We start from the raw sequence: 288358 nt of genomic DNA on the forward strand, positions 1-288358 counted from the left end.
ACCACACCCTGGGGTCACAAAGAATACATGAACTCCTCCCAAAGCACTCAGCCTCCTGGGAGATAAGTAAACTAGCCTTGAGAGATATATCAGACAATAGAGGCAGATAAGACAAAGTTCCAAAGAAGAAGAACTTCTCACAGACTAAAAGGGAAATTCTGGAAGTCTTCATAGAAGTAGAAACATGAGAGGCAGCAAGCATCGTTCATGCAGAGGTAAACCTGTGGTGCGCATGGCTGCTCAGTGTATCTGTATGCTTGCTCTGCCCATCAGCAATGACCCGGACACTGGCGATGGGGTTGTCAATCAAGGGCAGAGCACTTGCATGAATATGCATGAGGGAAGGGGTGTGGCTTGATAGGGGGCATGTTCTGAGAAGTGCATAATTAGACACCTGCGTCACTGTGCAAACATCATAAAGCTTACGCAAACTGAGATGGTGCAGGCCAACCTCTTTACTCTTGCTGCACGTAGGAGATGTTTGAGGACGCTGCCAAGATAACACAGCAGACTGTTTTATAGTAAGCTATTTTTTTAAGTCGAAAGAGTATATTAAAATGATCATAAAATATATAGTATGATAAATATATAGACAGTAACGAAGTCATTTATTATTAGTGGAATTATATCCCACACATAATTCATACTATACTTTTATACCTTTGAAGCTCAGATTTGCTTACAACAGTGTCACCACAAACGTGTAACATGTTGATCATTACGAGGGCCACGTTCCATTCTAATATTCTGGGACCAGCATTATTAGCCAAAACAGCATTATATGGTGCCTGACTGCAAGTCTGATTCCCTAGGATGCCACACAATTCTTCATTCAGCTTCTGACATTCCCTTTACTCCAGAAATTACTCAGCCTGCCTATTTTCAATTAATCAATTTTTATGTGTATGGGTGTTTTGCTTGCATGTGTGTTCATGTACCACGTGTGTTCAGTGCCCAAGAAATTCTGAAGAGGGCATCAGATCCCCCAGGGACTGGAGTTAGTGAAACAGTTGTGAGCTACCATGTGAGTGATGAGACTTGAACCCAGGTCCTCTAGATGAGCAGCCAGTATCCTTCAGCCACTGCTCCATCTCTCTAGTCCCCTGTTCATCTCTCTTAAGTAACTTGTCAGGCTGTTTTACTGTCAACTAAGAAGTCTTTTCTGGAGCTTTGAGATAAAACCCAATGATGCCCTACCCAGGAGAATTACATAAAAGATCTTTCTGCATCGTTTGTAAGATGAAAAGTGGCAAGTGTAATAGAGCTGGCTTGCAACTCCAGAATTCAAGAGGCTGAGACAGGAGAACAACTTCTAGTTCACAACCACAATGTGAGTTCAAGACCAGCCTGACCTACAGGGTGAGACTCGAAACAAATAACATCAACAAAAAAAGATTGTTTTAATGACAGCCTTAAAAATTCATCAACAAGAGGGTAAAGAAGTCGTGGCATTTAAAAAAAATGTTATTGATTTAATTGAGTTGATTCTGCACTCAGGAGGCAGAGACGGGGGGGTGTCTGTGAGTTGGAAGCCACCTGGTCTACAGCCAGGGCTATACAAAGAATCCCTCTTTCGAAAAACAAAACAAACAAAAAAGATTCAGACTCAAACAATAAAATAAAGAATGTGCTCATCTTTGTAATACTTTTCCACGGTGTTAATAAGTCTAACAGTCAAATCGTTTGAGGCAAACAGCATGTATCATTTGCAGCCCTGCCCTCAAACGTCTCACATCTGAGGAAAACGAAGCTTACAGAGGCAACTTCCCCACTAGCCTTCAGTTCATCCTTCAAGACAAACGAAATGCCTTAGTACCATGGAGGTGAATCCCGATGTGAGTTAACTGCTCTTCGCTGGGTAAGTTCCCTCCTGAGAGACAAACTGAGGAACTGACAGCCCATTCAACAAATGTATTTGGGAGACCCTGTTCCTTCTCAAGTCCCCTCAGAATCTTAAAGAAATAGTAAGGTTCACACTTCAGCAAACTTTCCAACAAGAAAGAGAGTTGTGGGCTGTTAAAAGGCTCGGTGGGTTGAAGTGCTTGGAAATTAAGCCTGACAGCCTGCACTTGATCTCCACGTCCCGCAAGGTGGAAGGAGAGAACTGAATACCTTAAGTTGTCCTCTGGCCCCCACAGGCCATGTAGTATGCACACGCCCACACACATAGACAAAACAAATAGGTAAATAGATTAAAATAAAAAACGTTAACTATTTGCTAAGAGCTAAGTTATTGTTCCAGAAGCAAAATTAAAGCCTCAGATTGGCAAATAAAACCAGAGCCAAATCTCTGTTTAGTCCGTGGCATCATAAAAGGATAAGGGAGCTCTTACACTGTGTGTGTGTGTGTGTGTGTGTGTGTGTGTGTGTGTGTGTGTGTGTGTGTGTGTGTGTAGTAAAGAATCTGGTACAGGAGAAAGATCTATCTACTCCCAAGATGCCAAGACCGCCCCAAGCAACATCACAAAATCAAAAATGAAAAAGCTGAAGGTGTGGACGTGGAGACTGGCCATCACAAGGAAGGAACCCTGGGCTAGAGGGACAGAGACCTCCACTCATGATTTCAGGACATTCACTTAGCCTTCTTCTGGGCCTTGAGTCTCAAGGGCAAAATTGGTATTCCTAGACATCGCAGGTTGACAGACAGCTTCTGTAGAAACTGCAAAAGCTATCTAAAGGGGCTGAACATGTGCCCCAGAGCTCATATGTAAACTGAAAGGCCAACGTAACAGGCAAGAGGTGAAGCATTTAATAGGATAGTAATATTACTAAAGATAAGATATCACTTTTCCAAAGGGACTGGAGGGGGTGAATGACATCTGTGTTCATCTACCATGGAAGGACACAGAAAGGCCACCAGAGCTTTGATCTCAGACACCTGTCTTAGTTAGGGTTTTATTGCTATGAACAGACACCATTACCAAGAACATTTACTTGTTCAGAGGTTCAGTCCTTTATCATCAAGACGAAGCACGGCAGCATCACAGCATCCAGGCAGGCACGGTGCAGGAGGAGCTGAGAGTTCTACATCTTCACCCAAAGGAATCCAGGGACAGACTGAGCATCCCCAGGCAGCTAGGAGGAAGGTCTCCAAGCCCACCCCCACAGTGACACACTTCCTCCAACAAAGCCACACCTCCTAATAGTGCCACTCCCTAGGCCAAGCCTATGCAAACCATCACAGCACCCCAGCCTCTAAAACATGAGAACCTGTCATTATGTATACGCCACCCAGTCTGTTGTGTACAGTTACAGCACCTCACACCAACTATATGGACACACAAGGAGCATTAGAAAATGTGCTGATCAGCCCTTGGCAGGAGCCCCTCCCTGCTTTTGGGGTTGCTACTGGATTCTCAGGTCAGAGAAGGCCTTGTCCTTCCTCAAGGCAATTCCACAAAGCCTTCTCTACTCAAGCCTTCACACGCCAGAGATGAGCTTCCATGTAGGAGAGTGAACTGGGGTGGGGGTACACATGCATATATGTCTGCATACACAGGGTCTCTCATGGAGCAGCAGGACCCAGGGATCTACCTGTCTCTGCCCCCTGATAACAATATTGCCAGCACGCGCCGACAATGGGAATGCAAGCGTGTGGCACCATGTCTTGCTTTTACATGAATTCTAGGGATTGGGCTTGAGCTGCAAGCCCTTTAACCGCTAAGCCATCTCCTCAGCCTCAGTGATGGGTTTTCTAATCCAAATAAGGCCAGATGAACATAGAAGCTTGGCTTAAAATTATTTTCCAGCTTCAGAGGCTGGGCAGCCCCCAAGCCTTGGCATCGGGATTTCATGATTCAACATAATACACCAGATGAGATCTGACCGACCTGTCAAAGCCTATTTTGCTTCTGATCTGTTATTCTCAGCTCTAATCCTAATAGGAATCTGTGCCCATTTGCAGTGGATGCCTGTGCATCTCCGGGATCCTGCCAAGCTCCTCTCCTTTCCACCCTTTAGCTTTTGTGCATCTGGTACTTGCCTGGAATGTCCTTTCCTCCGCTCGTCCCACTGATAGCATCTCCGATTATAGCTTTCAGCTTAAAGCCTTCTCCCGCTCCTCTACCTAAAAATAGGGCTGGCAAGATGGCTCACTGGGGAAGGAGGCTGCTCACAAACCTGCTGGAGATCTGGGTTCCATCTCCAGAACCCATGTAAAGGTGGGAGGAGGGAGGTGAGTCCACAAGGTCATCACTGTGATCTTTATACGTGGACCTGAACACGGACATACAGACACACACACACACATACATGCACTCTCGTGTGCATACTCATGCACACACTCGTGAGCATGCTGTCCCTTTCTAGACTCCTATAAGAAGGATGGAAATTGATACAGTAAAGTATTGCCAGGTACAAAACAAACATGTCACAATGTCCAATGCTCCATTTAAAAGAAAAGCAAGAACCAAATAAACAGACACGGCTATGAACGGAGCGCGTACGTTCATTCCTCCCTACGGTCACATTCTAGGCCCAGCGGCACTGGCTCTGCTCCAGATGCAGCTCTCGATTTCCCACTCAGGTCTGCTGAGTCCGAACGCACCCACCTGGAGCCAAGCAAAGACGGTGGGGACACAGTGAGTGTGAGGCCGGTTCCCCCGGAGAGCGGAAGTCAACTCCTCCACCCTGTGTGTCCTTGGGAGTGAGCATCACAGAGAGTCTTCTCCGCTGAAGCCATAGATGGTGAGAGTCCCACCCTGATCCTGGAAGGGTCGCAGGCTTCGCATTCACCCCAAGGAAGAAACAAGTTCTCCCCTGCTGTATTTTCTTTGAAGATACGGAAGAAGTATCAGTGTAGCCTGACGAAGTATAGTACTCAGAAAAAAGCCTAACTCCACGGAGATTTAAAAGCTAATCCTCCTCCTCTCTCTATGGCTCCTAACCACATTTCAGTCGCCTTTTGTGTATTTGTTTGTTTCATCTTGTGGTGACCTCCTAAATGCCGGGGTTACAGGTATTCAATACTACCGCAGGCGTAGTCTACATTTAAGAAGATTATGTGTATGGTGCTTTGTCTGCACAATGTCTCTGTACCACGTGTGCCTGGCACCTTCAGATGCCAGAACAGGATGTTGGGTCCCCGAGAACTGCAGTTTTACAGGGTTGAGAGCCACCATGTGGGTGCTGTGAACCAAATCGAAGGCTTCCGGAAAGGCAGCCAGGGCTCTGATCTGTTGAGCTGTGGCTCTAGAAACCCAATTTACTCATGGGATTATTCAGAACATGGCAGTCCTTGAAGAAGAGGCAGCTCCTGGCTAGGATGGGAAGAGAAGATAGAGGTTTCAGATCAATAGAAACAGTTACCATATTTGTATATCACCTGGGCATCACAGGATCAATCCACTTGCTGCTTTTTGGAATGTCTTAGCTACCATGGCAACTCTTATAAAGCATTTAACTGAGGGCTTCCTAATGTTTCAGAGGAATAGTTCATGGCCACCATGGCAAACATGTGGCTAAGATCTTGTTACAATCTGATCCTGGGTAGGGGGAGGGATTGAGAGTCGGTCCTAGCATGGGCTTTTGGAAACTACAAGCCCACCCCCAGTGACACATCTCCAGCGAAGCCTCCTAATCCTTCCTAAACAGTTCCACTAACTGGGTACCAACATTCAAACATATGAACCTATAGAACACGTTCTCATTCAAGCCACCGCCAGAAGGAATTGAACGTTCACGATTCAGCATCTTTTCAATACACAAAAATACTTCTGACTTGTTCCTCACCCCCATCCCCACCCCAAGCTTCCTTATGACCAGACCAAGAAGCAAAGGTTTGGAGAGATAGACTAGTTACTGGTAGAGGGCTGCACTGTGGCTTAATGTTGGTTCAAAGGGGACAGCCTGAGTTTTCTCTCTTAGATCAGAGAAAAGCTGATCCAACTATTGCCATCTATATACCAATGATGGAAACTATTAAGACAGAAGGAGGTGAGCAACAGAGAATTACCAAGAGCGGAAATAACACACTTGGCCCCAGAGTCTTTGCTTATGTCATAAGGAGTCATCCATAAAAGCCGTGGGTAGCAAAGCTACTGTGTATTTGGGGCTATGACAAGGAAAAGTGAGGAAGGAGGAGGAGGAGAAGGAGGAGGGGGAAAGGGAAGAGGAAAAGGAGGAGAAGAAGGGAGGAGGAGGAAGAGGAAGAGGAGGAGGAGGGAGGGGGAGGAAGAGGAAGAGGAGGAGGAGGGAGGGGCAGGAGGAGGAAGAGGAAGGGGAGGGGAGGGGGAGGAGGAGGAAGAGGAAGGGGAGGATAAAGGAAAGAAGATGGAGAAGAGGAAGAGGAGGGGGAAGGGGAAGAAGAAGAGGAGGGGGAGGAGAAGAAAAATAAACTCTCATCAAGAAGGAAGTGAACAAGAGTAAAAGAATCAAACTCTGTAAAGGAAATCTGAGGAAACTCTGAACCCTTGAATCCTCTAGGGAAGGTGAGCTGTGAGTCTAGACTCTTCTTGGTTTTTCATTTATTGTGAAGAAACTTGGTGAAAGTTCACCCAGAACTACAGGGTTGTGGTTTTTAATTTATCAACAGAACATCAATTTGTCACTGAAAAAAAATGTCATGGGAACAAGACAAAGCTTATGTAAATGGAATATACTATTTCTTAATAATTTGATTTTTACAGCACCAAATGGAGGTTATTATCCACCTTGGGGTATAATTTAAATAATGACTGTGGATTCCCCAGAGTGAACTCAATTTATTGAGGGTTCCTTGGGTGGCTAATAAAAAATAAAAATCTAATGAATTTTCTACCTTTAGCAAATGAAATTTGTGCATATCAGGGAGACATTATTATAAGGATAACTGATTGTCCTAACTCATTCCTTGCTTTGCTTTTGTTTGCTTGAGACAGGAGCTCATGTAGCCCAGGCTGGCCTCAAACTCACTATGTAGCTGAGGATAGTTTTGGACTTCTGATCCTCTTGTACCTACCTCTAGAATGTAGTCATTTCTTTATCTCAAATTCCATCAGCCCTTCTGGGGTTTTTTGTTTTGTTTTGTTTTGGTTTGGGTTTTGTTTTCTTCTGGTATTAGAGACTTAACCTGGGACCTGCTAGCTTATGCTAGGCTAGTGTTCTACCACTGCCCTATACTCCCAGTTCTTAACCATTATTACAGACTTAATTATCAATACTGATTATTACTATTATTATTCAATAAGTAGGTTGGAACTTTACTAACTCCAAAAGGGAGGCACCACATGCCTGCCATCCTGGTCCTTACGGGATCTTGTTGTCGAATGTTGGCGCCCTTTCTAGGACACTGTGGCCTTAAAACTACATACCCATCTGTGCTTCTATCAGTTTATTCTTTATTCAACTAACCTTAATCCCTGAAGGCTTCAGATTTTTTTTTCCAACCTTAAAACCCTCCCTGGGGGCAGGAGAAAGATGGCTTGGGGTTTAAGAGCACTCGCTGTTCTTGCAGAGGATGCAGATTTGGTTCTCGACACCCGTGTGACCACTCACAGCTACCTGTAATTCCAGTTCCAGGGATCCAACAACGCCCTCTTCCGGCCTCCATGAACTCCTGTACACACGTGGTAGTGCACACAGACTCATGCTAGCAAACAACCCAGAAATAAATAAACACATCATTTAAAGATAACTTAAAAGCTTAAGCTTACCTCTACCAAACAACCTAATGTTTGAGAAAACGTCTTCCAGTCTTTGTGGTGAAAGCAATCTATTTGTATAGAGAGAAAGTGACCTGGCTTTAAAAAAAGGTAGAGGGGAGACTTTAGGGTTTTTTTGGGGTTTTTTTGTTTGTTTGTTTGTTTGTTTTTACATATGAGCTGGAAGTAAAATTCAGTTACACTCTGTAGGGTTTTTTCCCCCATTTTTGTTTTTGTTTTTTATTTACTTTACATCCTGCTCACTGCCCCCCTCTTGGTCACCCCCTCCCACAATTCTTCCCCCATCCCTTCCTCCCCTTCTCCTCTGAGCATATGGGGGCTCCCCTGGGTATCCGTTCATTCTTCCTTTAAGGAAAGTGGACTGTATCAGGATATTAGCAGCATTGAGATTGAAGTACTGAGTATCTCTAACTTCTCTAAGAGTGGGCTTTCGTTGACATTTTATATTTTTCGAAGCAAGAGTGCTGTCTCAGACTCCTTCCCCAGTCGCTGGCATTTGCCTTGTGACGCTGGAGCTGTGAGCATGACATTACAGTCATGAATCACTGCCGCTTCCCAGCAGGAAGCATCAACAGAAATGCAGAGAGACTGGGTTTTTTCCCCTGCTGCGAACTGAAGAGTGCACTTTTTTTTTTAAATTTAGGCATTTTCCTTCTGTATCAAAGATACAAACTGCAACTGCAATATAAAGGCTTATTACATAAACACAGGCTATGGAGCATATAATTGTATACACACAGGCATTTGTCTTCTGCGTGTATATGCGAATGTCTACAAATTTCTATAAAATTCTACCAGAGATATATATTTCTTTCAATTATGGTTTTAAGACTCCACATTTTGGTTTTAAGTCTTCTCACCTCAAAGAAATGTTAAGAATACCGGGTGAACTACCCAAAGACTATACATGGACTGACCCTGGGCTCCAACCTCATAGGTAGCGATTAATAGCCCAGTAAGAGCACCAGTGGAAGGGGAAGCCCTTGGTCCTGCTAAGAGTGAACCCCCTGTGAACGTGATTGTTGGGGGGAGGGTGGTAATGGGGGGAGGATGGGGAGGGACACCCATACAGAAGGGGAGGGGAGGAGTGAGGAAGATGTTGGCCTGGAAACCGGGAAAGGGAGTAACATTTGATATGTAAATAAGAAATACCCAATTTAATAAAGATGGAAGAAAAAAAAGAAAAAAATTAAAAAAAGACTACCAGGTGATAGTATGGCTTTAGTAGGCCATTCTGCATGCATACATATGTTAATATATCACACTGTGCCTTATAAATACAATTATTTTTCAACAAAAATAAAATAAATATTTAAAAATCAATTTTTTAAAAAAAATCTGCATTTCTATGCTGGAGAGATGGCTCAGCAGCTAAGAATGGTCGTAGCTGTTACGCAGAAGACGTAAATAGGTTTCCCAACACCTGAATCAGGTGCCCAGAAGCCTGAACTCATGTACATAATTCCCACACTTAGACAAACACATGCACATACACATAATCAAGAAGTAAAAATAGCCAGACAGTGGTGGTGCACGCCTTTAACGCCAACACTAGGAAGGCAGAGGCAGGCGGATCTCTGAGTTCAAGGTCATCCTGGTCTACAGAGTGAGTTCTAGGACAGCCAGGGCTACACAGAGAAACCCTGTCTCTTATTAATGATTGTTATTTTCAATGCACATTTAAAGATCAGCATACAATAATCATACATTATATAAAGTTGATATGTGATTCTTTGAATGTTTATTTTTTTCCTGCATCTGGTATGACTTTTCTTACTAAGATTTTCTTTTAACTTTAATACGTAATAAAAGTAAAGTCACCATATATATTTCTTTCACATGCTGCTATGCAAAGCTTCTCAGAAACAGAAAGAGTGAGAGAGAGAGAGAGAGAGAGGGAGAGAGAGAGAGAGAGAGAGAGAAAGAGAGAGAGAAACAATACAGAAACTGGTTCTCAAAAACTCTGCAACTGTAACAGCAACTCTTAAAGGAGACTGAGACCCTCTTAGGACTGGAGAGACAGCTCAGCAGCTAAGAGCACTTAGTGTTCTTTCAGGGGACCTAGTTCAGATCCCTGCATCCATGTGAGGTGGCTCTCGACTGCCTGTAATTCCAGTTCCAGAGGATCCCATGCCTCTTCTGACACTCAGGCAAATATGCACTGGCGTGCAAGGGGGCACACAGATGTGTGCACACACACACACACACACACACACACACACACACACACACACACACACACACACACACACACACCATACATAAATACACATTTTTATAAGAAAACTCTTCTCAAAAAAGAACCTCAGGGAACCACTGTGTCCCAGATCCTTCTGAATCAGGCTAGTTAGTGCAGTGATGTGTGATTTTGAGTCCTTCCTGTTGCTTACAATGAACTAGAAACTCATTTCTGCTTTGTTTACTTCAAATTTTGAAAATTAAGAAAATTCTAATAAGCTTTTCACTCTTCCCTAGTTCCGGTCACATCTACAGACACCTTATCCCCCAAGAACTGACGTGTCCTAACTCAGATCCTATGCCAAACATAAGAATGGACCTGCCAGTCCTATTCCTTTATTCCTTTTTTTACTTCAAAAGCAAATCTCAGGGCAGCCTCATGGGTGGCCAGTCCACTTAAGGCATGAAATCAACAAATTGCCTACCACAGTTTTGCCTCAGAGTTTATATGACTTCCCAGCGTCACCCAGCTCAGCGAACAGAAGGCTGTGGTCAGATGAACTCTGCTCCATTCCGAGGTCAGTAACCGTGTGTGTGTGTGTGTGTGTGTGTGTGTGTGTGTGTGTGTGTGTGTGTGTGTGTGTGTGTGTGTGTGTGTGTGTGTGTGTGTGTGTGTATGTGTGTGTGTGTGTGTGTGTGTGTGTGTGTGTGTGTGTGTGTGTGTGTGTGTGTGTGTGTCTATCTGTGTGTGTGTGTCTGTGTGTCTGTGTGTGTGTGTGTGTGTGTGTGCACAGATAATGATATGGTGCTCTTCCCTAAATGGGAAACGGAAGGGAGCTCTCAAATACCATCAAACACCGTTCAGCACCATGGGATCCATGCTTTCTCTGTGTGTATCTCGAGCGAACAAGAAACTGTAGCTCATACACCAAGCTATTTTTCGAATAAGGGGTAAGACCAACACCAGCAGCCCTGGGATTTGTGAGCTAAAAATAGAATGTGTGTCTGCTTATCTCAGAAATACTTCATATGCATTTTCCTAACTTGAGAAGTCAGGCTGAATTTGATTAAGCACATGTCTACACATCACACAAGCCCACCCTTACTACAGAAGAGCCTAGAAACTGAAAAAAAAAAAAAAAAAAAGTCACATACTTCATGGTGCGAATCAACTTCTTTCCAAATGACACTTCCTTTGAAATGGCATAAATCTGGAATTTGCTTTTTTGAATAATGCTTCTTCTTAATTTTCGATTTCGATTGTGATGTAATGGATCAAATCTACATTTCAAAGCTCCTAAGGCTGAGTTTGCCACCAGGACGAAGCATGACATCTCCTTTTATGGACCCAAATAAAGAACCGTGTGCTGGATTATTAGATAGGCTTTTGTTCTTTTCCTCAAATATTTGCATGAATTATTCAGCTTTTGTGTGGCTGGAGCTTTGAAATATTCAAATTCCTTGAACTACTTCATTATTTAAGATTTCTATTTTTTCCAGTGGAAGCGTAGACTCTGTTCGGTCATCGCTCCCCCGGTTAAGTGCCTATGCTGAGCTGAGCCTCCGTGATAGAGGAGACACCAAAATGAACAGAGCTTTGTCAGAGGTTTGCACCCAGCAGGGATGTGAAGCCCGTGAAACCACAAAGTGCTTCTAAACCACAAGTTACAGCTGCCGAGAGAGAGAGAAAGAGAGAGAGAGAGAGAGAGAGAGAGAGAGAGAGAGAGAGAGAGAGGTACCCTAAAGGACCTTGAGACATGAAATCACACAGCGCACGCTGGCCTTGAACTCACTATGTAGCCAAGGAGGATAGTACTGGGAATCCATGCTAGGCAAGCACTCTGCAAGCTCAGCTGTCTCCAGTCCCAGTAAGGAAAATCTTGAGAGGAGCTGGCATCTCAGGTGAACCCTGAAAGACCAACTGGAGTATCATGAGTAGGAGGATGGTGAAATAAGGAGATAAAATCTCAATTTCTTAAGCAGGGCAGTGGTGGGGCAGGCCTTTATTCCCAGTACTCCAGAGGCAGAGAGGCAGGCAGATCTCTTGAGTTCAAGGCCAACCCGGTCTACAGAGCAAGTTCCGGTACAGCCAGGGCTACCCAAAGACCTGTCTTAGAAAACAAACAAAAACAAAACAAACAAAAACCCTCAACTTCTTTATTCATGCTCATTTAATTCTCTAATGTTCCTGTCTGTATCTTTGTTTTTGTTTTTGTTTTTGTTTTCTTTTTTTCGGAGCTGGGGACCGAACCCAGGGCCTTGCGCTTCCTAGGCAAGCGCTCTACCACTGAGCTAAATCCCCAACCCCTGTCTGTATCTTTGAAATCCCATTAGGAGACTGTCCAGCTGAGACAGTTGGCTCCCTGGTCTTCACTTTGATTCTGCCTCCCCATCTGACAAACACATGGGACAGTTCCAGGAGCCTCCTTCTTAGAACTGCCCCTCACTGCAAGATGAGTAGGAATGCCCCAGGATGTCACGAGCAGCCCTCAGAAGCAGCCTCCCTCAGAGCCTTGAACCCACATCCATCCCTTATACTTATGTCCTACTTGATGAAAGAAACCATCTGATGGGGAGATGGGGAGGTGACTCAGAGGGAAGGTGCCTGATGCTGTTGCAGAAGACTGGATTGGATTGGCTCCCAGTACCACATTTCAGTTCCTGGTACCCACATCAGGAGACTCCACCATCCCTCTCTCTCTCTCTCTCTCTCTCTCTCTCTCTCTCTCTCTCTCTCTCTCTCTCTCTCTCTGTGTGTGTGTGTGTGTGTGTGTGTACGTGGGAGGAGGGGTCCCAAATCATAAACTACAAATGCTAGCATCGCAAAATGTCATATTTTAACATGTCCTGCTTCTCTGGGAGAACATTGAAATGGTCCAAAAGAAGAACAGTAAGAGATGGTGTGTGTGTGTGTGTGTGTGTGTGTGTGTGTGTGTAGGAGTGCAATGACAAAAGAAACAAAGAAAGGGGGTCAATAAACTGGGACATCACCTGACCCCGAGAAAGCAGGAGGCCCTGAGGAAGGCTATGGCTATGAAGGGAGGTTATGAGAGGAATGTACCACAAGCAGATCTGCTGCTTTTCGTCTCAGTAGGGAAAACATCCCAGGGAATGGGGATTTGCCTTCGAGATTACCGAAGATATGAAAATACTTAATTTGGTGAAAGAGAGGGTCAAGCCCTACAGCAAAGGATTTGGCATGCAAAAGGAAGGCCCGAAGAGGCAAAAGCAGAAGAGGTCGTGAACCCGGGTAGTGGAACAATGTGTCAGCCAAAGGACAAAGGTAAATGCAGGAGGAGTCTACACCACTGGGTTCTGTTGTGGCAGAAAGGGGGAAATGAGGACCCAAGCTGCTTGTGACAGCTGAGCCACCAAAATGACAACTTCAGAGAGAGTGGTGACCGGGGAAGAGCGGGAGGACAAAGACTGCAGAAGTAAATGCGAGTGGTCTGCCAGCCAACATGTGTTTCCAGGACCGCTGTCACCCGAAACAACAGTGACAACAGATGAAGTATAAAACTGGAGGCAAAGTCAGGCCTGTGCACACTCCAAAATATCTCAGAAGCAGCCCAGAAACAGAAAAGAAACAATATGGTAAGTAGGCTGAAGATATAGACCTGCCGGGTCCTGCCAGAAGTAAACAGAGGCTCACTAAGGTGGCAGGCTTTAATCTCAGCACTCATACTAGGAGGGCAGACAAAGGTAGGAGGAGCTCTTTGAATTTGAGGCAAGTCTGCTCTACATAGGGAATTCCAGGACAGCCACGGCTCTATAGAGAGGTCTGGTCTCAAAAACCAGCAAACAGTCAAAAAGGAGCCAAAATAGAAGCGGCAACATGGACAGTTCATACCAGGCTAAAAGGTAATGCTGGGCCGTTTGAAAGGCTCTCCATTAAAAAGAAATCTATTTAGGAGTTTCAAAGAGTGAGCTAGAAAGACGGCGTCAGGGAAGAGCACTGGCTGCTCTTACAGAGGCGTAATTCCCAGAACCTATATGGCAGCTCACAACGTTCTGCAGCTCCCCTTCCAGTGGATCAGATGCTCTCTTCTGGCTTCCAGGGCTTTTATACACACGTGGCACATGGGTATACATTCAGGCACACATGCACACACACATATAAATAAATAAATATTTCTCTAAAAACAGTTTCAAAGGTAAGCAGAAGAGTAACATCCACAACACATAAAGGGCAGTGCATGATACATGACTATAATCCTAGCACTCAGAAGGTAGAGGCAGGAGGATATCAAGTTCAAGACCTGCTGATATAGCAAGATCCTGCTATAATGTTTTAAGGGGAAATAATTAAAACTAATTTCAAAAAGTTAATTGAAGTCCAAAATTTTCAGAAACAAAACAACTAGTAATGACTATGTAAAAGAGCCAATTGAAAAACCAAGAAATTAAGAACACAGTCATTGACATTTTGGAAGGAAAAAAAAGACAAAGAGGGAACGGTCAAGGGAACAAAGGCTAAAGAGGATGAAGGGTATGCACGTACTTGTATGTGTGCTCACACAGACACGTTCATACAAATATAGATAAATAGGAACGATGAAGAGGAAAGAGGGGAGAACAAAGAAGAGGAAATAAAATGTAGAACAGCAATAAGTCAAAGAAAAAAATCTGATAATAGTTCCTGTCAATAGACACTAGGCCGGAGTGAATTTTATTAAAGTTTCTATCAGGAGATAACAGCAATCACATAGAGACTATTTGTAAAACATCATACGACTCATTAGTATTCTTACACAAACCCCATACCTAAAGTAAATGACAGTGAAAAATGAAATTATGGAACACACTCAGGGATAGAACTGAAAAGGTTCTAAATGAAATTACTAATAAATTAAGTTCAGAGCTGAATTTTAAAGTATCAAAACAAACCTTAACTCGACAGCGATTACCCTGAGAATTAAAGAAATATGATTTATCCCGGATGGTGGGGCATGTACCCCATTAATCCCAGCACTTAAGAGGCAGAAACAAGCAGATCTCCGTGAGTTTGAGGTAAGCCTACAGACTGAGATTCTGTCTCAAAATTTAAAGTTCTTTGATATGAAAAAGATCTGTAGATATTGCATACATATAGAAAAACAAAACCCACCTTCAATAAAATAAAAAAGGCATCCTATTAAAATGTGCATGTGTCTCATTCATCCTTTGCCTCCTCATGTCTATTCTTCAAAGGCTATAATAGACCTTCTCCTAGAAGCTGATTGCTCACTCATAGGAGAGTCTCAAGTACTGGACTTACCCAGAAGCATGTATAAATAGCAAAGATTGGTACAAATCCCAACTGTTCTCAGTAGTCTACAAGATCCTCTGGATTTCCACATCACTGCCAGCATCTTTTAGACTTTTTCCCCTCAAAGAAACAAAAATAAGGGCTGGAGAGATGGCTCAGTGGTTAAGAGCACTGACTGCTCTTCCAGAGGTCCTGAGTTCAATTCCCAGCAACCACATGGTGGCTCCAACCATCTGAAATAAAGTCTGATACCCTCTTCTGGTGTGTCTGAAGACAGCTACAGTGTATCCATATACATTAAAGAAACAAAAATAAATGTAGGCATGAACACATCCAATATTTACTGAGGCCCTGCGATGTGTCAAGCACAAAAGAAGTCAGAAACAATGGTGGAAGGGTGATGAGCCACAGTAAAACATTAATGTAAAATATGAAAGGCAAAGGAAACAAGGAAGTGCCATTTTTCATACACTAGACTGGCAATAAGTAAGAAAGATTGTTATCAAGTGTTGACAAGGTTTGGGACAACAGGTGACAGGTTTGGCTTTTACTAGAAGTGACTTAAAAGGTCACGGGAGGAGTTACTTGTTAGTTTGTTGTTTGTGTGGGCCTTTGTTTTAATTTTTGTAGTGGTAGGGATGGAACCCAAGACTTCATTCATACTAGGTAAGCATTCTATCACTGAGCTGTCTTCCTAGCCCTGATGGGAGGATTTCATTCAGACTGGTATGGTTTGACCAATGTTTAAAGATGATCCCTTCTAGATGCTGTGCTGAGAACAGACTGTAAAGTAGTGAGACCATGTTGGAGGCTACTGCAGTGATTACATAAAATACGATGGTGTCTTGGGCCACCATAAAAACATTTCATTTAAGTGCTTTACATTACCCAAAATTGCTGTTGGGTCAGGCTAGTGACTTTAAGGCTAGAAAGACTTGAAACAATACTTAAAATGTAAAATTTGTTTTCAAAAAAGTTTAATAAACTCCACTGCATTAAAACTTTGGGTCTAAGTCAACGAAAGAGACTGTGAGTTTCCATTTCCAGAGATAGAGTGGGTCAAAGCATTGTGATCTAAATAGCAAAGGACTTGCTCTAATACAGCCCCAAGAAAATGGCAAACTAAACAGAGAACTTAGCAGAGAACACAAATAAGCAATTCACAAAGGAGATATTTGATGGCAAGTCAGAATCGGAACAACTGGTCAACCTTGCCAAGCAATGTTGGGGGAAATGTGAACTAAACAAGGAGATACCATTTTTTATTGGTATTTACTGGATTGACAATAAATAAGAAAGATTGATATCAAGTGTTAACAGGGGTTTGGGACAAACAGGTGCTACCAGGAATATAAACTGGTTGAACTTCTTGAAAAGTAAATTGTACATAAGTTCCTTCCCTCTTTACATGTACCGATCTTTTGACTTCTCAGTCCTGCACCTTGGTATCCACATTAGAGAGACAGTCACTTAAAAAGCAAAAGGGAAATAGATACAAGATTGTTAACTCTAGTACCAACTGCAGTTAGAGAAATGGCAAAGCAACTTATACAGTCACCGAAAGAGGGAGAGATACATAATCAATGGTGCATCTAAGTTATGTAAAAATATTCAGTCGTTAAAAAGAATTAGAACATAATAACAGAAAAATCTCCAAGACGTGTGGGTAGATTTTTTTTCCCCTTTTTAAAAAGTAAGTCGAGAGCTAGAAATCTGGTTCAGTTGACAGAGTGTCAACTAGCCTACAGGAAACACTAGCCGCCCCACCCCTGCCCCTGCACCTCCATACATATACACACAACTCTAATGTGTGGTGGACACATTAGTAACTCCACCACTTAGAAGTTGAATGGAGGATCATAAATCCCAGGTCATTAGCTACAGAGTGAGCTTGAGGCCAGCCTGGGATACATGGGACCTCCCTCCCAAAACAAGCTGAAGAACAATCTACACTATGATACAACTTGTGTCAAAGCAAACATTGTTTACACACATGTAAACGCATATGCACGCAGCAAGATAAATACAGGTCACTAATGCAGATACATAGGTATATGAAAAGAAGAAAAAGACACCCTGGAGGTTGAAGTCAGCGGCCGCTCGTCAGGAAGATGCTGACTGGGAGGAAGGTAGAAAGAGAGAAAAGCAGCTTCTTTTTCAAGATCCCTTAGTGCCTCGGTGTAGACCTCACTACTTTAGGAAAGGCACTGGCCTTGCAAAGTTCCTGGTCTTTGTGAGATGTCTGCACCCCTGCTTTGCATTCCGGACAAGCTGCATTCCTGAGAAGGCTGTGACTCACTGAGCTAGGCCAGGCCAGGGTGCAGCGAGTCGGCGCTCTACTTCCGGCTGAACACCCACCCAGACTGACTGGGGACCGCTCGGTTTCAGTTCCTTCTTTACATCTCGTTTGGTTGCGGGGGCAGTTACATCCCAATGGAGCAGAAAGGAGAGTACAAGTGTATATAATTTGCCTCCTCCCGTCTGTGTAGGTGACTTTGGTAACCGGCCAAGCCAGTCTCGGCAGTTGGTAGGGGGAGATACCAAAGGAGATGTTCACTTCAAAAGGGTAAGCTGGGGATACCATTGCTGGACAACGTTTGGTACCGTGAAGCATTCCCTGTCTATCTGGTAGACCTCGCACAGTTCTTTCTTGCAGTCTGTGTAAACAAAGAGCGGGCAGAATGGTTCTTTACCATTAGTTAAAGCCCTGGAGAAATGAGCCACAGGCCACAGAGAAGCTGGGGAGACAGACCCAGATACCGTGAGCAACTTACAGCTCAGTGGCGTCCTAATAGGGTCAGCCAACAGCTGTGCAACAGCTGTATAATTATAAAGCCTGACGGTGGCTAGCCACATCACAGGACTTCCGAGACAATGCATTCCCTCGGTCCTTTCACCTATCCTACTCCAACACAATCCACGGCCATCCTGTAACCATTCTAAACTGGAGGGAAATGCTGGCAAAATAAAGAACAACAACAAAAACCCCGCACAGCTGTTTTAGTGATCTCTCTCAGATGTTGACAAAGAACAAGGGCTGTTTTAAGTTGTATTTCGTTTTCTTTTATTCTCGCCTGGTTTGACAGCCCCTTCAGAACCTCAGCTGGTTCCAAACAGAGCTCAATACAGATCGTTCCAGAGAAGTTTCATATTCCTAAGATTCCTTAAATTTCTCTCTCTCTAACTTAGGAAATGAGGTTGAAGGAGGAGGAAAAAAAAAAGAGCCCAGATTGTACCATTCTCTCTACAAGGTTCTCGCTTAGCAAGCTGTGCCTCCTTTCCCAGTGAGAACAGAAAGCCACGGTCGTGATGGGGAGGTGGGCGGCCAGTCCTAACAGACAGCAATAGGACTGTTTGTATTCTGAAGAAGCCCCAGCAGGTCCAAACGTTCCCTGAAAACTCTACAAGGGAGAGAGAGAAAGGAGAGAGAGTGAGATGTTTGCACACTACCCATCTAAACCGTGAGCAACTGTGGGCTGCATCCATTCACCAAATATTTACCTCACACCTGTACTACGCCAGGCTCTGTTGTAGATGCTGACGACAGAGATGCAGAGACAATGTGTGTGTGTGTGTGTGTGTGTGTGTGTGTGTGTGTGTGTGTGTGTGTGTGTGTGTGTGTGTCCCACAGCAAGCGACTGGACCAGGAACCTAACTTAGCACAAAGCTTGAGGAAGCCCCAGCCCCAGGCTGCTTGCTCCCAGCTGGGTTTGCATTTTTCTTCTCCCTTTTTAGGCTCCCAGGCTCTCCCTCTGTCCTTCCCTCTCCTGCGTCCGTCCTTGATTTATTACACGCTTCACCTTCCCCTGTGTACTCAGTCATATGCTCCTTTGTAAACATCAAAGGGAAAGAAGCAGGGCCCAGAAAGCCAATGGAAATGAGATCATGACTCATCAGAGGATGTCCTCCTCTTATACAGCTCTCTCCTCAGAAGAACCTAGGAGCCTTTGTCGGTCCCCTTCTATGGAGTCCTTGCTCTGCCTCTGAGGGTCCAACCTCTATTCTTAGCCTCCCTCAGAAACATACCTGCTCACAGAGGCTATCACTGGCAAACATTCTTTTTCCTTATACAGCATTTTGTTGTTGGATTTTTATTATTATTATTGTGTCCGTGTGTGTGTGTGTGTGTGTGTGTGTGTGTGTGTGTGTGTGTGTGATGTGTAGGCCAAGGGTCAGTGTTAGAGCTCTTCTGCTATCATTCTCCATATTAGTTTTTGAAAAAGTTTCTCCTTAAACCTGTCTGTCTGTCTAAGGCTAAAACTACCTAGCTAGAGAGATTCTGGGATCAGCCTGTCTCCAGCCCTCAGAACTGGGGTTACAGCATGCTCCACTGCACCCTGTTTTTAATGTGGATCCTAAGAAAGTGCACTCAGATCCTCATGCTTGTACAGCAAGCACCTTACCTGCTGAGCCATGTCCTCAGCCCAGATGTTTTTCAAATTACATCCTGTCCCAGCTACCACAGTCACTGTTCTGTCCCCCACAGGCAATCCTGTGCACCCTATCCACACTTCACAGGCAAAGAGAAGCCCTCAGAGAAGATCCGCTCCATTTCCAACCACCCCATCTCGAATTCATGCCCTTACTGCTTCAGCCTTCCCAGTACTAGAATTATATGCATGTGAAACTATGGGTGATAAATTATCCTCCACCGGTGAAACGAGCCAGTTCGAGCCGGATTAGAATATATAGACGCAGGTTCTTTGGGAGGCAGCTCTCAGGCAGGTTCCATGGTCTAAAGAACAAGGCCAGGAAAGTCACCATAGGGAGGGAGACAGAGGGGAGGAGGAAGAGAAAGAGAGAAAGAGCATGCATACATGGGGGAAAAGGAAAATGGAGGGAAGAGAGGAAAGACGGAAAGGGGGAGGGAGAGGGAGAGGGAGGAGGAGGAAAAGGAGAGAGGGAAGAGGAGAGGGAGAAGGAGAGGGAGAGGGAAAGGGAGGGGAAGAGGGAAAAGGAAAGGGAGGGGAAGAGGGAGAAGGAAAGGGAGGGGAAGAGGGAGAGGGAGAGAAGAAAGAAGAGGAGGAGGGAGGGAGGGAGGGAGGGGGACAGGGAGAGGGAGAGGCCCAAGATATCTGAATTATATAGTGAAGAGCAGCTTCTAGGGAAGGGGATACCCAGCTCCTTGCCTGGAAAGTTCAAGGCAGAAGGCAAGAAATGCCAGCCATGCCCTGGAACAGGTAGGGACTGAGGGACACTGGGAAGGCCTGCTTTGCTGTTAAATATGCACCTCAGCTGCTTGTCCCGGGTCTGAATACCAACAATGGGTACATCGTTCTCCCCCTTTCTCTTCTTCATCTTCTCCTCCTCCTCTTCTTATTTATTAATTTTATGGGTATGGTGTCTCATCTACCTGTACCTGTGTGTCTGGTGCCTGTGAGTCCAGAAAAGGCCATTAGAACCCCCTGGAACTGGAGTTAGGGATAGTTGTGAGCTGCCATGTGGGAGTTTGGAATCAAACCCAGGTCCACTGGAAGAACAACTCGTGCCCTTAACCACCGAGCCACCTGTCTAGCCAATCATAATTTTCCTTGCACTATTGATGATTTCTTTTCTACATCCTGGTTCTTGTCTATTTTCTGAACTCTCTCAAGCTAACAGAAGCCAATGCTGCTCTTGATAGACTCCTGTAATTCTTTCCCTATCAGCCTTGTGGGACCTGGACACTGCCCCTCAGTGGATACTGACCATAGCATGACAGTGCTCCAGGGCACACTCCCGAACACCTCATTTAACCTCAGGTCTGACTGCCTAGCGTACTGCAAACTAAACCCCTATTTCCCCCCAACCTTCCTGTTTCTTTCATCTCGGTAAGTGGCACTACCGTCCACTGAAATTACCCATGTCAGAGACTAGGCTTCACATGTGACTGTTTTCCTCATTTATAAGCAAACATATTAATCCCCAGTGATCCAGCTCCTTATTACCACTCATTGTTATCCAGATGTTTCCTGCTTTGACGAAGCAGCCCAGGTGCCATGAAAGCTGCCTGTTCTCCCTCTGTGTAAGCGCTCTATTTAAGGGACAGCACAGCAACTCCCGTTCCAAATTAGCTCATACTGAGGTCAAGGGGCTGGGATTTTCTGTTCCCTACTCTAATGAGTCATTGGATATTGGCATCACTGGGAAAGTGAGCACAATTTTGAGCTCCTGACAGCTAATAGCTGAGCATATCTGTTTGTAGCACTTCTGCAGCCAAGGGAATGAGTTATCTATGCTAGAAGCTTCACATGATATACGCTATCTTTTACCTCAGAGGCAACTGTCTTGGACTTGAGGTACAGAGCATTTCATTTGGCTTTCACACTAAACCCTCCAATGTACCTTTTTTTTTTTTTCAGTGACAGTGATGAACACTATATTTCAGAGTCCATCTGCCAAGTCCTTTGTATAGACCCAGGCTGGGACAAGGGATGCTTTTCAAACTCAGACATTTCTCAGTATCAGTCCTTACAAGATCAGAACACTCTTGCCCCTTTCCTATTTCCCACCTGGGAATCTCTCTCCAATATTACCTGTATTGTTCAGACTTTTCATCACTGTGACAAACTCTGCAAAGAAAGAGTCGAAAGGAGGAGACTTTATTTTGGTGTATGGTTTCAAAGGTTCCGATCTATGCTCAGTTCTGACGATGAATATCATGGCAAGCATGCGTGTTATACTAAAGCCATCCACCTCTTGCTGCCCGAGGAAGCAGAGACAGATAAAAGATAAAGCCATTCAACACATACCCCAGTGGCATACTTTAGCTGGATCCTGCTTCTCTAGCTTCCACTATTTCCCAAAACACTATCAAATTATTAACCCAACAACAAGGTAATAATGTCTTGATTAAGCCAGAGCCCTTATGATCCAATAACCTCTCAGTGATTGGATTTACTAAGTGAGGATCAAACCTTCAACACATAAGCCTTTTGAAGGACACTTCACATCCCAAATAAAGCATGACCATGGTGGTTTGAATATGCTTGGTCCATGGGAACATGGCACTATTAAGAGGCATGGCCTTGTTGGAATGGGTGTGGCCTTGGAGGAAGTGTGTCACTGTGTAGGTGGGCTTTGAGGTCTTCTAGTGCTTAAGCTCTGGCCAGTGCGAAACAGAGCTCCTCCTGGCTGCCTTAGATCAAAATGGAGAACTGCCTCCAGCATCAAGTCCGCCAGTACGCTGCCATACTTCCCACCATAATGAAAATGGACTGAACCTGTAACCTAGCTCCAGTTAAATGTTGTCCTTTATAAGAGTTGTGTCAGTCATGGTGCCTCTTCCCAGTAGTAAAACCCTTCCTAAATCCATGGCCCTCTGTAGTGCTTTCTGCCCACCACGTGTGAAGGGAGCTTTCCAAACCACAAGGATATTCATGTTTTGGTGAGTCATTTAAAACTCACCTTGGAATTCTATCATCCACAGACACTAGAATCCATTCTTCTTAACCTGTCTTAAGTATGTGAGTGGGATGTGACTTGGGCTTGCCTATCTAGTCTGATTCTCTCTTCTCTCCTGCACCTCTCTACTTGATTCATTAGCAAGAAAGAATTCTTGAAGTCTCCATTACCAACCCAACAGCCACTTGACTCTGAATTTTTAAGTATTTTCTCAGAGAGAATGTGTCGAACTTGTCTCAATAACTTGCTTCTGAGTACTTTCAGAGCGAGACACTTCCATATCCTTAAAACAAGCACTCAATGATATTAAATGAATGCACAAGTATTGCTAGAAAGAATTAACGCCCCATGGGATGCGCTTGCTCATAAGTGGTGGCCACCAAATGGGAAATTTCCCAATGTTATTATTAAAGGGAAACCAAAATAAGGTATTTTTTTTTAACCTGGAAATGGGCCGAGTTGCTAGTACTTAAGGGAGCAAGTGTCTGGAGCAAGGCAGAATAACGAACTGCAAGTCCCAGAGAGGGATTTTGGCAACGTGGGATTAAAAGTTCAGAATGCTTGGGGCTAGAGTAATGGCTCAGCAGCTAAAAGAACGTTATGCTCTTGCGTGACCTGAGTTGGGCTTAGCACCCACGTGAGACAGCTCACAACCACCTGCTTCTCCAGTTACAGGAGCTTCATATCTGGCATCTGTGATAAATGCACACACACACACACACACACACACACACACACACACTTTTATAAAATACTTTATTTTATTATTTAATCTTATGTGTGAAGGTGTTTTGGCTGCATGTGTGTCTGAGGACCATGTTGTGTGCTTGATGTTCAAGGCCAGAAGAGTGCATCAGACGCACTGGAACTGGAGTTACAGATGGTTGTAGGCTGCTGTATGGGCGCTGGGAATCAAATTCAGGACCTCTGGAAGTGCAGCCAGTGCACTTAACTGGTGAGACTCCTCTCCAGCTCCCCACATACAAATTCAATAATAATAATAATAATAATAATAATAATAATAATAATAATAATGTGCAGCAGCCATGTGCATCAATAACCATTGTGCACTTACAAATACTCTTATTCATAGCTTAGTTCTTTTTTTAACTGTCTATGCTTCTGAATCTTGACCCTGTTCTTCTTGAAGTGTATTTAATGTAAGAAAAAGGCTCGTCACATTCTGTTTATCAAAGTCGATATATTAAAATTACGTATGACTGTATGACAGGAACGTAGAAGTGAACCCGCCCAGAGAACTCGGAATTTAACAGTGGTGGGAACCGTGATGCCTGGTAGAGGAACAGGGAGAATATACTCAATGTATACATGTGCATGAACATTTTAATAAGATTAAAGAATTGGGGAAGCGCTGTCTGACTCATGGCACGGCCATCTTGTTCTGCTCAGCTTCTCCTTATCCTTTTGTTCACAGCACCCAGCCCCCTTCTCAACTCCCAATGCCTCTCCTCAACTCTTCTAGTAATTTGAATCTGGATTGGAGGCCCAAAGGAACAGGAGGCATTTAAAGCTGCTTACCAGGAAGAACAAGGGTAGAGATTCGGTTAAAGAACGTTTATTGCTAAGACCTCTGTCACCATCTTAGCTCCTCTTTTCCTCCTTAGTCCTGCTGTCTCTCCCTAAACTCGGCAAGCTATGACTGCCTGGCTCCATCAATGTCTTTTATTTAAGCAAGTGTCTGTTGCATGTGGGGGACGAGCTGGTTAATTCAAATCCTAATGAAAGGAAAAGAACGTCTGTCTGGGGAATAGAGGGTACCCCTGCTACCTGCCAAACCATGCATTTACCACTCAAGCACAACAACTATACATTTACTCATAGTACCTACTACTCCTCTTCATGTAGTTAGAATCTTGATATACGTACCCTCCTCCAGTCACTTTTTTCTACCTTACATTATATCTGGAAAACTGTTTAGTACTTTGACAGGGCCTTCTACGCAGCGCTGTAATGCATACCATTGTCTGGCATTGGTATATTGTAATTTATGAAATCTTAATTCAATGGACTGATCTTAGAGCTTTGTTAGCAGACACAATGTTCGGAATGAGTGTATTCACAAGAGCAGTGCGCTTTTACTGAGTTGTTCCTTTCCTTAGAATAAATTTACAAAGTTGAAAGTGCTATGACAGTACGCTTTCTCCTTTCATGAATGCGGCGTGCTGTACTGTAACCTGAGAGGCTCTTTTGTGCTATGAGAAGTTTTGTTTTGTATATTTGGGTTTCCATTTATGTGATATTAACAGATATGACAATTTTAGATTAATAGAATCTACTTGGTTATAAGCTGTGTCTTTGTGTTGTGACTGTTATATAATTATTAGCATGATTCCTTTTTTAAAAAAAATAAGTTTTTGTTTGACATAACAGAAAAAGATGGCACAAGTCTCAGTGGTGTATCAGTGAATTTTCACAAAGAAAATACTGTACTGTGATCACGGTGAAGCTCCTCCCAATTACTGCATTCTACTGGGTAACTGCAGTCCCAACATATCACTGTAATGTGATGGTTTGTGCTTTAAAATTTTAAACAAATGCATCAGCTGACGGAAGGTGACTCAGTGGGTAAAAGGCCCTTGCAGCAAAAGCCTAAGGGCCTGAGTTCAATCCCCAGAACCTACATAGAGGAGAAAAGACTCCACAAACATGTCCTCTGCTCTCTCCAATAATTAACTAATTAATAGGAATAAACGCATCCTTTGTGTGTGGCTTCATCATCCACAATATGGCTAAAAATTCCTGATGGAACAATAGCTCATCCATTCCTACTTCTGGAGAGAATTGCATGGAACAGCCTTCAGGTAACTATGTATCCATTCTACTATTGGTGGACACAGGGGCTCCCTCCCTCCCAGCCTTGGCTTCTATGAATATGCCTGTGGTGGCTCAGGGATCACTATAGACAGATCCAACTTTCCTAGTTATCACTTCCGCAAGGAGCGATTTCTTGTGGGTATGGTAGCACCCAGGCCAAGGAACGATGAGGTGTTTGTAAACTTGCTTTAATAAAACATCTCAAAGGTCCACTGGGGAACTTTCCAGGGACTAAACGGTGGTGATTAAAAACTTATTCATGAATTCATTGCTGTGTATATATAAAGTGTGTTTTCATGAGTGTGGGTATGGGCACGGGCTTGACATGCGCATGTGTAGAATTCAGAGAATAAAGTCTTTCTAAAAAAAATAGTTCAGTGGGGGCGGGGCACCCAGGGAGGCTAGAGGAGAGTGTTACATCCCCTGGAGCTGGGGTGACAGATAGCTGTGAGCCTCCTGACATGGGTCCTGGGAACTGAATTCAGATCCTCTGAAAAGAACAGCAAGTGTTCTTTTCTGTGACCCCAAGAGGACAACTTTCAAGAATCCGTAAGTTCTGGAGCCTAAACACAAGCTTGCATAGCACTGCACTCTGCGCCTTCTTGTTAGCCCAGGAGGGGCAGTTTTGACCTGGACCATAACAATCACTGATTTTGCTAAAAACAACTTACTTGTAAATTTATCTCCCTGTGTGGCCCACATTCAATTCTAAGGAAAGACAATATCCTTGAGACGCCTTGGGATTCCCTGTGCTCTTTGGCTCCTGTCTGAACTAGTAAAGACCTATTATTCTGAACCTGGTACCTGATACCAAGTGTCAGTTGAGCTAAAACCTATTTTTGGTCAGTTGCTTTGGGCCAACGTTCACATATTTGGTTCGGAAGACATGATGGAACAATAATAAGGCATGTTTATATATGGTTATGCAACATTTCCAAAGATCTCCTCCTGGGGCTGTGGAGAGGCTCAGTGAGTAACATGTTTGCTGCACAAGCGTGAGGACCTGAGTTCAGGTCCCAGCACCCACATGGCGGGTAGATCCCAAGGGCTCACTGGCCAGCTAACCAGCCTAAGTGGTGAGCTCCAAGGTCAACAAGAGACCTTGTCTCAAAATATGCAGTAGAGACCAATAGACAGAGACAATGGATGTCTCCTCTGGCTTCTACTCAGATGTATGTAAATAAGTGCACATACAAACAAATCGAGCACTCTGTTTTTCCCAAATACATTTATCCTAAGAGCATCCAAATGCTGGAAATTTGGTTAGCGTTGTGGTTCAGTGGTTTGAGCATTTGCCTAGTGTGTACAAGGGCCTGGGCTCAATCATAACACAGGAAACAAAGCGAATCTGCCATGCTAAAGAAAACATCCCCATAGTCACTAAATTAGTTCAGTTCTCCAACTTTATTTTAATTTACTTATTTTGTATGTGTCGGGGTTGTCATAACTACATGTGTGTGGAAGCTTGAAGACAATTTGTAGGAAGCGTCTCTCCATAAAGGCCCCCACGATCAAACTCAGGTTTCCACACACGGGAGCAAGGGCCTTTACCCTCTGTCATGGCTATTTTTCTACTGCCGTGGTGTGACATCGTGACCCAGGCAGCTTACAGAGCAGACTGTTTTGTGCTCACAGTTTTAGAGGGTTAGAGTCCACGGTGGCAGAGTGGAGGCGGCAGGTGGCCCAACTCAAACTGCAAGCCTGCTACGGAGAGAGCATGCTGGGATGGCAGGAGGCATTGGAGGGTGCCCGCCCACCACCATCTTTCTCTGAGAAGGTCACACCTCCTAATCCTTCCCAAATAGTCACACAAACCCCAGGACCAGTGTTCAAACATGTGAGTCTATGAGGCCGTTCTCCTTCAAACACCACACCCACCAAGCCATCTTGTTGGCTGCATAAAACTAGTTTTAAGATATCCTTGACTTCTTCACATTCAATGGTTCGAGAGCTGATTGTTCAGAATGTGCCCTGTGTGTGCCCGTTTTTCTTATTGTTGTTGTTTTGTTTTTCATTTCAATTCATTCTTTCTCTGGAAAAACAGAAGTAAAACATTCCAAAGTAATATTTTCAACTTCCTTCATAAAGATGCTGTAGGAGGGGGTTATTATATTGGTTAACATGCAGCCTTTCTTTAGAACTTGATCAGGTGCTACTGGGCACTGAGGAACCATTGAAGAAGTGGAAGGCATTGTCCTAGCTCCTAAGATTCTCACCCTAGAGCCAAGGGGGGAAGTGCACACAATGAAGCTAACTACTGCTGTAGAGAAGGCATCCTGAGAGAAGGGCAGCCATGTTGGAGTGCTGCACACGAGACCTTATGAACATACAGAGGCTTTTAAAGGGGAGAGTGCAGTGCACACTGGGCAAGCCACACAGAAATGCTCAACAAATATTGACGCTTGAGCCAATGATCGGAGAGTAAGTAGAATTTTAACATGGAAAGAAGAGAGGGGGGAAAGAAAAATGGAAGGAAGAAGAGGGACGGAAGTAGGGAGGCAGGGAGGCAGGCAGAGAGAAAAGAACATTCTGGGCAAGCAAGGCCTGGAGGCCTCCAGCTACTCAGGAGGCTGAGGCAGGAGGATGACAAGGTCAAAGCTTGTCAGGGCTACAGAATAAGTTTGAGGCCACTCTGTTCAACCTGGCAGACTCTGTCTCAAAATCAAAGAGGAATAAGAAACTGGCACACAGCTCAGTGGTGAAATGCTTGCCCAGTGCCTTCAATCCCCAGTTGCCTTTAGTTTAAAAAGAAGCAATGAAAATTCTACGCGGGCCTAGAATTCCAGAGCCTGGGGCTCATCTACACTCTTAAATGAAACGTTTCCAGCTTAAAAAGCATAGAGCATAATAAACTCTTTTGTTCTCTGCATATAGATCTGTGAAACATTAACTTACTGTTGCCGTATTTGCTTCAGGCCCGCTCGTTAAACAGAGAACCATTAGGGATGTGGTTTTGCCCTGCGCATGCTCTGTTGTGATCCTCAGCAGCGGTGCCTAGTACCTACACGCAGAGATTACTAGCGTGCCTCTTGAGAAATGCTTATCACATACAGGAATGTCTAATGCTACCTCACAGGCTAGCGTCTGCAGCATAACTTGCACGGCTCTCCTCTTCCTCTCAGCACTGAAGTTTTAGACGTATGCGTATCCAAACCTTGGTTCTCAGTCACTTATTTATTTGTAGCACTGGGAACTGAACCCGGGGACCTAGAACATGCTATCTGCTTGAACTGAACTGTGATCACACAGTTTCCTCATTCATTGTGTTGATGGAACTTTTGTTGTTTGGGGTAATTTTCTGTTGCAGATGAACATAACCGTGCCTTCTTTGCATCCAAGGGAGCGTTTCCTTGTAGGATCACGTGGAGTAGAATGGCTAGATTGTAAGATAAGAGAGTCTTAGCAGACCTTCCTAAATTGACTTTCAGCATGGTTGTATAAAATTTCAAGAGTTCCCCAGTAGTGCATAAAACTTCCCGGGTCATCTTTGGAATTCTGATGATTACATGAAAGGATTGGAGCTGTCGACATACCCTGCAACCTCTGAGAAATGGCTGTACATGGAGGTGATCTTCTGAGTTGGGTGCTACCGTGAACTATCCAGCTTGAGCTAATAGGAAAGAGACATCAACCTCTGGAAAGAATCGAAGAGCAAAGAAAGGATTGATGGTCAGAATGTGTGAGGAGTAGAACGCTTTACTCATTTTTGATCCCAAGTATGCAATATAACAAAACTCGGTAATCATGGATCGGTAAATGCTTAATTGACCAGGACTAATGATAATTATGATCTGCTTTTAGCTTTCACTTTTTGAAGCTTCAATTTCCCCACCTGTAAGTTGTGGATGGTAATAATTTATGAAGTTCATTCGAAAGCTAAAAAGAGATATAAATGTGCAAACATTCATAAATGTTAACAAGCTATGCAAAGTAAGCTGTAGGAGAGAGCTGCTTCCAGGCTGCGACTTCTGAAGCATAACTGGACAGCATTTTGGTGGCTCAGGAGAACTACATTGCTTCTCACTGCCATTCTTACTGTGACTTCAAGAAATTCTGGAATCCATCTTAATCTCAGGCTCTTAGTGTTAGTGTGCTTGTTTAAGTGAAAAATGTTCAACATAGACTTAGGTATTCGAACACTTGTCCCCAGTTGGTGGCATTTTTTGGAAAGGTTTAGGAGGCGGGGTCCTGCTTGTAAAAGTATGTCATTGGGGGTAGCCCCTCTGAACTTCCTGTCATTTTTCCCCCGTCACTTTCTCTGTGCCTGTGGTTAAGGATGTGAGCTCTCAGCCTCTATCCCTGCCACCATGCCTACCCCTTTCTGTCATGTTTCTCTGCCATAATGGATTCTTCTCCTTCTGAAGCTATTAAGTCAAAATAAGCTCTTTCTTCCATAAATTGCTTTTGGCCATGGCACTATATTATTATAGCAACAGGAAAGAGAAGTAACTAAAACATAAGGCAATACCAAAAAATGACCTTCCGTGGTAAAGAACCTGACTATGGTGCTTTTTGGAAGAATGTGGAAGACTGGAGCTTTGGACCAGAGAAGCGGTTGAATGTTGTAAATAGAGCTTCCGAGGCAGTCCTAGTATGAGCCTGAAAGATGCTACCACTGAGAGAAAAGCACACTGCAGAGGCCTGGCTCCATAGCTTCCAGAGGGAATTAAAGATTTTACTAGCAACTAAGCTAGAGGTCATCTGAGCTAGAGGTCAATTGTGTGATAGTTTGGTAAAGAATGTGGTTATCTTCTGCCCTTGTCCTGAACACTTGCCTGAGGCTAAGTTTCAAAGTAATGGATTCATTTATTTGGTGTAGGAAACTTCAAGACAGTATAATAGTGAATCAGTGACTTGGCTATGACTGAGTTCCATTATGCTGGTTTTCAGTTAAAAAAAAGAAAGAAAGAAAAATAAAGGAGCAAGTGGTCCGTCAGAAATAAATACAACCTATGGTTTGGAGAGAAAAACAACACTAGTAAACGCAATGTCAAGGCCAAAGCGAGTGCCGGAAGAACGGCTGTAAGCTTTATGAGAAGCCGGCTGACTGGAATAAGGAAAGAGTGCCCTCTGGGTAAGACCCCACCCGACTAAGTTTCCAACTAGTGAAAGGAAAAGATCTAAGGCATTTTCTGCTTCTGGAAAGTCACTGCGGAGGAAAGCTGGTGATAGTGTGACTCAGAGGGATGAGGTCTATCATCCCAAATTCAATGGAACTTGGCAGCGTCATCCATGTGGTTCTGATCAAGGCACAAAGGGTCAAAGAGTTAAGAGTCAGGAGTTTCTCCACAGCGATTCCAGAGAGCTGCTGAGTCAGGCACTATGTGGCAGGGGTGCCCCGGAGTGAAGGGCAAGCCTACCCCCTTACTACCATGCTCCCTGCCAGGATGGGCATTTATCCCCCTGGAACCATAAGTCAAAATAAACTCTTCCTTCCATAAGTTACTTTTGGTCATGATGTTTTATCACAACAGGAAAGAAAACCAATATGGTCGAATATAAAGGTTCAGTTGTTGAAAGATAGGTATTCTTAGCAAAACATGGAGGTGCGTGCCTGTAATCCCATCACTTGGGGAAGGCAGAGACAGGCAGGATTTCTGAGTTTGAGGCCAGTCTGGTCTACAGAGCAAGTTCCATGATAGCCAGGTCGGGGGGGGGGGGAGGGGGGGGGGAGGGAGGAAAGGAGGAGGAGGAGGGAGAAGAGGAGGAAGAGGGGGAGAAGGGGGAGAGGGAGAGGGAGAGGAAGAGAAGGGAGAGAAGGAGGAGGAGAGGAAAAGGGTAGTCTTATCCTTACCCTAAAATAATGTCACTTGTGGTTTATGGGCGTGGTGGTTTGAATAAGTAAGAATGGCCCCTATAGGCTCATAAATGTGAATACTTAGTCACCGGGTAGTGGAAATGTTTGAAAAGATGATAAGGATTAGGGGGTGTAGCCTCGTTGGAGCAGGTGTGGTCTTGTTGAAAGAAGTGTGTCACTGGGGTTGGGCTTTTTTTTTTTTGTTCTTTTTTTTTGAGTTGGGGACCGAACCCAGGGCCTTGCGCCCCTAGGCAAGCGCTCAACCACTGAGCTAAATCCCCAACCCTGGGCTTTGAGGTTTCAAACCCTCTGCTTCTCCAGTACCATGCCTGCCTGTGTGCCACCATGCTTCTCTCCATGATAGTGGACGAGCCTCTGAAGTATAAGCAAGCCCCACCTTAAGTGCTTTCCTCTGTAAGGGTGACCTTGGCTATGGCATCTCTTCACAACAGTAGAGCAGTGGCTACACCATGGGGCCATAGTGAATTCTGTTCTCATGTCTCCAGTCATGATTAGATTAGACCCAACTCTTCTACTTCCTTAATATTTTAAAGGTCACCTGGATTCCTACAAGGCCAGACACTCCCTTCTCCTCCTACTTCTCTGTTTAGAAATCCACTCTCCTTTCCTTAAATTTTCATATTAAAGAAATCCAGAAAACGTCTGCCTGAAGGGGGAGGCAGGGAGGTGAGATTTATCCTTTAACAAGATCATCCCACAGCACACATCTTGGTCACAGGTCGGAGTGACAATTACCTTTCTTTTGTGTTAACTTTTTTTTTTCTCCTTTTCTATATTGCTGCTGACTTAAGTCAGGGTTTCCCCTGTTTTCACCCTGAGCATCGGAAAGACCTCTCTATCCATCTCAATAACTCCTCACTCGAAAGCAAGTCTGCCCAGCAGTGTTCTCTGTGGCCAGACCTCATTCAGAGAACAAACCATCTTCATTTTTATCTCTTGGATTAGTCCTCTCATATATTACATGCAAAGCTGCTACTCTCCGAGCCCTCTCAGAAGGCCCTCTCGTTGCCTCAAACGTAACAGGCTTAATGACAGCTCACATCACTTCTCTACCTTCCTCAAAAGACTTCCATCATTTCCAATGGTCCAGAATGGTGGGGCCACATTCGTTGGCCAAGTGTGGTGTTCCCAAAAGAGGATGAGGATGGGTCCAGAGAGAATAATTAGGAAGCTTGCATCCTGACACAGAGGGCAGAATTCATACCTGCAGACATGGTATTTGGGGTCTCTGTGAACTAGTAACCTGTAATGCTTTCCTTAGGCAAGAGAATCTATGAACCCTTGATATTGACTTCAACGATGTAACAGCATTATATTTGAAGGCATTACTTTTTTATTATTAATCATTTTATTTGTTTACATTTCAAGTGTCATCCCTCTTCCAGTCTCCCCTCCATGAAGCCCCCACCCTATTCCTCTCCCCTTTGCCTCTAAGAGGGTGCTCCCCTACCTGCCAACCCACTCCCGCCTCACCCCTCTAGCATCCCCCTTCGCTGGGGCATCAAACCTCTACAGGACCAAACATCTCCCCTCTCACTGATGCCAGATGAGACCGTCCTCTACTACATATTTAGCAGGAGCCATGGACTGGCCAATGTATACTCTTTAGTTGGTGGTTTAGTCCACTTAAAGGCATTACGAATACACAGAAATGTTTTTAGATATGGAGACAGATATAGGCTCCCTATATACAGGATCATGCTGATAGCTAAGAAAGATTATTGACACAGTTCAAAGATGTATTTACATTTAATTAATTTTGAGCCAGGCTCTCACTATGGGTGCCCTGTCTGGCCTAGAACTTGCTGTATTATAGATCAGATTGGCTTGGAGCTCACAGAGATTTGCCTGTTTCTGTTTCCTGAATCCTGGGATTTCCTTGAGATTCTCTCTCTCTCTCTCTCTCTCTCTCTCTCTGTGTGTGTGTGTGTGTGTGTGTGTGTGTGTGTGTGTGTGTGTGTGTGTGTGTGTGTGTGTATGTGTGTGTGTGTGTGTGTGTGTGTGTGTGTGTGTATGTATGTGTATGTGTGTGTGTATATGTGTGTATGCGCACACATGTGCACCTTTGTGAGTTTATATGCAGCATTTATATGCAGGAGCCTGTGCAGATCAGAAAAGGCTACCAGATGCCCTGGAACTCCATTGACAGGGGTTTGTGAGCTGCCATGTGGGTTCTGGAAACAGAACCTAGGTCCTCGTTGAGACCGTGGAGCTCTCTCTCCAGCCTGGACTGACACAGGAGCTTATCCATTTGTAGACTAACACAAAGCAGCAGGTTTTGTTTTTTTAATCAGATTCCTCCCTTTCTCTCCTAATTACCATGAGAGCACTTACTATACCATCTCATGTTGAAACTATTCTGAACTGATCAGACCCTCAGCTGGGAACGTTCATAATACAGAGGAGTCCTAATTGAACACAGTGTGTCTTTAAGAAACCGGAGGATTAGAAACCGAACTGAAAGTCTGGCTCTCATGCCTTAGCCTGGATGGGCTTTGCTATGAGCTCAAGTCCAGCAAATTGGATGAGTTTCCTAAGACAGAGATCTGGGTCAGTTTGAGAAGTGGATTACCTTCTCATTCACCTTGCTCCAATAAGCAGGGAGCAGGGAGTAACAGAAAATGCCTGGGATGGCATTAGAATCACTTACCTGGCCATTCACAGAAACTCCAATCCCACTGTGAACCGAATGAATGGGCTTCTTTGCGATCTATGAAGAGCTTGCTTTGCTATGGGTGTGTGCATGTGTGAGTGTGTGTGCACACATGCAGTCTAAGGGATTAACAGCAGTAAGAACAGCTTCTGTGGTAAGCATAGCAGATGCTCATACTGGGGCACAAGGTGGAATTACCAACTCTGGAAACATCATTTGTAACTGTATTTGTTTGATCTCAGCTTGGTGTAGCCCAGCGGTTCTCAGCCCCTGGGTGGCGATCCTTTGGGTGTCAAAAGTTTTTCCAAAAAGATTCTCTTAGCCATCAACCTTCAGGCTCTCTCTTACCCAGTCTGTGGTACATCAACACTTTCCAATATTTTTTTAAAAAATAGCATCAACATATTGTTTAATACAAAACTCCCAATACACAAAGCAATGCATACACATTGAAATAGTATTTAATAATACATATTTGCAATTTTTCTTCCATTCTAACTTCCGCACTTACTCATTCCTACATGTGGAGCACTAAGACATTATAATCACCTGACATATGTGTTCACAGCTTGTGTCACACTGAGGAGTGCTCTGTCTTCCTGAATGAGCACTTGTCCTCTGTCTTCTTCATAATATATTTAGGACTGTGATGTTTGAATTTGGTGCTCAACGGTTTAACTGTTTAAAATGAATGACATAACTATTATAGGAATTTTATAAGTGCCCTTAATCTCAAAAAGCTGTCATATATATATGTGTGTGTGTGTGTGTGTGTGTGAGTGTGTGTATGAAAGAAAAGAATATAAAAAAAACCATAGTGAAACATGATAACATGAATTCTAATGCCATTTGTCAAGAGTTTATATTACTATACCAAGAATGATTAAATAAAATAATAATAAACACACTCATAAAACTCAATTATGCAGTTTAACAATACTTCCCAATATTTTGTCAATTTTCTACACAGCCTTCATCCTCAAGGCTGAGTTGCCTCCAAAAGAGTTACCAGTGACCCGCCATTTAGGCCAACAAGGATCCCTTGAAATCTTGGATTTTCAAGGAGACAGGTGGCTCTTGTCTAGTTAATGCTTCGGGCATGCTAGGCAGGCATTGTATCACTGAGATTTACCCCAGCCCTGGAGCTTCCTTCTTGATTGGGAACAGTGGCCAGGTTGGAGTTGAGAATAACATTAAGAATGGTTACTATTAGACACAATATTAATAGATACAATGTAATACGGTGTAATAATAATACAATAAATACTAACAGGTACAATGGATAACAATTAGTAGGGTACATTAATTGGGCACTATCGGGCTCAGTTTATGGAGGGTAGAAAACAAAAGGCATTAAACCCAAAGCTACAGTGTATGGGTTAGATAACAGGTAGTTAGGGTATGGAATGATAAGCATTGCCCAGAATGAATGTGCAACTCGGAGCTCAATTCTTAGTCCCAGAGTTTTACAGAGATATTAACTTACTAAATGTGTCTGGTTGGGGGTGTGCAGATGGGCTGCATAGACACCAGGAGGCAAGAGGGGGCTGAAAGGATCTCAGAGAAGACAGTTACGGAGAGAAGCAACCACAGATAAGGGAATCAGTGAGCATCAGTGAAGTCAGCACTGACCTCCAAAGATAAATGTTGGGCTTTGTTTCCACCTTCTTCTTCCTTGGACTTTCTTTGATATAGCATGCTTGCTTCATTGATCTGTTTGTGTTGGTGTTTGTTTTGTTTTTTTTTTTTTTTAAGAGACAATCTAAGGTAGCCCAGCCTGGGAGTCGCTCTATGGCTGCAGATGCTGGTGAATTCCTAATCCATCTACCTCCACCTCCCAAGCACAGGGTTTTAGGCGCGCACTACCACACCCATCCAGCACGCGGGTATCATCTGCACCAGTACAGAAGATGGTAAAATTGAATTAGCAGTGCAAGCTCTATACCAATGCTGAGGAAGGAGTGAGAACTGGGAAGAATCAGGCATGCTCACTCACTGGCTGGGAGCAGGGAGACCTGTGCATAGCTGCTATGATGGGTCCCCAAAACATGGTGGCTGGAGGCTGTGAGCTAGCCTACTCCTCAAAACAGGTGCTCCTCTAAAAGGAGCCCTGAACAGTGCCCAGCCATGGCCACCACACTACTTCAGGCCCACATCTACAGGAACGGAACTTCCTGGCCTTCTTCAGTGAATTCTCGAAGGTTCTCCAGGAGTTCATTTTCTGTCCATAGTGTCCATTTTCACTCTGAGAATTCATAATAACTCACTGTTTGAAAGGCTCCCATCGGGATATGTTGATGCACCACACATTAATTCAGCCATTGTTTTCTCGCACCTGGCCTGCCACTGTGATCTCCACATCATTCCCGTTTTTGTGTTCAGAAGACTGAACCCCGGGGCTTTGCAGCAGGCAAGCATTTTAACCAGCTTTCGGTATATTCCCGCCTTTGCCTTTTCACCCATTATTCCTGCTTTGCACTCGTACCTTATCTGCCACTCCAAACAGAACAACTTTGGACTCTTTCAATGTAGTCTTTCCATTAGTTTTCCAATACTATAACAAAATAGCCAAGCCAGGAAAATTTTATAAAGGAAATAGATTTATTGAGCTCAGAGTATGCGGTAGAAAATCCAAACAATACAGTGCTGGTTGTGGTGAGGGTCCCGTGGCAGACGGTGAGAACATGTGTAGGGAGAAGGGATCACAGTTCAAAATGTGAAGCCAGATAATAAAACATATGTGATTTGAAAGCAAAACAGGGGCCATCACTAAGGAGAAGAGGAACCAGTGGGAGTAGGGGAGGAATCAGGGGAGAAGGACCAATAAAAACAATATGAATGAAAACACCATAACAAAGCCATTACTTTGTATGCAGATTAAAAACAATGGGAAAGAAAGAAGGAAAAATGCATTTTTGTCACACACAGTGTTACCTGCCTGTAACCCCAACACGCAGGAAGCAGAAACAGGTGGATCCAGAAATTGATCCAGCCTGGCTTATCAATGACGAGTCCTTGTCATTCACAAACAGATAAAGAAAACTATTCTTTTAACATAGTGTTTATAATAAGCTACGTATCAAATATACTTGCTATAACAAAGAATGAATTAAAGTGTAACTATCTCCTCTGACTAAAACCCAAAAGCAGAGTGTAAGAGAGGCTAGTGTCCCTCCAGACTTTAATGGACTACACTTTAAATGTCCTAAGGACCTTGTTTTAGGTCCCAGATCTGTTACCACTCACGCCCCTTTCCTGGGGAACAAGTCTCTAATGCAAGGCTCTTTGTGGGAATACACCACACCCAAACTCTAGCACTCCAGTGGACTACTGTCTGCTAATTCTCGTCTTCTAAATACCAGCTTATATATTCCTCCCTCTCCGAAGACTTCTGTAACCCAAGAAGACTAGATCCATTGGTCTATGTGCCCCCCGGGAACCATGTGATAAAGGGCAAGTGAATCTTGGGTATAATTTACAGATACCACAGAAACATTACCTGGGTGGCAGACACTGGAAATACAATTAAGGGACAATACCTTACATATCACAACTTTCCCCCAGGGAATATACGATATAGGATAGAAAACTCTGCTTAGTGGTTTGGTGTGGGTGACAGTTCTCCCAAGAGAAGCAAGAGATAAGCACTCTCAATGCAGATACATCATTGCTCAGTCAAACCCTGGGCATTTGTTAATAGGTTTGCGTGTGATGTCAATATGCCTGAGCAACACTGTGGGATGCATAGAAACCATACTCGGGGACCATCCCACACAGGGAAACTGTCCCGCCCTAAACACTAACAAAACCTTCATTGACATCCACTGGGTTAGGAGATATGTAAATCTGGGAGCTGGGCTGCTTAAAATAACACGCCAAAGACTGAGAAACACCACCCAAAGGCTCCCAGCTCCACCCACTCTCAGGCAGAGGGCTGCCTTACTTGCAAATAAAGACTTTTAAATAATTTTTTGTTGTTTTTTGTTTTGCGATAAAGTCTCACTAAGTTTCCAGGGCCTGCCTAAAACTATACAAGTTGTCTTCAAACTTGTGGCTGACTTTTCTGCCTCAGTCTTCTGGAACATTGGGATTGCAAGAATGAGCCACCGTGCCCAGGCTAATAATTTTGTCAATGTCACCAACAAAACACAGAGCTGTGTGTGTACTAAGCAAGTGTTCTATCACTGAGCCACACTCTGGCCCCTGTAAATAAATGCTAAGCATGATACTTTAAGGAAACAAAGTTTAAAATATACTAGTTTGAAAAAGAACTATGTTCTTCCCAAGGAGCATCTGGTACCTCCTTCTGGCCCTGTTTCCCTGCAGGTGTGTCACTGCAAGGTGAAAATGTGTCCACATTCCCTACTTAAGTGCAGGGCCCATGTCCTGCCACCTCATCCAAATGTTATAGTTTGGAACTTTGCGTCTTTCTAATGTTCAGTAAGCCTTTCCAAATGACTCCTCATCTGTTTAGAGATCTTTTCTATGTATCAGACGCATATATTTCTCACACGTCATTTCCAGTTGAGCACCTGCAACTCAACAGACAGGGAGCACAACCGTCCACTTTGATATTAGAACCTTCTCCAACACCGGTTCCCCTTGTCGTGGCAAGTGTCGATCCGGATACCACACTTCCTCACTACCCAAGTCAGAAGCCTGCATTCTACCCAAGCTCTGCCACTCCTCTCCTCTCCCTGAGCCTGTGGATTCTAGCTTCAGCCTCAATACTCTAGGTCTAAACTCAGGGCCCCTGATATATGTGTCCTAAATCAGATCTCTAATCCTATCTTCATGGCTGCATCTTTCACCATCCATCCATCCACCCATCCATCCATCCACCATCCACCCACCCATCCATCCATCTGTCTATCCATCCATCCACCCATTCATCATCCATTCATCCATCCACCCATCCATCTGTCTATCCATCATCTATCCATCATCCACCCATCTACCCATCCTCCCTCCCCATCCATCATTTATCCACTCCACATCCATCCACCCATCCATCCATCTGTCTATCCATCCATCCATCCACCCATTCATCCATCCACCCACCCATCCACCCATCCATCCATCTGTCTATCCATCCATCCATCCACCCATTCATCCATCCATCCACCCATCCACCCATCCATCCATCCACCCATCCATCCATCCATCTATCCATCCATCCATCCATCCATCCATCCACCATCCATCCATCCATCCATCCATCCACCCATCCATCCATCCACCCATCCATCCACCCATCCATCCATCCATCCATCCATCCATCCATCCATCCATCCATCACTTTTGTGACTCGTCTTGTTGTCTAGCTCAGCCTTACCACACCCTGGAGACCTTTTTCTGCCTCCTAAGTACCAGAATTATGGCTCCTACACCTTCTATCGCTATTATTTTTTTCTAACAGTGTAAGCCAATTTAAGAAGTATTTTATGGAAAAGAGGATAGTTCAGCAGTTATGAGGACTGGCTAATCTTCCAAAGGACCCAGGTTCAATTCTAGGTGGCTTAGGAATAAAAACATTCTAAATTTTTTTGAGAAATTCCATACAAGCAGAGGTGTTATACTCACTTCCCACTCATTCCACAATACACTCCTTCCCCCTCCCAACTTTTGCTCCCGTTTTTTCCTTAGTAACTCATCCAGTCCACTTGTGCTGCACAAATATTCACGGGTGTGGGGCCATCCAACGGAGCAGAGTCGACCTACCACTGGGGTCCATACCCTTAAGAAAAACTGACTCTTCCAGAAGCATCAAACGCCAATAGCTCTTCAGCTGGGGATGGGGACTTGCGAGCTACACCACCACCACCACTTCCCTTCATGCTAAACCATCTTTTTTGCAGATTCTGTACAGATGGCCACAGATGCTATCATCTGAGGAGACTGGTGACCTTAGCGTGACATGTCTAGAAGACATTGTTTTGCTCCGGTACTCCCTAATGCCTGGCTTTTTTTTTTTTTTTTTTTTTTTTTTTTTAATAAACTCTTTCTCCTCTTTCTAGACTGTCCCTGAGCTTTGGAAAGGGAGAAGTGTTGAAGATGTCCCAGTTGTGTTCGGGAGCATGCCAAGACACTCATTCTCTGCACTCTGGACGGTTGCAAATGTCTGTTAACCACTGTCTGTCCCACAAAGAAACTGATGAGTCTGAGAGCTTCACCAATCTATGAGACAAGAGATAGGAATTAAAGGGCAAACTGATACTATTTCTATTAGCAAAAAAATAGTAGTAGGGTCACTCCCTATGGCCTATGAGCTTCTGTGGATAGTGGGCCATGTTTCCAGTGCTAGGCATATGTTTGTTGCGCTGGAGCAGGCTTTACATCCAATCAGAATGCAGGCTTTACATCCAATCAGAAGGCAGACTTTACATCCAATCAGAATGCAGGCTTTACCAATCAGAATCCAATCAGAATGCCTTTCACGCCATGGTTGCACCCTTGAGCGTGTCATGCCGTGTCATCAGTTGTACAGCTACAGAGTTCACAGCTGGGTAACACTGATGATTCCCCAACCCCACTCCTCGGCAGCCTGCACAGCACCTTCCTGTAGTATGATGGGATCAGCTTGATTTCCCCATATTCTGTGACCAAAGTGTATAGCGTCTTGAGCAATAGCGTTCTACCACCGAGTTCTGGTGGGCAGACATTCTTACATATGCCCCAAATAATGGTACTTAGTGCTTTGTGGACTTAGTGTGATATCAGTTTATGTTTATTTTCTCTTTGACCCACCCTAGCAGCCTTAGTTAGGCAACAGTTTCCTGCGGTCCTTCAGGAAAGGAGACAAAGTCGAGATGCAAAGGCAGGTGAGACCCTTTTCTTAAAACAAATACCCTTCCAGCTGGTCTGTGATAATCATTTCATATATATCACGTCACACACTGTAAGCATATTTATTGATAATTATACTCCAGGAAGACCTAAAAGAGAATAATTTGTTTTTGTTTTTGTTTTTAATTACAAAACATAAGCTGGGGATGCTACTCAGTTGGGTGTTTGCCTAGTGTGTCACAGCCCTGGCTTCGTTCCCAAGCACCACATGAAACTGGTTAATATGGTACCAGCAGTTTTAATGAAGGCAGGAGGATTAGGAGTTCAAGGTTATTCTCAGCCACAGAGTGGGCATGAGGCCAGCTTGGGCTACATGAGATCCTAGCTGAAAAATAAATTTCACAACAGCCATCAGACTTTTTAGACTCATTGCCCTTGGCTCTTCCTGTCCCCATCCTTGAAACATGCAGTTAGGCTGGACAGGTGGCTCGGTAGTTCAGAGAATTTACTGGGCTTCCAAAGGACCTAAGTTTGGTTCTCAGCACCCATATCAGGTGGATCACAATCACCTGTAACTCCAGCTACAGGAGATCTAGCACCCTCTTCGGGGCTCCCCAGGCAAACCCACATGCACCCACTCTTACTTGAGTCATATTATTTCACATACATGTCTGATTTTTCTCTCCAGTGTATGGCCTGGTGGTAGTCTCTGAAAATAATTTAAATATGCATATCTGTGTTTTTGTGTGTTCACATGAATGTATCAGGTCCTCTGGAGCCGGTGATGGAGGCATTCGTGAGCAACCGATATGAGTGCTGGGCGCTGAAGTAGAACCCCCTGGAAGACAGTATGCACTTTTTTTTAAAAAAAAGATTTTATGTTTGTGAGTACACTGTCGCTGTCTTCAGACACACCAGAAGAGGGCACCAGATCTCATTACAGATGGTTGTGAGCCACCATGTGGTTGCTGGGATTTGAACTCAGGACCTCTAAGAAGAGCAGTCAGTGCCCTTAACCACTGAGCCATCTCTCCAGCCCGAGCGTATGTATTCTTAATTCCCAAGGCATCTCTCCAGCCTTGGTGATCTAACCTTTGCTAGGTGTTCCCTTTGCAGAGCCTCTATCGTATCCAAGTGTGAGTGGCAGTTATGGTAAATCGGCAGCGCTGTCATCAGTAAGTCATGAAAATAGAGCAGTAAAAAAATGGGAACTAGTACTGTGATCAAGAAATTTCTAAGGCAGGACCCCAGGAGAGCCTGGTTACTGGTCTGGATATGCTGGCCACGAGGGAGGCAGCCCGGGGTAGCTTTTTCAGATAGCTCTGCTGGGCAGTGCTTACAAAGATGTCGACGTAAGAGCCCGAGGCTGATGAGCATTCCTGGAGAACACCATCTCCCCTTCTTTGCCTGACTACCCTCAATGAATTCAGACATCAATTTTAGCATCAGTCCCCGATCTTCCAGTGTGTAGTAATGTTGTTCCCCTGAGCTTCTATGCTTCTGGTTGTTCTTGTTTTGTTTTCCTATGGCTATATACTGTATGGTGAGCATATACTGCCTTGTTACTCCCACCTTCCCTTTTCTTGCTCCTCCCCTTCCTGCTAATCCTCTATTTTCCCCTGGACAATTTCACTTCCACTTTCATTTAATATATACCCACATGGTTTTCTGTGACTATATACGATGCAGGAACTACAAACCAGAGAAAATATGATGTCACCTGCCTGAGACTGGCTTTCTGTCTCTGGTTGCATCTATTTTCCCACAAATGATATAACTTCAGTCTTTGTTACGGCTGAAAACAATTCAATTGTGTATATATACCACATCTTCCTTATCTGTTTCTCTCTTGATGAACACCTACGTCGGTGCCATAACTTAGCTATTGTGAATTGCGCTGCAATAAACATCAGTGTGGAGCTATCTCCGTGAGAATGCTGATTTGGAGTCTTTGGGTAAATACCCACGAGGGGTATAGCTGGGCCTCATAGCAGATCCACTTCTAGACTCTTGAGAAACCTCATACCAATTTTCATAGAGGCTGGACTAAGTTTACATTCCCACCAGCACATGAGGGCTCCCTTTGGTCCACATTCGCTGTTTCTTTTCTTGCTGACTGACATTCTGACTGGAGTAAGATGGAATTTCTGTGTAGTTTGGGCTTGCATTGTTCTGACGACTGGTGAGGATGGCCATTTTTTTTTTCATAGGTTTACTGGCCATCTCTATTCCTTTGCGCCGTTCATTTCTGAAACCCATTTATTGACCGGGTTGTTTGTGACGTTACAAACTGGAGAGCAGGTGCTTCAGCTCCTTTTCTGTGTTCTTTTACCACTGGAACCGAATGCTCATCCCTTAAGCCCGTTGCAGATCAATTTAATTTAAAGAAAAGCATTACACAAACTATGTGTGGCTTATTGTAAGAAAAAAAAAGAAAATATGGTGGGATATGTTGTGTAAGCAGAACAGACTGGTGGCTAGGAATCTAGCCTTTGCTATTAAGCTGCCTCTGTAAAAACAAACAAACAAACCAAACCTGAGCTTTCTTATGTGACCTTGAGTAGCTTAATTAGCCTGTGATGCCATAAAGAGCTGTAATATGATCTAGGCTATCAGGTTGCTGTGTGAATTAAATGAGATAATATGCGGGCAGTAATTGGCTCCTTGTAAGCACCCAGTCCTGGAAGACACCACTGTTTCCTGCATGTTATTAAGAGCATTCACTCACCGTATTTATCTACTGATAAGGTGGATTCCTTCGCACAGCATTCAAGCAACAGTAAAGCTAAGGGTGAAACCCAGATGGTTTCTAAGAATGTTTCTAAACATAGAAGGGGGAAGCCCTTTCTCTTATTCAAAACTAGTGCCTGATCATTAGTGTTACTTGTAGCAAAGTAGAGGGGAATTAGATGGGGCTGGGGGTGGTAGAGAGTATTGTATTTAGCCGTATGGATAGATCCCCAAAGGAACAAAGTATTTTTACTCCTTGTGAGTAGTTAATTACAAAAAGACCTTTTTATTTATGGCCTAACCCATATGGCAAGTTGGGCCCCTACAAGAAAATCTGTCTCAGAAAAAAAGGAGTAGCTAAGCCCTGCCAAAATGGAACAAACAAAACTTGAAAGCCTGTTCCAACCCCATGAAATGTCTCTCCCTTTGAAAGAAGCCTATTAGTGATGCAAACACTCGGTTATCTGCAGAGATGATAATCCCAGCAAACAAAACAGTGAAACCATTAGAACTTTCTGGTGCAAGTGATTCAGTCCTGGAAACTTGGCTTTTTTTTTTTTTCTTTCTTTCTTTCTTTAGCAGGAAAAGGGCAGAAAGCAAGCAGAGCTGGTGTGGATTTGGGAGACTTAACATCTCCTTATCTGAATCCAGGACTAATTATCTGCCTGTTTAGCCTAAAGAAGACAAGCAGTTCTCCCTCCACCCACAGCACAGGCAGAAGGCAGGCCTGCTCCTCAGCCTCTGCTAGTGCCTTCACCCAGGAGAAAGAAGCTGGGAAAACCACGCATGTCCCCAGTAGCTCAGATAGCACGGCCTTAAGGTTTCTCCTGAATTAATCCTGTGACTTGCACTCCTGGGGCATCAATGTAAGCAACACTGTCACAATCTGATGCTTTAGGATACTTAAACACTGTACAATTGGAAGGCAGTTTATGTGGTACAGAGAGGGCCATTTCCCAACAGCTTTTAGTCAATTACTCCAGTAAACACACACGTCCTGACTCTGCAGTCAAGGTTGCTGCTGCCCTTACAGAGATGCCCCAGCTCGGCCTCCCAAGTGCTTGGATGGCAGGCATATGCCATCACATTTGGTGTGGAGTAAACAATTTGCAAATTTAGTCAATAGGTAATTTTACCGTAAGTAACATGATAGAAAAGTTTTAAAAAAAAATATGAGGTCGTTAACTTTAAGTAGTTCGTCCAACTATTCCTTAACAGGTGTGATGAGACCTAGTTTTTGAGAAGGAATTAGGCAGAAAGGCACATTAGTCCTTAGGTGTGGTTCCTAAAGAGATCAGAAGAGCATTTTTGAAGCAAAAAAAAATCCAACGGACCGCCGGAGTGGTCCTCGGTGACATGGCTACAGTTTTTGGAAATGCGTAGTAGTTAAGTTTACTTAGAACCCAACATGACCCTTCCATTACCTACATCCTTTCTGAGATAACTTTTAGCAGTCTGGACATAATGCTGGCTATCTGGATCTTATGCTGGGTGGAGCGCTGGGCAGGTAAGGTCGCAGCTACGTAGCCTCGGGATGGTCACGTGTTTGCATTTCAGGTGTGGGAATAGATCCTGTCCAGGCCACACCCTCTACAACCTCCCCAGTCTCAGGGTTGTCAGCTTGCTTAGTCCCCGCCCCCGGCTTTGACAACCCAGCCTTCTCCCTGGACAGAGGTCAATCACGGCTTTGGTTTTGCACTGCTTTCCGCCCACGCCCTCCATGGACTCCCCTCGCACCCTCATCTCCACCCCCGTTCTCTGTGCACCCCAGTCAAGAACCCAAGTGTCACTGCCCTCCAGGGTCTTGCTCACCTTCCTGGTGGGGACCTCCTCCCCCTAAACTTTGGAAAAAGGGTCGCGGCTCTCGTTGTAGCCCGCGTGTGACTACTCCTAAAAAGTTGGGGAATGCCATCTTGTGCATTGCAACTACTACCTGTTCAGGCGCTGGGGCCACAAGAAGCAAGGAGTCCAACTTTGTTACCCGGAGTCTGGCGCGTCCAGCGCGTACGGACAGATTCGCAAGCCGGGAGCGCGCAGGGCCCGCCGGGAGCGCGCGGCCTCCGGGATGGCGGCTGCGCAGTGGCGCGCGGGCCGGGAACGGGAGGGCGGGCGGAGCGGCGGGCGGAAGCCATGTTGGAGCTGCACCCCGAGCGAGGGGCTGCGGGCGCGCTCTCCCTGGTGGTGTGACCCGGCTCCGCGCGGCGGCGGGGGGGGGGACGCCGGGCGGCTCGTCGTGGTCGGCGGCGGCCGCGGCGTGCAGCCGGGCGATTGTGACCGGCGGCGGAGCTGGCAAGCCGGGGCGCTCCCTCCGTGCGGCCCCCCTGAGCGCCCCCCCTCCCGGGCCGGGAGGGGAGGCGGGGCACCTGGGCCCGCCATGAACCCGGGCTTCGACCTGTCCCGCCGGAACCCGCAGGAGGACTTCGAGCTGATCCAACGCATAGGCAGCGGCACCTACGGCGACGTCTACAAGGTGAGGGCAGGGGCCGCCGAGCCGGGGCCTGCGCCGCCCGGACGGAACAAAGAGGCAGGCGTGGGACCGCAGCCCTCAGCGTCCTCACCGGAGCGGTGTCCGGGACGCGCGGTCTCTGACCCCAGCCTCTACTGCGCCCAGTCCCGGGAAGGGCTGCCTCTGGAGCCGCGGCGCTCCTGGGAGTGCGGAGCGGGGCTGGGTGCTTGTTGCCTGGGCAGGGTCTGTGTGACGAACCGAGGTGCTGGGGCTTGGCGTTTGACAAACCTACGTGCCCCTCCGGGACCTGGGATCATTGGCCGGTGGCTAGGAGCTGCTGTCCGCCTGGGCCTGCTGGATCTGTCCTAACGCTGGGCAGCCTCCATCGACAGTCTTAGCCTTTAGCCTCTTAACATCTGCTTGTCAGTTTCTTATGCTTTTCCAAGTAGTCTTGTTGTTTTGTAGAGAGAGAGATGTTTTTGGAGGTAGGAAAGCAACTTCGTTTTTCTATTTCTCCAAGAAGAATTGGGTAGTGGTGTTTGGTTTTGTCAGTGTCACATAGGGATCAACATAGGAATCAGTTGTTTCTTTACTTTTTTTTTTTTTTTTTTTTTTTTTTTTTTTTGAATCGAGGATCTAGGAAGAGTATTGGTTTGACAGGGTTAGAATTCAAAGCTGTTTAGCAGTCCAGCGTTTCTGTTGCAAAGGGACCACTTCTAAATGTGGGAGGATAAATCATTCCTCTCTGGCCAGCTCAACTCTTGGCCTCACGAAGTCTGCCAAGAAGGGAGGTGGATGGTGCCAAAGGTGGCAGCAGTCTTGATTTAGTTGCCTATCTACTTACTTGGTAACTAAAGTTTTCCAGAACACCTGAGGATGCCCAGAGAAACTTAGTATTACGTTGGAAAGTTTAGTTTTCCCTTTGTTTTTTGTCCATGCTAAAGCAATGAGTTTTTATTCTTGCCCCAATGGAATGTGTAAGGTAAGGTAGCCAGTAACTCAGGTCCCTCACATAGCACACCACTTTCCTCTGTTGACAAAGGTGGGTTGAGCAAAACTACAGTGTATAACTTAGCAGCCACGTGTTGGCATGCTAAAGACAGCAATGGACCCAGATTTATTTGAAGTCTTTTTTTTTTTTTTTTTTTTTTGTCCTGGACAAGAACAACATTGAACAGCAGTTTCAGTCCCTTTATTCCAGTTGTATTTTTTTTGCCATAAAGAGGACGGCAAGGTTGCTAGCGCAGAACAAGAGGGCCTGATTTATCCTGCTCCGGTCTCTCAGCTTCTAGACAAGATCTGAAAGATGATAGGACCCTGCTCAGGGCAGTGATGAGAAGGGATGATACCACATTGGGGGATGGTGATTCAAAGGCCAGAGACACCAGTATGAACCTGAGGAAGACGGAGCCTGAGCAGCCACAGAGACCCTGGCCGTGGACCCTGGTTCCTGTAGACCTTTTAGCTGGGGGTCTTATGGGGAGTAAGCTTAAGATATGGACTTTTCCATTCTTTCTTAAAGTGTGTGCATGTGCGTGCGTGCGTGCGTGCGTGCATGTGTGTGTGTGTATGTGTGTGTGCGTGTGTGGGTGTGTGTGTCCATGGAGCCCAGAAGAGGGCATCAGATTGCTTGGAGCTGGAGTTCCAGGCGTTGCGAGCCATCTGACAAGGGTGCTGGGAACCAGGTTTGAGTCATGGAAGAACAGCCTGTGCTCTTAGCTGCTGAGCTGTCTTTCCAGGCCCCGTTTCTTCCCTTCCTTTTTGTTTTACTTTTCAGTATACAGGGTTTTGCTGTGTATCTCAGGCTGGCATGAAAGTCATAATCCTCTCCCCCTATGCCCCCTGAGCAGGAGAGGTGCGGCCATGCATACTATATCTGATTTAGACTCGGACTTCTAGGCTCAGGCTCAGGCTTGCTTAGGTAGATCCTCAGAACACATGAAAAGTGGAATGAGGGTACTACAGGAGTTACATGACATGTATCACATGCACGCATGTGCACACGCACACACACACACACACACACACACACACACACACACACACACACACACGAATACTTGGACTTTAAACATTCCCTGTCATGATGGCCAGAGTGCATTGTGGGGAACGAGCAGTTAAGAGGCTTGGGACAGTCCCGAGAGTAATAATGGTGTTTTAGAATTTGGTCTTGACTTAAGGTAGAAATATATCCAAATCCAAGATCTAGTAACTGTCTGGGGGAATCTTGATTATAGTAGATGAGAAGTTAAATTTTGTCTCAAGTAGCAATGTGTACAGAGAAATTTTGGCACACTTGCGTATGCCTCTGTGTGTGTGTGTGTGTGTGTGTGTGTGTGTGTGTGTGTGTTTCTAGTTCTTGAGGTCGTCTCGTGTTGCCCAGACTGACTTTGAAATTGTTATGTAGCCAAGAATGATGTTTACCAGGGTTATAGGTAGGTTCCTGATAGGAATAATTAGCTATGTGTCTACCATATTTAAAAACAAACCTAAAAAAATCAAGAAGAAGACAGCAACATCCTGTATACTGAAAAATATATGTGTTCCCAGCACATGCCTGTAATCTCAGCCCTTGGGAAGCTGAAGCAGGAGAATGCTGGCTACCAGTTCAGGGCCAGCCTGGCCTATGTGGTGAGTATGAGTAACAGAATAAGACTGTCTCAAAGCAAACTCATTTAATATAGATGGTAACTTGCTTGACTAAAAAGAAAAAAATTCGAGTCTGTAATTCTTCTCTCTAAATGTAACAGAAGTCTGGCAGGTCGATGAATCTTGTCAGCCATTCATGATGATGTAGCTAACTACGTCCGAAGTGCTTGCTATCTGGTATGTACTTACTGGAAGTTTCCTCCCTGTTCCTACAACTATGTTGTGAGGCAGATGCAGTTGAAGAAGCAGGCATAAGGAGGTTTAACTTTCTAAAGTTGGTTCATGGCAAAGGTAAAAGCTGACTAGTTTGTAGGCTGGATTCTCCATCAGTGGAAGGCACCGTCTCTGTAAACATGGACTCGGACAGATTACGTGATGCTGAATTTCCCAGGGAAGAAACTGAGGCCCACTAGCCCTGGGCATTTGGACTGTGGCACACTCTGAGTTTTGTGTGGCTCTTTTGGCAGCTCCTCACTCACTTGGTTTTGTAGCCTGCCAGTGCACATCAGAAAATCGAAGCTTGATTCCTGCCTGCCAGACTCTTTCAATCACCAGAGACCCTGGTGATGTCTCTGTCCCAGAGAATCACTATGTGGAGTCTGCCTCTCACCTCCTGCCACCTCAACAGCCCAGAGCCGAACCTACCTACCTTTTCACAACCAAGCCTCGCCGTGAAGATACAGCTTTTCCACATTTGTTTTGCTGTTAGGTGTTTCTGACACACACGCCGCTGATGAGCTGGAGAAAAGTGAGTCTTGTTTCTAAAAGCCGGTGTATGAGCGTTGTTGCTCCTTAAGCTGTCAGTGAGTAGGCGCTAAAAATGGAGTGGTGGGTCTATTAAGTAAGTAAGTTAGACCTAATTATAGTAATTCTTGGGAGGTTGGTGTTTCAAGGGATTTTTATTTTGAAAACTCTTCCACCCACTGCAGTAACAGTTACTGTATTTGTAGCTTGTTTATAGAGAGTGCTGACCTGGGATGTTGACGATTTGGGATCCGGCACCTATGCAGCTTATAAAACACACTTATCGTTACAGGGCTACTTCTGCTACTGTTCTTACCATCACAGGTCCTTCTAGTTGGTGCAAAGTGAACGACTTGACTTTTACCCCGAAAATAAGTTTTTTCCCCTTTCTTTTTTTCCCCTTTCCCTCCCTCTGTCCCGCCTTCCCTCGTCCCTTCCTTCGTTTCAGCCAATGTGGTCCATTTCATCTGCACTGTCTGAGAATACGTGAACACACACTTTTAAAGAGAGAAATTATATTACCTATGACTTGCCGTGTAACCGTGCACAGTCGTTATCAGCCATGAAGCATTTGTACAAGGGTTACCTAGGAGCCGTGAGGCAGACAGGTAGAGCTGCGGATGGCCCCAAGAGATCATGAAGTGCTCTGAAGAAACATTGTTATATGTGTTTGTTCTTCCTTTTTTCCTGTGAAATGGCCCAGCAAGCATGTCTAGCCACGGGCCCCATACGACTCAGGATAGCTATGAATGCAGCCCAAACACAAAATCATAAACTTACCTAATAGATTATAGAAAGGGGGGGACTAGCTTTTTTCTTTCAATTCCTTGGTTCGTTCTTTCTTTCATATGATTTTTTTTATGGATTTTTTATTTACATTTCAAATGTTATCCCCTTTCCCCTACCCAACCACCCACCCCTTTCTGCCTCCCCACCCTGACATTCCCCTACGCTGGGGGTCCAGCCTTGGGAGGATCAAGGGCTTCCTCCTCCCTTTGGTGCCCAACGAGGCCATCCTCTGCTACATATCAATTCCATGGTTCTCAAGTGTGAACCTTTTAGATGAATATGCTGTATTACTGTTAAAAGGTTGACATGGATGTAAGGATTCTTTATGTTCTCAATGAGAATGTAATGAGCATAGGTTTATCATTGGAGGAACTGTATTGGAGAAATTGGGACGTTTTGTATAGTTCATACTGTCTGCATGTAATATCTCTGTGTGTTGTACTGTCTTTCCATAGACATGGCACTTTTCCAGTTTAGTTCAAATTATTGCTGCCCCTACAGTCTTTGCTTTTCTAGGTTTATTTCAGGAATCCTACCGTGTAGCTCTACGCCAAGCCCTGTGTTCTCTTGAGCTCTGTCCCTTTGCCTTGCACTGATCTTATCGCCCATTAGGGAGGCCTCCGTTTTGACAGTGTGTTATAGCTTGAGTCGTTGGAGCGATCTCTGACTTCTGGATTAGATTTTCAGGCTTAGTCACAGTCCCTACACAGATGCTCCAGGGAATGCCACACCATGGGTACAGTAAAGACCCAAGAGGCAGTGAAAGGACTCAGCAGGTAAAGAGCTTTCCTTAAAGCCTTGCAGTCTGAGGCTGACTCTACATAAGGTGGTAGGAGAAAACCGACTCTGTAGAGTTGCCTTTGACCCCCACAAACATGCCTTACAACAATAACAACAATAGTAATAAAGTATTAATAGTAATAATAGTACTGTGTTAAGCCTGCCAAACTCTGCTCGACCCAGCAAACTTCAAGCCTAGCTTGGTTATTGGGTTCTTTTTCTCCATACCTGTTGCTTCTCCTTAGAACTAGTGTCCTGTAGGACATACTTTGGAAATGTTGACAGTATTTTCTTTTTTTTTTTTTTTTTTTTTTTTTTTTCAGAGCTGGGGACCGAACCCAGGGCCTTGTGCTTGCTAGGCAAGCGCTCTACCACTGAGCTAAATCCCCAGTCCCCAATATTTTCTTTTTAAGTCTACGTATGGCTGAAAGTCATTGCCTCAGAAGTAAAGGCTACAGTGTAGTTAAGCCCCAAAGCCCCACTTGTGTATCCATCTACATAAGATTTGAAGTAGGTGGGAAATTGGGCAGGAGAAAACATCGAGGCATAGGTAATAGAGCCAGAAAATCAATGTAGTGTTTAAAGAAATGTGCGTTAGCTTCCTTGTGACTGTGTCTTTCAAGGTCTCCAGATGTCAACAAAGATGGCTTTTCCATTATAGTTAGCATTCACAAAAGAAAACTTTGTAGAGCTCTCAGGGCCATGTTGGTAGTTTGTCCGTTGTTTGTTTCTGAGGCAGACAGTCTTGTAGCCTAAGCTGCCTGCTGTATCCTGAGATTGCAGGCTTCTGTCACCTTACCTGGTCAGACTGTTGTCCATCCTCCCATCAGATGAAGAACTTAAGAACAGCCGGCCATAGCTGGCAGGAGTCCTGCTCACTGTGCTTCTGTGGAGAGCGAAGTCTAGAGCAATAGTTCTCAACTTCCGGGTTGTGACCTCCTTTGTGGGGGGAAGTCGAGTGATCCTTTTATGAGGGTCACCTAAGGCCATCAGAAAACACGGGTATTTGCATTACAATTCCTAACAGTTTGCTTTCAGTCTTTGTGTGGTTCGTGTGTAGTCTTTGTAAATGTACATCGTTTACATGATTTGTATTGAGATGAATAATTGGGAAATTGTCTTGTGAGAAAGGATTGACCAGCAATCATACACTGACCAGCTCTAATAGAAAGCAGATGTATTGGGGACAGTGGGTGGTAGAAATGGCAGGGTTTGGTACACAGTATTTATAGGAATGTAAGATGTATGTCTACTTTTTGTTATCCAAGTTTGAGACCAAAACCTTCCTCATTCTCATACTCTCCACAGCTGAGCTGTCTGTGGTGTCATGGCAGTCTAAAGAGCACGTTCTGGAGACAGGCTCCCTGTTGTCACGACCTACTAGCTCCATGACCCCGTCCTCCTCTGTGTGCCGTAGGTCCTCCTGTTGTGATGGTGTTGTCTGGGAAAGTGTTAGAACTGTGTGGCCAATTGCTGCTAGTGTGACTATCTTTTTCCTGCTACCCCTCCCCCTCATCTTTGTTTCCTCACTTCCCATCTCTACTCAGAATGTCTGCCTCCCTTCCTGGCCTCTAGATGGCGTGTCTTTTCATTTCCATCGTGTCGAAGCTACACACTTAGTATCATAAAAAGGGTTATAGTTAGGATTTCAAGTTCTCATATCACTTTTAGTAAGTCTGTCCATTACCCTCCACCCAATATCTATCTTTCTGGAAAATATCCATATTTGGTAGAACTGGAATATTAGGAATACAAGTAAATTAGAATTAAACAATTTGCCACCGAAAGTGAAAAAATATTTAGAATGAGAAAAGATATCCCAACAAAGTACTATCAACTAACTTAGAGGAGGCCCTTTCTCCCGGAATTCAAGCATCCGATTAGAAGGAGTGTTCACATGAGATAGTTCCTGATAGCAACCTGGCAGTGTCCACACAGTCTACTCTGCCTGTGCCAGCAGCTCTTGGCATCCAGAGAAGTCATGCGAGCACCAGGCTCTCATTTAGTTACATTCATAGACAGTTCAGCTCTCCCCATTTTTCTGAGTTTCTCAGTATAGCCTGTGTCACTCACTACATGTCATGTTTTACCAGAGTGTAAATCCAGAACGATTTTGCTTGATTCAGCGCTGTATCTTGAGGGCCTAGAAGAGTGACCGATACATAGAGTCTCAGTGAGTATCTGGAAGGAAGAAGTATGAGACACAGGAGAATGGCAGCTCCGTGAGTGGCAGGACAGACCATTGTTTCCGACGGGCAGAGCTCACAGCACAGTGCTGCTGGGTCAGTCCTAAGGCTCTGGCATTAGTGAGCGCAGAACGCCAGACATTCCAGCATTGTCATGCACGAGAAGTCACTGTCGTTTATGCTGAAGATTTCATGGCCATAAATGGGTGTGATAGGCCCCTAATCCAACAGACTGAAATACAAAGTAGTCCGAAATCCAAAGCAGTGTAGCAGAGATTGATGTCACAGGTGGGAAGTTCAGTTCTGATCTCACTGATGCAGCCCGGATATAGGTATACTGAGAAGACGTTAGTAACACTTCCTCTAAGCAGTTTGAACAGGGGGCAAGAAACAGGTGAACTTCATCTTTAAACTTGGTCCTGAGCCCAAAATCCCACTATGCATATGTAATATTTCAGTGTTTGGGGGACTCAAAAACCATTTGGTTCAAAGTACTTTCTAAGGGAGTCTCAACTCTAAAAATTCACCACTAAGTTCTTCTTTATATGTTGCTGCTTGAAAACATGATTGAATTTTTAGGGAAAGAACTTTGTTCAGCAATAGGAAAAGAAACCTTAAATTCAAGAAATGGAATTGTGTTTTCTTTTGCTGTTGTTTGCTTTTACAGTTCTTTTTTATAGTCTGGAAGAGGCCGTTTCTGTCGCAGATCCTTCAACCTGCGATTCTAGATGAGGGTCCCAGTGCAGTGGTGCTGGCTGCCTTTGTCCTGTAACTATGTGACTGGTTTTCAGAAAGACATTTTTGTTGTTATTGTTGCTTAAACTCTTCTTAGGAATTTGAAGGACTGAGTTGTTTTGTTTTTATTTGTGTAAATCTTCCACCGTCTTTACCTGAACACTCTCTCTTTACTGCCTGTAGGTTAAAGGATACCCATTTAAGCCTAATATGTTAGGCTCAGTGGTCTCACTGAGGTAACTTGGAGGAGGCAGGGAAGAGAGTGGGCAGCCATCCAGGTGATATGTAATGATGGGTAAAGGATTGAGGAAGAAAAGAGGTTGACAAGCATGGAAGGCACTCGGAGTGGAACATGGAGAAAAAAGGTTGCTGGATAAGTAGGGCCAAACTTGTGGGACATGGGTTAATACAACAGCATGGGCTCTGGGGGCATAGAAGGCTTTCCTGTGGGAGTAGCAGTGCTAGACGTGTCCTGTAGTTCTGACAGTCATGACCACGGATCTGAGAGGAAGGGCAGAAATACTTGCTACAGAACCCTGACATTGTATATACTAGTGATACTCATTGCTGTTCACAGTAGCAAATATATCTGCGAAATAAAAAATATTGCTAGTAATAAACTGTTCATATTAGAATAAATCACATTTTAATGAAAAATAACTTTTTTAAACAAAAAATCGAATGAGGGTGGCCTTGGTGTGTTTTGAAGTGTGTTTCCTGTCTGGTTAACGAACACAGAATCTCAGTTCTACTTTTCTAGCCTGTGGCAATGTTTGGCTGAAATACATGAGAACGATCTGGTCTCACATAGGTGGAGTTGGAGAAGAGAGAGCACTCTTCTCTGCCCCTTGAGAAGGGGTGGCTTCTGTCCGGTTCCTTGCATGTGAAGCTGGAGTGGCGCTCAGTCTTGTCATCCTCGCATGGCTTTTGTCATCATGCTTTGGCCATTTGGGAAAATGCAGGTTTCCTATGTTGTCTGGGTCTTCTTCAAAAGCCCCAAACAGGCTTCCCAGGAGTCTGATTCTGCTTGACAGTGCTGGCTGGATGCGTGGCTGCCACAGACGCTATCTATCTATCAGTTGTTTGATTGGTGTGACATGCATTTAATTCATTTTCAAGAAAATGTCTGTCACGTACCCAGTCACGAGCAGCCCAGTTTCCCTGCGGTCGCTCTGAGTAAAGCTGGTGTACCATGGAGAAGTGGCTGGCTCGGCTTGCAGCTCCCAGTGGCAGAAGAGCTGGGCACTGCACAAGTGTCTGTGTGCACGTCTAGTTTCATCACATAGGGTATGAGATGGTATGGATTGCGGGGTCAAGATGTAATAAAACTAGTAATGTTGTACTCCAACAAAGACATTCTCTGGTAGAAACGGTGTGCCCTCTGAATCTGCGGCAGCGAGGAGCACACGAGTGCTAGTTACTGTGTCTACTTCCTCGGTTTGTGCTGAGGCTTAGTCATGGTGGAAAGTAGCATTTTTTGTACTGTTCTGAAAATAGTTTTGACTTCCTGGACCAAAAAGAATCTCAGGAAGTTTCAGGGATCCTGGGACTTTGCTCCAAGGTTATTTGAAGTAAGCTAAGGTGTTTGAGCTTTGTTGCTATAACAAAACGCCTGAGAAAAACGACTTAATGAAAAAGAAGGCTTAAGCTTGGCTCATAGCTTGAAAGGTTTCCAGGCCTAGACACTTGACCTCTGGGCCTGTGGAGGTGCAGTACCTCATGGCCGTGGTAGTGTGTGGTGGGAGGCGTGTTCTGCTCACAGCAGCTCAGCGGCAGAGTAACAGGAAGGGGCTGGGCCCCAATCCCTGCCAAGACTGCACAAGGACTGGTGAGATCAGCTCCTTTTGAGGACTGAGCATTATTAGGAAGACATGAAGAGCTCTGCCTTCAAAGTGCTACAGATTGAGGGCAGCTTCTGAAAGGATAGGTGGGCCAGCATATTTATCTTACAGACAGTAAACATAAGAAAAAATACTTTAAAATAAATACTTTTAATGTGATGATATATTTTCTTCCAGTTTTTAGACACAAATATTTTATAAATCTGTTTACTGTTGTATAATTTTAAAAAGTACATGGGTCTGGAGAAGTGGCTCATTGGGTAAGAGTAGGCACTGCTCTGGCGGACTCCCAGGACTACGTCAGGCCACAGGCTGTCATCTCCAGCCCTGCTTCTAGGTGATCTCACACTGGCACCCAGACACTAAATAAATAGATAACTCTTCTAAAACGTACAGTGAAGCACAGATTATATGCTTCAGTTATGTGGTTCTGACAATGTATACAGCTGTATACTGGACACAGTGTCTTAGTAAGATGGACCATTCCATACATTTCCAGGACATTACAGAGGCTCCCTGGTGTCCCCCACACTGAACCACGTTAGTGCTGCTCCACTTCATGCCACAGTTACTCCTGTGACGTCTGACACCACGAAGTGTCTTCTGAAGCTGAGTGTACGTGGATCACAGATGACTGCTGGCATCTAGGGGAAGCCACTTAGCAGTACATAGCCGGACCCTGTGCGGGGTCGCTCTCCTCTGCTGATGTGGGCTGTACTTTCACAGCTACTTCACTGTCCTGATCACTGTGATTTGAAAGTTGAAATCAGATAATGTGTATGTTCCAGCATTGCTATGTTTTTCACAATCGCCTTTTCTAGTTATAGCCTCAGCTTTTTATACATATTTCAGGATTAGTTTTCAATGTAAATATAAAAGCTTGTTGGAATTTTTGTAGGGTTTTTTTTTTTTTTAATTAACACAAATTCTAAACTTGGGGAGATGGCAGGAAGTGTAGTGCAGCCTCAGGTCCCGCGCTCAGCCGTCCTGTGGCTATAGCCTATGTGCACAGCCGTCCTGTGGCCATAGCCTATGTGCACAGCCGTCCTGTGGCCATAGCCTATCTGCTCAGCCGTCCTGTGGCCATAGCCTATCTGCTCAGCCGTCCTGTGGCCATAGCCTATCTGCTCAGCCGTCCTGTGGCCATAGCCTATCTGCTCAGCCGTCCTGTGGCAATAGCCTATCTGCACAGCCGTCCTGTGGCCATAGCCTATGTGCACAGCCGTCCTGTGGCCATAGCCTATCTGCTCAGCCGTCCTGTGGCCATAGCCTATGTGCTCAGCCGTCCTGTGGCCATAGCCTATCTGCTCAGCCGTCCTGTGGCCATACCCTATGTGCTCAGCCGTCCTGTGGCTATAGCCTATCTGCTCAGCCGTCCTGTGGCCATAGCCTATCTGCTCAGCCGTCCTGTGGCCATAGCCTATCTGCTCAGCCGTCCTGTGGCCATAGCCTATCTGCTCAGCCGTCCTGTGGCCATAGCCTATCTGCACAGCCGTCCTGTGGCCATAGCCTATCTGCTCAGCCGTCCTGTGGCCATAGCCTATCTGCTCAGCCGTCCTGTGGCCATAGCCTATCTGCACAGCCGTCCTGTGGCCATAGCCTATGTGCTCAGCCGTCCTGTGGCCATAGCCTATCTGCTCAGCCGTCCTGTGGCCATAGCCTATCTGCACAGCCGTCCTGTGGCCATAGCCTATCTGCACAGCCGTCCCGTGGCCATAGCCTATCTGCTCAGCCGTCCCGTGGCCATAGCCTATCTGCTCAGCCGTCCTGTGCTATAGCCTATCTGCTCAGCCGTCCTGGGGCCATACCCTGTCTGCTCAGCCGTCCTGTGGCCATAGCCTATCTGCACAGCTGATTGGCGCTCAGGCCGCTTTTACCAGCTTGTGCGTGCGCTCGTTTAAACACTCTTTGAATATCGTTATCGTTTTGCAATATTTTATCACATACATAGCCTGCTGGGATTTTGATTGGAGTTGTGTGAGATCTGCAGATTAATTTATGGAGAATTAAGGTCTTACCATCATTGCATCTTCTCATCTCTGGCTGTAATATATCTATATATTTAGATTTTATAAAAATCTCATCAATATTTTTGTTATTTTTTAAAAATTCATAAATTTTATCCCTAGCCTATTCTGATGATACTACAGCAAAAAGGTAATTATGGGATAGTCAAGACAGTACATTAGTCGTTTTGTGAGCCACGTTTTCATTTCTTATTAAAGTCCTCACTGTGCTAATGAGGTCTGACCTCCTTTGGCTTAACCTTGTTCATTTTTAGCCCTGAGCATATGGACTCCTCTTAACATTGGCAGCAAGGAAAAGACTAGAAAAGGGGCTTTAAACCCCACTTTTGTACCGTCAAAGATGAAAACAATGGCCTCACGCACTCAGCTTATTTTTATATGTGAGATATTATATTTATATGTGCATATTTTGTAGAATGCATCATCTTTGACTTTAGAAGGAGAAATGTACTTGAAGGTTGCTTTTTCACAGGAAAAACGAGCAGCAGAGCAGTGCTGGATTGTTGAGAAGAGCCTACCATGTTTCTTTCTGATCTCGACAGCTTGTGCCCTGGTGTCAGGATATGCTATGGATAGAGACACATCTAAGTAGCATTTCTAGGATAGAAGTTGAACATTTAAGGACAACAATGAGGCTTAGACTGTAGAAATTTAAGACTTCCTGGAAACACTGATCTTGATTTAGTGCTTAAAGAAAATTGGATCTCTGTATGTAAAGAACTACAAAGTCAGCAGAAGAATGTGTGGGCTGAGTAGAGCGTTGGCAAATTGCTTGCCAAGCAAGCATGAAAATCGGAGTTCAGATTCCTCCAGTCCCCACACAAAGGCCAACTGCAGTGGCACACGCCTCTGAGCCCAGCGTTGGGCAGATTGAGATAGAGGATCCCTGGAGCTGAGAAGCCAGTCGGTCTAACCTAGTCAGTGAGCTCTGGGTGTAGTGATAGACCTTGTCTCAAAGAAACCGAGAGTGAGAGTGACCGAGGGAGATGCACATGCTGTAGAAACATATGTATACATATGCCACACATAGTCACTCCCGAGGGATGGAAGTGGACAGAAATAATTGGTAACTTTTCTTAGTAAAAGGCATATGGGGAAATGAGATAGATAATGTTTCAGAAATTTAATATACAGGTGAGTGCCAGTTAAGAATTGGCAGGGCTTGTCAGATGGCTCAGCAGGTAAAGGCTTGTATCACCAAGCCTGATGACCTGACTTTGATCCCTGAAATCTCCGAGGTAGAGAGAACTGACTTCCTGCAAGACGTTCTCCACCGTTCGTAGTCATACCATGGTATGCACCCCCTTCCACAATAAATAGATAGATAAGTCTTTGAAAAGAAGTAGGAACACGATTTATTTTGTTGTGCATTCTAAATTCATTAGTACCAACCTTGTCTTTCTGATGTTGGGAAGCTGGTGGTTGGTATGTGGTGACATTTCTCACCAAATTCTCTCCCCCACACCCACTCAAAGGTCTAACTTTTATTTTTATAGTTTTGAGATTGCCCATAAAATGCCTGCATGCATGGTGACTCTGGTCACTCTGTCTGACCCTGCTTCTGTACTGTTCGTCAGCACTGCAGGTTGGTTGCTGTGAGACCTTCCTTGTCTACAGATGGCCATCTCAGATGGTGTCCTCATGTTGACACAGTCTCTTGGCTTGCTGACCCTCCTGGTGTCTTGACTGCTTTCTGTACTATTCAGTGCTGAAAGAATTAAAGTGAGGAACCATGTGAGATAAATGTAATTCCCCCAAGTATCCTTAGTTATCTTTGTTACCGTGTTGTAGTTTGCTGGGACAGAGGTTTGCTCTCAGTTCCTCTGCAGCTCCCAACGCATCTGTCTTTTCTCTGATTGACTTTGAAATTTCCCCATTCAGCTCTGGCGTCCTGAAGCTTCAAAATATTGTGTAGACCTGTAAGTAGAAGTATGTTTTTTTTCTCTAAGCTGACAAGTACCATGCTTTAGTAGCCTCAGAAAATTATGAAGTATTTCCCCCTCTTTCTGTTCCTGTACCTCACTTCTCTTTATTATTCTATATCCTTTATTTTTTTCTATCTTTTAATTTAACTTTATTTTATGTGTATGTGTGTTTGTCTGCATATTTGTCTGTGAGTCATGAGCTTTCTGTGCCTGGTTTGTGAGGATGCCAGAAGAGGCTGTTCAGAGTCCCTCCACAGTTACAGAAGCTTGGAGCTGCCATGGGTGTCTGGGAATCAAACCCAGGACCTGTGGAAGAGCAGCCAGTGCTCTTAATCATGAGCCACCTCTTCATTCTCATCTCCACATATTTTAAATCACTGCTTCATTATAGGATCCTGGAGGGACATGCTATATAGACCATTGCTTTTACATTGTAATGATTAGTGTTTCTAGAAGTTCCTTTATAAAAACTTTGTCAAGTCTATGTATACCTTTTGCATAATTTCTTCAGTTTTGACTTCTTTTATGTTTGTTTTTTTTTTTTTTTTTTTTTTGTTCTTTTTTTTTTTTTTTTTCGGAGCTGGGGACCAAACCCAGGGCCTTGTGCTTCCTAGGCAAGCGCTCTACCACTGAGCTAAATCCCCAACCCCTATGTTTGTTTTTTTAAAATTACTCTTTAACATTTTCTTTTGAAGTGTCATTCTATAATTTTAATCTTTGGTAGGTTTAATCTTTGTTGGTTTTGTTCTGTGTGCTGACTTTTAATCATGGTAGATTTTTATTTCCTTCCCCCATAAGGATCTGTGACTCGGGTTGGTGGAGCACACATTTTTCCCCCCATAAGGATCTGTGACTCGGGTTGGTGGAGCACACGTTTTCCCAGCCGCTCTGCTTTTGCTTTCTGCAGAGGTGTCTGTTCCTTTCACTCTGAGACACAGAGTGAAATGTTGACGTTGACTTTACAGTGTGGGACTTCCCAGACCTAGTGGTGTCAGAGTTTGAACTCCAGATCACAGTGAGCAGCAAGCGCATTATAGGACCTCACCTCCTGTGCAGCCTGGATTATATATGTATCACAGTCGGGCCTTAATCCTTGCTATTAACTTGCCTCAGGCTCTCAAGTGCTGGGATTATAGACATGTACTACAATGCCTGGCTTGATTTTAGTTCTAAAAAGCCCCTCCATCCCCCATGCTCTTAAAAACCCAAGCAGGTTACTACCTACCTGTGCTTCTGAGTAGCCTTTAAACAACCCTGTTTTTATTGCATTAAGGGTGTGGTTTCTTCCTGGCTTTATTTAAGGACTCTGTTCCCTAAATATGGCTTCTTTCACCAAGCTCCCAGACTTGGACTCACCCCTGTGTTTTGTGATGTGGTTTTGAGTGTTCACTTGAACGACTTTACCTTCCCTCAACCTTTCCATGCTCATTCTTAAAGCCTGTGCTCCAGCACCAGATGGTAGTCTTCCAGTTTCCACCCTGCATTAGTGTGATGCTTGTTAAAACAGATGAGCCAAGGTTGCAACATTGTTATTACCAAAGTCCACAGTTTACCTCGGAGGGAACTGTGTTACAGCTCAGTTCTGTTTCAGACTATCCTATCTTATAGAATAGTTTCACTGTCTGTGAAAATCACCAACTCATGTATTAATTTTGTCTTCCCTCCCCTCATAAGCCAGTTCCTGATATGTATACAGGTATACAGATATGTATATATTATATATTATACATTTTTGCATATGTATTTTTCCACTCCAAAATGTCATATAACTAGAATTATATGACATATGGCTTTCTAGACTGGCTTCTTTCACTTAGCTGTGTGACTTGGATTCATCCTTGTCTTTTTGTGACATGATAACTCATTTCTTATATTGATTAATAGTCCCATATTTGATTGAACTTTGGTGATTTACTCTTTTTTTTTTTTTTAAGATTTATTCATTATATGTAGCTGTCTTCAGAGACACCAGAAGAGGGCATCAGATCTCATTACAGATGGTTGTGAGCCACCATGTGGTTGCTGGGATTTGAACTCAGGACCTCTGGAAGAGCAGTCAGTGCTCTTAACCGCTGAGCCATCTCTCCAGCCCGGTGATTTACTCTTTCACCTATTGAAAACTATTTTAATGATCTCCAAGCTTTTGCATTGTAAAGTAGAAACTCAATAAATAATATACAGGTTCTTACATATACAAAACTTTTCATCACACTTGAGTACCTAGTAAGGAATACTCTTGCTGGATTGTGTGATGAGCTTGTTGTTATGTGAGGAGCGGCAGTATCTTCCGGAGGGCTGGATGCACTCCCACCAGCAGTGACTGAGAGCTCCAGTTGCTTCACGTCTTGGTCAGTAGTTGGTGTTTCCAGGGTTTTGGATTTTGGTCACTCTACTGCGCACATGCTGATACCCATTTTAATGCGCAAAACCTAACAACATGCAGTGTGGAACATAATTCCCACTGCAGATCTTGTTGTCTCTATGTATTTTTTGGTAAAATACCCTATGTAAAGTTTTTTAGAGATTTAATTGTGGACCAGGCATAGACTTACGAGTACATTTTAAGATATGTCATAATCTTAGCACTTAGTAGGTTGAAGCAGGAGGATTTCCACTTCAAGACCAGCTTGGGCTTGCATAGCAAAACCCTATTTCAAATAAACAATAAAAAGTTGGATTGCTTGTTTTTGCTTTGCTATTGTTAACTTTAACAGTTCTCTATACATTTCGGGTCCATGTCTGTTACTAAGCATGGATTTGCAAAGGTTTCCCTTTCTTGCCTTTTCATTCTCATAATGTCTGTGTCAGACCTGGATTTTCTCATATGTTACCTTCTAGAAGTTTTGTAGCTTTGCATTTTTATATCTGTGATCTACTTTGAATGGATTTTTGTAAGAGGTGTAGGATCTATGTGTGCATTGGTGGGGGACATGGCGTGGGAGTCTTGGTCTAGAACCATTTATGAAAAGCGTCTTTGTATTGTTCTCGCTCCTTTGTGAGACCAGCTGGCACTATTTGTGTGGATCTATTTCCGGGCACTTACATTGGTTTGCAACCGTGCAACAAATACCAGTGACAAAGTAGCCATACTTTGATTGAATTGATTGAATGGCATAAACTACAGAAAATTATTTCTGGTCAGAATTCCAGGTCAGAATTATTTCTGGTCAGAAATGACGGTCTTCATGGGGTGGTTTCTTCTGTGGAGTCTTTTGCAGGTGTACGGAGGGTGCTTCTGGTGTCTCTGTGTGGCAAGGGGGCAGCGATGTGGAGGGAGATACAGCAAAGACTGAGAAGTAATGACTGGGAGAAGCCACTGAGTTTAGTCAAGAATGTGTGGCTTCTGCTGCCTGTGGAGTTATTTTCTTGGACTGGTTAGCAACGAGCACGAACCCTGGAAACACCAACTGATGGTGAGAGGAGGAGGTGACACCTATAGTTGATTGCCAAGGAGTTTAGTCCTTCTATTTCCTTCCAGGTCCAAGTTGTTCTGTCCTTCTGTTGGTTGCACCCTTAAACTGAACCCTGGTTGACTCCAGCTAGATCCCAAGGAGGCTAGATAAAAATGGTTATAGTACTTACCCATTTAATCACAGCATCAGGTGATAGGGAGCACTTTCTGAACAAGTATTATATTATGTGACTCTCAGTAAACATAAAAAATTCTTGCAGTCCATGACTCAATAAGAAAGACTCTTTAGGGGAGAGAGGGTGGAGGTTGTTTCTTCAAGTGTGGTTTAGATTTAGAAGGTAAGCAGAACATTGAATTAGAGGTGAGTGTCGCAGATGAGGGCCTGTGAGCAGTGAGCAAGAAGGGCTTGTGCTGGTCGGAGGGTCTTGCAGGGAGTATGGGTCAAACTAAAGGAAATTATTTGTTTTAGAGAATGATGGCATAAACTGAGTATTAATAAGAAAAGTCATAGTGAATATATGTACTGAATCTGTGTGTTTTATAGTTGTTCTTGCTATAACGCACCTCATGGGTTGTGTACAAGACCCTTAAAGATATGGAAGGTGGAGTTGATGAATAGAGGTCAGTGTAGGTGTAAGGTCTCAAAGACAGAAGTTGAGCTCTGAGTGAACTTCAGGTCCCCTTTGCTGCAGACCTTGTGTTGCCCTGTATTGAGCTAGACCCGAATACAGTTTGCCATATAGTTTCCAGGGTATAAACTAGACATGATGAAGAAAGGAGGGACCACTGAAGATGTTTCAACAGAATCGAACAGAGAGAGCTACTGGTAGGCAGGGCCCGCTTACTTCTTAGCTCCTTGGAAGAATGAGTGGGTGTGGTATAGGTGGCCTCTAGTCTTTCAGAGCAGACTGAGTTAGATTCTGACAGAGCATTTCTGTCTGTCTGAGGCCCTGACGACCTAGATGGAGAGAGAAACTAAGTAAGTGTAGAGTTACGTTTCCTTTCCACAGATTGAGGTGTCTCCCTGGTAGAAAGCTGCCCTTTCTCAGGAAGTGCTGTGTGGATTGGAGGAGCAGTGAGATGACCACAGAGAAGACACGGTGAGGGGAGACGCATCTTTGGCCTGAGTTGTTAACCATCGGTCTTTTCTAACCTTTTTATTTTGAATGTCCAACGGAATTTGTGACTCTGGGTTCAGATGCCTGTTGCAGTATGTTGGGGAGCTGTAGCGCTATTACAGGTTACTGACTGCCTTCTGCTCAAATAAGAAGAGGGTGCTGCATAGACGGGGAAAACGAGTACCTCAGCGGTTATCAGAGCCTACCACCATTTCAGATTCTGCATGCATTTCAGTGCGGGCGGTCCATGCTTATGGTAGAAGGCTGTCCCTTGAACGTAGCGGCCATTAACTTCTGTCTCCATAGGAAGCAGCTAGGACTGCTTATGAGTAACCCTAGAGCTTGTGCCTGTTGACTTTCCCCCATGGAAGGAGTTGGGTGTACCTGGGACCTCAGCTACCCCACACTGCTCACCCCAGGCAGACATGTGTTTCTGCCTGAATTGCTCAGAGCCTAGAGCCTAGAGTCAGAAAGTGCTAGAGTACATAGAGGGGGTCTGAGGTGAGGCTCATCTGCTCGGCTGCTCCAGGCCATGCTTCGCTGAGGCTTTGGTGGTCACCCGCATTACTGTAAATAAATTAGCCCAGTAAACCCACCGATCCTCAGAGCTAGAGTGTTGTGGTGCTGAGTCTGGGCTTAGGTGCTTGTTTAGGTCTCCTTCTCCTGTGTGGAGGGCCTGTCCCTCTCTCCCTTTACTCCTGGGAGGCAGTGAAAATGGGTAGAAGACCATGTGGAACATCACAGTGTGGGAAGCACAGACCCCAGTATTACGATGTTCTTTCCCCTCTCTGCCCCTTGGGGTGTTGGTTCCTTTGCTTGTTTTTTGTCCCCTGTGTATCCCGCTGTCCTCAGGTCCTCCCACTGGTGAGAGCTGAGCAAGAGCAGAAGGCCTGCCACAGAGCTGCGTTTGCCTTTGAAGGCTGTCAGCGCTGTCATTTTGTTTCACTGTGCCGGCTCTGAGGTCTGTGGCTCTGGTTAGCGCTGGCACATTGCCAGCATGCCAGGAGTCTGGTAATCAAGGGAGATACTTTGATTTTGGATGCAGAGAATTTATTTTTCCTTCCAGCAAAACTGTGGCTATATGAGGTTTGACAAGCTCTCTTTTTCTCCCAAAACCCAAAATTGGATGTTTCTGTAAATTGCTGGGCAGGGCTGCTATTTTTGTTTTTCATTTTATTGTTTGTGTTGAGTTTCTTAAACGCTTTCTGTCATATTATGAGGCAATCTTTGAATCAAAACTTAGGAAATACTTCCATAACAATTTATATTGCTTCTATGAAGAGTGGTATAAAAGACACTTTTTAGGCAATGTTTTTTATGAGTAAAGTTTTGCCACTTGGCAGGCTTTGGGAAAACATCAGGAAAGTAACATTTCATTTTCTAGGGAGTAAAGATGTATATTTTTTGCAACATTTTCTGCAGAAGCCATGCATTTCAGGCACTGTACTTGACCCAAGAGTCTAGTGCTAAGGGAGCTAGGCCCCTGGTCTACCGAACTGTAGCCTGAGCCTCAGAACTCAAACTATTTGGAAAGAGGAATGCATTGGTATTTATCTGGCTCAGATTTAAAATATTAAAATTTTAAATAGTTTAATTATGATTAAAACATTTTTTTTTAATCTCTTTTGAGTTGTACAGATTGAGTGGCACATAGCGGATGATCACTTTATCCCACGCTCCCTGCGCCTGGATTCTTCTTGTCAGGTTCCCGTGTTCCTTACAACCAAGTCCCCACACTGCTCCGCTGCTACTCACGAATGCCACTTCAGTTTCACTGTTCCCTGCCCTCCGTCTTCTGTGCTAGGGTCCCATCTCAGGGACGGATTAAAGCTCACCAGTTTGGGTTACACAGCGTGCTTGGCTATAATAGTTTTGCAGACTCTCTGGGGTTTTTCTTGTTTTTTAATGACCTTGAAGGATTGCAGGTTAGCTTGAAGTTGGGGTGCCGTGCAGTTAGCTTGTCCCCAACAGTGTCTGCCTTTATCGCCTGGCACTCAGTGTTTGCCAGGCCTGTGCATGCTATAGCTCTCCATAGCTGTGTTGCCCAGGGTGTGCTCTCACACCCTTTGGAAGCAAGTCTCACACAGGGAATGGGCAGTTAGGCTTCATCCACCACTTTAGGACGCGGGCAACTATGTATGTCTGAGAGATGTCTGCTCTCCCAGAGGTCCTGAGTTCAATTCCCAGCACCCACATGGTGGCTCACAACCATCTGTAATGGGATCCGATGCCCTCTTCTGGTGTGTCTGAGGACAGCAGCAGTGTACTCATAGACATTAAATAACTAAATAAAATCTTAAAAAAACAAAAAGCCTATGTGCATTTGTGCCTCTGTCCCTATGAATTGTGCCTGTGGTGCTGCTGGCCTTTGCCTGAGATGTCACGAGTGCTGAGTCCACTCAGTTATTTTATCAGTGCGGATTGGTGGCCACAGTGCAGAGCTTCATTGGCGTTTACCTCGCCATTTGTTCTGTGTCTTTTCATAGGTCCACACCATATTGTTTTTAACACATTCTGGCATTTTATTTTTTAATATTTTCAGGCACGACAGCATGCTTAGTTTCATCTGTAAATTCTTTGCTGTGTCCCTGTATCAGGCATTTCTCAGTAAGCTGTGGTTCTTTTTACTGCTATCAGACACCCGAGATCCGTGAGCAAGGTTAGAGCACTTGCCTTCCATCCATGACCCCAGGCTTCTCTCTCCTCATTACCCCCCAAAAACAAACAAACCCAAAACCCTTGGAAGTTGTACTCTCGGTGTATTCCTTGCCATTGGACTGTCTTGCTTCTAGGTTCTCTTTCTCAGCTGATAAGCTTAGGGTGTGTGTGTGTGTGTGTGTGTGTGTGTGTGTGTGTGTGTGTGTGTGTGTGTGTGTGTATGTGGTTACTGAGCCATATAAATACAGGCACCTGTAAATTTTTTGGTTTTCTTAAGACAAGGTCTCACTATGTATACAAGACTGGCATCGAACCTACAGAGTTCTACCTGCCTCTGCCTCCTGAGTGCTGAAATCAAAGGTGTGCTCCACCATATCCAGCTATACAAAGAGTTCTGTATGTATCTCTGCGTTTTAGCCTAACTGAGTTCATAAGTCTCGTTACTCTAGTACCTCATGGCTCCAGCCAGCCTTCCCCTTGCCATCTGTCACCTCGTCTTCAGTAGGGAGAAACTGGCTCCCATATTTGTTCAGTTCTAGTATACACACTCTGTGTAATATACAGTTTCCATATAATAACCAAGGTTAGTCTTAATGCATTGCTGTGAAGTGGGAACTTCATTCTGATTTACAGATAGAGGGGTTTGCAGAGAGTGTGAGTGACTCCCCGAGGACCCACAGTTAGTAAGGAGCTGCACTAGACTTGCGCCCAGACAACCCCCTCCAGAGTCTCGCAGGCAGCCGGGCAGTCTCACAGAGGCAGTAGACCTCTGCAGTCTGCACTGTTGCTTCTTAGGTATATTTTTAAAGGTCTTTGTTTTCTCAGGAGTTGGGGGTTTGCAAATGATTTAGACAGTCCAAGATCACCCTGGGAAGTGAGGCAGAATGGCAGTTAGGACAGGTAGGCAGACAGAAAAAAAAGTTTGCTGAGCAAAGGAAAATCAAGATTGTACTTGCAAGAACAGGAGTTTATGCTTTTGAAAATGTTCTGGAATGAAAATATGGTCAATATTTCTTTTCTTCTCCCTGTGAACCATTCCATGATGATTACCAGATCACTGCTCCTTTCCGGTGGAAGCGTGTGGTCTACACCCTCTCCACATATGTCTTGCACAGAGGGGAAGGAGGGGGTCAGGATTGCAGTTGGCAAAGGCATGTATTGGCTGCTGATCAAAATCAAGTAGTTGAAACCTTCTTCTCTATATTCTGTATACTTATTTAGTATTTAGTTCTATTAGCTTTTAGAAGACCGTAGTCACTCTGGAGTTTGCTTTCAAACTCTGGAGTTTTGCCCCCTACCTTCACCCCTTGTAGCATCTGGCTTATATTTAACAGTTTTATTGAGGATGGCTCATAAAGCATGTAATTCAATGAGAATATATTTCAGTGTGAGTTTTAAAGACTAGTGTGTTGAGTGGAGTCTATTCTTCCAGGTGTTGTTCATCTGTAATTCTGTTTTTATGTTAACTCCTCTTAATGCACACCAACAGTGGCCATCTTGTCTGATAGTTATGTCTGGGTTGTGGCTCACTGGTAAGATGCTGGGTTGTGCAAATTCTAGGCCCTTGACTCTGAACAAAAACTTAAAAGGAAGGGAGAGAAGAGAGGGAGAGAGGAGAACGGAGGGCTGGAGGGAGGAAAAGGGAGGAGGAGAAGGAAGGAGGAGGGAATGAGTGACTAGACTGTGGCTCTTGTGGGTCCCCAGCAGAAAGAAGGATGCACACAGCGGAAGGGAGGACCCACTGTGTGGCAGTGAGGACGCACACGCGGTGGCAGTGAGGACGCACACGGTGGCAGTGAGGACGCACACGCGGTGGCAGTAAGGACGCACACGGCAGTAAGGACGCACACGGTGGCAGTAAGGATGCACACGGTGGCAGTAAGGACGCACACGCGGTGGCAGTGAGGACACACACGCGGTGGCAGTGAGGACGCACACGCGGTGGCAGTGAGGACGCACACGCGGTGGCAGTGAGGACGCACACGGTGGCAGTAAGGATGCACACGGTGGCAGTAAGGACGCACACGCGGTGGCAGTGAGGACACACACGGTGGCAGTGAGGACGCACACGCGGTGGCAGTGAGGACGCACACGCGGTGGCAGTGAGGACGCACACGGTGGCAGTGAGGACGCACACGCGGTGGCAGTGAGGACGCACACACGGTGGCAGGAAGGACGCACACGCGGTGGCAGGAAGGACGCACACGCGGTGGCAGGAAGGACGCACACGCGGTGGCAGTATGCACAGGGCTGTCTTGGTCTCACAACATTCCATTTTCCTTCCTCTTCTTGCCGCTGCTTTTCTTCCACACTTTGTAGCCCTCTGCTCCCATGGCCTTCACTAAGTCAGAATTAAATGGAAGCAATGTGATGCGTAGTAACTTGTCTACAAATAAATGAAAGATTTTTTTGTCTTTGCTGAGTGTGGAAGGGATTAGACTTCTTTTGCTTAAATCTTGAAGGAAACTGCCCATGTGTCCTGATTTTGTCCACTGCAAGCATCCTGTTCTTTGGAACTCTGAGGATCACAGCTTTCAATTTGCCTCTCACTCTGAGGTGCGTCATTCACAAAAAGTAAAATCTGGTTATCAACTGTATCTTAATTATGGTTGCATGTAGTTCACAGAATTATAGCTTCTTGAACTCAGAAAAAGAAGAAAAATGACATGATGGTGGTATATGAGATTACCTTTAGAGATGATGGTTTAATTTTTGATATATTACTACTTATATAGTGCATTAGAATTCCCACAGCACTCGTTTTCACTAGAAACTTCCAAGAGTCAGGTTGGTGCCCAGCTTGAGAGAACTGAGGTTCATTAGATGAGGCAAAAGAACGGGGTGGGGTGTGGGAGAGGGGTGTGGTGTGGGCATAGTTTCTAAGAAACGTTGTTGGGGGGCTGCAGGCATGCTGTGGCCTACTGATTGAGCACTCATTGTACAGTGGTGAAGACTCCAGTCAGATCCCAGCACCCAGAGAGCAAGCTACATGTCCCACAAACGCTGGTATCTCCAACTTCAGTGACAATGACAACCTCTTTTAGACTCTGGAGTGCACCCACACATACATGTCTACATGCCTACACACATGCATGCATGCAGAAATAATATCTTTAAAAGTTACTGGGGCATTTCTGAAGAAAATGTAATCTTAATCTTTCTGCCTAATATTTTACAAGCAAAGGTGTGTCTGAAATGTACATATATTTTCCCAGAGCAGCTTCTGCAAAGAGGATGATAGACTGCAGTCTCTAAGACAGTGGCTAGGATAGCAGGAAGGTGTTATTTAAAGTGGGCTGGGACGTTTTCTCCATCGTTTGCTGTACAGCGTTCAAAGAGTTTTGCTGCTTCTCTCTGCACGTCATCTTGTCTTTTGGTAGGGACGTCGAAGGTCTGTTTCTGTCGTTCAGACTTGCCTGTTTCTGTAGCGATTAGGATCATGTCCTGATGTAAAGAATCAAGACAAGGGCGCAAAGCTGTATTTAGCTCTGATGGTGGTGCTTTGTTCCTTAGTGAGTTTGCCTGGACCCACTTTTCTGTAGGGTTCCCCTTGGGAGAGGCAGGAGTCTGAGTTCTGTGTCTACGTTACCTAAGGAGTGGATGCTGACAGCAGGGGAAGGAATGATGCCACATGGGCCCATGTCTATCTTGTGCTTGGCCTCTGGGAAGCAAGCGATGGAGTGTCCTATGCACAGTGACCCACCCTGGGCACCTCCAGCAGCTGCTCTCACAACAAGGCGGGCTGATGATGCTTAGCTTCTCTAGGCAGCTCGAGAAGACAGTTTGTGCATCTCTGGTGGGCTGCTGCTCCCCTGATCTGCTTTTCCTGTGACGTCAGTGACTGACCTCACTTCTCACCTGATCCCATGCCTCAGCCACCGGCTGTGCACTGTTCTGTGAATAGCCAGGGGACCTGGGGCTCACCTTTATGGTCACTGGCCATCACCCATGTGGAGGGCAGAAGACAGCTCATGGAATCATATCCTCCAACACTTACGTGGGTTCTGGAGATAAAACCCAGGTCTCCAGGTTTGGTGTAAGCGCCCTTACCTGCTGAGCTCTCACACTGCCCTATGGGTATTTTCTCTGGTTTAGCTGTGGCTACACCACTTTCTAGATCTGGAGATTCCCTGTCCCTCCCACGTCCTCCTCAGCATCAGGGTTGGAGTTTGTGTAATCCTATCCTTTTCTTCTTGTCCAAGGACTTTAGTCCTTTGGAATTGTCTTTATGTGGAAGTGAGGTTATGCACACATACACACACTTGCACACTAATAATGGATCCAGGGAGGATGGGGAACAAGAGAGGCTGGTGGGGAAGAAAAAGAAATGTTGCATGCATTGTTATATATGAAGGTTTATATATATATATGTGTGTATATATATGATATATATAGATATATATATATATGAAGATTGTGGGAAGATAGGGGCTATGAGAAGGAGGGACAAATAAAGGAGGGTGAGAAAGGCAGACGAGCACATACCTTGGTGTGCACGTGTGAAAATGTCGTAAGAAGCCCAATCTCGAATGCCGTTACTGCACAGCATGTGTATGGAGATGAGAGAACACACTTGTGGGAGTTAGTTTTGTCTTCTGACCATGTAGGTTTCAGGCATGGACGTGGGTGGAAGCCCCCTGACCTGCTGAGCCTCACTGGCACAAGAAGACCGTTGTTTTACACACCAGCTAAAAACGTAACATCTTTCTTTTATTCTTTCTTTATTTACACATTGCTATTTGTTTTTTGAATTCTGGTGGAGTCTTGTACTTACAGAGATATTTGACAGAGCAGAATTGAGTGAAAGACAGAACGTTCATCAAATAAAAGCTTACTGGTGCCACCCAGTTCAGGTGGCCTTCGGAGCCGAGCTGCAGCGCTGCAGTCTCACCACAGGACAGGCATAAACAAACAAACAAACTACAGCTGTTTCCACATGATACCTGCTGACCGTTAGCTCCCGGTGAGCGCGTGACTAAGCAGGACGCTGCAGCCGTACGCTGCCCTCTTTCCTTACATCATGAAGCAGTCTCTGTTCAGAGAAAATGAAGTTACTGCACTCAGCTAGGAATGCGTACCACAAGTTTGCAGCGTAATTTAAGTATGGAAAACATCAGAACTTGTGTACAAAAGAGGAAGTGAATTTACTGGCCCTCTCTAGGCTTCCTTTGAATTGGATCTCAGATAACAGCTTTATCTAAAAATAGAGGCTCAGAAAGCACTCCTGATACAGATGTTCAATTCCTGCTCAGGGAATTCACCTAGACATAAGGAGTATATAAAATACAATTTGCTTTTAAAACTGACTCTTGGGACAGCAAGATACTCACACATGTGTACTTATGCACATGAACGAACCACATAAATAAATTTAAAAATAAAAGTTTGGTGAGATGGCTCAGCAGTAAAGACACTCGCCACCAAACCTGATGACCTGAGTTCTATCCTTGGGACCTCATGGTAGAAAAATAAAACCTGATTCCCACAAGTTGTCCTCTGATCTCCACCTAAGCTCTGTGTGTCACATACAGGAATAAATACATGTAATAGAGAGCCTTCTCTGAAAGGGGATGCATTACTTCAGCTCTGATATGTGAACAGCAAACTCACAAACGAAGCAACTGGTGAATTTATAAAAATTAAAACTGAAATAGACTACTCGGGGCTTTGGATCCCTGGCACCACAGAGGGTGTGGCTGAGGAGCTGGGATCTATAGCTCACTCCCACAGTTCCATTGTTGGGAGGCAGACATGCACATGTCTCCGTCTCTACATGCATTTATGTACATCCTCATCCCCACAGTACCACACATGTAAGTGTTCACTCACATACCACGTGCACAGGCTTACTCACACTGTACACACACACACACGCACACATGCACACACACGCACGCATGCACACACACATGCACATACACACACACACACACACACACACACGCACGCACGCACGCATCTGTTTTCACACAAACTGAACATTGGATCCTGTCGTTTACCACAGACTTAAAACAGCAGATAGAACATCAATGTCTTTGATTTTTCATAATACCTTGTAATTTTTCTAAAAATTCCATGTAAATTGTATGGGGTGGATGTGTTTCATGTGAATGAGAAAATTTTATATAGAAAGGCCTTTTTAGAGTTCTACAAACAGAAACTATGATAAATACATTTTCACGTGATGTCCTGCTACATAATGCTTTACACATTTTGATGAGAAAGTTTCATCTTTGAGAAACTAGCAAATTTTTCAAAATTTGAAAAAATGTCTTTATCCTTCATGTTTCTAAAGTAGTTTTAATCAACCATTCGGGCTCCTTAAAAATAAAACTTTAAGTACTGTTTTCATTATAAATAGTTTAACATTTCTCAACACAGTTTTTCTTCGTACACTTGCATATTTGTTCCAAAAGCATGTAACAAGATCTTTGGCTGTTACAACAAAGTGATTATAATGGTTTTCACTAGAGTTTGAAATTATTATGTGTGGGCAAAGAATCAAAATTTCCATAGATAGATAGCTTTGCAAAAAATTGGAGATCTTTGCTATATTCCCAGTTGTTTTGCTATTAGAATGATCTATTATGCCAAGCTTCTAGAACTCCGAATGCCTGCGTTATTTATTGGATTGATTGGTGCAGATTGCTGATGAATATGAGGAACTGTGAACTCTCAGTGCAGGCTGTTTGTGGGGTCTCCTGCCAATCTGTCAAGCGTTCAGCAGCCTGCTAGATTATAAGAGGCCTCTTCCTATTCCAGAGCCGGTCTGGACAGATGTGTAGCCCTCCTCCCTCCTCCTAGACCAGCACGCTTCTGTTCAGACTGTGTGTAATAGAAACCAAGAAGGTTCTGACCAAAGCCTTTCCTCGATGCAATCAGAAAAGCTTATGAATGCTGAAAAAACAAATGTTGGGCCTGTGCACGTGTTAGCTTCCGTGTTTGGTGCCCTGTGGAGAACAGAAGCTTTGCTCTGTGGTTCAGTCTGTTGCTGGAATCAGTGCTTAAAAACTATCCAAGTCAGTACCACGAGTCACAGCATCCCCAACCACGCTCCCTACCAGATTCTGTGAGCCCACCCGTCTCTGCGTTTTACTATGGTGATGAGCAGCCTGTATCTTTAGACTCTACTGTGGACGTGCTGGGCGTGGACTATGGATGGTTGGTTTTGGTCTGTCTGTTTCTACAGTTTTGAGTTGTCCTGGATGTTTGGTTGTTTAAGTTTCTGAGTTCATTTCAGGATCTACTCTACTCAGTTTCTTTCATTTCTTCTCTCTGCATACCAGTTGTCCTGAAGAAGCTTGTAGACTGGCTCAGGTTCACTCCTTGATTCCTTCATGATCCTCGTCAGCACTTACTCCAAACCTGGAAGTCACAGCTCTGTGCTGTTGGGTGGTTGTTTTCATCCTAGCATTACCATGTGACCTCACTACACGAGGAGGCGTAGATGGTCCTCTACTGACTCAGAGTAGCTCTCAGGACCCATACTGAGTAGCTCACAGACACCATTCTAAGTCCAGCTCCAGGGCATCTGCCGCCCTCCATGGCCTCCATGGCACCCCATACATGTGCTATACATAAGTAAATATTTTAAAAATTAAATATAAGTTCAGTGAATTGAACACATACTTTCTGTAAGCAGGACTCCATTTTCTGGGTCTCAGAATATAATAAGACAGTCTAGGACCTCACAGCTTTAACAAGCGTTTAGTAAGCACAGTACAAAGTGACTTCGATGCAGTGTAAATATGAATACTGAGGATCCTAAGAAAAGTTACAATGTGGAAATTCTTTGTAAGTTTGTTTGGTTTTGCTGAAAAGGTTTTTCTAAATTGCTTTTTTGACCTCCGGTAACCTATATGTAAATGATATGGTTTAACCAAATTTGGGGCTCATACCTTTGATCCCAGCACCCTGGAGGGTGAGGTTGGAGAATTATCACAATGTTTAAGCCAAACTTTTGGATACCAAAAATATAAATATATTGTATGACTTGCTAAGTGTGACACATGAACATAGCTATGAAACCATCAGAACAATAATAAATATATCCGCGATTCTCTTTTTTTTTGTAGACCTGTATAATTACCTTTTCATTCCTCCACTCACCTCTTCTTTCTTCTTGATTTTCTAATTTTCCTGCAGATATAGTACCTTAGGCGTATCCCTTCCTCCCCCCTCCTTTTCTTGCCCCTCTCATTTATTCCTTTTGTTTTCCTAGATACTTTGACTTTACTTTTGTGTTGTATGCACACACACACACACACACACACACACACACACACACACTCTTTTATGTACACAATTCTTTACCCATTCTTCTAGACACCTAATGGACTCCTGATGTGTTGACTTGGAGTTCTTTCACTAAATATCAGGAGCGGCATGTTTGGGTCACGTGATAGATGTATTTTATACACATGAATGTTTTGCCTGCATGAATCTCTATGCACTGTGTGTGCACAGAACCCTGGAGGACAAAGGGGGGTCCTCAGATCCCCTGGAACTGGAGTTACAGATGGTTATGAGCTCTGTGTGGTGCTGGAACGGAATGTGGGGCCTCTGGGAGAGCCAGGTGCTCCTCACCCTGCGCCCTGCGCCCCCCTCCAGTCCCGTACTCCAAGTCCTTTGATAAACTCCATACAGATTCCCATAGAGGCCGAGCTGGTGCACTCCTATTCTGCCCACACTGGATAAAGCCCCTCCCTGTAGTCCACAATCTGCCAGCATCTGATACCGCATTCTTCGTATCTGAGAGGCAGACTGTGGATGAAATCTCAGGGTTGTTCTGACTTGCATTCTCTGATGGCTCGTGAAGACAGACATTGTTCATGATTTTGGAAAGCTTTTTTGCCATTTGCAGTTCCTCTTTTGAGCACTGCCTCTTCATTTGTTTAGCCGGTTTATTATTGGGTTGTCCATTTCTTGTTTTTTACTTCTTGGTGTGTCCTAGGTCTATCTTCTGTCAGACACAGCTAACAGTTTTGTTCCATTCTGTAGGTCATCTCTTCCTCCATTGGTTTGTGCACAGAAGCCTTTTCAGTCCACGAGTCTCACTGTTGGTTATGCCCTTATTTTCTGAGCTAGAACCTATGCTCAGAAAACCCGTTTCTCTGCCTGCATCCTGAGGCGTTTCGGCTAATTTCCCCCACTGCTTCAGAGTTTTAGGGCTCTTGGGTCTTGGAATCTTTGGCGTTGTTTTTAGTGCAGGATGAGTGATATCTTCTACGTGTTGAAGGGTGTCTTTTTTACAATGTGTATTCTTTGCTTCTTTGTAGAGAGTCTTGTCACTCTTATGAGCTTATATCTGAGAGAGAGAAAGACATCAATAAAATCTAGACCAGCTATTTGAAAAGATACATAACAGAAAGACAGACCTCTGCCAAGATCAGTCATGAAATAAAAGACATAAGTAGTATTTATTGGTTAATATCGATAATGAAAAGAGGACATACTTGTCAATATAGCAGTTACTTAAAAACTCCCAAGGGAATATTATGAACAATTCATGCTAATAAAAGTGAAAGCATAAGAGATAGATGGCAGAGTCAAGACGTTGCAATATCCCAGAGAAGAGACAGTGGCTAGGACTCCAGTAGGCTAGGAGTCAATCCCAGAGAAGAGACAGTGGCTAGGACTCCGTAGGCTAGGAGTCAAAGCAGAAGGAAGGATTTAGCAGGCACCTGTAATTCCTCGGATGGAGGGGTGGGCGTGGACAGGCACGTCCAGCCTTCTGACATGGCTGCCAGTTGTCTTCTGTAAAGTTCATGCTGGAGAACCTTGCAGTCAACTGCAGAGTAAGCTAATGGCCTGCATTGGGCATCATCCTGTGCTGCAAGTCGGCGTGCCTGAGGGATTTAGGTTGGGAGATCCTGTGCAGCAGCTTTAGGTGAAGTGCAGCTGCAGGTGGGCGCTGCGGGTGGAGCCCTGGGCTGATGACGTAGTTGGTTATGCAAATCTGGAGCGAATAGGAGCAGCCTGGTTAACTGGTGTCTGCTTATGTTAGGACAGGCTTGAGTTCCTGTTTTTGAACTTACCAGCTTGGTTCTCTTTTTAAGAATGTGACTTTAAATGTTTCCAGAAACACAAAATACCGTTAAAAAATCAGATTACAGTCCCCTCGTATACTTATTAGTTACTAGATGGGTCTGAGGTGTGAACAAAGGCCCTACAGTGAGAAGTCCTTGTAACCCACTACAGTGTGTGCTTGTAACAGAAGTGCTCAAGTTCTTGGCATGGATTGCTTAGAGTAATGCAGCTGTAGCTTAGCCTCAGATCTCTCCAAGTCCTGTCAGGCTTGTCTGATTGCCCTTGGGCAGCAGGGCAGCCCTCTCTAGAATACGGCCCGGCCGGGTATCCCTCATTCATGGGTTGTTAGGTTCCTAAAGTACTTGAAAATGAGCGAGTGAGGTGCAAGGTGTAGACGCCTCTCCCCCTACCTGACTCAAGCAAGCCCCCAGTACTGAAGGAGGAAGTAAGTGGGCTCTTGTTCTTTCTAGCAGACAGCTGAGGGGCTGGAGAGATGGCTGAGAGGTGAAGAGCCTTGCTGCTCTCCCAGAGGACCTGCCACTGTTCCCAGAACCCACAGTGGGCAGCTCACAACAGCCTGTAACTCCAGCTCCACGGGACCCGATGACCTCTTTAGTCCTGTGCACACATAAACATAAACCAAACAGAAAGCCCTTTAGAAGCCAGCGCTGCCTAACTGAGACAGCGTTCCCTTATGGGCGCTTTCTGAGATAGCTCGGTGACACTGCCCACCTCCCAAGCCTGCACCTGACCAGACGGAGCTGTTACTGAAACTGGCGTCTACACCGTTTGCCACTTGTCAGGAATGCCTGTTCTTGTTGGCATATAAAATAGTTCTATCGTTTGTTTGTTTATTGTGTGAGACTAGGGATGGGACCCACGTCTTCTACCCCTTCAGTTCCAGCCAAACACAGCTGCATGCTGAGCAAAGCCAACACTGTGACTGTTATTCGTATACAGTCGACACCTCCAAAGCACAACACCTCCTCTAGCTTTAAGATGGTGTTTGTCGTGTAGACGGTTCACAGTGACTCGTGCAGTTTGGTTAGTTTAGTGAGGAGTAATTGAGGTCCCAGCCTATTCTTCCCTGCCGCCTTCAATTGTGTCTTTTCTAGGGTCCCGCACCAAGCACTCAGGACCTCTCGCGGTGTTATCCAGGGGCTGCTGTAATGCAGCGCTGTGGGTTGCTGATGCTGTGGGGCAGTTGTGTTGAATAAACCGTCACAGTGGGTCTTAGTAAGGAGAGTTGTACTGTGCCTCAGTAGCAAACAACAGTCTTTATATTTATTCCTCTGGTGACGGTTCCCAGGAATCCTACAGTCACCAGTGTCCAGGGATGTTCACAGTCTTTTATGTGAAACAGCATAGTCTTGGCACAGATGTCTTGAGTGATGCAGCTGTAGCTTACCTGTGCCGGTCCTCCTGAGCTTTGGCCTAGGTGACATAACACCAAGTTTAGCTTAGGTGTAAGTAGAGCCCCACGTTGCTTAGAAAATAAGGAGAGAGAAAGTATGTGCTCAGTGCAGCATTTCCCTCCTAATAGATTCCGCCTGAAGATAAAGAGTAGATACAGAGGGCCAACTGCAAATTTATTCTAAAGTAACAATAGTACTGGAAAGTGCTGTTCAGCACTGCCCAGCATGCACAGTCCTGGGGTCAGCAGAGGCCCTGGGGTTAGCACTGCACAGCATGCACAGGCTCTGGGATCAGCACAGGCCCTGGGGTCAGCACTGCACAGCATGCACAGTCCTGGGGTCAGCAGTTCCCAGCATGCACAGGCCCTGAGGTCAGCCTGGAACCATATGAAAACAAAGAGAAAGGCAGTAAGCTGGTACCCTATGCATCCTAGAGACCACATTCAACTCCTCTCATTTATACAGGCCTCACTTTTCGATCTGAGCTGTCTCTCGGTCCCATTGAGCCACTCTATATCATACTAGATTCATTCATAATATTAAAATTCTGCGAAGCTGAAGTCAGTAATGTGTCCACTTTAATCACTGTGATAGCATCCCTGAGATAGTCAAGTTAGTAGGTGAGGGCTCATTTTAAACCAGTGTCAGAGGTTTCTGTGCACTGTTACTTTGAACTGTGGTGGCACAGTAAATACGTCATGTGTAGTAGGGAAAATTCCCATCATAGTACCTCACGATAGCTGAGAAGCAAATAGAAAGTAGAAGGACCAGGGACCCCATGCTCTCTTTAAGGGCATCAGTTAGTGACCTCTCTTTCACCAGGCCCCAGCTCTTAAGGTTCCATCACCTTCAGAGGGTGCTGTGGGCTAGAGAGCAAACCTTTAATACCTGGGACTCCAAACTGAAGCCTGCTCTCCAAGTTGGTATCAGTGGCTTCGCATTTATTTTGCAGTGTCAGCATCAGATCATTTCTAACTCGCAAACAGTGTTGTGTTGTGACTCCTTCACATCCTGTTTAACCTTCACTTGTTGAAGAAGCTCGCATGATTCCCCCAGGAGAAGCAATGGCAATTGATCTCTGATGGCTTGTATTAAGCTGAACACTGGAAAGGTCCTGGATTTGCTAGTGAATATCTGAGCTACGAGCCTTACATAGACTCCTAGCTTTTAGTGTCACTGTGATAGCAATTAGACTCTCATCTGCATTCTGTGCTTTGTGCTGGGAAGTGAACCTAGAAGCTCATGTGAGGTGTACCAGTAATCAGGCTACTACTGCCTGTATCCCCAACCACTTTTCATTGTAAACTAGTCTTGAACTTACCCTATAGTCAAGACAGGCCTTAACTTGGAGTTGGTCCTGCCTCAGCCTCCTAGTACAGGCCTGACCCTGATTGTCCTCCCCAAGTGTGTTGCCCCTCATCCTGCATCTGCTGACCCCCACACTGAACAGCACCTTTCACAATGCCTGGCACTTCCTGCATGGGTATGGGGTGCCTGAGGAAGAGGCCCGCGTTCTGTTCCATGCTTGCTGCCCCGTGCTGTCAGCACCCCTGCCATCTGCATGCTACATGGTTCATATGCTGAGCCAGGGAAAACATTCTGGTGTTGGAGTATGTGAAGCCACGCTGAACTGGCACCCCGCAGTGTTAAGGTTAATGTCTCAGGGAAATGTGAGCGCTCCAATACTTAGACATTAACTCTAGGTGGTTTTTTGAGGCCTATATGGTATTTTGTAATTGTCAGATATATTTTTTTGAGCCCTATGATAACTGCACAAAGAGATTGCTGCTTTTCATCTGCCTCCTACATATATTCTTGCTGGAGTGAAAGCAAAGATCACGGAGAGGAGCCTACCCAGTGTCAGTGCTGTGAGGCTGACAGGGATGGACTGTAGCCTGAAAGCGCTGCTCTACAGTCATGTGACCCTCCTTCAGTAGCATGAGCATGTGCCTTAAACTACTTAGGCTTTGAATATGCTTGCTTCAAAGTGTCGGACCAGGAAAGATGGGAAAGATGGGATTTATCAAGTTGCACTTTTTCATATAAATATTGCAGTCTTTTAATTAGAAGTCTTAAGGACACTGCTATTTTCATGGAAAACCACAACACTGAAACTACTTTTACTTGGCCATACCAGTTGTAGCGTGCTTAAAGCTTCTAAAGATTTGGAACCTGCCTTCACTTAGAATAACATGATTTGAATTGTTGATAAAGTACATCATCAGTTTCTCTTGTTCACATGCACGCACATTGAATAAAGTCTAAAACAAAACCTTACAGGTTGTTAGAACAGTTTACACAGTTGCTCCCCCCTCTTCCAATAATGTTTTTAAAATTAAAATTTAAAATAAAAATTTAAAAGTGAGAGGCTGGAGAGGTGGTTAGCAGTTAACTGCACCTGTTGCTCTTTCAGACCTGAGTTTGGCTCACCAAACCCATGTCTACCAGCTCACCAAACCCATGTCTACCAGCTCACCATACCCATGTCTACCAGCACGCAGCACCTGTCACTCTAGCACAGAGGTATCAGGTGCCTTCCTCAGACTCACAGGCAGCCACACGCATGTGGCATGCATCCATACACACAGATGTAAATAATAATAAGCTTTAAAAAATTAGAAAGAGGAACTGAACCAAACCACAGCTCCCTGCACCCAAATCCTGTGGGGGAGAGAGCTGAACTCCTAGAAGTGCGGACAATCCTGAGACTGCAGAACTGACCACCACTTCTGCCCACTTCTGCTCACATCGCTGGCCCAAGAGGAAACTGCATAGTGCCTCTGGGTATAGGAATGTAGGAGCAGTGAGTGGCAGGAGCCTGTCTGCACCTGGAACTGAACTGAAACAGTCCCTCAGCTCCCTCCACCCAAATCCTGTGGGGAGGAGAGCCGGAACCTCAGAAGTATTATTTTTGTTTTCCTTTGCTGAATATAAAATGTTCAGAGAACTCAGAGGAGACAACTGCTTTCTTCCCACATTCCTGACCCAAGAGGAAATTGCCTAGTGCCATCTGTGCCCCCTGGGCACAGGAATCTAGAAGCAGTCATTGGCAGATCTGGCTAAAAGAAAACAAGTCTACAGGAGTGCTGACACACAGGCCTGCCTACAGGAGGTTGAAGCCACTGTCAGAGACAGCAAGACAAGCTAACACCAGAGACAACCTGATGGTGAGAGGCAAGCACAGGAATCCAAGCAGCAGAAACCAAGACTACTTGGCATCACCAGAGCCCAGTTCTCCCACCAAAGCAAATACTGGATATCCAAACACACCAGAAAAGCGAGATTTAGATTTAAAGTCCCCTTTTATGATGATGATGATGGAGGACTTTAAGAAGGACATAAATAACTCCCTTAAAGGATAATAGGTATAAAAGAGAGCAAAAACTCCCAACGTAAAGGGCCAGTAAATATATTCAACAAAACTATAGAAGAAAACTTCCCTGACCTAAAGAAAGAGATCCCCATAAATATACAAGAAGCCTATAGAACTCCAAATAGATTGGAACAGAAAAGAAATTCCTTCTTTCACATAATAGTCAAAATACCAAATGCGCAAAACAAAGAAAGAATATTAAAAGCAGTAAAGGAAAGAGGTCAAGTAACATATAAAGGCAGACCTATCAGAATTACACCAGACTTCTCACCAGAGACTATGAAAGCCAGAAGATCCTGGGAAGATGTCATACAGACCCTAAGGGAACACAAAAGCCAGCCCAGGCTACTATATCCAGTAAAACTCTCAATTAACATAGCTGGAGAAACCAAGATATTCTATGACAAAACGAAATTTAAACAATATCTTTCAACAAATTGAGCCCTACAAAGGATAATAGATGGGAAACTCCAACACAAGGAGGGAAACTAAACCCTAGAAAAATCAAGAAAGTAATCTCCTTGCAACGAAACCAAAAAGAGACACACACAATCATAATTCCACCTCTAACAACAAAAATAACAGGAAGCAACAGTCAACTATTCCTTAATATCTCTTAACATCAATGGACTGAATTCCCCAATAACTAATGGACTGGATATGTAAAGAGGACCCAGCGTTTTGCTGCATATGGGAAACACACCTCAAAGACAAAGACAGACACCGCCTCAGCATAAAAAGCTAGAAAAAAACTTTCCAAGCAAATGATCCAAAGAAGCAAGCTGGAGTAGCTGTTCTAATATTGAATAAAATCGACTTGCAACAAAAAGTCATCAAAAATGATAAGGAAGGACATTTCATATTCAGCAAAGGAAAAATCCACCAAGATGAACTCTCTGTCATAAATATCTATGCTCCAAAGCAAAGGCACCTATATTCATAAAAGAAACCTTACTAAAGCTCAAAGCACACATTGCACCTCAAACAATAATAGTAGGAAATTTCAACACCACACTCTCATCAGATCATAGAAACAGAAACTAAACAGAGACATAGAGAAACTAACAGAAGTCATGAACCAAATGGACTCAACAGATAATTATAGGACATTCTCTCCTAAAACAAAAGGATATACCTTCTTCTCAGGACTTCATGGAACCTTCTCCAAAACTGACCACATAATCGGCTACAAAACAGGCCTCAACAGATACAGGAAGATAGAAATAATTCCATGCATCCTATCAGATCACTGCAGACTAAGACTGGTCTTCAATAACAACAAAAACAACAGAAAGCCCACATATACATGGAAGTTGAACAACGCTTTACTCAATGACAACTTGGTCAAGAAGAAATAAAGAAAGACTTTTTTAGAATTTAATGAAAATGAAGGTACAACATACCCAAACTTATGGGACACAATGAAAGCTGTGCTAAGAGGAAAACTCATAGCCCTGAGTGCCTCCAAAAAGAAACAGGAGAGAGCATACTTTAGCAGCTTGACAGCACACCTAAAAGCTCTAGAACAAAAAGAAGCAAATACACCCAGGAGGAGTAGAAGGCAGGAAATAATCAAACTCAGGGCTGAAATCAACCAAGTAGAAATGAAAAGGACTATACAAAGAATCAACAAAACCAGGAGCTGGTTCTCTGAGAAAATCAACAAGATAGATTAAACCCTTAGCCAGACTAACCAGAGGTCACAGAGAGTGTGTCCAAGTTAACAAAATCAGAAATGAAGAGGGAGACATAACAACAGAACCTGAGAAAATTAAAAAAAAAAAAATCAGATCCTACTACAAAAGACTATATTCAACAAAACTGGAAAATCTGGAGGAAATGGACAATTTTCTAGACAAATACCAGGTACCGAAGTTAAATCAGGAACAAATAAACCATCTAAACAACCCCATAACTCCTAGAGAAATAGAAGCAGTTATTAAAAGTCTTCCAACCAAAAAGAGCCCAGGTCCAGATGGGTTCAGTGCAGAATTCTATCAGACCTTCATAGAAGACCTCATACCAATACTGTCTAAACTATTCCACAAATTAGAAACAGATAGAACACTACCCAATTCCTTCTATGAAGCCACAATTACTCTCATACCGAAACCACACAAAGACCCAACAAAGAAAGAGAACTTCAGACCAATTTCCCTAATGAATATTGACGCAAAAATACTCAATATAATTCTTGCAAACCGAATCCAGTAACACATCAAAATGATCATCCATCATGATCAAGTAGGCTTCATCCCAGGAATGCAGGGATGGTTTAATATATGGAAAACCATAAATGTAATCCACTATATAAACAAACTCAAAGAACCACATGGTCATTTCATTAGATGCTGAGAAAGCATTTGACAAAATTCAACACCCCTTCATGATAAAAGTCTTGGAAAGATCGGGATTTCAAGGCCCGTACCTAAACATAATAATATACAGCAAACCAGTAGCTAACATTAGAAACTTCAAGCAATCCCACTAAAATCAGGGACTAGATACGGCTGCCCTCTCTCTCCCTACTTATTCAGTATAGTACTTGAAGTCCTAGCCAGAGCAATCAGACAGCAAAAGGAGCTCAAAGGGATACAAATTGGAAAGGAAGACGTTAAAATATCACTATTTGCAGATGATACGATAGTATACTTAAGTGACCCCAAAAGTTCCACCAGAGAACTACTAAGCCTGATAAACAACTTCAGCAAAGTGTCAGGGTATAAATTTAACTCAAACAAATCAGTAGCCTTCCTGTACTCAAAAGATAAACGGGCTGAGAAACAAATTAGAGAAATGACATCCTTCACAATCATCACAAATAATAAAAAAATACCTGGGTGTGACTCTAATCAAGCAAGTGAAAGATCTGTATGACAACAACTTCACATCTCTGAAGAAAGAAATTGAAGAAGATCTCAGAAGATGGAAAGATTTCCCATGCTTGTGGATTGGCAGGATTAATATAGTAATGGCCATCTTGCCAAAAGCAATCTCCAGATTCAATGCAATCACCATCAAAATTCCAACTCAATTCTTCATAGAGTTAGACAGAACAATTTGCAAATCCATTTGGAGTAACAAAAAGCCCGGGATAAGGAAAACTATTCTCAACAATAAAAGAACTTCTGGGAAATCACCATCCCTGACCTCAAGCTGTATTACAGAGCAAGTGATTTAAAAAAAAAAAAAAAAAAAAAAAACAACCAAAAAACCTATATGGTATTGGTACAGAGACAGGCAGATAGATCAGTGCAATAGAATTGAAGGCCCAGAAATGAACCCACAACCTATGGTCACTTGATCTTTGACAAAGGAGCTAAAACCATCTTCTGGGAAAAAAGATAGCATTTTCAACTGTTGTTGTAAAAATATAAAAATAAAAAGTATTGTTGGTCTTTTACCCCGCTAGGTCTGTACCGCGGTGCCCCAAGATATCTGCTAGGTATCTTGGCGGAAACACATCCTAGCTGCACACTTTCTTACACTCAAACCCTCATATAAAAGAACACACAACACAACAATCTTTGACCCAATTGGTAAGATATAATTGTCTACTTAAACATACAAAGCCCGGTACCATCCATCCCTTGAGAACCTTAATAACAACCTGTAAATACACAGAGCAGAATCTTAACATCACCTGCCATGACTTCTCCCCTCTCTCCCTCCTGTCTCTTCCTCTCTCCTCTAGTCTCCTCCTCTTCCTTCAAACTTCTCTCCCGCCCATCCTTCCTTCTCCTCCAATGACAGGCCTCCTTCTATCCTGTACCTACCCCTCACCAGTACTTTACAAATTCAATGGAGAGGTGGTTCTGGTGAAGTCACCTGAGTTCTGAGTAGGTGACTAGGCAGCTGTCCTTGGGGCAGTGGAATTAGCATCAAAATACAGTAACTTCAGGGCAAACCACAACATTCAACAAATGGTGCTGGTTCAACTGGAGGTCAGCTTGTAGAAGAATGCAAATCAATCCATTCTTATAGTACTGTACAAAGCTTAAGTCCAAGTGGATCCAAGGACCTCCACATCAAATCATATACACTCAAACTTATAGAAGAGTCTCAAACACATGGGCACTGAAGAAAATTTCCTGAACAAAACACCAGTGGCTTAAGCTCTGTGATCAAGAATCGACAAATGGGACCTCAGAAAACTGCAAAGCTTCTGTAAGGCAAAGGACACTGTCATTAGGACAAAATGGCAACCAACTGATTGGGAAAAGATCTTTACCAATCCTACATCTGATAGATAAATACCTAGTACCTAAAATATACAAAGAACTCAAGATGTTAGACTCCTGGGAGCCAAATAACTCTATTAAAAAATGGGGTACAGAGCTAAACAAAGAATTCTCAGCTGAGGAATATCAAGTGGCTAAGAAGCACCTAAAGAAATGCTCAACATCCTTAGTCATCAGGGAAATGCAAATCAAAACAACCCTGAGATTTCACCTCACACCAGTGAGAATGGCTGAGATAAAAAACTCAGGTGACAACAGATGCTGGCAAGGATGTGGAAAAAGAGGAACACTCCTCCATTGTTGGTGGGATTGCAGACTGGTACAACCACCCTGGAAATCAGTCTGGAGGTTCCTCAGAAAATTGGACATTCCACTACCTGAGGACCCAGCTATACCTCTCCTGGGCATATACCCAAAAGATGCTACAACATATGAGAAGGATACATGCTCCACTATGTTCATAGCAGCCTTATCATAATAGCCAGAAGCTGAAAAGAACCCAGATGCCCTTCAACAGAGGAACGGATTCAGAAAATGTACATCTACACAATGGAATATTACTCAGCTATCAAAAACAATGACTTCGGGCTTGGGGATTTAGCTCAGTGGTAGAGCGCTTGCCTAGCAAGCACAAAGCCCTGGGTTCGGTCCCCAGCTCTGAGAAAAAGAAAAAAAAAACAATGACTTCATGAAATTCATAGGCAAACTAGAAAATATCATCCTGAGTGAGGCAACCCAATCAGAGTAAAACACACATGGTATGCACTCACTGATAAATGAATATTAGCCCAAAAGATTGGATTACCCAAGATACAATTCATAGACCACATGAAGCTGAAAGAAGGATGACCAAAATGCAGATGCTTCACTCCTTAAAAGGGGGAACAAAAATATCCATAGAAGGGGATATGGAGGCAAAGTTTGGAGCAGAGGCTGAAGGAACGGCCATTCGGAGCCTGCCCCACATGTGGCCCATATATATACAGTCACCAAAACTATTTAAGATTGATGTAGTTAAGAAAGTGCATGCCGATAGGAACCGGATATAGATCTCTCCTGAGAGACACAGTCAGAGCATGTCGAATACAGAGGTGAATGCCAGCAGCAAACCACTAAACTGAGAATGGGACACCTGTTGGAAGAATTTGAGAAAGGATTGAAAGAGCTAAAGGGATTTGCAACCCCATAAGATCAACAATGCCAACCAACCAGAGCTCCCAGGGACTAAACCAGTTATACATGGACTGACCCATGGCTCCAGCTGCATAGGTAGCAAAGGATGGCCTTGCTGGGCACCAATAGAAGGAGAAGCCCTTGGTCCTGCTAAGGTTGGACCCCCAGTGTAGGGGAATGTGGGGAGCGGGGAGGTGGATGTAGAGGGGAACACCCTTATAGAAGTAGAGGAGGGGGATGGGATAATGGGCTTATGTCCTAGAAACCAGGAAAGGGAATAACATTTGAAATGTAAATAAAAAAATATCCAATGAAAAAAAGATAAATGGTATTGGCACACGAACACACACACACACACACACACACACACACACAGCTTACAGTCTCTACTGGCTGTTATGATGCCAGTGACCCACTTATGAAAAAAAAAAATTAGTTAGAAAAGTGAAGCCCTTTCTTCTATACTACATTTTATCACGACCCATATTTAACCATTAGTTACTGGTATGTTTCTTAATTTATTTTATTTTTGTACTTCCGTGGTCTACATATTTGGATATGCATGTTTGAGTACATGTGGGAACACATGCAGGTATGCCTGGAGCCTGAAGTTGGCATTGTCTTGAGTGGTTGTTCTCTACTGAGGTAAAGCCACTGAACTGGGAACTTGATCTGGCTAGTCTGGCTAGCCGGCTTGCCCCAGGGGCCCTTTGCCTCCACCTCTTAGGCTCTGGGTTTCCAGGCAGCCACAAAGCTTTGCTTTTAGATGGGTGCTGGGGATCCAAACTCTGGTCTTGATGCTTCTGTGCAAGTGCCTCACCTGCTGCGTCCCCTCCCCAGCCCGGTGTGTACATACATGATCTCTTGTGTGGGGTGCTGAAGTGTGTGCTGCTTCTAGTTCTGTCAGCATGCAGCTTGCTCTTCTAGTTCAGTGCCATGTCAAGGGCATCTCGCTCTGTCAGCACGTGCGGCTCTGTCACTGCCTGAGTTTATCATAGTTTTATTATAAAAAATAGCAGTGATGTATATTTAATTGTGTTATCAATATCGCTGCACCAAACATTGATATTGCACATCTGTAAGTAGCTCCTGTGAATCAAACTAGTGAAACAAAAGGGAACAAACAAAACACCCCCTTTCCCTTGGTTGTGGATTACACTGGAATTGTTGAAGCTTAAAAACAATACATGGTATAACGTTTTTAATAAGAACGCCCCTTCCTAAGGAGAATGCTCTTCCTTCCATAATTGCCATGGCTGGGGTGTTGTACAACAGCAGCGGGAAGGTAGCTGATACATACAGTCAAGGTACGTCTTTTGTCCAGGCTGGCCTCGGATTCACGCGCATCCTCCTGATTCGATCTTTAAGTGCTGGGATGGCAGGAGCCATGTGACCTTGCAAAGGTTAAACAAGTTCTTATTGTAGAAATATTTTTCTTTTACTTATGAAATGCAGACCATTACACAAAACCACTAAATATCATCTCCCTCACTGTAAGTTTAAGGTGAAATTTCTTGTGTTCATGTGTGGTCATGACGAGTAGACTAATAGCTGAAACTAAGGGATTACTTAATCTCTCTGTGCTGTGCAGGGCTCTTTTATAAACCCTGAATAATTTGGTCCACAGCAGCCTTGTGATTCAGCTTACCCCATTCGTTATACCATATAGATAAGAAACCTAGCATGTGTATGTTAGGAAGCTTGCCCCAGGTCATACACCTAATAGTGTATTATGTGTATGTCTGTAATGAATGATGGAGCCAGTTCAGACAGTCCAAATCGTCACCATGCTACCCACCTTGGTGACACGGCAGCAGTGCATAGGAACCGTCACCGTGCTGCCCACCTTTGTAGTGCACAGCACATATCATCTGCTTATCGATTTTTCTAGATGTTATAAAATTTTCCAAAAGGATTCAGGGACAACCAACAGCAAAGGAAAGAAACCTCCTGCTTTTTAATGTATGTATAGCTGCTTCTCAGTATTTGAGGGGACTCAGTCCAGGCCTCCTTGTGGGACCAGGTACCAAGATCTGCATATGATCAAGAGCCTTACATAAAGTGCCGTACGTTTGCATGGAACCGGGCACATCCTTCTGTATACTCTAGTGAGCGTCTTTACTAAAAGTGCATACAGTAGTGTCGTTACACAGTGCAGTTTAGGGAATAATGGCAGGAATAAGCGCCTGCTCATTTCCAGTACAAATGCAGTAATTCTCCAAGTATTTCCACTACAGGTCTGTTGAATCCATGGGTGTGCAGCTGCAGATGTGGAGGACTGGTTTACATTCATGTTTTGTGAGCGGCTCACTGGTGTAGTTAGAATGGGGTTGGGGTGTTCAGAGACAAATTGTGCTCCCATCTGTGTCCAGTGAGCTTCTGTTTCTGGGGAAATGATGAACATTGTAGATCCAGCCCCGTGTGTCCACACAAGAAAAGCCCTTTCCCAGTCTGCTGCGCGAAGCTCTGGAGTGACGCTTGTTCCAGCTTGTTTGTGTCAGATGTTCAAGGCCTGGGCAGGATTTGCCAGGAGGAGCCATAGGCGTTGCATCAAACTGGGTGCTTACAGGAGTGTTTGTTGGCACTGTGGGTTCTACCTGCCATCGTTTCTCTTGTGTCTTTGGCTCCACGCTCTCACTCTGCTCATCCTCTGCTCAGAGTCAGTGCTCTTCTTTATAGTCAGTTCTTCCCACGCCATTCCTCTCCATGTGGCCAGGCTCTTTGACAGTGTCTGAAAATGTGCTGTGTGGGTACACAGCTCCCCAGTGTGCTGCTGGGGAGAGGGGCTGCACCATTCTGCTGCTGCTGGGGAGAGGGGCTGCACCATTCTGCTCCTCCTTTGAGGACTACTCTTGGAATAAAAGTTCAGCCAAACCCAACCCACAGGGATTTGTCGGGATTTGTCGGAAGTGCTGCTAGTGCATCACTGCTAACTTGCTCTGAAGACCTGCACCCTAGAAGACACAGAATCTCAACCTTTTCACCCATCTCCGTGAGGAGACATAGTGCCTGCTCTAGGCATGTGACTGTCAAACCTGCGCCACGCTGTCCTCCCTGCCATGTCCATGTCGTCCTGAGATCACAGTTTGAGGGAGAAGCCAGCAGAGACAGAGCAGATGGGATGCCACCGGAGGATGTTGGAAACAGGGACTTTGCGTGTGGGCTGTACCCTTGCTGGCCAGCCATCCTGGAAAAGGTGACAGGGAGGAGGGGTTGAAACCCTTTCGAGTGGATCAGGTCAGTGCTCATTTGGTTTGACTTTAAACTTTGCATCATGGAAACACCTATGTAGTCCATTGTTTGTAATAAAGGTAGGCATATATTCCACTGGTTTTTTATTTAAAAAGCCTTAGATCTAAGATAAGGAATTTAAAAATGAAGTTTGCTGTTATGTAAACTTTTATAAAAATAGAATTTTTAGTTACTGATAAAAACAGGATTCTAAAGTGTATGGGCGCTAAATTTTACAGAACACAGTTTACCCCTTTATTCGCTGAGTTGTGCTTCAAGACCCCCTCATGGGTGTCAGAACTAGTGTCAGACTGCTGTGTGTGAACGTCATGTGTATGTATAGGGAACACTCATTCATCCGTATAGCTGTGTTTTACTTTTCCTAGATATACATCCCCATAGTAAAGTTTCTTTGACACACTAATAATAACATGAAAACATAGAGTAATTTAGCAGTGCACTGTAATGAAGACTGCCTGATGCACCATTCACTGTTTCTGCACTGTTGTAGTTAATATTTTCTGACCATAGTTGACCAGTTGTAACTAAAGCTGCCTACATAAAGGCCGTGTCAGGGCTGCTGCTGTCCTTTCTGTATGCCTACAGTGCCTTACCAGAAGGCTGGTAAGGAGTCCAAGTTTTTATTGGCTAGAACATTATATGTTTTAGTAATAATGTAGTTAATCTGGACTAACAGTTATCCATGCACAAATGTATGAAGTTTAATTCACCTGTTTGCTCCACTTTTCACTTTCATTTTATTGTACATGTTGGTGAAGCCCTCTGAGGTACTGAACAGCTTTTTCCAACATATTTTCCAGTTTCTCTAGCTGGAGCAAGTGAGCAGGCAGGGGTGGCTTGAGAAAGTGATCCAATAGCCTAATGAGAGAGGACAGCCCGAAAGTTTAAATCAAGAAACAGAAAGCCCAGGCCTGTGTAGAGAAGTGGTTCTTGCACATACACTATTAATTTTTAAATTATGCGTCTGGGGGATACAAAAGGCCAGAAGTATTGGGTCTCCTGGAGCTAGAGTACAGGTGGTTTTGGGTCACTAGTCCTGTGTGTTGAACCATCTCTTCAGCCCACAGAGAAGTGGCTTTGTTTTATATTTGAGTGTTTGCCTGTGTGTGTGTGTGTGTGTGTGTGTGTGTGTGTGTGTGTGTGTGTGTGTGTGTGTGTGTGTGTATCACATGTATTCCTGGTGCCCAGGAAGCCAGAAGAGGGTGCTGAATCCCCTGGAACTGAAGTTACAGATAGACGGGCGTGAGCCACAACTAAAGCTGGCTCCTCTGGCAGAATAGCAGATACTGTTAATCACTGAGCCGTCTCTCCATCCTTCCTCATCCCATCCTTTAGAACCTTTTTTGTGTTGCTGTGTATAATCTATAGGAAGAAGAACCAGTGAACATGACTTGCAGTGTTTCTGGACCACAGAAAATCCTCCCTATACAGTTCTGTGACGGCTATATCCCAGGTGTCAGGGATTGGTGGAAAAAGACCATTGCTCAAAAGAAGGAGGTCAGAGCGTGACTGAGTTTCTGCCATAGTTGTGATTGATGTGGCTTTGGTTTGGATTGCCTTGTTAACGCAGGTGACAGAAAAGCACACTGCCTCTGTTCTAGCTGTTCATCTGGACATGCACTTTTCCTGCTCACCTTCTAGGTTCTGGTGGGAATGGTTGATAATGTTCTCACAGAAACTCTGTTTCCTGAGCCCTGAACATCTGTCCCCAGTGCCCTGCCCTTAGTGGGGTCTCTCGGACCCCATTCAGTGTCTGCCTGGTAAACTGTTGATCGAATCAGTCACCTGGTAACATTGGAATCAGGTTCTGGAACTCACTACCAGCTCAGGATCTGTGAATGTGTAATGGCGGTGAGAGCAGCAAGCCATGTTTACTGAGTTAATCTCTGTAATTGAGTTGTTTGCCTTCTGTTTGTTGGTAGGTGCACAGTATTTCCTACTGTAGGACTGGTATTAGCCCATTTTCTACTATCACAATGCAATACGTGAGACAGGTCAATATTATAGGAAAAAAGTTTATTTGATTTCACATTCAGAAGCTAAAATTCAAGACTGGAAGCCTAGGTAGCTGTGTTGGTTCTGGTGAGGGCCTGACAGTGTCATGGGAAAGACTCACAAACCAGAGTGGAAGCCAAAAAGTCTGGGCTTTCTTAATCCTCTGTGGACACACTCCAGTGATATAAGGGCCTGCCCAGGCCCCACCTCTTACAGGTTTCACACCACCTCCCATTGCTTACAACTGGGCATTGTGCCAACAACACATGAGATTGGGGTACACAGCCAAACATCCCAACAATGGTTTTTGCATGCTTTTGACATTTTGGCAAGGACTGTCATTGTGTGGCATTTGGTAGACTTAGCAGAATGTGTGACATCATTCCTTCTACCTTCTGAATGCCATCCTCTGCTCCAGTTATCAAGACAGCTGAAATGCTCCTGTCTACTCCATGGGGTGAGGTCCCTCCCAGTGAAGGACCACGAATACATTTGTTTTTGTAGTAGTTGTGTGTGTGAGTGTGTGTGTGTACACGTACATGGGTACCAATGCCTGTGTATGTTCATGTGGACGTCACAGAAGGAGGTAGGGTGTCCTGCTCCATCACTTTCCTCCTCCCTGTGCCACAGAGATGGCTCTTTCACTGAGCCTGGCAACCAGCAATCCCAGAGAGCCTCCTGATTGTAAGCACCTCACAGTTGTTGGGGCCCACGGGGGTAACAGAAATGACTGTGCCCAGTCTTCTAGTTACGTGCTCAGGATTTAGCCCAGACCTTCCTGCAACCAATGACTCCTCCTCACAGAACCATTTCTCAACCCAAGTTGTTGTCTTCACCATTCAGTAGCCATTACCACTGTTCAAGAAGCCAGCTTTGTCACTCTGCAGCTTCCCAAATAGTGTATGGTCCTTAAAATGACTTAACTTCAGTCCCCTACATTCCCTCATTTCCATGACATATTGCTCAATATTGTTAGTCAATCTTTTCTTTCCAGTAGCAAAAATTAGACATCATTAGTATTGTTTTCTGCAGTTATCAATATTGATTATATTACCAAAACTGCTCATTTTTATTGGAATTTCTTTCATTTTAAAATTTCTTTCTGAGTCTTTTTATGAGATATATATTCTAGAATTCATTTTGTAGATCATTTGGTGGTAAACTCAAGTTTTACCAGAAAATACTAGTTTTGTCCTATTTCATGAGTACGGTGTTTTACTGAGAATGTAATTCTAGGTAGATGTAATTTTTGTTAGAGCATAGTGACATTCAGCAGTCTGAGAGAGAGAGAGAGAGAGAGAGAGAGAGAGAGAGAGAATGTATGAGTGTGTTTGAGAGTGTGCATATATGAGCTTGTGAGTGTGTATATGAGTGTGTGCGTGTGAATGTATGTATGTGTATATGAGCATGTATGTATGAGTGTGTGCATGTGTATGAGAGTGTGTGTATATGAGTGTGTGCGTGTGAATGTATGTATGTGTATATGAGCATGTATTTATGAGTGTGTGCACGTGTGTGAGAGTGTGTGTATATGATTGTGTGTGTATGTGAGTGTGTATGTGTGTGTGTGTGTCTGTGTCTGTGTGTCTGTGTGTTGGCACATATGTGGAATCAGAGGGCCACTCTGGAAGTCATTCAGTCTTTCTACCTGTAGGAGGGTTCCAGGTTCAAGCTCAGATCCACATGCATCTTGGGCAGCAGGTACCTCTACCTGTTTAGCATCCCACCAGCCCCCCATTTAGGTATTTTAATGGCAGGACTTTTACATCTCGTCTGACATACTTCTAAGTACAAGTCTTCCGTGGTTCTTGTTGGTTGTTTGTTTTAAGTGACCCTGGAATTTGAATTTAGGGCCTCGTGCATGCCACACAAGAGTGCTGCTGAGCTACAGCCCCAGCCTGCGCATGTGGTTGTTACAGCCCCAGACCGCGTGTGTGGCTGAGCTCCAGCCCCAGCCTGCGTGGTTGTTACAGACACTGGGGCCTGAGCACCACTGCGCCACAGACACGTGTACTGTGGGTTCTGTATAGGAAGCTGGGATTTGGTAACTTGGTTCCTTAGCCTGTCCTAGCCTTGGTGCCACTTAAGTTCTATCCTCATTATTGGTTGACACTTACTGTCTGGGAGTTAGCATTTAAAAGTACTGTTGAGGGACTGGAGAGATGGCTGAGCAGTGAAGTGCACTTCCTGCTCTTCCAGAGGACCTGAGTTCGATTCCCAGCACCCACACCAGATGGCACACAACCACCTGTAACTCCAGTTCCAGGGGATCTGCAGGCAAAATACACTCACATGCACATAGCTATTCCTTGCCACATCCATAAAAATAAATTTAAAAAGCGAGATTCATAATTACAGAGTTATAATGGGTTGTTCAGATAGAAAACTTTTATTTTTTTAAGTGTTGTTGATATGGCTCAATTCCATTTTGAATCCCAGGATTCAGAATAAGTCTTTGAACTTGCTCATGCCTGCTGTTTTTTTCATCATCCACGGATGATTTTCCAGGACTACATCCAATCATTATCTGCTAGCTGCATTTTTTTTTAAAGTTACTGCGGTCATCTCTGTTTTCTCTCTTTTTTTGAAGATGATATGATCTTAGAAACTTTGATCTTTAATTACCTTGTTTCAAGAAGTGAAGAGCCATTGCGATCAATTCTTGAAAAGAGAGGCCGTGGAAGAAGCATGACACGGGCAGAAAGTCCTCAGAGATCAAGGCAGTTTGGAGATGTGTTCCTTATTGAAGTCTATTTCCTGTACACCTCTTCTCTGTTGTCTGGGACTGTTTCTTCAGAAACTTGCCCCACCCCCTCAGTTCTGCCAACTGTACTACTGGCCCAGTCTGATGGCATCACTCACAAGGAGTCGCCTAGGCTCCCTCCCAGTCTGATGGCATCACTCACATGGAGTCACCTAGGCTCTCATGGGGTCTGATGGCATCACTCACATGGAGTCACCTAGGCTCCCAGTCTGATGGCATCACTCACATGGAGTCATCTAGGCTCCCAGTCTGATGGCATCACTCACATGGAGTTGCCTAGGCTCCCAGTCTGATGGCATCATCAAATGGAGTCGCCTAGGCTGCTTGGGGTGCTTCTCAGCATTTCCAGTGTCACATTTACATGGAAAACAACCTTTATTAGCCTTATGTGGCTATTAAAATCCAAAGTGAAATAATGTAGCATCACTCTGCTGATGCTGTAGAACACCGATGAGAGCCCAGAGGAAACCTAAACAGATAATTATTCATGGATTAGAAGACAGCCTGTGAAAGACAGTTCACAAATTAATCAGATTAAATATTCTTTCCATTAAAAAAAGAAAAGCAGTTTTTTAAAAAAGCTGATTTAAAAATTGACATGAAAGCAAAACACTTAATATAAAGAATTCTGAAAAAGTTAGTGGAATCAAAGCAAGGCTTGTGACATTAGTAAGGGTCACAAAGAGTGAGGGGTCCCTATAGTGTGGAGTATAAGGTGGAGGATTCCTCTCTAGTAAGCAGCACTGGACAGTCCCATGTGGGCCCGAAAACAAACTAAACCCTTGACCTAAGCAGCTTCTTCAGCAAACGTGAGCTCAAACGTGTCAGAAGGTAATCTACACAGAGCTGCACAGCTCGGATCCAGCTGCAGAGCGAGGTGCAGGGGGGGTGAGGTGAAGGGGGAGTGAGGTGCAGGGGAGTGAGGTGCAGGGGAGTGAGATGCAGGGGTGAGATGCAGGGGAGTGAGATGCAGGGGGTGAGAGGAGGTGGGTGCAGGGGGTGAGGATGCAGGAGTGAGATGCAGGGGAGGTGAGATGCAGGGGGAGTGAGATGGGAGTGAGATGCAGGGGAATGAGGGTGCAGGAGTGAGATGCAGGGGGGGAGGAGGAGGGTGGGAGGAGGAGGGGTGCAGGGGGGAGGGATGCAGGGGAGTGGGGTGCAGGGGAGTGAGGTGGGGAGTGGGATGCAGGGGGAGTGGGAGGAGGGAGGTGCAGGGGGAGTGGGGGTGCAGGGGAGTGAGGTGCAGGGGTGAGGTGCAGGGGGTGGATGCAGGGGGGAGATGGAGGAGGAGGAGGTGCAGGGGAGGGATGCAGGGGAGTGGTGGGGGAGTGAGGAGGTGAGGTGCAGGGGAGTGAGATGCAGGGGGAGTGAGGTGCAGGGGGAGTGAGGTGCAGGGGGAGGAGGAGGAGTGGGGTGCAGGGGGAGATGCAGGGGAGTGAGGTGCAGGGGAGTGGGAGGAGGAGTGAGGTGCAGGGGAGTGAGGTGCAGGGGGGTGAGAGGAGGAGTGAGGTGCAGGGGGAGGAGGTGCAGGGGGTGGGGTGCAGGGGAGGAGGGGAGGAGGAGTGAGGTGCAGGGGGGGAGGTGCAGGGGGGGGAGGAGGAGGTGGGTGCAGGGGAGGAGATGCAGGGAGTGGGTGCAGGGGGGAGGTGCAGGGGGTGGGAGGAGGAGGTGCAGGGGAGTGAGGTGCAGGGGGAGTGAGGTGGGGGGGAGAGGGAGGGAGTGAGGTGCAGGGGGTGGGAGGAGGAGTGAGGTGCAGGGGAGTGAGGTGCAGGGGGAGTGAGGTGCAGGGGAGTGGGGATGCAGGAGTGAGATGCAGGGGGAGTGAGAGGGGAGTGAGAGGAGGAGTGAGGTGCAGGGGAGTGAGATGCAGGGGAGTGAGGTGCAGGGGGAGTGAGGTGCAGGAGGAGACCTTTGGATAGGCTCAAGCGATGATCTCGATGATCTCGGGATGAGATCAGAAGCGCAGTCCACTGAAGACCATGGGACAGAGTGGGCAGAGCCGAAAGGGGTGCTGCTCCTTAGCTGGGGCTGCCATAACAGTTAGCACAGGCCTGGGCACATGGAGTCTCTGCCAGAGGCTGTCAGGGTTGGTTCCTGAGTCTGCAGAGTGCTGGCTGCCCTCTCACTGTGTTTTCGTGGGCCTCAGACCTTAGTGTCCCTTCCTCTTTCTGAAAAGGTGTCAGCTATAGTGAATCAGAACTGACCCGTACAGTCTCATGTAACCTTGGTTATGTGTTTAAACTGCTTGTGTCCAGATATTGTACTGTGACTGAGGACTTAGATGTACGCATAGAATTAAGTGGGGTGCAGAAGTTAGTCCAGACATTCTGTTCACATGAATGATGAGCTATATCTAGAATATGTAGAGAATATTCAGAAGTCAGTAAGAAAACCTCGATTAAAACATGGGCAAGGACTAGAAGACAGACTTCACCAAAGGATGGCAGACGAGGACTCAAATAGGTGTTTGGTGTCCTAAGCAATTGTGGAAATGCAAACTCTGTGAGAGTCATCCTTGCCATCGACTGCAAGGACGAATGCAAAGAAAGGCATCTGAGCCCTCACGTCACTGAGATGAGCGAGGCCCATCACGCTAGAGTTAAACACGGACCTGACCTTCCATCAGAGCATCTAGTTCCACACCTTAATTTTCATGTAACCTGAACATGGTGTTTGTAGGAACTCTGTTCATATTTGCCCAAAATTGAAAACAGCCCCGGCAGCCTTCAGACTACGGGGAACTGAGGTTTGAGGTCCTGAGTTCAATCCTCAGGTCTGGAGGGATGTGTATGCATGTGCACACTCAAGTAAACAACGAAAACCAAATTTGTTCGTGTCAAGAAATGTTCTGACTGGGAAATGGGTAAGCGGACAGAATCTGAATTCCAGCAGAAAGGTGTGAACTAGTGTTGTGTGCAATAGCTCAGTACAAGAGGCGGCTTGAGAGACTGCGTCCTGAGTGATCACATGGCTTGAGAGACTGGGTCCTGAGTGATCACACGGCTTGCCAATGGATGGGCCTGTAGTGGCACCAAGAGAGGCGCCCACCTTCTCCAGAGGGTTTGTAACCATGGAGCTTTGCTGGCCTGGCGGTCATGGTGGCATCTGTGTATATTTTAAAGCTATCCTCTACCTACACAACCCATATTGTCAGATGTAAAACATTTAAAGGTTTATTGTATATGTGCATATGATTGGGAAGGCCAGGTTTTCACTTGATTAGCTTTCAATGGAACATGGGTACAGGTAGCACAGAGCTCTTACATCAGACCGTGAAGGTGCAGCACCAGCGCTGTGGTCAGCAGACTGAGCCCTGTCCCAGCCGTTCATTCGTCTGCCACTGTACTAAGAAAGCAGCCATTGACAGCACTTAAGGAAATGGGCGTTACTGCATACTAGGAAAACTTTATTTATAAAAGCAAGCATGCTTCCTTATCCTTAGAGAATCTGGCTGTTCTGAGTCATGTGTTCATGCTAATTCAAGGTTTTCAAGTAGAATAACCTTAAAATATATCATCAAAATTAAATAAAATTTTAGTTCTAAAAGTATGGAAGGACACTGTTAGTAATGATAGAAGCAGACATGCAGAAGAGTTATCCTGAGCAAGCTGGGGATTGTCGTCACCCTGTCACTCTCCTGTGAACTGGTGACCTTTGCAGTGGGCATGTACCTGGTGCAGTCAGCTGTGGAAAAGCAATCAAGAATACTTGTTCAGGGCTGGAGAGATGGCTCAGTGGTTAAGAGCACTGACTGCTCTTCCAGAGGTCCTGAGTTCAAATCCCAGCAACCACCTATAAATAAAGAATACTTGTTCAGGAGTGAGTGTGGATTATCCATTTCCGTCTGAAAGGGCGTGTGTGTGTGTGTGTGTGTGTGTGTGTGTGTGTGTGTGTGTGTGTGTGTGTGAGTGAGTGACACCCGGTGGTTATCCTCCCCTGGTGCTCAAAATAGCCTGGTGTTTGTTGTATTTTCCCTGTGGGCCTTCAAAACTCACTTTTCTCTCTGTGTCCTTTCTCGTCACCCCTTTCCTATGTTAGGCACTTCCTGTCTTTCGGTCTCAGCAGGAACGGTCGGATCATCATAAGGAGGCTGTCAGACCTAGAAGCACAAATGGAGTCTATGGTCACGTCCTCAGACCTGGCTGGGCATCAGAAGTAGCTTGGTCTTAGGGACAGGTTCCTGGGTCGCACTTGGAACCCCTTGGTTTAGGGCTAATGCCGATGTTTTTGTTTGCTTGTTTTCTATTTAAGGATACTGTTTGCATATACCCTGCCAGCTAGGTTACTATTTGGAAGCTGTTTAGAATGAATTTGTTGTGTCCGTAGTTTTAGAAGGAATCTTAGAAATAGTCTCGTCCACCTTGTTTCTGTAGAGTAGAGGGTCAGGCAAAGGCTGCAGTGGCTACTGCTAACTCAGACCCATCCTGCGGCCTACTGCGTTCTTGGCTGCCAATGCACAGCCCGTTTCCATGTCTACAGGGCACACCCGTTCCACAGAGTAAGTGTTGAAAGCTCTAATGCTCAGCACCAGCAAGGCTCAGGTTTTACCAAGGACACTTGTCTGACTCTCAGTGTGGTACCTGGCATGCCCTGGGTCAGCCATGACTCTTCTTGGTTGGGTGCTTGCTTACCTGTGTTTTGACGTGTGGAGGATGTCCCTCATACCTGAGTGTGCTCGGCAGTGTGATGTCAGCTCAGGAAAACAACTTTTCCATGCTAGTCTAATCTGAAAGCCTCCCATGGCATATTCAAACAAAATCTCAAGCAGATCTGAAATCAAGAGTTTTCAAGAGCGTTTGTAAACTGAGATTATTTCTAAATCTGCAGGATTCTCATCAGGCCCTCTCCAGTTTGAGAAAGATTACCTAGGGTCTGTGGGAGTGTGGTAGAGGGCCTGGGAAGTGCCTATGTAAAAATAAATGACAGAGTCAGGATAGCCCAAGCCTAGCTCTTAAGGCTAGGACCTAGGCTATGAGGTCTGGGACCTAGGCTGGAGTAGAAGTGTGGCTAGTACTGAGGAACCACAACTTGTTTGCTTTGGCCAGAGCGTAAAGTAAAGATCTGGGAGTGACTAGAAAGATAGGTGGGGGCCAGATAATAAAGGGTTTTGTTGAAGTTAAAAATACTGTATTTCACAACTTCATATTCACATGCACAAGAAGGAAATTGGAAACTCCCTATGGTGCAATGTCACACAGAAAGTTACTAAAAGTGGATCATTGACCTTAATATAAGGGTGGAAAGTAAAGACTGTTGGCAAAGAACTCTGTCATGCTAGCTTTCTCAACTGTCAAGAAACCCAGAGGGACAAAACAAGCCACATTGGACTTCATCAAAAATAAATGCATCGATGCACCAAGGAAATGAAGAGGGCACAGTGTAGCTCCATGGTGATGTGCTTGCCTGCTCGTTCAGTGAGACAGGAAGGGAAATGAAAAGAGCTCCTAATGTAAGAGAGAGCACGTGTGTAGTGTGCAGCTTAAGGTATAGGCATCCGATGGCATTTTAAATGGATATGCTAGGTATGGTGGTGCACACCTGTGATCCCCGAGAGCTAAAGGAAGAAACACACAGTAACAGATTTTCAAGGGTGTGGGGAAACTGGAGCATTCTATGTTGTATCAGTGTGGATCTGGAACTAATACAAGACACAAGAGGTGCTTTGGAAAACAATGGCAGCTCTTCAAAGTGATGGGCCTAGAATATTATACAGCCCAATATTTCTTAGTACACTTACCGTGTATATTAGAAAGAAATAGAATCAGGTTTACCCAGACATTTATATGGTTTCATATACAATAGTAAGTTGTACTGTATATACACATATATAACAAACATAAAAACAAGTATAACAAATATAAAAAGAACCCGTGTGTTATATGTATTTTTCTTGTCACTCTGATCAAGCACCTGACAAGAAGCAACATAAGGGAAAGAGGGAAGATTTATTTCAGCTCATGGTTAGACGGGCATGATCCACCATGCCTGGGCAGGTAGCTCCACGGTGTTGGCAGTGTGGATCTGGGACTACTCATGCCATGCCCCAGAACATCATGGAACGCTCATCTGGCTTCCTCCTCTCCCCGTGTCCAGTCTGGGGCCTCAGCTCATGGCATGGCACCTACAATCAGAGTGGCCTTCTTCCTTATTTAATAATCTCTGCAAACACAGATATGCCCAGAGTATGTCTCCTTGGGGATTCTAAGGCCAGTGGAGTTGACACTGAAGATTAACTGCCTCTCTAAATATCCTTCAGCCAATGAGTGGAAAAAGACAATGTACTTCTCTGCAGTGTAATATTATTTGTATTAATATGAAAACATACTGAGCAAAAGAAGCAGTTACCAGGGACCACATGTTGCTCAGTTCCATTTAGTGAAACATCCACAATAGTCAGGTCCACAGGGAAGGGAAGCTGAGTAGGCGTTGCCACGAGAGGAGGAGTGAGAGCTGCTGAGCTTAGGGTTTTGTCTTTGTTTTGGTGGTGTGGTGAAATGCTCTAAAATTCAGTGGCTATGGTGCTCCACTAACTCCAGTATGTGAAGTGCAGGGCAGTGAGGTCTGCAGTGAAAGGTAGACTGTAGTCTGTGGGTTCTCTCTGAGGCCTGGCACCGACAAGCTGTAGATAGATGCTCAGCGGTTTGCTCCAGGCTCTGCCTTTAAGAACTTTGAAAAATCTGTTGTATTACTGACTTTGTTTTTTTTTAATACCTTAGAATGTTAACCTTGCTCATTTCAAAACTAAATTGTTTGAGCTGAATCAAAACTGGTAAATCCAGAATAAATATTAGAGATAATATTGACTTATTCTGAAATAGTATTTTTTTAAGATAGTGTTTTGCTACATAGTCCAGATTGGCATTGTACTCTCCTACTGCCTCAGCATCCCAATTGCTGAAATCTCATGTCTGCAGCCACCATTGTGTGCCACACGATCATAATGCTTTAAAAACCCTTTGTGTATAACATGCTTTCTGATGAGGAAAGGCTCAGAAATGGAACTTTCCTGACTTGCTTTGGACCCCAACCCCACCCTCAGAGTGACTGCTTCAGTATTGCCAAGTACGATGCACTGAGGATGCATGAGTAGCACTTCAGAAAGCAGGAGGAGCAGCAGCCCGGAAGAGAACACCGTAAGCTAATTATTCACCCCAAAGAAACCAGAGTTTGCAACTGTTACCTTGTAGCAAGTTTTTGACAGACCTTCTGAATTATATTAAGTCAAAGAGTAGTGACAGACCCTCTGAAAGCGTAGTGAATAGTGGCTTGTTTCACCTGCTCACTAGCAGTTTACTGTCATGATTTCTCTGCTCAATATAGCTAGCTCATGAGAACTCTGAGTAAATCATCTCTTAGCCAAGTAATTTGAGTGCAGCAGCCATTTTAAAAGGACATTCTTGACCTTGTCAGTAAAGAGTGTGCCCCCTTGTGGCCTCCGGGAGCAAATTTTCAGCTCTTGTCAATCAGCTTCACTCTGTGACTTCATACTGTCTGCCGTTCCGTGGTAGAGCCACCATACTCTGAACTTCTTTTCAATAAACAAGTAAGACTTTTTGTAACAGGTCTGATTTTAAGATGCACTAAGTCAAGGAGTAGCATCTTGTTTTATTTGCAGATGCCCTGTGTATCCCCCTGTCCTTGTTCACAGATGTTCCCACAGTGATATTCTGGGCTCATTGTTATGTGATGTCTCATCCTGGAGAAAGGAAAAGAATTTATTCAGTGCTGTTGGGAGGTTTGTCACACGTAAAAGAAGGGAACTTTGGCTTGAAGTATTCAGATCTGTCTACTGCCTCCATATGAGCATCGTGGGCATTTGTTAGCTGTGGAGAGGAGATGTTGAAGAATTTTATATGTATTTTGCCTTCATGTATGTCTGTGTTGTGTGTGCCTGGTACCATGGGGCCAGGCGTGGCATTGCATCCTCTGCAATAGGAGCCGAAGGCGGTGGAAAGCCATTACAGAGGTGCTAGACACTGGACGCAGGTTAATGGAAAAGCATCCAGTGCTCTTAACCACTGCACCATCTCTTCAGCCCCTAAAGATATGATTTTTAAATGAGTTTTTCCTGTATTTTTTTAATTTTTAAATTTTTATAGGGAATATATTAGTTATTTGTCTATTGTTTTGATAAAACACCATGACTGAAGGAACTTAAAGAAGAAAGTATTTCATTGGATTGGCATTTTCAGAGGGTTAGAGTCCTTGAGGATGGAGTGAAGGCATGGGTTAGGAACAGCTGAGAGCTCACATCTCAGACCACAAGCAGGACGCACCAAGTGCACTGGAGATGGTCGGAGGCTTTGAAACCTCAACCGCCCCTACCCATAACAGACACACTCACCAACAAGATCACTCCTCATAATGCTTCCCAGACAACCAACTGGGGACCAAGTTTTCAAACAACTGAGGCTTACAAGGGGTCAGGAATCACACACAAATACCAACCAAAGAATCTTTTGGATTTTTAAAAATGTTTTATTAGATATATTTCTTTACTTATACATTTCAAACGTTATTCCCCTTCCCGGTTTCCTGTCCATAAGCCCCCATTCCCTCCCCTCTCTCTCCCCAATACGGGTATTCCCCCTATACATGCCCCTTATTGCCCCCCCATATTTCCTTGCACTGGGGGTCCAACCTTGGCAAGACCAAGGGCTTCCCCTTCCCCTGGTGCCCCAACAAGGCTATTCTCTGCTACATATTCATGCTACATATGCAGTTGGAGCCCTGGGCCAGTCTATGTATAGTCCTTTGGTAGTGGTTTAGTCCCTGGACTCTCTGGTTGGTTGGCATTGTTGTTCTTATGGGATTGCAAGTTCCTTCAACTCTTTCAATCCTTCTTCTAATTCCCGTCAAGGGGGTCCTGTTCTCAGTTCGGTGGTTTGCTGCTAGCATTGACCTCTGTATTGAACATGCTCTGGATGTGTCTCTCAGGAGAGATCTATATCCGGTCCCTTTCAGCATGCATTTTCTAGCTTCATCAATATTACCTAGTTTTGGTGGCTGTATATATATGGGCCACATGTGTGTGAGGCTCTGAATGGCCATTCCTTGAGTCGCTTAAGCTTTGCTTCCATATCCCCTCCTATGGATACTTTTCCACCTTTTAAGAAGGAGTGGGAGCATCTGCATTTTGGTCATCCTTCTTCTTGAGCTTCCTGTGGTCTGTGGATTGCATCTTGTGTAATTTGAGCTTTTTGGTTAATATTCACTTATCAATGAGTGTATACCAAGTGTGTTTTTCTGTGATTGAGTCACCTCACTCAGGATGATATTTTCTAGTTCATTCCACTTGCCTATGAATTTCATGAAGTCATTGTTTTTGATAGCTGAGTAGTACTTCATTGTGTAGATGTACCACAGTTTTTGAATCCATTCCTCTATTGAAGGGCATCTGGGTTCTTTCCAGGTTCTGGCTATTATAAATAAGGCTGCTATGAACATAGTGGAGCACGTGTCTTTGTTATATGTTGGGGCGTCTTTTGGGTATATGCCCAGGAGTGGTATAGCAGGGTCCTCAGGTAGTATTATGTCCAATTTTCTGAGGAACCTCCAGACTGATTTCCAGAATGTTTGTACCAGTTTGCAATCCCACCAGCAATGGAGGAGTGTTCCTCTTTCTCCACATCCTTGCCAGCATCTGCTGTCACCTGAGTTTTTTATCTTAGCCATTCTGACTGGTGTGAGGTGGAATCTCAGGGTTGTTTTGATTTGCATTTCCCTGATGACTAAGGATGTTGAACATTTCTTTAGGTGTTTCTTGGCCATTCAATAATCCTCAGCTGAGAATGTTTTGTTTAGCTCTGTACCCCATTTCTTAATAGGGTTATTTGGCTCTCTGGAGAACTTCTTGAGTTCTTTGTATATTTTGCCCCTCTATCAGATGTAGGATTGATAAAGATCTTTTCCCAATCTGTTGGTTGCTGTTTTGTCCTAATGACAGTGTCTTTTGCTTTGCAAAAGCTTTGCAGTTTTATGAGATACCATTTGTCGATTCTTGATCTTAGAGCATGAGCCATTGGTGTTTTGTTCAGGAAATTTTCCCCAGTGCCCATGTGTTTGAGACTCTTCCCAACTTTTTCTTCTGTTAGTTTGAGTGTATCTGGTTTGATGTGGAGGTCCTTGATCCACTTGGACTTAAGCTTTGTGCATGGTGATAAGAATGGATTGATTTGCATTCTTCTACATGCTGACCTCCAGTTGAACCAGCACCATTTGTTGAAAAAGCTTCTTTCTTCCATTGGGTGGTTTTAACTCCTCTGTTAAAAATCAAGTGACCATAGGTGTGTAGGTTCATTTCTGGGTCTTCAATTCTGTTCCACTGATCTATCTGCCTGTCTCTGTACCAGTACCATACAGTTTTTATGATTATTGTTCTGTAATACTGCTTGAAGTCAGGAATGGTGATTTCCCCCAGAAGTTCTTTTATTGTTGAGTATAATTTTTGCTATCCTGGGTTTTTTTGTTATTTCAAATGAATTTGCAAATTGCTCTTTCTAACTCTATGAAGAATTGAGTTGGAATTTTGATGGGGATTGCATTGAATCTGTAGATTGCTTTTGGCAAGATGGTCATCTTTACTGTATTAATCCTGCCAATTCATGAGCATGGAAGATCTTTCCAGTGATGAGAGTGGGGTGTTGAAATCTCCTACTATTATCATGTGAGATGCAATGTGTGCTTTGAGCTTTACTAAGGTTTCTTGTATGAATGCAGGTGCCCTTCCATTTGGAGCATAGATATTTAGGGTTGAGAGTTCATCTTGGTGGATTTTTCCTTTGATGAATATGAAGTCTCCTTCCTTATCTTTTTTAATGACTTTTGGTTGAAAGTCAATTTTATTTGATATTAGAATGGCAACTCCAGCTTGCTTCTTCAGTCCATTTGCTTGGTAAGTTGTTTTCCAGCCTTTCACTCTGAAGTAGTGTCTGTCTTTGTCTCTGAGGTGTGTTTCCTGCATGCAGCAAAATGCTGGGTCCTCTTTACGTATCCATTCTGTTAGTCTATGTCTTTTTATTGGGGAATTGAGTCCATTGATGTTGAGAGGTATTAAGTAATAGTGATTGTCGCTTCCTGTTATTTTCATTGTTAGAAGTGGAATTATGTTTGTTTGTCTCTTTTGGTTTTATTGCCAGGAAATTATATTCTTGCTTTCTGTACGGTGTAGTTTCTCTCCTTGTGTTGGAGTTTTCTGTCCTTTGTAAGGCTGGATTTGTAGAAAGATGTTGCATAAATTTGGTTTTATCATGGAATATCTTGGTTTCTTCATCTATGTTAATTGAAAGTTTTGCTGGATACAGTAACCTGGGCTGGCATTTGTGTTCTCTTAGGGTCTGTATGACATCTGTCCAGGATCTTCTGGCTTTCATAGTCTCTGGTGAGAAGTCTGGTGTAATTCTTGTAGGTTTGCCTTTATATGTCACTTGGCCTTTTTCCCTTACTGCTTTTAATATTCTTTCTTTGTTTTTTGCATTTGGTGTTTTGACTATTATGTGATGGGAGGAATTTCTTTTCTGGTCCAATCTATTTGGAGTTTTGTAGGCTTCTCGTATGTTTATGGGCATCTCTTTCTTTAGGTTAGGGAAGTTTTCTTCTATAGTTTTGTTGAATATATTTACTGGCCCTTTAAGTCGGGAGTCTTCACTTTCTTCTATACCTATTATGCTTATGTTTGATCTTCTCATTGTGTCCTGAATTTCCTGTATGTTTTGGGCTAGGAGCTTTTGTGTTTTACATTATCTTTGACAGTTGTGTCGGCTGGTCCAAAGGTAGTGAGTTATTTCAATTGATTGTTCACAGTCAGTTACAGATTGACAGTTGTGTCTATGTTTTCTATGGAATCTTCTGCTGCTGAGATTCTCTCTTCTATCTCTTGTATTCTGTTGGTGATGCTTGCATCTATGACTCCTTGTCTCTTCCTTTGGTTTTCTATATCCAGGGTTGTCTCCCTTTGTGCTTTCTTTATTGTTTCTATTTCCATTTTCAGTTCGTTCACCTGTTTGGTTGTGTTTTCCTGTAAGTCTTTCAAGGATTTTTGTGTTTCCTCTCTAAGGGCTTCTACTTGTTTACTTGTGTTTTCCTGCATTTCTCTAAGGGAGTTCTTTATGTCTTTCTTAAAGTCCTCCATCATTAAAAAATGTGATTTTTAAATCTAAGTCTTACTTTTCTGGTGTGTTGGGATATCCAATATTTTCTTTGGTGGGAGAACTGGGCTCTGATGATACCAAGTAGTCTTGGTTTCTGTTGCTTAGGTTCCTGCGTTTGCCTCTAGTCATTGGGTTGTCTCGGGTGTTAGCTTGTCTTGCTGTTTCTGGGAGTGACTTGGCCCTGCTGTAGGCCGCTGTGTCAGCTCCTGTAGAACTGTTTTCCTGTTTTCTTTCAGCCTTTCCTGAGAACAGGTGCTCTGATTTCAGGTGTGTCGGCCCTCCTGGAGTCTGTCTTCCAGCTCTAGGTGCAGGCAGGGATTGCTCGTGTAGGTCCTTGCGCCCAGCGGGCACAGCTGGCACTATGCGATTTCCTCTTGGGTCTGGACTGTGGGCAGAGGGTATTCTCCTCTGACTTCTCAGGAGTGTCCACACTTCTGAGGGTCCAGCTCTCTCCCTCACGGGATTTGGGTACAGGGAGCTGTTTGGCCGGTTCAGTTCGGTCCTGGGCGCAGACCAGAACTTCGGGTACTGGCGACTGTCTGTTCCTATATCCCTGTGTCCAGAGGCACTGTGCAGTTTCCCCTTGGACCAGGGATGTGGACCCGAGGGGTGCAGAGGTGGCAGTCTGTCCTGCAGCCTCAGGATGTCTGCACTCCTGGGTGGTCCGCTCTCTTCCCCACGGGATTTTTCGGATTTTTTTTTTTATTTCTGAAAATAAGCTTTATTTAAATAAGGATTTAAATACATTACATAACATTAAAACTGGAAGGGAAAAGAAAACCAAAAGACCGGTTTGTTCCTTTACATGGCACTGGGCAGTGGCTTGTATTGAGTTGAAGCCTCTACAGCTAGCCACAAGACCAATGGCACCAGCTTGGTATTTATTCCCTTGTCGTAAGTTTAACTGTTACCAGGCTTACCTTATCCTTCATGTTTCAACATCCCTTGGCTAGGAGAGATCTGCCTAAAAAGACTGCCCTGATGGTGAGCTAATGTCCATGACTTCTCTGGAAAGGTGGCCCTTTCTGGATTCTGCCTACCTGGTCAGACACCAGGGGTTCTTTTTACAGCCAGAGAGACTCCCTCTAATGACATAGCTAGGGCAGTTACCCATACTCAGTCACCTGGGCTGTTCACATGGTGACACTGTTCTAGGGCAGGGGACCGTGTCGAGGGAGTCCCAAGGAACTTCTGGTCAGACATAGCCTCCTGTGATTTGGGGGTTCTTGACTCGGCTTAAATCCTGTTATTGCTTTGTTCCAGGGTGGACTGTCAAGGCTTACTGCTTAACCTGTTTAAATGAGGGACTTCAAGACTACACAGCATGGCTCTTTTCAGTTTATTGCATGAAGGAGTTACACTAGTCCAAGTTAAAAGCAGACCCCAAATGATTACATTATACAAGCTGTGAGGCTTTTAAACTTGTGACAAGGGACAGAAGGGAAATTCTACTCATTGCAAGGAAATCCTCACTTAAGCTTCAGAGAGCCACAAGCACTTAAAACCCATGAACCTTCAGCTGATCGTCCTTAGCCAGTCCAGTCTCTGTCAGGAACTGGCATGTGTTCTTGCGCTGGTCACCCTGTAGCTGAATTACTTCTCCATATTCTGAATGCTCAACTACAGTACCATTGCAGGCACATTTCTTCTTAAACGCCTTCACTAGTTTCTTTTTATCGTAATCATCAGCGATCCCTTGGACAATTGTAAGGGTCTTCCTGCTGTTTCTCTGTTGAGTTCTTATATGGATATAATCCTCAGTGCCAGCAGGAAGCAGGTCATCACCCTTACTTGCATCAGCAAAGGGGTCAAAAGAGTGGAGGTTCTGGATAGCGGACATACGATAGGATTCCAATTCCTTTTCCTCGGTGGAAACATCCTGGGGAAGGCAGCGGCGGCTGGAGAAGGTGGTCGGGGGCGAAGGGGGGGCGGGGAGCGTTGGGAAGCGAGGGGGCTCGAGGAGGAGGCAGCTCAGTGACTGGGGCCAAATTTTCTTTTTTTTTTTTTAAGGCAGAGTCTCACTTGGTAACCTTGGCTGACCTGAAACTAACTTGGTAGACCAAGCTAGTCTTAAACTTGTGTTGACACACCTGCCTCTTCCTCTCATCAAGAGAGTGCCAGGGTTAAAGATCTGTGCCACCACAGTGACTCTAAAGAAAATAGTGTGTGGCATATGTATGTGTGGCATCTGTATGTGTGTTTGTGCATGTGTGGGTGTGTGCATGTTTGTGTACTGAGGTCAGAAGTTGGCAGCAGTGTCAGCCATCATTTTCCACCTTCTGAAGCAGAGACCGCCCCAATGCTGGGATTACAGGCATGGATTGCTATACTCGGTGGCTATGCTCTGCTTGTCTGTGGGGCCAAGGACTTAAACTCCAGCCTTATTGCTTGTTCAGCAAGCACATTACCAAGGGAACCCTCTCCCAGACCTTGGAGAATCTGAATTTTGTAGTTTTAGTGATGGCTTAACCTTTTTTCCACTTTCTTGTATACTTGGCATATATATGTTTGCATACATGTGTGTGGGTGGAGGGGATGAGTATATATGTTGGTGTGCGTATGCTGCATGTGCATGCTTTTGTGTATGGGGACACAGGTGTGTGCATGTATGCAGATGTGTTCAGAGACCCAAATTTGATGGCTGGAAGGATCTCATGTCATTCAGTTGCTCTCATCTTGTACATTGAGACAGGGCTCTAACTGAATCCAGTTTGCCATTCCTGCTGGTCTGTCTAGCCAGCCTGCTCCAGAATTCCTTGCTGGGGCCTCCAGAGAGCTGGGTTTTATATGAATGCTGGGAAACTGAACTCCATTCTGATCCTCACGTTTGCATAGCCAATGCTTTACCCCTGTGCTCTCTCCCCAGCCCCGCTGCTGGCATTTTTAGTACCTGGGTACTTTTAGAACGGTGTCATTGGCTCATGTCAGAATTGACAGATTTTCCCAATCTATTAATAAGGGAGTATTGTAGCTAAATCCAATCCTGGCCATATGATATGATCTTCCTATACTCATGGCATTGCATGTGCTTTTTCCCTTTAGACTGATGTAAAATTAATTAAATGTAAACACCTAAAGTACCTTGAAAATTCTGATCTAGTTTTACAGCATCTTAAATTGTTAAAGATTTACTGCCATTTTTTAAAACCCAAATTCATAGATATTTTGTAAACACTCAGAATCTAATATCTGATTGATTTTTGAGGCAGGAGGCAGGGCTGTGCTAGCTCAAGATGGTCTTCAGTTTTTAACAGCCCTCCTGACTTCCAGAGTGCTAGGACTGGTAGGCATGTCCAGGATACCCTGCTTATGAATTGGCCGGCTCCTGTCCATCTGTCTGTCCATCCCTCCCTTCCTTTCTTAGACTCAAGATGCTATACAGCCCAGGTGATCCTTCAACTTCTGTAGTAACTGAGGATTACCTTGAATCTCTGATTCTCCTGTCTCCACCACTGGACTATAGTGGAGACTGTTGTTAAAGATGTGCACCTCCATGCCTGTTTTAACCAAGTTGGGGATAGAACTTGGCTTCAGACTGCCATGCAAGTATTACCAATGAGTCACATCCCCAGCCCCATGAATTGATTTTTTAAAATTAATTTTATTTTTCATTAGTGGCTTGTTTTGAATACATTGATTTTATTGGCATCATGTGGATTTGAAGGGACATTGGGGGCTGCTTTCATAATTAGATTCTAATTAAAGATTCCAGTGCAGTCCACTCAGCTTTGTAGCCGTGGCATGAAGAACTCTGTAGTATAATGCGTCTGGAGGAGACGTCCTGGCCATGGATCCCAGTGCTCCCACTTAGCCAGCTGTATAACCAAGCGTCTTTCCACTTTCATTCTTCTTATTTGCAGCATGGAAACAGTACTGGTTTGTACCTTACAAGTGCTGTAAGAACCCAGTGAGTGTCAAGCCACTTAGAGCAGTGCCCAGGTGCTATGGCAGTCAGTGTACACTTGGATCAGTGCTGGAATTCATGACGAAGGACACAGTGCTGGCTGTTTGTGATTAGATTGTAATTTAATTATAATGTAAATTAGATACTTTAAAATTATTTCTGTATGATGGAAAATAAACAATAAACGGAAATGCCTTTTCATAACAGTTATTTTTCATGATCTTTCTTTCCTCTTCTTCTTTCAGGCACGGAATGTCAACACTGGAGAATTAGCAGCAATTAAAGTGATAAAATTGGAACCAGGTAAATTATTTGAAATTTGATGTTTCTTATTGCTAGAAAGTCATTGGATATCATAGAGTAACTTTTTTATATATATTTTTTTGTTTTTTGTTTTATAGACGTATTTATTTATTTTATGTATGTGAGTACACTGTAGCTGTCTTCACCAGAAGAGGGCATCGGATCTCATTACAGATGGTTGTGAGCCACCACGTGGTTGCTGGGATTTGAACTCAGGACCTCTGGAAGAGCAATCAGTGCTCTTAACCGCTGAGCCATCTCTCCAGCCCGTAATTTTTTTTTATAGTTCAGGTTTTTTAAATGGTGTTTGCAGCTCAAGTTGGCCCTAAACCATTGATCCTCGTACCGCAGCACCCTGAGTCCTGAGATTAAGCATGCCTGGCTAATGCTTACTTTAGTAATGTTTGACTACCATGACCTATTTTCTCAGTGTTTCATAGGGAGAGAGATGGCCATCTCTCCCTCTTCTTCCTCTCTGAGCCTGCATATGCTTTGCTCAGGTTTTCCTAGAAAAATGGTTGGTAACTCTGGGAAGGAGAGGAGGTCCTGAGGGGATGACATCATCAGAACCCCCTCAGACTAATTGTGACAAGTTTATACAAGCTTATTTATTTCCAGATGACATTGCTCTGTTATGAGAGGCAAGTGTGGTCCAGTGGGGAAAGCTGGCCTAACATTTGGGAAGCTGTAGTTTGGGTCTTTGTGTCCTGACCTCTTGCTCTGTGTCCTGAGTTTCTCAACAGACCTCACCAGCTCTTAGCACCTGTGTGTCGTTAATATCTAACTAGTCCCTTTTGACTTGATCGGCCCATTAGAAAGCCTCTTAGAACCTCCTTGTGCGTCTTGTCTACTCTCCCTTTGTGTTCCCCTAAAACCTACATCTTCTTGAGCCCATTGCTCCTATATCCTCCCTAGAACCACCTCGCTCCATCCTTGCTAAGTAAGCAGGCAGCTGGGCTGACGTGTGGACGCAGCCCAACACTTTAGCTTCTAGCTTCAGAGGGAACAGAAATCTATTCAGAGACGTTTTTAGGGATGGGCCAGCTTTTCTCTGAATGACCAGTAATGTTCTAGATGCTTCAGGCTGAAATATGAAGTAGCATTGTGAGCTTCCAAACCTTCGGCTTGGCCTACCATTGACTTAGCTCATTGGTCAATTCCTGAGGAGAACCATTAAGACGGAGCTTGGAGGATGTGTCGCTTGCTTGTGTAAACCACAGGAAAATAGCATGAGCACAAAGCACGTTTTCGGTTAGGTGCAGTCACCGGTTCCCTATGCTGTAACGACCTCCTGTATCACCTGCAGGGACTCTTCATTTCCTCTTCTGTTCAGTTTGTACGGCAGATGCTTGAGGCCGGTGACCTCCGCACAACAGTTGAGGACCTGGCACTGTCACCGGGTCTTTCATTTTTAATCAGCGAGTAGAAATTACTTGATGATTTGGCCAGGAGTCCAAAGTCACCAGGACTTAATGTCATTCTCCCACATAGGCTACGTGTCTTCACAAAACTTCTACAACTCTGAGGGGATGAGCCTGCTAAAGTTCTACCTTCACTCTTCCTTATTTCCACATTTTAATAAAAACACATTTTCTCAGCTCTGAGCTAAGGTCCTGGCATAGAGTCTATTCAGTATCCTTAAAAAATCAAACTAGAGACTAAGAATCCTTCATTAGCTCAGTCGTTTTCTGATGTGTGTAATGGGTGATTTGTGGTACTATTGATCTTCAACTTTGCTGTTTAAAGGAAGACAAGAAAAACACTCGTTTGCACTATTCTCGTATCTTTGTTCCTGGCTTGGGAAAATGTTTACTTCTTTCTGAGTTTGGCTGGACAGTTGAAATCCGACTCTGAAAGCAGCTGTTTTCCTGCTGGTCAGGACTTGGTCCTGTTACCTAAGATATAAGGAGGGATAGTAACAGCTTCATCTAAAGTAAAGTTCCGACAGTAGAGCCTGGTGTTCCACACTGAGTTCTTACCATAGGAAAGGTGCTATTGCACACACACACACACACACACACACACTCACACACACACATGTACACACCACACCGGTTTGTTTTGAATCGGATCTGAAACATCAAATCATCTCTAAACTTAATATTTCCGTGTACAAAGGGCATAAAAAATGAAAAGTGACAAAACCTTTGTATGTACTACTGATGGGATAGTGCGGCAGTTCTGCCACTCTGGAAAGCGTTGAGGTCTTTGGGTTTTTGTTATTGTGTTTGTGTGTTTGTTTTGGAGACAGGGTGTCACTATGTGCCCTAGCTGTCCTGAAACTCTCTATGTAGAGCTGGCCTTGAACTCAGAGATCCTCCTGCCTCTGCCTCCAGAGTGCTGGGGTTAAAGTCTTGTGCCATTGTGTCTGGCTCTAGTTCTTCCTTTAAAAGTGACTGTAGATTTGCCGTGCTGACTCAGCAGTCATGCTGCTGTGTCTAGCCACCCAGCTTGCACACGAGCACCGTTACTCCTAATACCCCTATGTTGGCGTCATCGTGGCAAACACATAAAGTGACCCTGTCTGTGACCCATCGCCATGGAGGGCAGAGACGGGAGGGTCCCTGGGGCTGCCAGGTCTTCAGGTTCACTGAGGGACCCTGTCTCGAGGGGATAAGGTAAAGAGTAATAACCAGAAAAGGCAATGTCGTCCTCTGGGCTCTGCATATATGCACAGACTTGCTCTTCTTACACACAAGCATGTGTGTGTCACACACAGAACTTCTTTAAAGTACTCAGTGTATAACCAAGAGACAACTAACAATACTGATAATAGTTCCTTACTGATAAAGTCCCCATGTCGGAAACAGTTGATGCGTCTTAACGGTCATTTAAGTCAGTCTGTCTCTCTCTCTCTCTCTTTTTTTTTTTTTTGTCTTTTTTCTACAGTATCTTTTGAAGAAGCTGGATCATCTGTCCTATAATTTGTCCTCAGGATGAAGTGTGCTAGTTGCCCCTCTGTGTCAGATACTATGTTGTGAATTCTTAGCTGGGAAAACTGAAGAATCAGGCTTTGCTTGGTGTGGGAAAGGTCTGTCTTCATGGGCAGTATAGTGTCTACACCTTTTCAGAGCTCTGGTGGTCGATCTCCTTTGTAAAAATAAAGCATAATGCTGCAACAGTCAAATGCAGTGTGAGAGACTTTAAGGATTTGGACTTGGACTTCGTTATTTCCTTTCTTCTTTTTTTAATAGCTGATAAGGTGAAAACTTGAGATGCTTTGGCAAAATTGTTTACGTGTGAAGTTAGTTGGAAGTGTCTCACTGTGACTTCAGTTTGTATTTCCTTTTCTCAAGAGCGGGTCTGTGTGTGTGTGTGTGTGTGTGTGTGTGTGTGTGTGTGTGTGTGTGTGTGTGTGTGTGTGTGTGTGTCTGTGTGTGTGTGTTGTGTGTGTGTGTGTGTGTGTGTGTGTGTGTGTGTGTGTGTGTGTGTGTGTGTCTGTGTGTTGTGTGTGTGTGTGTGTGTGTGTGTGTGTGTGTGTGTGTGTGTCTGTGTGTGTGTGTGTGTGTGTGTGTGTGTGTGTGTGTGTGTGTGTGTGTGTGTGTGTGTGTGTGTGTGTGTGTGTGTGTGTGTGTGTGTGTGTCTGTGTGTGTGTGTGTGTGTGTGTGTGTGTGTCTGTGTGTGTCTGTGTGTGTATGTGTGTTTGTGTGTGTGTGTGCTGTGTGTGTGCGTGTCTGTGTGTGTGTGTGTCTGTGTGTGTGCGCGCGCACACGCGCGCGTGTACGCACGTGTGGGGGTGTTGGGGTTTTTTGGGTTTTGGGGTTTTTTTGGTTTTTTTTGTTTTTGCTTAACTATAAGTCTACCTTTTTTTTGGACTTAAATTGCAAAACCAATTTTGATCATTGTAATGAAAGTAGGAAAATAGAATTAAAGCAGAGGTAGAAATTAAAGCCATTCATCATTCTGACTTTTAAAACCATTTTCAACTTTTTATTTTCTCCAGATTTTTTGATATTTATATGGAAATACTCATATATACACATAATTATGTTTACAGTGAACTAAGCAGATTTTGAGGGGCTAGTCAAAGACCAAGACCATACTGTAGGTCAGAATGATGTGCTGTTTTTCTCCTAGCCCCCAAGTTCCCTGCATAACAATTCAGACTTAAAATATATTTACAGATACCTGGGCCATATAGCTAGGCTTGTTCCCTGACTAGGAACCCATTTATACTAACCCACAGTCTCCCACACAGCTGTTACCTGGACTCAGCTCAGGTACCAAGCTTCTGTGTCTTCACACCTTCCTCAGTGACTCTTCCTGCCCGGCTCTATCCCAGAATTCTCTCTGCCTCCCGGATGTCCCACCTTCTATTCTACCCTTTCCTATAGGCCACAGGTTTTGTAATTGACAGGTGATGCATCCATATAGTACATGAGTATTCTCTCTACAGGTCAGCTGACTTTGTTAGCATACCACTGCACCAGAAAACAAGCCTTGTGAAGGATAGATGTGATACATGTATTGGGCACAGTTCTGAGAGGAGGCTCACAAGTGCCTGTTGGTACTGTGAGTAATCTCCCTGCTGCTGGCATCAGGCTGGGTAGGGAAAGGCCATACCATTCATCAGCAGGTGTAAGTTCTGTGAGAAAAGATGGTGATTTCTGGTGTTTTCCTATACTCCCATCTCCCATTGCACTGCAGCTCTGGGAATCAGGCCAAGGTCCTTTATTCACTGCTAAGCAAGAGCACTGGTCAGTCCTCAGCCAGGCTCCATTTCTGACTGTGTCCTCAGGCTTGAAGTGGGCCTGGCCTTACCCATCACAGATACCAAACCTGTATATTTTATGGATACAATAGTGCATCATGAGTATTTTCTATGTTACTATTTCTAAACTTACCCTCTTTTTTTTTTTTTAATATTTTATGTGTATGGATGCTTTACCCACATGTATATCTTTGGACTGCTTGAAATTGGAGTTACAAATGGTTAGTAGCAGCATATGGGTCTCCGGGTCCCCTAAAAGAGCAGCAAGTGCTCTGTATTAATACAGAGCCACGTCTCTAGTCCCTTGACAAGGCATTAGGGGTTTTGTTTGATTGTTTTGTGGGGTTTATGTTTTTGTTGTTTTGTTTGAGAGAGGATATGTAGAGGATATGTAGAGCAGACTGGTGTGGGACTCATAGAGCTCTGCCTGTTTGTGGCACCCGAATGCTGGCATTAAAGGCCTGCATACTTCAGGCTACAAAGACACTCTGGTTCTGTCATCAGTGTTGGAGCTGACTGATGGCCATCTTACTAGAGATGCTATTATCAGAAAGGTCAACCTTAATGTTTTTAAGATTCTTTCTTTTTTTTTTTTAAGATTTTTGTTTGTTTGTTTGTTTTTTAATTTGTTTATGAGTACACTGTCATTGTCTTCAGACACACCAGAAGAGGGCATCAGATCACATTACTGATGGCTGTGAGCCACCATGTGGTTGCTGGGAATTGAACTCAGGACCTCTGGAAGAGCAGTCAGTGCTCTTAACCACTGAGCCATCTCTCCAGTCCCAAGATTTCTTTTTCTTAAGCCTTTGTGAAAGTCGTAGTGTATTTATTATTGAACAAAAATTGTTCTCCTGTTGGTAATTGCCATTCCTTTGGGGCTAGTGATCGGCTGTCTTACTCCACCTTATATAACCTCATGGCTTTGTATTCTGAGAAAGACCATTCGTGTCAGTCATCTGATTAGTATCTTTCATTGTCAGTGCCAATTGTCCAGTGCCAGACAGAGTAGCTGAGGCAGATGAGCCTGACCCTTGAGAAGCTTAGATTTTAGTTAACACTGGCACAGTAAATATGGAATGTATAAATGAGGAAGCTAATTTCATGAGCCAAAATGAAATGTCATGTTTGAAAGTGGTTGAGGACTACCTCAGCCAGTATCATAGTGTCAGGAGACTGCTCAAAACTGATGACATTGGCTTGAGATCTGAGTGATAGCAGTCATTGGATACTCTTGGAGAAGACCATTCCAGGTAGTCACAAGCAAGGCCAGTGTTCTGAAGTAAGAACGGGCACCAACATTAAGACAGGCCACCATGGCTCCATCAGTGTGAACCAATTCCCGTTGGAATGAAATGAGCTTCCAAATTAAGACTGGATCATAGATGTCCCAAGGACTGTGATAAAGAGGACCCTATAAAAGGCTTTTAGAGGGCTGTCTGCCTGGGAAACAGGATCATAGAACTAATAACTGGGTTTGATGGTCTATGTTTTACATGTCTTAGCATGCCTGTGCTAACAGTGGCCATGCATCTGCAGTTCCAGAAATCAGGCTAGTGGTGCAATTTCAAGATCCTTAGGATATAACTAGCTCTTAAAGCAAGATATAGGGATGGTAATGTCACCCAGGAAGAAGATATTGATAGAGGAGAAAGGGCTGAAGTTGGAGCCTGAGGTTAAATTTTTTTTTCTTTTTTTTTTTTTTTTTTTTTTTTTTTCAGAGCTGGGGACCAAACCCAGGGTCTTGCGCTTGCTAGGCAAGCACTCTACCACTGAGCTAAATCCCCAAACCCCTGAGGTTAAATTTTAATGTCAGAGGTCTACTAGAGAAGAATTCAGCAAAGAAACCTTAAGCACGAGCTACCAAAGTCATTCAGCTAGGACACAACATGATGAATATTTTATCAAACCCCAGGAAGAAGTCTTGAAGGAAGGTGGGGATGGAAACTGGTATGATGCTAAGGTGTATGCATCGCAGTGCACTGCAGGCTAAGCATTCGTTCAGGGCAGTTCAGCGTGTGGAAGGAGCTGTGTGAGAGAATGAGGGGAAATGAGTGGAAAAGGCAATAAAGTCTCCTCTCAAGGCCTCCTGTGAAAAGGGGCAGGCAAGACGTGCACCGTTAGCTAGAGGGACTTGTAATTTAGGGTACACAATACATCACAAGGAGGTAGAAGAGTATGATGCTCATGCAGCTAGGTTGGAGTAACTGAAGAAGAAGAGAGTTCTGGTCAAAGTGGGGCCATTTCTTTTTTAACCCATAAGATGTAGTTACCACCCCAGAATGAGAACTGGACTGTGTTGACATTCAGTGACAGAGACAAACGTGAAACAATATGGAAAATGGAGTTGGTTTGTTTCTCTCTCCCCCCAGATACTTGTGTATATATGGATATCTGAATGAATTTCTATGAATATGTGTATACACTGTCTGACACTGATACACATCCAATGGAAAATCAAATGTGGAAATTAATACATAAGTCTAGTATGTAGCTGTTGCCCACATACTAGTGTGGAGAACTTAGCTCTAAATGTCATTGTGCTGTACTATATGTACATATATGTGTGTCTATGTTAATACTCTTCCCACCCCAACGCCTTTGTGCATGTTCACATGCGTGCAAATGGTCCAAGAGAGAAAGGTGATTTCTCTATGAGTGGTAAGTGATAAAATGCCAGATTAGAGCCAAGCACTGAGCTTGGGGCTATAGTCTGGGCTTGAGCACATGGCTAGGGTGTACAGTAGGATTTGGGGGTTTGTATGGTCCGTTCCTAAGAAGTTGGAGAGTTTGTTTGACCTTTAAGTTTCCCTGTATGTAGTAATTTGTTTCTTTAACACCATCTGCTGTAAATTGGTGACAGTTTCATCGGCTTTTGCATAAGATTTTCCTGGTTTTAGGGCTGAAATCGCTGAATTGCAGAGATCATCCCTTCGCTGTTATTTGTTTGATAACAGCTGTTTTAGTTGTGCACATGTGTGGATCAGAAGAATATGAAAGTAAGACACATGAATATATAATGAGAACTATAAAATGCCAAGAATTTAAAAACTGCTACAAGAACTGAGTATTGCATTAAGACTCTTCCTGGCTAGTGTTGGAGTTTTCGATACAAAACATGGTACTGTCCCAAAAGCACTCACTGTCTCGTCACAGGTCAATGAGGAGCACTGTGTCTTTCCCCATGATAAGTCCATACTCTTAGCATTAAAACCCTTTCACATTAAAAAGAGGAACATGGAGCCACAGGCTTCCCTAGACTAGCATTTCTATGAGGACAAACTTAGTTTTCCACAAGATTCCCAGTGTCTCCTAGGCACTCAGGGAATACTTGCTAGATAAATCAAATGAATGACGACGGCACAGAGATGAGTTAGGGCGAGCCATGGCTGCTGTTACTACAATAGCTAACGTTTATTTAAACTCCATTTGTGCCAGCCACTGGCCTAGGGGAGGTGCATGCGTTTAATCCTTATGTTATTACCCCTATTTCTTATAGTTAAACTAAAGTACTTTGAAGTACTTCTAATTAATATAGAGCTAGGGCTCTTTTAACATTCTCTGGGGTCAGCAGTTCTTACAGAGGATTGGGGTTCAGTTACAGGGTCCCACTTAGTTGCTAATAACCACCTACAATTGTAGTTCCAAAGGGACAATATTGTCTTAGCCTCCACAGCCATCAGGAACAAACCATAGAATACATGCAGGTAAAACATTGATACAGATTAAAATAAAATAAGCCTCAAGAGTATCATGTTGCTTTATAACTTGGATGACGCAGCAGCCAGTCTGTTGTGACTTCATAGTCAAAAGAGTGGACCTTGCCTTTGTCTTGCAGCCCCGTGCGTGGCTTTGTTCTTAGCCTATCAAAACCCTGCTTTGTTTGGACTTCACCTCAGCTCCACTCTTGTCTAGACAGGGTTATCCTGGAGTAACTGCTTTCTGTGCACTTGCTGAAATGGTTCACTGCCCCTCCGTTTCCCTCCTTTGCCGTGAGTGCGTTAGTGAGCCCGATTCTGTGAGATTAAAGGTCTGCTTCTTTGCTCTTAAATTTGCTTAGGCTAGAACACTGCCAACTCTTGAGACCCAGTCTGAACAGAATGTAAAGACGGGTCAAGATAACTGCTTCCTGAAGCTGGCAGGCAGCATGGAGCTCAGTGCACGCACACGGGGGCCTTCGGCTCAGACTGGACAAGGGGCGTCCCGTCTGCTACAGGCCTCCTGATTCTTCCTTCCTTAATGACTTAAAGTCTGTCTTTAAAGTTGCGTGTAACTACTTGTCACCTACAGTACCAGTTACTGAAGTAGGACGTAAGTTCAGACAGACACATGATTAATTAGCTATCAGCTATAGGAGAAAGTCTCCGGAACGAGAGCATGTATCCCGTTCCAACACAGTGAAGGATGGGACAGTGATGAGCAGGAACAGTCATGGGAGGAGGGGTAGATTTTTTTTTTTTTAATTTTTGTTCTGTGAGAGCAGCTTGCATTAAACTGCAGTACAGTACTTAAAAGTGACAGGATGCTGGTAAAGCTCATGCACTAATTTTTCCACAGTGGTATTTTATTCCTTGCTTCCCTGTCAGCTTTTGGTGTAAGTTCTCTGTCTCCACAGGTTGGTATGCACTCCATCCTCGTGTTTCATCATAGACGGACAAGTCTTTTGGGAAGGAACTTCCCTGGCACCTGTGTCCTTGAGCAGATCCCGGGGCACCACTTGTTTGCGCCGCCGCACTGTCTTGTGTTGATAGTCATAACGGGTAGAGTTGTCATGACATCATTTATGATACTGTTCAAAGGATGCACTGTTGCTTAGCCACTCTACTGTATCAGACCATGTTATAAACTCCAGACAGACAGCACTGGACAGACGAGGGGTTTCCCCCTGAAATTACTGACGCTTAGAAGTAAAGTAACTCAGGGTGTTCTATTTTATCTGCCCTTTGTTCCTCGTTTCCACCTTTGATCAGTGGATCATTACTTATTAGCACTTTGTTTTTAATGTGACAACATTGGGACAAGAAACCTTGTTTGTTTTCTACATCCATGTTTAAACTTCTCTGTGTCCCTAGGACCCTCTCTTAGTAGAGTATAGAGCCTGATCCACCCCCCCTTAATAACTTTAGGTATAAAATAGTCTTGTTGCTATAAGAAGAATATTATACAACAGAGTGTGTGATCTTGTATGATTGAAGTTTGGACTCTCTGAACATCTATTCTCTGTCCTACTCCTCCTAGAGTCTTTGGTAGTGACTATTTTCTGTTAGGTTGGCTATGTTAAATTCTTCATATAGGTTAGAATTATGTAGAACTTTTCTTTGTGTCACTGGCTTTTTATTTAGCATATTAGCCTTCAGTTCCATTCATGTTGAAGCCATCGACATACAATACCGTTTACATCTTAAAAGGAATGAAAGCTAGTGTACTCTGGAGCTATTTATAGTGACATGGCCCAGGAACACAGATGGAGAATACCCCAACTCCCAACATGGACACAGTTTTACAGAACAAAAAAATTCATAAATCAAGGCAAGTTTAAAATATTTTAGCATTGCTGAGTACACCGAAGAGGAGGGTACAACAGGATGGGGGAGCAATTCTGTAGGTCTAAGACACTGTCTATTTTATGGGTCTAAGATCCAAGCTATTCTATAGGTCTAAGACACTATCTACTCCTTTATAGGTCTAGGATGCTATCTATTCTATAGGTCTAAGATCCTAGCTATTCTATAGGTCTCTAATGACATTCCTAGCTTTTGGGTGGAAGCTAGTGGTCTGCTAAGTCAGTAGATTCTAAAAGGTCTCCATTTATTATTACAGGATGTTAGTTCCTATACAGAATCTGGCAGAGATATTCCAGAAGGCTAAAACTAGGCCAAGTTTAAGGCAGTTATACTCTAGTCCTGTAAAATTCCTATCTCTCCACAGTATTAAATGTCCAGTTGGTCCATCAGTCTCTGCACACAGACTCCTTCCTGGGGTCTTTCATTCACAGCCAGACATAGCTTCTTTTCAGGAATTTTCACTAACAAGGCACATGCCAGGGTCTCCTTTTTATTTTATGACTGAATGATACTTTGTTGTGTGTGTGTGTGTGTATAACGTTGTGGAAGTGTTAACATCTCCCTAGCCATTTATGTGGCAGTGAGTATTAGGTGATTGCTACCGCATAGTTATTGTGAACAAAACTGCAATGAAGAAGAGGTTGCGGATATGCTCAGATCATGTGTCCCATTCTTTTGAGTATTTACTAAAAAGCAGTATTGCTGGGTTGTACGGGTCTAATTTGGAGAAACCTTAGAATTGTTTTCCATAGTGTTACAGGGAGCCTACCAGAGATGGCCTCAGTCAATTTATAGCAATTGAAAAATCTTTATTATCCCAGGCGGGTGGGACTTCACTCAGGTGTTCAGGTCCTAAGTGTAGTCCAAGTGTCCACAACAAAAAGCCAAAAGGCACATCATGGCATCTCGCTCGGCAGCTTCAGGGGGCTTTGCAGAAGCTAAGATAAGGGGTGAGCTGGAGGGGTCTCTGCACAGGCAGTTTAGCAGAAGCTGGCTAGCAGAAGCTAGCTAAGACATCTTGACCTTGGGCTCCTAGGGTAGAGTTTGGTAATTCTCTGTGCAGGAGCCTCTGCACTGTCTTGCCCGGTCACATTCCACATTGGTTCTATAGGAATGAGTCAAATGATGGACTTGTTATGTTCTGGGGGGCACAGGGAACCAGTAGCTTAACTGAGTTTATTCTCTGATGTAGTTGGCCATGCAGTTGGGAATGCAGGGTCCCATGGTTAGCCCAGTCAGAATAAGAATCAACCCTCAGGCTACTGTAGACAGTTAGGTGAGGTCAGCCGAGACAAGGGCTACTCACAGCAACTTAGGTGGCCAGATACTCCCTGGTGAGGAAGGCATTCTCTGTGCTGGGCAGACACTCCCTTTGTTAACTTTTTCAGCTATCAAGGCTTGTGCATGGCTGTCCCCCACCTCTACCCCCTGCCCCAGATTTCCCTAACAGCTCTAACTGCTGTTCTCAGCCCCACCCTACAGGAAAAAAATCCCACCAATCCTCAAGTTTGCCCCAAGATCAGGACACATAATACCTCTAATCCCAGGCCACCCAGGAAAGCGCCACACCTCCCCCCCCACCCCCCGCCCAAAGAAGAAGCCTAACATAAACCCTGCGTTCTGTTCAGTTCTCTGCTGCTTAAATGGAGCACAGGTAGCCACCCTCCCAATAAATCTCATTTGAGTTTGGTGTTCGGTGTGACTTTGTGGTATTTCTTGGCTCCCAACTGCCAGGATACCTTTCCATCCAAACTGTAACACTTAAAATGAGGACGAAGTAAACTGAGATTAATACCAAACACCTAACCCAAATACCTGAGTGTAGTCCTAGCCAGCTGGAATGAAGACTTTCAGTTGGCTATAAACTGTGTCTGAGTGATCTTCTCTTGTGGGCTCCCCTTAACAATAGCAGCTGTACAGTTTCACATGCTTACCACCCATGCCCAAGGGGTCCAATTTCTTGATAGTCCCAGCTTATTCTTTGTAATTTCAAATATTAAAAAATGACAAGTGAAAATTGTATGTATTTTTAGATTATATAAGATGTTTGACTTTTGTACATCTTATGAAAATTACATGACCCCTTCACTCTTGATTCAGTTTTTAGTGGAGTTGTTTGTTTGCTTCCTGTATTTTACACAGTAACCCCTTATCAGGCAGGTGGACTACAGGTGTTTTTTTCTTACCAGGTGGATGGTCTGCCAGGGTTTTCTTCTTACCAGGTGGATGGTCTGCCAGGGTTTTCTTCTTACCAGGTGGATGGTGTTTTCTTCTTACCAGGTGGATGGTCTGCCAGGTGTTTTCTTCTTACCAGGTGGATGGTCTGCCAGGTGTTTTCTTCTTACCAGGTGGATGGTCTGCCAGGTGTTTTCTTCTTACCAGGTGGATGGTCTGCAGATGTTTTTCTCCATAGATGAGGATGCCTTTTCTGTCTCTTTTTTATACAAAGGTTGAATGTGACACAGTCTTACTGTTTGTCGTTGTCTGTGTTTTGGGTCTTGTTCCTGATATCATTTGCTAAGATCAATATTACAAATGTTTTTGCTTGTTTTTCATAGGAACTTGATAGTTTCTGGTCTTGATTAGGTTTTAAGCCTTTTCTGAGTCATTTTTGTCTCTATACATGCAGAGTACTGTTTTTGGCATGTGACTATCCAGTTCTCTCAGCATTTGTTGTAAAGATTGCCATTGCCCTGTTGGGTAAGGTTGGCATCCCTATGAAAGGGCCTTTGATCAGGTGTGTGTGTGATTTATTTCCCTAGCTTCTCCATTTGTTTGTATGTCAGTCCTGAGTTCCTAAAGGAGAATCTACTTTCTTGCCTTTCCCAGTTTCTGAAGCAACATTCTTGGCCCCTTGCTCTGCCTCCAGAGCCTGTGCTGTGGCGGGCTCCCTGCTCCGGTTGTCCTGTTGTCTCCAGTATGACTCACCTGATGTCAGGATGCTCTCCCATCTCAGGGTCATCACTTTTATCATACCTGCAAGGCCCTTTGCCATGTAACATTCACCCCTAGGGACCATCATTAGTTTTCAGGGCCTTTTTTTGGGGGGAGGGGTACACCCTCTGAAATCTGAATTCATATTAATAGCTAAAAATTTTATTCAGAACTAGTGTAGAATTGGAAAGCATTTTAGAAGGCTATGTGATTAAGTAAAGTACTCTTTGGTATCACAGTTAAGTGTATTAGGAATGTTTTCCTCGTTTATGTCTCTTTGGACTTTCATACAAGCTTTGAAGAAAGTCTTCTGAGTCAGCTATTCAACTCCTTTGGGTTACTAATGTATTAAGCTGTATTTTCTTTCTTCCTACCTAGACTTACGCATTTCACTTATCTCTAGAAATTGAATGTATGACCGCTTTCTTTGGATTTTGAAATGTAGGAGTTAATTGTTGCTCACAGTTGGCTTGGAGGTTGACTTGGAGGAGAGGGAATACGTAGTTGGATCAATAACATTTCATGGGAAACATTGCTGAAAGCTTAAAGCCACTGAGAGAAAAAGAAGGGTAAATGGCTCAAAGTAGAAGGCATCCCAGTTGTTGCTTAACACTTAACGCCAGTGCTGGCGTTCTCAACTGATGTCCCCCTGGAGGAAAGTCATGCAGTCATGCATCATCTGCTAAGGTACAGAAGTGAGTTAGGCCTGATCCTGTCCTAGAGGAAACACAGATGTGATGTATGTGGAGATCACCACACGAGAAGTTTGTTGTAGTTAATAGGTAAGAGAAGCCCATGAAGGTGGCCCCATGACTCAGGAGAACTGGTCTTGTGCAGATATGTGTGTATCTTACCAGAGGAGGTACTTGTTATTCCATAAGTACCAGCCCTGCACGGATCAACATTCTTTACAATGACCACTAATGACCCTTAGGCCTACCCCAGAAAGAGCGCCTCAGCCCCTGAAAGTCACATGCCGTGCTGACTAGCTCAACCTTACCAGACAACTCGTCCATCTGACTGCGGCCAGTAATATTCTAGGACGAGTGAGAAGGCCGTGTACAGACCCTCCAGAATACTCCACATGGCCATGGAACTTGGTTCCAGTCCTGTAGTCTTAGGATGACTATTATTTCCTCTTGAGATGCCATAGAGGGTGAATGGGAAACACTTAAGGAGACTCAGTCCTGTGGAGTTTGAAGACTTCCCTCTCCTCCTTCCAGGAAGCTGTGGTTTTGCACACGCAAGCTGAAGTAGTTAAGTTCTGAGAATCCTCTCTTCCCCACTACTTCTTCCACTGTAACTAGGACTTACAGTGGGGCGGGCTTGAGTCGGGGTTGGCATGGTTCCTGACTAGGCTATTTCAGGTCTCAGCAACATTTACAATAGGAAGAAGCCACGACCAGAAATGCCAGGGCTTTTTACTCTAACAACCTCATGCTTGGATGTGAGCAGTCACTAACATCCGCTTTATTGAGCTGTCTTTGATTATAATACTGAAACTTGAGTTGCTTTGGCTTAGTCGTGAGCACTCTGTCCCCTTTGTTTTCTCTCTACAGTAGCTCTGGTTCACATCCCTACACTTCTCTTTCTCCCTGACAAGTACTCTGAACATCCCACCGTATGATGGCTCTCTAAGGTTGCCAGGTCTTATTTTGAAGAATTTGGCCAAGCAGGGGGCAGGGCAGATGACTAATAGTTTGTCCAGGTATAGGTGGAATACCTTTCCTAGCCTAGCACTGTTAGGCAAGGCCTAAGTGGAGATGCTGCATATGGGAGTCACCTTCACTCACACTGCTCAATGTGGGCCGTCCCCACTGCAGAGCTCACACACCGCTGGACCAGTGGTCTTTAACTTTAGAAAGGATCACATCTTTCTGCTGAACTTCTATCCAGGGTTGTTTAATGACTCTCCTGCCTCTTCTTTCCAGCCTGTCTACAGGTATGTGCCGCTACAACCAGCCAGATGTTGTTCAGTAACAAAGGGAATTCATGGGCATTTCCTAGTGAAGGTCGTTCGTGTAGTATGTATTCCTCGTTGCAGTGCCCAAAAGTGTGCCAGTACTAGCGGGAAATGTGTGTATGGAAATCACCCTGCCAGGCATTTTGTAGGTAGTAACTCACTCGGCTCTGTAAGGTCAATAGCCGTTACTTTACTGAGCAGGAAATTAGCACAGAGATAGTAATTTGTCTAAGCGCTTAGTGAGAACAGAATTGGGACCCAGAAGTTTGGGTTGGGCATTCATACTTTTCACCGAGGTACAGTATTCTTCAAGCCAGGACAGAGATTGTTGTTAAAAGCAAAGCATTGGTTGTGTTGGATATAAAATTCATTAGCTGTGTAATAGTTAATCCTAAGTATAATCGCCCTCACATGCTTTAAAGTAAATGAGCATTTTACCTATTGAGTGTCCAACATGCTTGCTCTGTATCCTAGGAGAAGACTTCGCGGTTGTACAGCAAGAAATCATTATGATGAAAGACTGCAAACATGCAAACATCGTTGCTTATTTTGGAAGTTATCTCAGGTACATTGTTCATTTCCCTTTTGAAAAGCAGTACTGGTTCTATCACTAACAGAATAACATTGACTCCAGCGCTGAGATTTGTGATTCCTGCTTAGAAGATAGACTCTTTTCATATGAATGGAATTTTTACTTAGGACCCAGTATGGTAATTCTTTAACTGTCACTGGCTTGTAACTTGGGAATTCTCAGTGTGGTTTCATTGAGGAAGCTGCCTCTAAATACACCAGCTGCTGCCCCTTTCTTTTAGGCTTAAAAGAATTCAGTCAAGAGCATCTCTTCCCCGATAATTTTTTTTTTGTTAGTTTGTTTTTTAATGTTTTATGCTTCTGGCCTCTTTCTTTTGCTTCATTTTGTTCAAAAGACTAGGAACTATAATTCTTTCCACGCCACGCTTTCCCAGGTCCCAAAGTGAACCTCTGGCTGTGGTCCTAGCTCTTGTGCTGTTTTGGCAGGACCAGGCCAGCTTCATCAAATCATGTGCCATAGAGGGTTCCCCCAGACTTACCTGACTCCTCTCACTTCTGCTTGTTCACTGAGTGTGACGTCATGACCTCGTAACTTCTTAAAGTCCTCCTACCAGGAAGAGTGGAGAATGTTTTCCTCTGTTATGTTGGAGGCCGGGATGCCCGTTACAGACTCCGTTCTCACATAACCCACATACAGAACACTGCTGAGCAGAAGAGAGAAAAGAGCCCGGGAGGTCTGTCCTTTGTCTCCTCAGTCTGTGTAACAAACCAGATCGGCTCTTCCCCTCACTGTAGCTGCATGCGGGAAGCAGGGTAGTTTGGATGGAGACGGGAAAGGGACGGGGTAGGTCAGTGCTATTGTACAGTCCTGTGAGCATTCTTAGCTCTCAGCATGATGGTAGCAGCCCAAGAAGTCCATCTCAGCACCTGCCCATGTGGTGGGAGTAGGCCCAGCAGGGCAGTTACTGTCTGGGCTTGAGAAGCAGTCTCCTAAAATCAGTTAAGTTTAGGGTACTAATAATTGATTCCAGATACAGTAAAAATCACCACTCCAAAACGCCTTGTTTCCCTGCTGCTTCCTAGGGCAGGCTGGTCTTGGAAGGAAAGCCTTGTGCTTCCCTGGGACATGGTTCTAATCATGTTTGAAAAGCACTGTACAACATATGAAGCCAAACCTACTTATTCAATGGCCTTCATGTGGTAAAACGGCCGCAGCCTTCCTGCAGGAAGACAGCAGTGTGGTGTAGAAGTTAGGGTTGAGTGGAAAGGTCAGAATCCTCCTTCCATTGGCAGTTAACAATGTGGGTGATAACAGATTATTTTGTCATTTGCTGTCCCCGTTCCTCCTCTGTAACATGGAGGTGACAGCACTGGCGGGGTTGGTACCCAGGAGGACGAGACGAAAGAACATGTGGCATGGAAAGGGCTACCCGTTGAACATAGCAACACTCACCGCATGTTAGTGCGGCCACCAGCATGGTCCTCAGACCATAGCAGTGCCTCTGTGATTATGTCAACACCATGAGCAGTGTGCGTGCCTCAGAACATGTTATGTCCAACTTACAAACAAGACGCTTGAAAGGGTTTGCACCAAGTTTATTGTTTTTAGGTCTATCCAAATGTAAAGATTATATTGAGAAAGTGACAGTGGAGAGAATGAGGAGGCGCATCTGGTTCCCGCTCTCACAGCCATCGCAGTACATTGAACTCCATAGAGACAGCACAGGGGCAAGCGAGAGCCAGACGGCACTGGGTGACTCTGCCTCGTGGAGGAAAATCAGCTAAATATGGGCAAAGACGATCCTAAGAAGCTGAGAGGCAAAATGCCCTCATATGCATTCTTTGTGCAAACTGCCGGGAGGAGCACAAGAAGAAGCACCCAGATCCTTCTGTTACCACTTTAGAGTTCTCCAAGAAGTGCTCAGAGACCATGTCTGCTAAAGAGAAGGGGAAATGTGAAGACATGGCAAAGGCTGACAAGGCTCCTTATGAAAGAGAAATGAAAACCAACATCCCCCCCAAAGGAGAGACCAAAGAGAAGTTCAAGGACCCCAATGCTCCCAAGGGGCCTCCTTCAGCCTTCTTCTTGCTCTGTTCTGAGTACCGCCCAAAAGTCAAAGGGAGCATCCTGGCATATCCATTGGTGATGTTGCAAAGAAACTAGGAGAGATGTGGAACAACACTGCCGTGGATGACAAGCAGCCCTATGGGAAGATGGCCACCAAGCTGAAGGAGAAGTATGAGAAGGATATCGCTGCCTACAGAGCTAAAGGAAAACCTGATGCAGCGAGAAAGGGGGTGGTCAAGGCTGAGAAGAGCAAGAAAAAGAAGGAAGAGGAAGACAGTGAGGAGGATGAGGAAGAAGAGGAAGATGTTGATATGAATAAGTTGTTCCAGCACAGTTTTCTTGTCTATAAATCATTTACCCCCCTACACACACATACACACACAACTCACTCCTTTTAAAGAAAAGAATTGAAATGTAAGGCTGTGTAAGATTTGTTTTTAAATTGTACAGTGTCTTTTTTTGTATAGTTAACACACTACCAAGTGTGTCTTTAGCTAGCCCTGTCCTGGCGGTATCTTCAATAGCCACCAACCTTGCCTGGTACAGTCTGGGGGGTGGGTGTCAATTGGCATGGAAATTAAAGCAGGTTCTTGTTGGTGCACAGCACAAATTAGTTATATGTGGGGACAGTAGTTTTGGTTCTGTTTTGTTTTTTTCTTTTGGTTTTATCTTGGGTTTATTTTTCCATCTTCAGGTGTCTCTGAAGCAGCGTAAACGGAGATCACTGTTGTTGTCCACTGAACACCACTCTGTAGCTGCAAACATCAAGGCTGTTTTGTTGACACTCTGAATGCCTCTAAGGAAATACAGGGATTTATTACAAAAAAAGATTATAGTGAATTCTGCCCCTACCTCAAACCAAAATTAAAACAAAGTTATGGTCACTTTAAAAAATAAAACCGTGTTCTTTAGTACTGTGGGAATGTAACATGAAGATGCTACTGTAGACCAGTGACTGTTCCGCCATTGGCATTACCAATGGTGCAGACTTGAAAGCAGCCAGAAGAATAAAAGAGCAGTCCTTCCTTCCTTTCCTCAGAGTCTTTATTCCTGATTAAGTACAGACTTGGACCAAAGAGGGGCATGGAATCCTAAGAATTAGGTTTGTATTGTGTTCAAGTTGGAAAGGACAGAGAGACCGTGTCCTGCAGCCTGCTCTCTCACAGATAGGAAAACAGGATGTAATAGAACCGCTTTCTCCTTGAGGCTCAGTTGCTTGTCACTGGCAGGATGTACGCCTGCCCATTCCCTCACTGATGCCTCTTTGGCCTACAGGACTACTTAGCTCCAGAAAGCCAAATGGAACAGCTTGTTTTATAGAGGTCAAGGGAGTCGGGGTTTGGTGCACAACCCCAGAATGCTCTGTCACGAGGTTCTTCTGGTGTTGCTGTTACCGTGTACTATAGCAGTGTTAGACAAAAAGATGGAGTGCAGATGTGATCTGACAGACCTGCCCCGAGGGATCAGACACTGCTTTTCTGAGTAGACGCACAGTGAGTGGCTAAGGTCCAGAAGACCTTTTTATAGCAAGCAAGCAGGCTGTCTACACTCACTTCGTGGAGAGATCCCGACTTAGTGTCCACAGCACTGAGTACTTGATGATCTCAGCAGGGTGTAACATCACAGCATGAAGTCTAACAAGGGCCACACAGGCTAAGCTTTCCTCTGGTGACTTAGAATTAACTAATAGCATGCTGCATATTTAATGCATATTTTCTGAATATTTGTGAAAAAAATCACCAGATATCCTTTAACCCCATTAGAGCCAAGGATAGTTTAACCCCCAGGTCCTTCTAACTTTTTTTAGACAGAAAAAGACTAAAGTTGTCACTGTTGTCACAGTTACCCTTTGAAGGGCACCCTTGATTTTTGAAACTTTCTAGCTACAGAAGAGTGGCGAAGGCAATAGAGTTCTTTGTGTAGATCCTTCCCTCACCTGTCCCAGTGTGAACACAGCCACAAGCTATCAGTGAGACAGGCCCTGAGCGTCACACTGATGCCTTGGCACGCCTAACACTTCATTTGGGTCTCAGTTTTCTGCTGGTGTCGTCAGACTGCAAGGGGATTGAGACTTTGGAGAACTTCAGGCTGTACTGAGGGTTGCTAGAGTAAATTGGTTGCTTTATAGTCCCTACGGACAGAGCACACTGGGTGGGACACCTGCCTTTATGGTTTTGAACATCTATTTTAAAATGAACCAACAGATTTCAAATTTGACTCCCAGTGAATTATCCCATATGAAAATATCTAGTGTTCACTGACCTTCACAGTTTTCACACTGGTGACTTAGATAAAGTTGAGTCACTTTGTCACTACAGTGGTGCCGTGATTGCTGGACAGAGGGCTCTCCCAGGGAGAAGTAGCTGGGCATGCCGTTCCAGCAGGCAGGATGGAGTCCGGGTGACTCTGACCACAGGTTTTGTTTTCCGGTGTTTGTGAACAGTGTATAAACCACACAACGTTTATTATTTTAAATCTATGGTGTATGGGAAGATGAAAAAGTATGTTTTAGGAATAAGACTTTCATATCAATATAATAGTTGTTAGAACATTGTCCCTATAAGTTCTAATATAGATCAAACTGGAAAATTAAAATAGTCACACACACACACACACACACACACACACACACACTCATTTATGAGTAAGGTAATTTTACAAAATAAGAGAAGGCTTCTAAACATTTATTGAGGCAGAACATTAATGCTGGTTCATTTAACATTGACCTTGTGGTTACTTGTATTTTAATTTAGATGCCTAGCCACGAAGACCCATATAATTTGTCGGCCTGAGAAAACTGGGCCGCTTGTCTCCGCCCGGTCCTATTGGACAGATGGCTTGGTGATGACCCGGTGCCCTGCAGATTTACCATCACAGTGGGGACATTTGTGAACAGACGGAGTCATTTTCCTAAGACATTCTGGCTATTCAGGCTTTATTTATTTTTTATAACAGGAGATTTTAACCAAATGGAATGTCACAAATGTGCGCAGCTTTGGCATCTTAAGTAGTATCATGTATGGCGGGCCATGTTATTTCTCTGCCTGTATAAACTAGGAAGTCACTGATAGAATAAATTAACACTGTGTTTAAGTAAGATGAAACAGGGAATGAAAGATAGGGGCAGTGGCCCCGAAAGACACCAGAAACCTGGCCCTGTTCTTTTCTGTACGGCGGAGAACTGTTCACGCTGGAAGGGGCAGGAACGCCATTGTTGATGTGGAGCTGAAGCACAGGACAGGTGACTCGGTAATTACCAGGCAGCTGACTCCTTAAATGAATCCAAGCTTAGATTTATGTAAGCTCTAGCTCACGGTGAACGTGCAGCAGATGTGGTTGTCAGCACTGTCAGATGTCCTTTCACAGATAGAGGAGACATTGACGATTAGAGATAATCAATGACTAATTTGCAAAAGGGAGAAAGATGACTTCTAAAAAATACAATCAAATCAAATGTCAGCCGTTCCCCAGCAAACATCATGAATAAATTATTAATCATGTCATCAGCGAGCACAGTTGGCAAATGACCTGGCCTTTGTGGAAAGCAATACCAAATCAATCCCTTCTCATTGTAATGTTTTTATTCTTAAAAAAGAAAAGTTAATAACTTTACATTTTAAACTTTACATTGAGTTCTTGGAATAATTTAATGTGATTAACTAAATGACTATAAGGTAAATTATAATACAAGTGAAGATCAGCCTGCAGATAGGAAATCTTTGTTAGATCCAACCAGGAATTGATAATCAATATACATGGAAGTCCAGGAATGGCACAATAGCTCAGTTGGCTTGCAGGCACACGGACGTCACTCCAGCCCTCGAGACGGACATAACCAGGCCTGCTAGCCAGCTTACAATCGCAGTGATAGGGATACAGAGACAGGCGAACCGCTGGGGCTTCCTAGTCTAAGTGGTAAGCTCAAGGTCAGTGAGAGGCCCTGTCTCAGAAGACGTGGACCTTATCCCCAAGACTTACACCCACATCTGTCCTCTGCCCTTTACATCAGTGTTCAATATACATGCACCATATGAAATGGACTGTGGCGTTTGAGTGAAGAACATAGCTGTTGGGTTCCATGGAGAATTTAAACATGTTAGCATAGTGACTTCTAGACAGAAGTGCCCTCATCTTTTTTAATTTTTAAAATTTATTTATTGTCTAATATACTTGACTGTTTTGCCTGTATGCATTAATGTGTACCACATGTGTGTCTGATGCCCTCAGGGGCCATGTATTCCCTGGGACTGGAATTACAGACCGTTGCAACCTGATACATGGGTGCTGGGAATTGAACCTAGGTTCTCAATTAAGAACAAGTGCTTTTAACCGTCGAGCCAATCCGCCTCACCTTCTTCATTTTGGATAAGACCATACCCAACAATTCTGAGAGTTCTTAAAACTCGGCTACTGGGCAGCAGTTGATGTTTCTGTGGGCTATGTTTGCTGGTATGGACCATATCAGAAACAGCAGAAGAAATGCCTACACTAGCCGTGGTGGTAGTGGACCATTCCATTTATAAGGCACACTGGTAAACTGTCAGTCTTAAGTGGTTTCTGATTTCTTTAGGGCTTTACTCTCTTCAGCCTTACCTTAGAACATGGCACCTCGCTATTCCACACTATCAACCTAGCTGACCTCTTCCCCCTGGTAGCTCATGAGGTGTACACAGCCAAGCCAATGCTTAGGTCTACTTAACCCAACCACCACTGCTGTTCTGCTCACTGGTGCGTAGCAGGCCAGGGACTCCTTAGCCCAGCCTGGGGAATGGAAGGTCTCGTGGGGCTTGGGCATGGCCAGAATGACCAAAAGTGTTACTATCTCCCCACCCCCAGAGCTGGTGGCAGGCGGCCAGATGCCCAACTAATGTTTCTGGAGAGAAAACAAGCCCTGGAGTGTTACAGCTCAATATGACAGGTGCCCTCATATGGTCTTTGGTGAAATGACTTACCAGTTTGTTCCCTGTTGACAGGAACCTTATAAACATTTTTGGGGTGGGATCTAGTCTGAGAAGTTAGGGACACCCCTGTTTGCATGGGGAAGGACTTCAGGTGTTATCCTTGCGTGACTGATTGTCATGGTCCTCCTAGTGGGGTGTCGTGGTCACATGCTCCAGGACAAGAACCTGACTGGGAGCTACTTCAAGCCCCTGCCATTCTCAATTATGAGTTTTATTGGGGTTCTGAACTTTTGCTACAACCTTACCAGTTCTGTCTGGTGGCAGGATCCTCCGCCCCACACACCACCATATTTGACCCCTATCAATACCAACAACCTTGCTTTTTAATGCACTGTTCATGTAGCATCAGAATAGTGCTTGGTTTTAAATGCCACATCTTAAGAGAGATGTTGATAAACTAAGGATTCTCCTAGTGAAGGTAACTGTACCAACGAGTCCATTCCCAAAACTGCTCTACAGTGCAACCCAGCCTATTCTAGCACCTTCTGTGGTCATCGTCTCTTCAGGTAGCATGTGTTCTACTAGCCAGTCTCTCAAATGTGGTGTCTTCTCTCCGATTTCCATTCTTTCGCACAGGCCCATCTCTATCTCTCCCTGGTGAATGCCTACTTGAACTTCAAGACCCAATTCGAATGTTGTCTCTCCACAAAGCCTTGATTTGTCAAGACATTTTCATCCATGGGGTCTCATAGCACACAGCCCAAATTCAGCAAACTTTTCTTTATAAATCGGATGCCTGTAACTTTATTTCTAATTAAAAATTATAAATATATATTATTACTTGGATAACTATTATTTACTTATAAAATTATAGCTGTATATTATTTGTATAAATTATTAAGTTCCCTGTTGACAGTTGACAGAAGCTAGAGTCGTCGGAGAGGAGGGAGTCTCAGGAAAATAGCCTCTGTAAGATAGGCCATAGGCAAGCCTGAAGGGATCTCAGGAAAATAGCCTCTGTAAGATAGGCCATAGGCAAGCCTGAAGGGATCTCAGGAAAATAGCCTCTGTAAGATAGGCCATAGGCAAGCCTGTAGGGATCTCAGGAAAATAGCCTCTGTAAGATAGGCCGTAGGCAAGCCTGAAGGGATCTCAGGAAAATAGCCTCTGTAAGATAGGCCATAGGCAAGCCTGAAGGGATCTCAGGAAAATAGCCTCTGTAAGATAGGCCGTAGGCAAGCCTGGAGGGATCTCAGGAAAATAGCCTCTGTAAGATAGGCCATAGGCAAGCCTGGAGGGATCTCAGGAAAATAGCCTCTGTAAGATAGGCCATAGGCAAGCCTGGAGGGATCTCAGGAAAATAGCCTCTGTAAGATAGGCCATAGGCAAGCCTGAGGGATCTCAGGAAAATAGCCTCTGTAAGATAGGCCGTAGGCAAGCCTGAAGGGATCTCAGGAAAATAGCCTCTGTAAGATAGGCCGTAGGCAAGCCTGAAGGGATCTCAGGAAAATAGCCTCTGTAAGATAGGCCGTAGGCAAGCCTGAAGGGATCTCAGGAAAATAGCCTCTGTAAGATAGGCCGTAGGCAAGCCTGAAGGGATCTCAGGAAAATAGCCTCTGTAAGATAGGCCGTAGGCAAGCCTGTAGGGATCTCAGGAAAATAGCCTCTGTAAGATAGGGCCATAGGCAAGCCTGGGGGATCTCAGGAAAATAGCCTCTATGTAAGATGGGCCGTAGGCAAGCCTGTGGGGATCTCAGGAAAATAGCCTCTGTAAGATAGGCCATAGGCAAGCCTGGAGGGATCTCAGGAAAATAGCCTCAAGCCTGGAGGGATCTCAGGAAAATAGCCTCTGTAAGATAGGCCATAGGCAAGCCTGGAGGGATCTCAGGAAAATAGCCTCTGTAAGATAGGCCATAGGCAAGCCTGAAGGGATCTCAGGAAAATAGCCTCTGTAAGATAGGCCGTAGGCAAGCCTGGAGGGATCTCAGGAAAATAGCCTCTGTAAGATAGGCCGTAGGCAAGCCTGGAGGGATCTCAGGAAAATAGCCTCTGTAAGATGGGCCGTGAGGCAAGCCTGGAGGGATCTCAGGAAAATAGCCTCTGTAAGATAGGCTGGCAAGCCTGAAAATCAGGAAAAATAGCCTCTGTAAGATGGGCCGTGAGGCAAGCCTGAAGGGATCTCAGGAAAATAGCCTCTGTAAGATAGGCCGTAGGCAAGCCTGGAGGGATCTCAGGAAAATAGCCTCTGTAAGATAGGCCGTAGGCAAGCCTGAAGGGATCTCAGGAAAATAGCCTCTGTAAGATAGGCCATAGGCAAGCCTGTAGGGATCTCAGGAAAATAGCCTCTGTAAGATAGGCCGTAGGCAAGCCTGGAGGGATCTCAGGAAAATAGCCTCTGTAAGATAAGCCATAGGCAACCCTGAAGGGATCTCAGGAAAATAGCCTCTGTAAGATGGCCGTGAAACTGCACCTGAAGGGATCTCAGGAAAATAGCCTCTATAAGATGGGCCGTGAAGGGAAGCCCTGAAGGGATCTCAGGAAAATAGCCTCTGTAAAGATAGGCGTGAAGCGAAGCCTGAAGGGATCTCAGGAAAATAGCCTCTGTAAGATGGGCGTGGGCAAGCCTGAAGGGATCTCAGGAAAATAGCCTCTATGATGGCGAAGCAAGCCTGAAGGGATCTCAGGAAAATAGCCTCTGTAAGATAGGCCGTGGCAAGCCTGAAGGGATCTCAGGAAAATAGCCTCTGTAAGATAGGCCATAGATAGGGATCTCAGGAAAATAGCCTCTGTAATGGGCCGTGAGGCAAGCCCTGAAGGGATCTCAGGGAAAATAGCCTCTGTAAGATAGGGCCATAGGCAAGCCTGAAGGGATCTCAGGAAAATAGCCTCTGTAAAGATGGGCCGTGGGCAAGCCTGAAGGATCTCAGGAAAATAGCCTCTGTAAGATGGGCCCGTGGGCAAGCCTGAAGGGATCTCAGGAAAATAGCCTCTGTAAAAGGCCATAGGCAAGCCTGAAGGGATCTCAGGAAAATAGCCTCTGTAAGATAGGCCGTGGGCAAGCCTGAAGGATCTCAGGAAAATAGCCTCTGTAAGATATGGCCGTGGGCAAGCCTGTGGGATCTCAGGAAAATAGCCTCTGTAAAAGATAGGCCGTGAAAAGCCTGAAGGGATCTCAGGAAAATAGCCTCTGTAAGATAGGCCATAGGCAAACCTGGGGGATCTCAGGAAAATAGCCTCTGTAAGATGGGCCATAGGCAAGCCTGGAGGATCTCAGGAAAATAGCCTCTGTAAGATAGGCCATGAAGCAAGCCTGAAGGGATCTCAGGAAAATAGCCTCTGTAAGATAGCCTCTATGAATGCCTGAAGGGATCTCAGGAAAATAGCCTCTGAAGGATCCATAGGCAAGCCTGGAGGATCTCAGGGAATCCTCTGTAAGATAGGCCAAAATGGAGGGATCTCAGGAAAATAGCCTCTGTAAGATAGGCCGTGGGCAAGCCTGAAGGGATCTCTCAGGGAAAATAGCCTCTGTAAGATATAGGCCATAGGCAAGCCTGGAGGATCTCAGGAAAATAGCCTCTGTAAGATAGGCCATAGGCAAGCCTGGAGGGATCTCAGGAAAATAGCCTCTGTAAGATGGGCCGTGAAGGCAAGCCTGAAGGGATCTCAGGAAAATAGCCTCTGTAAGATAGGCCATAGGCAAGCCTGGAGGGATCTCAGGAAAATAGCCTCTGTAAGATAGGCCGTGAGGCAAGCCTGAAGGATCTCAGGAAAATAGCCTCTGTAAAAGATAGGGCGTGAGGCCTGAAGGGATCTCAGGAAAAAATAGCCTCTGTAAGATAGGGCGTGGGCAAGCCTGAAGGGATCTCAGGAAAATAGCCTCTGTAAGATGGGCCGTGGCAAGCCTGAAGGGATCTCAGGAAAATAGCCTCTGTAAGATGAGCCGTGAGCAAGCCTGAAGGGGATCTCAGGAAAATAGCCTCTGTAAAAAGATAGGCCGTGAAGCAAGCCTGAAGGATCTCAGGAAAATAGCCTCTGTAAATGGGCCGTCCTGAAGGATCTCAGGAAAATAGCCTCTGTAAAAGATAGGCCGTGAAGCAAGCCTGAAGGATCTCAGGAAAATAGCCTCTGTAAGATAGGCCGTGATCGAAGGATCTCAGGAAAATAGCCTCTGTAAGATGGGCCGTAGGCAAGCCTGAAGGATCTCAGGAAAATAGCCTCTGTAAGATAGGCCGTGGCAAGCCTGAAGGGATCTCAGGAAAATAGCCTCTGTAAGATAGGCCGTAGGCAAGCCCGAAGGATCTCAGGAAAATAGCCTCTGTAAGATAGGGCCGTATATCTCAGGAAAATAGCCTCTGTAAGATAGGCCGTGAGGCAAGCCCGAAGGATCTCAGGAAAATAACCTCTGTAAGATGGGCCCGTGGGCAAGCCTGAAGGGATCTCAGGAAAATAGCCTCTGTAAGATAGGCCGTGAAGCAAGCCTGAAGGGATCTCAGGAAAATAGCCTCTGTAAGATAGGCCGTGAAGGGATCTCAGGAAAATAGCCTCTGTAAGATAGGCCGTAGGCAAGCCTGAAGGGATCTCAGGAAAATAGCCTCTGTAAGATAGGCCGTAGGCAAGCCTGAAGGGATCTCAGGAAAATAGCCTCTGTAAGATAGGCCGTAGGCAAGCCTGAAGGGATCTCAGGAAAATAGCCTCTGTAAGATAGGCCGTAGGCAAGCCTGAAGGGATCTCAGGAAAATAGCCTCTGTAAGATAGGCCGTAGGCAAGCCTGAAGGGATCTCAGGAAAATAGCCTCTGTAAGATAGGCCGTAGGCAAGCCTGAAGGGCACTTCGTTAGTTAGTGATTAATGTGGGAGAGGAAGGCCCTTGGCCTCTACATCGCTCCCTGCCCTGTTTGAACTCCTGTCCTGACTTAAGTCAGTGATGAGCAGTGGTGTGAGAGGGTAAACCAAATGAACGCTGTCCTCCTGGAGTCGCTTTGAGCAAGGTGTTTCATCATCATGCTTAGGCCCTGCACATCCTCAACCCCCACCCCCATTTCTGGCTTCTCTTGCCTTCCCTAATAGCCCCTACTGTACTTTTAAGTGCTTTAGTTTCTGCATGGGAGAAAATATGTGGTATTGAAAGACCCCCGGAGTGGGGAAACCTTCACTAAAGTCTCAGGATGACGCAACCCCCCCAAGAACTCACGTGAGACCGTCCTTGCTGTAATAACACAATGTTTATTGATAGGAACCAGTGCACTGGGGTCGAGACTCGTATCCCACGCAGGGGTAGAGGAGTTCAACAACGAGTAGCTGGGAGAAGGGGTATTTAAAGGAAGAAACCACAACCCAAGGGGTAGGGATGGCGTCATTGGAAAATGTCAAGAATACCAGTGAAAAATCACAAGGAGACGCTTTCTGTTTCTCAAGATTGTTCTTTAAGATTTTAATCTAACTTTATGGTCAGCTAGTTCCTGGGAGAGAGTTACTGAACCGGCCGGTGTAATTGCAGTTCCATGATCAGTCGAGTTCCTGGAACAGAGTCACTGTACTGGCTAACCTACATTTTTGGCTCTACTCTGTTTGCTAGGGGGTCTGATTTTTTTCCTGGTCCTTCAATATGTATCTATCAAGACCTGTGTAATAAAATTGGAGGCTTTGTGAGTCACAGCTACTCAAACCTGCTGTCTTGGTATGAGTACAGCTTAGACAGTACATAAGTGAATGGGTGTGACTGGATTCTGATGAGCTTTATGACACTAATATCCCACCATTGTCACATGTCAAATATGTTCTTTTGATCTCCCCCAACCATTTAATCATTTATTGTTGCAGGACTGTATACCAGGTAACGGACTAGATTTGGGCCAGGGGCCATATTTTCCTGGCCCCTGGTCTAATTGCTTTGTTATTTCATTCAGTTATACATTCGTTAACCAATAGAACAGTTAGAGTTTACCAGATCCAGAGACTCCCCACCCCACCCCTGCCCCAGACAGGGGTACAGTTCCTGGTGTGCTCTAAGAGGAAAAATAATAGTAGATGACTGAATAAAGGGATAGACAAAGGGAAAGTTGTGTAAATCTTTGCTGACTATTTCTGTCATTGCATGATCACACCATCTTAGGCTGTGAGTGAGAAATGCTGTATGAGCAGCAGAGATCAATTTTGTAGGCTCTGGAAATGTCATTCTGGAGTCTTCATTTGATGGTAACATCTGCATTTGTTGGTTAAGAGTGCTGTCAAGCTGGGCTGTGGTGGTGCACACCTTTAGTCTCAACACTTGGTAGGCAGAGGCAGGCAGATCTCTCTGAGTTCAAGGCCAAGGTGGTCTACAGAGTGAGTTCCAGGACAGCCAAAGCTACACAGAGAACCCCTGTCCCAAAACAGCAAACAAACAAAAGGAGTGCTATCAAAGTGATGTATTCGGGATGAACAGGCATTTTCTTTTTTTGTGCTAAATCTGGGTAAATGGATAAACTGTAGAACAGGAAGTGTTAGCTAAAGAGAATTCCCCTGAGAATATGCCCAATGACATGTAAATGGCATGTAAATGGTGTGTCTTGGTACTAAGCCTAGAGTTGGAGTGCAGCAATGAGATGGGTTGTTTACTCGGGGATTCATTGCTTTTTAAGAAGGTAGGGCACTGCATTGCAGCTGTGCAGTGTCATAGCACATAAGATGCTATCACAGAACATTTTAATCACAGACGTAATGCGCGGCTTCTCTCTTCACAGGCGAGATAAACTTTGGATTTGCATGGAATTTTGTGGAGGTGGCTCTTTACAGGACATCTATCATGGTGAGACCAGAGTTGCTTTATATATATGCATTCTAGAGGAGAATATATTCAAGCCATAGCAAATGCACACACAGGAAATAACTGTGTAGTTCTATACATCCAGCGACTGATCTATGACAGCCATCCTTCGGTCTTAGTGAGTGAAGTCATTAAGTATATAGCAAGCAAAAGTAAAAGGACAGGTAGCAAGTAGGAGATAAACTTCAAGAAGATAGCACACCATCAAATCATGATTTTACAGCATCCAACAGGAAGGCCTTGGGTAGCCTGATGACAGAGCAAAGACAGCACCATCAAACTGGAGACGTAACCAACACCGAGCAGAAACTGACCAGGGAAACAGCAGTCAGCTGGAATTCTCAGCCGAACTCTGTCTGTATGGAGGGTTTGCAACTTTTCTCCCATGGGCATTTTGTATATGGGAGATGAACTGCGGTGGCCTCTGCTGAAGATGCTTCAGCTCTTCTCCAGGGTGTATTGTGTTTAACACCCGTTGCTCTTGCTGGGTTTCTCTCTCCCCATTACAGAGTTGGGGCCAGCCCAAGCTAGAACAGGAGCTCCTGGAGGAGACAAGAGAGGGCCTCTTCTTTCCACAGTCTTAAAACAGCACATGGTGATACCAGTGCAATCTGCATACAACTATTGTTAAAAAATTAAGGCATGTATATTGCTGTAGGAAAATGTCTGTGATCGTGAAGGGACATGTTTCAGAATCGTGTGTGCTGAGTTTGTTTTTGCTCATTTGTGAGTGTAGTACATGTAGACCTACAATGGCTCAACTTACAGACTTTTGTCTTAGCAGTGGCGTGGAAGGCTTATACACTCGGTACATACTGTATGCCAAGTTTCGAATGTGAACTTCTAGCAGGCTACTGGTCTAACCATGTGCAGTGAGAGTGTATGTACTCTAGCTTATATTATTAGATGGTAGTAGCATGCTGCAGATCCCACTGGGCAACGAGACCCTGGGATAAACAACTGATCCTTCATGGTGTCCAGTGCTGCCTAGCTGTGATGTCACATGTTGACACATGAAATTCATTTTTGACCTAAAATATTGTCAATGTAAAATGGATTTATCTAGAACATAACCCATTGTAAGTTGAAGATCATGTATTCTACAGATTATAGACCAAACTTTTTATCTATGAATATCAGACTAGCAAGGTATAAAATAAAAATATAATCATTTTAGTTTCTCAGTTTTTTACAAACATGACAGGCACTGTTCTAAACTGGAGACAGTGAGTATATCACATTTAAAAAGAGTCACAATAAGATCTCTGCCTTTTTGGCATCAGGTATGTTGAGTCTATTCTTAGTGGGATTTATAAACTTGGTCATTTACTGGAAAACATGTTGCTTAATCCTGCTAACCGTAACTTTCTTCTTCTCTTATAGTAACTGGCCCCCTTTCAGAGCTGCAGATTGCATATGTTAGCAGAGAAACACTACAGGCAAGTCAGATTTAAGCCACTATTCTTTGCTAAATGTTTACTTACTAGACATTACTGTTAAGGGACAAGATAATCTAGTTTGAAAACTATAATACAGTTTTACTATTCTACTTAGGTGTATTTTATTTTTGTGGTGCTAGGGTTGAACCCATGACCTCACACATGTGCTCTGTGCCAACCTATATCTGGTCCTTAGTACATTTAAAAATCGCTATAAATCCAGGCTGCGTTTACAATGAAATACTATAAAGTATAAAGTATAACCTAGAAATCAGCACTCTGGGTCTGTATATTCCTCTTAATGACAAAGAAGGGCTAATAGTTCAGTAACATCAGAAGAATTGAAATTTATTCTGATTTTAGTGAGATGTACACTTTACAAATTCAAAATATTTCCAGAGTTTACTAAATGTTATTTTAGAAATATCAGTAGTTCTGCCTGAGCTTTCTTTAGCTTTCTCTTGACTCTTTTATCTACTATAACCCTTCATTATAATGAGTTGATTCTTACTACTTGGTTTTCTGTAGAGTAAATAAAATAATGACTACTATTCGGTGTGCTGTGTGATAAATCTTGCTTATTTTTCTATTTTTTTTTTTTGAAACTCTAGGGATTGTATTACCTTCACAGTAAAGGAAAAATGCACAGAGATATAAAGGTATACATTATATTATCGGCCTGTTTTTCTCTTTTAAATAACCTGTTTATCACTTTTAAATTCTCTAGATTAATCACTGAGCAGACTTCTTGTGATTATGCTACTTGATGAGTTTGCCACCTGAAGTATATTACAGTAATAAACACGAGTGAGCTATGATAAGTTTCACTGCATATTTTAAGTAGCGTTGTTGAGTCAGGATCACACACAATGTCTTAAAGTGTGGGGTTGCAATGGTGAGTTTGGAGTCGCTCATTTAGTTTTGGTTTGGGGGTGTTTTGAGACATAGGTCAGGCTGTCCTCAGACTCACCGTGTCATTGAGAATACACTTGAATTCCTGCTCCCTTTGCCTCCATCTCCTGAGAGCTGGAATTATAATTCACAAGCACTACCACACCTGGCTGGATTAAGCTTTAATAGGTTTTTTAAAGCTCATTTGTAACTATGGATCAGACACAAATTAGCTCAATAGCATCCATAAAATCAGTAACTTATGTGCTTACCGTATCCTCTACTAAGTTTGTCTCTCCTAAGGAAATGTATCTTACATGGTGATGTAAGATGTCGTTAGTAATGTACCAAGGAGGCTAAGTGCAACCCTTACACCTTCTGTACTCTCTCTCCTCTTTGGTTCCTGGAAGAGTGCAGTATCCTCTGGACAAGCTGGGGTTAGCTCAGTCAAGACTCCTGGTGGTGTTTCTAAGGACACTGTGCTCTTCAATCAAAATGGTTCTTTCTTTCATTTATTTTTTTCTCCCTTCTTTGTTTGCTTCCTTAGTACAATTCTCTCCCTCTTTTATTTTCTTAAGTTTTTGTAGCGTAATACCTCTTAGCCCTCTGTGGGGGTAGGTGGTTCATGTTGCTTTCCTCATCCCTGATGCAAGCCCTGGCCTCTGTCCTCAGAGAATGCTCGTATGCCCACACACTCACTGCTCCATGGGATGTAAGTGGACACGCAGGTATTCTCTGTAAGCCATTTCAAAGGCAAAGGGGAGGGTTTGTGCTTCAAAGGTAAATGAGCTTCTGGGGAGGTCAGGGTAGCCATATGTGACTGGGAAGGACTGGTAGGTTTTGTCAAAAATAAAGAATGGCATGTTCTCCAAACTGAAAGAAAGTATGAACAAACATGTGAAGTGAAGTCTGAGACCACAAAAATCTGTGTTGTATTAGTGAGAAGGTTTCATGGGTCATAAACTTGTCTGGGTAGTTTTGTGCTCTGTTGTGCAAGGACTCGAGTCAGACTTTAGTTTGAGTAAATTCTGACCATCTGCATAGCCTCTGCCCTTGTGTAAGCCTTCTCATGCTCTCTCTGGTAGCCTTCTTCCTGGTCTCATGGCTTCTGTTCTTGAGTGCTTCTACAGTTCCACTGCATTTGACAGCCAGAGCACGTGGCTGCCCTGCTCGTCAGCTCCTCTCCTTCCCTGTGGTGGGCACTGAGAACTGCAGGTGCGTGGACCATGGCCGGCAGGGTCCACACCACCCAGGCCTTCTCTCTGCTTTACTCAGTGTGGCTCAGCCACACTGAATTTTCTGTCATTGGAAATGTTTTAAGGTCTTCGTGGTTCTAGGCCTTCGTGTTTGCTGTTCCTTCTTCCTAGGATGTCCTCGTCCCGGATTTCAGTGTGGCTGCCCATCCTCACTTCATCGAGACCTCTGCTTAAATATCCTCAGCTTTCAGAGGACTTCCTTCCCATACTTGGTCTTCAGTGTCCTGCCTGAAGTTGAGCCTTTCTTTGTTGGGCCAGGGATAATCCTTTTTCCTCTTCTTTCTCACCTGCATACAGGAAGACAACCTGCTTGTCACTGTACTCTGACTGTCAGTCAGTCGTCTCTCAGAGACAGGGATGGGGAGAGGGAAGAACAGATGGGTCAGGAGCTGTGATGTGTATGTGTGACGGCAGAAGTTACGAGAATGGACCTGACGGGGATAGAACATAGCAAGACTTCAGCAGAAGTCTGGCTAGGGAGAGGGGTACAGTAAAAGCCCTGATATGACCCCTTAACATCTCTCCCTTTCCCATGATCCCGTAGGCAGGGGTATTATGCATGGTGTAGCTCCATTTCATGGATGGCATTCTAGGGTTTAGAATTCTCCTTTGCTTCCCTTCTACTCTGTCTCCTGTTGGTTAGAGTAGGGGAGTCCAAGAACATTTCCTCAAGCTGTCATCACACCATCACCTTGGATTAAAGAGCTGCCTACTTTGTCTTCCTCATTTAAATGTTGCAGGGGGTGGTTATGAACCCACAGCTAGTGATTGGCTGACTTAAACTCTTGACAAAGAAACCATTAGGGTACCAAGAAGCAGGGCAGTCACATGCCAGCACTGGTGAGTTCCAGAAAAAGAGCTTTTAAGGATGGGAAATATAGTAATCAAGTTTAAAGTATAATCAGACCCATTGAAGCACTAGTTTAAAATAACATTCTAATGTAGCAGCGGTATGTCATCAACCAGGAAATGGCGTTTAGGAAATGTGTTAGCATTCATACCATGTTAGCAAGGAGCCCTTTTAAAGGGAAGGAGCACATCAGTGAAATTACCTAGGAAGTGGACAACGGTGTTTCCTACAATTATGTAGCATTCTAATTGAACACATCTTTAAAGTTGAGTATTTCTAAGTCTAAGGCTGTGGTTATTATGTGTATGGTTAACCTATTATATTCTCACCTAATAAAATGTCTGTTTACCACTCAACTAAAATGTTCTCACTTTGAAGGGCGCTAACATCCTACTAACGGATAACGGTCATGTGAAATTAGGTAAGTAAATCAGAATTCCCCACACGCACCCACACGCGCAGGTCTTTCCTAAAGTGCAGTTGGGTTTGGTTTGGGTTTTGCTTGTTTTCCGGGAGTGCACATCCCAGGTCCTCGATGGTCCTCGGGACAGCATATCCGTTTTGTCAATGGAGATCATTGCTGAGCCAGACTCTCTGTCTGATTTTTCTTTCCCTAAAGAAGCATAAACATACTTCACAAGAAACAGATTTTTACAGATACCATGAAGTAATATGCATTGGTAACCCTTTCACCTCTAAACCAAGAGATTGGGCTTCTAGTAGAAAATCTGTACAAAATTGAAATGAGAGGACCAAAAAATTAAAAATCCAGTAACTCCATAAGTCCTGCATATATATTTAACTTTAAAAAGCAATCACACTATTATTGATATGAGTATATTTGAGATGCTAACTGTTGCTTTACCTCAAACAGTAACTTACAGGGTATGATTAAAACAAAGTGCAAAACCAGTAATGACTTAGTATGTGTTAAAAAAAAAAAATGTGTTCAATAAAGTAACTGTAAATGGTGATGAGAATGTGGTAACATATGGAACAATTATTATTTTGAACTATTTATGACAAACCAAATTTCAAAATCGTCATTTGTTTTATAAAAATGCTAATAGTGCTCAGGGTGTCAGCTCAGGGGGAGCCTTTGCTCCCAATGTACAGGGCACTAGGTCTGTCCCCAGCCGCACAGTACAGACAGACAGATAAAGCTGCTTTAAACTACATCCTACTGTAGGACTAATCAGATCGAAAATATCTATCTGTGTTAACACACAAGATAGTTTTCCTACACAGCCTGTGAGTGAGAAAAGCAGAAAGGATTCACCCTATTCTGTACAGCCCTGTGCCCTCGGCATCCGACTTTCCATGAGCACCTGCGTCTGCTGCACTGTTCCCTACCTTCCTGTCCCTCAGGATGCTTTAGAACTGTTAAGCACACTGCAGAGTGTTGGACCTGAACATACTAGAGGAACAGCAGCAAATCCCAGCCGTGTCAGCACTGGCTTCCGCTGCAGAGTGTGCTGCAGAAGGCAGGCTCCGGGGTGTTGTGTCCTGTGTCGTTTCAGGCTAGATAGATGTCCATTTAAGTCTGCAGGTGTCAGTCTGTCTGGCAGAGAGTGAACAGAATGTACAGCTACTGAAAGGTCTTACTAGAAGGGTAAGACTCCCTGAAATAGAGGGCCTACAAAACAGAAGTTATACAGTGTCAGTTTCAGTTTTCCTAAGGCCGTCGTTTCTTATCAGTTCTTTCGTCTCAGTATCGTTTGAACCATATGAATTACATGGGGATCCATCTGGCTATGCTACACACTACTTTGTGATATTTTAATAGTCCATCAAAGTTAGAAGCTGTAACATGTTTGAGATTGTTCCCTATTTGTGAAATTGATAAAAATAAGTATTAGAAGGTACTTTTGGTATTATCTTAAGTGATTTTTTTTTCTCTCATTTTTTAAATAGCTGATTTTGGAGTTTCCGCACAGATAACAGCTACAATTGCCAAACGGAAGTCCTTCATTGGTACCCCATATTGGTAATTTTAACTTAAATTTTAACTTAAATTTTTTTATTATCCTGTCATTATTATATATAATGTTTCTTTTTTTAAAAAAAGCCAGAGATCTTCCGTTGAAGACAAGATGATCATCCAGTTTAGTAATTTAAGTGTGTATTCTTACGGATTACTTGGTCAAAAAGTACTACAGACAGAAAAGTCTATAAAGTTTTATGCAGTTGTTAGCTTCCTGATGCTTAACTCGTATTTCGGTAGATGTTTTTATATCTGTCTTTTTCTACTTCCATATTCTAACTATTACATTATTCACAGTTTTCGAAAACTTTTCAGGTTTTGGTGTTAGCAGAAATTGAACGCAGGGCCTCAGACATGCTCAGCAAGCGGGGTCCTCCAACGCCTCTGCTGTCCTGCGTGACTGTGGTGAAAAGCATGTCTATGGCAGGCCGGCCTCAGTTCAGTTCCTCACCCTCCTCCTGGTACTCTGATCCTCAGACCTTCCTTATGGCCGTACCTGTCTTGTAGGCAGCCTTTCCCATCACAGGAAAACCATCCTAGCAGTCATGGTTTACGTATGCTGGGCAGCCTCACTGGCTGCGTGGTAGGCAGGAACAGCGCTGCCTTGGGTTTAAGGCTGCATAGCCTTGGCAAGCCTTCAGCTCAGTGCTGCCCCTCCCCAGACAGCTCCAGTCTGACCCCTCAGTACACCGCTGTGCACTGAGGTTTTGGTTTGTTTTGGTTTAAGCTGGGAGCATGATGAACATTATTTCTTATATTGAATTATCTCTATCAAATATAATTTTTTAAAGTCAACTAGAGCTAAAACAGCTTTTATTTAAAAACAAAAGCTTACAGCCCTGCCTTTTGCTGTGTCTAGCACCACTCATCATTTGTAGACGTTGTTGTAAAAGGTTTCTCCTCGTTCACTTGTCTTCCAGTGTTCTGGCTGAGTCCGTAGAGTCTGCCATCACTCACTCTTCACTGTTTTCCTCAATCTTTTTGTTTTTAATTTGCTTAAATCTTCTTTCAGTCTCCTGTCAGACATCCCATTCCTCCTCCCATTGCCCAGGTCCATAAGATGTGTCTATGACCTTCTGTGCCTGTAAAGCCTGCCTGGCTGTCCTTTATGTGCGGGCACACAGGAACTTAGCTGCATGTCAGGCCAGCATCTACAGTAAGCTACACCCCCGAGCTGTGCTCCCTCTGTAGCCCCTTCTGTACTCTTCTATCCTCTCCCAGTCTGTGGAGCTCTCTAACAGAGCTTTGCCCTGGGAGCTCCTTTCTTTGTGTTCTTCTTTTACCTTCCTTGAAACATGTTTTAGTTTCTTTCTGGTAAAAAGTGTAGGGCTTGGTATTTCCAGCTTCACATTTGATTGGGTTTAAAGCACTAGGTTAGAATATTTGAGCATTGTCCGTGTAGCTTCTGTGGTGCCATGCGAAGTCATCATGATGTGTGCTTCTTGTAATGTAGTGCACATCTGTAGTGATGCCTCATTTTCATATTCCAAGATGGTTCCTGGTATTTCTGTATCCCAGATATGTTGCTTGGTTTTGACCTTCATTCATTCATACTTGTCATTTGATCTTTATTTCAGAGATGAACGTCTTTCCCATTCTCCATGGCCATCCTGGGAAGTACTTCTCTAGGGTTGACTTGGTCATTCCTCTGCTGTATTTCTTCCTGCTCTCTCTGGGATGTCTTAACTTAAGTCTTGGGCCACTCGAATCAACTCACTAGTTTTCTCACTTTCCCCCACTTCATTTAATTGGAGGTTTGTTTTTGTTTTGTTTTGTTTTTTGTTTGTTTGCTTGTTTTTCTTCTAGGTGGGATTGCATTATGTAGCTCTGGCTGTCCCGAAACTGACTGTGTACACCAGGCTGGTCTTGAACTTACAGAGATCTGCCTGCCTCTCCTTCCCAAGTGCTGGGATAAAAGGCCCATTCCAAACTACTTCTTCCACTTTAAAAAAAAATGTTATGTTCAAGATTGAGATGAATCTCTGTGAGTCCAGGGCTAGCCTGGTGGTCTGTCTACAGAGCAAGTTGCAGGCCAGCCAGTGTTTCAGAGTTAAGAGGGTCAAAGAATCTCCAGATTTCTGCAGGAATTTCTCAGTGTTTTATGTTCATACTTGCATGATAGAGGCTTCCCTCAAAAGTTTAAAAGTCATTGTATGTTAGTTCATACTGAAGAGCAAGGTGCTACAAGCCAGCTCTAGAGCTGGGTATGGTGTCTATATCTATAGCCCCACTTTGGGGGACACTGAGGCAGGAGACTCATTGCAGCCAGAGAGGTTGAGGACGGCCTGGAGCAAATTGAGCCTATCTCAGAATACGAAAGCAAAGCAGAGTCTCATCACAGTGTGCAGGAAAGACAAGATATGGGCCTGGTGGTTAAATGTTCCCAAAGTGGACAGGCAATGTTCTGTCCACAGACCTACACAATTCCTGAGTGATCCTGTCATTCCTACTTGTCCTTATGCTGTGCAAACAAGGAAGGACTGATTTTTGGGGCTCGGAGGGTGAGAGCAGGAATCTAGGATTAACTACTGACCTTCATTGCTATTCCTATCCTCAGCCAGCCTCACCCTAACCGTTGTTAGCGTGTAACAATGGGTGCAGTCTCTGAGGCTCATCAGCTGTGAGTCCTCTTCATGTGCCTCCTTGATTTCCCTCGTCTGTGTGATTTCATACTCCCTTTCAGTCCCTCTTGTCTCCAGGTAAGGTATGTCTCCTAGAACCTTAAAGGCTATGTGTTTATGTTTCTCCTTATCCTGCTTTTCACGTCTGGTTTGCTCTCAGAGAAGAGCAAGGATTTGAAGACAACCCATTACCCTTTCCACGTACTCTCTGCCCAGTTTGTCTTTAAGCATTTACACACATATACCCCACACACACACGCACACACACACCTCAGGATTCTCTACAGATTTAATTCTGTACGCATGCTCAGTTACTGTTTCCTGATGAGAACTGATCTTTCCCTCCAGCTCCAGAGGTTAAATGCTGTAAAGTGAGAAATACCTTGGAGCTTGTGAAGCTGTGATTAGGTGAGGTATCACTCCTGCTCTCTGTCTCTGTCTAGCACCATGCCTTTCCCATCTTTATCTAAGAATATAGAATCTCTCTTGCAAAGTGATTAGCCTGGAAAGTCTGCTGAAGCAGGAAAATTAAAGAGTTAGTAGTCAATGCCCCCTAGGCATCTCATCTGTGGTGGTGGAGCTGGCCTTTACTCAGCAGCCTTTGGTGGAGGCCAAGGCCTTCCCTCCCTCCCTTTGACATGGTCACTCTTATTCAGTGTATAGTTCTGTGGCAGATGAACATCAAGATAAAACAGACCTCCACCATCAAGAAACATCACCTCTGCCAACTCCTCTGAGCTGTCTGTAGCTCTGCTGCCCCTTCTTCAGATGTCTTGCATATGGAGTGACACCTTGTGGGACCATCACGGAACTTTGTGATTCTTATGCTGTTACCTTAGTGGTTAGGCTTTTCTGGTTGTCTTTATCAGCTTATCTTCAACAACTTTTCTAAAACATTTACTTCCATTCTGGTCATCGCTTAGTCTTTTACCTTTGTAATAAGAGTGTTCATCAGATTGTGTGTGTGTGCGCGCGTGCGTGCATGCGTGTGGTAGCCAGCACACCTGAAACATAGCTCGTAGGCGAGTGGGTACGTGGGAGTTAGGTGGAAGGAGGAGAAGCACCACCCGGACATCGTCACTGCTGGGGAAGGGCTGATGCTCTCTGAGCTCAGGGACCGAGTGCTGCCCTGCCCTCCCGGGCTTCCCTCTCCTGTGGCCACACTCTAGTTGTCAGTGATTAAGACCCAGCACTCGACATTTTACTGTTCTTATTGTGATTTGAATTTCCACGAGGGAGATTTTGAGATCAAATTGCTTTTAAGACCAAATTTTTGAAAGTTGTGTGGTTTTTACTTTAATGTAACTGACCTGACTCTCCTGTGGTCGTGCTAGAAACAAATGTGCACGTGTAAGACACACTCATTTCTCTTTGAACTGTTCCATGTTTTTCTCAGTTGTTTCCAAAACTGGTTTGAGATTTCAAAGTTTGTGTATTTGAAAATTAATCATTCAAACAAGTCAAGGTATAATTAGACTAAAACAGTAGCAAAGCTAAAAGGAACTAAAAAGTTACCAAATTTGTAATTTCTCTCTGAACAAAACACTTTGAAAAAGAGGCACACGTTTTGATAACTTTCCTCTTAGTGTAATGTAAACTTTGTAAAAGCATTGGAAAGTGTATAGTAAATGTGAACTGAACAGTGGTTAGACTGCAGGGTAGTGCTGTAAGCAGTGTGTGAAAGTCACCACCGCTGGTTACAACCTTTTTAATGGAATTTTGGGGAAAAGTGTTCCAGATGAGAACAAAGCTGGGGCAGACTGGGAAATTTTCACACTTTGCAGGGGAGCTAACCGACGAAGCAGTCACTGGCCGCCTGAGATTCTTACAGGAGACTTCAAGAAGCTGGGAAAGTGGGTCTTTTAAATATGGTGTATCTACTTTCAGACATCAAAGGACTAAACAGAATTTAGTTTAGCTGTTAGTGAGTCTGTGTGCCTCCGGTAAAGAGAGTAAGGAAAGATACTAAACACAAGGTTTTTCTGTCCTGGCTTCTTTCCTGCAGGATGGCCCCAGAAGTCGCGGCTGTTGAGCGGAAAGGAGGGTACAATCAGCTGTGTGACCTCTGGGCTGTGGGCATCACTGCCATCGAGCTGGCGGAGCTCCAGCCACCCATGTTTGACCTTCACCCAATGAGGTCAGTGTGGCTGCATAAGCCCCGTGCTAACGGATGCTCTTTACTGTGTCAGGATCCACTTTAGCCTTGCTGGGAGTAGATCGGAATGTGTTCCATCCTGAGAATGTGAAAATGTTTTATGTGTTTTTCAGGGCATTGTTTCTAATGACAAAAAGCAATTTCCAGCCTCCTAAATTAAAAGATAAGTTGAAGTGGTAAGTATCTTTGTTTATTGACTTTCACAGCGATACGAGCAAGAGTTAAAATACAGAAGCTTAATTTTCAACCTTTCTTAGGTCAAATAGTTTCCATCATTTTGTGAAGATGGCTCTTACCAAAAATCCAAAAAAAAGACCCACTGCAGAAAAGCTGCTACAGGTACTGTTTTACCTTGAAACATTCGTTTTCTTTCACAGGTTGAGATGTTTAACAGATGTCTAACGTGTTTTGTGTGTTTTATAGCATCCCTTTGTCACACAGCCTCTGACGAGGTCTTTGGCAATCGAGTTGCTGGACAAGGTGAATAATCCAGATCATTCCACATACCACGACTTTGACGATGATGACCCAGAGGTAGGGATAGTTTTTACTAACTCTGTGTGTGTGTGTGTGTGTGTGTGTGTGTGTGTGTGTGTGTGTGTGTGTGTGTGTGCCACTTTGCGTGTATGAATGAATCATCTTTTTGTTTCTTGTTTGGGAAAGGTGACCAATTCTTTGTCCTGGGAAGTCACTTGCTAGATTGTCCATATTGGTCACGTGGTGACATTTGTGGAAGAAGGCAAAGGCAAGCTCATTTAATCCACGTGAGGCCACTAATTTCTTCAGAGTAGTCATGTAGGCTGCTCAGTCATTAAATGAAAAACCACACAATCTCTAGTTTTCTTAGAAGAGCCCTTGTTCCAGGCTCCATAACATACTGGGAGTTGGCTAAGGTAGAATTGATGTGTCAGCAAATAAAACCTTGATTCTCCACTTGGAATAAAAACAAGCCAGCATGCTTGAGGGGAGAAAATCACCCTAACGTGACAGGAACACTGGTGTCAGCGGAAGCTGTCTCCGTTAGCAGATCTACCACTCCTGGCTTAAGACAGCCATGTGCCTGAGCCCGACTCTGTGTGTGGCACAGCCACGTTCTCTCACTGCCTTCAGTCCGACTGCAAGGCACTCACAGAAGGAAGGAGAATTCTCCATAAATTCTCATAAATATCAGATTGTCCTCGGGGACAACCCTTTGTCAATTTACCATCATTCTAGGTCACCATATTTATACACTAATACTCTCTTTTTAATGAGTTTTGAAAGGGAGTTTCAAATTATGAAATTTAAGTGTGAAGTATATTTGATCTAATACTTGGGAGAAAATTGTTTTTTGTTATTTTGTATAATTTTAGGGAACTTGGCTTTAGAAATGTAATTAGTACACAGGTGGTCCTGCATCTGCAGGGTTCAACCCTGCAGACGCTGTAAAAGGAACCTCCAGGCCAGGGGTGGGTACACGCTAATCCCAGCACTCGGGGAGGCCGAAGCATGGAGACTGTAAGTTCAAGGACTGCCTGGAGTGTATAGTGATACCCTAGACCATGCTAGCTGAAATCCTGAAAAGCAGTCTCAATGGGATAATTGAGTTTTCCATGACATTTTAAATTTTTGTCAGAACATTAAAAACTCTTAGTATCAATTATATACATATTGGGAAGTGGATAATATTATGTAATGTTTAAGATATAATAGGAAGTAAGGCTAATATTTGTGTACTTAATTTTCATGTTGAAAAATAATGCCAACCACTCCCCACCCTACAGTCTGCTAACCAGTGGCTACCTAGTCTCACCTTGTCCTGTGACTTCAAGACACAGAGCAAGAGCGCTTTTATGCCCTAGTCCTCTATGTCTCCTTTCTAGTCACAGCTGTTAGATTACGGAAGATTTGAATATTTCTCTTTGACCCAGTGAACATTATTAGGAAGCTACTGTGGGTGAAATACATTCCCTAATCTTTAAAAGGTCTGAGGGATAAGAAAACAGAACAGCCAACTTTCTGTTGGAGAAATCAGAAACAGTCTATTAGAGACCTCAGAGACACCTCCTGTGAGAGACCTCAGAGACACCTCCTGTGAGAGACCTCAGAGACACCTCCTGTGAGAGACCTCAGAGACACCTCCTGTGAGAGACCTCAGAGTCACCTCCTGTGAGAGACCTCAGAGTCACCTCCTGTGAGAGACCTCAGAGACACCTCCTGTGAGAGACCTCAGAGACACCTCCTGTGAGAGACCTCAGAGTCACCTCCTGTGAGAGAACTCAGAGTCACCTCCTGTGAGAGACCTCAGAGTCACCTCCTGTGAGAGAACTCAGAGTCACCTCCTGTGAGAGAACTCAGAGTCACCTCCTGTGAGAGAACTCAGAGACACCTCCTGTGAGAGAACTCAGAGACACCTCCTGTGAGAGAACTCAGAGACACCTCCTGTGAGAGACCTCAGAGACACCTCCTGTGAGAGAACTCAGAGTCACCTGTGAGAGAAGTCCTCCTGTGAGAGACCTCAGAGACACCTCCTGTGAGAGACCTCAGAGACACCTCCTGTGAGAGAACTCAGAGACACCTCCTGTGAGAGAACTCAGAGACACCTCCTGTGAGAGAACTCAGAGACACCTCCTGTGAGAGAACTCAGAGACACCTCCTGTGAGAGACCTCAGAGTCACCTCCTGTGAGAGAACTCAGAGACACCTCCTGTGAGAGAACTCCAGAGACACCTCCTGTGAGAGACCTCCAGAGACACCTCCTGTGAGAGACCTCAGAGACACCTCCTGTGAGAGAACTCAGAGACACCTCCTGTGAGAGAACTCAGAGACACCTCCTGTGAGAGAACTCAGAGACACCTCCTGTGAGAGAACTCAGAGTCACCTCCTGTGAGAGAACTCAGAGACACCTCCTGTGAGAGAACTCAGAGACACCTCCTGTGAGAGACCTCAGAGTCACCTCCTGTGAGAGAACTCAGAGACACCTCCTGTGAGAGAACTCAGAGACACCTCCTGTGAGAGACCTCAGAGGTGGTGCTGCAGAAAAACTGACACTATCCGGCACAATGTGACTTAAGGGAGGCATAGGACCTAAGATTGAAAACATCAGGACTGTTTATCTAAAGGGGTGTGTGTGTGTGTGTGTGTGTGTGTGTGTGTGTGTGTGTGTGTGTCTGTGTGTCTGTGTGTCTGTGTGTGTCTGTGTGTCTGTGTAGGTGTGTGCACTTGAGTGTAGGTGCCTAGACAGGCCAGAGGTATCAGGTCCCCATGGAGCTGGAGTAGCAGGTGGTTGTGAGCCACCAGATATGGGTGCTGGGAATGAAACTCCCACATCTAAATGCTTGAGTTCATTGTTTAAACGTGCTTTATCCTTGAATAATGTCCTGTACAATGACTATAATCAAGGCAAGCTTATAAATGAGTAAGAAGACATCAGTGGGGATTAGCATGATGGTTCTGAGGGTAAAAGCACTTGCTGCTCAAACCTGACATCCTGAGTTCCATCCCTAGAACCTCCTGTGAAGAGACCTGACTGCTACAGTTGTCCTCTGTCCTCTGCATGCACCTCTGGTACATGTGCAGCCAAGCACACATCATACGCACACACTCACATGCACGCAGTCATAATATAAGCACCAGCAGCAGCATCGTAAAGTAAAGAGTTGTTTGTTTTCTCATTTGCTGGGTTCCTATGACTAAGTATTTTAATAATGGATTTCTTTACATTAAATAAGCCACATACAGTGCATCCTATAAGTATATTTAAACTGTTAAAGGAACTTTGAAAGATTACTGTAATTTTTCCAGATCTTTGCTGTTTGTGCCCATGACGTGGTTTGTTTCCCACTGCTGCAGTAAACAGTGACCTGAGCCAGCGTGGGGAGGGCAGGGTTTACTTGGCTTATGTCTCACTATGGCCGTCACTGAGGGAAGGCAAGGCAGGAGCTCAAGAAGAGCAGGGACCTGACAGCGGAAGCTGGAGCAGGCACCATGGAGGAACACTTGCTTACTGTCTTGCTCTTCGTGGCTTTCTTACACCACCCAGAAAGACCTGCACGGGGTGGCACTGCCCATATTAGTGGTTTTAAATGTCCCATAGAATTAACTACTGGTCGTTCTGATGGCAGCATTGATCCTAGCTTGTTGACCAAAAACTAGCCAACACAACCAGTACCTTTCTGAAAGGAGGGAAGGGGGAGGGAGGGATGGGGTGGGGAGGGAAGGAGAAAGGACAGTAACTTCTGTCTTACTGTTTAAAGAGAAAGTGGGAAGTTACTCATGGCTGTTTCTTTCAGTGCCATTCACATGGCTCTCACCTCACCATCACTTTTGTAAATTATCATTTCCTGCTGTACTCGCTGCCTCACCACAGCAGATTTCTGTGGCTGGTTGTACTGTAGTTATTGAAAGGTCAAACTTAAATATTGTCTCTTCTTTGAGGATGTGTGCCTGCAGCCTTTGTCCCTCCAGAAGCTGGCCTTCCCTAGATCCAGAGCGCTGTGCTGCCTGGTCCATGTCTTCCTTACGGGCTGTAGAGTAGACTGCCCAGGGTGATCCCCTCTGCTCTAAGGATCAGTGTTGTGACAGCCCTTTCTCTCAGTAATCTTTTTCTGTATGCGTTGTTGTGGGGGAGGCTCTCTTGTACAGCTGTCAGTCAGTACATGTGAGGAAGACACCATCAGGCTTTGATCCACCTCTGCTCTCCATGCTGGGAAAAAGATGGCCTCTGGACCATCTGTCTTCATCTAACCAAGTAACTTCTGGGAATCTGATTCCTTACATGCTAGAGATTTCATTCCCAAAGAGTTTCCTTAAACCATAAGTTTCATTCTTTTGATGCCTTGAGCCCTTGGCTCTGAGCTGTGCAGAGTAAGCTTCCAAAAGCAGCCTCTATGAACACTCCTTTAAAATGACACCGTTCTTACTGCCTTACCTTTTGCTAGTGGGAATGATAATGGCGTGTCTAAAGTCCAGAGAGACTAAGATGAACAAAGAACATGCTTTAATGAACGCGGGGGATGGTCCTGAGAAACAGATGCCAGAGGTGACAGACACATCAGTGATAGTTTTGAACAGTCTTACTTCCATCAGTCCAGGTCACATTGTGACACAAAGTGAAGATGTCCTTATCTCCTGCCGTGTGCAAGGAAATGTGTCATTTCAAAATCCCGTAAGTCACAGAGGAAGCTGTAAAATGCACCTGAGGCCCAGCCAGATGGCTCAGTGGGTAAAGAAACTTGCCACCCGGCTGACGGCCTGGGTTCCATCCCGGGACCTGCATGGTGGAGGAGAGAACCAGCTCTCCCAGGTGGTCCTCTGACCTCCACACAAATGCATGCATGTACACACATAAATAACTGAAGTAAAATAAAAATTTCAGGAGAATATAAGATGCCGTGGGCTCCATTATTATGAAACGCTGTCTACAGATCTTCAGAATGCTGTCTTTTCTTTCTCTTCGAAATGTTTTTACTTTCTTTTCATTCTTTCATTTGAAGGAAATCTTATACTACCCAGGCTGCCCTTGATCACCTGGGGTCAACCTTCCACCTCAGCTCCCACCCCACACTAGCTGGGACCGTACGTGTTCCCCACTGTTTCTGGCTTCTCTGCCTGGGTATAACTTGTTCATTCTTATAAAATGAACTGTGCTTGTCTAAGGTGCTACAAATAACAGATACATGATTTAATGTTGTATTTCACCCAATCACAGGAGCTTGTTCTACTAGAATAAAAAACAATTTGCTTTGAGTGGATAACTTTAAAATATTACTTTTACCTTCATAGTTTGAACCCGTACTGTGATTAACTTTTTAAATTAAACTTTACTAATTCTCATTTTTGTAAAATGAACCATTTCATTTACACTTGAATAATTTTGTAACTTGATTATCAAGTGTTACATATCAATAATTTTGTTTTTTTTTAAGCCTCTTGTTGCTGTACCACATAGAATTCCTTCAACTAGTAGGAATGTGAGAGAAGAAAAGACGCGCTCAGAGATAAACTGTGAGTACAAACTACCATCCATCCGTACGTAAGTCAGTGACCAAGATGGGATTCTAAGCTGTAGTTTAGTTAAGAAGTATTATCTTTTTAATTTTGCAAGGTATTTTTTCCTTGTAAACACACAGTTATATGTAAAGTTTAAAGAAGGCTATATGAATTTTATTTTCTTTATTCCTCTGGAGCTTTGGGTAACAAGAAAAGGATTATATATGTTACACTTGTAAGGAAAAGTAAGGCGTCAGACTGAGAAGATGGATGTCATCGTGGGAATGCCCCTTTGCTGCCGAGGTCCTGTACGTTGCCTAGAGACCTTGCTGAGTGCGGCCTGTGGTTCAGTGGACAGGGATGGAGCGAGTGTCTTCTGACACACTTCCTGTGTGTGCATGCGCCTGCACTAAAGGGCCACTGTATGTGTGAACTGAAGAGAGAGGTCTGCAAGCCAACTGTGAATTACCTACGACTCTGAGTCGTTTCTCAGGAGTCACTCGTCCAGAGCCTTCCTGAGGGCTGGTCTTAGATTTGCCCCAGAGTCCACCCACTGATCTCTTGATCACTCTTTGCTCTTTTGCACCAGTGACCCTCAACCTCCATGTGTATCCGTGTGTGAGTGTGTGCGCGTGTGAGTGTGTGCGTGTGAGTGCGTGTGTGTGCATGTGTGTGCGTGTGAATGTGTGTGTGAGTGTGTGTATGTCTGTGTGTGTGTGTCTGTGTGTGTGCATGTGTGTATGTGTCTATGTGTGTGTGTCTGTGTGTGTGCGTGTGTGTGTGCATGTATGTGTGTGTGTGTGTGTGTCTCTATGTGTGTCTGTGTGTGTGTGTGTGTGTGTGTGTGTGTGTGTGTGTGTATGTGTGTGTGTCTGTGTGTGTGTGTGTGTGTGTCTATGTGTGTCTGTGTGTGTGTGTGCGCGTGTGTGTGTGTGTATGTATCTGTGTGTGTGTGAGGGTGTGTGTGTGTGTGTCTGTCTGTGTCTGTGTGTGCGTGTGAATGTGTGTGTGTGTGTGTATGTGTGTGTCTGTGTGTGTCTGTGTGTCTGTGTGTGTCTGTGTGCGTGCGTGTGCACACTGCAGGAACCTAAACGCCTGTGGCCTAGCTTCTCTGAGGCTCCTCGGGACACTCTTTCTGGGTGGAGACAGATAGTAAGCATCACATTCTTTGTGTGTTGAGGGAGCAACAGGATTGAGGCCTCCACTCCGTCCTTTTTGTAGATCCGGTAGCTGATGCTTTCGAGTCTGACTCACTGTTTTCATGAATGTTTCAGGTGTGTCTTACATGGGGTTTCTATTGCTGTGATAAAGCGCCATGACAGAAAGCAACTGGAGGGGAAAGGGTTTATTTTATGTCATCTTACAGCTTGTAGGCCATCATTTAGGGAAGGCACTAGACAGGACCTCGAGGTGAGGCAGGAGCTGATGCAGAGGCCATAGGTGCACACTGCTTACTGGCTTGCTCCTCATGGCTTGCTCAGCCCACGTTCTTATAGAACCCAGGACCACTATCTCAGGGTGGTACCACTCACAGTGAGCGGGGCCCCTCATCAGTCATCAGTAAAGAAACTCTCCACATGCTTGCCCACGGGCCAGTCTGGTGGGGGCATTTTCTTAATTAAGATTTCCTCCCTCTAGATGACTCTAGTTTGTTCAAGTTGACAAAAAAAATAAAATAAAATTATATAGGGTGGTTTATGATTATGTATGGTTTCCTATATAGAAGAGCGCCCCACGATGTGGTCTATAAAGATGGGCATTGGAACAGTGGTCAGTGTTGCCTCCAGCTGCCAGGCTTTCCTTCGTACAACCAGATCTTAACTAATAATCCAGACAGCAGCTGTAGAAAACTGTGTGCTGCCTTTGGTGTCAGAAAGCCCTGCTGCCTTCAGCTAAATGTGATAAGCAAAGTCTTACGTCACCTTCCAGTCTCTTCATAGCTCCACATCGTAGGGTTGGCTTTGACCTATAGTGGCTTTTGGAAGGGTCAGCTGTCTCAGAGAAACTCAGAACGTTTCCCCTGGATGGTAAGATGGAAGCTTACAGAGAATGGCTTGTGTAAGTACAAGGAAGTGGTAGAAAAACACAGATGCAGCCTGACAGACAGTTATAAACAGAGGCCTGACATTAAAGAGTGATGCAGTGTTGGATACTGGGATGGTCATCAGTCATTTAAACAGTAGCTGGAAGAGATTGGCAAAAGCATGTCCTAACAGAAGAGTGATGTTAACGTTGGCTGTGAAGAATGAGTCTCTGTGGAGACTTTGCTCCTCCTAGGAATATATTCTCCTCCACAGAGTACAGGACCAGGGAGGGCCGCTGAACAGAATGGTACATGTGATGTTGAAGCAGTAACCGAGATCTACGTCCTGACCACAGGCCCAGAGAGCCTGAGCTCTCATGGACTTTGAAACCTGAAAGCCACCCCCGCCCCCAGTGACACACTTTTTCCAGTGAGGCCACACCTACTCCATCAAGACCACACTCCTAATCCTGATTTTTTAAAATAGCTCCTCTCACTGGTAACATATGAGCTATGTGGCATTCATATTCAAACCACTACATTCCAAAGTCTCTTCTGAGACTCAAAGGAATCTCTTGACTATAAATTAAAGGAATCTCTTGACTATAAATTAAAGGAATCTCTTGACTATAAGTTAAAATCAAAAAGCAAATTACCTACTTCCAACATAAAATGGCCCAGACCAAACATAACCATTTCAAAAGGAGAAAAAGAATCACAGTGAAGAAATACTGGACCAAAAGCAAGACTGAAACCCAGAAGGGCAAACATGCATCTCCCGTTTCATGTCTATCCACCCTGCAGATCACCAGCTCCTTCCGTTTGTTGACTGGACACACCTCTCTCTCCTGAGCTGGTTCCGTGCCAGTCTTCAGCTTCTCAAACACAATGCAGAGTCCGTCTTCACAACTCTGCACAAGGCCTCCTGGGCATGCAAGACACACTTGGCCTTAAAGACTGTCCTTAGCCACAGCTGGAGGTTCCACAGCTCCTTTCTCACGTCCTTGACTCTAAAGCTAGAACCATGTGGCTGAAGTTTCCACGTTTTGCTGTTTGATGGAGCTCCAACAAGGAAACACCTATTCCAACATCTATGCCACACTCCTAATCCTGCTGACTCAGTATCCGGAGTCAGTCTTCTTCAAACCACCTCGGTGTGGCAGTGTTTCAGGCTCAGGGCCTCTGGTGACATAGCTGTCAGGATGTTACCTGTAACTAGGGTCGTGGAATGCTTGGCTGGGCTAGATGGTTGCTTCCATTACTGCTAGCTAAAGGCCTTCATCTTAGGACTCACAAAGGAGTTTCCCCCAAACTAGAAGATCCAGAAAGACAGAACCTTACCATGACGGTCAGCTCTGCCATGTTCACTCCGCCATGTTCGCTTTGTCATCTATACAAACTCGGATATGGTTTAAGAGGACCACACAGGAATTATTGGGACCATCTTGCATGTGATTGACACACCTGCTGGCACCAACTGATGGCTACCTGGCCAGATACCAAGTTCAAAAATCTCTTATGCTGGACCACAGCACATGAGCAAGTTATGTCCTGATTTCAACATGCCATTTTGCTTGTTACTCTTTTTTTTTACAGCATAAAATACATAATAAACAAAGAGTGCAACTCCGCATAGAACAGCTGCCTGTGATGATCAAGGCCCTGGTCAACCCCAGCACGGCAGGCATGCATTAAAATATCACCCCAGTTAATATTTACAGGAGGTTCCTGTGCTCAAGGCTAGCCTACGCTAAAGTAATAAGACCCTCTCTCAAAATCACAAGGGAAAAAATATATCCTCACATAACTTCTTTTTCTTCTCAGTTGGTCAGGTAAAATTTGATCCGCCCTTAAGGAAGGAGACAGAGCCACATCATGAACTTGTAAGTGTTGGAATGTTAGCCTCTGAATATAAATCTTAAAGTTGCTTTTGTGATATACTGGTACTGACTAGCTAGGACTTAATATTTTCATATTTGGAGAAAAATGGTAATTCTAAATGCTGAATAAATAAATCTGTGTTGCTGAAAATGAGTATTTTTAAAATTATTTGAAGAGACAAGTTTTACTACTCTCTGATTAACTGTTTTAAATGCTGGCTTTTTACTTTTTTTTATTTGTGTTTGGTTTTGAGGTGCTTTTTTTTATGTCCACTAGGAAAAGGGCCGTGGTCTCTGCACATCCCAGTAGCGTGGGAGTGTTGGAGCAGAGCACTAACACTCAGCCAGAGCAGGCGTGGAGGGCGGCAGAACACCTGCCGTGTGCAAAGGCTCATGGGGCTTGGGGGGATGGGGGTGGGCGGCGCCCGTGTGCTGCTGTCTAAGTGCAGTGTTCTGGCCCAGTCTTGGAGACGGGGTGCAGAGCAGGGTGCTCTGCAAAGATCTGAGATACATTAGTATCTTTATAGACGAATAAAATGAGATTAAAAATAATTTTAATAAAATTGCTTGTCAAGGCCAGAGATTATCAGTATGGTGGGTTTCCCTTCCCATTTGATAAGTTAGAAGATAATGATTAGTTAACACACGCTGAAGGGACACAAGCACGAGCGTTCTTAGAAGTTTAAGTGCATTTTCACCCCTTGACTGGCACCCAGGAAGACATCAGCCTGTCTTACGATTTCATTGTACTAGCCTAAAAGAAGGGGATGTTAAACTCTTCAAATGATCATATTTTAAGGTTAAAGCCTGCCACGCCTGCAGAAGATTAAGACTTAGAAGCAGTCCTATGTTTGTGAATGCCAGTTGTGTTTTGTTAAGGCAGTCTGCACAGTGGGTCTGTCCTAACTTAGTAACTGTGTTATCCTGCAGTTGTGATGTTGCTTGTGTGCGAGCCACTTGCTATCATTTGATTTTGCATTTGCCTTAATAAAATTATGTTAGCAGGCCCCAGCTCCCTTGTGAAAGTTTTCCTTGTGAGTCTGTGGCCGTCAGTCCGAGTGTCAATAACCTGGGTTTCTTGGTCTAAACAGCCCGACAGTGATGGTTTTTTCGACAGCTCAGAAGAAATGTACTACACTGCAAGATCTAATCTGGTATTTCTCATCTTCTCGTTTTCTGTGTCAGCCCTGTTTTAGTCTTAACTCTCCTAAGCTCAGACATTGTGACCACTTTTATTGTTTTATAAGCTAGCGCTTGTCAGTTGGCAGGCTTCCATATATTAAAGATGTAGTAACTTTCCCCATTACAAGTCAAATCTACTCAAATGTAAACGTGCAGCAGTAAACAAATGTTTTCTTTTGTGAAAAAAATTAGTATTTAAATTTCTTACCAAATGTAAAGTTTTCTTAGAAACATTTCCCTGTAAAAATGTCCAATTTTAGTAATGTATATTGTTTCAATGAATTCTATAGCATTATATGTTACATGTTTTATATTGATATATTTTATATATTATATATAGTGCATGCATCATATGTAATTTGGATGAGTAATTTATCCCTAAGTTAATGGTAGGGTAAGATGAATTTTGCATTTGTTAGCATTATACAATCTCTGCTTTTCTCACAGGGACACTGTATCCCTGAAGTTGTACATAGTAAGACTGTCTTCCCGTTTCATAGAAATCTTCACCTAGTAAACGCTGGATAGCTAGTGCTTTCTAAGATACTAAGTAGTCTTTCTATTCATATGGCTGGCCAGAACCCCATTACCCCAACATTTATTCCCAGATTCTGCTTTTCTGCCTCTCCAGTGGGATTTTCTTTCTCTTCCTCTCTAACTTGATAGAATTCTCTTTGTGTTCTGGTTAGTCTAAATATTTATATAAGCACTGAATTCCACATCTTATTTATAAAACAAAAGATTTTAGACATCATTCTTCTGCAGGAAGTTCTATCTCTTTGGATAAAACAATACTTATAGAAATTCTTAGCTGTGCAAAAAAACCATAAGCTCTATTACCAAAATGTGGCCAACTGTCACCTGCTGACCAGTGGAGCAGCCGCAGTGGATGCCATGGAGCTCAGGAAGCCAAAGCTGTCTGGGGCCAGTGTGGCCCAGTTGGCTTCTGAGAGGAACTAGGACTGGCTTCAGTATTATACAAGATCCCTTGTGGACTCTCAAGGAAGGGAAGAGAGAGCTGTACCTGTGTGTCAGAGGAGTCGGGTCACAGACCACAGTTATAAGAGGTAGTTGACACGGTTAACACTACGACTAGAAATGAGAGTTAGCTGAACGAGATGGAGCTCAATCCTCAAAGAGGAAATGATGACGCAGTGAAGTTCTGTGTGTTGCCTACAGTTAGTGTCTTGGGGTAGAGGAGCAGTGCTGCTGAGTCTGGAGACTCAGGTCCATAATTCCAGCACTGGACAGGCTAAGAAAGGTAACTGAGTTCAAGGTCAACCTGAAGTACATACTGAACTCTAGGGCATCCTGAACCTCAGAATGAGAGCCTGTCCTAAAGAATGTAAAAACCGCCTATCATGTGGAAGCAGTGTTAGAGGTCGGGAAGAGGCCATGAGGAAGCCATGTAGGTGAATAGGTGTGACTCCAGAGCAGGAAGCATGTGTCAAACAAAGGCTTCTTAAGCGAGAGGAGGGTAGGCCAGGTGAGAGAAGTCCAAAGAAAAGGGGGATTTCTGATCATAATGTTCTTCAAAATTAGATATGCAGACTAGAATGACACTTGGTGACTGTTGGAGAGGAAACAGGCCACAGACTCAGAAGTCGAAGCCAGCCCCACTATTTCCTAATACCCTCATGCAGAACAGGTGACGTAAGAGCAGAGATATCAGACATGAGTTACCCGCATCTGCCTCCTTTCCTAGATCTGCTGAGACCCCTGCTCCATCCCTGTCCTGGAGTCAGGAGCGTCCTATGATGCAGGGGAGGGTGCATGACAGAGAAAGGGACGAGGCCTCCAGCTGTGGAAGAAGGACAAATGAGACACTGTTAGATTCTACAGTATAGAGTCAGCTGTAAGAACCCATTCCCAGTGGTAACCAAAAGACCCAGCATTTAAGTTGATAGTTTTACAGGTCGTGTGGTACTCTAGACACTGAGTATGACTTCTCATCAACAGTGTAGCGTATTTATTTAACAGAGGCCCCGTGACTGCATCACCTACTGATGTCACAGTCATCCTGGCACACAAGACTGTTATTTCCCTTGTTGTACAGATGCAGCATTTAAGAGGCAAAGAAACTGAGCAGTTGTCACTGTCCTTCATTAGCCAAGCTTTCCGTTAGGAGTAGCAGCCTAAAGATGTCCTATTCCAGTGGTTTGTAAAGGTTCACTGCTCGCAGCTCCAAAACATTTCTTCTTCATAGACTGAACTTCCGTGTCAACTCAGTAGCTCCCACTGCTCTCGCTGACCCCAGTGACCACCTCTTTACCTCTATGGGTCTGACTATTTTAGGGACCATGGATTTAAGTGGAATACCTACTCCTTGTCCTCTCCCAACTGGCTCACGTCACCCAACACAGGGTTCCAGCTTTAGAGTTTCCTTGTATGACATCACATCTCAGAAATTTCTTTCTTTTTTTTAAGATTTATTGATTTTATGTGAGTACACTGTGTAACTGTCTTCAGACACACTAGAAGAGGGCATCAGATCTCATTACAGATGGTTGTGGGCCACCATGTGGTTGCTGGGATTTGAACTCAGGACCTCTGGAAGAGCAGTCAGTGCTCTTAACCACTAAGCCATCTCACCAGCCTGAAATTTCTTTTTCACACAGAAAAAAAAATCTATTTATGTAAATGCCATATTTTACATTTGTATTCATCTACTGATGGACACTTGTTGCTGTTACCTTTTGGCTGCTGTGGATAATTCCGAGAACCACAGACCTGCAAGTGTACATTAAATCCCCGCCCTTCTGTACGCAGAGGTGGGGTTGCTGGAATGCATGGCAGTTCTGTCTTTAAATGACTCAGCGGCTGCCGTGTGTCCTCCATAGCAGCTGCTCGTGTACCTGTGCACCGCTGGACAGGCTCTGCCCCCACACCCTCACCACTTACCTTTCTGTTTCCTCCTCTGTTCCAGTTGTGGTAGCAGTTGTCCTGGTGAGTGTGAAGTGTCCGTCCACTTCAGCTCCCACAGATGCTGTGGCAGGAGTGTGGCTCATGCCTGCGATCACAGCACCTGGAAGGTGGAGGCAAAAGGATTGTCAGGAGCCCCAGGTCATCCCTGGCTACACAGAGCTCTCAGAGATAGCCTGGGCTTTGACTCAAAACATGGAAAACCTATTGCTTGCCACCAGACACATAGGGGACCAAATGTCTAGCTCTTGTCTTAGTGGGCAGCAGACACCAACATGACAGCACAGGGTTTGGGAAGCTGCAGTAGACACAACTGCCTCACGCCTGAGCAGGCCGGGGGATTAACTATCTCCCACTATCAAGAGTTCGTGTTATGATTTTGTAAATGAATTTTGAATATTATACCCTGAATCTCTGTTGCTACCCAAAACTAATTTTTAAAGAAGCAAACCCTTGTAAAGAAGAATAAAACCTAGGTTTGGGTGTTTACATTTGAAGTCAGAGTTTTGAAAGTTGCTGACGTTACTAAAAGTCACTGAAGCAATAATTGGATAGCAAGAGTTTTGTCTGTAGTCATGAAATGGTCCGATCTGATCTGCAAAATGTCTTTAATTACAAGATTGTATTTCAAATCTGGAGAGCTGACACTTTTTCACTTACATGCCCAACTTTACTCGCTAATTTTTGATAATACATTGAAAGTTAATAATAAAATCGTATTCTGATTGTTTTTGGTTTATGTGACATTGTTTTGTCCTGTTTTATCTTGTTTTGAGAAAGCTCTCTCTATAGGGACAAGCCTGCCTCAGACTTCCGAGTGTTCGGATTGCACGTGTGTTCCACTGTGCGGGCTAAACCCCATGTCAATTGTTAGGAGAGGACATCAAAATACTAGTCCACTCACTGCCCTGAAGAGTGTACCCACCACCTTGAGATGGTCTTTCTAAGGATCAGCATGGAAGTCATGTTCTTCAGACATGTCCCTCAGCCCTTGCCTCAGTGGCCATCATTTATCAACCACATCCGACTCAGCCTGCCTCTCTGACTTTCAAAGAAATTTGTTTTGTATTCTCTTGGATCCATTCCTAGTTTATTTCCACACATAATCATCATATTAAAAAGGATTTTATTAACCATTTTTATTCCTGCCATAATTTTCTCATTTTTATGATGAGGAAAAATATTCTTTCTTGTTCTCTTTGTGCGTGTGTGTGCGCGTGCGTGTGCATTTGTGTGTGTCTGTCTGTGTCCAGTGGTCTCAGATCTGTTGACTTCCTGCTGTTTTCTCATTGGGATAGACTGTAGTCTTCCAGAGTGACCTAACATAAAAAAACCACATACTTCTTGAGCATGTATGTCCTTCCTTTCCAGCATTTCACAGTCAGCTCTTTGTTCTTTCTTAGATATTACTAATTTCTTAGAATTGTCACCCTAGATGTAGAAATGGTCTCCCCGGCCCCTCAGTGAAAGGAACCTGTGAAATTAACATGTTTCACCCATAAAGTTGCTTAGTCTACCCCAGGGTGAGCTTCTCGGATTGTTGTTTGAGCACCAAGTTGAGTCTTTCTGAGCTTACTGAATGTTTGCAGTGCATTGTTACTGCTGTGACATTGTGCTGTAATTAAGCATTATCATTCATTAATTGTCTAATACTGCTAATTCTTTTTGATGCTTGCATATTCAAGTACATTCTGATTAACTTATCAAAGAGCCAAATGATGCCATCATCTTGGTTATGTTCATTGCTTTCTGAACATAATTTTGGTAGCATTTTTCTAGTATAGAACAGCTTCTAAATCCTTTTTGTAAAAAATTCATCATTACTTTGCAATGCATGATTTGGGGGGGGGACACCATGTTGAGGGTGGAGGTCAGAAGACAGCCTTACGCATCATTTCTCCCCTGCCACCATGTTAGTTCTGGGGATTGAACTCAGTCAGGCTTGGTGTCACGAATGTTAACCCACTGAGCCGTCTGACGGCCCACATGGTTATTATAATGTAACTTGATTCCAGGAGAGAAACAATGAAGAGTAGCCCTTTCTGTTCTGGCTCTCCTTGTTGGATTAATCATCAAACTTGGCGATTGCACCTCCTACAACTTACATACGCCATTGCTCTGAGTTTGTTCTGGTTATTACTGTCACCTGCCTGGTTGTCAGCTCAGTTCAGTGGGTGTCCCTGCACGTCAGCAGGAGGCATATCGCCCTGCACACATGCATGCTGGTGAAGTGTGGGGTAGTGAACGCTTAGGAGACTGTGGTGACTACAGCTGTCACTTCTCTGGCTCCAGTGCTTGGTTATCTGTCCCTGAAGACAAGTTTGAACCTAGACATGTCCTTAGAGCTGAGTGTACTGTTGGCTGGATTCTAGGACATAAAGTCTACCGTCATGGCCACTAAAAGTCAAAGTGATGTAATTGTTGCAGGCTTGTGACTTGGTGATATGGTCCTATACTACTTCATAATTTAAAGACAGCTGCTGTCCTTTTTTATTAGAAGTCCATGTGATCCCACTATGAAGGTCAACTAATCATTTTCACTTACGATAGTCTTTGTTGTCACTAGTAAGAACAGTTACTATATGCTATTTGTGACGGAACTCAGACATTGAAGGGGTTTGACAAAATCTGAGTCTTGTCCAAATCAGTATTTTGATTTTCAGCAGATATTTTTTGGACAAGTCCCGAAGTTAATTTTAAAGTACAGTGTTGTGTAGAATTGCATCCTAATCTTAGACTTAACAGATTCCAGACTTGAGATGTTTGTGATTCTGCATGTCTGTACACTGGGGAAGTGTTTGTCTGTTTCCAGGAAATGAAACAGGTGACATTTGAACAAGTGATTGTTACTCAGAGACAGTCCATGTGTCAGGTGCTGTGTACAGATTTGGTCTTTTTTGCTGTGTCCAAGGAGTTCGTGGCCTGGCTACTGTTTTAAGAGACTTGTAGACAGATTAATATGCATGTGAGTAAGTATAAGTGTACAGGAGATCTGTGTGGTAACTGTGGAAACATTAGAGCCATCTCTGACATTGGGAGGTTGTTCCAAGGGGACCTCTGTAGAACCCCAGTCTTACGTCTGATGTTACCTTGTAAAACAAAAGCACAGCCTCCTCTGTTCAAATAGAAGACCCTTTTAGCAGTGATTGGAGTACAGTGGCTTCCCTCTCTCTCTCTTTTTTTTTGGGGGGGGGAGGGGAAATTTTTTTATTTACATCTCAAAGCCTTTTCTGGTTTCCAGTCCATAAACCCCCTATCTCATCCCCCCACCACTGCTTCTATGAGGGTGTTCCCCCACCTACCCACCACTTCCTGCCTCCCCACCCTGACATTCCCCTACACTGGGGCATCAGGCTTTGGCAGGACCAAGGGCTTCTCCTCCCATTGATGCCCAACAAGGCCATCCACTGCTATATATGCAGCTGGAGCCATGTGTCTGACCATGCATACTCTTTGGATGGTGGTTTAGTCCCTGGGAGCTCTGGTTGGTTGGTATTGTTGTTCTTATGGGGTTGCAAACCCCTTCAGCTCCTTCAACTCTTTCTCTAACTCATCCATTGGGAACCCTGTTCTCAGTTCAATGGTTGTCTGTAAGCATCTGCCTCTGTATTCGTCATGCTCTGGCAGAGCCTCTCAGGAGACAGCTATATCAGCCTGCACTTCTTGGCATCCGCAATATTGTCTGGGTTTGGTGGCTGTATATGGGCTGGATCAACAGGTGGGGTAGTCTCTGGATGGCCTTCCCTTCGGTCTCTGATCCATACTTTGTCTCCATTTTTCCTCCTATGAATATTTTTGTTCTCCCTTCTAAAAAGGACTGAATCATCCACACTTTGATCTACCTTCTTCTTGAGCTTCATGTGGTTTGTGAATTATATCTTGGGTATTTCAACCTTTTAGGCAAAAATCTGCTTATCAGTGAGTGCATACCATGTGTGTTCTTTTGTGATTGGGTTACCTCACTCAGGATATCTTCAAGTTCCATCCATTTGCTTAAGAATTTCGTGCACTCGTTGTTTTTAATAGTTGAGTAGTACTCCATTGTGTAAATGTACCACATTTTCTGTATCCATTCCTCTGTTGAAGGGCATCTGGGTTCTTTCCAGCTTCTGGCTATTATAAATAAGGCTGCTATGAATATAGTGGAGCATGTGTCTTTGTTGTATGTTGGGGCATCTTTTGGGTATCTGCCCAAGAGAGGTATAGCTGGGCCCTCAGGTAGCACTATGTTTAATTTTCTAAGGAACCTCCAGACTGATTTCCAGAATGGTTGTACCAGTCTGCAATCCCACCAACAATGGAGGAGTGTTCCTCTTTCTCCACATCCTCACCAGCATCTGCTGTCACCTGAGTTTTTTATCTTGGCCATTCTGGCTAATGTGAGGTGGAATCTCAGGGTTGTTTTGATTCGCATTTCCCTGGTGACTGAGGATGTTGAACATTTCTTTATGTGCTTCTCAGCCATTCGCTGTTCCTCAGTTGATTCTTATATGGTTGGTGGATATACATTGTTCTCAAGAAGGTGTTTAAGTAGAACCTGTATATTGCTCATTCTTCTGAATTTTAATCCTTAGCTCTCTCCAGGCTGCACCATTCAGGCAAAATGCTTTTGTAGGCAAAGAACTCTTCAGTACTTATTTGAATGAACTTTACTGTTTTAATCTGTAAGACCTTCCTAACCCTCCTTCAGTGCAGTTTCTGGGCTTGTACTAGTTCACATGCATACCTCACTTCTGCAGTAGCTTTATGTCTTTAAAACATCAATGAATCACTTGCATGAATGAAGCAGTAATAGAAACGTGAGTGTGTGTGTGTGTCACACACACACTGACACGGTCATTCTGGATACCACACACAAGTCAAACCAGGATGGGCTTTGTTGCTTATTATGTTTTGTCTTCCGTTTTTTGTTGGGTTTTTTTATTTGTTTGTTTTTGTTTTTGTGGGTTTTTTTTTTTTTGCTTCATTATAGCTTGACAATGCTTTGTGTGAGCTTGTTTCTCTCTATGAAATAATAAACCAATTAATTTTTACAAATACTAATTATAATAGATAGCAATATCCATAAGTAAAACTTTTAGATGTTGTTTAAAAAATTCCCAGAAAAGTACTCAAATAACCAAGATATACTACCATGTATCCTGTACTGTTGGAGGTGCCGCCATGCCTCCTTTTCAAGAGTGTATAGCAATACAGATTTATTTGGGGCTTGGGGCTTTTCTTTTTAAAAAGTAATATATATTAGTGCATGCTGATTGCTACACTTTTGTGCTAAATATTTTGCTTTGTGTGTCACTAGGATCTACAATTAGAGTACGGGCAAGGACACCAAAGTAATTACTTTTTAGGTGGAAACAAGTAAGTAAAGTTCTTTTGAAACCTAAATTCAAAAATTGTTTTTAGTATTATTATATTTTACATTTAATATTTAAGGTAGTAAACGGTATCGAGCCAGTAGATGTTGTGCAACGTGCCCTTGACTTTCTCATTTCCACTGGCCATCTATCGTCAGGAACTGTCATCTGGGAGCATGAGCCTAAACGTTGTGTATTGACCTCATCTGCAGATCTTTCTTGTTACAGTTTACCCCAGCTATGATGAATCTGCATCTCAGTGGTTGATTTCTTTCTAACGTTGACCTGTTCACCCTCTTCAAAACTGGCTTGGCTTGGCACATCTCCCAGATGTGCTGGCCACTAAGAACAGCTAAAACCATTTAAAATCATTCACCCTGCTTAGAAATCCATGCTTTAACTTTCACTGTGCTGGTCTCTTAAAGTATACTAGTAAAATAAAATGCTAGTAAAATGAATAAAAGTAGACGTGCATCCCTGAAAGCTGTTTCATGGGAGAAGTAGACTCCACAGCTACTGATGACTGCTCCGCACCAGGCACCATGGCGGTGAAAGCACGGCATGCTTGGTTTACAGACTTCTGTGAGCTCATCATGTGCCAGGGCTGAGAATCCAAGACGCCTGCCCTTCCTTAATTCTTGATTCCATTGATGACTTTTCATTCTGTAAACCAGTCTGTAAGGGAGTATTTAAATTACCAAAGTATTCTGGGGATGTATATATTTATTTAGTTAGAACTTAAGATTTCAAACCATTGATTCCTCTATGGCCTTGCTGAGGAATACCGATTACTGACAGACACCTTAGTTTCATGGGTAGCACTGTAAACCACTCTCTTCTTTTGTCTTCACTTAATACACTGCCTAGCATAGAGAAAGGGTTTTCAATGAAAAGCTAAAGAAGTGTGCTAACTTTGTTTAATCTAAGTTTGTTAGATATAAAATATTAGGAATTTGTCATTTATTAGCCTACCTCTTCTTCAATCTTTTTTGTTGTTTGTTTATTTGTGTGTATATTTTGAGATAAGTTCTCATTATGTAGCCCTGGCTGGCCTCAAACTTACAGAGCTCCTCCTGCCTCTGCCTCTGCCCCCCGAGTGCTGAAGTTAAAGATGCCGTCCACTAGACCCTGTCTTTCTTAACGTGGAAGATAAGTCTAAAACCCCCTGACAGAAGATGTAGTTTTACCTAAGCAGTAGTTAATTACCACTCATTAATAGTCTGGTTTTGGTGGACAACAACAAATAAATTATGTGTCACTGTGGCATAGTAACGTTAAAAATTGAGTAACATTCTTTTCTAAAGATGATGCTGTTGGTTTTTTAGGACCCTGTTGCAGCCAAATTTTCGTGTACCTAAAGAGGCTGAATAATTTGACTATATGTTACTCACCATTTCTTTAAAAGTAATGTGCTTAGAAAATAATACAGCTACAAATGCTTTTCTAGATTTCCCAGATCCCACTGTCTGATTTTCCTACTGTTAGACCTTTTCTTAGTGTGTGTAGCCACTTTAGCCAGGCAAAATGTTAATAATTTGCCCACCCTTCATTTTCTGATGAATTGGATCCCTGCTTAAGGAACTGTATTCTATATAACGAGTCATTGGCAAGGTAGGTTGGCCAAAGTCTTAGCTCTGGCTGTTTGATGTGTAGGTGTGTACATACATGTGACATGTGTAGGTGTGTACATACATGTGACATGAGCGTGGATGTAGCACTTCTCTTACTGTATTGATATGTCTACTTTATTCTCCAGTAGGCAGCGCTTTAAGACTGAGGGTTTCCTGCTTTCTCTGTAGGTGAAGGTAGGCAGATCCCGTTAGTGGGCTTCTGCCTGTTTGGTGCCCCACAGGGACCTTTGAATTAGATTTGTTGCAGGCCTTTGCTTTCCCTAGCAGAATCCCAGCTAACTAACTCCTTTTCTCTTGAATTCTGGTATCAATGGGATCAGTCCTTCTGACCTTTTTTTATTTTTTAACCAAAGCAGTTATTTTTTAAAGGAAGTTAAACTCTGTCTGGTTTTGCCTGTAGTGTAGAGCATAGTTGTAAAGATAACTGTCTCTGGACAGGAATAAAGCCTGAGTCAAATCCTCGTTCCCACGGCAGACTGCGCTAGAAGCCAGTGCCATGCCTGCATTGGCTCTTCCCATGAACACGTCTCTTGACTGCCGTTGTCTCTGGTAAAATGAGGGTTAGTAGTGCCTGAGTCTCAGGATGCTGAGGGAGAAATGAATAACCATCATGAACTGTTTAGTACTCGTGGGGCCCAGCAGGTACTGACTGTTACATGTAAGTAGCGACCTAGTAGTTGGCGATTGTGTTAGGAGGTAGATAGAACTCCTCTTTCACTTTAGAGAAATACTGAGTTTCTTGTGCTTACATACAGTCAGGGAAGTGCATACACAAGTTGTTTTGAGTCAGCCTGGCCATTGTGTGAGCCTGGTAGCCTGCCGCATGGCTCCCTCTGCTAATTCAGATGTACTGTGTGCTTGACGGTGCCCACCTCAGTTTCCCTCCTTGTCACTTAAATCTGTGTTCATACATTGTTCCAATTTAGAGTTTTTCACCAGACCTTCCATCATTTCAATATAGTCATTCAGTTCTATTACCAAACCTCCCTCAACAGCCAAGGGCAAGCGAGTGTCAGAGGTGACTTTGTTCTTGTCAGCACAGAGCCTTGGGGATAACTCAGGGCCCCATGTTCTCCAGCGCTCTCTGCAGTGGGACCTGTAATGGATCTCTCAGCAAACTGAGCTATGTGTCATTTTCTCTAAAGCCACAAGCTGACACATGTCCCTTATTCCACTCTACAGGCTCTGTAACTTCTTAGCAACATGCCTTCGTTCATAGAAGGAAGTGCTGCTGACACAGAGAGCCCTCCCTGTAGGACTCTTGCTTCAGTAGTGTGGGAGCTGGGGCATAGCTCCCCCTGGTGTGCACAGAGCCCTCAGTACATCCCCAGTACCGCACCCACATACAAACCAAAATGGATGTAGTGGTCCACGCCAGCACTCAGAGAGTGGAAGCAGGAGGATCAGAATCGAAGGCCATCTTCAGCTACAGAGCAAGATTGAGGCCAGCCTGGGCCAGAGAAAGCCTGTGCCCTCCCACCCCCCCTTACACACAGACCCCATCTCTCTCTCTCTCTCTCTCTCTCTCTCTCTCTCTCTCTCTCTCTCTCTCTCTCACACACACACACACACACACACACACATCCCCATCCTCCCCCCCCACACACACACACACACACAAAGCCAAATGCCATATGGATCCCATTGGTTCTGGTAACAGAAAGTAAAACTATAAACTATCTTGCTAATTATTTTCATATATTAATGCCTTTAAAAAATGCTGCCACATGATGGGGAAAAAGTAGTTTCTACTTGTTTGTTCATGAAAGGCTGTTCACTGTTTAGCCCAGGCCTGTGGCCCAGTTGCAGGCAGTTGCTGCTGTTTTTGGCTTATCTTCTGGGATGATAAAGACCCCCATGCCCCAGAGACCGTGCTTAACTTGGGAAAGCCTCATCACCATGCCAAGGCCTTCCTGTTGCTAGTGTAGTATTTTAGTATGGAAAATCAAACAAAAGGTTTTCCAAATATATTTATTTAACTATGTTAAAATAATGATATATCTTCATTTAATAAAATATGTATTTCATACAGTTTTTCACAAAAGTCTTACCCTAAGGGACCAGCTCAAGTGTCTCCTCTTTAGCTCCTGGCTGTCTGACAAAGTACCCCTGGTTCTCACAAGTCTGGAGCAAATCATCTCAGCTACACCCATGCAGTCCAGCAAACTGCTGGAGCAATGACAGGCAATATTCTTATTAAAAGAACTATTTTTTCCTCTGAGAAAGTAATAATAGTAAGGAAGTAGTGTTGTTTTCTTTTTTTCATATTTCCTCTACTTGCTGCAAGATGACTGCTACTTTGTTTAATCTGTCATATCACATAGCACATAGTTTGTAGAAAGCCACAGCAGAAATAAGAGTAGACAAAGTTATGTATTCTGTAAACAGTGGGTCTTGCGAGTGTGTCCCACAGGTGTCCTTAAGAGCATAGGTGCTCAGTGCTTGCCGTGCGCAAGCCGCTGAAGTGCTTTTCTCAGCCACCTCTTAGTGCGGGCACTTCCTCTGCTGCTGTAATTCACACTGTACATACCAGGAACTGAAGTGTGCCTGCTCATGTGGAAATACCAAGGCCACATGGCCTGCAGAGGGGACAGCAGGACTCAGCAGCCAGCTACCTCTGTCTCCCTTTACCCTGCCGCTCTGGCCAAAAGCTCCTGTTGCTTATGGCCCTGGGAGAGCTTCACAGTCAGCATGACATTGAACTATGATACTTCAGTGTTCTTTCTAGCAATGGAAATTGGAGTTGATTTATTGTTTTTCTGTGTCATTTACCATTTCAGACTCATAACTTGTCGTTTTAAAAAGTCTCACACTGGCCTGCTTAATAAATTTGGTAGCTAAGCCTTCTGCTCATTGTCTACCAGACAGCTAACAATGCCTTTGGGTTTCCTGCTATGATAACTGTAAGAAAAGCAATTTAGATGTACAACCTCACAAGCTTGAGGGAGAGACATTTCTCCTAGTAATTGCAGCAGCCTGACGAAGGTTTGAGTTTCAGCACACGAACAGTGGGTAGCACCCCAGTTCCCTCACGTTCTTGAAAACAAAAACCTTTTTAAAACATTGCCCCTACGCCCTTACACCACCAAAGAGCAGTCCTCAGGTGAGTGAGTGTCCTCCAGGAAAGCAGCCTGCTACCGCCTTCCTGTGTTCACAGCACATGCATGCACGCTTCTGCAGAGAACCAATGGGCTGAGTTCCATTTTGCAGGATTGCCTGAGAGCATGGGTCTGCCAAAGTGTGTCATGCTCCTTATTTTAAGGAAGAGAAATTAACCTCCAATGCCAGGTGTAACATTCCAGACGGAATGTGAGGAAATCCTTACTCTGACCCTCAGCTGTCTTGTCAGTTCTGTCGTGGCTTCTCGTGCTGAGAGGTCTCACGTTTGAATCAGTAATTCTCAGTCGATATTAGAGTTTGTTTCTTTTTGTTCATTTAGGATATATATATATACAAAAACAGTAGCAACTTAAAATCAAGGTGTCTCACTAAAACATAAGCCTTGTGACACAGAAATGGTCGGTGTGGCAGATATGTTCAGGAAACTGATGGGTAAACAGAAACTACGAGAAGCACACACTAGAAACGGTTTACTCACCTCGCTCCTGTCTGTCCTTAGGAGTCTTCTGAAGTCTGTTGAAGAGGAGCTGCACCAGCGGTAATTACAGCTTTTAATTAAGCTTGAAGGACTTTAAGTCAGAGAGGAGATAAATCCTTTCCCCTTGTCTGTCACGTGTGGTTTCTTAGTTTTAGTTGTCAGTCTGTCCTATAAAGACGCAGGCATGTGTCCTGTCCTGCAGAGGCCCCTCCTGAATTGCTGCGGCTGCTCTGAGGCGCAGGTCTAACCATGCTTTCTGCTCTCTAGAGGACCGTGGCACACTTAGAAGATGACAGAAGGGGGCGATGGACGACTCTAAACAGTAAAGCTCCATTGCTCTTTTTTTTTGCACAAAGAGAAGATTTCATTTGACCTAGTGGTGTAGTCCTAGCAGCTCAATAATAATTTTAATGTAAGTAGCACGCTATGTAGGTTGAACCAGTCTCTGTGCTGTCGTTTTTCCTTTCCATGTGGATTTATCAGCTTCTGGTTTGGAGAACAATCTGAGTGGATTAGACAGAAACTTAGTTCAGAAACTTAATGACCTCCTAAAAGCCCTATCCATGTATATAACACACTGGGAATTCTCTCATAATGTGATAATTTAAGGAAATAAAAGTCAGTCTACAATGCTAACTGAAGACATAGTATTGGGAAAGAAAAAAGGCCATCAACAAAGAGCATTTTTTTTTTTATTAACTTGAGTATTTCTTATATACATTTCGAGTGTTATTCCCTTTGCCGGTTTCCGGGCAAACATCCCCCTCTCCCCTCCCATTCTTTATGGGTGTTCCCCTTCCCATCCTCCCCCCATTGTCGCCTCCCCCAACAATCTAGTTCACTGGGGTTCAGTCTTAGCAGGACCCAGGGCTTCCCCCTTCCACTGGTGCTCTTACTAGGCTATTCATTGCTACCTATGAGGTCAGAGTCCAGGGTCAGTCCATGTATAGTCTTTAGGTAGTGGCTTAGTCCCTGGAAGCTCTGGTTGCTTGGCATTGTTGTACATATGGGGTCTCAGCCCTTCAAGCTCTTCTAGTTCTTTCTCTGATTCCTTCAACGGGGATCCTATTCTCAGTTCAGTGATTTGCTGCTGGCATACGCCTCTGTGTTTGCTGTATTCTGGCTGTGTCTCTCGGGAGAGATCTACATCCGGCTCCTGTAGGCCTGCACTTCTTTGCTTCATCCATCTTGTCTAATTGGATGGCTGTATATGTATGGGCCACATGTGGGGCAGGCTCTGAATGGGTGTTCCTTCTGTCTCTGTTTTAATCTTTGCCTCTCTATTCCCTGCCAAGGGTATTCTTGTTCCCCTTTTAAAGAAGGAGTGAAGCATTCACATTTTGATCATCCGTCTTGAGTTTCATTTGTTCTAGGCATCTAGGGTAATTCAAGCATTTGGGCTAATAGCCACTTATCAATGAGTGCATACCATGTGTGTTTTTCTGTGATTGGGTTACCTCACTAAGGATGATATTTTCCAGTTCCAACCATTTGCCTACGAATTTCATAAAGTCATTGTTTTTGATAGCTGAGTAATATTCCATTGTATAGATGTACCACATTTTCTGTATCCATTCCTCTGTTGAAGGGCATCTGGGTTCTTTCCAGCTTCTGGCTATTATAAATAAGGCTGCGATGAACATTGAACATAGTGGAGCACGTGTCTTTTTTACATGTTGGGGCATCTTTTGGGTATATGCCCAAGAGAGGTATAAGCTGGATCCTCAGGCAGTTCAATGTCCAATTTTCTGAGGAACCTCCAGACTGATTTCCAGAATGGTTGTACCAGTCTGCAATCCCACCAACAATGGAGGAGTGTTCCTCTTTCTCCGATCCTCGCCAGCATCTGCTGTCACCTGAGTTTTTGATCTTAGCCATTCTCACTGGTGTGAGGTGAAATCTCAGGTTGTTTTGATTTGCATTTCCCTGATGACTAAAGATGTTGAACATTTCTTGAGGTGTTTATCAGCCATTCGGCATTCCTCAGCTGTGAATTCTTTGTTTAGCTCTGAACCCCATTTTTTAATAGGGGTATTTGTCTCCCTGCAGTCTAACTTCTTGAGTTCTTTGTATATTTTGGATATAAGGCCTCTATCTGTTGTAGGATTGGTAAAGATCTTTTCCCAATCTGTTGGTTGCCATTTTGTCCTAACCACAGTGTCCTTTGCCTTACAGAAGCTTTGCAGTTTTCTGAGATCCCATTTGTCGATTCTTGATCTTAGAGCATAAGCCATTGGTGTTTTGTTCAGGAAATTTTTTCCAGTGCCCATGTGTTCCAGATGCTTCCCTAGTTTTTCTTCTATTAGTTTGAGTGTATCTGGTTTGATGTGGAGGTCCTTGATCCATTTGGACTTAAGCTTTGTACAGGCTGATAAGCATGGATCGATCTGCATTCTTCTACATGTTGACCTCCAGTTGAACCAGCACCATTTGCTGAAAATGCTATATTTTTTCCATTTGATGGTTTTGGCTCCTTTGTCAATGATCAAGTGACCATAGGTGTGTGGGTTTATTTCTGGGTCTTCAATTCTGTTCCATTGGTCTATCTGTCTGTCTCTGTACCAATACCATGCAGTTTTTATCACTATTGCTCTGTAATACTGCTTGAGTTCAGGGATAGTGATTCCCCCTGAAGTCCTTTTGTTGAGGATAGTTTTAGCTATCCTGGGTTTTTGTTATTCCAGATGAATTTGCAAATTGTTCTGTCTAACTCTTTGAAGAATTGGATTGGTATTTTGATGGGGATTGCATTGAATCCTGTAGATCGCTTTTGGTAAAATGGCCATTTTTACTATATTAATCCTGCCAATCCATGAGCATGGGAGATCTTTCCATCTTCTGAGGTCTTCTTCAATTTTTTCTTCAATGTCTTGAAGTTCTTATTGTACAAATCTTTTACTTGCTTTGTTAAAGTCACACCGAGGTACTTTATATTATTTGGGTCTATTATGAAGGGTGTCGTTTCCCTAATTTCTTTCTCGGTTTGTTTCTCTTTTTGTGTAGAGGAAGGCTACTGATTTATTTGAGTTAATTTTATACCCAGCCACTTTGCTGAAGTTGTTTATCAGCTTTAGTAGTTCTCTGGTGGAACTTTTTGGGATCACTTAAATATACTATCATATCATCTGCAAATAGTGATATTTTGACTTCTTCTTTTCCGATCTGTATCCCTTGACCTCCTTTTGTTGTCTGATTGCTCTGGCTAGAACTTCAAGAACTATATTGAATAAGTAGGGAGAAAGTGGGCAGCCTTGTCTAGTCCCTGATTTTAGTGGGATTGCTTCAAGTTTCTCTCCATTTAGTTTAATGTTAGCAACTGGTTTGCTGTATATGGCTTTTACTATGTTTAGGTATGGGCCTTGAATTCCTATTCTTTCCAGGACTTTTATCATGAAGGGGTGTTGAATTTTGTCAAATGCTTTCTCAGCATCTAATGAAATGATCATGTGGTTTTGATCTTTCAGTTTGTTTATATAATGGATCACGTTGATGGTTTTCCGATATTAAACCATCCCTGCATGCCTGGGATGAAGCCTACTTGATCATGGTGGATGATTGTTTTGATGTGCTCTTGGATTCGGTTTGCCAGAATTTTATTGAGTATTTTTAAATCGATATTCATAAGGGAAATTGGTCTGAAGTTCTCTTTCTTTGTTGGGTCTTTGTGTGGTTTAGGTATAAGAGTAATTGTGGCTTCATAGAAGGAATTCGGTAGTGCTCCATCTGTTTCAATTTTGTGGAATAGTTTGGATAATATTGGTATGAGGTCTTCTATGAAGGTCTGATAGAATTCTGCACTAAACCCATCTGGACCTGGGCTCTTTTTGGTTGGGAGACCTTTAATGACTGCTTCTATTTCCTTAGGAGTTATGGGGTTGTTTAACTGGTTTATCTGTTCCTGATTTAACTTCGGTACCTGGTATCTGTCTAGGAAATTGTCCATTTCCTGCAGATTTTCAAGTTTTGTTGAATACAGGCTTCTGTAGTAAGATCTGATGATTTTTTTGAATTTCCTCTGAATCTGTAGTTATGTCTCCCTTTTCATTTCTGATTTTGTTAATTTGGACACACTCTCTGTGTCCTCTCGTTGGTCTGGCTAAGGGTTTATCTATCTTGTTGATTTTCTCAAAGAACCAACTTTTGGTTCTGTTGATTCTTTCTATGGTCCTTTTTGTTTCTATTTGGTTGATTTCAGCTCTGAGTTTGATTATTTCCTGCCTTCTACTCCTCCTGGGTGTATTTGCTTCTTTTTGTTCTAGAGCTTTTAGGTGTGCTGTCAAGCTGCTGACATATGCTCTCTCCTGTTTCTTTCTGCAGGCACTCAGCGCTATGAGTTTTCCTCTTAGCACAGCTTTCATTGTGTCCCATAAGTTTGGGTATGTTGTACCTTCATTTTCATTAAATTCTAAAAGTTTTTAATTTCTTTCTTTATTTCTTCCTTGACCAGGTTATCATTGAGTAGAGCATTGTTCAATTTCCATGTATATGTGGGCATTCTTCCCTTATTGTTATTGAAGACCAGCTTTTGGCCGTGGTGGTCCGATAGCACGCATGGGATTATTTCTATCTTTCTGTACCTGTTGAGGCCCGTTTTTTGACCAATTATATGGTCAATTTTGGAGAAAGTACCATGAGGACCTGAGAAGAAGGTATATCCTTTTGCTTTAGGATAGAATGTTCTATAGATATCTGTTAAATCCATTTGGCTCATGACTTCTCTTAGTCTGTCTACGTCTCTGTTTAATTTCTGTTTCCATGATCTGTCCATTGATGAGAGTGGGGTGTTGAAATCTCCTACTATTATTGTGTGAGGTGCAATGTGTGTTTTGAACTTTAGTAAGGTTTCTTTTTCATTATGTAGGTGCCCTTGTATTTGTGGCATAAATATTTAGGATTGAGAGTTCATCTTGGTGGTTTTTTGCTTTGATGAATATGAAGTGTCCTTCCCTATCTTTTTTTGATGAATTTTAGTTGAAAATTGATTTTATTTGATATTAGAATGGCTACTCCAGCTTGCTTCTTCCGACCATTTGCTTGGAAAGTTGTTTTCCAGCCTTTCACTCTGAGGTAGTGTCTGTCTTTGTCTCTGAGGTGTGTTTCCTGTAGGCAGCAGATTGCAGGGTCCTCGTTGCGTATCCAGTTTGTTAATCTATGTCTTTTTATTGGGGAGTTGAAGCCATTGATGTTGAGAGATATTAAGGAATAGTGATTATTGCTTCCTGTTATATTCATATTTGGATGTGAGGTTATGTTTGTGTGCTTTTCTTCTCTTTGTTTTGTTGCCAAGACGATTAGTTTCTTGCCTCTTCTAGGGTATAACTTGCCTCCTTTTGTTGGGCTTTACCATTTATTATCCTTTGTAGTGCTGGATTTGTAGAAAGATATTGTGTAAATTTGGTTTTGTCATGGAATATCTTGGTTTCTCCATCTATGTTAATTGAAAGTTTTGCAGGATACAGTAACCTGGGCTGGCATTTGTGTTCTCTTAGGGTCTGTATGACATCTGTCCAGGATCTTCTGGCTTTCATAGTTTCTGGCAAAAAGTCTGGTGTGATTCTGATAGGTCTGTCTTTATATGTTACTTGACCTTTTTCCCTTACTGCTTTTAATATTCTTTCTTTATTTTGTGCCTTTGGTGTTTTGACTATTATGTGATGAGAGGTGTTTCTTTTCTGGTCCAATCTATTGGAGTTCTGTAGGCTTCTTGTATGCCTATGGGTATCTCTTTTTTAGGTTAGGGAAGTTTTCTTCTATGATTTTGTTGAAGATATTTACTGGTCCTTTGAGCTGGGAGTCTTCACTCTCTTCTATACTTATTATCCTTAGGTTTGATCTTCTCATTGAGTCCTGGATTTCCTGTATGTTTTGGACCAGTAGCTTTTTCCGCTCTACATTATCTTTGACAGTTGAGTCAATGATTTCTATGGAATCTTCTGCTCCTGAGATTCTCTGTTCCATCTCTTGTATTCTGTTGGTGAAGCTCGATCTACAGCTCCTTGTCTCTTCTTTTGGTTTCTATATCCAGGGTTGTTTCCATGTGTTCTTTCTTGATTGCTTCTATTTCCATTTTTAATTCCTTCAACTGTTTGATTGTGTTTTCCTGGAATTCTTTCAGGGATTTTTACGATTCTCTCTGTAGGCTTCTACTTGTTCTCTAAGGGAGTTCTTCACGTCTTTCTTGAAGTCCTCCAGCATCATGGTCAAATATGATTTTGAAACTAGATCTTGCTTTTCTGGTGTGTTTGGATATTCCGTGTTTGCTTTGGTGGGAGAATTGGGCTCCGATGATGCCATGTAGTCTTGGTTTCTGTTGCTTGGGTTCCTGCTCTTGCCTCTCGCCATCAGATTGTCTCTAGTGTTACTTTGTTCTGCTATAGTTGTCATTTAGACTGTTTATAGTTACTTCTTCCCTCGCTGTGATCTAACAGCTGCCAGAAGAAGCAACATGGGGAAAGGGTCTGCCGCGGCGCCGTTAGGGAAAGGGTCCGCCGCGGTACATAGTTAGGGGGAGGGTCCGCCGCAGTACATAGTTAGGGAAAGGGTCCGCCGAGGTACATAGTTAGGGAAAGGGTCTGCTGAGGTGCGCAGTAAAGAAAGAGGTCTGCTGGGTTGGGGATTTAGCTCAGTGGTAGAGCACTTGACTAGCAAGCCCAAGGTCCTGGGTTCGGTCCTCAGCTCCAGAAAAAAAAAAAAAGAAAAAGAAAAAAAGAAAGAGGTCTGCCGCAGCCCATAGTTGTTGCAGTTTTTACAACACATAGTTTCAGAGAATATGGTTGGTAGTGGTAGGGGGCCGAATGTTGGTTCAAGCAGCTTCGTCCGTGGCAGCAGGGGCTTGCAGCTCTGAACTCTCGGGTAGTGCTAACCAGGAAGCAGAGATGGAACTGGAAAGAAGATCCAGTTAGCCTGCTTTTAGCAACCTCCATCACCCAGGCACCATGTCCCAGAGCCTGCAACCTCCCCAGACCTGAACACCAGCTAAGGATTAAGAGCTCGGCAAAGGCCACTGGGGAAAGGTCCACATAGAACCTTGTCAGTCAGCATTGACTGCCGTCACTAGAAAGCCTAATTAAATCTCATCTGATGTGTTTCAAAGAAAATAAATGCTTTGGATATTACAATTTTTAAAGAGAGAACACGTTTACAGAGGTTCATTGAAAAGGATAAGGGTCTTTATGTGAATTGGTTTGGGTTGGTAAAGAAAGATAAGGCAGCTTAACAGTAGACAACTGCACCAGTCTGGAGCACCAGACTGACGGGCACACAGACTTCCTGTGACCCTGGGTCGCTTTGTCTCTGTGGGCTTGGGAAAAATGTTGTGCTTGATCATCTTTTAAAGCCTTGTTTCTGAAATGGATTCTGAATTATAGTGAATCTTGGCTTTATTGAGATTGCCTGTCACTTCATAGACTATATATACGTGTGTGTGTGTGTGTGTGTGTGTGTGTGTGTGTGTGTGTGTAGTTTTATTATAGTGCCATGTCTATTGGTAGCAAAATTGAAAGGTTAGTATCAATTATCACCCTGACAGATCCAGAGTGGAGTGTCCGACAGCCTCTGGGTATGCCTGTGGTCTGTTATCTTATTGGATAAGTAGTGTGAGAAGGCCCTGTCACTGTGGGTGGGAGGACCCTGGACTGTAGTGGAGACAGAAGTGAGCTGAACTGAGCACTGCTGAGCTCTGGTTGAGGAGAGGTTTCAAGTTCACCATGCTACCTGACTTCCCTGCTGTGACAGGAGGCGCCTTGAACTGGAGCAGGAATGAGCCCTTTGTATCTTATGTTGGTTTTGTCAGAACTCTGTCCTTGCAGTGGAAGAGACCAAGAAAGACAGTGTGCAGTGTTTATATTCTAACCATCCCAGCACAATGGCTCCCTATCCCCCTATTTACCTTCTGAGGGAAATAAAAGAGTTGTGGCCATCTTCCCGTTTGGATCCGTTACAGCATTGGAAACCAAGAAGACGCACATCTACCCACTTCTAAATGGTTCATTCAAGAGAATTTGGACATTTTACAAAAATAATTTGGAAAAAAAAAACCTCATGAACCCAGAAAGCAGTATTTGTCTCTGAAGGTTTTTCTTCTATGTCTTTGAAAAATAATTGTGTTTAATTATTCATTTGTCAAATGCGGAGTTCTGACTTTATTTTTTCTGTGTTTTTAGTTCAACCTTGAAAGCAAAAGTCCCACCTCCTCTGCCACCAAAGGTAGGCCCGCCCACTGCCCGCGAGCTCTGAGAGCTCTACCACCAGCGCTGCCTTGGCTACCATAGCTGGCTTTTATTTCCCATCCACAAGGAAAAATGAAGAGTTGACATTATTACCTAAAAACATAATTTCGTTTTTGCCTTTTTGAAAATGCTGACTTAGTACTAATTTAAGTAGCACATCTTAAATATTTATTCTGTGAAATAATCTCGAGGTTGGTGTTTTTCCACCTAGCTAGAAATCTTACATTTTCATAAGATTTTTTTCCTTGAAAATCTATAAATTTACTATTGATTGCTGAGAGTGGACAAAGATTAAACTACCATCACAGCCATTTAATTTTCAGAAAAGAATTGTAAATGAAAAATACAAAAATAAGAGAGCAGCTTTGGAAAACAACGTAATGACAAACCCCCTCCTTTCCTCGGCTGCACTGGGGGATGAGCCTGGGCCTTCCGCATGTGAGGCAAGCGTTCTGCTAACAAGGTCGTAATCCCAACATGTAATCCCAACATGCCGGATGCGTGGAGACAGCATCTGCAGACTCTGAGGAGAAACGAGGGGTGTGGTAGCAGTATGGTTGGTATTCGTAACAAGTTTCAGTTATGAGTCGTGTTGTGGCTTGAGTCAGAGCCGTGCAGCCTTGGCTTCTGTTTTGTATGTACTGTATTACTGAGAAGGATCTCAGCTCTCACAGATGACAGGGACTGCACTTGCTTGTGACGATTGTTGGCACCTTAAGGGCACACTTGGAAGAATGTATACATTCTGCAGACCTTTAGCTATGGGAGGTGTTTCTCCTGCCTCACAGAAGTTTCCCAGGATCCTGTCTTACTGTGCTAGTGTGCACCGATGTGAGCATTCTAGGCGCTTCCTTCCACTCTCCCTAACCTGAAGGACCACGCTTTAACAAAAACATGCCCGTTACGTAAGGGACAGTGTAGATTGACCTGACACTCAGTGATTAGCTTCAGACTTAAAAGAGAAGGTGGATGTACTCAGAAGACAAGGACGCTTTTGCTTGGGAAGGGCTCCAAGACACTAATAGAAGGGAATAGCAACCAATTCATACCCCTTCCACGGTTGCAAAACTCAACATGTTAGTGTACACGTTTAGGATATCCTGAATGTTAAACACCCTTGGCTCTCCTTTGGTGAACACAGTTTGAACATCGCTGATACACACTAATATTTACTTCAGATAAGTCACCTTATATAATCACTGATTGCCTTTTCTGTGTTATTTTAGCCTAAATCCATCTTCATACCACAGGATACACATTCTTCTGAGGACAGTAATCAAGGAACAATCAAGAGATGTCCCTCATCAGGGAGCCCAGCAAAGCCATCCCACGTTCCTCCTAGACCACCACCCCCCAGGTTACCCCCGCAGAAGCCTGCTGTTTTAGGTGAGGGTGGAGGACAGATCCATCTCTCACAAGGTCTGTTCTACAAGAAGCGAAGGGTACTGTTCAAGAGATGCCTGAAACCCTTTGTGGGAGAAGATCTCAAGAGCATGGCTGTTAAACATGCTTTCTACTTCCTGCTTTCTCTGACAGTGCCCCTTGTGCCTCAGCCTGGGACAGTTACCCCTGGGTGTGTGTGTGTGTGTGTGTGTGTGTGTGTGTGTGTGTGTGTGTGTGTGTGTGTGTGTGTGTGTGTGTGTGTTTCACCTGCATGCCTGATGCCAGTAGAGGCCAGAAGAGGGCGTCAGATGTGGTCCTGGAGTTAGGCAGTTGTACTGAGATGTGGGCCTGGGTCCTTGGAAAGAGCAGCGAGTGCATGGAATGACTGAGCCCTCCCCACAGTCTACCCCGTTAGGCTCCCTCTTTTGGAGACTGCTGTGCGCTCGATCCCCCCACTGCCTACGGTGTCTAAGGAGGTCAAGCTTTGAACAAACAACATGTAGTGCAGGCTACTTTCATTTTAGCAACTATAAAGCTGGGGTTTTTACTCCTTAATTTTAGTTCATCACTTTTAGAAAAATGATTGGTATTTATAGATATTGTCTATAAATTAATACTAGAAGGTACCATTTAATAACTTTCCTCTGATGTCCAGAGAAACTTTAAAGAGCTGTTACCATTTCTTGATAACTGTTTGTAATATGAGTTGTCCATTCTTTAAACGTAATTATGAATTTACTATTTTTCTCTTTTTAATGAAATAAATGTTAAATCAGATAAGAGCTGAATTTAAATTTACCCAATATGCCCAAAATAGGTTTAACTAGAAGAACATACACATACTTCACGGATGAATGTTCTTAATGAGAGATCTCAAATTCAGAATGAACCTCTTTCCTGTTTAACAATTTTTAATTATTGAACTTTTTCATTAAAACTTGTCCTCTCACAATATCTTACAACATGTTTTACTGAAGGCAATGGGGTGAGCTCCTTCCAGCTCAATGGTGAACGGGACGGGTCGGTGCATCAGCAGCAGAGTGAGCAGAGAGGCACGAACCTCTCCAGAAAAGAGAAGAAGGACGTGCCAGTAAGTATCGGTGTCCACACACTCACATTCCGTTCTTCTCACTCTTGGACGGGCTGACACCAGAGCCGTGTGTACTCCATAACTACTGTACGGATATTTTAGTCTGGACTGATTGTAGTGATAGTGTTTGTTTACATCGTAACGGTGTCTTCGCTATAGGAACTATACAGTCCCCTAGAGAAAGGATGGCACTAAACTGTTTTGGGAGAGCAGTAAGTAGCTCTGGGAAGAACATGGAAAAATTAAAAATAGCTCTTTTATTTTGTGGCAATATTCTGCTTGTGTATTTTATTCAAAGAAATGTTTGAAATATAGTATTTTCTTGCCAAGTATCAGCAAAAAAATTATAACACTGTATTCCTTTTCTAGAAGCCAATTAGTAATGGCCTTCCCCCGACACCTAAAGTGCATGTAAGTACTCAGTATCGAATAACTGATTTTTCAAACTAAACATAGTGAGAATTGTTTCAGTATATATCTTGGATTGTGTCTGCCTGCTCCCCCACCCATCCCCTACCACCGACATGCTAGCAGGCACTGTCACAGTCACACTGAACCTTTCCTCATATTAAAAAAAAAACTTTACGTGTCTGTCTGTCTGTCTGTCTGTCTGTCTGTGTGTCCACATGTCTCTGTGTGCATGTGTGTTTATGTGTGCGCATGTGTGCACATACATGCATGTGTGTTCTCTGTGTATGTGTGTGCATGTGTTTCTCTGTATGTTTGCGCATGTGAGCCCATGCATGTGTGTTTGTGTGTGCACATACATGTGTATATGGACATGTCTGTGTGGGTGCATGCACACGTATGTTTTTATGTGTACACATGCATGTATATTCTCCGAGTATGTGTATGCATGTGCATTGCTGTGTATATATTTGTGCATGTGTGTCTCTGTGTGTGTGTGTCTGTCTGTTTACTTTCACATATATGTGAAAGTATATATGTGCTTCTGTCACAGCACATTTGTGGTAGTCACAGGACCACTTTTTGGAATGAGTCTTCACCCACCATGTGGGACCTAAGGATAAACTCAGGTTGGCTTGGAGGCAAGGGCCTTTGCTTGCCGCGCCCTCTTCCTGTCCGCAGATTGCTCTGCTTAGAGTGTGTGTTTTACGTTTGAAATATGTGTAGCTTTTAAATCACCCCTGCATGCTTTCAGTTTACAATGCAAAATTCAATGATTTGTTGTTGTCATCGTTGTTGAGGTTTTCTTTGGTGGCGGGGGTGGGGTTTGTGTGGTTGTTTGGTTTGGTTTTTAGTTTGTTATCACTGGCTTTGTTTGGGGGGATTGTTTTGTTGGTGGTGGTGGTTTGTTTTTGAGACAGGGTCTCTCTCTGAAGTGCTAGAACTCCCTCTGTAGACCAGGCTGGCCTCAACTAACAAAATAACGAAGGTCTGCTGCCTGCCTCTACTCCCGACTGCTAGAATTATAGGCAAGCCTGACCTCAAAGATGGCATTTTTATCATAAAACCAAACAAGAACATTTCCTTTGTGAGGATTATTATTTTCTTCTTACCTAAGAGCATTATGTTGTTTTGATAAAGGGTTCGTACTCTTACTGGCAAGATATTTATGACACAGAATTGATTATTGAGACTGACTTATTTATTGTAAAATGACACAGGAAATAAATATCAGATTTTTTTTTTCTCCAGCAAAATTGTTGTTTTACCAGGAAACTTTGCATGTGACCGTACAGTGAGTGTCCCGAGAAAAGCTAGATGGATGACTGGCTTGACACATTTATCTCTATAAATTTGAAGTGATCCTAACTTTAGTGTACCCTCTGCTCTCCCATATAGTTACGCCTTATATGTTATGTCAGGGACCGTTGTCTGTCACTATTATGTTGATGAGTCCTTATTTTTTCAGATGGGAGCATGTTTTTCAAAGGTTTTTAATGGATGTCCCTTGAAAATCCACTGTGCCACATCTTGGATAAATCCAGACACGAGAGGTATCACCACAGTTCCTCCTGCTTCTTTTCTTTTCTTTAATGTTCATTGGTGTTTTGCTTATTATTCTGTGTGAGGGTTTTGGACGCCCTGGACAGATGTGAGCTACTGTAAGTGTTCTAGGCCCTCTGGAAGGGCAGCGACAGTATTTTATTGAAGGAAATGGAGCTCTTAATTGCTGAGCCATCTCTCCAGCCCCAGTTCATTTTACTTATTTTCTGGGAGTCTTTCTCTAAGAGTCTTGCCGTTTTCTGTAAATTTAAGGTAAATATATTTATCTGTACTCTCCTTGTAGCTTGAGGCTGCAGTTAGCTCATAGGAATTGCCTGACGTCACAGGATCAGGCCTCCTATCTGCACACCCGCCTCACAGCAGCTCTCTTTAGCTGTGTGAACACCCATGAGTCATGGATGTGCACAAGAAGATAATATGTATGTATTCTTACATGGATATGCATAAGAAGACTCATGTAGATGTTCCTAAAAGTCTAAACTCTGTACTTTGTTTTGACACTGGGATTCACTGTCCACAAGTGGCTGATGGTGGAGCGCTTTGGTTTAAACCCGCTGCTGTCTGACTGCAGGTCTTACACCAGCACCAACCCTAGCCACCCTAAACCAGCCCAAACCAGTCCTGCACAGGTTAGCAGTTCTCGTGTTCTAAGTTGTGCCTAGCATACTTCAGCTCAGCTAAAGGTCAGGGTGAATTCCTTTTTATGTCTTAAGAGCCATCAGATAGGCTGCTGGCTACATTTCTCCTATCATCTAGAAGATGTAACTTCACAGATACCCAGGTCTTAATTTTTTATTTATTTGTATGTGCATTGGTGGTTTTGCTTGTATGTATGTCTGTGTGAGGATGTTGGATCCCTTGGAACTGGAGTTACAGACAGCTGTGAGCTGCCATGTGGGTGCTGGGACTTGAACAATGATCAGGTCCTAGTTTGGGTTGGTTTTAGACCAAGTCTTTAGCACAGGCTGGCTCAAATCTCCTATCTACACAGTTATGATCATGAACTTCTGGTCCACTTTGTGCTGTGGACCTCCCAAGTGCTGTGATTACACGCCTATGCCACCATGTCTAATTTGTGTGGTGCTGGATCAAACCCAGGGCCTCTCCCGTGAGCTCTATCCTCAGCACCTATTTCATTTAGTTTGTTTTCTCTGCCTTTCAAGTCCCAGATCCTGTGCTTTTGTGTTAGTGCTTACCGTAATGGCCAAAAAGATAGTAGACTCAGTCACCATTCTATTGCCGTGAACTCTTCTAAAAGAAAGCACTTCCAGAAAAAGAAAAAGAAAGGGTTGGGGATTTAGCTCAGTGGTAGAGCACTTGCCTAGCAAGTGCAAGGCCCTGGGTTCGGTCCTCAGCTCCGGAAAGCACTGATTGGAGGCTTGCTTACAGTTTCAGAGGCTTAGAGGTTTCCATGGTGAGGAGCTTGTCAGCACAGGCAGTGGAGCAGTAGCTGAGAACTGCATCCTGATCCCAGGCCAGGGGAGAGCCACCCAGGCCAGGGGAGAGCCACCTAGGCCAGGGGAGAGCCACCTAGCATGGGCTTCTGAAACCTCAAGTTCACCTCCCCAGGGACACACAAGGCCACACCTCCTAATCCTTCTAATCTTTTCAAACCGTCCTTCTCCATGGTGACTACGCATTCAAATATATGAGCCTATGGAGGCCATTCTAATTCAAATCACCACATAGGTAAAAATAATTTCTAATTTGAGTTAGTTCTTAGTTTTCGTGTGGTGTTACTTGTGCATGATCTTCTCTTTAGGGGACTTTAGAAAAAGCCGCTGCAGACTCTGGCAGTCAGCCACGCCCTCTGTGAGTGAGTCTAGCAGCCGGGTCCTCTAGCCTCCCAGGCAATGCCTCCTCACTGTTCTGAGAATAACATTTGTGTGTGACTTAGTTACGAGAATCTAATTCCACTGTGTAGTAAACCTTTAAAAATCACAATCTTTCAGGGGTAACACAGATTTATTGAATCTTAGTTGGTGTAAACCTTTAAAGTATCTTGTCTACTGAAGTCAATTAATGAAGCCTCTGTTATTTCAGACCAGTACTTGATATTTGGCGCTGAAGAGGGCATTTATACCCTTAATCTCAATGAACTTCATGAAACATCAATGGAACAGGTATTTCTCTCTTGTTATTTAAGTAGACATTAGAAATAAGTTTCAGCTATGATTGACACTTCTTTTATTTGTAAAACATTCACAGAGCATCCATATGCTACATATTGAACAAGGCCACAGTCTCCGTTCCTACCCTTGGGAAGCTTACACTATTAGTGAAAGACAGACTTACAGCACTACTTGGGTAGCTCTCTAAAGGGTAGGCCACAGAGGCAAATGTTGCACCTCTCAAAGTGAAAGCTCCTCTACAGAAGTGTCACAGCTCTGCTTTGGCAAGGGGAGCAGTGATTGGACAGTTTGGAATTGTGTAATTTCTGGGGAGCAGTGATTGGACAGTTTGGAATTGTGTGGCATCTGAGGAGCAGTGATTGGACAGTTTGGAATTGTGTGATTTCTGGGGAGCAGTGATTGGACAGTTTGGAATTGTGTGGCATCTGGGGAGCAGTGATTGGACAGTTTGGAATTGTGTGGCATCTGAGGAGCAGTGATTGGACAGTTTGGAATTGTGTGATTTCTGGGGAGCAGTGATTGGACAGTTTGGAATTTTGTGATTTCTGGGGAGCAGTGATTGGACAGTTTGGAATTGTGTGGTTTCTGGGGAGCAGTGATTGGACAGTTTGGAATTGTGTGGCATCTGGGGAGCAGTGATTGGACAGTTTGGAATCTAGAATAATAACAATAGATTGCCAAACCCCAGAGCTTTCTATACCCAGCTAAAGGTCAGAACTGTGTTTTAGAAATCTCTGTTTGTGGAATAGTGGGAGATGATGAGACTGTAGTTAAAGGGTGAAGATATGTTAAGTTCAGATGGAGAGCTGGAGAGATGGCTCAGTGGTTAGGAGCACTTGCTACACAGTTGTAAACACTGGCGTCCAGATCTGCACATGCCCACATTAACAAGCCAGACATCAGGCAAATACCTGTGACTCCAGCCCCAAGGGATCTCTTCTGGCTTCTGTGCACACAGGTGAATGCCCACACATATACATGTACATACACCCATATTGACATAGATACATGATGCTCAAAAACCTAACATGTTAATTAATAAAATATTTTTTTAAGGTGCGGCTTGGGTTAAGATCACTTGCTGATGTCGCTGAGGGCCTGGGATTGGTTCAAGCACACTAACGGTGGCTCACAATCATCTGTAACTCCAGTTCCATGGAAAACAGAGCCTTCTTCTGGCCTCGCCAGGCACCAGGCTTGCAAGTGACATGCAAACCTCCATGCAGGCAGATTCTCATGCACGTATAATTTCTAAATAATTTAAACAAAAGGATTGTTGCCATGCCACTTTCCATCCATGTTCAGTCCACAGATTGAACCCACATAGAGGTGAAAGGAGAGGACTCACTTCACAAAGGTGTCCTCGGGCATCCATGGGATGTGTACCATATACATGCACCTCCCACACCCACACGCACACGCACACACACATACGTCAACTGTAATACAGCAAATGTATTGAAAAAGAAACAGATACAGAGATGGAAGCACTTTGACCAGGAGCACTAAACACTGTGCAGAACTGGTGATAGTGATGTTGATATTAATATCGAAGGCCTGTGTAAGTTAATGTGAAGTCAGGCGCCTTCACTGGCAGAGCTCTTGCACAGCACGTTCAGGGCCTTGGGTTCAAACCTCAGTGTTGCCAAAAAAGGATGCTGGGCCACACACAGTGCTTACACACGCTGTCCTCTCCTCAGTGTCTCTGAGGGGCACAAGCTACTTACACTTTTCTTAAGAGGGAACGTGACCAAACTCCCAAGGCTTTGCACATCCTAGGCAGGGGTTGACCACGGAGTTATACCCTCAACTCCCCTCAACTTTTTAATTTTTCAAAACTTTTATGAGCATGGGTGTCTTTCCTGTGTGTGTATCTGTGCACTGTGGGTGCCTAGTACCCACAGAGGCTAGGAAAGGGTGTCGGAGCCCCTGAACTGGAGTTACACACAGTTCTGAGCTGCCATGTAGGATAAGAATCAAGCCCAGGTCCTCCTCAAGAGAAGCCAGTGCTCCTAACCAGAGTCACTCCACACACCCACACTCCATCTTCCAGAGAAGAGTCCAATACTAAAATTCCATATCTTATTAAAAACAAAGTAAGAAGAAAACAACAAAAAAATACAAAAGTAAGTTAACTGAAGTCACATAGTACTCAAGAAAGTGCAGATCTAGGCAAAACATTGAATGTGTCCTTCATAACTGGTGCGTTCTTCTATAACTGAATATGTTACCCAGAACCTAACTTACTAAAGGAAGCATGGATGATCTAAAAAACTTTTAGTATTTTTTAAAGTGGTTAATAAGCAACTCTAAAATAAAATCCAACACTTGCCTAAAACTAACCTTAAGTGCAAGCCAGCCCTGTGCTGAACACATGAAAGGCTTCTGTGCTGGCACAAAACACAGTCCATGTACCACACCAACAAACTACTGTTTGTGCTCGCATTAGATTACCCAGGTCGGCACTGGTGAAGTAGCCAGCCTCCTGCTGCTGCCACCCCACTTTGGTTACAGCTTTTTAATGGAAAGCAGAAAGAAGCAGATATGTGTTGAAATCTGAATCTAAGACACGGTTCAGGGCCCATGACTGTTAGTGGTTCATGAGTGCGCGTACCAGATAAGGGGACTGCGAGTTTTCTGCTTTATTTTATTTGAGTTTATTGATGAGGACTTTTACTTTGTTTCTCCCTTCTATTACTGCATTTCGTTATGACTTGCTGTGTTAATAAAGTAGTCTCCTTAGAGTCTCACCTGTTTCATCACCTCTCCATTCTTCCTATTCCCTACCCTCATCCCAGTCCATTTTGGAAAGACCCATAGGAATTAGCAGAACAAGCCCTCAAACAAGCTAGTGTGCCCTGGCGGCTCTCAGAGCTGCCAACTGTGCAATGTTTGGCCTACATTCAGTACTGCTCTGCTGGGTGTGAGTGAGGCCTGGAAACTGGCATTTCTAACACAGGCCTGGGTGCTGCTGCTGCTGCTGCTGGCAGCCCTGGGGCCACCATGCCGAGCACTGGTGCTTATTGTGACTGTCTCCATCCGAGCTGCTATTTTCTGTCCTTAAAGTACATTGATTTGCTTCCCTTTGCCCCAGTACTTAAACATCAGGCTTCCTGAGCTGTTCCACACTGCATGGACAGATGGGTTCCTATGTTTCCTCTCAACTCCCACGTGCCTTCACATGCCTCAGCATTTGCAGTTTGCAAGTCTTCATCATGGCCCCCTCTCAGCCTTTCTCCTGTGCGGACCTAGTTGTCAGTGTCCCTTGTTCTTCTATACCACATTCCTTTTTGTCCTACATCATATATGCGCATGTACTTGATAAGTACATTTCAGGAGTGCATAGGAAAGACTTAATCATTTAACCCCAGGGCCAAAATAAAGGAGTGGATGTTATTGAAAATGTTTTGATTATCTTTGGAGTTATGTGGTTCCTCCTTACATGGTGACGAGTTATTGTGCTTATAATCAAACTCAGACCGTGTTGGAATGGGCTTCTTCTGATGTAGTTGTGAACTGGCCTCTTGACATGCAGCTTACTGAGTTCCTGTGTGCTTCTTTGTGTAACTGTACCTTTCTGTGTTTCTGTAGCTGTTCCCCCGCAGGTGTACGTGGTTGTACGTAATGAACAACTGCTTACTGTCCGTATCCGGTAAGTCTGGCTTCCATGCGCCCTAGCGAACCTTGTTGCCTGTGACTGCTCTCATGTGGTGCTCATCTCTTCACAGGCAAAGCCTCTCAGCTTTATTCCCACAACTTACCAGGGCTTTTCGATTATGCAAGACAGATGCAGAAGTTACCTGTGGCCATCCCAGCACACAAACTCCCTGATCGAATACTGCCCAGGTAACTCGTGTGTCTGTCCTTAGAGGTCACATGCTTACACAGGAGCTCTTATTCAGGAGAAGGGGAGGGTGGACTGAGGGAAAGTCTTCATGGTGCAGTGTATTCTATCTAACAAGACTTATTCGTCATACTTTTGTTCTGAAATTGTCATAATCTGTGCTTTCTCATACATAAACATTTTCTTCCTCAATTTTTGTTTCTATCTTTTCTGCAAAACTAAAACTAATTTTTCATGTAATTATACATTACATATACTGCCTTTGCTCTTAAAATGCTTTGTCAATTTACATAAAGTGAACTTTTTCAAAGCACAGTTTCTAAGCCATTTGAATTAATTTTTTTTTTCATTGGGAGATAATTAGAGGTGAGGAGTTTGGTTTTTTACTCTCGGCATTTTTAATCATGCTGAGCTCTCTTATTTATTGTCCTATTGGTCTGCATCTGCTGACCAAACAGCCTATTAAGTCAAACTCTACTATACCCAGTCGTCCCTCTTAAGACTGGCTGTAAAGTCAATGCTGAGAGCCCTGAGCTTTCAGATCCGTGAGGATCTGCTGACCTGCTAGGTCTACAGCACAGTAGGATTGAGCCCTTTGTACACAGATGTCTTTGGAAGGTTTTTTTTTCATTTGTGTATGCACAAACTCGTGCGTGTGTGTGTGTGTGTGTGTGTGTGTGTGTGTGTGTGTGTGTATGCGTGTGTGTGTGTGTGTGTGTGTGTGTGTGTGTGTGTGTGTGTGTGTGTGTGTGTGTGTGTAACCACAGAAGCATTGGATCCCCAGAACTGGAGTTGCAGAAGGTTGTGAGCTGCCCAACACCGCTGCTGGAACTGAGCTTAGGTCCTCTACAAGAGCAGGAAGTGCTGTTGACAGCTGAGCTTTCTCCAATCCTAATAAAGTTTTTTTTAAATAGCTTTCTGATGAAAGTCATTTAAAAACTTAAGCTTTTCTGTCTTAAGGTCGATATATCAAATTTAATTGGTGTTTTCATAATTGCTCAGGATAGTGATTGGGGACTCCAGGTTCTATGGTAGTAGCTGTATTTGTAATTAAGGTTGTTGTCCCTAGTTGTCATTGCTACCACTGTGTGCTTCTGTTTGTCTGCCTACCTATTCATCCTTTCCATTCTGACTTTGTACTTAATAATCCAAACTGTGTGTGGACATAAAAACTACTACCAAGTGTGTGTCTAGAGACTCCTGGAACTCCCCCACAGACCAGACAGAACGCACATAGACGTAAAGAGGCTTTGTGCTGGGGGCCTGACAGCCGGCTTAGTGGTTAAGAGCACTGGCTGCTGCTCCAGAGGATCCAGGGTCTCCTGAGGGCACCTCACGGGGGATCACAACCATGTGTGTGAATCAGTACCAGATCACTGGAGACGTGGGGATGCAAGGCACACATGCAGGCAGAAGTCACACGGCCTAACATTTTACAGGCGTGTGCTCTGCCGTAGTCATGTCGCCCACAGGCCATGTTTTAGAGGCTTTTTGCTTGTTTCCTTTTCCCAGTTTTTACTGACTGTACATGAAGAGTCTCCATGAATAGATGAGACACAGGTGAATAAGATATTGCTTCTTCCTTTAAGAGGTTTCCATGGTGGAAGATTTTACCCCTTTGTGTGTATTTTACCCCTAAATTACCATTTTGGGCATTTTGTTACACATGTTAGAAATGCACCACAGTGCTCCAAGGTATCTTGCCAGAAGCACACATTCCAAATCCGTGGCGGCCCAGACCAGCCGCCCCACACTCCATTACACTTAAATCTGCACATGAAAGAACACGCAACACAATAACCTTAGATCCAACTGATAAGATGTAATTGCCCACCTAACCATACAAAGCCCGGTACCATCCATCCCCTAAGAACATTAATAACAACCTGTAAATATACAGAGCGGAATCTTAACATCACCTGCCATGGCTTCTCACCCTCTCTGTCTCTCCCTCCTGTCTTCTTCCTTTCCGTTCCAGTCTCCTCCTCTTCCTTCAAACTTCTCTCCCGCCCATCCTTCCTTCTCGTCCAATGACAGGCCTCCGTCTGTCTTGTACCTGCCTCACCCATGACATCATCCACATATTTTATTTATGTGTGTTCTGTGTGTGCCTGTGTGGGTATTTGCACCTGACTGCAGGCAGCTGCAGAGGCCAGAAGAGCAGCACACATTCTTAATTGCTGGGCAGCAACAACAAGACCGCTCCTCACAGCGGAAGCCATGACATGTGTTGAAAGACCCTCTCCCGCTCCCAGCCTCTCTTCCTTTGTGTCACTGGTCCTCTCTGGTAAAGCAGGGTTACTGATGCAGCTCACTGAATGCTGTCTGTAACCCGACAGACTAGATGTACGATGACGACTGCCACTGCTTACGTGTATGTTTTATGTATTTCACTGGATCTGCATTTAAAAAAGAAATCCCAAGGTCATGTTCTTCTGAATTCAAAATACTTCACAGTTCTGTTGTGTTTTTAACTAAAACTGTATTCCATTTGGAATTGATGGGGACCTAAAAAAGCAATCCAGTATATTTTAACTTTTTATATTTGTGTGTGTGTCCTTCGGGCTTGGTAGTATATGGGCCATTTTGCCGCCCCCATATTCTTTCTTTAATATGGACTTAACAGCACTAACTTCTCGCTCATGCTTTCCCCACTGGTGTGTAAGAGCGTTCATCTTTGCAGTGGACACTTTGCTTGCCTGTGTCTTATATTCTTCTCCATTCACATTTAGGAAATTTGCTGTATCAGCAAAGATTCCTGAAACCAAGTGGTGTCAGAAGTGCTGCGTGGGTAAGTAGACTCCAGTGCCGTGTGGCTCTCCTGTGTGGCGGAGTGTAAGGGAGCCTGTGAGGCTTGCAGTCTGTAGGGGATAGGTGATGACGATGATAAATGGAACAGTGGGGTAACTCTCATCGCAGGAAATAAGCGCATCACATTCTCTGTGAGCAGCTCCTTATGGTCACGCCTCTGCCTTGAGTGCTCCCAGGGCTGCTCTTGCTCTCTCGGCCTGCACTCTCGGCCTGCAGTTGAGAACCGAGTATTCACGATATTAATGCTATAATGACAGAGGCCTCTGTGCACAGGCCTCTCGACTGTATTCTCCCGTCTTTATAACTGTTTACACCTAACTACAACAAAGCGCAAAGTGGTGTTCCTTGACTCACTGCTGTTGTCAGAGGGAAGTGAGCAAGCACACGGTCAGGACACTGCCGGTGTGGAAGGACGCTAAGCACAGGCAGCTGAGCCTCTGAAGAGTTAACTGAGGAGCTGGAGAGCACTGCGTGTGCAGAGCCACATACACGTGCAGCACTACAAGTTAAACACTCGTCGCTGGGTACAGGCTGGATGCAGGCAGCAGAGAGATGGCCGGTCCATCTGAGCGTACAGATCGGGTTCTAATGCTGAGGCTACTGTGGCCAAGAAGGGATTCGCTGTACCGCCAAGAGCAAACAGCTCCACACGAGCGGTGCAGAGCCAGGAAGGGGGAGACTCAGAGGCTGAGGCTGGGTAGAGAGCTCAACAGAAAGCAGAGCTGCTGGCCCCGACAGACAGGTGACAGGGCTGCTGTGGCCTTGCTGCCCTGAGTGGCAGCTAACCTGAGAACTGGTCCTGTGTGAGGAAAGAGACCTCGGGGCTTTCCTGACCCTGCTTCACCGCCTGGGCTTTTCCGTTGGCTTTGCCTGAGTCATATTGTCCCTCACTGCCTCTGCCTTTTAACTTAGAATCTAGGTGAAGTTAAGGATCTTATTATTGTCCTCTACATGGCTTTCAAAAACCTCCTTATTTCTATGTATTTACATTATATCTTAAATGTAAGAAAAGCTCAAATTGAGGCAATTCGATCTTATTATTTTCAAGTGTGTGTTATTGATTAGTGCCTATAATGTTTTCTAGTGATCCTAAAAGGGATATAGTTGAAAGGAGGTAAATACTTATTCTTAGAAGCCAGGCATTATAGCCTCTGTACATTATGGTCAAAAGCGCCTTGCGAACCACTTGAGTGTGTACTGTGTCATTCGACGTCTTCTCACCAGAGTCACTTTCCTCAGGATGGCACAGCCTCAGCTACCTTCACTGCCACTGTACACGTGACACCTGACGGGGCCAGCAGTTGTATGTGTGCATTGAAACAAAAGCCTTTAAGTGCTAGGCACCTCTCACTATTCCCTAAAACAATCTTTCTCGTTCCCTCTAATATACAAGTATTAAGAAATGGTAGCCTGCTTTCGTTTTTTTGTAATCTCTATTTTTGGAACATAAAACTATTATTGTAAGGATTTTATGTACTGAGAAAACTGATGTTTACTCTTTTGCCTTTTCAGTGAGAAATCCTTACACGGGCCATAAGTACCTGTGCGGGGCACTTCAGACTAGCATTGTTCTATTAGAATGGGTTGAGCCAATGCAGAAGTTTATGTTAATTAAGGTAAGCATTCATGACTTCTACAGTGCACACCCTGTGTTAGCCTTGCTTGTCTTTTAGAGAAGACTTTAGTTCAGCTACTTCTCAGGTGTGTGGTAGGCTGTGAAAGCTGCATGGTGGCCCCATAGAGGTTCTGAAGGAAACCAGGGAGGTAGCGTAGGGTAGGCTAGTAAAAGACAGGAGCGAGGTCCCAGGCCTTCCAATGGCCTTAGGAGAACTGGTTAAGTCTGTCTAGGATCTTTGACTAATACTCATCTTCAGAATATTTTCAAGGAGGATCTAGGTATGATTTTGTGTTCCTGTAATCCTAGCATTTGAAATGAAGGCAAAAGGATCAAGAGTTCAAGGCCCATCTAGAATATGTGAGACTCCTACTCAAAAATATTCCAAAGCCTAGGGAAAGGAGCCTTGTTAATATCCTGTAGAGTGCAGCCTACTTATGGCAAAATTAGCTTTTTCTCAGACTCTCCTTTATCTTGCCTAGTGTGGAAACGTATGTCTTTCCCTGGGTGGAGCAGGAGTATCGTCTATACTGTTGAGTTTTCCACAGTCTCCTGCCTGCCTTCCTTATTCTACTTGAACTCTACCCTTACTCTTGACCTCTATAAAGGGAATAATACTTCTGTGGTGTCAGCCACACACATGAAGAGAGGATGGTTACGTTTTAGCATGAATAAACTCCACATGTCAGTTTCTGTTCTCTTAGACCATTTCTTCTTATCTTTGAGCTAGAAAGATCGGGGTATGCGGGGTCTGGGGATGTGGTTCAGCGAGTAAGAGTGCTTGCTGTTCAGGCATGAGGCCCTGAGTTTGGGACACCCTGCCCCCCAGTAAAAGCAGGACATGACCATGTGTACTTGTGTCCCCAGCCTTGGGAGAGGGTCAGAGGATCTCTGGGGCTGATCCTAGCAGAGGAACACACACACACACACACACACACACACACACACACACACACACACACACACACACACACACACACACACATGCAAGAGGGAGTGTGTGCTCCTAGATGCAGCAATGGCACTGGCAGTCCCTCTGAGGCTTCTCTTTCCTAAGTGGATGACACTGGAGAGTTTGACCTGACTGACTGGTGAGGCCTGTGGCCAGCTCTAGGACAGGAGTCAGTACACAGCCCGCTCTTCTCCAGGAGTGTCTTACACCCTTAGCTGACATTTCTTGAATGTCCCTTTCTGTATGTGCTTCATGACTTCTGTGCACTGTTATTTGTGAATTTGAATTTATTTAGTTTTCTTGGTGCTTCTGTACTATGACTGTGACCGTTAGGTGCATTCAAATATTTTCTTTTGCTTTCTGTATTCTTCTGTCCTCTTGGTAGCATGTTAGAGTGTTTGCATTGTTAGGCCACATTTTTATCATAAACAAGATTAAATTAAAGATCTCCCCAGCAACACTATGTTGTTACTCTAAAGACGACTCGGTGCTGTTTGCTACAGTAAGTCAGATGTGAGGGCCACTCGCAGTCACCAAGAACATGTGGGTGCCTGCCTGAGTCAGGAGCCCCTGCTGCTACCGACTTGTGACTTAGCCTAATCACTACAGGAAGCCAGATGCCCAGAGTCAAAACCTGTAGGCTTCTTACATGCTCAGAAAAAAATAAAGACCCACACATATCATTCTGCCTACTTCATTAATCTTAACCACATCTGAAAGATCCTTTAAGTTCTTTCAATTGCCTGATCATAAATATGGAAGGCTGGGCTGAAGATGGCTCAGCCATTAAGAGCTCCATGGGCCCCAACACCTCTGCCTCCTCGGGCACCTGTGGTCACATTCATACATTCATACATGGTAGGTTAGGGTCTGAAGAGATGGATCAGTGGTCAAGAGCACTGGTTATTCTTTCAGAGGACCCATGTTCAATTCCCAGCACCTATCGCCATCTAAAATACTCAGGGTTCTCCTAGAATTACAGAACTTATGGAATGTCTCTCTATATTGGGGGAATGTATTGTGATGACTTACAATTGTAGCCCAACTAACCCAACAGTGGGCAGCTGTGGATGAAGCCCAAGGATCCAGTAGTTGCTAGTCCCACGAGGCAGTAGTTTCAGCTGGGCTTCTACAGAAATAAGTTCCAACAGATGAATCTTTCTTCTTCCAGTGTCCTTATGTAGACCTCCAGTGGAAGGTGTGGCCCAGATTAAAGATGTGTACCCACCATGACTGGATCTAGGACCTCCTTTGTCCCAGGCTGACCTTGAACTCAGAGATCTCCTTGCCTTAGTCTCCTGGGATTAAAGGTGTGTACTACCTTGCCTGGGCCTCAGCTTTTCGTGGCTACTATACCTCAACATCTCCGTGCCAAGATCCAGGTCAGAAACCTGTGTCTTCCAGTCTCAAGACCTGGATCACGGTGTGCCCTCCAATTCTGGATTGTAGTTCTCTCCAGATGTAGTCAGGTGACAGCCAGGAAGAGCCACCGCACCATCTGTAACTTCAGCTCCAGATCTGACCCTCTAGAGCCCACTCTTCTGGGCTCTCCTGGCACCAGGCATGCATTTAGTACACACATGAATGTGCAGGCAAAATGCCCATGTACATAAAATTACATTTTAAAAATTGTTAAAGAAATGCCTGCCTACATCATTCCAACACTTGGGAGGCTGAGCGGGTGAGTCACCAGTTCAGGGCTAGCCTCGGCTACATGGAGAGTCTAAAGGAAGTCTGAGCACCTTAGCAGGATCATGGGGAAGAGAAAGAGGTTTTACTTAAAATCTGCCCTAAGCAAATGGTGAGTTCCTAGAGAGGCGCAGTAGGGAGATGTGTGTCTGGGACAGAAGCAGTCCAGTATCCCTGGGGAGAGCTCACAGGTGGCTGGTGTGCAGGTGTATGCAGAGCTGTGCCTTCGAGCCACCAAGGTCTTTGTGGCTTCAAACTAGTCATTTGGCTTGCAAACCCCTTTCACCTGTTTTCCTTGGCATGGATGAGTTGCCAGGTTAAAAAGCAAATCCTATTTAATTGCTAAGTACTAATTAATTAAGTACTAGCTGTAACCATTTGGAAAATAGTTAAAATGCAACCTACTTATAAAAGCAACAAAATACAAACTTGAAAGAATGCGCTTAAAAGAAAGAGCTAAAGTTTGTGTAAGTCCAGTTCTTTACCTTCTACTGCAGTGTGAGAGCTGATCCCAGGGTCACAGTAGGAAGTCGGGTCAGAAAGCATGATTCAGTGTGCGGTCGTCTCCTCGTGTGCAGCGTCGTATTCAGTGGCTGGGTGGGGCCTTTGTTCCCTTTGCTTGCTCTTGATTTTCTGTTCCGTGTGTTCTGATTTTTATCCCAGTGACTGCTGACAGCCAGTTGGATGTTTCTGAGTTCTCACTTTGACGTAGTCTCCCGTGAATGCCCACCCTCATTCTGTAGATTACCTCAGGTGTGGCTGAGTCGTGAGGAGCACGTAGGTTCAACACTGGAGACAGCAAGTGAGCCACAGTGGCTGTCCTGATGTCTGTCCCCACCACCCCTGACTGGGCTCTCAGGCCACTCTACCTCAGCCATTCTGGTGGACATGGGGAAACTTTGTTTCATTCCTGGTTATTAATGAAGTTCGTGGTTTCTATTTCCAGATCTCTGGAATGTTTTTGTTTTCTTTATAGCAATATGAAAAATAATTTAGTTATATGAAAAGGTGGCATTATATCAAAGTTACCGTGTTGATGAGATCCCTTGAGCTAGGAGGCAGATTTCTTGTTCAGTGCGTGCTGACTGATGTTGCTTGTCTTTCCTCCGTGTTTGCTCATTTGGTAAGGAAAGCCAACGAGTATAACTGAAGATCTGAGATGGGAGGCTGCTACAGGAGCCGGGTGACTCGGGGCCATCACTCAGCTCCTGAACTTGTCTAGCTCTCAAGAGACAAGACTAGCAAGAGTTCTTCCAAGTACTAATATCCAAAAATTGTGTAATGTTAATGTAACATTAATAAAGATACTTTACTTCAGGTTTATGTGCACGCTCTATGTTCCTGGAGCAGAAGGCTCTTCTGCGTCTGGGGAGGTTCCGGCCTCCCTGCTGTCCCGCTGGGCGATGTGGCCTTGGTCCCTCTGCTCAGCGTGTTTGTCTCTCCAGCACATAGAGTTCCCAATGCCGTGTCCGCTCCGGTTGTTCGAGATGCTGGTGGTGCCAGAGCAGGAGTACCCTCTGGTCTGTGTTGGCGTCAGTAGAGGGCGAGACTTCAACCAAGTGGTGCGATTTGAGACCGTCAATCCAAATTCTACCTCGTCATGGTTCACAGAGTCAGGTTTGTGATCATTCTGTCATTGTCAACACAGTGCCAATGGCTGTCATAAAGGCAGTGAGTGTTCTAAATGTCCCAGCAAGAAAAGCCAGTCTTACATGACTATACTGGTAAACTGGGAGAAGGAATAACATGCTATAAAATGTAGTTAGTGTGCCCAACACATTTAAAACATGTCTATAGAGTGTGCATACACTCTTTAAATGTGGAAATAAATTGGTGTGTATTTGTTATGGGTCTTGGTTATTTATATATTATTGTGATCAAAATACATACAGGGACAACTAAAGAAATATTTATTTTGGCTCATGGTTTCAAAACCTTTCAGCCATCATGGCAGAGAAGGGCTCCTGGAGTAGAGCAGTTCCTGGCACTGGGAGCACGTGGTGAGCCCCCACTGAGGTTGTGAAGCAGGAGCCAAGCTGTTACCTTCAGAGCCCTGGCCCTGTTGGTGACCTTCCATCAGGGAGTCCCCTGCTTCCTAAGGATCCCACAGCCTCTCAGGATAGTCCCACCAGCCAGGAGGAGCAGAAAGGGGACATGAGGGGCCAGCGAGAATGCTCAGTGCCCAGCCTGACAACCAGAGTCATCCCAGAGATCCATGGCAGACACTGGCTCCTGCAGTGGTCCTCTGGCCCCCACACCACACTGTAACTCTCATGCACACAGATAAGTAAATAAATTTTAAAATGTCAGGTAACAAGTTTAAGACATGAGCCTATTGAAGAGTTCAGGTCCAGACCATAGCCATACATGTTTATTAAATACCTTTCCTAGGAAAACATGCCTTATAATAAAATAAGGAGCTACCAGCGTGGTTCTCGTGTTTGAGGACTGTGTTACTCAAGGTCACACACTCTAGGTAGCTGTTTCTCTCGAAGGCCACAACATGCGTCAGTAAGCTTTGGTTCTGTGGGCTGCTGGTGTGGCTGGGGACTAGAGTCATACTGCAGAGTGCACACAGAGCTGCGGGTGGGGCTGCAGAGACGACACAGCCCTGAGGAACACACGCTACTCTTGCAGTTTGTTTCCTAGCACCCACGTTAGGCAACTCACAACTATTTGTAACTCCAGTTCCAAGAGCCCAGTGCTTTCTTCTGGCCTCCAAGGGGACCTGCATTCATTTATACAAAGCCCCACACATAGATGCATAATTAAAAATAAAATATTAAAAAGCACAGAGAGAGAGAGAGAACTGAAAATGTAGAAAGAGAGAGAGAGAGAGAGAGAGAGAGAGAGAGAGAGAGAGAATATGAATCAGGAGTTCAGTCCCAAGCACTCTCTCTTCCTCTCTCAAAATTCAGAAATCACACTCATTTCTAGTAATTTTACCTGGAAAAAGCTATATTAATATGACCATCCGAATCATAGTTCTCAAAACCCAAGTAATAGTTTAATACATGAGCAAATATTCTTAACATTTTGATAGTGTTTTCTATTTCTTTTGTCCTTATTTTTAGAGTTTTAGAAAACTCAGTTGTTTGGTGCTACTATTCATATGAAGAGCAAATCTTTCTGAAATCATATTAATGAGGGAACATTTACAGGGACCAGGGGCCAGATATGGTGGTGCACACCAAGAATCCTACTACTTCAGAGACAGAGGCAGAAAGATGTGATTCCAGAGCTAGCCTAGGCTACTTCACAAGGACCTTGTCTCGATTAAAAAAAAAAAAACCATAGACATTTTACAACACTGGTATTTTCAAGCATTTAAATATAATTTTAAGTGGTATAGATTTAAACTTTTCTTTATTGTTTAGCTCCAGTTGCCCTGTCTACATCATCAGTTAATTCTACCATTTTAGTCTCTGTTTAGTAAGGATGTCGATATACGTGGTCACTGCTGAGTAGTCAGTGCAGGCCAGTGCTTCCCAAATGTGAGCTTTCAGAGAGCATTCCTAGGCTCCAGACCCAGAGTGCTTGCTTTGGCTGGCCTGCAGTCAGTGCTGGTGATGTTGAAACGAGACACCATGCTTTAAGAGCTTATGTGTTAGGTGGAGAGATGGCTCAGTGGTTAGGAGCACTGGCTGTTCTTCCAGAGGTTCTGAGTTCAGTTCCCAGCAGCCACATGGCAGCTCACTCCAGTAACTCCAGTTCCAGGGCCCTTATGGCTTCTGAGAGCCTCCTCAGGTACCAGGCAGGTAGGTGATGCACAGATATACAGACCTACATGCAGGCAAAACACCCACAATACTTAAACACGAGTTTTCTTTCAGTTCACGTGCACACAAATCTCAGATGATAGAAAAGGTGCCTTCAGAGGGAGGTCAGCGTAGACCATGAGTACAGGTGTCTTCTGTAGTTGGTACTCTAATACTCAATATCTTCAACAAAACCTTTAAGTGATTTAAAGTTAAGATACGTATGTGAGTTAATTACTATTCCTAAAGTATTTGTGAGAATTTTTAAATAATTCTTACATAATTTATCTCTCATATTAAATGTATGTAGTCAAGTTGGTGAACAGGTACTTCCTTTGACAGCTAACCCTAATCACCTTACAAGTGTTGGGTCCAAATAGTCTTTTTATAGAAATTTGATTATACTTTAAAACTTGTATTGTACTGTAGCAAAATAATTTTGTGGTAAATAGATCGGATTGAACTCTCACTTAAAAAACATGAGCTTTCAATATCTTATCTTTAGTTTTTAAACAACTTATTGATGGTGAAAAGCCCCTTTTACTTTTTTCTCTTTAAAAATACTGTAGAGCCAAGTGTGGTGGTACACACCTGTAATCCCAGCACTTCGGAAGTGGTGGCAGGAAGAGCAGGAGTTCGACACCAATCTGAGCTACATAGTGAGTTCGAGGCCAGCCTGGACTATATGAGACCTCTCCCGAAACAACACTCATATATGCGCATATACACGCGTGGACACCTATGGGATGATCTGTTATGCAGTAGAGAATGCACACTTCATAGGGAAATGTGAAAGAGTTTTCTAGCAAGACGTGTCAGGCGGGAGTCTGGGGAAGTGTGTGGAACTGTTCATAGCAAAAGTAAGCAAAGGCTTGGTGGCTCACATGTGGAACCCCAGCACTCAGGAGGCGGAAGCAGGATAGTTGTTGGAAGTGAAGGCCAGCCCAAGCAACATAGTAATAAGCCAGCCTGGACTAAAGAGTGATGCCAACCAGAGAAGTGGGTGGGGTGGGGCTCAGAAGGAGGGAGAGGGGGAGGGCTCAGAAGACAGGTCACATCCGCAGCCCAGGGTGTTAGCCACTGAATCCGAGCAGGTCTTCACAGACACTGCTGAAGGAAGGCGAGGTGAGCTCTTTGCAGGAGTATGGGGTCTCTCTGGCTTTCTCCGAGTCTCACTATCATCACTGTCTCCCGGTGCGACAGCTGGGGTCCACCTGCTGTCCATCCTGCTGACAGGAAGAGGTTGCTGGATGAGAAATAGTTTGCTATCAGTCTGTCTCAACAACGCCTTAGTTCTCTGAAGTATTTTAAACACACTAATTGTTAAATGAAAGGCCTCATTTCCTGACCAGGCCTTAAAACAGCTCCTTCCAAGAAACTTCACCCAGAAGTTTCACATGGTTTATCCAAAGGATTTCCATAAGTACAGAAATCTCTCTCTGAAGTCAGGAGATAAAGATACAGGGAATGATTTGCACGAGTTTGGATCCCTGGTACCCACGTGTTCTGCATCTTTGACCTTGTACTGGGGAAGAGTCAGGGACTTGTTGGCCAGAAAATTCGGGTTCAGTGAGAGACCCTGTCTCAAAAAAATAGGAAAATGATGGAAGACAGCCAACGTTGACATCCGGCTACACAGAGCCAAGGCAAGCATAGCGAGCATACACCATCCCACAGACACGTGATGAGTTTCTGAAAAAATGTTTCAATATTTTAGCTTATGTTTAGTTAAAAAGTAATTTGTTTAACTCTCCAGTCCTTTCATTTAATACACACTGATCACATGATGTTCAAAGCACAGCCCAGATGGTCTGAGTTTAAAATCAGAAAGTGACCAGAACTGTACCTTACAAGGCAAGACTCCTGGTTTCAGATTAAATATAAACACTGTTCTCGGTAGCAGTAGAATTGAGGGGCCAGCTCTGCTGCCCTGTCCACATCAGCACAGAGCCCCAGTGTCCCAGTGCAGCTCTGTAAGAGATGTCCCCCCATTCCCAGTGCAGCGGGCCACGGTTCTCTTCTGTTTAAGAAAGAAGACATTATAAGTATTGCAGAGTTCTGTAAGTGAGCCAGCTGTGTTTGTGTTGTAGATGCCCCGCAGACAAACGTCACCCATGTGACCCAGCTGGAGAGAGACACCATCCTCGTGTGCTTGGATTGTAAGTTTCTGCCTGTGGGTGTCTGCTGAAAAGATTTCTCTTCTCTTACTTTTGAGTGACTTCTGTTTTTCTCCAGGTTGTATAAAAATAGTGAATCTCCAAGGAAGATTGAAATCCAGCAGAAAATTATCTTCAGAGCTCACCTTCGATTTCCAGATAGAATCCATAGGTGAGTCGCCGTCCGTATTTCTCTGCATTACGAGCATTTAAAATGTGATGGTTACTGACGCTGTAAATGACTCTACTGTTAAGGCCTTTTAGTTTGGACAGAGTAGCTGTGTTTCCTTCTTACGAATCCTTTGAGTGTGTGCAGTAGTCACGTGCACTGTAAATGTTTCTGTCCTTCCCCCTGTGCCACTGCTGAATTTACACTTCCTCCACCATCCTAGAGAATCCACACAAGGGCTCTAAAGCGTGGCCCTCGGTGCCTCCTGCTGTGCTGTCGCTGTCCCTGCCTGCTGTCAGGGAGTTTTGGCAGCAGGTCTTCAGCCAGAAGTAGTGGTGCATCCCTGCAGCCCCAGAGCTCAGGGTGCTGAGATAGGAAAACTGCGAGTTCATGGCCAGCCTGGGCAACATCGCAAGTTCTAGTCTAGTCCAGCCTCAGAAACCTACATGACCCTGTGTCAGAAAAAGAAAGAAAAGTTCCTCGTTGCCATTTTCTCCTGAGAGTTGTGATTTCTGGCAGTGTCTTAGGGTTCATTGCCGTGAGGAGACACCACGATCGAGGCAGGTCTTTTTTTTTTTTTTTTTTTTCATACATAAGGATTTATTTTGAAAAAGCAAAATTATTGAACAATACAAATTAATGATTTGATGAATTGTGATCAAAACAAAATCTAGATGAATTCAACAATTAAAAGAAGAATCAGTAGGTGAATTTTGTTCATGAATATGCTGCCAAACTCAAATACTGTTATGAGTTAAGTTTGAGGCAGGTCTTTTAAAGGACAGCATTTAACTGGGGCTGGCTTACAGTTCAGAGATTTGGTCCACTGTCAGCATGGCAGGATGCAAGCAGACATGGCACTGGAGGAGCTGAGAGTCCTCCGCCTTGTTCCGAAGGCAACCAGGAGAAGACTACTATCTTCCAGGCAGCTAGGAGGAGGGTCTCAAAGCCCACCCCCACACTGACACACTTCCTCCAACAAGGCCACACCTCCTAACAGTGCCACTCCCTGGTCCAAGCACATTCAAACCAGATCAGTAAAGTGCTGAGAAGTCAAAAGTGACAACGACTCGTGGGCTGGGGGAAATAAAGCCGTGTGCACTTACATGCACAAGCATTGAGTCTGGTGTTTGAGGGACTTTTTATGTATTTTACCAGTGAGGTCGTTTTTTCATGTACATACATTGGCAGAGTAAGGCCAAGAGTGAACACAGAAACAGAAAAGCAAAATGGGACAGAAAGAAGGGCTAATGCAAAGCCACTCGTGAATGGGAACTCAGAGGTTGTGTGTCCCTGGGAAAAGGAGGCCAGCGCTGTTGGATTTCTGCGGGAAACAATCGGATTTCTTCCTCGCAGTGACACTGTCAAAGATGTGAATACAAAACTGAAAGCTGCCTTATTCATGACTCTGCCTGTGTCCCACTGCTTTCCTAATGCCATGCCTTAGGAAATAGTGTGCAGGTTTTCGGAAATGTGCACAGGAATGTCTTATGCCATCATTTACAGTAAGGAAAAGTAGAAATAGTTGTTCGTGTGGAGCTAATCCGTGTAAACAGGTCTGAGAATGGTAATGCGGAAGTGAATGCAGCACTGTCTGAGAGGCAGGGGCAGGGAGGCCAGCGTTGAGGGTCCAGCTGTCTCTCTGTTTGGAGCAAAGGCAAATGTATTTAATCTGTAATGGATGGAGTGTGCCTGGGGCTTCTGTGCTGCTATCAGGGCTTCCGTGTGCTCGGACGGCTTGTTAGTCACTTTAAGAAAACAAATTTCAGTACGTTTCTCATATCAAAAAGATGAATGTACCATGTATATGAAATTCATAAATTTAATATCAGTATGCAGTACTGAGGTTATCCATGGACCCATTGCTGTACGGGATAGGTGGGGATGACGGGACGCTTGCCACTGAACGTCCCTACTTAACAGTAACTGAGCTGTTCTTGTCTACTAGTTTGTCTACAAGACAGTGTGCTAGCTTTCTGGAAACACGGGATGCAAGGTAGAAGTTTTAGATCTAACGAGGTAAGTGATCTTTTGAAGCTGCTCATTGTGAGGTCACATGAAGCCATGGTGACTGTTCCTATCGTCTTAATGGGAGGAGGCCCAGGCAGGAAGATCTTTTGAACTCAGGAATTCAGGCCTGCCTCAGGCAACACAGCAACAGCAGAGTTGACTACAGGCGGCAATAGTGAAGCCTGTCTCCTTAAAAATGCTAAGTAGAAGACACGAAATCTGTTTCAGGCAGTTCTTTCAACTCTCTAGAGTTCCCAGGTGACCCCGTAAGTGTGTCTGCGCTTAGAGTGTTCAGGAGTGGTGAGGTGAGCACATGCTCTGTGCTCTGGAGCAGAGCCCTCAGCCTTCCTGGTGCTGCTGCACCCTTTACTACAGTTCTCGGCTGTGCTGACCCCAACCATAAAACTACTTCATTGCTACTTCATAACTGTAAGTTTACTGCTCTTCTGAATCATAATATAAATAACTGGGTTTCCAGTGGTCCTAAGCAGCCCCTGTGAAGGCAGCCCACAGGTGAGAACTGCTATTCTTGAGCCTTCTCTCTCGTCTGTGAGCCAGCAGACTTCAACCTGTACCTCTCCTGCCTCCGTAACTCCCCTAAGACTCCAGACAGGAGCCTTTGACACTCCCAAAGCGTCGGCTGAGTCCTCAGCTGCCCAGACCTGGGAGGCTTTGCACTTAACAACAGTGCGCCTGTTCGGCTGTCTTCATTCACGAGGCATGACTGTTGGCCCCTCTGTCTGAGCCCTTCCTGCTGCACAGAAATAACTTAGGTCTAAGATACACAGCTTACTTAATTCAGCTCAGCACTTCTGTTGGCGGGGCCTTAGCGTGAGCAAGAGGAATGGCTGACCTAAGATATCATGACAGGTAAAACCATCACAGACTTTCCCAGGATTCTTAAGCCGGTCTCCGTAGCATCACTCGAGCAGGTTAAATAGAAAGGGGGCTCAGTAGCAGAAGGAAAAGTGTTTGTCCAAAAGTTCCTCAGAGGCATTTCTCAAACTACACAGAGAGATATTTAATACCCTCATGAACTCCACGTCCTTCTAACTGACAAAGCCCTGCCTCCCCTGCATGTACAGGCCAGAGCCACCATTGCTGACATAAAGGAGTTCCCTTCATCAGTTCAGTGCCACACCAGAAGTGAAGGAACACTAGTGTTTCTAGAACAGCTCATTATAGGGTTTTGATGGAATAAATTTTATTTCAGCATCAAATTGAATGTTCTAGGTTTCAGCCTCACTATTGAAGGAGTTATTGCTAGAGGCATGCTCTGGACTATTTTTGTGTTTTATAAGCCATCAGCATTGAGCTCCTCTCCCTTTCTGTGGCCTCAGTCTTTATTGCCAGGTGGTCAGTACTTGGTCACACTGATGCATTCTATCAGAAAGTGGTCGTGAGGAGAGCAGGGAAGGTGTGGGAAAGATGCTTGTTCGTCATGAGCACGTCAGACTTGCTCGTACTGACAGGAATGCTGGGAGGTTCACTTCTGCCCCAGGTACAGGAGCCAGAGCTGTTCCCACAGTGCACATCTCGTCTGAAATCCCAGCTAATAAATCCAAACTCTGCGCTGGCCTCTGAATGTTCCTGTCATCCACACAGCAACTGCTCAAGGCGCAAAGCCAGCTGTGAGTGGCTGGATGGTGTCTGTGGTCTTGCCACTCACACTAATGTAGATGACACTTTGGATGAAAAAAATGAATTTTGTGCTTTTCATTAAAATTTTCGCTGGAAGTTATAATCTAGGAAGTATTTGAGGATTAATTCCAAGTTTGCCACATTTTCCCTGAGCTAACAAACTGATGTGATTACAAACTTAAAATACATAATAATGAGAAGACCCTTCCCATCCTACAAATTGTGGTAGTTCAGAGGGGGGCTGGGCGTTTGCTATATATAATGTTGTCCATGAACTATCTAAACAAAAGTTAGTATGTGGGGATGTTGGCCCGGAAACCGGGAAAGGGAATAACAATCGAAATGTAAATAAGAAATACTCAAGTTAATAAAGAAAAAAAAAGTATGTTTGGAGTCAGGCGCGGTGCCACATACATGTAAGGATCCAGAGTTCAGATCTAGCCTGGGCTATCCAGCAAGATTCTGTCGCAGAAGAGGGGAAGAATTTTTAAAAGATTTTCTATCTTTAATTTGAGTAATTTTAAAAATTATGTTTTAACTAAACAGGTAACACAAGAAATTTCAGATAACACAAGAATCTTCAGACTTCTTGGATCTGACAGGTATGAAGTTGGGCCTTGTGAACTGTCTGGTACTGAATGGGCTCCCAACCCGGTGTAAGACTGCTTCCTTTTTTGGAAGAATAGAAATTCTGCGTGTTCAACACTGTTAGCTTGTTATTAACTACTGAAAACTAGTCTTCCAACTAGAACTAACGGGACCCTTAGTTCTGACGGTGCTGTTGCCTCAGTCCTACTGTTGGTAGCAACTTACAGCAGAAGGCAGGCATGCTGGATGCCAACAAACACAGCTCTGAGAGGTCCATGACAAATATTATTGTTGTTATTATTATTATTTTATTCTGAATTATCCTTAGGTTTGAAAACTGCAACTGTTTTAGGATTAATAGGACTAGCACTTCCCTCCCTCCCCGGCCCCCATTCCTCCTGTATTACTGGTTTCTCCCCAGCCCTTGCCCTTCACCCTCAGGCCCTAGAAGAACACTGATCTAGAGGTGGGCAGTGGGCACCTCCCAGGCTGGAATCACAGTGACTGCAAATGGCTTCCGCCCATAAGAGCAGCGTTTAGAGAGGTTTAAAAGAGCCATGCTTGGTTGGTTGGTTTGGCTGGTGTTAGTTTTCATAAATAAATAACTTCGTTCTGTTTTGTGTCTCTTATTACCTTTAGGGTTGTGGTTTTGGAAAGTAGACCAACTGACAACCCAACAGCAAATAGCAATTTATACATCCTGGCGGGCCACGAAAACAGCTACTGACACCGGTGTCGTGACAGTGACCTGTGGAGACAGGGCCACAGCCGCTGCAGCCTTAGTGGATCCTCGAAGCTGTGCGGGCGCCGCAGGAACCTGGCTCCGTTCCTTATAGCTTACTGTGGCGAGGCAGATGGGAGAAGGCTTTGTTTTAAGTGGTGTGGATCTGTTTAGCATATTGAACACACAAGTGCTTCAGCCTTGTTATGTAATCTTTGTACATAGAAGCAGTATTTTTCTGTGAGACTTCATATTGCTGAAGGCATACACTAAGGATTGATGTAGATAATGTACTTTCATGAGATGTAAAAGTGTCTTATCTGTACAGATGTAAATGTGGATTAAAATGCAGCTGGGTTAATATTTTAAGAATTCTTAGTAAATTCTTGGGTGTGGTCATATTACAGAATGGGATGCTGGTAATGAAACAAGACATTTAACACTATCGTATTTTTATTATATGTAATTTAGTAATATGGACATAAATCTTGTAACTTTTAAAATGGTAACGAGCTGTAATCATTTTATAATCCTGTTTTTAATTTGAATGCACGTGCACTGGTTTCTCCTGCACAGAGTATTGACACATGATGTGCTGTCACAGAGAGGCTGTGACGCCAGCCGTGACTACGCATTTGGTCCTACAAATCTTTTCTACGTGTATTTGGATTGTTTTCTACGTGAAACAAAGCCGTTAACCACCTACTGTAGTAACTGATCTTTCCTAGCAAGCAGAATCGTGTGCGATAGCTTGTCTGTGCTTAGGACACACCTTTGCAAAACGTAAATCACAGAATGGCGGTACCGTGGTAGAACACTGCAGCTGTCACCAGGGCGACAGTGTGCACAGGAGAAACTGGCACTGCTGAGGACTCTACACTAGACATTTCAGTCACACTGAAGAGCTGTCACATTCCACAGTGACGTGATCGCGTTTTTCATGGACTTTTACTTCTGTTGGCCTTATTTTATTATCACTTCCATATTTCTTTTGATTTAGAGTATTAATACATGGCCAAAATAATTTAGTTACTACCTCATACAGACATCATAATGGTTACTACGGATCACAGGAAGTTAGTTTGGTTAAAATCATCATTGATGGGATTTTCCAATGGAGTGTATCTGTCTTACCAAGATCGATGGCAAGGTGTAGCGAAGCGCACGCCTCTGACTCTGGTATACGTTCATGTGTTCTTTATATTTTGATGTGAGTATGTATACACTAAGAACAAGCTAAATTGTGGTTTATGCTTCATTTATTTTAACTGATAATGGTTTTAAATACGTTCCTGATTGTACATACTGTAAAATAAACATGTTTTTTAACATGCTGCTGAGTACTTGCCTACCCTCTGGCTGAGTATCATGGAAGGGAATGCTTTGTGTGCAGTCAGGTCTGAGGTATCCGGTTCACCCATAATCAGTATTTGATCTACATCTCATATTCCCACATCTTTTGTAGGATCTTGAATTCTTGTCAGGAAAATCAAACACTCTTAGTGTTTTGGTTGAAGCAGGAGTTGGTAACTTATATCCTCATCAGATCTACTCACCTCCTTCCTGTTTTTGTCACTGAAGTTGTAAGAGAACACAGCACCACCTATGTATGACCTGTGTCTAAGGCTGTCTCCACACTTCAGCGACACTGCAGTGGCTTCACAACACACTGGCCTGAAAGCTCCCATGTCTACTGTCAGGCCCTTTACAGAAAGTAGGCTGTGACAGCCAGGGATAGCACAACAAAGGAGTGTTGGGATGCAGTTCTGAGGGGCAGGGGCAGGAAATGGGAGAAACTGGCTAAGTAACCAGGACACACTGCTTCTCCCACAGTCTGTTAGGGTGACCTTGGATCATTTCTTCCAGAGCCATGGGTGAGTCTAAGAATCGTAGCAATTGTGGGTATTACTTTCTCTAATAGGAATAATCAACATTAATTACTAATGACACTTTCTTTTAAATCCACTCAACATCACTAACTAGCCAAAAAACAAACTTGGGGGAAAGTCTTTAGGAAACCAGATTCTGGGCTGGAGAGATGGCTCAGTGGTTAAGAGCACTGGCTGCTCTTCCAGAGGTCCTGAGTTCAAATCCCAGCAACCACATGGTGGCTCACAACCATCTGTAATGGGATCTGATGCCCTCTTCTGTTGTCTGAAGACAGTTACAGTGTACATATATAATAAATAAAATAAATCTTTAAAAGAAAAAAAAAAGGAAACCAGATTCTGCTCTTAGGGTAGTCGCTGCTCTTAAACCTCAGCTGATGCCTATTCCTCTTCCAGTTCCTGTACGGTACATCTCAGTGGTCGAGTTAAACTGCCAAGCACTTAGAAATACTGCCCCCTCCCTAATGCACATAACTCATTGCTTGTTAACCATAAGCTCTAAAAAGATATCTTTGAATTCAAACTCTTTAGGGAGTAAGGCCCACTAACCTTTGTCTTTACGAAGTATAAATTATTCTGGTATCCACCACAGAGGAGGAACCACCGGCATAAGATTACATTGAAGTCCACAGACCACTGGTTTCGAAGAATCCGTTATATGACAGTTTCAGGTGCCAATTCCTAGGTTCCACAAAGGGATCCCCCACATAAGTCGTAGGAGCAATCTTCTTCTATCTGCTTTCTTGTTAATTAATTGTGTCCTTACTTGTTTCGAAAGCAGCCGTTGCTTGCGGGTGGTTTTGGTGGACATGTGCGAGTCACGTTTTAGTAGAGACCACAAAAATAAAGGTCATAGTCCTTCTCATCACTACCAACAGAAGGGAAAGTGTGGGTGAGGGAAAGTAGCCTATAAACACTGAAAGGACTTGGAACATTTGCTGGTGATCTTCTATTGAGGTTCTTTTGCAGAGCAGAGACAAGACAGAAATCCGTCCAGTTAGTGTGCTTGGGAAGATGAGTAAGCAGGTGTAAGGAGTGTAGGCAAGCATGTCTCTAATCCCAGCTGACACGGAGGATCATGAGTTCAAAGCCAAGCTGGAACTGTAGAGCAAAGTGCTCTCATGTTTTCTCTATCTCCCTCTTCTGAGTATACACACAGCACACCTATACATAGAAGAAAAGATACCTTGGATGCGCTTTGGGGAAAGAACATATAGACAGCTGCAGACATCCTTGGTAGAGGGAAAGGAACTTGATATACAAGGATGGGCTGGCAGGGGAGATGCTATAGTTCAGACATGCAAAAATACTGCATGTTCGAGGGACAGTGGTGCCAAGTGCAGTAGAGCTTAGGGTGTCTGGCAAAGGACCTGGCGCAGTGCTGGAGAGCAAAGGTGGGCCAGTGAAGAGACTGTAGATAGGTAGCCCGGAGAAATCAGGAGCATGCACACCTGTGGAGACAGTGTCTTGGCAACATAGCAAGTTCCAGGTCAACCTGGACAACATAAGATCCTACCTCAAGAAAGGTCGAGGAGCCAATCATCGTGATCTTTAATCCCAATACTTGGGAAGCAAAGGCAGACAAATTCTCAGTTTGAGGCCAGCCTCTTATACATAGCAAGTTCAAGGACAACCACTAGGATTGCAGAGACTACGTCTCAAAAAAAAAGGAAAGAAAAGAAAGAAGAAAGAAAAGACAGGAGGCAGCAGGCTGGGGGAGATAGCTCAGTACATAGATCTTTCCATGCAAGATCAAAAACTCAGGCGACAGCAGATGCTGGCAAACATGTGGTGAAAGAGGAACACTCCTCCATTGTTGGTGGGATTGCAGACTGGTACATACATTCTGGAAGTCAGTCTGGAGGTTCCTCAGAAAATTGGACATAGTACTACCTGAGGACCCAGCTATACCTCTCCTGGGCATATACCCAAAAGATGCCCCAACATATAACAAGGACACATGCTCCACTATGTTCATAGCAGCCTTATTTATAATAGCCAGAAGCTGGAAAGAACCCAGATGCCCTTCAACAGAGGAATGGATACAGAAAATGTGGTACATTTACATATGGAGTACTACTCAGCTATCAAAAAACAATGACTTTGTGAAATTCATAGGCAAATGGATGGAACTGGAAAATATCATCCTGGGTGAGGTAACCCAATCACAGAAAAACATACATGGTATGCACTCATTGATAAGTGTATATTAGCCCAAAAGCTTGGAATACCTAAGAAAAAATTCACAGATCTTATGAAGTCCAAGAAGGAAGACCAAAATGTGGGTGCTTCAGTTCTCCTTACAAGGGAGAACAAAATACGGGAGGAAATACAGGGACAAAGAGTGGAGCAGTGACTGAAGAAAAGGTCATCCAGAGACTGCCCCACCTGGGGATCTATCTTATATGCAGCCACCAAACCCAGTGACTACTGCTGATGCCAAGAAGTGCTTGCTGACAGGACCCTGATATGGATGTCTCCTGAGAGACTCTGCCAGAGCCTTACTGATACAGATGAGGATGCTTGCAGCTAACCATTGGACTGAACAAGGAGTCCCCAATGGAGGAGTTAGAGAAAGGACTAAAGAAGCTGAAGGGATTTGCAACCCCATAGGAAGAACAACATCAACCAACCAGACCCCCCCCCAGAGCTCCCAGGGACTAAATCACCAACCAGAGAGTACACATGGAGGGACCCATGGCTCTAACTGCATATGTAGCAGAGGATGGCATTATCTGGCATCAATAGGAGGAGAAGCCCTTGGTCCTGTGAAGGCTCGTTTCCACAATGTAGGGGAATGCCAGGGTGTTGAAGTGGGAGTGGGTGGGTGGGAGGGGGAGAATCCTCACAGAAGAAGGGGAGAGGGTATGGGAGGGGGGAAAGGGTATAACACTTGAATGTAAATACATAAAATATCCAAGAAAAAATAAAATAAAATTAAAAAAAAAGACGAGTTTGAATCCCTAGAATCCAAGTGAAGCTGGGCTCCATCATCTGTTACCCCAGTGCTCTTGGGGCAAGATGGAGAGATGAGAATCTCCCAAAAGTCACAGGCCAGCTACCCTGTCATACACAAAAGAGGACAAAGACCCTGTCTCAAGGTGAGAGCGTGTAACACACACACACACACACACACACACACACACACACACGTCCAGTAAAGGTAGAAACAGGCCAACATGCCTGTCCACCTGATGAGAAGTGTTTTCTAGCATAAAGGCAGAAATCATATAGAAATGGGTAGGTGTGAGTTTAGTTGAATTTAGTGGAATCATGGTCTGGTCTTGAACCAGTGAGGTAAATGTGCTTCCAGGTTTAATTTCGTTTAAGATGTGATCCTTGAGTATATCACCGAGGGAATGGGGAGGTAAGGTAGAAGGGGAAAGGAGAGGCCTGTTAAGGGAAGTTCAGACGACCTATGGATAAATGACAAAGAGAAGCATATGGTAGGTGTTTGTGTGTGTGTGCCTTGGAGTTCTGTTTATTCTGTGAGTAAAATTCTAAAACTCTCTTTCCTGAGGTTAACATGTTTCTCTCAATGCCACATTCAATGACATCTGCCTTGCTTTCTTTCCCACTGGGTGACAAACCCGTCCTATTCTGAATCCACCCTGGGTCTCCAGAGCAGAGTCGCTGAGTTATGAAAATGGCGTTAATGAGCCACGGCTGACTCCAAACAGCCCTAGAAATAAGGTAAGAGCTAAGGGTGATGGATGAAAGGCTGCCCTGGCACGGAAAGAACCAAGCGAGTTGTGTGGAAGCTGTGCAGCTTGCGCGTCCTGGTTGCCCCGGCGACACCGCAGTGGCTCAGTCTCTGGGGAGTTCTAGTGTTGCAGCGGCTGGGACTCCCTGAGGCTATACAGTGCGTCACCTTCGCCCGAGGCTGTGCTGTAAGTGCAGGTTCGAGCGGGGTCTGCGGGGCTCGGGAGGGCAGGAGGGGTTCACCCGTGGAAAAGCCGGCCACCCGTGGTCTTGTGGGCCGTGGGGGTGCCAGGGAGGGACAGGGACGCAGCTGTGCATCTAGAGACCGCTTGTGGCCTGGACACGGGAAAAGCGAAGTCTCAGAGGCTTGGAAATACAGTGGGTTTTTACCAAACTTCCAAGTCTTTTGTGCGCACGTCTGAAGCGTGGGACATAAAGAAAGTAAGTTGTGTAGGTTGTGTAAATTACGTGGTGGGCTTAGTTTCTGAGAATTTTAACAAGATCGACTTCGTTGACACGAACGCCTTCGTGCACAGGTGTGTCCTTTTAAATTATAATTCAGTAAGAAACGTCGGAATGATCTGTAGAAACCGTTTTCCCGATCAAGTTTATTAAATAGAAATGCATGTTTGATTTTGTTGGAAACAGTTAACTACAAACTGGGTAAGCATCCTGGGTGAGCTTCCCTGCTTTGAAACTGTCCTTGCCCCTCAACATTCCTAAAGCCAGGGATTGGTCCTGGTTGGTTTTTTACCAGTTTCCTATGACCTCTTAGGTTAGGAAAGTCATTTGTCCACCCTTCCACACCGTCTTAATTTTGTTTGCCTATATATTCCTTGTCGTCTTCCGCCAGGACCTAGTTTGTGAAACAGTCTTGAAAACTAACCTCCAAGTGTTTTCTCCTGTGTACTTTATTTTGTAAATCCTTAATAGTGAGGAAATTCTGTAGCAACTTTCTAAGGAATTTAAAAATCTGGTCATTTCACTTACCCCTGCCCTCGTCTGTGGGTCTTAAAATTGCTGGTGGCCCCCAGCCAATTCCTGTCCTTGTCTTTGCAGACAGAATTCATTAACTCGACGGTCAAATACTTACAAATTCTGAAGGTACACCACTTGAGGTTGAAGGCAACTGATAACTCTGGCAAATATTTCCAACCAACAGCTGTATTCATTTAATCTTGCCCAAACACTGTGCCAATGATAATTAACATATTCTTGCAGGTTTTGCTTTTAAAAAGAAAATTAGAAAATTAGTCTAATAAGACTTAGCCTACTGTATGCCAGAGAATACGGTGGCAGTGCACGCCTGGCGTTATGATTTGTGATGTGAGGATGAGAGCGGGGCGGGGCTGGGGTGGGCACTGTGAGAGCATCTGGGTGGGCGAAGGGGGGCTGGGGTGGGCACTGTGAGAGTCATCTGGGTGGGCGGGGGGGCTGGGGGGGGCACTGTGAGAGTCATCTGGGTAGGCGGGCGGGGCTAGGGTGGGCACTGTGAGAGTCAGCTGGGTGGGCGGGCGGGGCTGGGGTGGCACTGTGAGAGTCAGCTGGTGGGCGGGCGGGGCTGGGGTGGGCACTGTGAGAGTCAGCTGGTGGGCGGGCGGGCTGGGGTGGGCACTGAGAGAGTCATCTGGGGCGGGCGGGCTGGGGTGGGCACTGTGAGTCAGCTGGGTGGGCGGGGGCGGGCTGGGGTGGGCACTGTGAGAGTCAGCTGGGTGGGGGGGCTGGGGTGGGGTGGGCACTGAGGAGTCAGCTGGGTAGGCGGGCGGGGGCTGAGGTGGGCACTGTGAGAGCAGCTGGGTGGGCGGGCTGGGGTTGGGATGGCACTGTGAGAGTCAGCTGGGCCGGGGCTGGGGGTTGGGGGGGCACTGTGAGAGCTGCTGGGCTGGGCGGGCTGGGGTGGGCACTGTGAGAGCTGCTGGGGTAGGCGGGCGGGCTAGGGGTGGGCACCTGTGAGAGTCAGCTGGGTGGGCCAGCTGGGGGGGTGGCACTGGAGAGCAACTGGGGGCGGGCGGGGCGGGGGCTGGGGTGGGCACCAGAGAGTCAGCTGGGGAGTGGCCGGGTGGGGCTGGGGTGGGCACTGTGAGAGTCAGCTGGTGGGCGGGCGGGGCTGGGGTGGCACCCGTGAGAGTCAGCTGGGTAGGCGGGGCGGGCTGGGGTGGCACCTGAGAGTCATCTGGGTGGGCGGGCGGGCTGGGGTGGCACTGTGAGAGCAGCTGGTGGGCGGGCGGCTGGGGTGGGCACTGTGAGAGTCATCTGGGTGGGTGGGGCTGGGGTTGGGGTGGGCACTGTGAGAGTCAGCTGGGTGGGCAGGGCTGGGGTGGGCACTGTGAGAGTCAGCTGTGAAGAGAAGAGCCTGCCTTTGGGGATTGGACATTTGAGTGGGACTGTGAGAAATGAAGAAGACTGAAATAAGAAAGGTCAGACAGTCCAGACCGAGATATAAGCAGAGGAGACTGAAGGTGTCTGAGCTCCAAGAGACAAACTAGAACAGGTAAACAGGGTTGGGTGGGAAGGACTGAGTATAGTTCAAAGTTTATTCTGCAGCCTTTAGAGGCCATAATGTACGTTAAAACCAAATTGTACTAGGAATTGAGACGATTCAGTGCTTAGGAGTGCTTGCTGTTCTTCCAGAGGGCCTGAGTTTAGTTCCCAGCACCCACACTGAGCAACTCAAAACCAACTGTAGCTCTATGTTTTAGGGGATCTGACTCCCTACTCTGACCTCTGCATGGACGGCATACACACACAGACATGTACACACACGCACACTGCACATGCACACTCACAAATAAAATAAATCTTTTAAAACATTAATTATTAACGTATGGGCATGCCACAGTGCATGTGCAGAAGTCAGAGGCCAGCTCTGTGAAGTTGGTTCCCCCACCTTTACAGGGACCCCAGGAACTGAACCCATGTTACTAGGCTCGTATAACTGGTGCCTGTATAAAGTGGTTGAGCTATCCTCCTCCTCTTCCTCTTCCTCTTCCTCCTCCTCCAATTTTCTTCCCTTCTTCCTCCTTCTGATTTTAACATAACCACAGTATAGTTTACCAAAATCAAGAATTTAAAACCAAGACCACACATGACATTTAGGTTTTTCCAATTGCCCGAGGACTGCTCTTTGCAGAGGTTTCCTGCCCTGCAGAAAGGGATTAGGGAAACGCGCTGCATTTCTTCTTTAGTCTCCGTGAATCTGGAGCTTTGACCTTTGTCCTTCCTGACCTCGGCATTTCCAGGTGACAGTCCAGGCCAGTAGGAGCCACTCCATCGTGGCTATGCCTGCTGAAAAGTAACACAAAGGAGATGCTGTATCCATCTCCATATTTTGTATTTTCTAGAAATGTTATGTATATAGAATTATACAGTATGCGTGGGTGGGAGTGTATCTGGTGTGCACTTCAACCTAGCTTTCCGTTCTTAGATTTTGGTTTTTGTTTGCTTTGTCTTGCTTTTCCTGTTTGTATGTGTTTTGTTTGTTGTACTGGGGGAGGGGTCAGTGTTTTGAAATGGGGTCTTGCAGTGGAACCCAGGCTAGCCTCCCAAGTACTAGAGTAAAGTGGAACCCCAGCGCGCCCTACGACGTCACTGTCTCATGGGCCCATTTATTATTCCTTTCATACGGATACTCATTTGTCCTGACGTCATTTGTGGAGACTCTTCTGTCCTTCTTGAAGCACTCTGGCACCATTATCAAAAGACAATTAGCAAGCACTGTGACTTGAAATTGTGGTGGCGCTCCCAAACTCATGTTGAAATGTAATTACCATCAGCTGTACCGGGAGATAGGACTTTCAAGAGGTAATTAGGCCATGAGGCCTCGGGAGTGGGATGAGTGGGTTATTAATAAAGGCAGGCCTTCTGCCCGCCCTCCTTTCCCCTTAACTCCCCACCTCCCGTCATGTATTTGACAGAGCAAGAAAAAGCCAGCATCTTGATATTGGACTTCCAGAGTCAAGGATTATAAGCCGGTATACATCTATTCATTATAAATTATCCAGGCACAGGTGTGTGGTGTTACAGCATCAAAGACAGACTAAAAGCAAACATAAACTTAAAAGGTTAATTCTTGGCTCAGTGTTACATCCCGGTGACACATGTCTCTATGTCAACATCTCACTTGATTTATTATAACTTCGTTAAAGCAATTCATAATTTTGGGAACCTTTGAGTCAGGTGACATAAATCTCCCAATTTTGTATGCTGTAATTAAATTTGGTGTTCAGGGTCGTGAGCACTGTCATATAGATTTCAAATTCATCTGATCTACTTCAATCAGTTGATCAAAACTGCGTATTGGCAGCCAGGCACTGTAGTTCATGCTTGGAATCACTAGTTAGGCGGCTGAGGCAGGAGGATTGCCACAGATGAGGCCAGTCTGGGATACAGAGTAAGACTCTCTGTCTCACAAACCAAAACTAAAACACAACAAAAAGTCTTTCCTAAGAGTTAGCATCTTGTTCAGTTTTCCCTCAACAAATTTAACATTTTTGCCTCTTTATTTTGGATTATTTTAATTTCTTCTGCAGTGTTCCATAGTTTTTAGTGTGTAAGCCTTGAGCCTTGTTAAAGTTATTTCTCAGTATTTTTACACCCCTGGGAGTAGATTTCTTTTCTTCATTATATTTCCAAGTTGTCGCCAATATAGAAATCCAACTGATCGATGCGTGCTGACCCTGCATCCACTGACTGCACGGCACACGTGGTCATCGGTTTAATACATTTCTGTTTACTCGTTAGCATTTTCCTCATCTGATCATGGCAAAGGTGCTTTTCACGTCCAGTCTACACACTTTTCCTTAGTTGTGTCATTAGATGGGCAAGAGCTTCTGATAAATCGTTAAAATGAAATCATATGCGGGAAGGGTGTGCACACACCTGTAATCCAAGTAATTGAATGGGGCATAGGCAGGGGGATCATTGTGAGTTCCAGGGATACATAATGAGACTTTGGAGAGAGAGAGGGGGAGGGAGGGAGAGAGAGAGGGAGGGAGGGAGAGAGAGAGGGAGAGAGAGAGAGAGAGAGAGAGAGAGAAAGGAAGGAAAGAGCAAGATGGACAGACTCTGAGTCCTAGAGTTCTATCACTAAGCAGAGCACCGACTGCAGGTTTTACACTTACGCCCTTGACACGTTCCTTTCTTTCTCTTCTTGTTGATAATTTTCTTGACTGACGGCTGAGTTTGTCAAATGCCTTTTCTATCTACTGAGATAGGTATGTGATCTTTGTCTTTTACTCTATTGGCATTACCATCTTTTGTAATTGACTCTCACATGTTAAACCAGCCTTGCATTTCTGGGGTAAATTCCATGTGCACGCGTCCTTCAATCCTTGTCCTGTGTGTGTGTCTGTGGCTGGTCTGAGAGTTATTTTGCTGACTGTCCTCGTGTGTGTAGTGATTCCTTTTTCTGCTTTTTTAAAACCAGGATGACATTGGCCCTGTGGAACAGATGGAGTGTGATTTTTTTTTCTTCTGTTTAGGAATGTTTAGGAAGATTTATATTTGCCATCAGTTATTCTTTGACTATTTGGTAGAATTCATCTATGAGCCATCCCATCCTGGGCTGTTCTTTGTAGGTAGATTTGTAAGTATTAATTTGCTTTTTTATATAGTCAGATTTCTGTTTCTTCTTGAGTATATTTGTCCTGCTAGGTATTTGTCCAACCAACTTTGGGTCTGTGAACACGTTTGTTCTGTCCCCTTTAACCTTTAGCAGGGTCTGAAGGGCAATGCTCGTTTCTTGGTCAGTCTTGCTGATCTTGACATGGGCCCAGCCTTGTTCGGCGGTTTCCATGCCGTTCTCTGAGCAGCTATGGGGAAGCTGGCTCTTTTCCGTTTTATTGATGGTCTCTGTCTGTGGTTTGCAGCAGTGTGCCGTGAGGGAATGGGCATCATGCTTGTCCTGTCTATACCTTTTTCTTGTTGTAATGTATTGAACTTTTTCAAAGTGTGGACCAATGTTCTTCATTCAATTATTTTATCAAAAAAAAAATCTTTTTTTTTTGCCTCTGTCTCACTCCTCTTTTTTTTTTTAAGAATCTTTTTATGTGAATGATAAAACTGCTAATTCATGGGTTCCTCAATCTCCCTTCATTTGAAAGTCTGGGACAATGAGCAGATAAAGGCACTTGTTGCACAAGACCAGCGACCTATATTCAGTCCCAGGAACCCAGGACAAAATGAGAGATCCGGCTTTACAATGTTGTTTTCTGACCTTCACAGGCATGCACATGTGCAGTCACGTGTGCACGCGCACACACACACACACACACACACACACACACACACACACACAACCACACACACTCTAATGTACAAGAAAGGTTAAAGACTAAACTTTGTGGGAGACTAGACAGGTAACATTAGTCTTAGATAACATTAGCCATGAGAGAAAAGTTTATATGCCCTTTGATTTCAGGGTTCTCCTGGGCCTTGCAAAATCCCAACTGTGTCCACTTGTTCCTTTTGTTCTCACGATTGAGGCTCTAATGGGTGCCTGTCCTTCTGCCTTTTCTTTTTTTTTTTTTTGGTTCTTTTTTTCGGAGCTGGGGACTGAACCCAGGGCCTTGCGCTTCCTAGGCAAGTGCTCTACCACTGAGCTAAATCCCCAACCCTCTGCCTTCTCTTCTGTACCCAAAGCATAACCACTGTACTGGCTGGCATCAGTACACATGCACTTGATTTTGAGTCTGCCCTGTCCCTTTTGTCCCCTCCCCCACTTTGCCCTTTGTTCTGTATAAACGATTTAAAAGGGAGTTGAAGCTTCCTGAGTTGAGCTTTGCTCCGTGATTTGTTGTAGAGTCCATGCTGTTGAAGTATTGGATGTCTATGTCTGCGTGTAGTGGTTGATTTGTACAGCTTTGTGCACTATCTACAAAGTAATCACAGTGTCATCTCTAAGTAAGGGAGCATGTTTGTGAGCCTTGGGTAGGAAGAGGGCCGGAGAGCAGAGCCAGCATCACTTTAGCACATTCCCCGTCAGGACAGCCCCACCCACGCATGTAGAGGTGCCAATGGTTATTGGAGAGTCAGCCTGGACCTCAGGTAAAAGAGTGGGAATTACAATGAAGTCCTCTGTGGAGCCCCTGCCTCCTCTAAGTCCTGCTGAGATGCATTCGGGTAAGGGAAGATCATACTGAGGAATTCTGTGAAGCACCTTTTTCTGAGACAGCTCTCACGGTGCAGTCCTGACTGGCCTGGATGTGCTATGCAGATCAGACTGACGCCTCCTGACAGCTAACATGCCTGGCTCGAGCTTTATTTTACTGAAGTCAGCAGTTTGAGAGGACTGAGCTCTATCTGCTCGGGTGGAAGAATCAGTCAGTAGTGAACAAAGCTGCTGGAAAAAAGTGGGAGGTGTAGATAATCTATGGGATGACTTACCTAGACGGAAATAAGGAAAGCGCATAGACGAAAGCCAAGCCATATTTTACAAGACCAGGTGCCACAGTACACAGCAATCATCCCAGCATTCAAGAGGGCAAAACAGAATTAGAGGTTCAACGTCGTCCTCAGCTACATAGGGAGTTCGAGGGCAGCCTAAATGTCATAGTTAGGGTTCTATTGCTGTGAAGAGACACCATGACCATGGCAGCTCTTATAAAGGACAACAATGAATCGGGGCTGGCTTACAGTCTCAGAGGTTCAGTCCATGATCAGCATGGCGGGGAGCAGACAGACACGGTGCTGGAGAAGGAGCAGAGAGGTCTCCATCTTGGTCCAAAGACAGCAGGAGGTGACTGGATTCCACTCCGGTAGAGCTTGTGCATATGTAAGACTGCAAAGCCTTCCCCCACAGTTGGACGTACTTCTCCAACAAGGCCACACCTCCTAATAGTGACCCTCCCTCTGGCCAAGCGTTCAAACCACATGAATCTGTGGAGGCCGTACCTATTCAAACCACCACACTGAATACAGAAGGCTCTCCAAAAGCAAAAACAGTTTTATTTTAAATTTTGTGTTAGTTTTACAGGTCCCACCCCCCCCCCGGTAGCATGTAATATTAAAAAAACAATCCACGCTATGGCCAGCTAGTTATACGAGGTCTCAGTCTGTTCCCAGCCCAGTACATAGCCCGAGACCGATAACGCACGCATGTTTCTCCTAGCCACCACTTCTCCCACAACAGTGGCTCCGCCTCTCCAGAGCTCGGAGATCACTCTCTGGGTCCCCACAGCCAGCTGCTGCCAATCCGCTCGGCACTCCCAAGTTTCCTCAGCTAGCTGCAGGGGCGGACTCTCACCCTGAGCTCACCTGCGGCTACCTCTCCCCCTGGAGTTCCGTCCTTGCCCAATCTTCCTGTTCCAAAGCTGGTCAAATTCTGCTCTGGCCCACCTGAGCCACAATGAATGTAAAACACCAGACAATCTTAGTTTAAAATCAACAGATGACACAACCACTGGGCACGGAATCTATTATCCTAAACTCATCAACTACTCTATTTGAAATCTTCTGGCGGCAGAGTCCGCCACAGATCTAACAGTCCCTGGTCTACATCTTGGTCTACATCTTGCTTTCACTCTGCCTCACTGTACAAAACAGGCTGCTCTTCCCTGCGTCCCTTCTTCCTCTCTCCAACACAGAAGGTCCACCCCCCTCCTTCTTGCCCAGTGATTAGCTTCCTGTTGTCTTTATTATCCAATCAATTAACTAGGGGGAATTCTGCTCCATCCCCACTCCCCTCCCCCCAGTAGCTGTAGTGCTTATAAACTAGGTAAAATAATGAATAGATGAAGTTCTATACCAATAACCCGCAAAGCTAATTAGGCAAATGTATGCACGCCACCTTTAAGTTAATGACAACTCTGTAAAGAATACAATGTAGGGCTGGAGAGATGGCTCAGCGGTTAAGAGCACTGGTTGCTCTTCTAGAGGTCCTAAGTTCAATTCCAGTAACCACATGGTGGCTCACAACCATCTGTAATGGGATCTGGTGCCCTCTTCTGACCTGCAGATAGACATGCATATAGAACACATACATTAAATAAATACAATATACATTGTAAAAAAAAAATACAATGTATACAATAAAGTTTCCAGGACTTAATATTTGTCATAGATTTTCCCTGTTATTTTTGTGGGATTTATTATTTCCTCCCTTTAATAGGGATTCGAATCCACTATTTAAAAAAATAACAAAATTGGAAAAAACACTGCAGTAGTATTATTTACCCAGCTAAACATTATTTATCATAATACATTTTTTTTTTGAGACAGTGTCTCGCTGTATAGCCTATACTGGTTTATGATCTTCCCACCTCAGCATCCCCAAGGGCTACTGGTGTGTGTGTGTTTGTGTGTGTGTGTGTGTGTGTGTGTGTGTGTGTGTGTGTGTGTGTGTATGTGTGGTGTGTGTGTGTGTGTGTGTATGTGTGTATGGTGTGTGTGTGTGTGTGTGTGTGTGTGTGGTGTGTGTGTGTGTGTGTGTGTGTGTGTGTGTGTGATGTGTGTGTGTGTGTGTGTGGTGTGTGTGTGTGTGTGTGTGTGTGTGTTGGGAGAAGGTCTCAAACCCAGATTATCCCAAAGCTCACTCTGTAGCTAAGGGTGACCTTGAATGTCCTGGTCATCCTGCCTGTACCTCTCCCCAGTGCCGGCATTAGAAGTATGCAGCACTACTGTGCACTCAAACCCAGAGCTCCAACCGTGCTAGGCAAGCATTGGACCAGGTGAGTCGCACATGTGCCCCTAGTGTGTCTTTTTATGTATCAAATAAGGGTAGATTATGTCTCTCTCCATTGAAATTATCTATGAATGAAAAAGATTGAATATTAATATCCACAATAATAATATATTGAATTCAATAATATATTGAATATATATGTGTATATTCATTTGGAACATGGGAAATTTTTTGTGGTTAGTGTTGTACTTTATAAAAAAGAGAAGAGGCCAGGATGTGTTTCAGTAGAGGCACCAGGCATGGCCTGAGCTGAGGCATCCCTTCCCCCTGAGGTATCAGTTATAGACAGATATAGTATAGGAAAGAGTTATTTAGGGCATGGGGAGGGGAGTTGGGAAGAGAGTAGAGGTGGGGAGAGAGGGAAGGGGTGGGGGAGGAGAGGCCAACCAGGAACATGTGGAGAGAAGGAGGGAGGAAGGAAAGGAGAGAGAGGAAGAAAGGGGTCAAGGGAGAGAAGAGAGCAAGAGAGTAAGAGAGCGGGGAGGGGCAAACAGTCCCTTTTATAGTAAGCCAGGCATACCTGGCTGTTGCCAGGTAGCTGTGGGGCAGAGCCTAGAAGGGATGCTAACATTCCTCCATTTTGGTTTAATTTAAAATGGGAAAAGCTAGAAAGAGGTAATGATGAAGCAGGAATAGGGTGTCATGATCATAGCTACTTCCTGCTGACTTTGGGGTGATGTAGACTTTGAGTAAATGCCTGGACTTCACAAGATGCTGAAAACACACACACACACACACACACACACACACACACACACACACACACAAGGGGTAGAGCATAAAGTTAAATATATTCAGGGGGAAATTTTTCTTCCTTAGGTGTACATTTGAAACTCTTGGGTCTTGGTAGTTGGAGTGAGGGGGGTCACAATCCCAGGGCACAGGAGAGGAATCCCACCTTCCGGAGTAGCAAGTGGGGACTTAGGCTATTGACTGGCAAGAGCATTTATCTAGATGGAGTCTGTTTGGTCCGTGAGAAGTAGATTTGAGTGGGTTTACTGGAGCTTATAAGTTTACAAAAAAGGTAAGTTTACTAACAGCATGAAGAGTCTTTACGGTGAACTCAGGGATGACAAAAACCTTTTGTGGAGCAGAAGAAGCAAGAAGGGCTTTCTTCTGTCTAGGAGACTGTATATATATATATATATATATATATATATATATATATATATATTTAGCATAACAAGAAACAATGTTAAGTTTACATTTAAAAGACAAAGGAAACTCAAAAGCTTGACCTTATGAACATGGAAGCTGACTTATAGATTTAGCATGAGAAACATTTTAAGTCTGTAGTTAAAAGGCAAAGGAAACTTAAAATTTGAACTCGTGATATAAAAGTTGGATATTATAGTGGAATATTTTATTAGAGTTAGGCTAATCTATAAGCACTGTATTGATTAATGTTAGGACAGTGGCGTAACAAGGGGAGGAGATATGTTTTAGTCACTGGGAACTGAGTTTAGATACGGAAGCAGCAGAAAACACCGTCTGTGAAAGCTTACCTCTGAACTTGCGTATTCCTCATTGTGAAGTCTGTGAGTTAGGCAAACCTGTCCGTAACAAATTGACTAATGAGCTAATGAGTGGATTACCTTGGGGTAAGGAGCTAGAGGTCTGTTTTCTAGCTGTCAAGCTGCAGTTAGCTGTCAATGTAGTCAGAGGTCTGGGAAGAATAAATTATAATCTAGATGTCGTTAATTAATTAAAATGGCAGAGGTAGGTCAATAGGCCACTACCTAAACAGTCCAGGTCCCTGTGGTCTCCATGGTAACTTAGGCAGAGTCAGTCTGGCCCTCAGGCCCAGAAGTTGAGAAGCTTTTTCCTATGCTGTAGGAACATGGGAGAAATGACTCACCTTGACTTAGGCAATATGAGACATTAAATTCTCCAACTGTTCTCTGTCCACAGCGTAGGCCAAGCCCTGACAGTGTGCAAGGCAATGGAGTGGTGTTTCTCAGTGGTTATCATACCACAATCCAGGTAGAATCTTGTCACTGTGCCCATGTCTTCTCGGAGACTTTGGGGGGGTAAACTAAAGGATTTGGGAGTCTCTGTCTATCATATTAAGCTTAAACATTTAACACCACATTTAGCAGATTTCTAACAAGATTGAGAGACAGCATCTATTAAGCATATCTGAGTTAGACAAGGAATGCTAACTGTTAGCTCCTCCACTCAATATCACTACTACCAAGACCTAAGCAAAACAGTTCTTTAAACTGTGCTGTGTTGTGAATCAATCCAGAGGCAGGGCAGCGTGGTGATTTCAGATGTACACTGTGGAACCTGGAAGCCTGATTGCACTTCTGTGCTTGCCTCCCTGCACTTCAGTTTTCTCATCTGTGAACTGTGTCAAGCAGCCCTAGAGTGGTTGTGTGTGCAGACTCTATGTAAACGAGCAGTGCTGTTTCAGGGCTAGCTCCTACTGTTACCAGATGATACACACAAGATTCTGCTGGATAAACAGGAAGACTTACTGAGGCTAATTACAAACTTTTATAATGTTAATTAATTTCTACCCTGATACCCTGATTTGTTTAATCATTTTGGCATTATTTCTTATTGAGTGTTTAATCTAGTAACAATTATAAACATAAACAATGCAAACATGATAAAAATGAGATCCAGTATCTTTCCTAGAAGTCCTGTCGATTAAGGGAGAATTAGACAATTTGACCTTTTTGTTGTATTATAATTATTTTCTTTAGGGGTGGTCTAAGAATTGGTCACCTCGGGCTGGAGAGATGGCTCAGTGGTTAAGAGCACCAACTGCTCTTCCAGAGGTCCTGAGTTCAATTCCCAGCAACCACATGGTGGCTCACAACCATCTGTAATGGGATCTGATGCCCTCTTCTGGTGTATCTGAAGGCAGCTACAGTGTACTCATATATAATAAAATAAATAAAATCTTAAAAAAAAAAAAAAAGAATTTTAAAGAATTGGTCACCTCAATACAACTAAAAGCTAAGAACAAGGAAAGTGGTGGCAGTGCACACTTTAATCCCAACACTCAGGAGGCAGAGGCAGGTGGAGCTCTGAGTTCAAGGCCAGCCTGGTTTACAGAGCAAGTTTCAGGATAACTAGGTCTACACAGAGAAACTCTGTCTCAAAAGAAAAAAACAAATAAAACAAAATGGGGGGGGGAAGGAAAGAGGAAAGAAAGGAAAAAAGAAAGAAAAATATAGTGCCTTGACCAACAGGATGTTATAGAATATAAAGGCATTTGCCAGGCAAATTTGCAACCTGGGTCACATCCTTATGATCGGTACCCAGGATCTGTCCTCTGACTATCACACTCTTGCTAACACACACACACACACACACACACACACACACACACACACACACACACACACACACACACAAAACCTCAAATCCATACCACAAATTTACCACCTTTAACACGGGCATATACTCCTCACATTCACATAATGTCTATGCACATATCAATCATATACACGCAATGATAACAACAACAACAACAACAACAACAACAACAATCAGAATAAATATAATTCAAACATTGTAAGGAAAGTGTCCTGAGAAAAGCTGCCTTGTTCGGCGACCAGAGTTTTCCCTCTTCTGTCCACCAGGTGGGGGTGTCGAGCTTTGCACTCTGTCTTGTTGCACACTTCTTTCCCTTCACGGCGGGGTTCCGGTGAGCTAGCTAGGGTCCAGCCCCTTCCGCTGCATTTTACAGCCCCGTATTTTATCATTTCTCCAGGTAATAAGAACAATAAAGCCGGCATGGCTTCTTCCCCCGGGTTGTTTTCACTAAACTGTGTCAGCCACAGAGTCACCATTAGAAATGACCCCTGCGGGCTTTGCAATATCCAGAATTGAGAGCTGTGCTAACAAAACACCATTTGTGCTCACTGCACTCAGAAAGCAAACATTAAAGGTAGAAATAAACCCTTGGAAGCCCAGGCAAACCGCCCCTTATCGCTTGATTAAGAAAAGTCGTTCTTATTTCCCAGGTGCCGCGCCGTACGTCAAGTCCATCGGCTCACTAAACTAAGTCTCTCTAACTACGATGGAAAAGTACGAAAAGCTGGCTAAGATTGGAGAAGGGTCTTATGGGGTCGTATTCAAGTGCAGAAACAAATCTTCCGGACAAGTAGTAGCTATCAAAAAATTCGTGGAATCCGAAGATGATCCCGTCGTTAGAAAAATAGCCCTGCGAGAGATCCGCATGCTGAAGGTAGGTCACTCGGCAGGCGGCATCTGCACTCTGAAGGTGTGGGTGGAATCTTAAGGTCCGACTTAACTCCTGCGGGTCAGCCACTTTGGGAAACATTGTTGGACTCTGACTTCTGACTTTATCTGTGTGTGTGAGTAGAGGGTTGAAACATGGACGTACTTGGCCTTCAGTACACCACATCCTGATTGGGAAACATCCACCCTGTCCCAAGTGTCCTGACCCCACTATTTACCAGCTGCCTGACCATTGCCCCAACACACTTTCTCAACCAACCAGCAGAACTGCAGGCGCACTTCCCTTCCTGGCAGAGAGGGGCCCCCAGTACCCCTGGAGGTACCAACGGGTTCCACCTCTGCCTAACTATCACCCAGCCATTGTTTTCCCTCTGATGGAACTCCGTGTAGAAGTTTCATATGTTCTCAACGGAAATGTTTTCCCAGCCTAAAAATCCTTACATTTGTTAAGTGCTATCAGGCCTGGGATAATGTTCTCCAATGCGAACATCAGCGGGAAGCCCTAAGGATGTACTGAAATGCTGAGTTTGGAGGTGGAGGGGTTTGGGATGGCTCCCAATGCGCCTGGTTTTTAACAAGCTCCACACACACATTCATTATCAAGACGCTACAGTTCGAAGGGCACACAGCCAACCTTCATTTTCTAAATATCTTATGTTATTCTTTATGGAATTTCAGCTTGTAAATGTAAAGAACAACTACATTGTTTCTACTTTTTCAAATATCATATGCAGAATTTTCCCCCATCTGTTGCAGTTTCATTTAAAATATATTTTGATTTAAAAAGGGAGGGGGTGTGTGTGTCTATATTAACACTTTGTCAGCAGAGGGCGCGAGTGAGCCAGCCTGCTCGGGCCGACATTACTGGACTAAGACAAAAACAAAACAAAACAAAAAAAAGCCTTAACCTTCTTCCTTACCCTCCCTGGTCTGCAGATAAATCTAATGCCTCTGGCTGTTGCTGCACTGCTAGCTGGGAACACATCCCTCTTTATTTTCCTCACACTTTCCTCCTATGGCCTCTTCCTCACACGACCTGTTACACCTTAGGCAACCACAGTGTGGGCTAATTCAACGTCATTTGCTAAATAGCCCTGCGTCGCTGGCCTGCCCACAGACGGTTTGGCCAGGTTAGGTAGCCGCAATGTCTGTGAATCCCTTGTCCACCTGTCAGGGAAACCGTCCAGCTTCCAAACAGTGATTTTTGCTAGAGCACAAAGCAGCGGCTCTCTTGTGAAAGCACCCCTGTCGCCCTTTGACCTTTTGCTCTTCCAGCCAGTGGCCTATACAGAATGCAGACCGACCTGGGGTTCCGGACACATTTCCCACGTAGAAGAGATTATCATTTCCCTAACTGTTGAGCGACAGTTGTCATGTGTGCGTGTGTGTGTGTGTGTGTGTGTGTGTGTGTGTGTGTGTGTGTTGGAAAAGTGATCTGTCTGGTAGATATCCAACAAGGGAAAGGAGTTGCAAATAGGTGAGGTCATATGTCCTGGTTGGCTTACAGTTTTTTCGCCCTGTGTAGCTAATACCCCCCAGTCTCGGAAGTGTGCTAGTGTGAACACTGAACCATTCGGTGTCTCTTGGCATAGGCAGAGTAGCCATGTGCAGGACCTTGACTGTAACTGTTCTGGTTTCTGCCTGTTGTATTGACTTCTCTACTAAGATTTTTATAGTCGCTTTAGGGACAGGTCATCTAACTTCATCGGCATTTTAATTCTGGTGTGCAATATTGAACAAGGGGCTAGAGAGGCGGCACGGCAGCTAAGAACTTGCTGTTCTCGCAGAGGACCTGGGTTTAGTTCCACAACGATCTATAACTCTAATTCCAAGAGTTATATTCCAGATACCTTCTGGCCTCTCTGAGCACACACTAGTAATGCACATACATACATACATACATACATACATACATACATACATGCATACATACATGCATACATACATGCAAAACATTTCTATAAAATACATGTATATAATATACTGCACAGAAAAACAAAAAAGAAGGAAGAGAATATGAAAGACTGCTTTCCAAATCATTTCTATACGGCAGTAGAACGCCACACATAAACAATCTGTACATCAGAGCAAGCAGCAGAATCAAGCAGAGGACAGATCTCAGGGAAAAGCATATCTAAATGCTCGAACCTGGGAGAGTCCTAAGAAGTATGACAGAAACGTCTGAGCAAGGGCCCAGTATTGCTAAGAGCCGACACTAGAAACCAGACTGCATTTAAATGCAGCCAAGATCGGCATAAGTCCATGGTGTGGGGGAATGGGGAGACCCACAACTGCTGTAACTCCAGTTCCAGGGGATCTGGCGCCCTCTTCTGGACTCTGCAGGCATTCACGTATGTGTGCATAAACACACAATTAAAAATAAAAGAAACCATTTTTTAGTCCATGATAATGTGTAAGGTATGTAAATGCTGATCATTTTAGGTTGTTGTAAAATTATAAAAAATAAAAATGCTGTCCTTTATCCTGCTCTAGGTCTATACCACAGTGCCCCGAGATACCTGTTAGATATTTTAATTTTCAGTCAGCAAAGCCTCTCACCCGCTTTGCTCCATCCTATATCACACTGCCAAAGGCCTCTCTCTGAGCCTGGCAGCAATCTCTCTACCTGTCTAGTTCCCAAGGCAGGTTTCCATGCCAGAAACACACATCCCAACATCCCACACTTTCCTACGCTCAAACCGTCACATAAAAGAACACACAACACAATAACCTTTCACCCAATTGGTAAGATATAATTGCCCACCTAAACATACAAAGCCCAGTACACATCCATCCCTTAAGAACATTAATAACAACCTGTAAATACAGAGTGGAATCTTAACGTCAGCTTCCATTTTCTCTCCACCGTGACTACCTTCCATCCTTGGTCTCTCCTCTTTCCGTTCCAGTCTCCTCCTCTTCCTTCAAACTTTTCTCCCCCCACCCATCCTTCCTTCTCATCCAATGACAGGCCTCCTTCTATCCTGTACCAGCCCACACCTGTACTTTACAAATTCAATGGGGAGAAGGTTCTGGTGAAGTCATCTGAGTCCTGAGTAGACCTTGGCAGCTGTCCTTGGGGCAGTGGAATTAGCATCAAAATACAGATGACTCCAGGGCAAACCACAACAATTTTATAGTCTTTTGCATGATAATTCTTCAATTCTTCATTTACTTCTGCATTGTGCATTCCTGGCTTTGCCTTCTCCCAAGGGCTTTGCTTGAACTTGGCCCTGGAGGGGGGGGTGGGGAGTGGGGGTGGGGTGGGGGGGTGGTTGGGGGGGTGGTTAAACAGTTTAGCTACTATCATTCCTGACTTGTTACAAATCTTAAATTCATTCCACATTGAAGTTGATGGCTCTAGGAACAATCAATTGATCTTAAACACCGTAACAAAATTCTGTATGAGAGGCTGGAGAGATGGCTCATCCCACTGTATAAGCATGAGGGCCCGAGTTCAGATCCCAGCACCGATGGCAAATACTGTGCTCAGTGGCACACGTCTATAAACTCCCGGTCTGGAAGGCAGAGGCAGGAGGATACCTAGGGCTTGCTGGACTGCCAGCCTCACTGAGTTGGTAAGCCCCACATCTCAGTGAGAGACCCTGTCTCAAAGATAAAGGGAGAGGGGGAGACAAGATGGCTCAGCAGGTAGATGCTTGCAGCCAAGCTGACAACCTGAGTTCAATCCCTGGGACTTAAATGATAGAAGGAACCAGTCCCAAGTTGTCATCTGCCCTCCACATATGCGACATTGCACATCCATGGGTGTGCATATGGTCATGCATTCAGACACGCATATATCAATTAGTTAATCAATTAGTAATACAATGTTAAAAGGGAGAGCAATTAAGAACACCTCTAGGCATCACACACACACACACACACACACACACACACACACACACGTGCACCTGGCATATATGCACATACACCAACACACAATAAAAGGAAAAGAACTTCTGCCCAGGAGATAGAATGATAAAAGGGCCTTGTCCTCTTAGCACCAGAGCAGATCTGGGGCGGCTTTGAGTGGAAACCCATCGCTAACCTGTGTACTTCAATTCTTTTGCAGCAGCTGAAACACCCAAACCTTGTGAACCTCATCGAGGTGTTCAGAAGAAAGAGAAAGATGCATTTAGTTTTCGAGTACTGTGATCACACACTGTTAAATGAGCTAGAGAGAAACCCAAACGGGTAGGTGATCCAGAAACTGCAGTCCTGTGGCCACGTCTCTTCTATTCTATGTGTAGCCCCAAAGAGCATCCCAGCCCATCTCTCAGTCTCCCGGCCCCACCACTAACCCCCACACCCCCCAGCTAACCTCCTGCTTTCATGGCTACCACCCTCCGGCTTCAGGTAGATGTGCTCCAAGGGTGATGGCTTTCAACCTACAGTGTAAGCAGAAGAAATTGGCAGTGAGTAGAAACCCCAGTGTAGCTTGAGGGGAAAGCATGCACGGGGCCATCTGACCTCAAGGAGTGACCATAATACCGTGCAAGAAAATCCAATCCTATGGCAAGAAATCCAATCATAAAAGCCCCCGTTGAGGCTGGAGTGGCGACTCTCTGGTGAAAACAGCGAGTGCTGCTCTCGTGGAAGACCTAGGTTTGGTTCCCAGCATCCACATGGTGGCCACAGGTAGATAGAAGAAGATCCCAAGAAACTAACCTCTGTCCTTCAATACACACACACGTACACACATGTATGCACATACACAAATATGTGCATGCACATATACATGCATCTCTCACTCGTGCACACACATGCACATACACACACATACATATGTGTATGCACATAAACACCTACACATGCATATCTCTGTCTCTCTCTCTCTTTCTCTTTCTCTCTCTCTCTCTCTCTCTCTCTCTCTCTCTCTCTCACACACACACACACACACACACACACACGTGACTTTGTAAGATCAATGTCATCTTCTGGTGACTTAAACAGCAGTTCCTGAGCTGGGTAGCTGGAGTCACCTGGCCATTAGCTTCAAGCTTTTCACTATTGCTTTTAGCGTTTGTCTTTACACTTAACCAAAGTATACTACTTAGACACTAAGTATCCACTGATTTCTACAGAGGGCTTTATTTCACTCCCCAATGCTTTGAAAACTGCTGCCTGCAGCAGAATGGCATCGGAGTGCTCTCCTGTCTGGACCTGGCATGTCTGTCTATAGCTTCCATCTCCTCTGTAAGATCAATGTGATTCATCCCTAGTGGGTGTCATTCTCCCAGCAGAGGACTCTGCCTCCTTGGAATCTGGCATCCATGACATCCTAGTAAGAAATCTTTGCATAGCCTATTGACAACCAAAACCCCTATTGAATTAGCTCTGCTTGGTTTTTCGTTAACAAGGTTGGCAATCGGGGTTCTGAAACATTCCTGACCCCTCATATCTGCCTTGTCTCACCTGGAGTCTCCTGGTGCCTACCCAGGATCCTACGTCTGTTGACAGAGCTGCCTGGTGCCTGTGCCAGTTCCCTGAAGGCTGAAGCCACCCCTCCCCCACCACTCTCGCCATCTGTGTTGTCTGGGTTGCCCAATCAGCTTCCTAATCCATTTCTCCACATTTACTTCCTAGCAACTTCTCTGCACCGCATCATTTCTTGCTTAATTCCTTTCGATGGCTTTGACTTTAGAGCGAGGTCCTGGTTCTGAAAGGTTCTGTGGGGCTCTACCTTGCTTAATATTTCCCCCACACTCCTAATTCTTTTCTCAGCCCAGAGCATCTTCTACCTTTGGGACCTCTGGTCACTATGCATGGGATGTGGTCCTGTCTGTTGGCTTAATCTGACCTCAGACTCCCGAACACAAGTGTTAGGCTAAAGCATTTGGGTGGTAGCTTTCTCAGTGAATTTAGGGTGTTATTCTGTTTTCAAAGAAGAGAAAATGGAAGCTTCCATAACTCTCTAAGGTTATAAAAGTAGAAGGTGGCATAATGGGGTTTGGAGTTGAATACTCTGCCCCCTAGTGCCCAGGACGGCTATGGTCAACAACAAGCAGGTGGAACCATACAGATAACTTCAAAAGCAATTCTAGTGCCCTATTCCCGTACTCTGTGCTCTTTGCTTCCCCCCCCCCGCCCCACCCTGTTCCCAGCCCTTGCTCCTGGGACCCCCATTCCAAGAGTTTTTATTTCTATTTTTGATCTTTCTCTCCAGAGTTTCTGATGGAGTTATCAAAAGTGTGCTGTGGCAAACCCTTCAAGCCCTTAACTTCTGCCACAGACATAATGTGAGTAACATTTTCCCCTTTTTTTTTTTTTTTTTTTTTTTCCGCAGCAGGGGACTGACCCCAGGGCCTTGCACTTGCTAGGCAAGCGCTCTACCACTGAGCTAAATCCCCAACCCCGAGTAACATTTTCTAACACTGGAAAGTTCTCTGTCGTGACTTTAGTGATGGAGAGAAGAAATCTGAAGAACAAAGCAGGTGGCATGGGAGGAACGCAGTTCCATCACTTACGGTTCATCTTCTAGTTCCATCAGAACCAAGTTATGATACCTTGTAATCTCAAAATTGTGGCCTTAATGTTTCTTTCACCAGAATCTTTAGAATCGCATGTCATACAGTATAAATACAAGTATGCTCACACAGGCGTTTCTCATGGCAGTGTCACACAAGTAAGGCTCACAAGGTCATACAGGCGTCATACAGGCGTCATACAGGCGTCAGCTGTTAGTCACACATGTCACAAGGCATGCTCATACAAGGTTAAGAAAGTAACAAGTACGCGCAGGTGTTTGAGTTGGCTTATGGGGCACATGACATATGTGCATTCGTATAGCGTTTGTGCGTGTGTACGTGCGTTTGTGCGTGCGTACGTGCATTCATGCGTGCGTTTGTGCGTGCGTGCGTTTGTGCGTGCGTGCGTATGTGTTGAGCGTACAAGCATGCACATGCGTTTGAGTTGAGTTTTTGGGAGCACATGACATGCGTACGCACAGGGAACGCACAGGTGTGCGCGCCTGCCTGTGTTGTGTTGGTTTGGAACCACATGCAAGCGTATGTGTTTACGTGAGTGTATATGATTGGTTGGGGCTCACATATGCATGCCTGTACGTGGGTGCATGTGATTGGTTGGGGAATGCGCATGCGCTTGCCATTGCTTGGGACACATGCTTACGTGTCTAACTGCGTTGGGTTCGGTTGGGGGTCATATGCATGCGTGTATAAACGTTGCGTGTGGCTGGTTGAGGCTCATTCATATTCATATGTGTTTGCATATGATTGTGCACACATACATGCGTATGGTTTGGGGCACACGCATGCGCTTTCGTGCCTGCCTACATTGTGTTGGTTTGGGTGTGTGGGTTCATGCTGTGGGTGGGGACACATGTGCGTGCATACATGCATGCATTCATGGGTAAGTTGGGTTGGTTTGGAGGCCCAAGTGCATGTGATGTCCTCTACTGCCCACACTAAAGCAAGACGTCTGTTGCCTTTGCCTGTTGTGCTCAGTCACAAATACATTGACAAAGTACCATATGGGCAGTTCTGATGCCAGCAAGATGACAGTATCACGGTAGTTGGCATCACTGGAAAAGAAAGTAAGATCAGGGAACTAAATATCTGTACTTAGTTTTTAAAAAGCCACTGAGATTTCCATTAGAGCAAAGCAAACGCCTTTTATTTTCTATGACAGCAGATGGGTGTTGTAAACAAGTTCCTGGGTTTTGAGACTTAATTTGTGCAGTCTGTTGCTTTCCACTGTACTACAGGAGACAGAATGCTCACCTAAAGTTGGCGTGTACTTGGATATTTGCCTGCATATGTGCCTGTGCATAACAGCCACGCCTAGTGCCTGCAGAGCCAAAAAAGGCACTGGATCCCCTAGAATTTGAACTAGAGTTCTTTGTAAGCCACCATATGAGTACTGGGAATTGAACTTGGGTCCTCCAGAAAAGCAGCTGTGTTCCTAACCGCTGAGCCATCTCTCCAGCCCTGTTAAGATGGTTTTAAAAAATACAGTTTACCCTAAGTGTTCGTGCTTCTTATCTGTACATCAAGGCACTCACTTGATGCAAATTACTGATACAATGTCCGAGGCTCATACTTCTTCCTTTTTAAAATCTCTTTACAGACCTTTTATATAAAAAGTGCTCAATAAATACTGTTGAATAATCAGAGAGGTAGATGGGTTCTCTAGTCATTCAGCCTTTATACCTGATTGTAACCAAGTGTTCACTGTAGTTTAATGGACAGATGTTACATCCCCACTTGAAAGAACGTATCCTGTACTCTGAGCTTTAAAACACTGCAGACTTCCCTGACAATCTGTGGCTGCTATTCAAAATGGAAATTCCTTAGTATGATTATTGTTGTGTATATGTTCACGATGGGGTGCTGCACACCACAGTGTGCATATGAAAGGCCAGAGAACAACTTTGGGGAGCTGATTCTCTCCTTCCACTTTCACATGGGTTCCAAGGATCAAACTCAGGTGGCCAGACTTGAGTGAGCGCCCTTTCCTGCTGAGCATTCTTGCTAGCAAGTAAGAATTTCTAGGCAGATTTAACAACCCCGAAATGAAACTCTCTTCTGGATGTGCTGGTTTCCTTGTGCCCCTTTGTTTCCATCTCAGCAATGTTGAGGTTCGCCCTTTTGTGTCCAGCTTCTCAAACCTACAATATTCAACCTGAATCATGGTTCCTGAATAACTGTGGTTCTTGGTAAAGGCACAGGGACTCTCCTTCTGTCCTGTTTCTTCCTCTGCTACTGAAGTTCAGACAGCACAGTAGAAAGTGAACAGAGTCGCTGTATCATGTTCCTCTCTTCAAAAGATCCAGACAGATGCAGTTTCCATGTGTAACAAACGATAGATTTGTGTTTTTGTTTTTTTTTTACTGGTTTGGTTTGGTGTTGGTTTTGGAGACAGGGTCTCTGTGTAGCCCCAGCTGTCCTGGAACTTTCTATAGCTCAATCAGGCTGGCTTCTAACTCATAGAGGACCTCCGGCCTCTGCCTCTCGAGTGCTGGGATTAAAGGCATGTGCCAACACTGTCCAGCTAACAATTATAGTTTTAATCTCTTTGATAACATACTGACATTTAGATAAAGTTTTCTCTTTTATTTGGCAAGATTCGTACGTGAAAATTGACAATCTAAATTTTTCCAGAAAAGTGAAGGTGATTATTTGCTTTTCAATTGTAAGGCACATATCCAACATTTAGACTAATAATAGGTACTGTTGATCCTTTGTCATTTTGATAGCTCAGATAATTGATCAAATATTATCTTATAGTGTATCCATCGGGATGTAAAACCCGAAAACATCCTAATAGCCAAGCAAGGAGTGATAAAGATTTGTGACTTCGGATTTGCACGAATTCTAAGTAAGTACGATCTTGTTTTACCTATTTTGTCTGATTCAGGTGACTAGAAACTGGTATCGTTCATAGTCTTACTTAACGGATAAATGCTAAAGGTCTTGTTATTCAAAGAGGAGGGGAATCTCATTTTACCCTTTCAGAATCAGTTGATAATTCAGCCAGAATTTATTAGGTGACATTTTTTCGCGTGTGGTCCCACATGAGTAGAAAGGAATCGTAAGGTGCATTTCTGCTCTCCAGGCATTTGTAACCTAAAGTAAATGAGATGAAAGAATAAAACAAGGGGTTGGGGATTTAGCTCAGTGGTAGAGCGCTTGCCTAGCAAGTGCAAGGCCCTGGGTTCGGTCCCCAGCTCCGGAAAAAAAAAAAAAAAAGAATAAAACAAGATGGTTGGCCGTGGAGCACTAAAGCAGATGGCTCCCAGGAGAGAGAGAGAGAGCAACATGGGCTCCAGTGATTGGAAAAGCTCCACAGAGCTGGTGATGCTGTGAGAGTCATTTGGAAAGTAAAGAGCCTCCAGGATTCAGAGACAGTACTAAGAAAAAGCGTATCAGCCTAGGCAGGGAGGAGCCTGAGGGAGCTGGGAGTTCTCTCTAAGTGTACAGGAACCTGTGTTAGCAACACACACTTCACTGTGGGGTTTGAGAATCCTCAGTACTCCAACAGCACAGAAAGGTGCCCAAGGTTTCCTTCGGTTGTTGTGCTTTGTGGTGCAAAGCAGTGGGACCTGGATGATCCCCAGGTCCTGCCCTGTGGCCAAAAAGAGACACTGACAAATGGAGACACCTAAGCCAGGAACCGTGCAATAACTGTGTTCATCTCACGGAGTAGGAGATCCCGGTGAGAAATGATGGTCACAGATTTGTCAGTGACACTAGGAAATGTTCAAAGCCTAGAGAGATGGCTCAGGGTAGAGCACTTGTCCTGACTACACAGGGGGTTGAGCCAGCCTGGTCTACAGACATCACGAATTCCCAGAATTCATGTAAAAAAGCTGGATGCACAGCATGCATTTGTCATCTTGGCGTGCCTGGATGAGGTGGGAGACTGAGGTAGGAACTCCAGAAACTCGCAGGCATCCAGCCTCAAGGATGGAGCGGAAAGCCAGAGACGCCCTCAAACAAGGAAGGTGGCGGGCTGAGGCCAGAGGTTGTCCTCGGTCCTGCACATCTTTACAAACACCTGCTATATACAAATACTCATACATACGTTCCAAATTTAAAAACAAAGAAAATGTCCAAGACACCACCATAAGTCAAAAAAGCGAGCTAAAATTAGACAGGCAACGTGAGTGAAATTACACAGGAAACACAGGGGAAAGGGCTGGGGTTCAATTGGCAGAGTGCTTGCTTATCATGTTGGAAGCTGGGCATGGAGGAACGCGGTTGTAACCCAAGGACTTCAGGAGGTAGAGATGGGAAGATCAGAAGTTCGAAGTCATGGGTCATCCTTGACTACATAGGGAGTTTGAGCTAGCCTGGGCTACATAAGACCTTGTCTCAAAAAAAAAAAAAAAAAAAGAGCTTTTATAAAAGAGCCACAGAGAGTCGTCAAGGTTGTTTCCTGTTCTTGCTGTGAGGACTATTGATTGATGAGCTGCAACCCTTGGGTTCTGAGCTGCCTTTTGTGGTGGTCGGATCATTATCTGTGTGTCCCTTACTAAGGAGAACTGTCACCTAGTTCACATCTTCATGCCCAGCTGTGTACAGATGAAGCCGCGTTGATCCAGACTTCAAGGCCAGCATTGGCTACATAATTAAATCCCGTCTCAAGCTGTAGTGGCTCCTGAGTTTAGGAGGCGAGGCAGGCAGATTTCTACGAGCTTGAGGTCAGCCAGGGCTACATAGTGAGACCCTGTCTCAAACATACAAAACAAAACACATTGCCTGGCATAGTGGCACCTACCTTTAATCCCAGCACTCGGGAGACAGGGACAGGCAGATCTTTGTGAGTTAGAGGCCACCCTGGTCTACTTAGAGAGTTCCAGGACAGTCAGGACTATATGAAGAAACCCTGTCTCAAAAAGGAAAAAAGAAATAAAATATGTTAGAGCGTGTATATCCTACAGAGCATGTGTGGAGCTTAGAGAACAAACTGACCCAAGTGGGTTCTCTCCTACTAATGTGTAGTTCCCAAGGATAGAATTCAGGTAGTTAAGGTGGGCGGCAAGCACCTTTACCCGCTGAGCCATCTCACTGGCCCAGATCTATTTTTTTTTTTTTCTTTTTCTTTTTTTCGGAGCTGGGGACCTAACCCAGGGCCTTGCACTTGCTAGGCAAGCGCTCTACCACTGAGCTAAATCCCCAACCCCCCAGATCTATTTTTTAAAAACAGAGTGATACCCATTCCCCAGTCCCTGCAAGCCATGATGTTATCAATTTTTCTCCCATGTGACTCTTACCACCAAAAGGCCTATTGGAATTGTCTGTCAACTTCCGTGTAGCCTCAGAGGAGAAAAGCTGGGATTCCAGGACTTCAAGCTCATGTCATATGGTAGGATAGGGTTCCACCCACCTGACCATGGGCAGTGCAACCCTCAGGGCAGTAGGACGTGTCTAACCAGAGGCATTTCCCCAGCTCTCCGTATTCTGTCAGGCAGGCATGACTCATGGTCCAAGGAGTCCAACCAAGTTGTCACAGTAGTCCTAAAAGATGAACGAAGACAGAGAGTCGCTGGGTACAGCCGTCCATGATGGCTCTCTATGCTGCCACAGTGGACAGCCACAACCCATGGGGCTTAGAGCAACAGAACGTGAGCTCCCTTGGTCCTGGAGGCTCCAGGGGAAGGATCCTCCTTCCTGCACCCCAGGCTGTGTTGTTCTCCACCTGGCAACCACATCCCTCAGCTTCTGCTCTAACTTACTGTTGTCTGTCTGTCTATCTCTGTGTCCCTGTGAAGTCCCCCCGGACTGGGGATAGGGCTCAAACGGTTCAGTGTTTGCTGGACAACCGTGAGGACCTGATTTCAACCCCCAGAACCTACATTTAACAAATTAAAGTCTAGATATGATGTTGCCTATTTCTAAGCTCGGCGCTGTGGAGACAGAGACCAGTAGATCCCTGAGGCCGTTCTGGCCGGACAGCCTAGGCAGACTGGGAGAGTCCAGGTAAAAGTGAGAATCTTAATTCTCAAATCAAGGTAAGGGTTAGGGATGTGGCTCAGATGCTGACAATGTCTGCCTAGCACACACGAAGCACTTTATAAACCAGGTATGTGGCTCACCTCTAACCTCAAGGCTTGGAAGGTAGACAGCAGGGTATTAGGAGTTCAAGGACACTGTGGATGATTGAAACAACAACAATAAAACAAAACAAAAGGGACAGGGGCCTGAGGAATGCATTGCACCTGAGGCCGGCATATCTTTGACTACACACACTCAGGCACGTATACAGTCCCTCCCCCACCCCTGGATTTAGGCTCCACCTTACTTTACTGCGGCCTCACCACAACTCAGTAACACCCACAAAGACTATTTCCAAACGAGGTCAGACTCACAGGTACCAGAGACTGGGACTTCAAACCTATGTTTTTTGGAGTCAAACACAGTTTCGCGAACAACAAGCACTGTGCTAAGGAAAAAAAGAAGCAAGTGGGTCTGGAGGGGTGGCTCAGTGGTTAAGAGCACTGGCTGTTCTTCTAAAGGGCCTGGGGTTCAATTCCCAGCATCTACCTAGCAGTTCACAAACTGTCTGAAATTACAGTTATAGGGGATTTGACATCCTCATACAGACATACATGCAGGCAAAGCACCAATGTGCATAAAAATTTTTTTAAATGTATTTAAAAAATATAGAAACACTGGCTTAAACTTAAGGTTGTGACAGAAATTCTCATACCTACGGGGGGGGGGGGTGATTCTTCCGAGGTCTCCAGCTAGGGTGCCTTCTGTGCTCACTGGGGCCTTGGTTGAGTGAGTGTCTTAGCTTCAGGGGGACTGCTGCTCCAGGGACTGGGTCAGAGACCCTGGGGCTGTAAGATGATGACTGGATCAGCTGCCTGACGTTCTCCTTCACAGTTCCAGGAGATGCCTACACAGACTATGTTGCCACCAGGTGGTACCGAGCCCCTGAACTTCTTGTGGGAGACACGAAGTACGGCTCCTCTGTGGACATATGGGCCGTCGGCTGTGTTTTTGCAGAGCTCCTGACCGGTCAGCCACTCTGGCCAGGAAAATCAGATGTGGACCAACTTTATCTGATCATCAGGACATTGGGTATGAGTTGTGTTTTGCGGCTTACGTGTTCGTTGTAGCCCCCGTATGATAAATACTGGAATGAAAGCAAGAGGCTCATTGCTTCTCTAATGCTCTGTGGGGAAATTCTCTGAGCTGTCAGTTGTAGCAGAAACCCAGTCCTGTCTGAACATACGGCGCCAGCAATGAGTCTGCAAAGGCCTTGCCAAGAAAATCCAGTGAGTCCGATCTAAATGGCAGCCAGCATTTAAAGTAACATTAACATAGTTCATTTGTGTAATCCTTTAAACATTATGAACTCTCAGTTTTAAGAAAAAAAAATCCTTGTAGTCTTGAGAGATGGCTCAGGGGTTAAGATTACTCCTACAGAGAAGCAGTTTGGTTCCCAGCACCTGATTCAGGTGGTTCATAACTTCCTATAACCTCAGTTCCAGAGGATTCACACCCCCCTATACATGTGTTTAGCCATTCCACCCCAACATACACATACGTAAACTAGAGTAATTCCTTTTTCCCCAAACTAATCTTTTATTATTTTCTTATTATGTCTTAAATTGAAAAAGAAATATATCACATCTTTCCTCCCTTCAACCTCTTCCATTTGTCTTCCAACTGCTCACGTGCACTCCCCCACCCCTCAAGTTGACAGCTTATTTTTCTTTGACTATCACTGTTTTATAACTACACATTTATGTATGCGAGTGTGCTGGCTGCTTCTGTGTCAGCTTGACCCAAGCCGGAGTCGTCAGCGAGGAAGGAGCCTCAGTTGAGGAAATGCCTCCATGAGATGCAGAGTAAGGCATTTTCTCAGTGAGTGATAAAATGGGGAAGGGCCCAGCCCACGGTAGGTAGTACCATCTCTCGGTTCTCTAAGAAAGCAGGCTAAGTAAGCCATGGGAAACAAGTCAGTAAGCAGCACCCTCCATGGCCTCTGCATCAGTCCCTGCCACCAGGTTCCTGCCCTGTCTGAGCTCCTGTCCTGAGCACCTTCAGTGTTGGACAATGGATGTGGAAGTGAGAGCCAAATATACCCTTTCCTCCCCAACTTGCTTCATCACAACAATGGAAACCCTAGCTAAGACCATGTGTATGTACACACACACACACACACACACACACACACACACACACTCTTCTATTATTTGTGGGTATGTGGTTTCAGCCTGACCATTCTGCACTGGACAACTGGAAAGGGGTTACCCCTGACAAGGATGTGTCTCCTTCTCCCAGCAGTCATCAGTAGCCCGCTGTTCTTTGTCAGGAGTGGGACCCCGGGGAACTCCCCCCTTCCTCATTAGCATGTCTGGTGCTGCAGCTCTAGTTTGATCCAGTCTTCTTCATGCGGCCATTTCTAGGAGAGACTGTCTTGCAGCAGACTTCCTCGTATTCTGGCTCTCACAATCTTTGTGCCCCCCTCTCCTAGGTATAACCTGAACCATAGCTAGGGTGTAGGTCTATATCCATTGTGGTGGGCTCCCCATGATCAGCGGAGCTCAGTATCGTGCTCCGTTATGGCCGTCTGTGACGGTCTCCATTTGCCGTCAGAGAGGCTTTTTTGATGAAGGGTGGCAGCCGTACTTACCTGTGGGTGTGAGCGCAAGATTTAGAGCATGGTAAGGAACTACTGCTGTCTGGAAAAGTGTCTGTAGAACATTATTTTCTAAGGTCCATGACTCATTAGGTCAGGGAAGCTGGTTAGGTGCCCAGTACCCTTCCTCTGGCTTGGGGACCTCCCTCCAGTCCAGTCAGACGGCTGCCGTTTGCCACCGACATGTGAGCGCCTCTTCCTGCCCCTTTGAGCACCTCTTGCAGTGTTGGTGGTTGTCCTGGTCCACGGATGTCGCAGCCGTTCTGGGTTTTTTGATTGCTCCCCACCTTTCGGCAGCTTGCATTGTACCTTATATAAGTAAAATATATATATATAAATAACTTTAAACACTGTTAAGGAAGTTATATTTTATTTAAAGGTTTGCTTTACTTTGGCCAGGTGTGGTGGCACGTGTCTTTAATCCCAGCTCTCGGGAGACAAAAGCAGGAGGATCTCTGTGAAGCAGAGGCCAGCCTGGTCTCCATAGTGAGTTTCAGGCCAGACAAGGTCATGTAGGGAGACCTTAGCTCAAAAAACAAAACAAAAGCAAAAACAAAAAACCCACAACAGGAACAACAATGAAAGATTTGTTTTACTGTGTGTGTGTGTGTATGGTGTGTGTGTGTGTATGGTGTGTGTGTGTGTGTATGGTGTATATGTGTGTATGGTGTGTGTGTGTGTGTGTGTATATGTGTGTATGGTGTGTGTGTGTGTATGGTGTGTGTGTGTGTGTGTGTGTGTGTGTGTGTGTGTGATTCTGGAGATGCAACCCAAGGCCTCTCATGTGCCCTAAGCAAGCCGTCTTCCACTGAGCTCCCCATCAGCAAGCCCACTTGGAAGCTTGTTTCATGAGCTTTGGTCACTGTGTTATCCTTGACAGTCAGGAGTTAAATCTTCTGGAAGGAGATCTAACCCACATAGCCCACAGACCTACTCCGAGAGCCTGCAAGTAAAGCCATCGGCCTCTCCCCACTGGACACATCACAGAATCTTCCCTGGAGCTGCTCTGGCTTTCCATCTGCTGGTCCGTTCTCTGCTTCTTCTCTAGCTCACTCTCCTAGGCAACATGAACGTGTGGGGCAGAGCGTCTCTACGGGTCACACCGTCTGTGCGTGGGTCTCTTGCTCCAGTCCCTAACTCCTTACACAGACCTGACTTGAATCCCGACCGGCTAATGAACCTCTCTCAGCCTCGTTCTCCTCATTGATGCAATGGAGATGAAAACTCTTTTTTTTTTTCTTTTTTTTTTTTTTTTTTTTTTTTTTTTTCGAGCTGGGGACCGAACCCAGGGCCTTGTGCTTGGGCAAGCGCCTACCACTGAGCTAAATCCCCAACCCCAAAAAACTCTTGACTCTCAGGCTGGGCATGAGTGGTGGAGTGCTCAGCCAGCGTGCACGTAAATGCCTAGGTTTGATCATGGCACTGCTTGTGATCACAAGACGTGGGAAGCAGAGGCAGAAATATTAAAGAATTTAAGGTCAGAGTCAAGGACATCATAGGAAAACCTAGGGGTCCATGGGGGCCCACAGAGACTGAGCTGCCCACTTGGGAACAGGCGTGGATGTGACATAGGCCCTCTGCACAGATGTAACAGTTGTGTAGCTTGGTCTTCATTGTGGGACTCCTAACAGCGGGGCAGGGACTGTCTCTGACTATGTCACCTGCCTTTGGGACCCTTTCCCCTTATTGGGCTGCCTCAGTAGGAGAAGGAGCACCTAGTCTTACTTGAGCTCGAAATGCCAGGGATGGTGAATATCCACTGGAGGCCTGCCCTTTCCTGAAGAGAAAGGGGGGAGGAGTAAATGGGTATGGGGAAGGACTGGGAGGAGCAGAGGAAGGGAAACTGTCAGGATGTAAAGTTAATTATTTAACTAATTAATTAATTAAAGAACTCAAGGTCATGCTTGGCTTCGAGGCCAGCCTGGGATAGACAAAACCCTGCCTCAAAGGAAAAAATAAAAAGAACTAAAGAAAGAAGAGAGGGAGGGAGGAGACGAGGTTAGGAAGGAAGCTAGCAATTCTGTCGAGAGATCATTAGGAAAGCAGATGAAGAGCACAGTACTGTGTCACGTAGGCTTAGATGGAGGCCGATTGGTGTCGGAGCTTGGTGCCAATGCTTTGAATCTGCATGTCCAGATGCAGAAGGTCCTTGTCCCCAGTTGGTTTTTGATCTGTCAAGCGTTGTATAGAGAGTGGTCCTCACCTGAGCATAGGGGCTTTGCCCAGGCTCACACCGCCCCTGTCTGGAGGAAGCACTCAGGCACGACGCTTCCTTAATACCTGCATCTTAGGGGCTCTTTATGATGAGCTGTGTTGTTTGTGTCTTACAGGAAAGCTGATCCCAAGGCATCAGTCTATCTTTAAAAGTAACCAGTTTTTCCGTGGCATCAGCATACCTGAACCTGAGGACATGGTAAGCGGCTCTGTATCAGTTGGATGGTCTGTCATTTGTGCTGTTCCTTTTTCGTACGGAGGTGGTTGTTTGATGTGTGTGCTTTGAGCTGCTGCTTTCCATTTGAAACACTGAAATAAGTCAGTTTAAAATGTATAAGCCACACACAGTAGGACTCGACACACAGTAGGACTCGACACGCAGTAGGACACGACAGAATTCCCAACTGTTCAAGGTGCTGGATCATTTGAGCTCAAGAGCTCGAGGCCAGCCTGGGCAGTTTTGATGTCCTAACTCAAAATTATTTATAAGAATCCAGGTATGGTGTCATGGTCATAATCCTGACACTCAGAAGGTTGACTAACACAGTTTGACGCCAGCCTGGGCTATGCAGCAAATTCTGGAATGCGGCAGCCAGAGCTATATAGTGAAACTGTCACCCAAAAAAACCAAAACCAAAACAACAACAAAACAGGAACAGAGATGCTCGTAGGATAGAGTAGCTGTCACCCAAGCTTGAGGATCCAGCACAGGTGAGGGTGACTGTGCATAGTCCCTGGGAACAGGGAGCGTTAGGGTTGCCCAGCTTATAAACAGCTCCAGGCTCAGTGATAAACCCTCAAAGAAGTGAGGAGGAGTGTGATGGACTCCTAGTGGCCTCCTTGTACGGGTATATGGTTTTACACATTGGCACACATGTGTACCTACTCCCCACATAATATCAAAATGATAATAATTAATAAAGATGATGGGAGGAAAAACAACAGCTTGCCTGTCCTTTCTCTTCCATAATTCAAGTAATTTAAATTTAAATCATGCTTAGTATCTAGGATAACACCTTGATGTTTTCAGTCAAACACTGAAGTTAATTTGCCTTCAAATAATTACTTCCTCGTGAATAGTACTTCAAACCATTTTCTTTATTTTGAAGGTATCTTCTGTCTTTATTATTCTCCAGTTCATAGAACAAAGTTGAGAGAAACAAATAAATAAAAACATTTTCAAGTCAGACTTAGTTTACCTATATAATCCTAGTTTGTAGGAGACAGTAGCAGCAGGATCATGAGTTCAAATCCAGCTTGAAACATATAGGAGACTCTGTGCTACCCACCACCCTCCACAAAACAAAACAAAATAAAACCCATACCTTTTTGTTGCAGGACATTTGATCACACTGTGAACCCTGAGGTTGTGTTATTTACTTAAAACAAAACAAAAACCCTTTTTCTAGTTGTGGTGTGGCTCAGCCCTTAATATACATCTTTAATCCCTCTGGCTGGAATACAGGCACACCCTTAGTACACACGTTTAATCCCAAACAATGAAGGTAAAGTTAGTTTGTAGAAGGAAACACCCATGTTTGAAAGTGACATCTAATTGAGTGGCAGACAAAGTGATGAATCAGAGAAAGATTTGGCAGGATAGGATATGCCCAACTTTCACAAGAAGAGAAAGGAAAGGGAAGCTACTTAAGGGGCAGTACCAAGAGAGAGGAGCCTGTTTAACCGGGACAGTTACAGAGAGACAGCTTGCAGGGAAGAGGCCAAGCTAGACATAGATGAAGACAGAACAAGCCAGAGAATGAGAAGGAACCAGAAGATTAGAACAGATTGACAGAGTTGGTATGAGGCCAAGCAGAGCAAAAAGTCAGAAGCTGAGAGAGAAGTCAGATGGAGTCAGTTATCTTGGAGAGGAGTTTGAGCCAGAAGCTGAGTTGAGCCAGCCAGCCAGAGTTGAGGAAGAATAAGAAAGGGTGAGCTTATTCAGCAGGAAGTCTCAGAAGCTGAAAACATTCTAGGCCTAGATAAGATTGTCTGGAGACTAGAAGCTTCCAGGGCTAGTCCTGGGTTAGCAGACAGAGGCAGTAAACCTCAGAAATGATAGTTACTCAGGCGAATAAAAAAATATTCTTACCCCTTTTTTTCATAATTTCCTCTGAAAATTCATTCTACAAAACCTACTATACCCTTTGTAACTCATGATCCATGGATGTGTGTGCTCCCAGTCTGGCCTTGTCTAGCTTTATTAGATCACCTAAGCTTAGTGCCTGACCTCCAAAATTCCATGTTGATCTTGGTGTTGTGGTCCAAGTCTGCAATCCCGGCACTAGGGAAGCTTAAGGACAGGGAAATCCGAAAAGTCAAATGGTGACGCGCAACATAAGATTTAAATCCATAATTTCGTGTAACGCCTTGATTTAACTAAGTTTTTTTCTTTTTTACTACATGCATTTTGTAAAATTTTCAGAAATAAGAGACTAAAGGTTGACTTACAAAGATAAACCTTAAATAATAAGAGGCCTGGGAGATGTAGGATATTTGGCCACACTGTGAACCCCGAGATTGTATTGTTTACTGGAAAAACCTGTTTTCAGTCATGGTGTGGCTTAGCCTTGGCACACACCTTTAATCCAAGAGCCTTCTGCTTGAATATTGTAAACAGGATTAAATAAAGTCAACCATAGGTCAAGAGGCGGAGCAAGCAACCAGTTGACAAGAAAACCATAGAGAGTGAGAGGGAGGAGGATAGATAGACACACCGGAAGTAGAAGGGAGGGGCATGGAGAGATACACAGGAAGTAGAAGGGAGGGGCATTGAGTTGGAAGGAGGGATTTTTGAGACAGCATGAGAGAGGGACATGGCTTCTGGGATTTGTCTAAGGAGGAAGTCAGCTGGGTGCTTCCTTGGCGTCTCTGAGTTACCAGGCTTTCACCCCAGCTTCCGGCTCCCCAGTCTTTTAGTCAAATCAAACGATTGGGATATCTTTAAACAGCAGAGAAATGGCTCAGCAGTTAGGGCTGTTGCTTCACGCGTGTGTGAGGAACGGAGTGTGGAGTCACCCCCATCCATAGAAAGGTCTCTGGCTGTGGTGGCCTGCCTACAGTTCTAACCTCAGAGAGTGGTTCTGGAGCCAGCTGCCTAGCAAGACTAGCCTCACTGGTGAGCTCTGAGTCTGCAGAGAGAACCATAGATAGAAGATGTTCTGGCAACAACCTTTGCCTCTGTGTACATAAGCACACATGTGCACACTCACCCACACAGGTGCAGAAACGTGCACACGCGTGCACACATGTGCGCACACGTACACGTATGCACACAAATGTGAAAATGGAAAAAGAAAATGCCACGCAAGGATTATTTATGTAACATGTTTAATGTAAAGAAGAAAGTAGGTTGTTACTCTGAGCTCTGCAATGTCTCCATCTCCCCCCCTCCTTGCGATTCTGAGATGCTTCACATCCTGTTTATTGCTGTAGTGTTTTCCAGTAGGTGAGTTATGTTTTCAAGAATGCCCAGAGCACCCCCAACCCTTTAATATGCCAGGCACCAACAGCCAGACTTCACATGTGGATCAATCCTTGTCCCCTTCCCTCCCAGGAGAATTAGCACCAAGAGTAAGTCATAAGAAAGCAGTGACAGTGTACTTATACACATGAAATAAATAAATCTTTAAAAAAAAAAAAGAAAGCACTCTAGTTTTATGTTTCTTAAAGATTTATTTATTTTAGGTATGTGAGGGCACTCTCGATGTCTTCAGACACAGCAGAAAAGGGCATCGGATCTCATTACAGGTGGTTGTGAGCCACCACATGGTTGCTGGGATTTGAACTCAGGACCTCTGGAAGAGCAGTCAGTGCTCTTAACCACTGAGCCATCTCTCCAGCCCTAGTTTTATATTTCTTGAACCTTTACACTATACTATGAAATTATGTAAAAGCATGTTTTTTAAAAAACTTCAAAGGAGTTGTCAAACATACTATAAGTGTATTTCTCCAAAGGGTTCTTTTTTTTTTTTTTTTTCTTTTTTTTTTTTTTCAGAGCTGGGGACCGAACCCAGGGCCTTACGCTTGCTAGGCAAGCGCTCTACCACTGAGCTAAATCCCCAACCCCCCAAAGTGTTCTTATTGTCAGGTACACACACTGGTGGAGAGGGGAGCACTCTATGGGAGAGCGTTTGCCTAGCATGCATAAGGCCTGTAAAGTTCCCCAGGACTATGAACTACATATATACATGCATGCATACATACATACATACATACATGTACATATTTATTACTTTCTGATAATGTAACACTGAAATTCTTTGTTTTCCAGGAGACTCTTGAAGAAAAATTCTCAAATGTTCAGCCTATGGCTTTAAGTTTCATGAAGGTATGCAGGAATTAACTGTAAATTATAATTATTCAGCATGGAGGTGGGGGGAGCTGTGAGGAATATAACCAAAGCAGGGAATAGTAATTTAAGATGATAAGAGGAAGGGGGAGCGGTAATGGCTAAGGGGGTAAAAGGACACGCATTGCCTGATGACCTGACTTTAATCCCTGGAACCCACGTAGAATGGAGAGAACCAACTTCACAGAGTGATCCTTTGCCCTCATCCTTCAGCCTGACATGTTCCACAACGTATGTGCCAGGTATACACCTCTTCTCACACACAAACAACTTTTAAATTGCCCTTTAGAAAGAAAGAACTCCACCTTGGACACTGTGGTCTGTTTCTTGCACCCTGACTCCAGGTTTGGAGCTTGCTTGCTGAGAGGCAAGATGGGTCCACGTTATCAGTGCCCACACGATTAGTCAAGCAAGACATTGTTCTCAGTCTGAAGCTCCAGAGAACTCAGAATGGCAGCCTCTTCTTAGACTCTGAAAATGATTTTTAAATAACAAAACTCTAGTGGCTGTGAGGATTTATATATGCTCAGCCCAGGGAATGGCACTATACAGAGGTGTGGTCCTGTTGGAGTAGGCGTGTCACTGTGGGTGTGGGCTTAAGACCCTCACCCTAGCTTCCTGGAAGTGAGTCTTCCACTAGCAGCCTTCAGAAGAAGATGTAGAACTCTCAGCTCCTCCTGCACCATGTCTGCCTGGATGCTGCCATGATCCTGCCTTGATGATAATGTCTGAACCTCTAACCTTGTAAGCCAGCTCCAATTAAATGTTGTCCTTATAAGAGTTGCCTTGGTCATGGTGTCTGTTCACAGTGGTAAGACCCTAACTAAGACAGTGACCTATATCTCCATAGATTGGAAACCGCACCTAAGATTGTGAGTGAAATCGAGATGTATTTGAAAGTGTGGTAGTTAGCTTTAATTGCCAATGTGTTATAGCCTAAAGTCACCTGGGAAGTGGGGGATTTTCTAGATTAGGTTGGCCCACGGGCAAGTCTGTGGGAGATTACCTTGAATAAATTCATTGGGGTGGGAAGCCCTGCCCACAGTAGGTGGAACCATTCCCTGGGCCTCAGATCCTATTGTGTGAGAGTTGAGAAGGTGAAGTTGGGCACTAAAGTGAAGCTCTACGCTGATGTCTGCTCTTGTGGATGTCCTTAATTTTTTTTTTTAATCTCTTCAACAACACCAGTACTAGAATCTAACATACAAAGGTACTTATTATATATCACTGAAATAAACTAAATAGATGGATGTTATTTAGTAATAAACCCACGTGGTAATTTTCAATTTACCAGAGGCTGATGGTTGACACATTTTGTGTTCGCTCAGTTGTTCATCTTTGGTCTAATTTTGGGTCATTTATCCTACCATTGCTGTGTGTGTATGCACACACATGCCACAATGTGTGTGGAGCTCACAGGGAGACTTGCGGAAGTTGGTTCTTTCTTGTGCTGTGGGGGTTCCTGGGATGGAACCCTTGTCCATCTTGGCAGCAAGCGCCTTTACCCTGAGCCAGGCAACCAGCTTATGTTATCCTGGTGTCAAACCTCATGTGTGCTGGGCAAGGACCCTACTCCCTACGTCCTGGACTGGCCGCTTGCCTTCTTACACCATGTCTGCCAACTCGTTCTCCAGAGCTTTGGGTGCACAATAACCAAATAAGCCAACCTCTTAAAGTTCTTTTGCTTTTTTTCCCTTTCCAAAGGGGTGTCTGAAGATGGATCCTGATGAGAGGCTGACCTGTGCCCAGCTGTTGGACAGTGCCTACTTCGAGTCTTTTCAAGAGGACCAAATGAAAAGAAAAGCCCGCAATGAGGGGAGAAGCCGAAGGCGTCAGCAGGTACCTCTCGGTTCCTAACTTGAGGCGAATAGAAAAGGTCGTGGGTTTTTTCCCCTTTTCTACTTTTCCAAGTGAGGCAGGAGGAACACCAACACTTGTGTTGCTGCTGTTCTGATTTGGTTTACGTATCTCAGTAAACATCGGGGATTGCTGTAATAAAACCTACAGCCGTGAGGCTAGCCAGCTTGTTGAAGAATCTCACTCTTAAGTCTACAGTAGGGGCTGCCGATCATGTTTCCCAGGCCAATCTCCAGTTCTTGGGCTCAAGTGACCCTCCTGTCTCAGCCTCCCAAGTAGCTGGGATTAGACGTGAACAGCGATGCATTCAGTTTGTGTTTGAATCCAATATTGCATCCTTTCTGTTATACGGGTTGGATATACAATGACCTACCTAAAACCTAACAGGGCGCCCTGACCACAAGGGTTGAACTTTGCTCCCACTGGGACAGAAGCCTCTGAATGCCCGTCTCTTGCCCATGGAAGCAGCCTAGACTGCCTTTTCTAGGCTTCTCCTAGAAGCCAAGCACTAACCTTTCCAGATCAAAAGGAAGAAACCAGGGCTGGGAATAGCTCAGTGATGGAGCACTGGTCTAGCCACCAAGAACTATCATGCAGTGGGCTAGTATTACAGAACAAGATGGCAGGCTCTCGTGAGAAGCATTGACTGCAGGAAACATCGAAGTTAAAGCATAAACTTCGTGATAGTAGGCTTGTCTTGAAGTTTTTCTTTCCCGTCAGTATCAAAAATAAACAATATCTAACATATTAAAGGCACTTAATATGTATCACTGAGATGAATTAATAGATGGATGTTATCTATTAATAAGCCCACAGGTAACTTTCAATTTATCAGTGCTGATGAATGATATATTTATGTTTACTTAATCTCCCATCCTTGATCTAGTTTCTGGTCATTTATCTGTTCACTACCATGTGTTCCATAAAGGAAGTGTAACTGGGACAAAAGGTCGTGTCTACCGTCTCTGAAAGCATGGGGAAGCCTAGTACTCCTTTGTTCTAGGGATTGAGCTGCAGATCTTGTCTTAGGGTAGTTTGTTTCTTCCTCTCTTTCTCTCCGTGTCTCTCTGTCTCACTCTCAGACCGCTTGGCCATCCTGACACACCCTGACACTGCCATTCTCTTAATAAAAGTCCTTTCTGGATTTTATAAGGAAGCCTCTCTCCTTTCCTTGAAGGCCCAGTCATGTTTGTCTCTTACATGTGTTCTACCATCCCTGTCTAATACTCTCCCTCAACCCCCACCTCAAGGCCAGGTCTAGGTCTCCAGGCCCTTTCTCCTAATCAGCCTCCCTCCTGAAGGGTGGTTATAGATCAGCGTCCTTTCCCGGATGGATGGCTGCTGTTCTGTTCTCATTACATATAAAAGAAAGGAGGAGGAAGGGGGAGGAAGGGGGGCAGGTCACACATGGGTCTGTTCACTCCTGTGGCTTGGTCCCTTGAGTCCAAGTGTGAACCTAGACGTGGACCCTGGATCCTTTTGTGGTAAGCGATGACCTAAGACCATGGTCAATGGACAGGAAAGGCCTCACCTTTTAAAGCATAATATGAGCAGAGATGTTGTCTCCAGGAATTCTTGTGGAAGAGCTGGCGAAAGTCTTTTAAATATCAACTACACACTCAGAAATACCATACTGAAGAAAGCAACAGCATGTCCGTGGGAACCCCAAAATAACTCACAGAACCACACTTCCCTTCAGATATCAGAGGAGCATAATTTTTGGAAAAGGGAGCAAACATAATTTTTACAGTTGGTGACCTTTGACATCTTTGTGCTGCGTGTGTGTGTGTGTGTGTGTGTGTGTGTGTGTGTGTGTTGTTGTTGTTGTTGTTGTTGTTGTTGTTGTTGTTGTTGTCGTTTTAACACTTTTAGCCCAAGTGGTACCTATGGAATGGTTTTGAGTTTACTCTCTCACGTTTGTCTTGTTCTGTTAGAATCAACTGCTGCCCCTCATACCTGGAAGCCACATCTCCCCAACACCCGATGGGAGAAAACAAGCCGTCCAGTTAAAATTTGATCATCTTCCAAACATTTAGGGAACCCGTCCTTCCCAGCGTATTCTTTTGATGTGTATACACATGTACAAGATAGGAATCTTCCGCATCTCGAATGCAAACGAGCGATGTGAATGGGAAGGCGCCTCTGATCGACACAGGCTCCTTCCCTGTGCTTTTTCCAAGCCAACTCCATCTCCTAGAACATTCTCTTTAAACGTTGCAATGCCAAAACGGCACATACGAGAGAGACACTTCCAGTTTCACCGGAGCTGGGCTGCCTCAGGGCAGTTGATACTGCGAATCTGTGGACTACGATTCAACTTAGGGAACGATTTCTATATCACGTCTCACTTCAGCTGACCATGTGACGTCCTGAAGCAGACCCAGATCTGCTGGCTGCTGTTTGTGGAGGGGATGGCCCCGAGCCTGCTCACCGGAATTTCTTCTCCGTTAGCTGGGTCTTTCTTTAGCTGCAGCCTGGTGCTCATGAAAGGTGGCCTAGGTTTACCTCTTGACTTTACGGCAGATGCTATTCTCCTTCTTATGAGGAACTGATGAGTCTGCTTTTAAAATGAGCTGGAGAAAATTCCAAACATGACCTGTAGTGGACAGACTACAAGGAATCACCCACCACATCACAGTAATGTCCCTGGATCCCTGGCTGCCCACTCTAATGCTGGTTCACCATGGCTTCTCTTTCTTTTCTTCTTCTTAAATCTATTCGTGCATATGAGAAAGAGGAAGAGGGGTGAAAGTCAAAGGACGAGTTGGAGGCCAGCCTGATCTACATAGCAAGGCCTTGTCTCAACACCCACTCTCTAAGGTTGTTTGAACCAAGTCCCTGCCGCTGACTGTATAAGATAAGAATAATTCCTACATGTGTAGATGCCATTTTTCATTTGTTGAAATATCTAAAGATCTTGCTAGAAGTAGAAGTGTACTAAATGCTCTTGACGTGGTAGGTGTCTTAGGATTTCACTTCTGACCCCATCACCGTTAGATTAAAAAAAAATCAAAGAATGGGTACGTATTACTCTACATCTTAGAATCATACCTGTTTAGCTACACTGAACCTTGTGAAAGGCTGGGGCCATAGCTGAACCTGTGGAGTTCTTGTCTATGTGCAGGAAACCCTTGGGTTTTGTCTCCCAGCGTGGAATAAAACAGCTGTAGTCACACCTGCCTGAAATTAGAAATTCAAAGTCACTGTCCTTGGCTACATATAAAGTTCAAGACCATGCTGAGCTAAAGTCTTCCAGGCATGACAGTCCGTGTTTGTATCAAGGGGCAGGAGATCCCAAGGTCAGGGCCAGCCAAGGCCAAGTATGTTGAGGCTCTCCAGCAAAACAAAAGCAAACGAATAGGAGTTGTTGTTGACAGTAGTTGCTGGCCATTTCTCTAAATATCATCCCGCTGAAGAAGATGCTTAGTTCATTTTAGAATGCATTAATGCAGAAGCTGGGTGATTTCAGATCACTTGAAATTGTAGCTCTTCTTAATTAGCATTTAATAATTAGCATAATGATAGTCTAAACTATTAGAGCTTACTATAAAGTAGTTTTGCTTGAATTATATGAAACATATAATGTTATGGATTTAAAATTTTAACTTAAGATGTCTAGGAAAGCTAAGGATTAAACACTTTAGTGACTGTATATGTGTGTATATACCTTGACTGTTCTTTAATTTATTTTAATAAAGGCCAGAAACGTTTCTGTCTTCTAATTTCTATTCAAACCAATGATAAGTCTATTATCTAATGCCATCATATTTAAATGAGAAAAATTGTCCCCTCTCTCTCTGAACGCCACCACGTGCTTTCCAACAGGTTGTAATATCTGAACAGCTGACACAGCAGACTGCTCTTGTTGGGATTTTTACAAGTGGGAAACTAACAAAATCTCCTCCAGCTGACCAGAGGCTTGGCCCTGAGAGCGTCTTGGCAACCTTACCAGGAAGCTGCCAGAGTCTTTCTGCTTCAATTTCTAGCAGCGTCTTTCTCTGCCCCTTTATAGTCCTACAGAATGCAGCGTGGTCTTGCGTCCTCAGTTTCGGCTTGCAGAGTACTTCGTGTGGACTTACGAAGGGGAAATGGACTCAGGACCAAACGCAGAGAGAGAAGCATTCATAGTGAGCGAGGTCTCTGTCAAACCTGCTTCACTTCTTCTCTCTCGAGTTAATCTTTCTGTTTTCCGTGTGTGTGTGTGTGTGTGTGTGTGTGTGTGTGTGTGTGTGTGTGTGTGTGTGTGCATGGGCGTGCCTGTGCAAACTGGTACATATGTGTGCCCAGGTACATATGTGTGTTTGTGTGTGGTGTGTACATGCAAACACTTGTGTGTGGTATACTTACCCAGTGGGTGAAGTCAGAGATGAGAGATATTCCTCAATCCTTTCTCTAACTTATTCTTAAACATTTATCTATCCATCTAAGTATCTATCCATCTTCCCATTCATCCAACCATCCATCCATCCATCCATCCATCCATCCATCCATCCATCCATCCATCCATCCATCAAGAAGTGATGACCCAGGCTGGAGAGATGGCTCAGCTGTTAAGAGCACTGACTGCTCTTCCAGAGGTCCTGAGTTCAAATCCCAGCAACCACATGGTGGCTCACAACCCTCTTCTGGTGTGTCTGAAGACAGCTACAGTGTACTTATATATAATAAATAAATCTTTAAAAAATTTTAAAAAAGAAGTGATGGACCCTTCATTCCGCATCACTTCCATCCAGGATGGCTCTGCGAACTTCGGAGGCACAGGCTGAGTCTTTAAAGCCTGGCAGCTCTCTCTCTCCTCTCTGAGAAGGCAACGTAGCACGCCTGAGGCCCTGAGTTCAAAGCCCAACACTGAGAAAAAAAGTATTATATGAAACAATGAGACAATTGTATTAATACGCTTTGTAATCTAAGAAGGTATTTAAGTTTTAATTATTTTCATCACCCTCTAAGACTTAAAAATTTAATTACACTTGTTTCTTTAACGTGAGGGGAGGGGCGTGCATGCTGAGTATATGAGTAGGTCAAAGGTCAAAATAGGTCAAAGGTCAATTTAGAACCTAGCTAGCTCAAGTGGGGGGAGGAGTGGAGGAAGGTTTGGGATGGGGAAAGAAGCAGCAATAACTAGCTTGCCACTAGAAACAAGTCCATGCTTGTTACCTGTGTTGAAGCTGCTGTCTGGGGATCCCTGCCATCCCCTCAGCTTCAGAGTAGAAGCCCCCTTTCCCATTGCTAAATGCCTCCCAGGATGGCTCAGGCTCCAGCCCAGTGAACTCGGCTGGGCAACATCTGGGCACCACAGAGTCTCTGCCCCTCAACTGCAACTCAGGAGATTGTGTTTTGACTTTTGTTGTCTGTCCTTGCTGCTGCTGCTGCTGCTGCTTTGAGACAGGCTCTCTGGTTGCCCAGCCTGGTCTTGAACTTCCTGTGTAGACAAGGCTGGTCTGGAACTCATGGTCCCCGTGCCTCCACCCCGCAATCCTCCAGTCATCACCACATCAGCTCTTTTGAACTCTTTGTGGCTTGAAATTGAACAAACCCAAAATTAATTATGACCTACTAAATGGCTAGACTAAAAGAATTAAAAAACAAAATCCCTCCCAACATTCTGCCTTAAAAATATGTTATATAAGACTCTATCTCAAGAAAGGGAAGAAAGAAAAAGAAAGGTTTTAAAATGTTGAAAACAACCTTTTTTAACTGGCGCCAAGCATGGGGCCTGGGCCTTTTCTTCCAAACAAATCCACTGGTAGAAATAAGAACCTTTGGCCTCTAGAACTAATCACGCTACTAACTGCAGTGACCCTCAGGGGGCTTCATGGTAGGCAACGGCCAAGCAAGATGGCTCTTAGGATCTGTCCCACTCGGGTGCATTGTGAAATGACACATCTTTTCTTCGGTCTGTTGTGGATGGAATGGCAGGGTGAGGACAGAGAAGGGTGCCCTCGCCAGAGCGCATGCTCAGCCAGCATTGCAAAAAGCTTGCGCTTTGTGCTCTAGCTTCTTAGTCGACTGCTAGAGTCCCGTACTCTTTCCTGTTTGCGACAAACAAGGTAAGTTCTGTGGTGTAGAATCCTGGGTGGGGTTGCTTTACAAAGAAAAACAAAAAAACAAGCCCAACTTTCAACTTTCATTTTTGAGTAAGCGAACGTTATCTAGGAGCTGCGCAGTGGTTTTGCAGTTAGCCCTGGCTGGGTCCTTTGCTTTGTTGTCGCTGTTGTTTGGTCTTGCGCTAATAAGCACGCTCAAGCTCCTTGGCCATAAACAATGGCAGATCGCAAACAGACCTGGATGCCCCTCTGGGATGGAAGAATGCCCAGTAAGCGCGCGGCAGGCTCTCTGATGCAGAATGTGGATGGTAGAGACGATGCCTCTTAAATCCTAATCCAAATAGAGCCTGAGTTTTCCACGGTGACATTCAGAAGAACAGGAAACCCCTAAATTCACAGGGGTGGCAATGAACTACTATTTTTCTTCAAATATTTTCTCACAATCTCAAGAAATTGTCAAATGCTCAACGAATGTTTTGTCTAATCACATTTTAGTAGTGTTTTGCAGCTGGATTGAGTATTTTACAAATTTTGTATGATGAGCGTTAAAAATAGTACTGGCTTTTCTTCTTTCATAGATAAAATAGGCTATTGTAGGCAATCTGGAAAGTATAGATAAACCCTAATTAAAAAGAGAAAGGAAGGAAGGAAGGGAGAGAGAGAGAGAGAGAGAGAGAGAGAGAGAGAGAGAGAGAGAATGTAATAAAGAAGCTCACTCATGACCTCTGGAACTAGAGATCATAATACATTCTACATATGTACATTTTAATCTTCTGTTTGTACAGACACTTGTATTTCACAGAAATAAAATTACACTGGCTATCCCTTTTGTAACTACCTCTCATGACCCTGAAATACTGTGAATATTTAAATCTGTTACATATCCATAATGGCTTGGTGGATAAGAGTTCTTGTTGCTCTCGCAGAGGGCTTGTATTCAACTCCCTACCACCCACATATTGCCCCACAGCCATCTATAATCCCAGTTCCAGGGCATCCAATAAACTTAAAGGTGGTGCACATACATGCAGGCAGGCCAAACATTCATATACATACGGTAAAATAAGTAAATTTAATTTTTAAAGAAATATTCGTAATTTTATGGGCATTCAGTTACTACCGATGCCTTGAGCATCCGTATGACTAAATCTTTGCATGCATCACTGGCCGAGATTTCCATCTAGATAGACAGCTCCAAATGGAGCTGCTGGGTCAGAAGTCTGCAGCGTGTTGCTGCTTACAGACACATTGCCAAGACACTTCTTAGGAAGGCACCGTCTCTTCCCGGCAGTGCTCTGAGGCGGTGGTCATTCTCCACACTTGCAGCAGGGTCACATGTTGTTACCCTGGGGACTCACGGTTTCCGTGTTCCTGGAGAATGGCAAGGTTCTGTCGCAGAGCCTCAGGCCACACTGGTGACTTCTCTGTCGTGTACAGATGTGCACATAGTTTCTTAATCAGCAAAATGATGTAAGAAGTGATGGCTAACAGTATAGATCAATATGACTGTGTTCCAGTGCCTCATCTTCATAGCCCTATATAATAAGATTTCTTCATATTTAATATCCATTTCTTTTTTGAGACAGGGTCTTACATAGCCCAGGCTGGCCACAAACTTGTTATGTGGTGGAGGATGACCCTGAACTTCCAGCTGCACCTTCTGAGTGTTAGAACTACTGGTATGTGCCAGCAGCCAGTTTCCACGGTGCTGGGAATCAAACACAGGGCTTAATGCATGCTCGGTACGCACTGCCAGCTGAGCTACCCTGCTCTCTCCTTTTGTTTTAAACCTATTTTTAAGGTAGCATACAATATGATGGCTCCCATTGTAGCAGTTTCATGCACACTTCCCATTATAGTCTGCCCTCATTTGACTCCTCCCCACCTGCCGTCCTCCATGCCCCTTGGCCCTGTCTTACTGCTCTGCTCTTCCCCCACAAATATGTCCTCTCCTGCCTTAGTGCCACATGACTCGCATTCCATCGCTGCTTTCCCCCTCTCCCTCCATGTTTTAGGATTTCATCTGTGCTCTTTCAGTCCCCTCTCTACTTCCATGACCTACACACATGCACTCACACACATACACACACATACACACACATGCACACACACACATGTATACACACATATACATGCACACATGCACACACATGTATATACACACATACACATGCACACACATGAACATACACATGCACACATACATGTACACACATACACATGCACGCACACACATGCACACATGCACGCACACATGTATACACACATACACATGCACACATGCACACATACACACATGTACATACATACATACACATGCACACACACATATACATACACATACATGCACACATGCGCGCACACACATACACACACATACACATGCACACACACTACACATTTAAATTCCTTATATAAAGGAAAATATTCTGCCTTTGTCTTTCTAAGTCTGGTGTGCTTCACATAATGTAACGATCTCCAGTTCTATCCATTTTCCTGAAAATATCATTATTTCATTCTTTAGGGCTAAAAAGAGTTCTACTGTGTACCACACCACATTTTCTTTTTCTTTTTCTTTTTTTTTTTTTTTTTTTTCGAGCTGGGGACCGAACCCAGGGCCTTGCGCTTGTTAGGCAAGCGCTCTACCACTGAGCTAAATCCCCAACCCCTCCACATTTTCTTTATCCATTCCTCCACTGATGGACATTTAAGCTGATTCCATTTCTTAACTATTATGAATGTTGTAGCAATACACATAGATAATACAGAGTCTGTTTTTAATGGATTTATAACTCTGTGTGTGTGTGTGTGTGTGTGTGTGTGTGTGTGTGTGTACATCTTCACATGCACACCATAGCACACATGTAGAGTCAGAAGATAACTCGCAGGAGCCAGTTCTTTCCTTCTGCAGAGGTCTGGGGACTGAACTCTGGCCATCAGGCTTGGCCGCAAGCACCTTTGCTGGCTGAGCCATCTCACAGGCCCCAGTAGCCATATTTCTAAAATTAAAAACATTGAGAAGTGGATACCTGCCCTGGGCAGCAGAGCTGAGGAAGAGTCGAGTTGCTGTCTGGGTGTCTGTTCTCGGAGCCCCTATTCCAATGTCCACTGGGAGCTCCAAGGCGGACCTCTGCTCACCATCTACCGTTGAGGAAGACCAGCTTTACTAAAGGCATAGCATTATCCTACCCAGAGGATTCATTGCATTTAATGAAAAATATGCTGTGTGTACAATCAGGTGACTGAATAAGCCGTGGGAAGAGAAGAGGGAGAAACAGAAGCAGTTTTCCTGGTAATATTTAAAATAAAATATGGGGACACACTCCTCCCCAAGAGTCAGGGATCAACTCCCTCCCCTTGGCATAGGGGGTGGGCTTCATGACTCTCCCAAGGAGCAGACCATGAGAATGAAGAAACAGTGATGTGGCAGTGAAGAGACCTGGAGGCTCCACTGTAGCCACGTCATCCAGTATCACCTCTGAGAAATCATGATGTCCTATCTCTGGCCTGCAGTCTCAGCCCCATAACCCATAGCCTCAGTCTAACTGTGAGAAAAGAGTCGGATGAACCCAGACTGAGGGAGAGATCTGCTAAACATCTGGTCAGTCCTCCTCTCAGCTGTCAAGGGCAGGAGCTGGAGAGAAGGATCAAAGGTTAAGAGCACTTTTGTAAAGGGACCTGGGTTCCATTCCCAGCACCCACACCAGTAGCTCACACCTGCTGGGCATCTGTATGTAGCATACATATACATACTCAGGCCTACACTCGGTATACATTGTCCTGCTTGGTTGTTTTGCTGATTTGACACGTGCTAGACTTATCTAGAAAGAGGAACCTCAGTTGAGAAAACGCTTCTGTCAGATTGCCTGTATGCAATCTGTGAATTTTCTCGATTAATGATTAATGTGAGCAGACCCAGCCCATGGGGCCAATTGGAGGCATGGGAGGATCCACCCCTAGCAGGTGGTGCCGAGTTGTACTGGAAAGCAGGCTGAGAAAGCCACGAATAATAAAAACATTAAACTACATTTTCCCACGGTTTCTGCCTCAGTTCCTTCCTCGAGTTCCTGCCCTGACTTCCCTCAGTGATGGATGTGACCCAAAAGTTGTAAGATGAAGTAAACCCTTTCCTCCCCAAGTTGCTTACAGTCACAAAAGACAAATATAACTGAATCTTAAAAAGACATAAGCGTATTAGAGCTGGGAATGTAGCTCACTGCATAAACCAGGTGTGGTAGTCCACACCTACGCCAGCACAAAGAGAATCAAGAGTCCAAGGTCACCCTGGAACTGAAAAGTTAGTTCAAGACCAGCCTGGATTACAGGACACCTGAAAAGTTAGTTCAAGACCAGCCTGGATTACAGGACACCATCTGTCAAGAGTGAGTGACCTCTGAGCCAAGCAACTGTCATCCTGGGGCCTTTAGCTGAACTCCCTTGTAAAAGCTCATCCCAGCTGGGCTTATTGTCAATTTACATCCCTGCCCAGAGGGGCAGACTGGGGCAGGAGACTCTTGCCTTGAGTCTCCAGCTGTTCCATAGCCACCTGGTACTGCTGCAGGTGGCCTGGGAGAGGTGCCAGAGTACAGAGAGGAAGGTTAGAACAGTGGGGCTCCTTCTAGGCAACTGTGGGGAAGGCCTCAACCCTGCTGCATAAGGCTTTTCAGGTGTGGCTGTTTGAGGAAGGAGTGCCCCACCCCCATCTCACCCCGTGACTTCTCACCTGAGCTCTGTCAGGAAGCCCAGGAGACTCACTGGTTCCCCGGAGCAGGTGAACTTTGGCAAAGTTATGCCTGGGCTTGTTGTTCAGGTCTTGGGAGGATGGGTAGGCAAAACCCCTGGGAACACATCTCAATCATCAAACACAACGACTGTCGAGGTTATGAAAAAGAAGGACCTAGAAACTACCACAGATAAGCAGCACAAAGCAGTCATGATCAGGGAAGAAGTGTGTGGGGGTTGGGGATTTAGCTCAGTGGTAGAGCGCTTGCTAGCAAGCACAAGGCCCTGGGTTCGGTCCCCAGCTCCAAAAAAAAAAAAAAAAAAAAAAAAAAAAAAAAAGAAGTGTGTGGTCCCAGAGTGGTTAGTAGGACAGGGGAGGGGGAGGGGCAATTTTTTTTTTTTAAGTGGAAAAACTAGAGAAATTCAAATAAAATCTGTCAATGGTAATACACCATTATTAGATTGTTAATCGGGTGCCACGGTAACGTGTAATGTTACCATTAAACATACCTCATGTATCATGGAGGAATTACCAGTATAATCATGATGTTTCTATAAGTCTAGAATCAGTCCAAAATAGATGGATTTTGTTTGTTTTTAAGGTTGTCTGTTTCAACATGGTCACTACCATAAGGAAAGAGAAGAGGTGTGGCCATATAGGCTTTTAGGACTATCTGGGCCTGAGCCTGTCTCTCCTCTCCTTGACATTGTTTCCTGGCATCTGATGACAGAAGGGAAACTCTGACGGACAGACAGAATGATCTCGAAAGCCTGTTCCTCTAGCTAGGACTGGCCTTACAGTCCCTGCAGGACCAAATGAAAAGACCGTGTTGGATTCCTATGTTTCTTTCTAATTGTTGGCAAGCAAAAGGGACATACTGTGGGTGGCATGGGGCTTGATCCCACAATAGAGAAGAAAGGGGAGTCAGGATTTGCAGTATATGACCTGCCTCTCGTGTCCTGGTGGCCATTTCTCCAGTGTCTCCTTGGATCAGGAGCCAGAGCCAGACTGCTCCTCTGATTCCAAAGGTCAAGTCACTAGGACAAAGGGCACGATGGTTGCGTCATCTCGGGGAGTTTTAAGAGCAACCAGCAAGCTTGCCTCTGGTTGTGAGTATTTCCTGCACATGAGAGGGGCTACTCACAGGTTTTCATGCTGGTAAAGCTCTCCCACCCTTGGCCACCCGATAGGCTACTTAGTTTCCATTGATAACTCATGGACAGCTATGCATGTCGTTATTCTATTAGCCTTACACAAATATGATCTCCTCAGAATGGCTGAATGGATACCTCAAAGGGAAGATCATAGGCTGTTTAAGTAGACGGACATGTATTTACATTGACCAGTCTCTAAGAGGTATAAAAAGCCAAGGCCAGGGGTTGGGGATTTGGCTCAGTGGTAGAGCGCTTGCCTAGCAAGCGCAAGGCCCTGGGTTCAGTCCCCAGCTCTGGAACAAAAAAAAAAAAAAAAAACACTTAAAAAAAAAAAAAAAAGCCAAGGCCAGAGCAGTGCGTCTAAAATACCACCATATACAGGAAATATCTATATTGGAAGATTCAGATATTAAATAATGATATAGAGGTGAATTGTCTTCATTTTGATAGGATAAAACTTCAACATAATACATTATTTTTCCTTTGTGTTTAGTGTATGTGTATGTATGTATATGGGTGGAGGCTAGAGGTCAATACTGGGTATCTTCAACAGAACGTGAGTGTGTATGTGCATATGCGTGCATGTGTGCATATGCGTGAGAGCAAGTGTGTGTGTGTGTGTGTGTGTGTGTGTGTGTGTGCGCGTGTGTGTTGAAACAGTGTTTCTTCCTGAACCCTGCATTCATGGACTGACTAGACTGTGACCTCCAGGGGCCAGCCTGTCACTCCCCGCTTACTCTAGGCTGACAGAGCAACCAATACATCCACTTTGTTTCCCACGCGGATGCTGGGCATATAGCTCAGGTCCTCATGCTCGTCCAGTGGGTACTTTTCTGTCTGACTTATTTCCACAGACTCTCGCTTTCTTCTTTGATTTCATGATGTAGACAGGGGATGTGGGAGTTTGTAGGCTTCACTAAAGGTAGGATTCCCTCTCCCTCCCTCCCTCCCTCCCTCCCTCCCTCCCTTCCTTCGTTTTCTTTCATTTCATTTATTGAGGGTGGTGGGGACATAAAGGTAAAGGCTAGAGGACAAGTCACCAGGAATCATTTCTCTCCTTCCACAAAGAGGGTTCCAGAACTCAAACTCAAGAAGTCAGGCTAGGCGGTGAGCACTCTTACTGGCCAAACCATCTTTCCCTTCTGGAAACTTCTAACGTTTGGACTCCATTAACTGAGTTTTGCTAGACTATACAGCACAATGAACTCAAAGGTCTTTGCAGTCTCCAGCAGCAGATGTTTGTGTCCTGCTCCTGTTTGGGGTCAATTTCTGTGACCTGGCTGCCTCAGGTCTCATCCAGGTTGCAGGTTGGGAACAGGTCTGAGTGACTTATCAGGGGACTCAGGCTACACTGAAGGCCTGGGTCAGAGGCCAGAGGGCCAAACAGCTCAGTGGAGACTCACGTTGCCTCCAGAATGCTGTGCTCAGCTGTGGAAGGTTGTCACGTCTGCTTACAGCTCATCTGTTTCCCAAGAAGACTGAGGAGCCACGCCCAAGCCAGGTAAATTTCTCCAAGCTGTAGAGTGCAGGAAGGAGTTGAGTAAATGTCCTTCTTACATTTTTGCTGGGACCTATCCATAAAGTCAGTCATAAATTCGATTTCACAAAAATATGCAGTAGTCTTGACAAAGGACTGGTATACCGTTTTGTTTTGTTTTGTTTTGTTTTGTTTTGTTTTTTAATCAACTCGATACAAGCTAGAGTCATCTGAGAAGAGGGACCCTCAATTGTGGTAATGCCCCTGTTGGGTTAGCCCATAGGAAAGCCTGTGGAGAATTTGCTTCATCGAGGATTGTTGTGGAAGGACCCAGCCCACCACGACCAGTAGCATTCCTGACCAGGTGGTCCCGGGGTGTCTGAGAAAGCAAACCAAACAAACCAGGAAGAAGATGCCAATCTCCACCGCCTTGGCTTCAGTTCCTGCCTCAAGTTCCTGACCTGAGATCCCTTAACGGGGATATAACTGTAGGCTCAAACAAGCGCTTTCCTCCCCGAGTGACGTTTGGTTGTGGGGTTTATCGCAACACTAGAAGGCAAACTATGACAATTAGGAAGGAGGAAGACAGAGGCAGAAAATAGCGATGCCTAAAAAGAAACTTTCACGTTTGAATTTTCCCTTAGAGATCGAAAACCCAGCCAATGCCCCAACCACGGGGGACCTTTTCCCTCCGGGTTCGCCCTGTGTAGGGAGGGCTCTTCTCTGCCTCACTCCGGGCCTATCTCGCCTCCTCAGCCCTTCACTCTCTCCAGTTCTTGGAATTTTGGGATCGGTGTTCTGGAACTTGAGCAGGAAGTGGGTGACCCAACAGAAGATTAAACATGCCTGGTTAGGTTATCTCTGCTTACATAACAACCACCCCAAACGTGAGGGCGAAAACCAACAGCCATGAGCATTATCTCCCACAGTTCTCCGCGGTTAGTGGAGCTCCGCGGCAGCACGAGTCTTTGTGCTGACTCCTCAGACCCTGGAACTCACATGGCTGTGCTTAGACACTGGCTGGGGGCTGGCCAGCCAAAATGGCATCATCCGGGACAGTCGGTCTCCTCTCTCTCTCTCTCTCTCTCTCTCTCTCTCTCTCTCTCTCTCTCTCTCTCTCTCTCTCTCTCTCTCTCTCTCTCCTCACATTTGGGCTTGTTACATAATCCCTCCAGCAGGAGAGTTGGACCTCATATATCTGCTTACGGCTCCAAAATGTGTCAAAGCAGAAATGGCCAGGCCTTCAGACAGAGGCCCAGAAATGGTAAGATGCTATTTGTGCCACTTCCCATAACTAACCTGAGTCCCAGGGCCAGTCCGAATTTAGTGGAGCAGGGGGATTACAGAAGCACGAAATACAGAAATCTGCCGAAGCTGTTTGGTGTTGCTCATTAACCACGTGCAATCGAAACGGGGGGCTCGCATCTGTGGGGAAGACTGATTCTCCCTCTCGTAATATCGATTGACTGTAGATCTTCATCTAAGACAGTAAGTAAGTAGTTCTCAACCTGTGGGTCGAGACTCCCTGGCCAACCTCAGTCTCTAGAAGTATTTACATTACAATTCATAACAGTAGCAAAAAAAAATAATAATTTTATGGTTGGGGGGGTCACCACACCAGAATTGTATTAAAGGGTCGCAGCGAACATGAGGAAGGCTGAGAACCACTGAGCTAAGGGGTGGGGCCTAGGAAAGTTTCCCCATTCACAGGAGCCTGTCGACTAGTGTGGTCCTTAGGCAGGTCAGGTTTGGGTAATCGTATTGTAGAGGGTGCAGCATCCCTGTTGTGTCTAGAAGGCAGTCTCAAATCTGGCAAACTGGTCCTTTGGCTCTTACCACCCTTCTGGTCCCTCTTCTACAACGTCCCCTGAGCCTTAGATGTAGACATGTGAATGGCAGGGCTCCCTGTGTTCCTTCATTCTCTCCATTTTGAGCAGTTGTATGGATCTCTGCAAGGACGATTCTTTGATGAGGGGTGAAAGTTGCACCTTTCTGTGGGTATAAGGGACATGTGTTATAACTATTTAGAATACAGTTAGGAACTATACTGACTTAAGGAAATGACAGTGGCAGAGTCCCTCTGTGGTCTATGACTTTTCCAGCCCAGGTAATTGGCTAGGTTTACAGTACCAGACATGGCTTCCTTACTGAATGGGCCTCACGTCTGACTAGACAGCTGTTGGTTACCTCCAAGATGTATGTGCCACTATGGCACTATTGGGGATATCTTGCCCGGCCAGTGGTTGTCCTGGCTAACAGTGACTTCAGGCTCTACCACTGGGCAGGGCTATCAATTCTTGTCTTCCTTGGCACTTGAAAGGCCCCTCCTGATACAATGGGAGTTGCTGGAGGGGTGACCCAGTCCTTAAAGGCCAAGGCTTACAACCAGCAAGTTAAGAGAGCTAGGCCTGAGTGGGGCGGCTTCCAGGTGAGCTCTGGCTCAGTTCCTCGAAGTCCTGTGTCTGCAGGGTGTGTTGTCTTCAGCAACCTTGAAGCTCTGGGAAGCAACCAACGGTAATAGCCTCTACTATTTAGGGTCCCTCCTGGAGCACCCTGACCAACCAACCACTGGAAGGGAGGTTCCCCATGCCTGCCACTGGGGTTATAACAGCCATGCTGATGTGTTATAAAGTCACACCCACTTGTGCTTCTGATTTGCATTTCCCTGATGATGAATATTTTCCCACAGTTATATTTCCTATGTAGCTTTCCTGGTGTGTTTTTTTAATTTTTAATTTTTTTATTTTTTGTCAACTTGACACAAACTAGGGTAATCTAGGCAGAGAGAACTTCAATTGAGAAAGTGACTTCATTAGATTGCCCTGTAGGCAAGTCTTTGGGGGATTTGTTAAATTATTACTAATGATTGATATGAGAGGGGCCAGACCACTGTGGGCAGTGCCACCCCCTAGGCAGGGGTTCTGGGACATGTAAGAAAATGAGTTGAATGTGACCTGGGGGAGCAAGCCATTAAACCGAATTTCTCCATGGCCTCCTTAAAAAGTCTCTCAACCCTGAGCTATGGACACAGTTTCTGGGCATGACACCTGAGGTTGTATCAGGTCTTCACACAAAGCACATATGTACACATGTTCACATACAGAGAGAAGGGAGGGGTGAGGAGATTGTTTTGTTCTTTCTATTTTTCTGGATAGGATTTTTCTGTGTGGCACTGGTTGTTCTTGAACTCTTAGACCAAGCTGGATTCAAACTCAGAGATCCACTCGCCTCTGCCACCAGTGGGATTAAAGGCGTGCACTACCACCTCCCAGCTCAGTGTTTATTTGCTTTTTGTTTGTTTTTCTAAGCAACAAAGTCTTGGAGCCAACAATCAGACACAAGTGTCAAGTCCCTTGAAGAGCCAGGTTTGTAGTAGACTTTTAGAAGCTCACCCAACTGTTTGTTTTGTTTTATTTGTTTGCCTTTCTGATTATTCTTTTTAGACATCTATATCTTTTCTACCCAAATTAGCTTAATTCTGTTGTTTTCAGACAAGAGCCCTGGTTATTTCAAGAGGTTGTATTTTCATGTTTGAGACTATAACAAAATACCTTATATTGGGTGGTTAGAAACTAGTATTATTTTTAAGATTTATTTTTGAGTATTAGATTTTGTCTGTGTGCGATGTCTGTGTACCACTTTTGTGCCTACTGTTAGAAGAATCCAGAAAAGAGCTTAAGATTCCTTGGAACTGGGGTTGGGGATTTAGCTCAGTGGTAGAGTGCTTGCCTAGCAAGCGCAAGGCCCTGGGTTCGGTCCCCAGGTCCGAAAAAAAGAAAAAAAAGAAAAAGATTCCCTGGAACTGGGGTTGTGAGCCACCATGTGGTTGCTGGGAATTGAACTCAGGACCTCTGGAAGAGCGGTCAGTGCTCTTAACCACTGAGCCATCTCTCCAGCCCCAGCTCCTCTCCCCGGCCTCCTTTTCATTTTTTGTTTTTGAGACAGAATCCCACGAAGCAGCCTATGCTGTCTTGAACTTGATTGGTAACCAGAGGTTATCTCGAATTCCTGATCCTCTTAGCTTTACTCTCTGAGGAGAGGGATTGTGAGTGCCACCACCAGTATGACTCTTTGTAGGAAAATTACCCGGGTATTTCCTGCGTTTTTAAAAACAAGCCAAAGTTAGGTGGTCCTAGCACTCAGGAGGCAGAGGTAGATGGATCTCTGAGTTCAAGGCCAGCCTGTTCTACAGAGTGAGTTCCAGGCCCACTAGGGCTATACAGAGAAGCCTTGTCTCAAAACAAATCACTCACTCAATCAATATAAAAAAAGCTAACTGGTTGCGGCAGCACATGTCTTGACATTGCAGTACTTGGAAGACTGGGCAGGAGGATTGCCACAAGTATGACATCGGTCTGTGCTACATAATGAATGGTTTCTATGACTTAATTTATTTATTTTCATTTTCGAGACAAGGTTTCACTCTAGCCCTGGCTGGCCTGGAACTCACAGAGATCTTCCTCCCTTTGCCTCCAGAGTGCTGGGATTAAAGGTGTCCACAACCTTGCATGGCCTACTTGTATTTTTCAGTGTGTGTTTGTGTGTGTGTGTGTGTGTGTGTGTGTGTGTGTGTGTGTGTGTGTGTGTGTGTGTGTGTGTGTGTGTGTGTGCATGCTCATGTGAGTGCAGACCCTGAAGAATCTTGGAAGAGGGCATCAGATCCCTTGGAGCTAGAGTCACAGACAGTTGTGAACTCTGGTTCCTCTGCAGAGCAGTCAGTGCTCTTTTTTTTTTTTTTTTTTTTTTTTTTTTTTTTTTTTTTTCGGAGTTGGGGACTGAACCCAGGGCCTTGCGCTTCCTAGGCAAGCGCTCTACCACTGAGCTAAATCCCCAACCCCGCAGTCAGTGCTCTTAACCACTGTGCCATCACTCCAGCCTCCGTGAGTGACTTCCTACAACAGTTCTAGAGATGCATTTGCTCTTTAACCTTTTTAAAAAAGATTTATTGGGGTTGGGGATTTAGCTCAGTGGTAGAGTGCTTGCCTAGCAAGCATAAGGCCCTGGGTTCGGTCCCCAGCTCCGAAAAAAAAAAAAGAAAAAAAAAAAGATTTATTTTTATTTTACGTGTGAGTGTTTCACCTCCATCTACGCACATACGTGCATTGTGAGCATGCCTGGTATTTGAAGAGAACAGGTCCCCTGCAAATGGAGTTTGTGACAAAGGGCGGTGAGCCTCCACGTGGAAATGGAATCCAAGTCCTCTGCAAGAGCAGAAAGCATTTTTCATTGGAGAGCTTCTCTCCAGCCCTCCTTGACCTTCTTGTAAGAGTTCCACCTTCATCCCCGGATACCCCTTAAAGGCCCCAACTGGTCACCACTGCATTTGGGGTTAGGGTTCAACATAGGAATCTCAGGAGACAGAAACATCCAGACCCTGGCGTCAGGAGGTCAAAGGTTCCCTGTTTATCTTGAGACAAAGTCCTTACTGGAACCCTCCAACTTGGGAAAGAGTTACCTTTTCAACAAAGAGATAAGCATTCCAAACAAGTTGACGTTTAAGCAACGATAAGAGGTTTTTAATAATTTATAAGCAACCCAGCTTCAACCTTTTGGAAAACAAGATTTAACATCAGCGGACACAGCAGCTGCTCTTTTAAAGAAACCTATACTCTGGGGAATTTATCTTGAAAACTCACGCTTGGGAAGGATCTTATGATTGTCCGATGCTTAAAAACCTCAACAGTAGAGTCACATGTCAAAGCAGAAACATCACATGACTGCACATTAAAAAAAAAACAAAAAACCTTGGAAACAGAACTTCCCAATCCATTTTACATATGTCTTGTTAAAAGTTTAAGAATCAATCAACTTCCATCAACCGGTAAGAATTAATTAGCTGGTCTCGAAAAAATAAACTTTTTTTTAATCAAGTATGTCTCAAGAAAACACAATCTTTAGACAGGATTAAATGAGTATTATGATTTGAGAATCTTATTCAGTAATAAATCCATAGACGTTCTCCTGCTCGCTACCACCACACCCAGCCCAATCCCCTCCCTCCCTTTCTCCTTCCCATCCCTGTCTCATTGTTTAGTGACGACAGCCTTTACAACAGTGGTGCTGTGACCCTTGAATACAGTTCCTCATGCATTACTTCATTGCTAATTCATAACTATAATTTTGCGACTGTTATGAATCATAACGTAAATATCTGATATGTAGGATACCTGATATGAGACCTCCAAAAGGGTAGTGATTGACAGGTTGAGAACCATTGCTTTATAAGAACATGTTTTTAAAGTTTATACGTGCGTCCGTATGTGTGCACGTGTACAGATGTGTGCACAGGTGTGAGTACAGGTGTGCAACAGCCCCAGGATGTTTTTTTACATGTAGGTGCAATTTTACCCATAGCGGCCACGTCTCCAGGGCTCACATGTGGCCAACGGCCTCTGCACAGACAACACAGCTCTAGGGAGTGGAGCTTTAACTGGGATTTGCCTTCCTTATTTCCGTGTCATTCCTAACATGGGCGGTTTCTTTCTGGACTAGTGTACTGAAAACAGTCATGGAATCTTTTACCAACAATCTTTCGAAACAACAAAGATCAGAGTTCTACGTGGTTCTGTTGAGAATGGTCTGGAGAGTTGGGGTTTTTGCTTCTAAAATACCTCATCTGTTCTCTTAGCAGGATGTAGTCTGAAGGAATCTTAAAGTGGATTAACTAAGTCCTACCTTCCAGTTGATGAGACCTTAGAAGTAGATTTTAACCAGAACTGTGCTCTCCCAACCAGCTTTGATGTCACGTCTCAGAAACTGAGTCAGCCTCTCCATCACAGCCCTCGAAGCTGTTGTGAGCACTGCAGCCTAGAGCTGGCCACCCGGACAGCCATGCTGTGCCTGCCCTGCCATCACCCTTCCCAGTGCCCGCTCTGCTCTGACCTAAGCTGAGTAAGTTGCTAAGAGGACACCAGGAGAGGTACTGTAGTTAAGACTGTAGTTCTCATCAAGAGGAGGCTGCTGGCTTTCCTCTGTCTTCTTCCCTCCTTACGGCTTGAATAGGGATAACTAAATTAACCTTGGAGGGCACCCAGCACAAAGGTCCTTCCGCTGAGGATGTAGCTCAGGGGCAGTGCGCTTACCTAGCATGCATACGTCCATCACTTCCGTCACCACACAGGATCCCTGAACGTTTGTGGAGGAGAGATGTCCACTCATCTAGACTGTTACATGACAGAGAAGAAAACATCTCTGTTGAATGCCTGGATTTTGGGGGTCTCGAAGGGATAAATGTTTTCACTCTGATTCAATTACTTCAGCTCCTCGGCACTGACCACTGTTTCCTGAGGTACACTGCCACAGCTGTTTGAAAGCTCCTCAATGTGTCATGAGACATGAACACCAAGCCAGACTTCAGTGAGTCATTCTGGGAAAGCTGGGGAAGGAAGGAAATCACTTGGAGGCCAGTATTAGCGAGGAAGCGTCAGCGTCCTCACCAGCTTTATCTCTCCTCTGCTCACCTGCTTCATCTGCCCAGGGCTCCAGCCTGTAAGAAAACACTTTGGGCCATTGTCTATCTGATGTAAGGATGGCAGCCACCCTTACATTCTACTTTGCTTTCCGTTGCTATGATAAACACCACAACCAAAAGCAACTGAAGAGGACAGGGTTTATTTCTGTGTACACTTCCAGGTCACAGTCCACCATTAAGGGGAATCATAGCAGGACCTGAAAGAGAAATGACAGAGGAATGCTGCTTACTGTCTGCATGCTCACGCTCAGCTGCCTAGCTTATGCAGCCAAGAACCACCTGCCTAGGGATGGCGCTGCCCACAGTGGACTGAGCCCTCTCACACCAATTAGCAATCAAGAAAATGCCCCACAGACATGCCATAGGGCAATCTGATCTGGGCAAGCCCACACTTGGCAACTCTGCCAGATAATCTAGGCTGTGTCAAATTGACAGCTGAAGCTAACTAGGACAATGGCCAATAGTGGGAATGTTAGTTTCCTTTACCGGAATTTTGTCTGCCTGGGCCTTGCTGGAGTTTGACCCTCAAAGCTTTGCAAATCGCTAGGTAAGAGTTCTACCTAACTGAAGTAAATAATTTCCTTCCTTCCTTCCTTCCTTCTCTCCTTCCATCCATCCATCCCTCTGTCTTCCCTTCCCTTCCCTTCCCTTCCCTTCCCCTCCCCTCCCCCTTTGCCGCCATCTCCTCCTCCTCCTCTTCCTCTTCTTCCTCCTCTTCCTCTTCCTCCTCCTCCTCTTCTTCTTGTGTATTCTGAAGCAGGTGTGTGTGTGTGTGTGTGTGTGTGTGTGTGTGTGTGTATGTGAGTGTGTGTGTGTGTAGATGTACCACAGCATACATGTAGACATCTGAGGACAACCTGTAAAAAATTGGTTCTCTCTCTCCATCACATGGCTCCCGGAGATTGAACTCGGGTCATCAGGCTTGGCAACAAGGACCTTTATCAGCTGATCCATTTTGCCAGCCCAGGAAATCTTGTTACTACACAGAATGCTAGAAACAAATGACAAAAATATTTTCAACACCGGAGTCATTCGGTTGTAATTGATGACGTGCGCTAGGGAGGCACCAAGACCAAGAGCAAGCTCAGTTCTTAGGCTTTCTCCACCAAGCACGTCAAACTTCCTAAGGGCCAGTCTCTCACCACCACTTATTGCGCCCCATCATGGCTATTTTCTTTTCCTGGATTCTGAAAATGATCATTCTCACCTGGCGTATAAAATGGCACTCAGGATGACTAATGGTAAACTCTTTTCATTTCTGGTTTTGTGATTAAAAACACTCTGATCAAAAGAAACTTTGGGGAGGAAAGGGCTTATTCAGCTTACAATTCCGGGTCATAGTCTGTCATTGGGGGAAGTCATCGGGACCTCTAAGCAGGAACTTGAAGGCAGGCGTGGCTCTATTCCATGCTGACCTAGGAACTGGCTTTACAGTCAAAGAAAACAGAGATCAGGATTCATGAAAGATGCTGCTGGCTGGCTCACAGCCCAGCTTATACCCCATTAGCTAGCTTTACCAGCCGGTTTAGGAGCACCTGTAGGCGTGGCTGGGCCCTACAGTGTGCTAGGCCCTTCTGCAAGAGTTAACAGTGGAGACAGTCCCCCTCACACACCCGCAGGGCCAGTCTCGCCTAGGCAGCTGCTCAGGTGACTCTAGGCTGTGTCAGTTGACAGTCAAAACTAAAGAGGTCACTGTGCATAACCCTTTGCATATATGTATGTGGTGTAAGTCTATGCATGGAGTTTGTATATGTGTACACATGTGCACTGGTGTGCTCTCTATGTGCATGTGTATAGAGGGCAGAGGTCCATGTGGGGTGCCTTCCTCGATCTCTTTCTACATTGTTTTTGGAGACAGGGGAGTCTCACTTGGCTTTTTATGCTCATTCTAGGGACCTGAACTTAAGTTCTCTTGCTTGCAAAGCATGAGTATTCCTGCCTGAGCCAGTTCCCCAGCTGAATTCTTACATTAAGTCACCGTGTTTCTCATGGCTCAGCCCTCTCCTAAACCACCTGTGAGGGTAACATTCCAAATGGATTAAAACTATATTCCAAGTGGATTTTAAAATTAGTAAAATTAAATATTTTCTCTGTGGTGCTGGGGTTTAGCCAGGTGAATTCAGGGCCTTGCATACACTAAGCCCTTAGCCACAGAGCTGTATCCCCAGCTGTAATACGTTTACTTCTAGTTTCCTTTCTTTTTTTAATTTTTCACCTTTTTTCTTTTTCTTATAACATAGTTGAAGAAGAATACTATAATAAAGAAATAACGATTTCAATTTAATTCTTTTCGTTGTCGTTTTGAAAGAATCTCTCACTAGGTAACCCTCCTGCCTTCAGCCACCTCCCAAGAACTGAGTTTATGGGGACAGTGGCTCATAATGAAATATTATTAAAAACAAGTGAACTTTGACTAAACTATGCTAAGTGAAAGAGATCAGGTACAATAGCCAGCAACATATGGCTCTATTTGTGTACTGTGTGGAATATCCAAGTTCCTAGTATGATGGTTTGTATATGCTCAACCCAGGGAGTGCACTATTAGAAAATGTGGCCCTGCTGGAGTGGGTGTGTCAAGTGGGTGTGGCCTTTAATACCCTCATCTTAGCTCCCTGGAAGCCATTCTTCTGCTAGCAGCCTTCAGATGAAGATGTAGAACTCTCAGCTCTGCCTGCACCATGCCTGCCTGGATGCCGCCATGTTCCTGCCTTGATGATAATGGACTGAACCACGGAACCTGTAAGGCAGCCCTAATTAAATGTTGTTCTTATAGGAGCTGCTTTGGTCATGGTATCTGTTTACAGCAGTAAAACTGTAACTAAGACACCTAGCAAGAGTAGAAGAGTAGTTTCCAGAAACCAGGAGGTATGTAGAGGGAGGGGAGTTACTGTTTGATAAGGACAGTTTCGTTCAGGCCTACGAGAATGTTCTAGGACTGGACAATAGTGATAACCACGTAATGAGTACCTAACGCTGCTCTATTCCATCTGGGTGGTACATGAAAAATACAGCTAAAAACTGCTTAAATGGAAGCTGGCACAGTGTGCATGGGTAGAATCACACAGCATGCAGAGGGCCGACGTGGGAAGACTGAGTTCAGAGTTGAGCAGGGGTTGTATAGTGAGATCTACACCCAACAAAATGGTTCAACGGTCATTCCGGGGTTTTTTTTTTTTTTGGTCTTTTGGTTTTTTGTTTGTTTGTTTGTTTGGTTGGTTGGTTTTTGTGTCCAAAAGTAAAAATAAATAAAGAAATAAGAAATAAGAAATAAAGTATTTTGGTGATTTTATAATCCCAACGTTCACCAAATGACACCTTGTCTCAAAACTCAGACATAAAACCCGGGGTTGAAGCTTATTTTACCTTTTTTGTTGTTTTTTTTAAGCCCCACAGAACAACCCAAAAATTTTTTTTTTTTTCTTTTTCTTTTTTTCGGAGCTGGGGACCGAACCCAGGGCTTTACGGTTGCTAGACAAGCGCTCTACCACTGAGCTAAATCCCCAACCCCCCAAAATTTTAAAAGTAAAAATTTAAAGGCAAGAAAAAGAGGAGCTGTTGATCCACACAGCGACGTAGATGAATTTGAAGTGTTGTAGAAATCAGGTTGAACGAGAGCTCCAAACACAAAGGTCTGTGTAAGTTCGCTTATGTAAGTATAAACTATTGTTAAGTATAACTGTAGGAAGCCGCCGGTTTCGAGTGTCTGTGGGGCCCGCTAATGTGGAGTTGGAGTCATGGTGAAGTTCCACTCACCAAACCCAAACTAATTTGTTAGATTTTCCCAGAAATTAGGAGAAAGAACTAATACCCAAATCCCCAAGCGGGCCAGTTTCAGTGCGGTAAGGAAGTGCCCTCGGAGCTGACCTTAAGAGGAAGGTAACTCCTAAATGCCCAGTCCCCCTGTTTCTGTTTCTACTTTCTTCAGCCCCTTTCAGCCTGTGTGGAAACCACTTCCTCTGCTCAGCACATTGCAAGTTTTAGTTTATTCTGTGTGTGTGTGTGTGTGTGTGTATGTGTGTGTGTGTATGTGTATGTGTATATGTGTGTATGTATGTGTATGTATGTGTGTGTGTTTATGTGTGTGTGTATGTGTGTGTATGTGTGTGTGTATCTGTGTGTATCTGTGTGTGTGTGTGTGTGTGTGTGTGTGTGTGTGTGTGTGTGTGTGTGTGTGTGTGCCTACAGGAATTTATGTGCACCAAGTGCATGCCACCAAATCTGAGGTTGTAGGCTATTTGATGTGGGTCTTGGGAACTCATCCTGGGTCCTCTGCAAGAGCAGTAAGACCTCTGACTTGTTGAGCTATCTCTCCACCCGCCTTAGGAGCCCCCCGCCCCACTCTCTCTCCCTCTCCTCTCTTAGATGGACTTGCTCTGTAGCCCACACTGGTTTCAAACTCAACCCTCCTGACCTGCTCCTCAGCGCTTAGATTCGAGTTATGCACTAGCCCTGTGGCCTGGGGCATCTTTTGCAACTTTGTTTTTTTTTCAGTGATAGAGACAGAGGTTTCACCAGGCACTCTGAAAAGTGGAAGGGGGATAGTGCCGTGAGAAAGACAACAAAGAAAGCTAATGTTTATTGTTTTAGGGTTCTTTCCCTTTTTTATTCTTGAGACAGAGGCTAAGGTCACCTCCTCTGGCTTGTAACTCTCCGAGTAGCTGTGGGTGACCTTGAACTTTTGATCTTCCTCTCTCCACCGCTCCAGTTCTTGGATTATAGCCATACAGCACCACACCCAGTTTATTTGGTATTAGGGATCAAACCCAAGGGATTCCTGTATGCTGGGCCATTCTACCAACTTAACAACCTCCTCGGCCTGTCATTTTGACACTCTCAACCTTATCCTGAGAGAAATCAGAGGGGTGGTTTTGGTTTCCGGGAGCTGGGCTGGGGTGAGTAAGATTAATTGGAAGCCAGTGTAAAGGAACCCTCTAAGTGACAAAAAATACTTTCTATTTTGCTCGGAGAAGTGAATACACTTGGTGGGACATACAGTAGTCCAAGTCCCTGGATTCTACAACAAGTGTCTAAGTTTTGTTTTAAGGTGTCAACTACAAGACACCAAAGATGAGAATATTTAAAATTGAGTGTCTGAGTGTGGTAAGTGTGTGTGTGGTAAATGTGAAGATGTCTGTGTGTGTACACAAGAGAGTGTGGGCACACAGAGGCTGGTACCGCCCCCACCCCACCCCTGTCATTTCCTTCTGCCCCCTCCCCCACCAGCACTGAGGCCATTAAATGCATGTGAGACCAGACCTGGCTTGTTACCTGGAGGCTGGGTCCACATAACTCAGGTTCTCCTGGTTTCACAGAGAGCACCAAGCTTGTTTCTCCAGCCAGTTTTTTAAAAATGTTATTGAAATGAAATAAAAATGTGGCTGGGGCTGGAGAGATGGCTCAGCAGTTGGGAGCCCTGACTGCTCTTCCAGAGGACCCAGGTTTAATTCCCAGCACACACACCTGTCTGTTACTCCATTTACAGACCCAATGCCCTCACTCAGATGTACATGCAGGCAAAACATCAATGTGCATAAAGTAGATAAATAATTTTTAAAAATATTTTTTTCCTTCAGAAACATGTTTGAACAATCCTATTAAGAAAAATTGGCCAAGTGTGGTGGTGGGCTATATCTGTAATAGACGCTGAGGCAGGAGGGTTCTCCTGGTTTACAGGACATGTCCTGGCACATACAGTGTGCCAGGTCCCTGTCTCAGAAGTGCTAAAATAACAGTACAATTTTAAACCAAAAGTGTGAGACACACCAACGAAAATCATACCAGGACAGCAGGGTGTGGTACCTTCTACCTGCAGCACTCAGGAAGCTTGAAGACTGACATAGGCCTCTCTCCATGAACTCAAGGCCAGTCTGGGTTACCCAGTGAGTTTCAGGCCAGTCTGGACTATGGTGTGAGACCCTGTCTCAAACAAAAATAAAAACCAAAAGTACAGAGTTCAAGGAACTGAAGAGATAGATGTCTTAACCGTTAAGTGCATGTACTGCTGTTCTGGAGGACCTCAATTTAAATCCCTGTACCCACTTCAGGTGACTCACAGGTCACCTGAAACCCCAGCCCCAGGGAGATCCAGAGCCTCTATCTACACACAGACCAACACGCACGCACACACACACACACACACACACACACACACACACACACACACACACACATACACACACACGAACACACGCACGGATGCACGCACACACATTTAAATATTATGTATAAAAAGCAATTCAGGGGCTGGAGAGATGGCTGAGTGGTTAAGAGCACTGTCTGCTCTTCCAGAGGTCGTGAGTTCAATTCCCAGCAACCACATGGTGACTCACAACCATCTGTAATGGGGTCTGATTCCCTTCCTCTTCTGGTGTGTCTGAAGACAGTTACAGTGTACTTATATGTAATAAATAAATCTTTAAAAATAAATAAATAAAATAAAAAGCAATTCAGATTTTCCTGAGAAGCAGAGGTCCTCTCTCCTCCTCTCAGTGCAAGTCAACATAAAAACCCACCAGTTCTTTCAAACCTTAAAATAGCTTTTTCAGGGCTGGCATGCATCTCAATAAGACAGCTGCCTGCTTAGCATGTGGAAGGTCCTGGGCTCAACCCTCCGATGAACTGAAAATAATAATATACTAGAGTAGTTTTTGTCGTTTCTTGCTTTTGTTTTGCTCTTATGTTAACATGTTTGAGGACAGAAACTGAAATAGAATGCACCGGTTGGTGGTACACCTTAAAATCCCAGCACTGGGGGAAGTGGAGGCAGGGGGATGAGAGGTTCAGTCAGTCGCACTCAGGTACCAGTCCAGTGTATTTGCAGCCAGGCCAAGATACGTGAGACACCACCTCAAAAAGCAAGAGAGAAAAGAGAAATCTCACTTACCCTACTTTTGCTTGGTGGCACTCTGTTTTCTTTTGTGAGGGTTTAATTTCAAGAAAAACAAATTTGGTAACAAAAATACCCTGCTTGGTTTTCCGGTGAAAAGGGTCCAAACAATGGATTATGTCATTAATGCAAACTAAAATGTAAATCCCAACCACACTTTCTGGGAACCACACCCAACTTCCTGGGTAGCGGGGTAGTGGTGTGAGCTTGGGAAACAGGGTAGCCCGGACTGCCAGGAGGTAGAGGAAGATGGAGGATAAGAGCGAGTGTCACGTGAGCTGGGCCCCTCTCTGCGCCACACTGATTTAGGGACGTTACTGTAGAGTTTCGGAGATGGACATAAAGGGAGGACAGAGCATTCCTTGCTCCTCTGTACCCACCAAATATAAAATCTCAGCAGAAACTTTGGGAGGGACAGCATGGAGGAAGTTGCCCAGACAGCCGCCTCCTGAGAAAGTCAGTTCCTACCCTTCCGTCCCCAACAGGTGGGCAGGTTTGTAGGACTTGGCTAGTGGCGTGGGAGAAGGCATAGGTTTAAGTTTGGGTATGGGCCTAGTGTTTTACACGATTGTGTTTTAATTCCTCCTTTTCTGGGGTTGAAGAAGTTTGGCAAACGTTGCATCTAGAGACCTACTACAGAAGCTCAGATGAGAGCACACGGCAGCCTCGGGAGCTTGAGATAAGCAGTCGTCGCCCTGGAACCCGGGCCAGTACTGGAACAAGCATCTTTGCAGATGAGGTTGTGGCTATGCAAATTTTTGCTGGTTCTCTGCCTGGAAAGAGAATCCCATCTGGTAGACTTCTCTTTTTCATGACTTTCTTGTATGAAATATGTAAGACGTGAGATACAGCCGCCAGAACAGTAGACTATATCGCTTTAGTATTTCAGATAAATTGAAATATGACATTTGTTAAAATTTGCCCCCAGGAGAAACCATGCAATGAACAGTTTGTGTACATGTGAGGCTATAAAAGGTTTTGCATTTGTTTTAACTTTACGTTTGCCTATATGTATGTATGTTGCACCGTGTTGGTGCCTAGTGCCCGAAGTGGCTATCAGATCCCCTGGAACAGGAGTTACAGAAAGTTGTGAACTGCCACATATGTGAGTGCTGGGAATGGAACCTAGAGTCTTTGGCCAGACCCTCTTAACCACTGAGCCATCTCTCCAGCCCCATTATAAAGAATTTTAATAAATCTGGGATGGTAAGACAAATAGTTACTGGATGTGGAGAAAAGCATCAAGTTTGAGAAACACAAGTAAGATGTTAATAGGAATATTCTAAAGATTTAGAATATATATTCTATGTATGTATGTATTTTTGTATGTATGTATGTATGTATTCATGAATGCATGTATGTATTTTTGTTTTGAGACAGGGATCTCCTACTGCAGCCCATCCTGGAAGTCACTATGTAGCTCAGGCTGGCCTAGAACTCCTGCCTAATTGACTATAATTGGAGGTGGTGGGATGGGGTTCTTTGAGATCATTGATGTCTTTCTTGGCTTTTGATAGGCTTGGTTCAAGGGGCTGGAGTCCTAGGAATCTGGGAAGTCTCCAAAGTCAGCCTGGGCCAGAGCTTCTGATGCCATTGCCTCACAGTCCCGAGGAACGACAAGTCAGAACTAGGACAAACAAGGTTTATTGAGAAGTAAAAACCCCCCACTGCTTAGAGAGAACCAGAGGGGGCCTTGATGAATAGTACTCACTGCAAGCACTTTTCTGCGTTAAGAACGGTCCTGATTGGCTCATACTATGTGTAAAGGCCACATTGACTTGGGATGAGCCTGATTGGCTAGTTTGAATGTAAGTGGAGAATACTGATTGGACAGCGTGTCATGTGACCATGTTAAACTTAGAAAGCTCACAGCAAAGGTGAAAGGGGGCTCAAAAGAGTCCTGAACTGGGTCAGAGTGGGAGATGGGTAGTGACAACACAGGAAGTTAAAAAACAAAAACAAAGAAACGAGCAAGGCCAGCAATGAGCTGAGATATTGATGAGTCAGGGCTTTTAGGATTTCAGTTTCTCGATATTCTCAGAGTTGACTACTGGTTCTACCAACCCATAGCATTTTGTTTCCTTTATGCCTGCAACTCTGCCTGCCTACCGAAGGTGCTGCCCTGCTCCTAACCATTATCGGTGTGGCCCACCATGCCAAGCAGAATTTTTAATATTCCCAACTGTTTGAGTTGGTGAGACAGTTCTCTGGGTTAAGACACCTGCCAGCAAATCTGCCAACTTCACACACACACACCCATCCATCATGGGCTGGAGAGACGGCTCAGTGGTTAAGAGCACTGACTGCTCTTCCAGAGGACCCAGGTTCAATTCCCAGCACCCATATGGCAGCTGACACCTGTTTGTAACTCCAGTTCTAGGACTTCTGACACCCCCACACGGGCATACATACAGGTAAAACACCAGCGAACATTAAAAAAAAATTTAAAAAGAAAGAAAATCCAGTGTTGTCTGGTGTGGTAGTGTATGTCTTTAATTCCAATCCTCAGAGGCGGGCAGGTCTCTGTGAGTCCCATGCCAGCCAGGGCTATACAGTGAGACCCCATCTCAAAATGGAAAGAAGAATGGAAAGAAGAAAGAAAGAAAATTTATACTGGATGTAAACTTGGTGTTTCGTAGAAAAATAACCTAAAGATATATATATATATGTGTGTGTGTGTGTGTGTGTGTATGTATGTATGTATTTTGTTTTGTTAAGAGACATCTAATCACTTCGGTTTAGTACTTTCATAACCATACCTCATACCATTGTGTCCAGCATTTATAACCATCTACAGGTGAGGCAGGATGGCTGTCCTGTCATATCTGAACCTCATTTGGAACCCTCGTACAGGTCGAAATCCCTGTGCTGCTGCTACAGGAGAGCACTGCTTAAGTTAATTATAGGGCAGACTTCTGAGGGAACAGTATTTATAAGTACAAATTTAGAAAGGTGTTTGAATGTGGTGCTTGAGAGCATGGGATATGGAGCTGTTACCTCTCAGTGTGACCTTGAATAGGCTACTAAAAATACTGGTACCTCAATTTACTTAGCTGTAGGGAACAAATATTAAAAGTACGTTGGGAATTTTGCAAATTCTAAATTAGTTGAAACATGTTAAGGGTTTGATACAGTCCCTCAATCATAAATAATCATCCTTCAATGCAACGTATTATTGTGTTTAGTAAATTAATTTTTTTGACTTAAGCTGTGCTAATGAGCTCTGAGATATTTTAAGCAGCGGAGCACGTGTGGTATTATGCAGACTTAAAACTGTAGAAATTAGTGGCTGGAACTCATCTCTCCATCTCCAGTTTGCTCTTGCCAGTCATGAAAATTTGTCTTTGTGCGATCTGGTCAAGGATCACAACCTCAGAATCTAATTAATCTAAAGCCATAACTTAGCACTGTAACCTATATGAACCCTGACTCACCCGTGGCTAGCATTTACAAGGACTTCAATATAATTGTAAAGGGGTTCTGTGCTTTCCAAAACAATAGACACTTCCCATATTCCAGCAATAGACTCTTTAGAACATAATTCAAACACTTGAGTCCCACCCGGGGAGAAGAGAACCAGGCAAACGATGAACAATGAACTGCCCAAGGCCCTGGGGTTCATCCCCAGTACTAGAAAGAAAAGAAGTGGGATCAGGGACTACAGATGTAGCCCCTCCCTAGGGTTCAAATGCAGCACTGCCCGAAAACGGATCTTGTGGCACATGCCCATGATGTCAGCACTTGGGAGGTGGAAGCAGGAGGATCAAAAGTTCAAGGTCATCTTCTGCTGCTTAGTGGATTTGAGGCCAGCCTAAGATACACCAGACTTTATCTCAAAAATAAAATAAAAGTTTTAAAACAAAGCATGGTGCCACATAAGAAATAGCACATTGCATTTCTAAACTCTGTGACGAGATGGGAAGGAGGGTAGAGAAAGGAGAAAGGTCGAGTGAAGAACTTCCTGGGGATGCCCCTAGATTGTGAACATTCAATGGATGATGGAAACTCAACCCCTTTGTAATTGAAGCAAAGCATTGTATTGTGGTTTGAATAAAAGTCGTCCCACAGGCTCCTAAATTTGAATATTTATCAGGAAGCCAGCACTATTTGAAAGGATTAGAAGGATTAGGAGGTGTGGCCTTGTTAGAGGACGTGTGTCACCGAGGGTGGGCTTTGGAGTTTCAAAAGCCCATGCCAGGTCCGGTCTCTCTTCTCCTTTTTCCTGTCTCTGTCTCTGGCTGTCTCTCTTTGTCTCTGTCTCTGTCTCTTTTGTGGATCATGGACGTATCTCTTAGCTACTTCTCCAACACCATGTCTGCCTGTCACCATGCTTCCCAAGATGACAGTAATGGATTAAGTCTCTCAAAACTATAAACAAGCTTCCAATGAAGTGTTTTCTAAGAAT

General features: G+C 44.5%; 3 protein-coding genes and 1 pseudogene across 3 annotated transcripts; 3 read left to right on the forward strand and 1 right to left on the reverse strand.

The window, feature by feature from the left end:
• The first annotated feature begins 45380 nt into the window (after positions 1-45380).
• Map4k3 (mitogen-activated protein kinase kinase kinase kinase 3) lies at positions 45381-214508 on the forward strand. The gene is given in 35 exon segments (XM_032908817.1): positions 45381-45741; positions 111122-111179; positions 126826-126916; positions 140573-140637; positions 142039-142094; positions 142706-142753; positions 145470-145512; positions 147006-147078; positions 151702-151833; positions 151965-152027; positions 152109-152190; positions 152275-152385; positions 157757-157835; positions 161668-161726; positions 162815-162877; positions 171127-171185; positions 176432-176470; positions 176680-176704; positions 176707-176732; positions 184573-184615; positions 185865-186024; positions 186999-187111; positions 187481-187522; positions 188988-189072; positions 191126-191205; positions 194806-194866; positions 194943-195060; positions 197791-197849; positions 199382-199485; positions 203571-203742; positions 207974-208042; positions 208119-208211; positions 210157-210227; positions 212406-212461; positions 213087-214508. Coding segments are annotated over 35 exon segments (2682 nt in total). The 5' UTR covers positions 45381-45645; the 3' UTR covers positions 213175-214508.
• LOC116905845 (eukaryotic translation initiation factor 1-like) lies at positions 108295-108942 on the reverse strand. The gene has a single exon (XM_032908816.1). It carries the CDS (start codon positions 108810-108812, stop codon positions 108471-108473), a length of 342 nt encoding a protein of 113 aa, XP_032764707.1. The 5' UTR covers positions 108813-108942; the 3' UTR covers positions 108295-108470.
• Positions 128670-129321, forward strand: LOC116905844 (annotated as a pseudogene).
• A 17869-nt stretch (positions 214509-232377) lies between the features above and the next one.
• Cdkl4 (cyclin dependent kinase like 4) lies at positions 232378-258512 on the forward strand. Its single transcript, XM_032908818.1, has 9 exons — positions 232378-232642; positions 236732-236853; positions 238826-238898; positions 241905-241995; positions 246009-246206; positions 250104-250186; positions 254261-254317; positions 256043-256177; positions 258130-258512. The coding sequence occupies exons 1-9, from the start codon at positions 232475-232477 to the stop codon at positions 258229-258231; spliced, it is 1029 nt and encodes a 342-aa protein (XP_032764709.1). The 5' UTR covers positions 232378-232474; the 3' UTR covers positions 258232-258512.
• Positions 258513-288358: the final 29846 nt, after the last annotated feature.

The sequence above is a fragment of the Rattus rattus genome, chromosome 7 (genome assembly GCF_011064425.1).
Source record: "Rattus rattus isolate New Zealand chromosome 7, Rrattus_CSIRO_v1, whole genome shotgun sequence".
NCBI classification, from domain to species: Eukaryota; Metazoa; Chordata; class Mammalia; order Rodentia; family Muridae; genus Rattus; species Rattus rattus.

Coding starts and splice junctions, on each gene's coding strand:
- Cdkl4 (XM_032908818.1), top strand. CDS start 232,475: ATGGAAAAGTACGAAAAGCTGGCTAAGATTGGAGAAGGGTCTTATGGG. Junction 232,643..236,731: donor GAGAGATCCGCATGCTGAAG/GTAGGTCACTCG, acceptor ATTCTTTTGCAG/CAGCTGAAACACCCAAACCT. Junction 254,318..256,042: donor TGGCTTTAAGTTTCATGAAG/GTATGCAGGAAT, acceptor CCCTTTCCAAAG/GGGTGTCTGAAGATGGATCC.
- LOC116905845 (XM_032908816.1), bottom strand. CDS start 108,812: ATGTCCGCTATCCAGAACCTCCACTCTTTTGACCCCTTTGCTGATGCA.